General features: G+C 42.6%; 22 protein-coding genes and 1 long non-coding RNA gene across 35 annotated transcripts in view; 14 read left to right on the forward strand and 9 right to left on the reverse strand.

The window, feature by feature from the left end:
• The first annotated feature begins 3,394 nt into the window (after positions 1–3,394).
• Positions 3,395–6,415, forward strand: LOC130195310 (F-box/LRR-repeat protein 14-like). Its single transcript, XM_056416762.1, has one exon. The coding sequence runs from the start codon at positions 4,414–4,416 to the stop codon at positions 5,623–5,625; it is 1,212 nt and encodes a 403-aa protein (XP_056272737.1). The 5' UTR covers positions 3,395–4,413; the 3' UTR covers positions 5,626–6,415.
• Positions 6,416–6,749: 334 nt separating this feature from the next.
• Positions 6,750–24,384, reverse strand: LOC130195254 (ELKS/Rab6-interacting/CAST family member 1-like). 2 transcript variants are annotated; one of them, XM_056416690.1, is made up of 21 exons: positions 24,265–24,384; positions 22,390–23,135; positions 22,079–22,267; positions 18,917–19,208; positions 18,152–18,279; positions 17,948–18,022; positions 17,691–17,846; positions 17,356–17,523; positions 16,989–17,156; positions 16,751–16,888; positions 16,486–16,626; positions 16,127–16,267; positions 15,766–15,959; positions 13,991–14,111; positions 13,736–13,867; positions 13,224–13,280; positions 12,460–12,620; positions 12,109–12,256; positions 10,976–11,071; positions 9,902–10,087; positions 6,750–9,509 (listed from the first exon to the last, which is right to left on the reverse strand). In XM_056416690.1, the coding sequence occupies exons 2-21, from the start codon at positions 22,933–22,935 to the stop codon at positions 9,372–9,374; spliced, it is 3,375 nt and encodes a 1,124-aa protein (XP_056272665.1). In that variant the 5' UTR covers positions 22,936–23,135; positions 24,265–24,384; the 3' UTR covers positions 6,750–9,371. The 2 variants fall into 2 exon arrangements, with proteins under 2 accessions (XP_056272665.1, XP_056272666.1); XM_056416691.1 differs by lacking the exon at positions 13,224–13,280.
• Positions 24,385–25,675: 1,291 nt separating this feature from the next.
• LOC130195195 (serine/threonine-protein kinase WNK1-like) lies at positions 25,676–54,693 on the forward strand. Of its 3 annotated transcripts, none has more exons than XM_056416564.1 (29): positions 25,676–25,866; positions 27,476–28,708; positions 37,168–37,340; positions 37,696–37,916; positions 39,527–39,684; positions 40,793–40,881; positions 40,980–41,199; positions 41,368–41,469; positions 41,642–42,017; positions 42,124–42,287; positions 42,559–42,642; positions 43,009–43,038; positions 43,458–43,577; positions 43,807–43,905; positions 45,402–45,478; positions 45,567–45,729; positions 45,818–45,934; positions 46,577–46,690; positions 46,807–46,852; positions 46,947–47,096; positions 47,703–48,661; positions 48,759–48,833; positions 48,942–49,061; positions 49,164–49,482; positions 50,022–50,199; positions 50,293–50,483; positions 50,595–50,765; positions 50,851–51,080; positions 51,529–54,693. In XM_056416564.1, exons 2-29 carry the CDS (start codon positions 27,923–27,925, stop codon positions 51,898–51,900), a joined length of 5,904 nt encoding a protein of 1,967 aa, XP_056272539.1. In that variant the 5' UTR covers positions 25,676–25,866; positions 27,476–27,922; the 3' UTR covers positions 51,901–54,693. The 3 variants fall into 3 exon arrangements, with proteins under 3 accessions (XP_056272539.1, XP_056272541.1, XP_056272540.1); XM_056416565.1 differs by lacking the exon at positions 25,676–25,866 and adding an exon at positions 26,054–26,114; XM_056416566.1 differs by lacking the exon at positions 43,807–43,905.
• Positions 54,694–54,886: 193 nt separating this feature from the next.
• On the reverse strand, positions 54,887–59,042 carry rad52 (RAD52 homolog, DNA repair protein). Of its 3 annotated transcripts, XM_056416575.1 has the most exons (12): positions 58,952–59,042; positions 58,685–58,762; positions 58,126–58,227; positions 57,834–57,927; positions 57,683–57,750; positions 57,405–57,523; positions 57,228–57,303; positions 56,914–57,143; positions 56,243–56,430; positions 55,497–55,565; positions 55,192–55,404; positions 54,887–55,117 (listed from the first exon to the last, which is right to left on the reverse strand). In XM_056416575.1, the coding sequence occupies exons 2-12, from the start codon at positions 58,736–58,738 to the stop codon at positions 55,056–55,058; spliced, it is 1,275 nt and encodes a 424-aa protein (XP_056272550.1). In that variant the 5' UTR covers positions 58,739–58,762; positions 58,952–59,042; the 3' UTR covers positions 54,887–55,055. The 3 variants fall into 3 exon arrangements, with proteins under 3 accessions (XP_056272550.1, XP_056272549.1, XP_056272551.1); XM_056416574.1 differs by lacking the exons at positions 58,685–58,762; positions 58,952–59,042 and having other exon boundaries at positions 58,126–58,630; XM_056416576.1 differs by lacking the exons at positions 54,887–55,117; positions 58,685–58,762; positions 58,952–59,042 and having other exon boundaries at positions 55,291–55,404; positions 55,492–55,565; positions 58,126–58,630.
• A 2,250-nt stretch (positions 59,043–61,292) lies between these two features.
• On the reverse strand, positions 61,293–63,735 carry LOC130195205 (zinc finger protein 354C-like). The gene is made up of 2 exons (XM_056416579.1): positions 63,493–63,735; positions 61,293–63,396 (listed from the first exon to the last, which is right to left on the reverse strand). Exons 1-2 carry the CDS (start codon positions 63,662–63,664, stop codon positions 62,504–62,506), a joined length of 1,065 nt encoding a protein of 354 aa, XP_056272554.1. The 5' UTR covers positions 63,665–63,735; the 3' UTR covers positions 61,293–62,503.
• A 2,449-nt stretch (positions 63,736–66,184) lies between these two features.
• On the forward strand, positions 66,185–74,867 carry prr5a (proline rich 5a (renal)). 2 transcript variants are annotated; one of them, XM_056416573.1, is made up of 11 exons: positions 66,185–66,481; positions 67,746–67,876; positions 70,075–70,200; positions 70,282–70,362; positions 70,905–70,953; positions 71,076–71,133; positions 71,249–71,340; positions 71,441–71,581; positions 72,473–72,608; positions 72,707–72,985; positions 73,062–74,867. In XM_056416573.1, exons 2-11 carry the CDS (start codon positions 67,746–67,748, stop codon positions 73,349–73,351), a joined length of 1,383 nt encoding a protein of 460 aa, XP_056272548.1. In that variant the 5' UTR covers positions 66,185–66,481; the 3' UTR covers positions 73,352–74,867. The 2 variants fall into 2 exon arrangements, with proteins under 2 accessions (XP_056272548.1, XP_056272547.1); XM_056416572.1 differs by lacking the exon at positions 66,185–66,481 and adding an exon at positions 66,502–66,570.
• Positions 74,868–75,568: 701 nt separating this feature from the next.
• On the forward strand, positions 75,569–77,319 carry tmem60 (transmembrane protein 60). The gene is made up of 2 exons (XM_056416583.1): positions 75,569–75,664; positions 75,874–77,319. Exon 2 carries the CDS (start codon positions 75,967–75,969, stop codon positions 76,369–76,371), a length of 405 nt encoding a protein of 134 aa, XP_056272558.1. The 5' UTR covers positions 75,569–75,664; positions 75,874–75,966; the 3' UTR covers positions 76,372–77,319.
• LOC130195199 (lysine-specific demethylase RSBN1L-like) lies at positions 77,174–86,360 on the reverse strand. Its single transcript, XM_056416570.1, has 8 exons — positions 85,457–86,360; positions 85,097–85,228; positions 84,007–84,695; positions 80,862–80,999; positions 80,623–80,765; positions 80,269–80,436; positions 80,047–80,158; positions 77,174–79,610 (listed from the first exon to the last, which is right to left on the reverse strand). The coding sequence occupies exons 1-8, from the start codon at positions 85,947–85,949 to the stop codon at positions 77,940–77,942; spliced, it is 3,546 nt and encodes a 1,181-aa protein (XP_056272545.1). The 5' UTR covers positions 85,950–86,360; the 3' UTR covers positions 77,174–77,939.
• Positions 86,361–87,965: 1,605 nt separating this feature from the next.
• LOC130195197 (mucin-2-like) lies at positions 87,966–96,137 on the forward strand. The gene is made up of 2 exons (XM_056416567.1): positions 87,966–94,282; positions 94,933–96,137. The coding sequence occupies exons 1-2, from the start codon at positions 90,943–90,945 to the stop codon at positions 95,634–95,636; spliced, it is 4,044 nt and encodes a 1,347-aa protein (XP_056272542.1). The 5' UTR covers positions 87,966–90,942; the 3' UTR covers positions 95,637–96,137.
• Positions 96,138–97,266: 1,129 nt separating this feature from the next.
• fam185a (family with sequence similarity 185 member A) lies at positions 97,267–100,754 on the forward strand. Of its 2 annotated transcripts, XM_056416577.1 has the most exons (8): positions 97,267–97,813; positions 97,906–98,015; positions 98,469–98,561; positions 98,703–98,841; positions 99,624–99,665; positions 99,756–99,851; positions 99,943–100,077; positions 100,212–100,754. In XM_056416577.1, exons 1-8 carry the CDS (start codon positions 97,378–97,380, stop codon positions 100,322–100,324), a joined length of 1,164 nt encoding a protein of 387 aa, XP_056272552.1. In that variant the 5' UTR covers positions 97,267–97,377; the 3' UTR covers positions 100,325–100,754. The 2 variants fall into 2 exon arrangements, with proteins under 2 accessions (XP_056272552.1, XP_056272553.1); XM_056416578.1 differs by lacking the exon at positions 98,469–98,561.
• Positions 100,755–101,133: 379 nt separating this feature from the next.
• fbxl13 (F-box and leucine-rich repeat protein 13) lies at positions 101,134–115,101 on the reverse strand (the record flags this gene model as incomplete). Its single annotated transcript, XM_056416230.1, is given in 19 exon segments — positions 101,134–101,452; positions 101,455–101,603; positions 101,674–101,837; positions 101,943–102,077; positions 102,344–102,424; positions 102,517–102,640; positions 102,759–102,878; positions 103,012–103,174; positions 103,274–103,394; positions 103,584–103,682; positions 104,115–104,244; positions 104,675–104,775; positions 105,151–105,203; positions 108,696–108,831; positions 108,933–109,028; positions 109,749–109,847; positions 109,935–110,044; positions 114,867–114,944; positions 115,038–115,101. Coding segments are annotated over 19 exon segments (2,079 nt in total), but the record flags the coding sequence as incomplete, so codon positions are not given.
• On the forward strand, positions 104,085–108,681 carry LOC130195200 (leucine-rich repeat-containing protein 17-like). Its single transcript, XM_056416571.1, has 7 exons — positions 104,085–104,174; positions 105,572–105,730; positions 105,829–106,305; positions 106,422–106,636; positions 107,333–107,488; positions 107,932–108,073; positions 108,159–108,681. Exons 2-7 carry the CDS (start codon positions 105,609–105,611, stop codon positions 108,439–108,441), a joined length of 1,395 nt encoding a protein of 464 aa, XP_056272546.1. The 5' UTR covers positions 104,085–104,174; positions 105,572–105,608; the 3' UTR covers positions 108,442–108,681.
• A 525-nt stretch (positions 115,102–115,626) lies between the features above and the next one.
• Positions 115,627–118,923, forward strand: armc10 (armadillo repeat containing 10). Its single transcript, XM_056416580.1, has 6 exons — positions 115,627–116,140; positions 116,388–116,533; positions 116,703–116,837; positions 116,932–117,108; positions 117,245–117,316; positions 117,467–118,923. Exons 1-6 carry the CDS (start codon positions 115,897–115,899, stop codon positions 117,716–117,718), a joined length of 1,026 nt encoding a protein of 341 aa, XP_056272555.1. The 5' UTR covers positions 115,627–115,896; the 3' UTR covers positions 117,719–118,923.
• A 1,288-nt stretch (positions 118,924–120,211) lies between these two features.
• Positions 120,212–136,047, forward strand: LOC130195198 (DENN domain-containing protein 5B-like). The gene is made up of 21 exons (XM_056416568.1): positions 120,212–120,477; positions 124,177–124,286; positions 125,019–125,736; positions 126,309–126,496; positions 127,557–128,054; positions 128,163–128,394; positions 129,352–129,502; positions 130,372–130,462; positions 130,545–130,664; positions 130,764–130,916; positions 131,029–131,107; positions 131,201–131,276; positions 131,372–131,500; positions 131,598–131,719; positions 132,001–132,146; positions 132,239–132,357; positions 132,807–132,991; positions 133,156–133,238; positions 133,730–133,856; positions 133,993–134,167; positions 134,749–136,047. The coding sequence occupies exons 1-21, from the start codon at positions 120,369–120,371 to the stop codon at positions 134,930–134,932; spliced, it is 3,795 nt and encodes a 1,264-aa protein (XP_056272543.1). The 5' UTR covers positions 120,212–120,368; the 3' UTR covers positions 134,933–136,047.
• Positions 136,048–136,816: 769 nt separating this feature from the next.
• On the forward strand, positions 136,817–142,833 carry sinhcaf (SIN3-HDAC complex associated factor). The gene is made up of 6 exons (XM_056416582.1): positions 136,817–137,001; positions 139,408–139,535; positions 139,644–139,743; positions 139,839–139,962; positions 140,038–140,188; positions 140,600–142,833. Exons 2-6 carry the CDS (start codon positions 139,408–139,410, stop codon positions 140,961–140,963), a joined length of 867 nt encoding a protein of 288 aa, XP_056272557.1. The 5' UTR covers positions 136,817–137,001; the 3' UTR covers positions 140,964–142,833.
• Positions 142,834–144,651: 1,818 nt separating this feature from the next.
• Positions 144,652–146,715, forward strand: kxd1 (KxDL motif containing 1). The gene is made up of 6 exons (XM_056417000.1): positions 144,652–144,760; positions 145,006–145,129; positions 145,286–145,438; positions 145,524–145,570; positions 145,652–145,909; positions 146,013–146,715. The coding sequence occupies exons 2-5, from the start codon at positions 145,032–145,034 to the stop codon at positions 145,906–145,908; spliced, it is 555 nt and encodes a 184-aa protein (XP_056272975.1). The 5' UTR covers positions 144,652–144,760; positions 145,006–145,031; the 3' UTR covers position 145,909; positions 146,013–146,715.
• Positions 146,716–147,756: 1,041 nt separating this feature from the next.
• ergic2 (ERGIC and golgi 2) lies at positions 147,757–151,565 on the forward strand. The gene is made up of 14 exons (XM_056416796.1): positions 147,757–147,819; positions 147,923–148,294; positions 148,396–148,504; positions 148,593–148,639; positions 148,723–148,790; positions 148,953–148,993; positions 149,167–149,268; positions 149,419–149,511; positions 149,597–149,652; positions 149,820–149,918; positions 150,006–150,103; positions 150,197–150,359; positions 150,677–150,756; positions 150,887–151,565. The coding sequence occupies exons 2-14, from the start codon at positions 148,189–148,191 to the stop codon at positions 150,950–150,952; spliced, it is 1,128 nt and encodes a 375-aa protein (XP_056272771.1). The 5' UTR covers positions 147,757–147,819; positions 147,923–148,188; the 3' UTR covers positions 150,953–151,565.
• Positions 151,566–151,904: 339 nt separating this feature from the next.
• On the reverse strand, positions 151,905–228,188 carry LOC130195565 (membrane-associated guanylate kinase, WW and PDZ domain-containing protein 2-like). 4 transcript variants are annotated; one of them, XM_056417161.1, is made up of 24 exons: positions 227,891–228,188; positions 207,866–207,982; positions 190,017–190,136; positions 188,262–188,486; positions 185,884–186,121; positions 185,348–185,427; positions 176,648–176,705; positions 175,318–175,439; positions 174,536–174,718; positions 169,534–170,054; positions 168,538–168,706; positions 162,736–162,767; positions 161,761–161,953; positions 161,550–161,641; positions 160,967–161,159; positions 159,847–160,074; positions 158,736–158,921; positions 157,922–158,216; positions 157,046–157,265; positions 156,787–156,930; positions 156,090–156,228; positions 155,679–155,714; positions 154,400–155,090; positions 151,905–152,573 (listed from the first exon to the last, which is right to left on the reverse strand). In XM_056417161.1, the coding sequence occupies exons 1-24, from the start codon at positions 228,186–228,188 to the stop codon at positions 152,570–152,572; spliced, it is 4,584 nt and encodes a 1,527-aa protein (XP_056273136.1). In that variant the 3' UTR covers positions 151,905–152,569. The 4 variants fall into 4 exon arrangements, with proteins under 4 accessions (XP_056273136.1, XP_056273135.1, XP_056273137.1 ...); XM_056417160.1 differs by having other exon boundaries at positions 151,905–155,090; XM_056417163.1 differs by lacking the exon at positions 151,905–152,573 and having other exon boundaries at positions 154,950–155,090; positions 155,626–155,714.
• Positions 228,189–234,314: 6,126 nt separating this feature from the next.
• LOC130195334 (guanine nucleotide-binding protein G(i) subunit alpha-1) lies at positions 234,315–243,364 on the reverse strand. Its single transcript, XM_056416811.1, has 9 exons — positions 242,963–243,364; positions 239,890–239,932; positions 239,009–239,150; positions 238,009–238,166; positions 237,760–237,888; positions 237,170–237,299; positions 236,930–237,083; positions 235,583–235,775; positions 234,315–235,483 (listed from the first exon to the last, which is right to left on the reverse strand). Exons 1-8 carry the CDS (start codon positions 243,078–243,080, stop codon positions 235,585–235,587), a joined length of 1,065 nt encoding a protein of 354 aa, XP_056272786.1. The 5' UTR covers positions 243,081–243,364; the 3' UTR covers positions 234,315–235,483; positions 235,583–235,584.
• Positions 243,365–253,846: 10,482 nt separating this feature from the next.
• LOC130195472 (muscarinic acetylcholine receptor M2-like) lies at positions 253,847–257,406 on the forward strand. The gene is made up of 3 exons (XM_056417008.1): positions 253,847–254,017; positions 254,221–255,078; positions 256,408–257,406. The coding sequence occupies exons 1-3, from the start codon at positions 253,847–253,849 to the stop codon at positions 256,717–256,719; spliced, it is 1,341 nt and encodes a 446-aa protein (XP_056272983.1). The 3' UTR covers positions 256,720–257,406.
• Positions 257,407–264,517: 7,111 nt separating this feature from the next.
• On the forward strand, positions 264,518–269,875 carry LOC130195187 (putative adenosylhomocysteinase 3). Of its 3 annotated transcripts, XM_056416554.1 has the most exons (17): positions 264,518–264,593; positions 264,705–264,816; positions 265,261–265,398; positions 265,648–265,748; positions 265,829–265,931; positions 266,010–266,104; positions 266,670–266,776; positions 266,857–266,973; positions 267,053–267,116; positions 267,195–267,283; positions 267,385–267,455; positions 267,547–267,641; positions 267,739–267,837; positions 268,476–268,544; positions 268,675–268,753; positions 268,851–268,971; positions 269,134–269,875. In XM_056416554.1, exons 4-17 carry the CDS (start codon positions 265,650–265,652, stop codon positions 269,138–269,140), a joined length of 1,215 nt encoding a protein of 404 aa, XP_056272529.1. In that variant the 5' UTR covers positions 264,518–264,593; positions 264,705–264,816; positions 265,261–265,398; positions 265,648–265,649; the 3' UTR covers positions 269,141–269,875. The 3 variants fall into 3 exon arrangements, with proteins under 3 accessions (XP_056272529.1, XP_056272527.1, XP_056272528.1); XM_056416552.1 differs by having other exon boundaries at positions 264,589–264,816; XM_056416553.1 differs by lacking the exon at positions 269,134–269,875 and having other exon boundaries at positions 264,589–264,816; positions 268,851–268,975.
• A 3,023-nt stretch (positions 269,876–272,898) lies between these two features.
• On the reverse strand, positions 272,899–277,319 carry LOC130195429 (uncharacterized). Its single transcript, XR_008832060.1, has 2 exons — positions 277,065–277,319; positions 272,899–276,605 (listed from the first exon to the last, which is right to left on the reverse strand). It is a non-coding gene; the product is annotated as an uncharacterized LOC130195429 (long non-coding RNA).
• A 1,314-nt stretch (positions 277,320–278,633) lies between these two features.
• The window catches only part of LOC130195529 (ubiquitin-conjugating enzyme E2 H-like), an 8,825-nt gene continuing 3,892 nt past the window's right edge, over positions 278,634–283,566 (reverse strand). The window contains exons 6-7 of the mRNA XM_056417112.1: positions 281,735–281,863; positions 278,634–281,030 (exon numbers count right to left, since the gene is read on the reverse strand). Coding sequence (XP_056273087.1) covers positions 280,906–281,030; positions 281,735–281,863 — 254 coding nt within the window. The 3' untranslated portion in view covers positions 278,634–280,905. The remainder of the gene's footprint in view (positions 281,031–281,734; positions 281,864–283,566) is intronic.

Here is a 283,566-nt window from a genome sequence, read left to right on the forward strand (position 1 = left end):
TTGATATTTATCTTTGTCACAATTTGTCAGGACCCTTGTTGCATGTTGTATCACTCCTGCTCTTCCATATTTGTCTTGTATCTCTCCAACAGACACAGGTTTGACCAATGTCTCTTAGAGAGGAAGCATGAATAATGAAGAGGGGGACTATACAACTTAAAGTTTGGAGGACAAATATTCAGTATTGTCTGTCTTTAATTTGACCTTTCAATCGATCGCTCAATCACTTATCACAGATGTGATAATCAGGCAGTGATCGACCAGTCTCCACCTCTCTCTAGCTCCGTGTGGTCTTGTCCATCATTTGCCCAGAGAGAAAACCTATATAACAATGTTTCATTACATCACACATGTGTAAAAGCCACATCAACACTATATCTACAAATCAGTCAGTGGGAAGCCTAAACTCAAAGCACGTTATCACCTCTGCTTGATGGATCATTTTCTTCAGCATCATAAATATTAGTGTTCCCTTTGAAGACAACAAATTCTCTTTCAATAGGTTTTTTTTTCATTTCAAGTGAAATACTGCAGAGGTTTGAGAGGTCATGCTTACAGTTGAAAATCAAATATAGATTGTTGTTTTTTTTCACCAGTCTGTGGCGCCAGACTGTTATTTAAATATATGATATATCACGTCTCTCAGTACTTATTGTTTATTGAAGCATAAAAAGTTATGTGCGAATGAGAATGGTTGCTTCTCACATTACAATACGTCAATCTAACACAACAAATAATGTTGAAACATGTTCCATAATACATGGTTAGCAATTGAGAAAAAATAAGGTCTCAAGTCAAAATAAGAACAATAAAATAATAAAGAATAGAGTCGAGACTCTTGACTAATTTACAAACTGTATAAAGCAGGCAAACATTATTACATTCACAATGATCTTTATATACTGATACCCCCTCGTTTCTCTTTAGAATACAGGAGAGCATTCTGCATTTATACATGATTATTCAGTTCTGTATATAATTTCAATAAAAACATAGGATGCTTCCAGTCTTTGTGATTCCTTTTGTTTTGAGAAGTATCCTTGTTTGACTCCTTGCAAAAGCTATGAACAAAAAAAAAAAGCTTTAAGTGGTATTTGTGGAGTTCAGTGATTCAGGAAAACACGCCAGGAATTGTAGGTATTTATTGTTCCAGGGCCTCAAGTGAGCCGTTGTCAGGGGGACAGGTTTTCTAGTTGTGCCCCTGAGGATCAAATGTGACTCTGAGGTCAGATTCACTGAATGCAAGTTGTTCGAACAAAACAAGAAACAGAAAAGGGATTTGGTCACAGAAGAGAGATAAAAAGTTGAATAGCTGACAAATGTAACAAATAATATATATATATATATATATATATATATACATACATGCATGCATACACATATATAAAAATGTACATGACCATTAAAGACAAAAGTCAAATAATTGAAGAAAGAATAGAAATATCGTATGAGCGGTGTAAAGCCATAGGACTTGTTCACAAAAATATCCCAGCTGTTAGTTATCACCTTAACGATGGTTTAATGTTCTCAGTGAGTCATAGCCAGCATGCACAGCACCTGGACCCTGAAACTGAAGCAGCTAAATCAAATTCAGCAATCATTAATTTGATTATTTACACCTGTGCTATTCCTACTGTGACAAGTCAACATGGTGTATTGTATTGGATAGGCCTTGAATTGTGCTGTTGTTTTATTATCGTGTTCACCTTTTGCTGTGTGTGAACATTGAGTGCCCATGTGTGTCTTACACATCCTGCCCCTTTTGTCCTTTACACACTGAACCACCCAAAATCATTGTGAAGCACCCGCTGTGTGTCCTCCCAGCAGCCAGAGGTGACCAGGTCAGTGAACGCCTCGCTGCAGTAACTCCGGGCTTGCCGCCAGGTGGAAGACATTTACACTAAGTAGCACACAAGAGAAAGGCAGGTGACACCGCAGCACCTTTAAACAGATGCACCTGTTTCTGGGTTGATGAATGAATAATGTCAGAATCAGAATCAGCTTTATTGGCCATGTATATGTGCACATACATCAAATTTGACTCCGGGTTTCACTCTCGTCGTACATACATGTAATTTACAAATTTACAAATAACAGGATACATATAAAAAAGTCATTGAAGACAACAGAATAGCAACAAAATGTATGTACAATATAAAACAACAACAGTGACAATGAATCAGGATGTTAGTGCAGAAAGAAAGTGGTGATAGAGCAGGTATGTGGATGTGTCTGATTAACTGTTCATCAGAGTAACGTCCATTGGGTTATATCCGTACTTATAACTGTACGAGCTGCATCGGGAGGAGGAGATAGCTGGTTGCTGTTGGTCCTTGAACCTTCCAACAATAAATATGGTTACATAGATACTCATTTCAGTCTTTTCCGCAAGGCAAAACATTAAGGTTATAGTTTTCTCCAGACAGACTGCACTAAAACATTTATTTTGCTCATCTTTTCCATGATACAACATTAGTCAATATTTTTTCATGTCAAACTAGTATAATCACATTATATCAAGCATACGCGCCTACAGATCGGTGTCAATCAATGGCGTATGAACTGCACCATGTATCATGTATTTTAATTTAGTCAATTTAACATTTAGTGTAAATATTATCCACATCTATAGGAATATTAACTGTTACTTGAAATACTTTGTCAATGTATGAATGTGCAAAAACAACTGATCTAGGAGGAGGTACTTTGGGATTTACATTATATGTGTAGGCTATTTATGAATAAAGACAGTTTGCTACTGTCATCACACTAACGGGGTACTGCATTTTTTAACCTTAAATAACCTTTAATCTTAACTGCATTAACACGCATCACCGAATTTATTCTAATACTGTAAATAAATAACAGTAAAATAATTACATACTGTAAAATAGACAGTTTGTCACATAAACTAATTTATTTTGTCACTTTCAATATTTACATTTTTTAATAACGATTTAACTTTGTATTTTTTGTTTTATCATTTTTGGTTTCGTAAACTTCAACAATGATTTCATGGCAGTAAACTGTAAAATAAATGAGTTTATGATTCACATTACTTAGAAATACTGCAATGTGTTTCTACTACTGATAACACTGCATAACACGACACATAGTCACACTGCCCTGTGTTATGTGTGTGAGTGCAGTGCAATACAAAGTAAGACAAATGACAACAACAAGGGGGGACGAAAAGCAATCTGAGGAGTTTAATAGACGGTTGGTATGAGTATGAGTCAAAATGGAGGTCCAGCTAAATGAATGCAGATGTGTGTGTGTGTGTTCTCTATAATGGGTCTTCAGGAGATATATATATATATATATATATATATATATATATTATGGATAGGGTTAGGCAGATGGAGCGGTTAGACTGTCTATATATATATATGGACAACTATATATATATATGGATACATGGAGACTATACATATACACAGATACATGCATTCATACACACATATACAAGAGCAAGAGAGGGAAGCAAGAGAGAGAAAAAAGATCAGAGAAATGATCAATATTTCTGTCAACGTGAGCCGATGTGGGGGTTTCTTCTCTGTATGTATATAACAAATCAAATATTAAGTGTCTGCATATATGCCAAAACACTTGTCATTCAATCAGGAGCCACCTCCTTTAATGTCGCCTGTGTAATATTTGATGGTAATAATGAAGAACAGTTTAAGCAACGCCTTACCAAACGTTATATAGTATACAAACAAACATAACGTGGATCAAACATACAGACGTATTATTGTTTGTTGCTGAAGTACTTAACGCTATACTATCTGAATCCAGACACCACGGCTCTTCCTGTGTATTTAAGCGGTAGCGGAGGCTGCCGCTGCCGCCGCTGCCGCTTCCTCCTCTGGAGCTCCGGCGCGGATGGAAAGCGCCCAGAAGCTAAAGGAGCAGTTTCGTGCGAGCAAACGGCCCGGCGGAGAAAAGTTTCTGCAAACTAAAAAGTTCCTGGATGCGCGTTGCGATGACGTGGAGGAAGTGACCCGCCGCCCTCGGACAGCTCGGACGCGGATGTTGTTCAGCTTTTAACAAGTTTAGACAGCTAACGCTGCGCAGAGGTTAGCTAACGTTAGCCGGCTCGCTCAATATCACGACCGACTTTCGCGGTCTCCGTCACCTGCGTCCACTTGTCAATATTATAACTGTGCCGTAAAAAGAGGAATTTGTCCCCGTATTGCTCCTAATAGCAGGCGTCGCTCCAGCGGGATGGCTGTTTGTTACGCTACGCACGAAGCTAACTGTCTATAGCTAGCGTTAGCTTGTTTGAATGCTAGCTGACGTTAGCTAACGTTGCCAAGCAGCAACTTCGGCAGCAGAGTTCCTGCGAGCTCGCAACGACAGTATCGAGGCCATCAGTCGACCTCTGCCGCCCAAAGCAGTCGAGCCGCAGTCATGTTCGAAATGGAGACGCATATATCGTGCCTTTTCCCGGAGATCCTGGCCATTATTTTCAGTTATCTGGACGTTAAAGACAAAGGAAGAGTAGCCCAAGTGTGCGCGGCCTGGAGGGACGCGTCCTACCACAAGTCCGTGTGGAGGGGGGTGGAAGCCAAGCTCCATCTGCGGAGAGCCAACCCGTCTCTGTTCCCCAGTCTGCAGACTCGGGGGATCAAAAAAGTTCAAATTCTCAGCCTCCGGCGAAGTCTGAGCTACGTGATTCAAGGGATGCCGCACATCGAAAGCCTTAACCTGTGTGGGTGTTTCAACCTCACGGACAACGGACTTGGCCATGCCTTTGTGCAGGACATCCCATCGCTGCGGGTGCTGAACCTCAGCCTTTGTAAACAGATCACTGACTCCAGCCTGGGCAGGATTGCCCAGTATCTAAAAAACCTGGAGGTGCTTGAACTTGGGGGATGCAGCAATATCACCAACACCGGCCTGTTGCTCATTGCCTGGGGCTTGCACAGACTCAAGAGCCTTAACCTGCGCAGCTGCAGGCATGTGTCCGATGTGGGCATCGGTCACCTGTCGGGCATGACCCGCAGCGCGGCAGAGGGCTGCCTGTCCTTGGAGAAGTTAACCTTGCAGGACTGCCAGAAGCTGACCGATCTTTCCCTGAAACACGTCTCAAAGGGCCTTAACAAGCTCAAAGTGCTCAACCTCAGCTTCTGCGGCGGGATATCAGATGCGGGGATGATCCACCTGTCGCACATGACGCACCTGTGCAGCCTGAACCTGCGGTCGTGTGATAACATCAGTGACACGGGGATAATGCATCTGGCCATGGGCTCCCTCCGGCTGTCTGGACTCGACGTCTCCTTCTGTGACAAGATCGGAGACCAGAGCCTGGCTTACATCGCCCAGGGGCTGTACCAGCTCAAGTCGCTCTCTCTCTGTTCCTGCCATATCAGCGATGACGGCATCAACAGGATGGTACGGCAGATGCACGACCTCAAGACTCTCAACATTGGACAGTGTGTGCGGATCACAGACAAAGGGTTGGAGTTGATAGCTGACCACCTGACTCAGCTGACAGGGATCGATCTGTACGGTTGTACTAAGATCACCAAGAGGGGTCTGGAGAGGATCACCCAGCTCCCGTGCCTTAAAGTGTTGAACCTGGGACTGTGGCAGATGACCGAGAGTGAGAAAGTGAGGTGAAATCTCCGTTATGTAGTCTGCATCTTTAATCGTGTATAGTGCTCAGTTGGACGGTCTGTATCCACTCTTAATTTTACTTTCTATACTGTGACTAAAAACAAGGAGAGGGGCTCGGCATTGATCACTGGAATATTGTTCACCGCCCCTGCAATACTCCTCTTTTGGTTTCAGTCTTGCTCTCTTCTGAAGTGCATTGTTTAATCCCAGCCTGTCTCCAGTTCTTACTATCTAGCTACCTCACCCATTAAACACAGGAGTGCCTACTATCGCCGAATACTAAATTTCGGTGCATATTTTTGTGACTCACATACCAATGGCGACTTAGATATTTTAAAAGATCTCATTGCAGAATAATAGCTAGGCATTTTAACCCTTAACAGAAAGTCAAATTTTGATAGAACTGGTTTTTTTGGCTGTATTTTTTTACTTGTAACCAATATTTTTTGTATTGAGTGAAAAAATTGTACTTCAAATTGAAGTGGGTGGATCACTCCCGTCTGTCTTTGTTTACCTGTGTATAGTTGGCTATGTTTCATATTCCTGAGGAAATAATGTCTCGGATGTTCCAGTATGCTACTCTGTCAAAGGTTCATCAACACGACTACAGTAAGGTGTAGTAATTAACAGCTGCCAAGGCTATATGCAATACCTTGAAACTGTTTTATCAGTGTTTTTTCTCCTGAGGAGCTTCCAACGATAGAGTATTTGTTTAAAAAAAAACAGTAATTTAAGATTGTTTTATATTCATACAGTAGTGATATTTATGAATAAAGATGGCAAATATGTTTCAGTTTTGTGTTTACTTGTAGGATTTTTATTTGTAATTTTGATCTTGGATCTTTATCATTTTTTTGCAGTTTAGGGCACCACTTGCAATTTCTCATCTGTAAAACAAGTCTTAATAGCTGCGCACGTGAGTGAGAATCAAGAATGCCCTTTTGATTTCTTACTTCTAATATCAGCATTACTAAGAATCTAGGATGAATTGTGTGATTCAGATGACTAGTAATGCACCTTTAAAACCGGTTAATGTGAAATCAAGCGACGGGCTCGTCTTCAAACCAGTTAAAACATTCACACATTTAGATGTGTCTGATTTTGTTTTTCAAAGAAAATGCAAGAAATCAAGGCTTATAATTTATTTATTTACATACAAAATCCAAACGACTCGCAAATGTCTGTGTTGCTTTCTGTTGACAGTTTGATTTCGTAACACGAACAGACAGAAGGCAGTACATTTCTTATACAAATGCAAAACTAAAAAACAAATGCCATGAACTTGACAGATGCCCCTTAATCAGCCCTGTGGTCCTCAATAAAGAGAAGAGAAAGAGAGATGACGAGACATTAAGGCAAGGGCAGGGACACAGGCCAAAGTAAGGGGAATTAAACACCAACAGAGGCTCGCTTCTTTCTCTGAACCCAGTGGTGGTGGGGGGGGTGGGCTGTAACGAGACATTGGGAAATGCGTCTCCACTCAGTTATGACAGACGTCATCCGACTGATGTCTTCCAAAACCAGTGGATGTTTTGTTGTTAGTAAAACACCCATATACAGAGAGTGTTAGAAAACTTCCAGATGCAGTTTTATTACATCACATTATGTTCTTACAACAGCAGGAAGGCGATGGTGGTTGGAGACTTTATTTTTTATCCATCAGGCACAATCTGCTTTTGACATTAACCAGCCAAAAGAAAAAAACATTGAAATAACACAACCGGGAAGAAAAAAAGACAACACTGGAATCTCGGGATAAAAAAAGAAAAGAAATGTACATCACCATTTGGTGAAAATATATTTTCAATTCGCTGATTAGAAAATGAATGCAAGAAAAGTACTCTCCCATCACACAGTCACGGTTTGAAAACATTTCTAGTTCACATGTTATTTTTGACACAAGATTTTTTTGACACTTTCTTCAGTTTCTGCTGAAGACACCAACTCAACGTTTTGTTCAGAGCAGCTCACTCTTCAAGATTCTGTGCAAACATTCAATGCATATCCATACAGTAAACATTTTTATATATGTATTATATATCTCTATAGAACATGACTTTCCGCGAGTTATGGCAGTACTGTCACACGCGCACACACACACGCTTTGTCCTGGAGACAACATTTGACAACTGCACTGCTTTTAACTTTTGAATTTTTTTTTTTAAAGAATGCACAACACATTCCACTTAATTAACTTGAAATCAGTCACTACGCGTTAAATATCACGTTATATACAAACTGATCTAAAGAGTCAAAATCTGCTGAAAAGTGACTTGTTTCCTGTAAATGTAGATGCACTTAGTAATTAAAAACCTCAGCCCTGAAGATTTAAAACAAATACAATAAAGGGAGGAATCACTTGCATTTTTGATTTGAAAAATACAAGAAATGGAAGCATCGCTTGTAATTCTTCAGTGATTCAGTCGACAAACTACAGATGAGGTGGGCTTTAAGTAACATCTACACACACTTTGGATGAGACTGAATGATCAGTGGATCTTACATCATGCCTTAGCACCAATATAACAGAGGAACAAAATATCCCTGCATTAGGTCCAGTACTGATCTCTGTTCATGCTCCAAGGCCACGAGAACGTTCAACAGAAACATTGCATACCTCATAAACAAGTGGACGTTGTGTGCAAAACCATCGAAAACTGAATGCATCTCGGAGAATAACTTCTTTTTTTTGTTTCTCCTCCCTCTCTCTGATATTTTAGCACATTGTGTAACTTAAAGCTGACCTCAGATCTGTGTCAGATTCCCCTCTCAGCCACAGATCGCACAGTAAAACATTCCTACAGCTTCATCCTCGCTACAATGACAGATCCGCGCCGGGAGTAGAAACATTTGGAGAGCATTTATATTTGGTTCATATGTGGCATTTCCAAAGTGTTCAGATGTCTGGACACCGGTAGCTGTATTTCTAACTAGCGAGTCCCGCCAACTAGTTAGGGAACACTGACTACAATACAAAATAAGCTTCTCCATAGCTCCATCATCTACCCACTGAACTGAGCTCCTCTGTGCTCCCCTCTCGATGTAGCAGCTCCCTGGTCTTTACTTGAACGATACGCAAGAGGAATCCAAGGTGAGGTAACTGTGCTTGATCTAGCAGTTCCTGCTGTGAATAGATATGTCTCGGGAGAGGAAGGTTGGCAGTATACTCCAAGACTTTGTGCAGAACGTTGCTTCTTTCATCTCATATCCTTTATCTCCCAACGCACCTGTCCCAGACTTACAGCTCTACAATATTTTTCCAAGTATACTACAAGACAAAATTGAATTTTGGTGAATTCCCAAATGCTTACGGGTGAGCGGTTAACTTTTTGCAAGCCTCCAGTTTGCTGTTGCATGCCTGATGATGTGATTAGGTGTGTACTTTAGTTCTTCTCTTCCCACTGAGACGCCTCCATCTGCCACCGCTGTCATTAAAATAAAGAGACTGCCGTGTGTCATCTGATATAAGCTCAAAGTGCCAGACTTGACAACGTTTCGACGTTTGTGAACGCGCCTCATTCGATTTTATAGAGCGACACTTGAGACTGGAAAGCACACAGGCGGTGTGAAAGTATGTTCCCGGGTGGAGGAGGGGAGCGAAGAGGAAAAGCTCTGCGGGGTGAGACGGGATGCCCACGTTCACTCTCCTCCTCCCAGGAGCCTCATTGAGTGGAGGTCGGGGCACCTGGGCCCGGCTACATATTATACAACACCAGGGGTCAGCCAGGTTGTGTCCGAGGTCAGAGGTGTCAGCACGACTCCTCCAGGGCATTGACAACCTGCTCCAGGATATCGGGGCAGTAGTCTGCGATCTGCTGGAGAACAGAGTTGGCGTACTCCTGCAGCTCCCCGCTCTCCTTCTCACACACATCCAGCTCTCTCTCGACCTGGATGGAAAAAACATTCATTAGTTTCTTTTACCCAACTTTCAATCAACAAAACCCTGCATTCCCCCCCAAAAATGAAATGCAAGTCAAGAATTTTTTGAGATTCAAAAAGGTTTCTTGAAAATGACATTTTAAAAAAGACAATATCTTTGATACATTATTGACAAAAGTGACGAATCATGCATGATACATTTTTCCTATTGTACTTAAATTTCTTTGATTGCATTAATTTCAATTCTGATTCATTCAGAAGCAAATTCTTAATTTTTAAATGAAAAAAATTAAGTTGTACTGATGCAAATACACACGTGATTTAACTTCTCCAAAAATTAGAAATGTGTGGTTAAAAATTCTAACGTATAGGTATGAATAACTGAAAGTTCCTCCTCTACCTGTTCGACACTCATCTTCTGGAGCTCCTCCTCCCAGTCGTCGGGGTCGCTGTGGTGGTAGTGAGAGGGCGGCGTGAGCTGGCTGAGGATGCTGGGGTCGCGGTCATGGCAGAGGTCAGTCAGGTGGGCGATGTAGAGCTTGAGTTTACTGCGGTTCTGGGACAGGGCTAGAAGAGGGGCTATCATCTACAGGGGGAGACAGAGGGGACAAGAGTGTGACGCAGTGTGGGAAAACAAGGCGATGAAAAAGCATTACTACACATAAATGTTATGCTCTCGTTGAATTGATTGAACAATAAGAAAGACTGAAGCACAACACCCACTGGCATGAAAATAAATAAATCATCATCTGCATGCATGCTAATATAAAGCAGAATCTTCTCGGGTGCATTATTCTGTGGCTTTTTTTGTATGTGCAACTCAACAGAAAGTCTCACAGAGCTATTTACACAACGACTGATGAAATGCAGGAGCTCTTCGTCAGTGAAAGAGAAGACGCTTCATCAAATACGTCGTCTTATCCTCTTAGCGTGTGCATGCAAACTGAACCCGGACCCATACGCCACTGAGAAGCAATACATGGCCCGGGATCAGTGACAGGATGTACTCTCACAGGAGAAAACATGCAATGATGACCAACAACAACAACAACAACAACAACAATAGAGGAATGGCTGAGGGCAAAAAGAAAACCACGAAAAATGGAAGACAAAGTGAACATGCCACGGAGCAAAGATGAGGAAAAGGGCGACAGGTCTGGCTTTTCATACGAGCTCACCCTTCTGAACAAAATGGCTGAGAGAGAGAAGGGGGAGGGCAAAAGGTTGGCTACGCCCAAATACCCTCCTCATCATCCTGTTAGCCATAAGGTAAGCCAATCGCAGCGTTACAAAAAAACATTTGGTTAGTATAAAGACAGAACGGTTACGCAGAGAAAACTTCCATTTCAAACATAGTTCCCTTCTGGCATCAGTTCTACCTTCTTTATATTGTTAATAAATCAATTATGGACATTTTCGATGAGCTGTTGAGAATGAAATGGAAAGATGACTAATCGGTGGAGCGTTAAGCTACCTGATCTGGAGAGGGTTTGTGATTGGTCTGGTCAGGCGCAGTCTTCAGATGGTCATCCTCATAGTTATCTGCCATCAGTTTCATTCTGTTCTGAGTCTGTGAATTTAAGAGTGTAAGAATAAAAAAACACAATGGAATGGTCACTCATCCACAATCAACTCTGCCCAACACTTATAGTTCCATTTCATTCAGGAGCATTATTACTGAGGTGTGTGACGAGTCCAGCAGTACCAACAAGTGAGAGACAGAAGGGCTTTGTTCACAGCAGAAACATCGACTTGCATTAATACAGCACAGGTGTTTCTATTAGAGTGCCCCTGTAAGACGTTATCGTTTGACAGCATGGACACCAGGACCCTGAAACTGACGCAGCTAAACATAAATGAGCCGTCTATCACGAACAGCTGTGCTTTTCCCCGACTGTGAAGCATCAATGTACCTGAAGTCTTGTAATCACAGCAGAAGCCGGCAGAAATAAAATGTTCCAAGCATTAGGAAAGATGGAAGAAGCTACAAATAGACGCCCCCGGTTGTTAAAATACACGTGAATGTTTCTGTAACAGTTGCCTCCTCTGTTAGGGCTGCCAAACAATATTTCCTAACAATTTGCAAATAGTGTAGGTGTACTGAATTGAGCAAATTGAATTATGGTTTCAATCTAAATCTTGCTTACCGTTGTACATAAATTGTCCCAGTCTATATTTAAAAATAAAGTGGCCACATTCAACAAAGTTTCAAGAGAAAAAAGCGGCTCCAAGTCTAAAGCCTCCGTGTGGCGCAGACAGAGGAGCAGTCAGGAACCGGTCTGATAAGGAGCCATTCTTTGAGTTTACTTTGAGACTTAAAAGTTACTCCCCAGTGAGACAGGTAATCCTCAAGGGACAAAGGGACCTGATATGTGGCACTTATCTTTTGAAGCCTGATGAGAACACAAACTATTGTTACTAAACTAAATATCACCGACATCTTTCTATTTCTTTTGGATGCCGAGTCCCTGCGTTTTATCCCCTACTGGTGAACATAGTATCTGTGAGACAAGTGTGGGAAATATGAATGTGTGCAATCACACTGATGCGTCCTTAACTATTGGAACCCCTTGAAATATGAACTTTTACCAGCAGCCCCCTCCCCACCTGCTGTTTGAGCTGTTGCACCAATCGGTCCTTCTCCCGTTTCAGCAGCGCCACCTCATCCTGGGTCTTCTTCTTCTTGGAGGAGGATAACTCCAGCAGGGCTATGTTCGCGTCCTTCTCGCTGATTGCAGCCAGCAGCGCCTCCTGCCTGTTAGGTGGGGATGAATCAACATGCCCTTTAACCACACAAGTCAATACATCAATGATCATTTATTATTTAGTGCAGAAATTCATCCTGCCAGCTGGGGAAGGCCAGAATAGGATGACATTTTACAAGATGAAGGCAGCAATCGATACTCCAGAGTCTACTCCACCCTGTGGTGTGTGTGTGTGTGTGTGTGTGTGTCTTACTTCATCTCCAGCACCTCCTCCAAGTGTTTTCTGCGCTCAACTCGCAGCGTTGAGAGATGAGTCTCTTTCTCACACAGAGACTGCTGGGTGGAGGACAGTTTGGCTCTCATGGACTCCAGCTCTTGCTTCACTTTCTCCATGGCCCCCAGCAGCTCCTCCATCTGGGAACACACACATGATTCAATCATGACTAGAATAAAACTGATTACCGAAATCCACGAGTGAAAGCCAAGTACATTTAGCAAGAAATTAAACTGTGCACTCTAATTAGAGACAGGAAAAGCAGAACTCATGTGGGCTTTTGGGAAGGACGAGGGATCAACTAACACAGATTAAACTACAGCACAAGATTTCATTTACCTGTTATTCATTTAGAAAGGGCACAAGAGTACCATTGTTTGTCATCAGCACATGCTTTATTGCAATTAACTGAATGAAAAAGAAAATTATTGATTACAATATGATCAATTCTATTGGCTACTTGATGTTCGAGCCAACCAATTAATTAGCATTGCTATGTTTAATAAGCAAACAGCAGGTAAACCAAATAACTCGTAAACTACATGAGCTGGAAACGGCAACAAAAAATGATGCAATCCAACAACATCAAACTCAAATTCCCCCAGAAATATCCTTTTTCACAAACGCATGTATTGCAGGGTCGTTGTGTCATTGCACGAATTGTAGAGGTGTTGCCATTATTGTGTCCACCCCTCAAAGAGTTGTTGCTCACTGATGGGAGGGCACACGTTCTGGGCTCGTACCTTAGACCACTTAAAGTGGGCGAGGTGGGACTCATGCATTGGTTTGAGTGAGTGCTTCTGAGAGGCGGTGTGTAGCAGAGAGAAAACAAGAGAAAACAAAGATAATAGAACTGAGAGATGGAGGCCAAAGGCGAGAAGGGAGGTGGTGTAACAGTTTAGCTCCACGCCTTCCTTTTTGTAATAGTTGTTTTCATCCTGTCACACCATCTCGTCAATCCAACTCCCCTCACCTGCCTCTGATCACTCCCTCGTTAGTCCCTCATTCCCTTCACCTGGTCCTCACGCCCTTCCCACCTGCAGCCCATCCCCTCATTAGTCCCTCACTATTTAGCCGTGACAGGTGGAGAAAGGATGAGAAACACCACAATGGCAGCAAAAAGATGAGGGGGAAAAGAATCTGAGTATATGAAGCCGTTTCTTGGAGTTTAGATGTTGCATGTACGGCATGCGACCCTTTGGGTTGATGAACGTCCGTTTCTCGTGTGCGCGTTTGTTTCCGAGCAGTTGGGTACCTGTTTCTCCTGGAGAGACCTGGCAGCCTCTTCCTGTGCCAGCACCATCTCTCGCTCCGTCGTGATCTGAACGCTTTCTCTCAGGGCCTCCTCCAGCTCCTCTATGCGCTCAGACTTCTGACGCAGAGCGTCCTACGCAACAGGAGGAGGAAGAGGTCACGTCATGGCAATGAACTAGGTAGCCAGTGCCAGCAAATGTGAACTTTTTTCTCATGAAAGGTTCAGAGAGAGAGAGAGAGAGACACACACACACACCTGCTCAGACATGTTGTCCTCCCTCTTCCTGGCCTCATCCATGAGTCGAGCATTCCTACTTTTCTCCACCTGCTCCTTGTGCTTGAGAGAAGCCACCTTCTTTGACTGGTCCTTTGTCTGCCTAGATTGACACAAGAATAACATGTTATGCACATGTGTAAATTAGACTATCGTTCCACTTTACATGTAAAGGTAATTTATTATTCAAGTTGGAAAGAGAAGGCAGCACGGTGGCGCAGTGGTTAGCACTGTCGCCTCACAGCAAGAAGGTCCTGGGTTCGAATCCCGGTCGTCCCGTTCCAGGTCCTTTCTGTGTGGAGTTTGCATGTTCTCCTCGTGTCTGCGTGGGTTTCCTCCGGGTACTCCGGTTTCCCCCACCATCATAAAGACATGCACCGCAGCCTCACCCCGGTTCGTATGGATGTGAATGAGTGTTGGTGGTGTTCGGAGGGGCCGTAGGCGCTGATTGGCTGCCACGCTTCCGTCAGTCTGCCCCAGGGCAGCTGTGGCTACTGATGTAGCTTACCACCACCGGGATGACTGTGTGTGTGTGACTACTGGACTCTGTAAAGCGACTTCGGGATGTCGGCATGCCTTGAGAAGCGCTATATAAAATAAATGATTATTATTGTGGGAAAAGTGTAAATAAGTTATGAGTACGGATATGCACCAAATTTATTGTTCTGTCTGATTCCAAAGGAAGCCTTCTTTACGCCACAATTATGATTATATAATGTACATAAGTCCGTTATGATTGTAGCCAATTGTAAGATAAAGGTGTCAGGTGGCAAAGAAAATGAATCTTCAAATCAAATGCGGACAAAAATAGATGAGAAGCCTCCCTTTTTTAAATAACATTTACAACCAGAGCTTTTACAGACTGGCTTTTGACAGCAAAGATTCAATCTGAGAATTGAGTGTGAAATACGGAACAATGAGAGGGTGAAAGAGGAAATACTAACCTGGAGGACAAACTGGTGGGGCGAGAGATTTCCGGTGTAAAGACAAGAAAGCAGTAAAGAGAAGGAAAGACCATAAAAAGTCAAGATGAAGAAGGAAAAAAAAGGAGCGGGGCGGAAAGGGGGGCTGGCTCATTCACATCAGCTCTACGATTATGTAGCGACGGGTGTCATAAATCTCATGAATCACAACACACATAAAGAGCAACAATTGCAGAAACATGGCCTTCCTATGCCAACTCCTACAGCGGGACCTCCCAGCTGTAGAGCAGGTCTGCTCATAACATTCTCCACATCCGCATCAAGGCAATTAGACTAAGATGTGCAAATGGCAGATGGCCAAATTACACTAAAATACCACATTTAATGTGCTCAAGGCAACAATCTCCAGGGTGACGCGATGTCATTGAAGATAAATGTGCATCAGTCACGAGGAACAGTGGTCACAAGTCCACGCTAGCAGGGATGAAAACTGTTTGCAGAAAGCACAATGTATCCGCTTCACAGCACAACAAACCGCACACACAAGACTCATTCAGATCCTTAAAATCATCTGGAACAAAGTCACAAATAAAGATCTGTACACTGAACATTTACGACTCATTTCAGGGCTCACAATCAGAAACCAGCTGCACATCTACTGACACATAATCATTCACCACTGTTTAGTGACATGGGCGAAGCTTAAAGACCTGGTGGAGAGTCGATGTCCACATCTTTAGAGTTTACCTACTTGAAAAGTCATCCTGACAAAAAAAATGTAATTTAAAAACATTTTTTTGAGAGTCACTGAAATGTGCATGTTTTTCTACCCACCTCTCCAGCTCATTGATCTTTTTGTCCTTGTCATTCTTCTCATTCTCCATTTCCCGAAGGATCTCCAGCAGGCGGTCCACCTCAACCTGGGCCTTCCCAGAATCCTCCTTGTGGCGGGCCACTTCCTGTTCGAGGTTCTTAATGTGCTCGGCCAGCTCAGTGTTGGCCTGAGCTTCCAGGGTTGCGTTTTGAGCCTGGTAAAGGAGCGATGCAAGTTAAACGCAGCTTTATTCACTCAAGCCTCCGCAGCGAGGGGTTCGATGCCCGACTATATACATCCAGACACAATCGTACACAAGAACACATTTAGTAGCGTCATGTAGAGCTGAGCCAGCACATTACTTTATTTTTAGGCTCTCACTCTCTTAAGCTGATTCTCCACTTTGAGGCACTCCTCCCTCTTCTGCTCCAAGGCGATCTCCATACTCTTGAGTTTGGAGTCCTTCTTCAGACCGGAGGAGGCCAGGGACGATGCATGCTCCTTCAGGTCCAACAAAGACGTCTGCACAAACACACAAACACAGGAGCGTAGATGAACCTTTTGCATCTTACCGAACTCTAAGAGAACGGGACTGGGGAGACTGAAAATACACTGGCTCTAACACAGGCATCCATGACTCATGGCAAAGTAAGACTAACAACAACAAAAACACACTGTGCTAATAGAACCGCGGTAAACAAGAGTTTGCCGGAGCTTGTGTTGCTCCAACCGTTTCTCACCTCTCTGTCCGACAAGTCTCCCTGCAGTAGGCTCACTTTCTCCTTCAGCTCTTTCAGTTCCTTCTTGTTGCTGTCAATCTCCTCCGTCTTCTCCCGGCCGTCTCGATCTCGCTGCTCTTTTAGACGCTCAATAATGCGCTCCTAGCAGGAGGCGAACAAAACGAACAGACATGCATTAACTCATCAATACACATACGTCGCTACTAATGAACATGCATACACTCTGTAGTCAGACGTCGCTTGGCGTGTGCAGATATAAACTCACCTTTTCTGCAAGAGACTCCTCCAGTGTGGTGAGAGCAGTGTCGGTGTTGGAGGTGTCCGCCTGCAAAGACTTGACCCTCTCCTTCAGGCTGCTCATCTGCTTCTCCTTGTCCCACAGCTGCTCCTGCAGGTTCTCAATCTGTGAACGCAGAATGAACGTCAGCCACAGGACACGCATTGTAGCACGACGTCATTTCAGACGACACAAGCTCTTTGAAACTGCTCCGAGTCCAAATCACCTTCTTCTGAAGCACATTGACTTTGCGCTCCTTGACATCCAGCATGTCTTTGAGGTCGTGGATCTCCCCGTTGAGAGTGCCCTTCTCTTCTGACATTTCTTGTATCTGTTTGCTCTTCTTATTCAGAGTGGACTCCTTCTCTTCCAAGCGCAGGCGCAAGGCATCCACCTGGTCAGCAAAAGGTGGACAATCACTGACCGTGACTTTGCCATGCTCTCAAACAAATACATACAAATAACGTCTGAGCTTTTGTTTGTTTTAATATCGGTCAGAAGTAGGAGGAACAAGTCTTTTCTCTTAAAGTGCTCCTGTTTACACCTATTCCAAAGTCAGCTGAGCAAGAGAGTATAAAATGCATCGGCTGTACCTCCGTCTGTAAGATGGCGGCTCGCTGCTCTTTGGCAGTGAGGGACTCCTTGAGGACTTCGATGTGCTGCTTGCTGTCTGAGAACTGGTTGGTGAGCGTCTCCAGCTTGGTCCTCAAACCAAGCAGCTCGGTGTCCTTCCTGGAGAGGTCCTGCTTCACCTGCTCTATCTGAAACAAACAAGAGAGATGGCCATGGGGGAGGGAGAAGAAATGAGCAAATGCACGTTTCTGGTGAATTCAAAGTTGACACCTGCTGAGAAAAAGCATCTGATCATGAGAAGTCGTATTCCTGCTTTACGACAACAGTCCAGTTAAACTAAACTCATCTCCCAGACCTTGTTCTTCATGAATTTCATGTGGCTGCGGTAGACCTCCATCTGCTTCATCTCCTCCTGCCGCTCCTCACAGCTCAGCAGGCCATTGGATTTCAGCATGAGCAGCTCCTCCTCCATGTCCCGCAGGCCACGCTCCATGGAATTCATTTTTGCATCCTGGGGTTGATGAAGCGGAGTTCACACGCAAAGATTTAAGATTTGGGAGAAGAAATAAAACAAAAATACTTACACACACACACCTCTTCTTAAATCCTCACCTTCATGTCGATGACAGTCTGCAGAGCCTTAGTTTTTGTGGACTCAGGGGTTCCCTCGAATCGACGGTGCAGCTCCTTTTAGGTCAGATGAAGAAGAACATGTTGCATGTATGTGTAACACATCAATAAACAGTTTCATATCAGAGCAGGAACAACATAACTAGACCAATGTAATGCAACACGTCTCCCATGGTTGGACATTACCTCTCTGAGTGCATTAATCTCCCTGTCTCTCTGGTCCAGTAAACTCTCAAGGTGATGCCTGTGCATCTCTGCATCAGCCAGTCTCCTGGTCCGCTCCTGGTCCTCCTCTGAAGCCTTGGCAGACGGCCCTGAGGAGGATGTACAGACGCCGTGGTTACCAGAAGGAGATGGGTTGAAAGACTTTTATTTCATAGCCACAAGGTTAACACAGGAGCTGAGACTTTAAAGCTCCTCTGTTCAGTAGGGGAGGATATCGAAAAGCACTGGACTCACAAAACAGCCAACATGAAACACATAAGTACAGTATTTCTTTAATTTGTTATCTATCAAGTTGTTCTGTGGGGTTTAAATGGGCTTTGAGTTTCTTCTTGGTTTGACGTCTTTGGTTTGTCAATGTGATAATCACAGATATTTTGTGCCACCAAAGAACCATGACATGAGATTATTTTGGGAGACCGTGCTGCACAAGTTTTTGCATGAAGCCCTCAGATGTTCCTCGCCTCAGAAGCATGCATGGCGGTTAGTTTGTGGAGCGCAGACACCTGTATTTGACCAGCGACTTATAGAGCTTGGGTGGATCAAGCAGAAGCAATGTCTGCTTTAAGAAAGACTTGCATACAGTGTTGTACAATACTCATAATCTATTGGCCAACAGAAGAACTGCTTCGTAGCCCGGTTCTGCATTGCCTTTGACATTCAGCCCCGGTGTTGATACTTCATGAGGATCAACTGGCTTTAAATGTCTCCACTGAGGCACAAACAAACCTTTGCTCTGCAGCATCTCCAGAAGTTTCTTGATAGACTCGTCTCTGGCTCCCAGAGTTTGCTTTTGCGTGTCAATCCTGAGCTCCATCTCCTCGAGGGTCTTTCTTAGGAGGAAGAGCTCTTTGGCCTGCCTCTCGTGCTCCGCATATAGTCGCCGGTAGTTCTCCTCCGTGGGTTCAGAGGCGAGGGCCAGGTCCCGGCCTTGGAGGGCGGGGTCTTGCTGAAACAGCTGATTCAAGTCCCTCTGGATCCTCAGTTCGTCCTGAAGAGCTTGAACAGTCATCTGGAGATGCTAGAAACAAATGGCGCATGTTCATTTGTTAGTATTTATCTGTTTTTTGGTCCATTTGTTGGACTTACATGATTCACAATGAGGTGAAGGAATTTGTATTGATTCATTGAGTAACAAAGAGGGTGCTGTAATCGCACCTCATGGGAGTGAATCCTTACAGAACATTGTACTACCGAGTGTTAAAAATCAGCCTGTAATCGTGACTGAAAATTCTGCAGTGGCCTGACAGATGCACCCTCAACAGTCAGGCTTTGTGGACAGTGTTACATTTCATGCCCGGAGAAATACAAGAGGTGAAACACAAGCAGCCCAGTATAGTATTGCATTGTTGGTGGCATCTGATGCCACGGACACTTGGCAGAGCTGCTGTGAGACAGTGACACGAGGCTGTGTTACACTCTGGTCTGAACCAGCTGTGAGCGTTTTTTCAGACGACAGAACAAAGAGAGAAGTCAGTGTCTTGCTTCGTTTTTCTCCATTCTCCTCCTCCGCCCCCTCCCTTTGTCATTCTGTCCTTCTCCCTCCACTGGCACTCACTATTCTCCTCCTCACACACACTTTGAATCCATCTTGCTTCTCGTCCTCCCTCTTCCCTCCAATACTCACTAACCCTCACTTTCCATCACCCTGTCTCCACCCACTTGACTAAGGCTGACTCACTGCTGTGACTGCACCGCTCCACCCCCTGCATATACACAGGCAGAAGCACGCACGGACACACACACACACACCTTCTCCCTTCCTGGGCTCCCATATTCTCACTCTCTCTGCCTGAGGAGAGATAACAGTCAGGCGTTTGCGAGAGCACAAAGAGTTGGAGATGTGAGGCACCAACTAAAGTGATCCAAATACGTAAGTCACAGCCCGTGAGGACACAGTGCACACTGCAGAGCCGCACCTCTCTACAGATCATCCAAAGCACGAGGCACATTGTATACAAGTCAACATGTTAAAGATGCTCAGTGTGTGATACATACTCGGTGTGATGTTCTCCCCTTTATCTGCTCCCCTTGCATATTAATTCAATTCAATTCAATTCAGTTTATTTGTATAGCCCAATTTCACAAATTACAAATTTGTCTCGGAGTGCTTTACAATCTGTACACATAGACATCCCTGCCCCAAAACCTCACATCGGACCAGGAAAAACTCCCAAATAACCCTTCAGGGGGAAAAAAAGGGAAGAAACCTGGAGGAGAGCAACAGAGGAGGATCCCTCTCCTAGGATGGACAGATGCAATAGATGTAATGTGTACAGAAGGACAGATTTAGAGTTAAAATACATTCAATGAATATGACAGAGTGTATGAATAGTTCATAGTAGGCATATTCCACGATGGAGACCTCCACGATCCATCAGGCAGATGGCGGTGGGGAGGAGGAGTGGGCGGAGTCTCAACAGGACAGTTAACAACTGTATAATAACATACATTTGACAAGTAACCATGTGGCAAAGCGTACTTAGCAAGACAAAAGGGATAATTCAAAAAGGTACCAAACATACAGGTATTTTATTTTTTGCGTCATTTGAAACAGAAGACAGTCCTCACTCATAATAGCAGTCACTTATCACAGAGGACGATGGCCATAAATGCTTTGTCGTGCAAACATATCAGTATAGCGAGCACAGAGTCAGAAACGACACACATAAACATACAATTGCAGACCCATCCACAAATAGATGGAACTGCAATCAATGAGGGCATGCAGTTGATCTGAAGCTGTAATTACCCAAATGCCTTGTGAGAGTGTGTATGTGCGTGTCTGTGCTTTCCGTTGCATGTGTGCCAGTGTGGGAGGTGGAGGCTGACATATGAAAGCAGACATCTTTAAATTAAAGCACCCACTGATTAGTCCTGCGCTACTTAGACATTACTGGGAATTAGTCCAGTGTGATTCTGTCTCAGCAGGAGTGAAAACCGCTAATTATACACATCTGCCCATCTATTAAGAAGCCCAGTGAAACAAAGATTATTTTCTTCAATAATGATACTTAATTTGCAAAATTCCCAAAACACACTGTAGGGTGTACACATAGGGCCTGTGTGTTTACTTATTGATATTAAACATGTGTGCAGGCTGACAGGCTGCTGAACCAGGAGCTCACATTTTACAAAGCCAGTGTCTCCGTTCCTTAGATTCAGATCCAAGGAGGAGAAAAACAAGTGAAAATTGACACATGTATATGAAAAGGCTCATATAGAACTCTACAATAATAAGTCAATTAAACTGTGGTATAAGATAAGAGATACTATATTACTTTTTACAAAATACGATTAAAACGTGAACGGTGAATTCTGAAGTGTTGAGTGTGGATTTCCTTTAATAAACAAATGTACAATATATTTTTCAGTTTTTTGATCAGTTCACCTAAATCTACCACTTAACATGTGCCCTAAACTAAAATAACAATTATTAAATGTTCTTGAACTCCGCATAATCAAAAAACTACTTGGGGTTTATGACTGCTACCTGTGACAATATTCCTCAGTCGGTTTCTTATTTTCTGCAGTGGTTTATAGACGATGCATATACACAGTTTAATTGAGCTCTTTCTCCACATTTCCAGCAAGTTCTAAAACATATAGAAATGCTAACGCAGCCATTAGATGTACGGCCCCTTTCATCTATTAAGCACCAGCCTATAGCTGCATATAAGAGGATTAACCAAATGTTAGACACACACACACACACACACACACATACACAAACGCACGCACTAAAGCTGATACACTGGATGAAATGCGTTTTTCCAGTCAAAGATGTTTGACCCAGGCCAGTTGAAGAATCCATTTAGATTGATAATAATGACTTGATACCATTTTTTGCAAAAACATCTATTCTATCTCTAAATACAAAGGAACACTCACCTGTGCTTCATCTTGAATCACGCGATATTGCTCCTTCCAGACTGTGATCTTGGAAACCTCATCTTTCCTGAGAGCTCGCTCCTTTTTTAATTCTGGGCTCCAGAAGGTCTTGATAGAATTCATGGAGGAGCTGAGCTTGCTCTCCTTAACCTCCACCTCTCGCCGCAGCATCTCATTCTCACGCAGAATCTGAGAAAGCAGCATAAAGGAATGAGCACGTAAATACTGTAAATGTGGTCCGTTGAACCAAAGTCAACCTCTTATTTTATTATCATTACATCTGCAAATATAGAGAAACATTTGCAAAATACCTCTTTCAGTTGGGCCTGCAAGTCCAGTATGGTGTTATCTCTGGCCTGCCTTAGAGAGTGGGGCACAGTGGAAGCCATGTGGTGGTCCCCAAAAGCGAGAGCATCACCTGCCATCATGCCTGCTGGCAGCAGAGCATTGCCAGGCACTAAGGTGGAGATGTTGGGGGTGCTAGCAGCCACAACTCCACTGCTGTTGCCCCTTGACCCGTATGTCACCCTATGTCTCCCCATGGTCGTGACTGTCACACCACTTTTGGGAATGTGGTCACCTGCCATGGCAACCTCATTGTCACTCAGGTACATTGGTCCTGAGTTGGCATACGCTGCATTGAGGGACTGGATGTTTTCCATGGAAAGGGTTTTGCCTCCTCCTCCTCCAGGACCTCCTCCATTGCCTTCGGTGCTGTTGGTGCGACGGTGTCCCATCCGAGGAGAACGGGGAAGGCGAGGGGAACGGCTAGATCCCTGATTGCCAGTACCACCTCCATCTCTACCTCCACTATGGTTGGCATCCCCTCTGCCAACAGAGCGGGCACTACCGTACATCTTCTGCTAAATAGAAGAACGGGGCCAACAGCAAAACCGAAGTATGACCTCAAGTATCTGTATGTTGTTGCTGAAAGTGTTACTCTGTGAATATGTGGTGGTGATGCTGCTTCAACTGGAGACGCCGGGCACAATGCGCACGATAACTTATTGGTCTTCTTCCAACAGGAGCTATCCAGTGTTACAAATGATACACAAATCTGCAAAGAAAAAAACAGTTGTCCCCTATAAATGGCCTGGTGATAGCATTCATGAAGCATCCATTATAAATTAATAAGACAACATAAAGTGTTCACATTTTATAAAGTAGTATCAACGCCGGCATCAGTCTGGCCACCCAAAAAAAATAACAGTCTAGGATCCTCTCTGGGAGTCACTATCCAGCTCCAGCCAAATAAATATAAAATCTATGTATATGAATGAGAGAGAGAGAGAGAGAGAGAGAGAGAGAGAGAGAGAGAGAGATTAGGAGCCACTGATTTAAGCTGGTTAAGGTTAAATTGAATGCTATATCGCAATTATAAGAGTCAACATGTTGGTAGTATATAACATTACGAGACTTTGAGTACGGAATGAATCTGATTAATCTATTTTATGCTCGGTTTCATATTCGGTGTCGCTGAAGTCGACCCGGGTAACAGGGTAACGTCACTGTGCGTGGCCTTGTAGCAGCTAACGTTACCTTGACGTCCCGGCTAACATCTCCTCCTTCAGCTACCTGTGAACACCTTCGTGCTGCCGTTTGCTTCACACGCACATCGGTTCCTCGATGTCGTCTGCGGAATAAATCCCGACGCTCCAAATGTATTTGTTCCTCCAATTCGCGGACGCCATGGAGTACACACCTCCCGCTAGCTCGGGAGGGAAAAGAGGATAGAGTCCATGGTGGACGCCGTGAGGGGAAAAGACGTCCTTGCTCGTAAACCCAAACGCGAATAGAGACAATAGAGATCGAGGTAACGGACGTGATACGTTCGTTAGATGCGGGAAAACGTTTGTGACACACTGGACCGGATTAAAGCGTTTAGCCCGATTCTAACGGCACGGTACGCGGTCTACTCGGGAGACACCCACAGCAAACCGTGTTTTACTGAAACTCAACGGAGCCGCTTTTCGTTTCACGCGACGATTTTCTTCAATCAGACCGTGACACACGTAACTGCGAGTCGAGTTAATATCAAGGAAATGATCACATATCAATGCACATACGTTTACCGTGAGCTAAACCGTGACACAGGCTCGTCCATCCGATCTATGGGCTCAACTCGGACCTCTATTTTTCCTCACAAACACAATAGCGCGTGATGAAAACCTGTCCAAAGAAACTACCTTTATCGTTGTCTGTTGGAGCTCAAGCCAATACTGAATCCTCAGTCAGTCGGTAAGCAGCGAGAAAAGCCCGTCATTTCATGTTAATTACTCGATTGATGTCTATCTGATTTCCCCATCTTTTTGCCAGCAGTACCAGCGGCTCTGGAGAGCCAGGGCGCCTCAGTGACGTCAAGCCTCCTGTGCGCGTTCACGACAGTCTCCCTCGCCACGCTTGAATTTTAAAGGCGCGGTCGCGAGCTTTATGGTGGGTGAATGGAGACAGCAACAGACAGCAGACCTACAGATGAAGCTTTGCTTGGATAGGATGAGATAAATCAACGTTGTGGTCAACTCTAGAGTGTTTGGAAATTAAATGTCGTGAACTAGCAGCGTTAGAAATGTAGTTTAGCATTATTTGGAATATATATCTTCTATTAAAAATACAATATTAGTTGGACATTGTGCACAGAAGTGAGCTTGTCATGTGTGTGGAGTATAAGGAGACGCATAGGGAATGTATAGTCAACAAATACCAACAGGGGGCAGTGCTGACTTGTAGGAACATTGTATTTCGGAAATGGTCGCTGCAAAACCATTTAATGGTCCGGATTTATGTTTATTTCCCCCCACGTAAGTCAATAAACAAATTTGAGTAATATGTATGTACAACAGTATGCTTAGGTGGTATATTAGCCACTCACTATCACATAATAAAAAATATTACTTGTTCAAGTCATTTGTCATCTGAAATAAAATTTAACAAGAGCAGCAGACTTCTCGGTTTACAAATAGCATCCTGGTCTGTTTTAATGGAATCCTATAATTTGTGAACTAGGTTTCAGATAATAATGTTGTGTTCAAAGTAATTGGTTTCGTCCACAGCTTTATTTATGAAAATAAGTTTCTGTTTTAAATAATTAATAAATACAGTAAAACAATACATGATGATAGATTGAATAAAATAATAGAATTTTTTTTTTTTTTATTGTTCTGATAACATTTGATTGTATTTAGAATTTATTTCATAATGCAATGTATTTGTGAACGATTTTTAATCATTCAAGGTGTTTATATTGAAAACATATTGTAACACATTTTACAGCTCTAACTTGTGGTAACAATGTTGAAAATTAAACATGTTATCAAACATGTTGTGGTGGGTAGTTGTATTCCAATTGGTGTCGCAAATGAACGTATCTCAAATTGATGTTAATTCATAATTAATCATTTTGAATGATTATCAATAAATTCAAAATCAGTGATTTTTTAATACGATCTATACAAGTCTTGAGATTTTACACGGCTTTTGATCGTAAGTTTACATCGCTATCGTCAGAAGGAAATCAGACACAAAACTGATACCATGAGGCGCTTCAAAGTCTCCGTGGTTATGAGGTCATGATTCACCAGCGCAGGCGCTTTCGGAAAAAAACGTTTCTTCGTCAATATGTAGCAACTGCGCCGCTTGAAAGTGAGCTCACAAATAGCAACTTTTACATCCACTGACGGTTCATTTGTCTGCCTGCCATCTAAGGATAGTGTACATGTATTCTCCTAGTATGCTAAAATGGATTAACGTTGCGACGACCATCAGTTCTGTGTTGTGGACACGATATTGAGGTAGGTCGCTCACTGCCACCCGGTGCAGCTCGTTTAGGTCGTGAAGGGCTACACCGCTAGCTTAGCTGCTAGCAAAGCCAGCCTCACCAACGGACATCAGCTAGCACAGCGGTATTATTAATCGCCACCGGTGTCACAGAGAAGCTGGGCCACTCGGCTTCAAATAGTCGCCACGAAACGGCTGTAATGTTAACGTGCTTAGTGCCAACATAACCAGCGCTGGCGTCATTAATGGAGACAACCAGGAGGTGGGTCTGGGTAGTTAGGCCGTCAGCAAGGCCAGCCTAGCTGACGCGAGCTCGCGGGGTCGGTAGCAGTGTGGCGCTATTTGTCAAAGACCGCTAACTATCTTTCCCACCGGCGTCACACGTCTCCGGTGTTAGCTGGCCGGATGAAACCAGGGCCCCGAGTACGGTGGATATATAAATATAGAGGAAACTCGTTGCTAACTGGGAGAGAACTACAATTTAAGATGGCAACACTGCCGTTTGCTGCATGTAATAATGTAACGTCCGGTCTGCTCGCTTAACAACGAGGCGGAATGTATTTTAAAGAGACTTGAAACGGCTCATCGTTGGTTAAATATTAGCTACAGCTAACTAGCGCTGTGCTAGCTCGGCTTGTTGTCGAGCTAACAAAGAGCCGTTGCTCCTCCTCGCTTTGTATGCTCGCTATTGCCATTTCAAATGGATGTCACTTGTGTGACGGTGAAGAAATAGGTACGTTAAACGAGGCTTGCGTTAAATAATATACTGTTTTAATCGAATCGCGCCTTTGACTCTTGTTCATGGCAACGTTATTGCTGCTATCGTTAACGTTCTGACGTTGTGGTTGCCTACACTGGTAATGGCTGCAACCATAGTAGGTTATGGATCACTAATGGACAATACGATTGTCATTGCATGCTTGGATTTGACAAAAAACTAATCGATATATATAAATATATAAACAACCAACCACGCTATATTGCACCAATCGTATGCATCCAGAGTTTAACTTTGTATGTAGGTTTATTTTTGCAGCTTTAACGTCTAATTTAGATTCATATTAAATATTCATTCATCTCATGATTGATTGTATATGTGGTTTCTTGTTGATTTGAGAAATAATCAGCGATAAATTGTGCTTTATTAGTTACTCCTAGTCCTCAACAAATGTGAGGCATTGCTAGGTTAGTGTGTCATTCTGAAGGGCTGTGGACTCCATTTATAATGTGTGCCCCACAACATACTTATAAATGCTTTACTTATAACACTTAATGTGTTCTATAGAAATCTAGTGGTATACCAATTGGGCACAGCTTTAATATACAGTAAAATTGAAGCCACTGTGAATGCAACATGTTCTTATATTGTATGCCCCTTGGTAAGATAGAAATTAACACATTTCTAAGATGAACACAACATTATTAAATTATTGGTGCTGTACTCGGCAATAGATATGCAGTTTCTCTCAGCTGTGCTTCCAATGAAAGCAATGTTATTTAACTTTAATGTATATTGTAAATTCTAGCTGTGAACAGTTAGGCGTGTCTTATCTTCTTATGTTTCATAATGTTGGTTACTTTTAAAAACGTGTCAGGCAACTTTGGTTCTTTTTTCTCTTTCAGTGCAACAGGACTGGAGCACATTCTGAGAGTCTGGCCTTCGCCTACAAGATTGGTGCCTTCTGTGGGCTGTGTCTCTTCCTCACCAGTGATTTCTTATGCTTGATAGAAGCTGCACCCTGTGTCTTACAGGATGGATGGTGTGGACTTAAAGAGACTTGAGTATCAACATCAGCACTCTGTGTTCTGCTGTGGTGTTCTCTCTTTTAGCATTTACAAGAGAACACCTCACATCCGGCACCTCCAATCTTTCCACTATATATATATATAGACCATATTTGATTAAACAAAAAGTCAACTGGAGATAGAAGTTGTCAGACTTTCTATCTTTTTTTTCTTTTTATAGCACAGATCGATACTGCTAATATAAGCCTATATGGCAGACATGGAAGTCTCCTCATTTTAATTTTTCAGTTAGTGTACCCCCTTACGCTTAGTGTGGGTGGTGGGATGTCGGAAAAGTCAGACGACAAAATGGTGAAGTTTCTGGCTCCCCCTCAGAAGAGCGGAAATGGTCCAAGTTCTGGTTCAGATTCGATGGTCAGTGAGTGCCGGCCAACAGAAGTGAGACGTCGGCATCACACCATGGAGCGTGATCGATGTAACCCTGAACATCGTTTCTTGCGCCGCAGTGTCATCAGTGATTCTAATGCTACAGCATTGGCTCTCCCTTTACCCAGCAAGATTCCCATCCCTGCACCTCAACGGGTTCAGCAACGAGAAGCCGCCCCCCAGCGACAACTGTCTGCTCCTGCTGCTCGTTTGCCGCGGGCTGAGCCTTTAGCTCAAAATCCAGAGTCTATTGATAGTGGAGGAGGAGGAGAACAAGGAAAAGAAATAGCCAAGGTGGATGTAGTGCCTTCAGAGCAGGAGCCTGCCATCGTAAAAGATACCTGTGATGGGGAGGTGATAGCAGCCCTCTCTGCACCGGGCTTAGGAACAGCATTGCCAAGTCAAACAGAACCTGGAAGCACCACTGAAGTGAAGGTACAACATGAAGGAGAGGGGGAGGAAGAAGATAAGGAGTCTGCCAAGGCACGAGCAGAGGCCGAGCAGAGGGTAGCGGAGAAAAAAGTGCAGGATGACATTGAAGAGACTGAGACCAAAGCAGTGGGAACATCACCAGATGGGCGTTTCCTAAAGTTTGATATAGAAATTGGACGTGGCTCCTTCAAGACTGTCTACAAAGGATTGGACACCGAGACCACAGTTGAGGTGGCTTGGTGCGAACTGCAGGTATGAAATTGTCATAACCATTATTCTTATTACTTACTTTAAAAACTGCTCTTGCTATCAGTTTGAATGTTCTTTAATTGAGTCACCCTTAGTGTTGCATTCCTCGTGCAAGTCTTATCATCTCCTTTTGTTTAGGCTGTTTGTTTTTGTCAGGATTACGCATGGTGGAGTAGAGCCAAAGCAACTTCCTTTTTAAACTGTTACCTAAACTACAGCCTCTGTTATTTCCTCTCTGAGAGACATGGCTAGCATTTCCCTTTTGGTTGCTGTGCATTGCGTTTGTCTGCAAAACATACCAGAAAACGTCCCATTTTGCTTTGTAGTCCAACTTCGTCCATACTGGTTGGAATGACCACACTTAAGAATGGATGTCTCAAGGAAACTTCCCCTTACGATATTGCATAATTAACAGAACATATCAGGACTTGTATGATTACGGTTTGCATACAATGACTAAGTAATGCCCAACGCAGAAATGACCTTGGACTACATTCAAGGTTTGTTTCATTGCATTTAAATGGTGCAGAGTTGACAGTCGAAAGTCTTTTCCATATTCAGTTTTTACATTGGTAGAGGAGATTGTATACAATTTTATTTTTATTTAAAATAGTACAACACATTTTGAAGATGTAGCACAACTAAACTACCATCAGTAAAACATCATATAAAAAATGCTGAGATACATTTCATTGACATACACTTTTTTTTGTGCAGATTTTTATGTCTTCAATATCTCTGTGAGCATTAATATATTTGAGTTAATTGTTGTTGAAACCATTTAAATCTTAGAATATCTAAACGCATTGTTCCTGTACACGATTATTCATTATTTAACTTTTAATCTGCTGACCAACAGTATGTTATTGATAAAAAGTGTTAGCTCAGCTGTCAGTCATGGCAGCAACCCGTTACCTGATTCACCACATGAATGTTTGCTTTTACCATCACGTTTTCACCCTGTCATGAGAGGACTCGCACGGAAGTGCACACGACCATATCTACACATGCGCACTGGTTTCAGAACAATGTGGAGATTCCAGACGCATGCCCCTCCCCCCCCCTCTCACAGACCAAATCAGGCGCATGCTCAGTGCATTCCTGCTCTGAATGCTTGTGTGAATGTAAACTGGGTCACATTCCTGACAGAGGAATCTCCTCTGAAGTGCAGCAGGCCGGCCTGCCACGGCCTGCTCCTCAACTAAAGGTCCACCCATTGCCCTTTTTAACTTACTCACATGTTTCTATTGTTTAAATGTGAAATGGACATTGCATTTTAATGCGATGGATTGTTTAATGTTGGCGCTATAACTAATTATAAATTAACCTCACAGGTTACCAGAGCCAGGTCACTTAAGATATGTGTGTTTGAGTTGTTGATTGATACATTTAAAGAAAATTGGCAGACTAATTGGTTTGTTATGTGATGGGGGGGGGGGGATATTCTCTGGGTCTGCTGTGACTTCCTGTGAAACCTAAATGTTCCCGTCTTTGTACCATGTACGACTCGCCCATATTGACGAGGCGTAACTGCCTCTCTTTTGAGGCTCACCTAAACTCGGTGTGGGATCTAGCTGGGTCTCTGTCTGTGACCACTTGCATCAAAGACAGATTCAGTGTGAAGGGGTAATGTTTTGCAGTTGATTGAGAAACGACTTTGTTGAATGCACGTGGTCAGTTCTGAAATATGAACATGTAACCTGATACTCTCATTGCCCGTTGTTCCTGTCAACTCTCGTTTCAGTACGAACAACTGTTCAGCTACACATAAGAAGCTGAAATCCCCTTTCACATGGTTGTTAAAGCCGTCTCATGATCACTCGGGGGCTAGTGTTGCATTCCTCATGTATCCCAAGGGCATATTTAGTGGAAAGTAATATGAAAAATATACAGTTTTCTGTAGTTTTTAAATGTTTATATTCTTTAAAACATTTATCTATTTACAGCCATTCCCTCTTTTGAGATTTTTTTTCAGGAGTGGAAGTATATTGACACCTTTTTTACTTTTGGTTTCCTAACGGATAAATTCCACCAGAATGTTTTAAAAAATTGTTCAAGGATTGAGTTAGAGGGGCTCATCCATTAATTAGACTTTTTCCCCTCCTTTTTGTGGATGCCAGAATTAGCAATGCAGAAAGTAATCAGCCGTCCCGCTGCGACAAGTCTGACAGGTTTACACAAGTGGAAATTTGGTACCAGATGTCATGACCGGTTCTTCAGGACTTAAAGATATGTCTCTCTGGACCAGGGTGTTGGACTAATTGACCAAGCGATCCACTTGGCCGTAACATTTCATTACCTTACCTCCCGCCATGCCTCAATCGTGATTAGAAGCTTAAGATTGTAGCGTTTAAATAAAACGGCTCTGGTTTATTCAGTCTGGAAAGCCATCTGTCCACAATTGTCAAAGTATTTCTGGGGGTTCACCCACCCATTTGTTTCGGATCTCACGTTGCAGGCACGTCTTAACAATAAGTAGGTCATCACAGAGAGGAAGTCGAGGGGAAGAAAATGGATTTATTTAGGAGCCTCCCCTTTCTTGCTCACTCATCCATCTTCTAACATGTCATCTTCCACTCGCTGCCTCCCCGCCTCCTTCCTCTCCAGTGCTGGCTGAAGCCAAACATTGAAAGATGTGTAATGAAACCCCAGACATGCTGCAGAACCTGCGGGAGCTGCCTGTCCAGCTGGTCACGGCCTTCACTGGGAGTGACATGCTATACAGAAGGAGCTTAACAGTGTTTTGTCTGTAATTGCGCTTCATGATTGGTAGTGTTCAGGTTTACCAAGACCGCCAATACATGCATGGGTATAATATTAACACTATTGATCATAATTATCAGTTATATAGACTATATGGAGAATGCACTCCATGTGAAATATTTTCACATTCTTCTAATACATACATTATCACTAGAAAAACAAGTGTGTAGATGCTGTTTCCAAATGAGTTTGGAGCACCTTGCTTGATGTATTTATTAAAGCGTCTGATACACACAAGTCAACAAAACACAGACAAAAGAAGAGGTTAGTGGGCTGTCCCCAGATCAGAGTTTAAGCGTTTCACCGTTTGGTATTGTGGTTCTTTGTGTGCCTCTTTGGTTGCGCTCCTTCTTTTTCTGTTTGTGAAGTGGACGTCTGGTTTTCTTTTCTACCGCATTCGGATTAGATGACTCGTCATACTGGCAGATTTTGAAATGGCTTGGATGTATTGGATTGTCACCTGCTGAGAGTTTGACTGGTAGGCACTGTCAGTGCGTTTACATGATGGTATAATTCGAATCTTGCTTTAGTCGGACTATGCTATCTTTTGGGGGATCTGCTGTTATCCCAATATACATGGCAGTGAGTAATTCGAATCATTGGCCGAAAGCATGTCATATCCGATACGATAGGTGGCGCTGTTTTCATTACAACTCGTGGTGATACAGCCATTTCCGCTTGACCTCTTCACCACCACCAACAACAACAACATTTCGAGAAAGATGGCGAACAGAGAGCAAGGCGAAGCTACATCCCTCTACTATTCTTCCATGGTGTTAATAGCAGTACAGCGAATGCAAATGGCGCTATTGGCTGAGTTGATAACGGAGAGAAGACGCCGTCCAAGGTACACGGAGAATTTAATTTATCGTCTCTTTCGACTTCCGGGTCACGACATGGGAGGGAGGAGGGCGGCGGGATCTCGAGCATGCGCAAAGACGCAAAGTCCAGTTCCGAATCGAATTCAGAGTTACATGCCGCGAGAGTCGAATTATCAACTGGATCGGACCGAGCTATCCAGGGGTGTTAATCGGACCGAAGTCGGACCGCACATAGTCCGACTAAGGTGTTTACCTGAAACGGATAATTCGATTTCAGTCCGACTAAGCCAATAATTCGATTGCATGTAAACGCACTGAGTGATCTTTGACCTCATTACCATGTGTCACAATGTGAACAATATAAACGTCACAAAGACTTTCTGCTCCTAGTGCAATGACTCAGTAACACGACAGTGTAACTGTTTAACCGGGCTTTCAGGCCCATCAGCTGTTGCCCAGATCTCAACCGATGTTATCCGGTCGTCTTCATCGAGCCCTCAGTGTCAACCTCAGAGTAGGCACCTGACAGATCCAGCCAGCCCTTGGCAGGATCACAGGCTATTTTCACAGGCTATTTTGGGGATTGTTGGTTTATTTATGATGACCTTCACCTCCAAAGCAGTTTCTTTGGTTCTGCTTTGGCGATACTGTAGTGACCTGGCATCAGATGTGATCCACATTGGCTGGAAATGCTTCAGGTTTTGGAGTTGTTCAGATAGTGTTAGGACTTGGTAAACTAGAATCTAGGTTGAAATTATCCCAATTCTAATGGCAGTATTCTTTTGATAATGTTATAACATGTTATGGCCAATACATTCAAAATCATATAATAAAGTTAAATAAATGCTCAGTGCAATGAACCGTGTTCAAGTGTTATACATTACTTCATAGAAAGTACGAAACACAGGTCAAAATTAAGATATTCAGAAAGTTTACTGACATTATCAAAATAATGTAAAGAAGTAACAGTTCTGTCAGTGAACTGTCGATGTCGTGTCTTCGCACCGCAGAGAACGGCAAGATCTAGCGAGCCTGTACTCTATTGTTATATCACTTGTTCCTTGAAAGGCGAGAGTGAGTCACTGAAGTGTCTGTCTGAACAGAACAAAGAAGTAGAGGGCGTGTCAAATATATATTCATGGCCTGTGTGCAATTTGATAGTTTGTTTCTTGGATTAATTGACAAATAATAGAAAAAGACTTTCATCCTTTCTTCGTCCTTTCCTCTGCCCAAAGGTTGCTTTGCCGGGAGTCCAGTGTGCAGCAGCTCTGGGAGAAGATTCCCCAGTTCAGCTTTTTTTGAAGCGTTGCACTACAGTTAGCCCTCGAGCTTCACGCACGCACAAAGGCGTTAATGCCCAATGCGCTGTTTGTTGCAGTACTCTCCGAAACGCTGGATGGAGCAGCAGCAAGAAGTCAACGGGTGTTACTGACAATATACGATGAAGCAAGCGCCTGCTATTTAACCTCAATACTGAGGGGGAATAGCAATTTAATAGCCCACATTCATGGAGCTCTCCAGCTTTCATTTTTAATTGTAAAATATATATATATTATTATTATTAAATGCTTTATAATAAAACAAAGGTTGAATATCCTGTAAACTATTTGAATTGGCTGGCTAAATATATACTCTAATGTAGATATTTTGTAAACCCTCCTAATTCTACAGCATTTAAAATCGTCCAACATGGTAATATCAGGGAATTATTTGTGGTTGTCATATCTGAAAGTCTCAGTGATTAATAAAATTCAGAGGTGCACAGTCAAGCATAAAATGCCTTCACACTCGATGTGCACGTTATGATTTATGAGATTTACTGGTTGACGCACCTAGCGCCGGCCTCACCTCCGCCAGTTAAAACCAACTTTGAGCCGTTTGCTTGAATTTAGCCAGAACAAAACCCAGCATCACAGGTCTGGTCCTGAACGACTGCTCCAACTGCTGCCAGTGTAGCAAACGTTCAAGAAGACGAGATGACGGTGTGCTTCATTTCGTTTATTCTGCCAGTTTGGATTTAATCCAATAAACAAACTACATACAAAGCTTGCATGGGCCGTACCGCCCCCGATTAGTGGCGAACACGCAGATGGGTCATGTAAAGATGGCTAAATGCCACACATTGCACCTTTTTTACGATCTAAAACATTGTGCGTGTTTAAAATGTTATTCTGCAACATTCTCATACTAATATTTCTATGAAATTATTTTACATTAGCTCTACTTTGTCTTTCCATGAACTCTCACTCTGGCTTCACCATATTCAGAGACTCCACAAGGGCAATTCTTCACAGCTGAGAGGTCTGATGTTGCTGGCAGTGGAGGCAACGCAGCTATTTAGTGAGCTGACTCATGCTCGATCAGGTGCTGCTGTGATTCAACTGCAGCTGTTATTGTCCCTTGAGTGACAGCCAGTTTAGATTCCCTGTTTTCTAGACCTTTAACCTCGCCCTCAAAATGGAATGTTGATTACAATGATTCTGTCAGAGTAAAGAAAATATGAACACAGATTATGTGAAAGCATAAACAATGTGTTTATGTAATGCTTTACGACCTGGTGTGAGTGTTTACAAATTCATACCGTCTTTCTCAAGCTACATTTTTGAATTATGTCATAGTGAGACTAATTGGGACTGAGGTGGGATAAGCAATGCACACTGACCTCAACTAATCAGGAGAGACTCCTGGCAGTCAAGCAAATGTGCCCAAAAGCTCATTTTTGCCTTTTATTTTTGGGCTTCTCTGATCAGAATACCTGGAACCACGCTCTGTTTCCAGTGACATTAACAGCAGGACACGGCACAGTGTGATGTGTGTCTTGTGATCGCAAGATTGTAAATTCCTGGAAGGTTTATCCAGGCCCTTTTGTTATGCGTACTTTTAGGAGAGCTGTGTAATCAACTTTCCTTAAGTCCTCTAAGGCAAATGTGTGCTTTTGGGCTATACTAAATAAATTGAATGAAATTGGCTTATCCTGTTGTAAATTGGAAAACATTGCCGTTCCTCAAATGGCCCCTTGAGGCTGGCTCAAAACAGTCAATCCCCATAGATGTTAATGTTTGGAAGCCTGGTATCTACAGCTTCACCGTTCATTAAACCTGTGCCCATTTAAATGAGATTAAGGCACGCCCTCAAATATGCCTGCTTCACCTCCACCGACGATCCACACTTTTGACCATTTTTCTTTGACTGTTGTCAGTGCCAAGATGCCCCTAGGGCACCCTCTTTAACTTCACGACTCTTCACAGATACTAGGTCCATATTTTTAACAGTTCATGATTCGGACATGTACCTTTTGTGTTAAATGAGTCATTAATGGGGCAGTTTGCTAACAATGGAATTGCTGCCATTAATACATTAGTTGAGTATTTGCTGCTGACCCAGTGCTATGAATTCTGTGGTTTTAAAAGCTGCTGTGGATATGATGACATATGAAAGAGGGGGGGAACCACTCCCCAACAGATACATACTCATAAAGTAGGTCAGCTGGTCTAAGTGCACGGTGGAGCCTCCATTACTCGCCACTTTCTTGCCTCGGCTTGTGTTTACTGACATTTCTCCCTGATTTATTGCCCTCCCTTGTTCCTAATTGTTAACATACATTTCCCTTTAACGCCTCATTCCTGTCTGCCCTATGTTGCCCCCAGACACTGAAAACATTCAACCTCAAACCTCCAACATACCCTTCACAAAGGCTTTACGGATTTCATTTTGTATGTCAATCCCTTGAAGTTTGTTTTTATCTCTTGCTGAGACAAAAAGTTAAATCTTCTCTCTCCACTCACAAATGGGCTGAATTTACTGGACAGCCTGGCCTGTGGCCCCAGGGGGTTTAAAGGGAGGGTCTCTGGTTTCAGGGTTTCACTGAGCTTGGCTAACTTGCATGGGCTTGCTGCTCTAGTTATGCAAGCTGTAAATGTAGGTCAGACCAGGAATTACTGATTAAACTTGAGAAGGAGGACGGTTGTACACATTACTGATTTTTGTGTATCATTTTTTATTCGTGAACCTTACAGAATCCGTTATTGCAAATCCTTATTTATACATCAATCAGTTTCTGATAATATAATTGACAAACATTTGTTGACTAATGAATCTATAGCTTTATTTATAATACAGGTCGAGGTTAACGCAACATCAGCCTCACACCGAATACAGATGCTATGGGCGATATGTCAATAATAATATTCATTATAGTCTATCATTCTTGATATTATGAACAACGATACAGGTTTTTGTTTATTTGTTAATGACAGTATGTCAATATTTTCTGAGCTACTCCAACAGTTATTAGTTTTCCACTTCTTATTAAATAATGTAATGTATATGTTTTCTTGTTATGGTGATTGTTTATTTTTTCATGAACCTACTTGACCTACATTTCTTTGAAATTGTAGTCGACTCGGCTCAGACTGATCACGTAATTCTCTGGCATGCTGTGGCTCTTTTCTTGTTTTAGTTTTCTTGGTTTCTAGGACAAAGCTAGACAACATTTAATTTGGTTCACAGTAGTTTGCCTGAGAAAACAGAGCCACGTCCTTTACCCCCCAACTGTATGTTTTCGTACATGTACCAGAGTTTGTACTCAATTTAATTATTTTCGTTTTCCTGTTTTTCTGCCATTCAAACTTGGATTATCAAATTGACTATAGACTTTAAATTGTTTTAAGAAATCCGATGCTAACTGGAATAGGGTTAAAAATACATCTTTACTTGCCATTTGTATTGATGGTGCCACCAGGTGGTTGCACATTACTGTTTTTGTCATTTGTGCATTGTTAAAAATATTCATCAATCCACATTAATCTGTATATTTCTAAAAGTGCTGTCCTCTGATTCGTGAAATCTTGAAGTATTTGATTTTTTTATCTCCTGCAGGATCGTAAGCTGACAAAAACAGAGCGGCAGCGCTTCAAGGAGGAAGCAGGGATGTTAAAGGGACTACAGCATCCCAACATTGTCCGCTTTTACGACTCCTGGGAGGGACCTTCCAAAGGCAGGAAGTGCATTGTTCTGGTCACTGAACTCATGACTTCTGGCACACTCAAGACGTGAGTCTCGAACTAGCCAGACACAATAACACAGAACCCATGCATACATATACATTACAACATATAACAATAATCATACTGACTATTGATTCTATATATGCTGACCATTTGTCTCAAAATTAGAAAACAACATTTGTTGAACTTTTTATAATCTGGTAATGTAATATAATTAGTAAATTTGATAACATGTCCATACATATAATTTTCAGTACACCATTAAAAAATAGAAAAAGAAGTGAATTTGCTCTTGCTGGCTGTTTTTACCAATAAGTAAATGTGAAAATACTACATATGCTTTGCATTGTTATTTCTGTGCTTTGAGGATATGTGATAAGTCTGCTCTTTTCTCTTGTAGATATCTGAAACGGTTCAAAGTGATGAAAATTAAAGTTCTGCGAAACTGGTGTAGACAAATCCTCAAAGGGCTCCACTTCCTTCATACTCGGGCTCCCCCCATCATCCACAGGGACCTTAAGTGCGACAATATTTTCATCACAGGCCCAACAGGATCCGTCAAGATTGGAGACTTGGGACTGGCCACACTCAAGCGATCATCATTTGCCAAGAGTGTTATAGGTACGACTCCGAAGTCATTTCTACCTTCTGTTCCCTTCTGCTGTGGGGCAGTACCTTTTCCAAGGCCATGTAATGTTTGTATTGTACATGATTGTGTTATAAGAGGGTGTCTTCCTTTGGATTGTTTTTCTGACGATGTGGTTCAAAAACAGACCACAGCGTTTCAGCTGTCTCTCAAACCACAGCTCAAATGGAGGCCAAATACTGTGGTAATCTTAGGCAGATAACCACAAGGCTGTCTCTCTTTACTCTCTCACAGTGACTCTATCAAGTTTGGTCATTGTACAGAATATTTCTGTTCTATGTTTCTCCCAAAAAAAAGAGAGTTTTTTTCCCAGGCACCTACTGAATGTAAGTAGCGCCTAACATTTCTCATATTGTTTTAATATAAATATTATTAATATAATAGTTTTCATGCCTTCTTGCAGGCTGACCTGGCCATTGCTTAAGGTATGGCCTTTGCTTCTGTCTTAGACTGGTCTTTGTTCTGTGGTTTGGAAATATGTGGTCTGTTTGCCAGTTATTTCTATAACATTTAACATCTCTTTCTATGGGTTTGCCTCAACAGGGTTTTTTTTTCTAGTGTTTGTCTCTTACTGTCTTTTAAAATATTGCAGGGCGCCAGAATCTTTTTACTCCATCTTTGTTTCCAGGAATTTCTGCCCACTTTCTCTCTGTCAGCCCTTTGCCTTTGTTTTTTGTTTGTTTTTTTATTTTATTTTATTTTTTAATTTCACATTCTTGGGTATGTTTTTAAAATGTAGGCTCTAGCCTCAGCTGTGCCCAATTCTGCTGTTTGGAATGAATAGGGTACTGCTGGTCATTGAGTAAGTATGAACTTTAATGGGCCTGGTAAGTGTGACAGTGTGCTGTAACACACATCAATATCAAAAACAATTACATTCAAACAACCAGTTTTTCTGTGTAAGACCTGAGATTAAATGAAAACATTTAACAGAACAAGGCTGATGTGCAGAGACACACTGCTGAGCACAGTAACTAGCTATGGGATCTGCTTCTCTCAGCCTTGACCATAACAGTTTCCTCCTGCAGGTCAAGAAGAAATGGTAAGTCAGACTTCGAAAGGTGGGTGTTCTATAAAAGCCAATGTGGTTGTAAGGTAAGGTCGTGAAAAAAGTTATTTCCATAGCTAGTCCTATTCCTCTTGCAGATATCATTGACATCCCTTTGAACAAACACTTTATTCTGGCCTTGGTAACCCTCTGGCGATTGCAAAGACCATAATTTGGCAAACAAGTGTGTTCTGCACATTGGCTACCTCAGTCGCTTTCTTATATCCAACATGTGACGGTCTTACACAGACAAACGCCTGCTTTCTTCTCTACATTCTAACTGAGCCCAGCCTCTCCCTCCTTTTTTGTTTTCTGTCTCTTTTTTTACTTTCCTCCCCCTTTTCTTTTTTTTCTTCTCTCTTCCAACTTTCACCTCACAGGTTCTACTCCAGGAGATGTCAACAGGCTGGTCACTCCTCTCATCCTCCTCTTCCTCAACCCCTCACGGGTTGGAGGAGCAGAGGGGCAATGGGTTGTGAAAAGCCCACTCAATCAGTAAGGGAGTTCGAGAGTTCTGAATAGTTGTTTTGATTTAAGGTACCCCTGAGTTCATGGCGCCTGAGATGTATGAGGAGAAGTACGACGAGTCAGTGGATGTGTATGCCTTTGGAATGTGCATGCTGGAGATGGCCACCTCAGAGTACCCTTACTCAGAGTGCCAGAATGCTGCACAGATCTACCGCAGAGTTACCAGCGTAAGTCTTTTTTTCAACACTCCATGTCACCCCTCTGCCCTGCCTTCACCTCTTCCTATGTGCCCAGAAGGCTCGTGTCCCATTCTCCTGTTGTATTTACATCAGCTCCTGAGTTCATTACATTCCTGTATCTCCCAAATTGTTATCTATTGTCCTGTTTGAAGAACCCACGCACTTAGAAAACCTTCTCGAGAAACATGTCATTTAATTGCCCCTTTGCTTCATACTGTGTCCTGTCTTTGCTTCTGAGATATTTTTATATTTGTTCGTTAAGGACCTGAACTGCTAAAGCTAAAAAAGCCCAGTCGTGCTATTGTTCTAATGGCTAATTTTCACTAACTATCATAGTAAAAAAACTAATATTTTAAGTTGTATTCTTCAGTTAGTGCTGAAATGTATAGTCACGCATGTGATGCATGTCATTAGAATTGTAAGATTCTCAAAGTTAAAAAGATTGAACCTGTTTCTAGTCTCTACGAAATAGTCCTTGAAATCTATACCTCTACCCTCAGTTTATCGTTTACTGAAAAGTGCAAAGGCTAAAGTTATTGCAAGATTACTCAAACTTGTATCCCCCCTTCCTGCCAAGTATTGAGCTCTTCAGCTCTCTTTTCAAAGAGAAGAACAGCGCATACTGCAGAGCTTTATACACAGTTAGCTGCTATTGTGGTGTTTAGCCTACATTTAGGGAGTGTTCCTGTTCTTTCATTCAGCTCAGAGGTTCAGCTAGCCCTCCATTTTCCTGTGGCCAAATATATAACTTTGTTTAATTGATCAACACCTGTCCTTACTTGACTTGTGCCTTATTTTCCCGTCATCTGACATTCTGTAATTTATAAAATGCCACCTGGTAAAAAGCGTTCAATTCTTTAGTCGTTATTTATTATTGACATACTTTCTCAGAAGCACCCTGTCCTCTTCATACTGTGACTTTTGAGATTTATTCCCAAACACCATTGAAAGAGTTAGTTTAAAGCTTCATCTGGTATATGGCACATGGTTGTGTGGTACTAATGTAGAAACTCTGAGCTGAAGAAGAGCAGGGTAATAATAAAAGGTCATATGAGAAGTAGAACCATTCTCATTCAGGGTTCTGTGTTTCCTGTAGGGGGTGAAGCCAGGCAGCTTCGACAAGGTGGCCATTCCTGAAGTGAAGGAGATCATCGAGGGATGTATTCGCCAGAACAAGGATGAGAGGTCTGTTGCTCAAGAGCACATGTAACAGGGTTAGGGTTAGTCTGTGAGTCTCTCCAGGAACACAACTATTTGCTCACTGCTTGTCTCCCTCTATTCAGGTACTCGATAAAGGACCTGCTGAACCATGCCTTCTTCCAAGAGGACACAGGGGTGCGGGTGGAGTTGGCAGAAGAAGATGATGGAGAGATGGAGGCTATTAAGCTGTGGCTGCGAATTGAGGATGTCAAGAAACTGAAGGGGAAGTACAAAGACAACGAAGCTATTGAGTTTTCTTTTGACCTCAACAAAGACGTCCCAGAGGACGTGGCTCAGGAAATGGTGAATTTAACTTTTAATATTTTCCTCAGACTTTTTAAAGTGCAACACCTCATTAATACTGACACTGCAAATACTGCATGACATCAACAAAACAGGAAAAACAGTTTAGGGGTTGGAGAATCTTTGAAAAGTAAATATTCAATTGTACGCCCTTTCTTTGTGCTTTAGGTTGAGTCTGGTTATGTGTGCGATGGTGACCACAAGACAATTGCAAAGGCCATAAAGGACAGGGTGTCTTTAATCAGTCGCAAGAGAGCACTGCGGCAGCAGGTGAGTCCATGCTCAACATAGTGCATCTAATGTTATTTATGTTTATTATATCTTAAGTGCTTTGCATGAATCTTTGTCATAGGGTGTATGTACCTGTGCTTTGATGTTTAGATGTTGTCAGTCGGTGCTCTCTTAAGGGATTTTAATATACTTGCTGCTGACTGTCTTGAAGGTCCGAGAAGAACCGGAGAAGAAAAGACTAGAAGAAGAACAACAGCAGAGTCAGTTCCCTCCAGCACAGCAACCAGTCCAACAGCCAATCATGGAGGTGCCTCAGTCCCAGCCAGTGATGCAGCCTGCTCCTTATGTCCCTCCACAACCAAGCCAACACGGCATGCATATGGCTACCCAACCTGCATCTCAGCAGAGCCTTCAGAGCTCCATCTATAACACTCCTCAACCAAACCAACTGGCCGGCATGCCACAAGGCATTCCTTTTATCCCTCAGTCAACTGGGCAAGTCCCAGTTCAGGGTCAAAGTGTGGCCACCATCCAGCCAGAGTCCGAGGAGCCTGAGACTGACCAACAACTACAGCACTCTGGAGGAGGTGTGTATCAAAGATATAGCCTACTGAATGATCATAAAAGGATTTTATTTTTAAATATTAGATTTTTTTGAGTATTTTCATAAATTAAACTTCTTGTCCACCACAGCCAATCACATGGGAGACAAACTACCGGGTTCCACCAGTCGTCCTGAGGTCCAGCCACCTCAGCCTGGATTACCCTACAGCTCCCCTCCCAGTCAGCACGTTCAGCTCCAAGTTTCACACCCACAGACACCAAATGACCAAACGCAACAGCAGCAGTTGTCAGGGGTGAGTGTAAAATAGGACATCATCTTATGTGTTGAAGAGAATCAGGTGACTTGTGGCCTGTGTGTTTCAGAAATACGTATATAATTATATCACGTTACAACAAGTTTGTAAACGTTCACACTACATTTATTTAGATTTAGCATGCCTAAGCGATATACATTGGCACTTTTGATCTCTGTCTTTGGCCTTGGAATGTGATCATCTATCTGTTTACTTTCTTCTTTGCCTCATTTTCACCACAAGCTGTTGTTTTCTTTTCATGGTGCATAAGGTTCAACCACAGATGCAAGGTGTCCTGCCTAATGTTGTTCCTGTTGCACCCAGCAGCCAGTCTGTTCCAGTGGCACCTGCACAGGTATATATACTTTACTGCATGTCCTCATGTCTTCAATGAGTAACTTTGCATTAATTGATTAAACCGTAGTTCAAGGTTTCAGATCTGTTGCACCTAACAACAAACCTAATGGTGTCAGGTTGTACTGAACATACCCCACGTACGCTTCAGTATCACTGCAACAAATGTGAACTTCAATCACTTAGTCAGCAAAAACCCTATTTTAAGGTAACAAGAAGCTCGTATTCTCTGCGTCAGGTGGCCGCTTTGAAAGCAGCTCAGTTTTCTGAATCCCAAGTTTTTCAATATTGTTATATTTTCCTTAGTTTGCTGTTTTTTTTATTGTCAAGTTTCCTACTCTTACCCTCTATGTTTTGTTTCTTATAGTACGGAGTTTACTACCAAACAACGCCTCAGGTAGATAAAATGTCCCGTTTTCTTTGTGCCACTTGTAAATACTCCCACAGCTTTTTTGTGAAACATAATAAACATATTGTCTATTTCCCAAATGTTTGATAAGTTTGAACTTAATCATAGTTAATAGAACATTATTGGGTTTCAGACAAATACAGCATCAAATATTTGTGTGGAATGAAATGCACATTACACTTCTCTAAATGACACTGTAGAGACGTTTACTGATGTGTAACTCGACATCTCACACTGTCAAATGGATAAATGCTCTGAGTAATGCAGCTGTGTTGTCCAACGGCAAAGTGCATCTGGGCTTGGAATGGAGTGAAGTAAAGCTTTCACTTTTCACTTTTCAGAAAGTCAACAAGAATACGTATCATATTTTTATGTAATATTTTCCACTCCCTCTTCTATTCTCACAGATTCCCACCCAGCAAGTGATGCTACCCTCATCCTCGCAATCGTCTCCCCCCCAACAGCCAGAGAGCAGCAGTGCTCTTCAGATCTCCACTCTGCCGCAGGCCGGAACTCAGCAGCTACAGGTGACACGCACCCCTCCCCTGCTCGTACCAACATACACATGCTTAGTTGCTTACACTGACATATTGCCTCACCATATTAAAGTATACATTTCATGCTTTATATGTTTGTGTTTATTCTTGATGTTTCCTTTTCTTTTCTCTGGACACACATCTGTCATTACAATGGCTGCCTCCTTTTGCTCTTCCACGCTGCCTTTCTGCATGCTGCTCATTCCTACATGATTCTTAGTCTTGGGCCAATGATCCGAGTCCTCCTATCCTGTCACCTCCACTCAACGCAGAGCACCTATACTTCCTCTATCAGGCCTCATGCCGCTCTGTTCCGCAGGTACTCTCCAGAGCACACGGGTTGTATTGATGTTTGTGGGTCAGCTGTGAAGCATTTGGTTGGTTCCTGTTTCTTAAAGTGTGTCTTGGAACACATTTGACATATTTCTTTCTGGATTAATGATGAATGATATTGACACGTATGGATTTGCGTAATATGTGTTCAAGCGACACTTATCAAATTCTAATAATAAAAAGGGCAGTTTTTAGGTGTCTTGTTCACCCATATTTACAAAGAAATCTACTAAACTGTGAAAGAAATAGAACAGTGATTGTTAGATTTTGAACCAAAAGACATTAAAACAATTCATATCCTTTCATTCTGATGAAAGAGCTATCCTCACCCTTAGATTGATGCAGTGTTGCACTTTATTTAGCTTTCGTTTTGGTTCATCAGTGCAACATACCCTTATGTTTTAAAAACAGCTCAAAGGTTTACTTGGAATACATATTTATTAAAAACAGGACCCCCGATCTGTGAGCATTTAATAATAACACAGAGGTAATAAGTCGGTAAGAAATGAGACATTTTATCACGGATACGAAAGTCACAGTATTGTAACGACACACTAGGCTGGAAAACAAAATGACCAAAACATCAGTCCCCTGTACGAACGTTACTAATATACACATAAGCACAGCAGAGAAGAATTATCACATTCTGAAGGAAAGGAAATACATTCTTACACAGCAATGTTTACACTGCCTGTGAGCTTAATAATGGCTCACCAGGTCAAACGGCTCCACCTGGTGGATGGTCTAATTTAATTAATTCCTTTCCTGTAAATAGTTTCTCAACTTAAATGACTCAAATAAAAATGTAGTGAATGAATGGGAATGGCACAAACTTTTACTTTGCATTCCTAAATCCTAAAGCTCTATCAAAGCAATTTTCTTGGTTGGTTACAATTTTTGACCACCTATTTATATCTATATTTATACAAACTATTAACATAAACTAACTTTCTTGGCAAAATGTAAAACATTATAAATGTCATGAGTTCACTTTTTGTTTAAAAAAAAAAGTGTTCATGTTAATGTCATCTATTAGGGGTTATTTGCATTAAACTAATAATTCAATTGATTATGAAATGTATTGATTTTTTTAATTTAATTACTTTGGTCATAGACAATCGTGGCATCAGTAGTTTTACGTCTACATTATGAGCTGCTTGGGAAGTTAAACAGGAATAATATCTTTCAACATTGCTTTTATTCTAACATTACTGAGAAACGTCTCCTTCCATGTTGACCTGAGCTGTGAAGCTCCAAGCTGTCGGCTGTGAGCCGGTTGTTCTTCCACAGCTTTTTATGAGCAACGTCACATTTTGTTTGTGGCGGTACTGTCTGCTACTGCTGACTTGCATTTTCCCACTGATCGTCCATGGTTGGTGATCGGCAACCAATGAATGCATCTCTAGTCCGATACCATTTCAAAAGAGTAATGCACAAACATTTCCATTTTGAGATTTGCTGACCGTTATGTTTGTGTTTCAGGCCCCTGCGAGTGTTTCTCAGTCGGCACCAGCAGAACCGCCAGGGTCGTCTGTGCTGGCGCCGCCATCTGTAGAAAGGTTAGAAGAAGATTAGTATAATAAGCTGGTCTACCAGCACCCCCACAGTGTGTCGGATCCTGTTCTCATGGGTCCATTTCCCTTCCAGCTGCCTGTCGGATGCAGCTTCAGGTCTTAGTGACGGCAATGATGGAAGCGCTACTTCAGGAGGTCGCCATGAAGGGCGCTCAATGAAACGTCACCAGCGTAGATCTGTCCGCAGCCGCTCCCGCCACGAGAAGACTGCTAAGGCCAAGCTCAATGTTCTCAGTGTATGTATTTGAAGAGACGAGTTCATTCATATTCTGTCTTAAGCTCTTTGTCACGGAACTGATTCAACATGAAACCGATGTTTTGCAGATCTCCAATGTGGGAGACAGAGTCGCAGAATGCCAGCTGGAAACGCACAACAGGAAGATGGTGACCTTCAAATTTGACCTTGATGGTGATAATCCTGAGGAGATTGCACAGATCATGGTAGGAGTAGTTCTATAGCTTTTGCCTCCAAACAGTTAGGAATTGTTAAGTGTCTAATGGTTGTTTGTAACAATAAATGTCTTCTGTATACATATATACAGAAACCTAAAGCAAAGGGCACGTGCAATGTGGCAGAACGCTTGGGGTCAACTGTTCTCTTGATTTTATTTTTTCATTCAATAATTACTGTTTTAAAAGTGTTACAATGGTGTAATGTAGACACCACATTTGTTACTTACATTTTCAATAGTTTTATAAACATAAACATTTTGACCTCAAAAGTAAAAGTATTTATTGATTTAACCTTATGTTTAGTCTATGTTTAAGTACTGCGTTTCAAGTGACCCTCGATAATAACTGAACCACACTTACATTCATGATCTAAATATTTGGGTAGCCGTTTTAATTTGTGTTCTCTCCCGTTTATTTTACATTACATGTCATTTAGCAGACGCTTTTTTTCAGTGGTTGGATTGGACAGTCGACTTCTCTGGCAGCTGACTAATGAATGAAACTGTTGTGGCAGATGACCTCAAACTTTTAAGCAATGTTTTCGTCCTTTTGTTTTACCTGCTGCATCAACGAATGTCATTCACAAGTTTAAGACCACAGTAGTTGAACTTCTGTTGCTTCCTGTTTTAGGTTGAGAGTGAATTCATCTTGGAAAGTGAACGCGAGTCCTTCATCGAGCAGGTCCGCGAAGTCATAGAAATGGCTGATGAGAAAGGAGACGGCCTGAAGGAAGGCTTTCCTCAGGTATTTGTTAACTACACATCCACTCAGTAGCCAAATAACCATCATGAGAATGTTTACCCTAACCTGCTGAACCTGACAATGTTACCTCAAACTTTTGTATGTTCACCTCTTTGCAGATGAGTGATCAACAACAACCTGAGCTGTCTCTTCCCATGCTGCCAGGTAAACAAACTTTAGTCAACAATCCAGTGCTCCAGTCCAACTATTGATTATTATGAAGTTCGACTCCTGTCTCACATCTTCACCTTTCTTTCAGCCTTTCTCTCGGGCATTTCCCCCAGCACCACAGCGCAGGTGGTGCATTCAGCAGGACGGAGGTTCATAGTCAGCCCGGTGCCGGAGTCTCGTCTTAAAGACCAGTTCTTTGGCGGTTCTTCGTTTAATACCTCAATTGGAGATGAGCCAGGTGAAATAAAATGTTTGTTTTTTTCACAGTGGAAATAAACCCTCTATTTGGTTTCTCAAAGTAATACATTTGACACTGCATGCAAATAAGCTTTAATGTGCAATGTGAAAGATATGGCCATAATTTGTTTTATAGTTTGTTTAAATTCAGAAAAGAAAAAGGCAGCCTCGCCTCGTCCTCCCCGCTAAAGGGAGGACGCTTCACAGCCTGCAGCAGTTGGCTCAAATTCAGCTGGAGCAAAGCCCGCCCAGGGGCTCTGATCCCAGGGAACAGTTGCCCCGACTCCCGATAAGATCAGCCAACTTTTTGCTGCTGCTCTTGCACACCTTAGACGCAGCTGTGTAATTGATTAAAACACTTTAAAGCAATAATAGTTACAACAAAATGTGATGGAGCTCTTAAGACCCAACCACCTTAAATTGGACCTGACAGGACATGTTGACAAATGTAAAACAAAGTGTGATGAAAAACACTTTCTCTCTAAAGGTTGTTGATGGTCATTTATTGTTATTAATCTGTTTCTCATGTTCTTTGTTGATGCTGAAAATGTAAATGACTATTGTCTATTTCTTCCTTTTTTGTAATAAAATGTCCTTTTTTTTCTAGCCATCCCACTGGGCCTCTCTCTGTCTGCTCCATCTGGGACTCTCCAGCAGGCTTTCAGTAAAATGAGGCAGGCGTGTTTAGAAAGATGCAACACCATCGATCCCGCTGCGGCTGAACAAGAACCAGGCACTGTCCTGACCACTGAGGCTGGACTCGGCCCAAACTCTAACAATATCTTGGCTCCTCCGGAAGCTGTAGCTTCTCCTGCTAGCATTACCTTTCCTGGTGTCACACCTACTGACACATCCTCACTACCTCCCTCAACTGGGAGGGTTTCCCCTCCACCGACATCTACTCAGCCCCAAACTCCAGCTGCTGTCACCAGTGATCCCAGTCCTCATCCTCAGTCAGCCCATGAAACAGCCCCCTCACAGCTTCCATCAGCTGCCAACAGCCCAGCTACAGCTTCCACCATTTTTCCCCCATCAGTGCAGACCTCCGTCCCCGCAGTACCTGGGCCTCAGCTGAGCAGTAGTTCTGTCTCTTCTGTTGTTGGCGTGGCATCCAGTAGTTCTGGCGCTGTCCCTGCTTCAGAGCAGCAGCTTGTGAATTTGTCCATCCAACAGCACGCAACCCCGTGTCAGCCTGTCCCGATTTCTGCTCAGCCCTCTCTTCCCACCTCGTTACCCAGTCAGAGCCAGGTCCAGCCACAGCCAGTGGAGTCGGAAGGGGCGGAGCTCCCCAACAAGACTGCTGGCAGAGACGACATCCAGGCTCTAGATAAGAAGCTCCGGTCCCTCTTTAAAGACCAGAGCTCTGCCTCTGCATCAGTGGATCAGAACACGGGCACTTCTTCTCCTCCCACTGGAACTTCTTCTCCTCCACCTGGAGCTGCCCTGGTGCCCCCATCTAACCTTCCCCTCACTACCGGGGGGCAGGCTGTCCTGGGCCCCACAACCACCCCAGGACAGGGTGTTACCCCGGCAGGACAGACACCTCCAACTAAGCCCAGGGCTCAGGTTAGTGGGAACTGCAGCGCGCAAGAACCAAATCCAAAATGTTGTTTATTGCTCTAAATATATTATGTCTTGACTTCCTCCGTTTTAATATTTTTAGACATTACCTACTGGTTTTGATAAAGCTGCTACACCTCCCTCTGAAGTTGTGCCCCCATTTCCTGGACCAAATCAGGTGAGATTCCCTGCTCTCCTACGTGATGTAGGTTTTTAACAAATGGTGTAGATTTACATGAGTACAACTGCAGACTGTTCCTCATATACTGTTTGTGTGACGCCACAGTCGCAGCAGCCCCTGGGTCATTTGGATGCCCAGTTGAGGAGAGCTCTGAGCCCAGAGACGGTTCAGGGAGGTAATGGAGACCACCATCCAACAGCAGCTTTTACTCTTGGTCGTTTCCAAGTAAGTTTTAAGTCCCAGCGTAAAATGTATCTGGTCTAAAACGGCTAAATCTCTAAAACCTTGTTCTTAGTTCATTAAAAATGTTCTTCCTCTCTCTTCCAGGTGTCTGTTGCTACTGACGGTGTGTCTAGCAGTGTTCCAGATTCCTCGGGCATCGTTTCCTCTTCTTCCCTCACGCCGTCTTCTACCTCTTCATCTTCCTCTTCGTCTTCTTCCCCCTCAAGTCCAGAGAATACCCTCCACCGGTCATCCTCCTTGTCCAAAGGAGTTTGTGAGCCTGACGCTGTAAATGGAGCCTCCTCCCTCTCTGCTGATCCCGATTGTCAGCCGACCACTGTTGGGCGCTTCCAAGTGTCCACGAGCACCAACGCCACATCTGGGCCAACCGCTGGCTCTAAAGTGGGCCGCTTTTCTGTCACAGGCACGTACCAGGTTCAACGTTCAGCAAATGAATCTAGTTTTGATAAAATAGTGGAAACCTTCCTTGACTAATGCCATGCAGCACTGAGTACCGTACAAACTGATGCTCACACCAACGCAACCGTGTTTTCACGGCTAACTCTGTACCTGAGCAGGCAAAGTGAAACAAATGTTTTTAAAACTTCATTATCAGATTTTTAAATGATATAAACTGCAGAATGTTCTCTGAGATTTCTTGACAGAAGGCCATACACTGTGGAGGCATCTTTACTTCTACCTATTGTAGTATTTATAAATGGTCCTATTAGTAGAAGCTGCTGGGGGAAATATTATTTAGAGCTTTAATAGCTTTAGAAAATTCAGTCGACTTCTCTAGCTACTGAGCGTAAAGGTTCATTATGTTAGACGCCACATCGAGAGATAATCCTGGGAAGTAGTCGGCACATGCGCATAAAACAAAGACTTTCTTCTTTAAAGCATGTGAGGTCCCAGGTAAACGTGTCTCTCTAACACCTTATGTGTGTGTTTTCTTTTCCTCAGTGACCCCAGCTCCAGCGGCGGCCTCCAGTCCAACACCTGGTTCCAGCACGCAGAATGGGCCCTCGTCCTCAACGTCCGATCCCCACGATGCACACGGCCATTACAGTAGCGACGTTGACGATGACTCTGAGACGGAGGACCAGGCGCTGCAGAAAGAGATCAGCCGTCTTAGAGAAAAGTATGCCACGTGTTGCACCACCTTCATGAGTGTCACTTCACAGCTCCATGGGAATACGTTTTAACATGACCTTATGTCTCGTCACGCTCACAGACACATGATGGAGATCCAGACTTTGCAGACTCGTCAGAAAGATGAGATCGAGTCCCTGTTCACGCGCATGGGGAAACCTCCTCCTCCGACTGTCTTCTCCCCTGCTGTGGCGATGGCTGGAGGGCGACGGAGGCTCAAAAGTAAAAGCCACAAATCCTCTCGTAGTGGACAGCCCAGTCCCAAACACTCTGGTAAGGACCGGTACTCTCTTTGATGTCAGTACTGCAATCACTTGCTGAAGCAGTTTAAATTCTTACTTCCTAAGTAAATGTTTACACTGTGTCGTGTGCTCGTATGTTCAGGATCCCCAGCCTCAGCTCAGGGGCTTCATGGCTCCCCTCCAAAGCAAAGTTCACCCTCCTCAACAGAGGCCTCCGAAACAGCGACGGAGGCATCACAAGCCATGAACAGGTCGCCCATAAAGCAGCTTCGATCGTCTCCATCCATGCCCAGCCTCAGCAGCTGCTCCACAGGTAGGTGTAAGCTCTTAATTTAGTCAGTCAGCGTATTACATGTGTTCCTTTAATCTGTTTTCTCACCTCCGTTACTGTTTCCCAGGATCAAGTGGGACCAGCTCGGCAAACGGTTCAGGCCACTGCCAGAACCACTCTACTTCTTCGGCCCAGGCCACTGGACCCGCTCCTCCTACCTCCCACACACTGAAAGGCAAAGGCACCTTCACTGATGACCTGCACCAACTGGTGGATAACTGGGCCAGGGACGCCATCAGCCTCTCCCAGTGCAAGAGAGGACCTAAAACTGGAGCACCAGCTCCACTGGGACATGATGTAAGAATTCAGTGCTTTCTTTAAAAACGGTCATAATCTCTGCAAGAAGATCTGGTGTGTGGGGGTGTGTGTGTGTGTGTGAGGTGTGTGTCTCCACGGTTAGTCTTGAATTCTGCTGCACCAAACTTCCATACTATTGTGGGCGGTCATGTATGGCTGCATGCTCGAGGACCTCTCGAGGTTGCCCTGATTCATGCCTTATCTAAACACCTTTGATACGGTTATTTATTGATTGCCGACTTCTGACACAGTCACTGTGAGCCTTTTTATTGGGCATCAACCTCACACGTGTATTGTTGAAGCGGTAAAATTGAACCCTAATATTTTCTTTTTAGTCTCTCTTCCACCAGTAAGATGCACTGAGATGTACTTTTGTAGGATTCCCGCAATAGTTTTGTAAAATCCTGCATATTCAGGAGTAATGCCTCCTCTATTCTCTCTGTTGCAGATTATCCCTCCAGCCAACATGGGCCGTAAATTCTCAGCTCCAGGTTTCCTCGGCCCAACACTTCCCACGCCTTCTAGCGCCGCAGCCACAGCGTCGACTCATCTCCCCAACCCAGCCAACCCCTCGGTCCCTTTGGGGCCTCGTAAAGGCTCTTTGGGTCCCGTTGCACAGGGGTTTGGGTACAACTCCGCCCCGTTCAGTGCTTCTCAGTGGGCAGGACCCACAGCCACATGCCAGGTCGGCATGCTGAACCCCGCACAGCCAATCACGCAGTACCAGCCGCCTACGACGGCCTCAGGCTACCACATGGGAACCGCACCGGCCCCCCAGAGTTCAGTCAACCCCGGAGGGGCCAACCTGAAGCCTACGTAGCCCAGTGGTAGCCCTAGTCCACGCTGAGACGAAGGACCAAACAGGGCAGACAGTTGTTGAACGAGAACCACTAGCTCTCCTGGCAGTCGGCTGGTAAACTGGCTGGATATTGTGATTTTTTTTCCAAACTTTTATTATTCTGTTTTTTTTCTGTAACAGAGTTGACCTGTGTTCACATCCTCTCAGGCAGAACAAAATCTGTCCGGCAATTGGAGGGAGAGTGCAATACACATCCACAGCACAAAGGTCTCACACTTAGCCGGCCGTTGGCTGTGGAGTTGAGCTGTGACGAGTGGCTGGTCGTGTCTGGGGATGTGAGGACGCCACGGGGAACCAGCCGCAGCCAAAGATGTCTTTTGAGAGCATACGTTGCAATGGTGTCATTCCTTCGAAGAGGGGAAGGTAGGAGGGATTCTGGTTCACATCCTTACTAGTCCTGACTTTAAGCCCTGCTGGGACCGAAAACGGTTGAATTTACACCACACACACACACACACACACACACACACATGGGTGTTTGTGTGCACACGCACCTGGAAAAACCTGATTGAGTGACTTGGGATGGTGGTAAAGTAATCTCAGAGTGGGGGTGGGGGGCTGGGGAGTGGCAGTGCACAGAAAGTGGGAAATGAGAGGGGGGCCGTGAGTTTGTCGGAGGCGGATGAGCAGCAGTGTGACTGGTTGAGTTCGGAGAAGAAAGACATCGTAAGTTAAGGAGTGTAACGGATAGGTTCGCCGTAAGAATTCATCCCAATCGCTACCTATAAGTGAAATGCAATAATGGCAAAGAGTAGATAAACTGTCCCTTGTAACTGTGGCCTTAATCCCAAAACACATTTAAACATTGACTTTGTACATATATATTTCTTCACTGGGTTATGATTCCATGTTTTACATATTTATGTCCCTGAGTCTGGTGACATTGTGATTTGAGTTGTCCATCCAAACAGATTTATTCTACAGATTTATTCTTCACTTGTGATGTGTGGACCAGTGGCTCTGTCCTGGTGTTGACCGCCACGCAGCGGGACATGTAAGCGGTGATGCTGCTGTTATCACATTCTGGTTGACGGTGTTTTTTGTTTTTCTTTTTGTCTTGTTTTTTTCGCAAGAATTAAATAATAAACCCAAATTGACACATGAAATACTTTCACTTATTAAAAATCTGCCTTTATCATAGAACAATAATTCTGGTTTATTGCAATAGTATTTATGGAAGGTTTCAGTCCCTTAGTTGTTTACACGGATGCAGCGCAGTCCAGACGGTTGTTCTGAAGTCGCGGAACAGTAGATATCTCCGCTCATGACATCCAGCCGTCGCCTCTCAAGTCACAAGTGTTTGGGGTTCTTTCTTCCTGTGGTCTGTTTCTGTATGCGTATATTTAATAAAACAAATGTTCTTTATGGACCTGTATTCAGCCATCAGAATTTGATGTTTCACTGTAATTATTAAAGGTTGTTAAACAACATGTAGTTTAAAGAAATATAAAAAGTGCAATTGCAGGGTTGTTGATGGTAATCTACTCGCCACGCAGGAGTAATCCTGCGGTTTATTAAGATCGTCTCTATGACTACCCTGCCCACCCCCCTCTATTTTATTGTAGATATGTCCATGTGAGGGAGATGCTTTCACATTACGCTCCGTCATTAGAGTGCGCTTGTGGTGACCCACGTGCACTCTAACCTGTGAACACGAGGAACACTTTAGTGCCTTGCATCCTCACTAATGACACAGTTCCAGATGCATCTCGTCCCGAAGCTGTGACCGCTTCAGAAACCCAGTGAACTCGAACCTGAAGACGTAGACTCAACAGGTGGCTGCTGGGCCGTTAAGCCCCCAAACAGGACCGCAGAACCAAGAGCGCGCCGAGTGACGTGGTGGCGTTTCCGTGCTCTACACTTCTACTTGTGAAGCTGTGTGTTTATATTTGGCTGTGGTTGTATTTGGTTTCTGTGGATTTATAATTGAACCGTTTCGTTATTGTGAATCCCCCTGCTTTGCTCGGCAAGACCCGCCCTGCGTCGAATTCAAGCGCTGGGATTGGCCAGGCGTCCATGCCCACAGAGAGCCTGGTCACCCGGTTCGTTCAGGGCCTCGGCTCCGACCAATCGGATGTCCAGATCCAAACTACTCCCGGCCGATGCCGGCTTGTCGCTGGTGGACTCGGCCTCCGGCGGGATTCAGTGACGCGTCATAGCTGCGCTTGTCCAGGCAGCGAGGGAGCTGGAGAAAGGTTTAAACGTCATGCTGGCTCAACTTTTGTTTCACCACCTCACGAGTGTCTTTGTGACCTTCGCTGCTCGTAGATTGGATGAATAGTTAAAGTTCTCTAGAGAAAAAAAATAAGTTACTGCAATGCAGAATATGCAATGTTTAATGGAACTGAGGGGTAATTGAAACATGTGCATGCTGATGAGGGTTGTTACCGACTTCAATGTTTTTGATATTGGAATATTAGATCTTTATTATTTGTTTTTATTATTCTTTGCCTTCCTGAGTGATCATAAAGTGTTGATCTGTTCACCAATATGAAACTATCAGCATATGATTTCTGCATGCCAGCTATACAGGTGTTTAGTCGAGTGGCTGCTGTACAGCACAAGGTCACAAAGCTCCTGACGGTCCATTTGCTTCTCGCCACCAGTAATGATCACCGACCTCCACCGGACGTCGGACCTGTCGAGCTCTTCTTTCTGATCCCTCCTTACTGAGCTGTGATTCAGTGTGTTTTGTGTATGTTTTTCACATTGTACAAAATGTAAAAACAAATAAAAATAATATCGATTAAAGCAGTCATGCTTATTGGAATTTTGTTATTAGCCAGATATTTTACTAACGTCACATTTTCTTGAAATAAATATTTCTTATTTTAAGGCCTTAACACAAATCCTATAATTATTAAACACTTCAGTCAATGACATCTGATGAAATAAGCACCAATCAAAGATCAGAAAACGCATTTATATATTATTGATCACGTGTTGGTTTCATCTAAAAGAATGACTGACTTATGTGGTCATGTTTTTATTTTTTTACAAAACCAGAAACATTTCACAAAATTCAATCTGCAACAATTGACTGCAAAGATAACTTACATGTAAGCACTATTAAAAAAAGAACAAAGTAAAACATATTTTATAAAGTGTTGAGGATCTCATGTGTCCAGTCGACGTTTCTTCATGTGCTGTCCTTGTCTGTACGGACTGACGACTTCACCTGGCGGGTTCAAAAGGGAGATTGAAGACTACAAAACTCAGCCGACACCTCCCCAACATCTCGTGTAATCTCACCTGGTCTGGCTTGATACTGGTTTGGAAATTGAGGTCTGAATCGAGCCTGGTCCGGTGCTCCACTGTACGAAGGGGCCTCACCTGGAGGTCTGCCTGGAGGTCTGCCTGGATCTCTCAGAGGGGTCTTACTGCGCGTCTGCATCGTGTGATTCCCAGGTGTGCTCGGTACGAGATCAACCCCATCTAGAGTGAAATCCCAGAGCTCAGGATCATCTGCAGGAAAAAAAAGAGTCGTACCGAGTGAGGCCGGTTTCCTCCCCACACGGTCCAGGTGCGCTGAGCCTTCTGCTGGTGGCTTACAGAACCTGCTAAATGCTCGTCCTTGTCGCTGAGCTTTCTGTGTCCAGCATTAGGCGCAGGTACATCATCGACACCTGGAGGAATGGATGCATCATTATACAAACAAAACCACAACATTTGCCCCTAAAAGTTAAGAATAAAGACACTTTAAACTAGCGGTCTAAAACCCAACAACATGTCATAAGGCCCTGTGTTTCAAATCTAATGTTTTTTTCGTATTGGTATATCTTTCCATTATCCAAACCGCTTATCCTGTTCAGGGTCTGGAGACGATCTCGCCTGACAGAGTGCACCCAGACAGGTCGCCAGTTGATCTCAGGGAACGCATGGAGACAGACATCCACTCACGCCCACAGTCACACCTTTTGAGGATCTCCAGTTAACCAAAGCTGCATGTTTTGAGCCTGTTGGAGGAAGCCCACGCTGCCCCGCTTGCTGCGAGGAGCCAGTGCTACACCACCGTGCAGCCCCCTATTGTTATTTTTCAGGAAATTATTTTAAGAACAAGGCTTCCAAATCCAAGCAGAAAACCTAAATCCATATCACGTTAAGCAAGGTGTGCCAAATTGTACAACTTTTCAACAGTTTCAAGAGTTACATATTTAACTACATTTGTGGCATTAAATATTTTTTTCTGTTCTCAGGTAAACAAGCGAGCTGCATTCAAGCCGTGATTAAAAAAAAACGTATCCAGTGCAAGGTAACTTGCGTTTGAGGCGGCTGCTATAAACAAAATGAAATCATCCTTCACCTCCACGAGATGCTGTTCCAATAGCGACCGTTGTGTCCTCAGACTTGGCGTGATCCGGTTTCAGCTGAGGAATGCTGGTCTCCATCTCCTTCCTGAACTTCTGTTGAAGTTGCTGCTGGCGGAGCTTTCTCAGCTGTTTGGAGTCTGTGTGCGATGACTCACCATCGTTCACTGAGTCCATGACGGGTCTTGGAAAACGGAGGAAACAGATTGAAGATAAATTAGTGTCAATAAAACCAAAAACTACACTCACTGCTGTTTACCTGGAGTCATACAGCTTTTTAGAAGTACAAATTAAAGTACTTTCAAGGTACCTTAAAAAAATTAGGTACCGGTAATTGAGGTCAAAATGGGTTACTATAAAGGCAAATTGTCACAAAAAGTGTACTTATCAATAAATGTATACCCACAGTAATAATTGTATATTGAACATGTTTTTACATATTTACATTAGAAAAGATCAGGCTCGTGGCGACTCATTCAGAGGTCGGGTCCAGTCCGCGTACGGTGAGAGATGCCATGAGGATTGTGTCATTTTAAATGTTTGTGTAGATGAACCATCTGATTATGTTGAAAGTCAAATATTATTCCAAATGTAAAAAGGCATATACTTAACATGTAAAATATAAAACGGAACAAGTTAAGCTGTTTCCACACTTTCTTGTGTTTACCTGGAGTCGATGTGGTCCCTCTTCCCGCCAGCAGGGCCGGCATCATTGGGAGTGTGAACCTCTGAATAGTTGTGGTTGTGGTTGAGGACTCTGGGCTCCAGGGGCGTCCTCAGAGGACCCACAGCAGATAGACGCTTTTCTTCTCGGACCAGACTGGAGTACCGGGCCTTCTCCACTAAAGGCTCACCCTCGGATCGCTTAGTCTGGGCCGGGTCTAGAGGAGGAAGAGGCTTTGCATAGAGGAGAAGATTCAACAACCAAACATGTGCTGAATCAGAAAACATGTGTTAAAGTATAATAATATTGTACCAGACCTGTTTGGGGATCATGTTAATGGCGATGAGGTATTCTTTATTTAGGATGCAGTTTCCAAGAGCATTGCCGAAGCATCTGAACAACACACAAAAGGCCCACACACGCATACATTGAAGCAGTCTTTTTATAACCAACGGTATGTTTCATACTGAGGAGACGTAGAGCAATGCCAGTACTTCAGAGCTCTCTTCATGCCGTCCGTGACCGCTTCCTTTCTCGCCTTCTCCAGCGACAGAGCTTTAGACTTCAGGCCCTCACTGACACCATAACCGACATCCTCATGGAACGACCCGTCCTGGAGGGAAATGACCCAGAATATACACAAACTCAACAAAAAACTAAATAATACATTATGGGGAATTCTAATCGAATAATCTTGATTAGATGATCCACCATGTATTAAAATTGTAAAAAATGAAAATCAATATAATAAATAAGTATGGCTTCCTCTAACCTTCAGCTGCACTTTGATAAACGCACTGACTCCGACATAAAACTTCCCGTTGTTGATGTCTATAAAGTCTGTAAAACAGAAGAGCTTTCTTATTGTGACTGTTGAAAGAGCTCGACTTTAACGGCAGTCTCTCGTGTCAAGAAGCTCGTACCGACATTCTGCTGAGAGATGGAGTGAGACCATCCGTTGTATCCAAACAACTCATTGGCCAGGCCGATTACGCGATGCCCTTCAACATAGCAAACCTGGAAGAGTCCATTCAAGAGTTGACATGAAAGTGAGAGGAGAAATAAAACTTTCTGAGAAAAGTCAATCACATTTGTTCATCTTACGTTGTGTGATTAAAACCTCGCTGACAGACAAACGTTTAACTTTTCTACAGTCGACTAGAAACTGGTTTGAAGCTCGTACAGAAAACAAAAGGCAGATGAACAAAGACTTGCCTTCTGTCCTCCTCCAGCCACTCTGGTACTGATGTACTCTGGTCCCAGCTTCTGTCGCAGAGCTCGGTGCACCGCCTCGTGCTCCTCTGCTGTGTAGATACACTGACACACAGGAACAACTAAGCACCCGCATACATATACATATATGTGTGTGTGTATATATATATATATATTAATATATGACATAATAAATGTGTTGTTTTTTTGGTGAATGAGTAACACCCTGAGTGCTTTTAACGTTGGAGCACTGCTTTCTGCAACACGGTTTTACATTTAATTTTCATCGACACAGCTGATACAATATATGTATACAGTGTATCTTACATATGTAACAATAGTTTTAAGCAATGTATTAAAAAAATGGCAATCTTCATGTCTTCAGTTGTGCTGTTGGGACTGTGGGGGACAGACGCCCATCCTATCCCAGCATGCATTGGGTGAAGCAGATGTGCGTCAGCTACTAACGTGCTCCTCGCTGATTTCCTGCACACCTGCGCCTCGTTTGAATAAATGAGTGTTGGTACGATGCTCCTCCTGTAAAACCACTAACGTCACCTACTTGTCCGAAGCGCGTTGGGGCAGCGGCGCTCCTCTCCTCGGCGTTTTTGGACATGACTGCAGAGATCTTCAGTCGTCACTAAATCAGAGATACGCCATCACTTAATGTCAGTTCCTTTTTAAAAGCTACGCATGCACATTGAATTGACTCGTCGGCCCAGGTCAACCCATGGGTGTATAAAGAGAAAGTAACTTGTTGGCTTTAGTTCCCGTGTTACGTTAAACATGTCGTTGTAAGTCTATCACATTCATAGAAACACAAACTCACCAGTTAAAAGTCTTCAAAAGTTATTAGTGTGTTCAGAACCGTCGCGTTTGCTACATTTCAAACCTGAAAGTCTTCAACCGACGAATCTTTGAACTTCCCGCTCGGACGACCGGAAGAGGAGTTTGTGATGCCTTCACGTCGCGTCGGAATATGCAGACGTCATTGAAATGATTACCAATGAGAATCGAAAATCAGTTCGTGGTCAAAACAGACGAGTAAAATGACATACGTGTTTAAAAATATCAAATGACTGGTACAAATGTAAACTTATGTATTACTCTATTTTCTTTACCAGTGTTTTACGACCCACGATGCGTCATTTGCGCCAATTTGGAGGGCCATTGTTTCATAGGGTGCTGGAAAATGCATGATTGCTTTGAAGCAATGGTATATTTACCTTCGCATTGAAAATGCCGGAAGGTTATGTTTTGATCGCCGTGTTATTCGCAAAACTCAAAAAGTATTGAACCGAATCGCATGAAATTTGGTGGGATGATTGTTTATTATCCGGGGACCAGTTGATTAGATTTTGGGATCGATCGGGTCAAAGGTCAAGGTCAAAGGTCATGAACAGGTCAAAATCTTTCGCAGAACTCAAAAAGTATTGAACCGAATCGCATGAAATTTGGTGGGATGATTGTTTATAATCCGGGGACCAGTTGATTAGATTTTGGGATCGATCGGGTCAAAGGTCAAGGTCAAAGGTCATGAACAGGTCAAATCTTCTTGAATCACATGGAATTTGGTGGGATGATTGGTTATTATCCGGGGACCATTTGATTAGATTTTGGGATCAATGGGGTCAAAGGTCAAGGTCAAGGTCATGGAAAGGTCAACATCTTTTTTTTTACCATAGCACGATACATTTTTGTCCAATTGGCATGCAACTAATGCCAAAATGTTCATAATTCAATGCCCAATCTTGTGATATGCGAAGGTATGCGCTCTACTGAGTGCCCGTTCTAGTTCTTTATGCTCACATTTTCATTCCTTGATTGATAACATTGTTACCTTCGCATTGAAAATGCCGGAAGGTTATGTTTTGATCACCGTGTATTTATTTATTTATGTATTTATTTGTATGCGTGTTATTCGCAAAACTCAAAAAGCATTGAACCGAATCGCATGAAATTTGGTGGGATGATTGTTTATTATCCGGGGACCAGTTGATTAGATTTTGGGATCGATCGGGTCAAAGGTCATGAACCGGTCAAAATCTTTCGCAGAACTCAAAAAGTATTGAACCGAATCGCATGAAATTTGGTGGGATGATTGTTTATTATCCGGGGACCAGTTGATTCGATTTTGGGATCGATCGGGTCAAAGGTCAAGGTCAAAGGTCATGAACAGGTCAAAATCTTCTTGAATCGCATGAAATTTGGTGGGATGATTGGTTATTATCCGGGGACCATTTGATTAGATTTTGGGATCAATCGGGTCAAAGGTCAAGGTCATGGAAAGGTCAAACTCTTTTTTTACCATAGCACGATACATTTTTGTCCAATTGGCATGCAACTAATGCCAAAATGTTCATAATTCAATGCCCAATCTTGTGATATGCGAAGGTATGCACTCTACCGAGTGCCCATTCTAGTTCCATATATTTACGCCAGTTTACATATAACCCCAGTATAAAAGAGGGAAAACTACACAGAATATCATGAAGTCATATATCAGTATACAACTTCAGTCTAAACACCATCTACCAGTCACATTGTATTGAATGAGGACAGCATAATTTGACCTCTGACCTCTAACGCTGCAACTAAGTGGTGGATGGAAAAAGTATTTAAATTAGCTTTACAAAAAGCAAATGGAATTTGTCCTTTTGGATTATTGCAGAAGAAAACCTCTGGCAACAAGTTTATGATACGTCAAGTTTTTGTTCTGGAAGATAATCTTCACAAATTAACACAAGATGGTTTTTGAAGCGTGAATGCGATCTTCAGAAGAAAAAAAGCAAATATTACATTATTAACAAAGTTCACCACGGTTGCGTGAGTGAGTTTAAACAACAAGAGTACGAGCGGTAAAATTATATATAACATTAATAACAGCAATGAAAGCATTTCTCATCAGAACTGACTAAACTGTGCAGTAAGTTAAAGAACTTTGCATTGGATTTCGTTATTGAATATATATCACACATATCACATCTTAGCCCATGGTCAATATCGACCTATTACAACTGATGAGGCCTCTATTCAGTAGATAGTTATAGGGTTATACTCCAGGTGATGGCCATGCTGGACAGTTTTCTTTCCACTCCAAATGATGTATTAATCTCCTACCTAAACCAAACATGAAGACACAGAAAATGGTCAAGGACAATGACACCAGATACAATATCATAAAGTTTTTATTAAACTTAAAACAATGATTGTGACTTTGGAAATGAACATTTGGCAAAACCAACAACCATCACATTACTTGAACAGCCACTAATGTGCACTCACTGGAACATGTTTTAATCATTTTGAAGATTACAATTGTAAAGAGAAAAAAAAATACTGTCCGCAAAAAGAAAAGTCATGACAGGAAAACTTTTCACTAAGACATCGACATTTCACCTTTATGTACAAACTTTCAGTTAGAAGTGTAGCTACTGCAAAAGTGTATTTCATTGAGTTAGTGACCACGTCTCCAAGAATGTCAACTCTCGTGTTTTCACAACAAACTAGAACTACACTACCGTTCAAAAGTTTGGGGTCACCCAGACAATTTTGTGTTTTCCATGAAAACTCACTTTTATTTATCAAATGAATTAAAAAATGTATAGAAAATATAGTGAAAACATTGGCAAGGTTAGAAAATATTAATGTTGTTCTTTAAACTTCAAGCTCGAAAGAAGACCAGTTTTATAGCTCCTCTCATCAGCATAACTCTTTTCAGCTGTGCTAGCACAATTGCACAAGGGTTTTCTACCCTCCATTCGTCTTCTAAGGTGATAAGCAAACACAACGTACCATTAAAACAGAGCGATAGTTGCTGGAAATGGGCCTCTGTAGATATTTCAATAAAAGCCAGACGTTTCCACCTAGAATAGTCATTTAGCACATTAACAATGTATAGAGTGTATTTCTGATTAATTTGATGTTATCTTCATTGAAAAAAGTGATTTTCTTTGAAAAATCAGGATATTTCTCAGTGACCCCAAACTGTTGAACGGTAGTGTATATCATCTCACACATTCTTTATAAATACAATGCTACAAGGCCCTGATCTTGCACACCTCGCCAATGAATACCCATAAAAGTATCTCAACCTGCAGGTCTTGCGACGGTTTGGCTTCGTACCGTTGTATGTTCTTATCATGTGGACCACTAGAAAGCTCTTCCAAATGTTTACCAAGTAAACTGCTTCTCACGTGCGGTTTCATGTGGACCTTTAACTCACCTTTAGAAAAATATAGAAAAATCTTGACTGTGTTTTGCAGAAATGTGGCTTCTGGCCAGTATGGCCTCATATGAATGTTACATGTAATCTTTTCCCACAGGTATTGTCACCATGTCGGCATTGTAACACATTGTAACACTAACTTTCCACATGATGTCAAAATAAATGATTCAGCTTGTCATCTGTGTGATGCCTCATATGGCCTCTCAAGCTACTCCTACATCTGTAATCTTTCCCACATGTTTGGCAAGTATATGGTCTCTCACCTGTGTGGACTCTCGAATGGCTTTTGAATGCTGAATTGTCAGAGAATCTTTTCCCACAAACCTTGCAAAGATGAGGCTTATCACCTGTGTGTATCCTCATGTGACCTTTCATGGTACTGCTTTGCCTGAAATCCTTCCCACATATTAAGCAGGTAAATGGTTTCTCACCCGTGTGAATTCTCATGTGGGCTTTTAAGTAACTGTTGAATTGGAAACTTTTCCCACATGTTTCACAAGTATGCGACTTCTTACATTTGTGTACGAGCTGGTGTCTCATCAAATACGCCCTGCACTTAAAAGCCTTCTCACAGGTGTCACATTTGAATGCCTGCGTATGACAGTGATTCAATGATATCATAGTATTAGATGCATTGTTTAAGTGATCGTTGTTTTTGTAATGTGGATTCTGTTCAGGCTCATTCGTGCCTCCTTCCTGAGGGTTGAGAGAGAGGAGCTGCTGGTAACCATTTGGTGACGATACCCCAGAGCTTGTAACCACGCGTTGACTGTCATCCATACTAAAGTTCAGAGTGTGATCTTTACCGTGGTTACTCTCCTCATATATAGGAATGTACATAAAGGCATCCGTCTCCTGCTTCAGGACAAGCTGCTCTCCCTCCTCCTCCTCCTCCTCCTCCTCCTCCTCACTGATGCAGAGTTCATCCAGTTGCAGTGTGATCTGTGGAGGCTCTGGGTCCTCTTGGTCCAGCCTGGAGTTCCTCTCCTGATCACAGAGCTGGTCATCAAGAACCTCCTCCTTACAGACGGGTCGGTGTGAGAGGTCTGGAGGGACAAAGGGAACAGGATACTGCTGTGACGATGGGACATCTGACATGTGAGCACAAGATGCAACACGTGACCTTTTGAGGTGGTACGTACCGATCCGGTGTAACTTCATTTCAGGTTTTAAAAACACATCCAACAATCTGCGCTGACGATCGATCTCCTCCTCATACTCCACGATAGTTTTTTGAAAAACTCCGAATATTTCTTCAGCAGCAGCGGTGAGTCGCTCGCTGACAAACTGTCTCAAATACATTACTACAGACATTATGCTATTTAATAATTACAATGAAGTAACGCTAATTATCTTCAACGCTACTATAACAACATCGTCTTCCAGCTAGCAGATCCTGAGTCGTTTACTTCCGTTTGGTGTCACACCGTTAAAGTTCCGCGTGTGAACGTACGGGAGCTTTTCTTTCCGCTTTCAACTGATGTCATTGTATTATGTTATTATGACATTAGTAGAATTAGAAATGTGAATTTCTTGCAAAATCACACAAGAAATTTGGAACGACTTTACAAATTTTTTCTTTTTTTGTTTGTTACTTCTTTATGTAACAATACCGAGTGAGTCCTACAATTATGAAGTACGGAACCATGAGACCAGAACATGCAATACGAATATACAGGACTGTCTCAGAAAATTAGAATATTGTGATAAAGTTCTTTATTTTCTGTAATGCAATTCATGCATTCTGGATTCATTACAAATCAACTGAAATATTGCAAGCCTTTTATTCTTTATATTGCCAGCTTAAGAAAACTCTAAAATCCTATCTCATTCAGACCAAGTTATGTTTGTCAGGAAACCTTGCAGGTGTTTACAATTCAAGTGATTTGAGCTATTCTAATTTTCTGAGACAGTCCTGTATGTTGTTTGACATATTGTACTGTATGTTGTACTTAAGTAAGACACAAATAACATAGTATGTTATGTCATAGAACATTTCAAAACATAGTCTGTAATTCAAAGGTCATCTTATAAAATGCCACTGAAAAAGTAATAAAAAGCCACAATATGGTCTGTCAATGGTATATGACGTGTCAAAAGTAATTACAATGTCATAATAAAAAATTTATATTATAATTCCATTAAATTTTTTTTGTAGAGCCCAACATCCTTATAGAATAACATAACAATGTTCTGTAGATAAATGAATGCCTCATTGCTACAATGAGGGACAAAGCTCACCACTATTAGAGAGAAAAATAACTAAAGTGTACTGAATCAATGACATTTAATCAGGACCATTTTCAACAGTTGGTTGAAAATGTCCCATTACACATTCACCTGTCTTCTTCTCCTCCCCTCAATGCCCTTGTCGTCATCTAGTCTGCTGGTCCTCCGCCAACATCACAAATGGGCTTCTGGAAGAAAGCTAGAATGCTGTTAGCCCATTTAGAACATGGGGTAGTGGTGCAGTCAGCCTCTTCTGGCTAAAACTAGTATTACAACAACACCTTCACAACAAGTCTTGTGTCTTTTTTGTGATTTTGGCTCTGCAAGATATCTTGAGTCTCCATGCTTACCCCTTTTTCTGATCTTGGCTCTCAACTACTTGAGCGTTATAAGAGAATAGCTGGTGGTCAAGTAGGAGACGAGATAAAGGTGTCCGTCTCCTGGACAAGCAGCTCCTCCTGGTACTTTTAAGCTTTTGGTGGATCAGGGTCTGACACGTGCATAGATAGACCTCAAAGGGAGCTTGAGCAACTGGCGTTTTGTATACACTAATACAATAACTTACACTCATATTTTGGGGAGGACCCCAAATCCACTGAACTAAACCAACAAAGGTGGCAGATTGCAATAAAGGTTTTCCTTCCTACATGACATTTTTGCACACATATTTCACGACCCCACGACTTTCATTAGCAGCATCAATTAGTTATTCAACTGAGATATGCAGTGCAGTGGCTTTGCAATTATGGACCAGGAAGATTCAGAAGATATATTCATGATTTCACGATAAAGTTCAAAGGTGCTAACTGTTGTCCTAATTTTAGAGTAGCTGACATTTTCATTTAACCTAATTCTATTTTTATGTTATTGAAGAAAGGTTGGTTGAATTTGTACTTTCACTATTGTCCTCACTTTTTTAACACGTTTTCCTTTCAAATAAATATTTTGTGCAATTAATTATATGTACAGAGGAAAAGGCAGCATCTTGGGTGAAAGAAACACCCCTGAGTATACATTTGGAGTATAGCCTATGGTGTAAATGTTCCCCTCTTTGATCCAATAAGAGCCCAGATGAACCTCACATATGTCAGGATCTAGTGTTTTGCAGTACATCTCATGTATTGAAGGGTCAACTGAAATGTAGGCCGACTTTAGGCCTCAGTTCTAATTGCATGTTTTTATGCCAGGGACATTTCTCACGAGACCCAGCTATTTACATCCCAGCCCATCTAAATAGGAGATCAGCCAAATGCCCGCGCCTGCGTTGACAGATGGCGACACAACCGCTGTGTTAAATGGCACAGATTGGGGTCAGTGGTGGATAATATCGGTTATCTATCATCCGCTGTGTCCTAGACATCATACAGCCGTATTTATGCAGAATGGAGGCCAACGCAACGTGGCACACATGGCGTGTCTCCAATGTCGGCACACCTGCGATGGATCAAGTTGACCACACAGCTTTCTTCTGGGCGGATGCGTCCCGGGTAAAGGGCTCTGTGTGTGCCAGGAAGTGTCCATGCAGCGCAGGTCAACATTCATGATATAATGTGTTTGTCTTGAATCACAGCGATTCCCCTGTTTTGCATAAAGCTATAACCACAAGTCGCGCCCGGGTGCTGCTCTCGTTCGCGTGCACGCGCACAGGTTCGCTTTGCATCTCGTCAAAACAAAGCGGGGGCGAGCCATTGAGCGCGGCGGCTGCTTCATGAATGAGTCCCCCTCTACCGCACAGCAGGTCGGATCCTTCCTCCGCCTGCACCCCGATGCCCGTTTGGCTGCGCAGACCTCCGGGCAGCAGTAGAGGAGCTAGCCGCCGATGAGCCCGGGACAGTAAACACTTCGCAGCAGAGCCGCGTGCCCGTTTCATCCCATCGGGACCGAACCAAAGGATCAGGCGCGGTGAGTGCGGGCTACTGCGCGCGGCCACATGACATACGACAACTTTGTGGCCATTATCGTATAGTTTTCCTCCAAAGGGGGACTTCATGGTACGTGTGTTCCAGTCTGTGTGTGTCCACCAGCCAGTCACGTTATTTACGGGGCTACTTTGCCAGATTCTCTCGTCCATACAGGTAGAACAAAAAAACCGAAAACCCTCCCCGTCCGTACGCCTGGCAGTAGGCTACATTCCTCCCTGTCGGGTAAACGTGTGCTGTTGACTGTCTGGGGGATTGATTGTCTATCTGCTATCGAATAACCGTGACAGGGGGAAGTACAGTGGGCTATCAATAGGCCAGGAAGGCAATACAGAGACCGATATAAATGATAAGTGCAATCGATCTGACTGAGGTCGCTCCTAAAAGAAAAGGAGGAGGGGGGGGAGGGGGGTGAACTACAGCAGAAATGCCCAGACTGGTGTGGCATGGCGTGGCATGTCGGGTAGACGGTGTGTGTGTGTGCGTGTGGGTGTGCGTGTGCGCGCGCGTGTAGTCTTTCGCTTCTCAACATCTGGCTGAGATGAGATCTTGTTCTCAAACTGCAGACCGACCCTCCCGAAAACACATCACTCACCAACTGTACCATGCAGGCATGGTAGCTGTGGAGGAGGCTCGCGTGTGTCTTTGTCTGTAGTGACAGCCCAGACTGTTGTTCCCCCTCTGACCAGGCGATGGTGCTTTACTATGCCCAATGTGTGTCTATGGGGAGACACCCAAATATACTCGAATACTGCACTGTACTGCCTTCGTGGCACGTTTACAGGAACAATTCACCCGCACCCACGCGCACAGTTAGGCTACTGTACATGCACACACATGCATCTCCCCCGTTTCTGTGATGCAATGTCTGTGTTATTGTGTGGAGGTAAGGGCGTAGCTGAGCTCTGATTGCAAAACACTTTCCATAGTGTTGAAATAACAGAATAGAGAAACGGAAGGCAGCTGATCTCCTTTTATTCACATATGTGGGGCTTACTTTTCTTCTCTGTCCCTGTGACTGTAAGTTTGACTTTTATTTGTTGTGTCTGTGCTTTCAAAGTGCTTCAGTGTTCCTTATTTCATTCATTGTCTCAAAGTAAGTGGTATAGTACTACAATGGCTGTCAGGCCCTCAGATGCATCGCACAGTAGCTTGATTCACCGGCAGTTCACTTCATGTGCACATGAGGAGACGTTTACATCCAACCGTAACAACCATGTGTCCACCATGTCTCCTCTGATGTTCAGATGCTTGATGGACTCCGGCGGAGGCACGCCTCCCGGCCCTCCTCCCGACCCCTGTCACTCAACTTCAGCACCTTCTCTGCCCCTCCCCCAAGCCCAGACATGGACAGCAGCACTGAGCATCCAATCAGAAGGTGAGGAGCAGTTCCTGGGATTACAATTTCACAAAGCACAGAATCCTGTGAAATGCATGAAATATTCATTTACTTGCCGAAAAATCCCAACGTTTCTTTTCCCAAAAATATTTAATCAAAGGGCTCAGCTTCAACAGATGTTGAACTGATGATAAAGATCTCCTGGTGGGATGTTTGATATACAGGACTGTCTCAGAAAATTAGAATATTGTGATAAAGTTCTTTATTTTCTGTAATGCAATTAAAAAATTATTAAATATTAAAAGAATAAAAGGCTTGCAATATTTCAGTTGATTTGTAATGAATCCAGAATGCATGACATTTTTGTTTTTTTAATTGCATTACAGAAAATAAAGAACTTTATCACAATATTCTAATTTTCTGAGACAGTCCTGTACATCTCATCACTTCCATGTGTTCTGTGTCTGTGTGTACGTGGGCGAGGAAGAGGAAGAGGGTATGTTGTTTACTGCCCTGCTGTCAGCAGAGAGTGTGTGGACTGCGTGGGTTTGAATTCCTCATTTCTTTTTATTCAGTGCTAGTTTTCATCTGTACCCTTTTGAAAATATGATTGTTTGTTTTGTTGTTGTTTTTTTACACTCATTTCCTGAAGTGAGTTAGGATTTAAGAGGGGAATTTATATCACATATAGCTGGTCCAAAACCTATTGCAGATATATTGTATCAGTGTACATGCTGGTGGGAAATATGTTCTGGAATGCCAAAAATACGGTTTTGATGTAGTTTTGTTTCAATTGCATAGTTTGTCCACCCAAGAACCATGACAGTTTTTTTTCTCTATAGATTTTAATACTGCTATCTGTAAATAATAAAAACTATCTCTGAGTTTAACATTGTGTGTAATACAAATAAATTGTGTAATAAAAAATTTCACTTTGTTAACAAGAGTTAGATAGGCGTATTGATTAATGGCTGTACGGTAAATATGTTGCTAATCTTTCAAAGCTCTGAAAGATTTTCTTAAAATCCATTCGAAGACTGAAGTATAGAAGCTGAGAGGGCTCAGGGGTTGTGTGCCAACACTATTTGGTTGGCGGAAAGCAATTGTTTGTGGTATCAGTCTCACTCTCAGCAAAAGTGGAAAAAGATTTGCCCCCAAATCTTCCTTCCACCACCTAACAATCACCATCTATGGCCTAACAGCGCTGGCTTGAATATGGCGTTCAAGATATAAGTATACAGGTGATATTTTAAAAGGAAATAATGGTGTTATGCTATTACACTTGATACCCAGTGCCTCTTAAATCATGCTTTTGTACATTAATGGTGAAACTCTTCCTTCACTCGTATTTTGAATAATTAAATGGTCAAAAAAAGAACCAAAACGCATAATAGACAATTAAAGATGAATTTGACTGAAAACATTGTTTTTTTTATTTCCCCCCCCCAAGATTCTGTAGATGTCACGATAATATTATTTAAGTTTAAGTTCTTCTGGCCTTGATAATTGTGTGAGTCCCATAGTGAATATTTCAAACTAAGCTAATACATAGGTAGAAAAAATATGGTTATCCAACCGTAAAATACAAGAAACTTGACATTCACACTCTCAAATATCAATATTATTATTGATACAGTCCGGCTGTAGTGCAGCTGTGCTGAAAATGGAGGAGCCGGAAAACCTTCTTTATTGTCCTGCATTGTGTCGCTACTTCCTATCCCTGTTGTTGCTGATAATGAACCGAACAACTTCCTCCTCCCCGTCCGCCTCCTCGCTGTACAGTGTCGAGCACAACAAAGTCCCAGCGGCTTCAGTCTGGTTACCCTGCGGTTCCTCTGGCCTCTGTGCTCTGCATAAATATGTGTTTGTATCAATGGTTGTTTTGTACGGATTACCCCATCAATGCATGGACTATTGTTTCCTCCTCTTCTGAGACCTCGGGCAGAGCGGTGGCCCACCTCCCGGCTTGGCTCCGCCCACGCTGCTCTTAACGTGCCGCTCCTCTCTGCCCGTGCATCTTTCTGTCCTACTTCCCTTCTCCTCTGTCACCGGTCGTTCATTCTCTTGTCATTGTTCTTTTCCCCTCTCAGCCTTACTCTATCCAGCTCTCCGGTTCACACCGCCTGTGTTCTCCCTTCCACCTCTCTCTAGCTCGTCGCCTGGCCTTCTTTCTAATCTGTCCACTACTTAGTGCACACTCTTGTTTCTTTCAACTTCCTCTATATCTCCCTCATGAGGACTTTGCACCGGCTGAAGTTGATGAGCTCCCCCAGCCTCAGCGAGCTGGGGAAGAGCGAGAAAGGTTCACCGGAGGACCGAGGAGAGAAGCAGAAGAGGGCGGGAGCCAACGCCACCTGGAACGGGTACGTCACATACAACGTAGTGGCTAAAATGCATTTTGAACCGTGATGTAGACAAGTTTGTGTGCGTGTGTTGTGTTGCAGTATCCACAACGCCGTCATAGCAGTGTTCCAGAAGAAAGGTTTGGCACACAACGAACTCTTCGTCCTCAACGAAGGTGTCCGGTACGTTTATACAGAAACAGGCGCACACATTCACACAGTTCAGAGACAACATCCTTATTTATCTGTCTCTGTCTTTATAATGACTGTTGATGTCATTTTGTGTCATCATTTGTATAATTACTGTTTTGACCTACGTTTGCTGAGTGACATTTTCTTGTGAATAAGTTTCTTTGTGTAAATGTACAGTCAGTTGGCCTGGGGAGTCATGTGGTTATGCCAGACATCTCATTAACTTTCTTAAACCAGACGCATCACATACTGTACATCACATCAACCATTACAGCCCAGGAAACATATTTCCATGTACAGAAAAGCCACGAGGTTGACACACATTTCTGAATGCAGGAAAACAGGGTGCTCAGTCGGTCGCTTTACATCCCGTGGTTGTATTAATGCCATTGCACATTCAATGCAGATCAGTAATGTAAGGTTGTAAACGCCCTATTCACACAAAACAATGGTTGAATACTGTCCATCCTCGGATCATGACTGGTGTGTTTGAGCCATAAACTGAAGCAAAAGCCTCACGCTTGTTTCCTCAGGCATCTGTTGAAGACTGAGCTGGGCTTCTTCTTCACCGAGTACCTTCAGGTAACACTCTTTTAAGATTGGAATAGGATTGGGATTATGAACGTAAAACACATTCAGATAAAGGAAAGCAGTGCTGTCTCCGATATTACTCTTCAGTGGCCTCTTTCCACTGTATTTCACAGAACCAGCTGCTCACAAAGGGCATGGTCATCCTTCGGGACAAAATAAGGTTCTACGAAGGTAATGCCGACTGGATAAACGGTCCGAATACATTTTGTAGTGGTCTGCGCCGGTGAGTTAAGCCTGAATCAAAGTATTTTTGGCTTGTGTGTGTGTGTGTGTGTGTGTGCTGCAGGTCAGAAGTTACTTGACTCCCTGGCAGAGACCTGGGACTTCTTCTTCTGTGATGTTCTCTCGATGCTGCAGGCCATCTTCCACCCGGTTCAGGTGCACAGATATCTTAAGAGTCAGCTGTTTGTTGTCTTTGCCTCAGCGACCCAACCTCAGCAAATCAACCCGTTTTCTCTGTTGTCCTTAATGTGTGCAGGGTAAGGAGCCCTCTGTTCGACAGCTGGCTCTGCTTCACTTTCGGAACACCATCGTCCTGAGTGTGAAGTTAGAGGACGCCCTGTCTCGGCCTCGGGCCCGTGTGCCGCCCTCTGTCACACAGATGCTGCTTATTCTACAGGTAGGCCTGCAGGCCAGACGTAATAACCAGTTCCCTCACTCACTGTTTGCTCGTCCTTTCTGATCCCCAACTTAAAACGACACCAAATTATGTTTTTGAACTTTGCACACAGTAAGCAAACACAGAGGAGTAAACCACGATCACCGATGATCATTTCCAGCTCCAATCTAATGTCCCGATGTAAATGCATCATTATCAATTCATCTGATGTTTTTTTATTTGTTATTATCAACATTTAATTAATAATATGTCAAACATAAACAAATTACCTCCACAGAATTCTCACACAAGTTTCTATTATTGTTTATTTTTACTGTTTTATTGTTTCTTATTGTTTATATTTTCTCAGTGTGTGATCTACAGTCATAAAAAAACACGTTATTTTATTTACACTGATCTGTAACAGAAAAGTACGACATTCTTACCTCTGAGGAACTACAAGTAGGAAATGTTTTATATTTTTTATGCCATCAATGGCTTATTCTATAAAAAATTGTCATTCATAATTTCTCTAATGGTCTTGACTATGGAAACAATATTAATCTAGATCAGTGGTTCTCAGTAATGTGCACCCTGTGGACATCTAACCAGCGCAAAGCATTTTTGTTTGAAAAAATATGTAATACACAGCGCTGTGCCATCAGTGTCTGATTTAATATAGAATTTATTCAATTCAGTTTATTAACTTATATTTTATTGAATATTGATAAAATAAAAAAATTCTAAGGATTTTTGAAATAGTGCTGATTTTAAACATGTTAAAAATCTCATGTACCTCCTGGAGGGCCTTCACGTACCCCCAGGTGTACTCGTACCCCCCTTTGAGAACCACTGCTCTAGACCAACAGAAAGCATCTATTGTCTGACTGTGATGCCCGTCTCTGCCGTCAGGGGGTCCATGAGTCACGCGGCGTCAACGAGGACTACCTGAGGCTTGAGTCCCTAATTCAGAAGGTGGTCTCACCCTACCTGGGCACACACGGGCTTTACTCTGAAGACGGTGCTGAGGCCCATTGTTGTGTTCTGGGTGAGACCGTGGACCCAAAGGAAGAGTAACGAAATGCCCTGTGGTTGACAAATGACATACATGTAACACCTTCCCTGCTTTTTTTTCTTGTCCTCCAGAGAAGCGTTTACCGTGGGGCTGGTCCAAGTCTGCCGATCAACCTTCTAAAAACCCTGTGGTACGATCGAAAAGCTACAATATCCCTCTGCTGCTGACCCCTGTGGCTGAGTATGACCCGGATGCCGGCTCCGTTGGCAGCGGAGGAATTCGGCGCCACTCGGCCTGTGAGATTATAACGTGCCTGGAAGATCAAGGACTGGCCCACGCTGACTTGGCCTCGGGATCTGAACTGTCTGGCCCCTCCTCCAACAGGCTGCGTGTGGGCTCTCACTTCAACGGTATGATACAGATCAAGATGTCTGAAAAAGACTGAAATCCTCATGTCATAATAATCCAACAACCTCTCATCCACAGGTATTGTCCAAGCGGGCGCTTGTGCCATGGCCATGCCTCTTTCGTCTCCTTCTATCCTGACCCTTCATTCCTCAGGAGCGCTGCACGGCACTGAGGCCACAACAACAATGACTGATCTCAGTAAGGGAGCGTCCTCCACGCCGCCCAGTGAATCATCCAGCCCTGAAACCATAATTGGACAAGTGCTCGAGTCTGCCGACTCAGACTCGGATGGGATATTTATTGATTTTCCACCTCACTCCTCGGAGGCTATGGGGTACTGCCGCGAGAGCAGACAGAGCACCGTGTAGCTGTGGGGGCCCGTATAAAAGCTACATATCATTAAATTCATCTTCCTTTCTTACAACACGTCAACTTTTTTTTGAAAAATATATTTGGTCCAATAACATACAAAGCAAATCCTAGTGTAATAATATAATAAGGACTAAAATGTTTAACCAAGTTTTCAACTTGAGGAAAATGTCGTTGTGAGTTTAGCCAGGCTTTTTATCCTGAGTTTTCAAATGTTTTCATAACTTCAAATCGGTCAGATTATATTCTTTATGGATAAATCTGGTATTATTGTATATTTCTCTTATTGACAAAGAAATCCTTTTGAGAACACCAAAATCAACAAATAATTAAGTTTAGCCTCCGTAGCCAAAGCATGACTTATCTTTCCACTGCCACAAAACTCAGTTTTTGTCCTAAATCTAATAATAACACATCCAAAAACCTACCACTCGTGTTCCTTCACTTGGATAAACGAAGCCACTGTAGTTTATTTTGACTCAATGCGACATTCACACCGATGGTTCGTGAAATACGAAAAGATGTCCCCAACAAATGCACTATTTATTTGTGCTAAAAAGTACAGTACCAAAGAATGATTCTGCTTTCATGAATATGAAATGATTTATTTGTAACCCATTTTTAGAGATGCATGTCTTTAGTAGAAATAAACTGGCTTGGGGCCGAGTTTCACAGACACGCTGGGGAAGTCAGAAAGTGTTGAGGGATGGACTAACCCATTGGTGGTTTTGGTCTTTTCATGAGATTTGTTGGCAATATCAAAAATATACAATATCGTCAACATTATCCTTCAGTCCACATAGGAACATGTTAATCCTTCAAAATATTTGAGTTAGGAGATTTTCAAACAGTACCAGTTGTGTTTACCTCTACTGAGGAGTTGGCTGTTAACAGCCACTATCCATCTGGAAAAAAGACAGAAACTTTCATTTTTGCTCATGGATTTCTTTTTGTATTTGCGTATTTTGAACCTCATAACAGTTTTATATTTCATGGTTATGTTTTGTTGTCTGCCTCTTGGCAGTAATAAGGCCTTCTGCTCTCTCTCTCTTTTGTGCGATATCTTATGAACATGTGGACTGTTGAATTGTTTTTTATTGTCAGCGGGTGTCATAGAGGTTTAATGCAAACATCAGTGGGATAGCATTTGCTTTTGTGTTTTAGCTCTGTACAGCAGGACTCTGAGGAATGACTATGTTTATTGTTTACATTTGATAAAGACATGAACATTTTTTTAACTGAATGTCGTCTCACACACTGTATTTTGCACCACCACTACCGTGTAAATAAAAATGTGTTGCTGGCTTTTAGGACAGCTAAATGGTGTAAAGTGAGCGTTTACATTTAAATGAATTGACATTTTAATAAGGGCTTTTTAACTGAATCTTTTTAAAACAATGTTTTACCTCAAGCATTTTGTACTTTACTTTTTTGACAATCTATAATGTCTACGGAGTTGTATTTGTATTAATTTGTTATACCAGCCCACTAAAAAATAAATAAATTTGAATAGTATTTGAAAACAATGGGTTATTGCCTTCTATTTGAAATAATTCATTTATTATAAATATTACATTTGCCCTGATTGATAATTGCTTTGTGTATGTATGAGTAGCCACAAAGACTTTTGATGTGGTTGTTTATTAAGAATGGATTTAGTTTTTGCATTTAGTCAACCTTCATTTAACCACCACAGTTTAATAGGGCTGCAGTCAGGATTTGAGAAATTCCAAGGCTATGAGTTCAAATCCCCTGAATGTACCTCCCACCTCCGTCTCATCCCAGGAAACTGTAACCAGGAAAAATAAAGTTATGAATTTTCATATTTTAAAACTGGATTTGAAATAAGTCTAAACATACTGATATCACCCAATATAACAAGCATGTATATATTTGTAAACCCCCTCAAGTTGAGGGGTGAGATTATTTCTTGACAGTGGTAAATATGTAACTAATTTACCAAGTTAGATTCATTTCATACCTTTCAGCTCAATTGGCATTTACTAGCATTCTAGTAAATGTTCCAGAGTTTACTCCGTGAACTCTATAGTCATCAAAGTTAAAGACAACCAGATGATACAATCACACTTTGCTTTGAGAAGGGGGGCCGTGCCGGGGGCCTGCAGCTATGTACCAAAATAAAACAGTCGATCGAAGCCATGCTTTTGTTTTGTAAAGCCAGACCGGAAACCCTGGAGTTAGAGAAGCTGCGACAAGCTCCGAGCTAAGCTAACGACGCGGAGCTGCTCCCAGTTTAAGACGGAACCATCACAAGTGCGGACACTTGTCTCGCTGGCGAGGAGCCAGTCCTGGTAAGACGTCTTTCTTCCAACAATGTTTTCATTTGTCTTACGCAAGTTAGCTAACGTACAGTAGCTTCCGGTTTACACTGAGTGGAAGTCACGTTAGTTTACAAGGACGTTAGTGGAGGGTTCGTGTTGACGTGACCAAACGAAGCGGCTGTTCTCCGTCGTTACACCATCAAAGAGCGAGATCGAGTCTGCTGTGTTTGTGTTTGCAGATCACTGTGCGTGTGCGTGTGCCTGTGCGTGTGCGTGTGCCTGTGTGAAGCCCTCCCTCTGGGTGAGACTGGCTCTGAGCCAGTCCTCTGTCGATGAAGATGTCCCTGGCCCAGCGAGTGCTCCTGTCGTGGATCTTCTCCCTGATCTTCCTCATCATGCTGGTCCTCAAGCTGGACTCTAAGATTAACTGGAGCTGGTTTATCATCTTCCTCCCTGTCTGGACCTTTGACACCATCCTCATCCTCATGCTGATAGTGAAGATGGTGGGGCGCTGCAAGCCGGACTTTGACCCCCGCGATGGCGAGCAGAGCCTGAAGAGGAGGCTGTGGTACCTGACCGCCTTGCTGCTGAAGCTGGCCTTCTGCCTGACGCTGTGCTCCCGCCTGGAGAGGCTCACGGACATGTGGGTCAGTGTGGTGTGTGTCCCTCTGTGGGTGCTGCTGGGCGGGGCACTGGTGGAGCTGGGACACAGTGTGTTCCACTACAGGAGGGAATGACCCACAGGACTGTTGAAATACAACACAACTGACCAAAGGTTATGCTCAAGTGTCTCTCGCTTGGGACGCACCAATCTGACCTACTGGATTGGTATCGGGCCGACACTGACCCGATAACGTGGATCAGGTACCGCTCAGACATGACACAGCCACATTTAAGTTTCTTTGTCAATGCCACCATGAAATTCACTGCGCCGGCTTCAAGTCACATTTACATCCCGGCAGGTTGCAGACTCGGTGACATGGGGTCTGGGCAGTTTGGCATCTTGAGAACAATCCCAGCCGTCTCATAGTTTTGGTCTTCATGTCGCCTTTTAAGCTTGTCAAGGAGAAACCGTTTTTATTTTACATTAGCTAGACCTGTACTGTAAGACTTTAAGGAGTGTGGCAAACACACGCGTGATCTCCTTTGTCCAAAATCAGTTACTTGTTACACTAAATGTTGGTCTTTTAGTTGTGATCTTATGGAACTGGATGTGTGTGCCTCAAAGCCTTATTATACCCGTTTGTAAAATCACATACATCACTGATTCCTGTAAAGAAACCTCACTACTTCTGTGTGATGTACATGATGTTTTGCATATGATGTATTACATTATTTGCCAGTAGTTTACATCCCAAGATGTCCCTGACAAGTTGAATGTAGAGCCATAAATTTATATCAACTATTGTCATCAAACCTCATGACATCGGTGCAGTGGTCTTCAGTATCGGACCAAGTCATCGCCAAGGCGCTTATGTAGCAAAAAAGACAACGACTAAAGCTTTAATAGAATGAAATGCAGTTGAGACTTCCAACAACTCATTATTTGAACCATTTATTGAGAGGTTCTCATCAGAGTATAAATCACACTACCAAGTCTTATCTTAGGAAGTAAAATGTATTTACAACAATTTTCACACATTGGTTTCAAATAAAAACGGACAATAAATGATATAAATAAGTTCTATGGAAAATAAAACTTGTCTTACAAAAAATATATGCAATTTCTGTATACATTTTCTCACATTGGTGCTAATAACATCTTTACTGTACAGTTTTGGTACATACAGTATCATTTACAGCCCTGTGTGAGTCGACCGACGTCCAGTCTGAAAACAACTACTTGCTCTGGTTTTGGAGCGCGACGAACAACAAACCTCATCGACTGAAGCAACACGGCAACGAGGATTCAGCAGCAGCTCGGCGACTTGCTGCGGTGCAATTCCTATAGCGGGGAGTAAGGATGGTTGTTTTCAGAGTGGCTAGTCCAGTACCTAAAATAGGTGCTTTAAGAGCGAAGCTAAGTAGTGCACAGGCACCGACACACGGGTCACATAACATCGTATATAGAGCCTACGTACATTCGCTAACAAACGTGAAGTGAGCTACTTAGCTTACATTCTTAGGCACTGATAAAATACTTTGAGGGTGCATCCTTCCTTCACTGCCTCACTGGAACAATGTGGCTAAAACACACAAAGACCAGCGGATGTCTGAAAGAAGGATGCAGTTTGAAATACTTTAACAAAGCCTCAGCGTAAGTTGTACAGTAAAAAAAAAAAAAAAAGACGAGACATCTAGACATTCATATGAAGAAGTCTTTCTGTGTTTGGGGCGTGAGTGTCTTAAGATGTTTTAACAAGTGCTGCGGCCGAGTGTCCTGGAGGGGGGGGCCAGGCTTTCCCTGTACCGTGTCCTTTCCTTTCGGACCTTTAGAGGTCACAACTGTCCGACTGTCCGATCCGGGTTTGGAGGAGGAGCCTCTTGAGTCACTGTGGTGGTGGTGGGTCTTAGGCCGACTGTCTGTGAGGGAAAGGGCCAGAGTTTGGTGAGCCTCCATCGGCTTAAATAGGTCAAAGGTGATGAGTGTCCGAGGTGGTTTGTGTTCTTGTAGCGCAGGACCAGACTTCTTCCTCTCCTCTTTACTGTGGACATCTTTATCCTTCCTTCCATCCTTCTTGCACTGAATATGTGCAGCTTTGGGAATGCCCGCTTTCCCGTCTTCTCGCCCTGACTTCGCCTGTACCCCATGTGTACTCAACGCGTTGCCCTCCCTGTGGCCGCTTTTCTCCTTCTTCCCATGTGAAGACTTGTGTTTATGCAAATGGGCATCGCGGCCCTCCTCTCTGTTTGGCCGTATGAAGGACGCCCCTTGTGTGCCTCCCCTGTCTTTATGGTGCTCCTTCTCCCTCTTGACGTGGGGTTGTGTCTTTAAGTCCCACTGCCTGGCCCACTTCTCGTCTCTCGGTGCAGGCTGGGATGTTTGAGAGACTTTACTGCCCTCTCTTGTCTGCTCCTCGTCCTCTTTCCTCCTCATCTGTGTCAATGGCTGAGTCAGCGTCCCGCCCTCCCTGCCTCTCTCAGCCTTTACTTTCTCCTGCTCTCTCACCCTGTCCTTCTCTCTATCTCGGTCTTTACCCTTCTCCTTTTTATCTCTTTCCTTGTCTTTACTCCTCTCCTTGTCCTTCTTCTCCTTAACCCTCTCTTTTTCATCCCTCTCTCTTTTTCCTTTATCTTTTTTAAATTGTGGGGAGTTGTAAGTGCTCATTGAACTATCTTTAGCTTTCTCCTTTACTCCTTGACCTGGTACAGTTGTCTTTTGCGGCCTCTCTTCCTCCACATAATTCTCCTTCCTAATTTGGTGCAGTGCCTTTAAGGACAAACCGTCTATTGCACCTTCCTCGTGGCCCTGCTGCCATGTGTCTCCCCCTCCCTTAACCTCCTCTTTCTCATCTTCCTCAGTTTTAGGCTCCAGTAGCGTGTGACCGAGTACACCTTCATCTCTCTCCTTCTTGATGAAAGGTAAAGACGGTGTCATTGACACCCCCTTCATCTCAGCTCTGTGCTCCTGCACTTCCTCCTTGAAAATCGGTGTCGGAGTTAGTGAGGGCGGCCCTTCCTCTCCCTCGGTGTCCTCATCCTCCATCTTCATCAGCATCCGTACAACAGGCCCGCACTCCTTCCTCTCGACCTCCTCCTCCTCCTCATCGTCGTCTTCCTCCTCTTCTTCGTCTTTGATATAAAGTGACTCTTCTCGAGGTGCACACTTGTCTTCCTCCTCCTTCTCTTCGTGTTGGTGATACTGTTTGAGTCTAATGTGCCAGGCCAGACTGCAGACAGAAGACACCGTTTTGAACTGGTGGACAACTCCTCTGGGAATGAAGTAGATGTCGTCGTGGTAGAGTTGGATCCGGGCGTATCTGATCCCCTCCCTCCTCAGCTGGTTCAGCTTGGCATCATCGATCCACTGTACACACTGTAGAGGCAGTGAACACGAGGTTTAGTAATCCGTCAATAAAACAAGCAACGGTTGTGATTCTTTCATGTTAGAAAGAAAGTAACTACCGAGTCTGATCATGTGTTATACAGGCTTACAGTATTATATTGGGGAATTCCTCTTCTCCAAGTTGACTACCAAGACACAACGGGGCACGTCAGATGCCAAATCCTAAAGGATCTAACTTTTTGTGTGTGCCCTTAACAGCTGAATGACTTTACTTTGTTGTCCTCCTGGAGAGAACGCAACCAACTGTAAACACAACTTTATAAGATAAGCCTCAAGGTCTGTTTTTAGTTTCCTGAGGGGAATAAATAAATAAATGCTCCTATATTTGACACATTTGATCTGATAAGAAGAAAAAAAAACTATTCATACCACTGTATTGGCTGAGCACGATTCATAACTGACCCACCTGAGAAAGCGGAGGTTCGTGGAGGTCCAGCTGCAGCCTCATGACCACATCTGGGAAATCTCCAGCGTGGAAACACACGACATCTTTGGTGATCCGCCCGGGAGCATCACGGCTACGAGGCAATATGATATGCAAAGTCTTGTTTACTACTCTGAGGTTGCATTTAATACAAAGTGTGTGTACTGTACGTGGCAAGGTAAACAGATGTCTCTGTGTACTCACTCCTCTCCGCAGCGGACAGCCTTCAGCACCCCCACGGCAGCAGTAGTTTGCCTCTCGAACCCCTGACCGATGTGGTCAGCGTGGGCTCTCGTCCGGTCCTCAAACAGCATCTCCCTGGGCTCACTGGCTCGAGGTAGATACTGCAGGTTCTTTATCTCATTGGTGGACCTGAAATGGATTTGTGCACAACAGTCAGGATATGTTCATGACATGGTTACGTATCTGCAAACTGCATGTTGAGTTGAAAGAACAGCTGAAAGTATATCAAACAAATTCTTTAGAAAATGAAGCTGCAGGTGAGACGACAACGGCTGTGCCCTGGCTGACATTTACAGGAGACACATGTCCACGCACCGTTTCCTTTTGAAGGGTGATTTTGGCATGTCTGCCATCGGGATCATTTGTTCTCCTGGTCTGACCCACATTATGGGGCCGTCGTCGCTCTCAGTGGGGCTCTGCAGCCGCAGACTGGAGAACGTTCCCCAGGGCAGAGTCCGCTGCATAAACACAGGGTGAGAAACTGAGTTAAATAACGAGTTGTCACCATACATGGGGAGGAGAGAGACCGCTGGAGGGAGTATGCACACACAAACCTCCAGAAAGGGAGACTCCTCCAGCATGCTGATGAACTCGGGGAAGTAGTCTCCAACCTCTTCATCCACAGCACCGACCAGACTGACCTGCCGCATGGCCCCGGCACGGTACGTTCCCTGGGAATATGTCCGCTTCACCTGCAGGAGGGACCACAGAGAAGACAGATGAAACCCTCGCACAGCAGGCATCAACATATCCCACTCCGACAGGGCGAGAGCAAAACGTACCAGGCACTTTACTACCAGCTGGGGCGTTTAAAAACCCATCATATGTTGAACATGTCCAAACCAAATTTCGAGACTAGCACCGCCTGTGTGGTCTTAATATAATTGGCGTGACCTTTCCACAGCACATGCCTTTAGTAAAGCACTCGGTGAAAGTACCAACAGCTTGGGAGTTCACAGGACTTTAGGTACAGAGATTTAGGTATTTGGAGGAAGTCCAAGACGCTCACCAGTCACCAGGAGAGGCAAATGTCAACACACGACAAATAAAAGGCACGCTATTGCTCCTGAGGAATGAACGACTGTCTGACAGAGACATCTGTGGAAACACGAGTAAAATGTTCAAGCACTGTGGATTCAAATCAGAACGACCGAGAATTAAATCAGAACTCAGGTTCACGAGTCCCTCGGCAGACAAGAAGGGAAGACTTGACAGAATAAACGTCAACATTTAGGTTTCCACTTCAACATTGCGAACGAGCGCTCATGAAGCGGCACGGATGACTCGGAACTATTTATAAACCGTTATTGTGTTTCAGAATCATGGAGATTCAACTGTTGAAACTTTAGTGTGACGTGTTTTCTTTCTGCAACATGTAACAACCCTTTAGTTTAAAGCTTCATTCTGGATAACGTTACATGTCTTCATGTTATCATTCTGTGTAACGTGTACTTTTGCAGTCGCAGATTAAGATTAGGCTACACTAATATTAGTAGTATACCATCTGTAGAAATAAGATTACAGGAGTGAATGTGTCTAGTAGGTTTGGGTGATAAAGCATCGCTCCAAGTGAGTTATTAATAACTTACAGAAACAGCGCAAACAGTCCAACGTCTCTCCCTCTGACTGCCTCTCTTTCTCCCAGACACACACGGCGAGCGCCACAAGTTACATTCATTCAAGACAGTTGATTTAATAAAGGCCAACTCATTTCATCCAGTGAATATGACATGAGTCCTAATTGTGTGAAAGGGGACGACACAAGATGGAAAAGTTAATGATATGTCCACTTCTCCAGTTATGTTGTATTAAATGACATGTATACAACTCTTTATCCCGCTGAAAATTATAGTGGAAAAGATGCTCATTTTACGTGGTGAATAAAAACATATTACATAAATATATATATATATACACACAATATATAAAACAATCAGAGAGCTCAGGTCATCTTATTGGACTACCGCTTTACACAATCAGTTTACTTTGCTTTTGTAAGGACGGAGGTTGTAACTTCTTAGAGGGCATGAGGAGCTGAGAGGAAACACTTTCTGGCTTCTTTTTCCTGCTGCTCTCACCTGATGATTTTGGTGACTATTAAACAATGATGCTGGTTGTGCACCTTTTTTATCCTCGTCTTTTAAGTATTGCTGTGCTTTTCTGTATTTATCGTTTCTGACAGCCGTCCGTAAACCAAACCCCAAACCCAGCATAAAGAATTGTACTGAAATTATAGTGATTTTCTCTCAAAGTGTACTTTGACGCTACTCAACATGTGAACACTAACATAAAAATAGAAGACAAACATGTGAAAACAGGCTGCAGCATCACAAGACGCCGTTTGTGATGCTGCAAAACTGATTGTCCAAAGTGAGAAAGACCCCCCGGGGTCTGTGACTCAGAGCCCTCAGGAACAAAACACTTTGAGAAAAATGTGCTGCGTTAGTAAAAAGGTGCATATTTCAGACTCTTGAGTAAAGCTATGGGATAAATGCATCCACTGCTTGCACATGTAAGCCTAGTGTCAGGAGGAAACTCTCTTGATTGATTGAAGAGCAAACAGTCGTGAGTCACTCGCTCACAGCCCGAGAGGCGTCAACACTGGACATGTCATCAAGTGACGTGAAGACCAAATAGGCTACAATAGGAGAATATATACGGACAGTTATATCATGTTTGATTTCTTCTGATAACAGTATAAAATAAACCATGATGAAGTTTCCCTGTCCTTAATTGATTCTCTCAATTTCTAATTTTTTAAAAATGAATATAAGAGATATAATTTAACTAACGACTGTTTCAGTGATTATAGTTTTAACTTTTGTCCTAGTTAACTTACGGTATAATAGAGTAATTAGTAATAATGTATTTGAAAAGAGTTTAATTTAATACATGTCAAACACATGAGACAAACACTGTTAAGTCTCACATGAAAGAAATTGTGAACTAAAAAAACACATCAGGTTTCTGATTATAAATATAGTGGTATTTTATGAATGGTCCTTTCCACAAACATAAAAACATTTCCTGTCCCGTGCCTTTTTTTAAAAATCACGTCAAAGTAATAAATTAGAATTTTAGATTAGTTTGACTTCGGCTTGACTTTCTGAAATGAAGCTGTCAACACAATCATTTAAAATGTCTTCAGGAGGAAAAGATTTGAAAAGTGATCAGAAACTCCGAAACAACCCAAACACAAAGAAGCAAAAGAAACACAAGAGTATCTCCCACAATCGTCAGGGAGGAGAAAAGAGCCGACAACCAACCAGTGTTACCATAAATTAAATGTTGAGCTCAAGTTTTTGAAGAGGCCGAGTTGAAAGCGCCACTCCAACTGAGGGCGTCTTAATCCCCACTGAGCACTCGAACAGAGTTTTTCAAGACAGCGTTATGTGAAGTGTTAAACAGCGTGACACACAGACAGGCTTACTGCTCCACACAACCAGCTGAAGCTGAAACACTCTGGACTCAGGAGTGAAGACAGAAACACTGTCCAGCATCAGCCCGGACCAACACGCACACAGAAATGTTCAAAACACAAAGCAGCAGCTGACGTGTGGCTTCAGCCGGTATCAGTGGAGTTTGAGCTGCATCTCCAGACGACCAGCTGACCCCGCGTGGACCGGTCAGATCCTCGGACACACAGAGCCGTCACACTGCCGCCTGCTGAGGAGAGGACACAAAGAGCCGTCGTCTCACCTGAGAGTGGAAGTTGATCATGGTTGTCGTCTCTATGTCCTTCTTCCCGAGCACCTCTATCTTGACCGGCGCATTGGGGAACTTGTAGGAGAAGTAGTCCAGGAAGTCTGGGAGGTAGGAAGCCGCTCCGTGGATGATTCCCATCACGAAACACGCGGCTTGGGCTTCGCCCTCGCTGAACGACAGGGTCACAAACTCCTGGGCGAAACGCTGCATCTCGGCCGGAGACAGGCCGGAGAGCTGCTCGGTGTAGGCGTGCGCCACGGACGCCCCTCCGTTGGCCTGCTGCTCGATGTGGATCAGACGGCCGAACTCCAGCCCCGACAGGCCCGGGGCGCAGTGGAGCGGGGAGCTGTAGCTGAGTCTGTCCCTGACCATGGAGGAGATGGAGGCAGAGATGATGCCAGTGACAGAAGGGTCCTGATGCTGGCGGTGTTGTGGGGGTGAAGCGGACGTGTGGAGTAGACTGCTGCTGTTCATGCTGTTGCTTCCATTCATCCGACTGAGGAATTCAGGCGGACCAAGAGCGACTCCTGAAGACACTGTCTGGCATGAGCGATGATACATTTTGGGACGGCTGTGCCTCTCCTTCACCCGCTCGCCATCTTTATGCTTCTTTTTCTTCTTCTTCTTAAGTTTCTTCAGCAGGAGGTCTTCTTCAGAGGCAGCGTTGGGCTTCTCTTGAGACTCTACAACAGTGGATAAGACAGTTTTATAGTTAGTACAATGTTGAGCATGATGTGTAGACAGTGTGGGGAAGTATCTACTGCATATACACGTGGGATTACATGGAAGAGTACATGTGAACGTTGACACTTTTGGGTTATGATTGGTGTGACTACATCAATGCACAGCTAGTTGTTATTTGAATGAACTGTAAACTCATTGAAATTGTTCCCTCTTACATTTTTATAAAATTGAATATTTCATCATATTGAAAACATTTTCTACAATCAGAGGTGACTTGAGCTGAGGGCCTCGGCCACACCTCCAACATCAACATCTTTATAAGACGAATGTAATTCAAAGTTATGCAGAAATAACAGAAACATGTTTCCATCCCCACTGACACGTCACATGTCATCCCTACCTTTCTGTGGGGAAAGCACTTCTCCGTTTTCTCTTGCAAAGTCATGTGACGTTACAGGTGTCAACATGTGATTCTTCCACTCTTTACTCTTTTCCTTCTTCTTCTCTCGGTCTTTCTCCTTCACGTGGTCATCTGAGAGGAGCAGAGGAGGAGACAGAGGGAGGTGAAAAGCTGCATAACAGACGAACACACATTTCCACGTGTATAAACCACCATCTGGGCCTAATAAATACTCTGGCCTGTGGTGGAGAACACCGAGCTAAACCATTTCGTTGCAGTTTTGTTTCACACACATCTTTTAATTTGAAAAAGTGTTTTAACGGAGTCCTGCGGTGAGCACACCGGGCTGCGCTGCCCTACCTCTCGGTAGCATTTTCACGTCGCCGTTCTCGGTCTTTGTATGGCAGCTAGCTGGGCTCACTCTCTCCACAGCAGCGGCGGAGCTCCGCTGCGCTTCGTTGCTTTTCTCCTTCTCCTTGTGCCGTTTCTCTTTCGCCTTCTTCGCCTTGTGAGGCGACGCGAGGAAGTTGCTGATTTTGAAGATTTTCCGAGCGGGAGTCGCCGGCGCCGCGGCGGCGGCGGTGGAGAGGCTCGCCTTGGCCGGGCCGAAACTCCATTTCGCTGGGCTCCCACAACTCTGCTTCCCGTTGTGTTTTTCCCCTGCGCACACCTCTCCGTTCAGTTTCCTGTGCTTCAGGCCCTTCTCCTCCACCCGGACCTTCTTAGGGGGCGGTGGGTAAATGTCGCTGGAAGACTGCGGTCGGCTCTCCGGCGGTCGTTTCGCTGTCAGGGGTGTAGGGGAATTTGTTTTGCTGTTTGCTGCGAAATGCATGGAGTCCACGGCCTCGGCCATCTTGGAAGTTTCTATTTTTTACGGTCAGACGTAACTGGTGCGTGAGAGCCAGGCCGGGGGCGGGGCTTACGGGCGACGTGCCGACGCACTGGGAGGGAGGGCAGCAGCCTCGCCTGTTGACAGCCGCTCCGCCTGGTGGACAAGACGCAGTACTGCACTGCTCAGGTACACGGACCGCAAGATCACCACGAGTACAGAGGAGCTCTGCAGACACTCGAGGGCACACGTGATCTCAACTATCTGTTCGTTTTACTCCGGCTGCGCAATCAGTGTGTTGTCAAACATGGACATGTTGTCCACTTCTTAATAATAATATTAATAATTCAAAATACTGTAACGGACTGAGGGAAATGTTATGTTATAAATGTTATGTTCAGGATGTAAGTGAACGTCTCATGAGCTGGTAGCTGTGAGGCGTGTCTGTGATTGGAGAGCGAGTAATGTTGTTGTGGTGTTGTGTTACGACTCGTTCGGAGCAGAGCTATGACCCGGAGCAGACGTGAAGCTGGTTGGGAGGCTTTCACGGCGTTTTGCTGTCGTTTTGGCGTAGGCTACGGCCAACAGTAGCCTGTTCTATGTTCCCTGAATAAACACCCTATAAACCATCTACGCCTCGTAGCGTTCCTGACCCAGGGTCGCTACAATACATACACGGATGTCGAGTTTTTCAAATGAAACCTCTAGTTTAATTAAAAGAAAATTAAACGGAACATATGGATGAGAGAAGAGCTTTCCTTGGTTTTATGATAATTGTGTGTGATGGTTACGCCGTTGCCCCCAATGAATAATCATATTGTACCGCCATGAACACAAATATGAATATAAAGTTTAATAGTTGAACAACAAATGCATCATCAAAGGTTTTTCAAGCTAACGATTTTTTGCCTAAACATTTGAACCTAATGTGCGGATTTATATACTGGTATTAATTACGAAAGATAGTATTACATATTTGCATATGTTTAGATTTTTTCTGATGAGCTTTTAAAAAATGTCTTCAACTCACAAATCCTCATTAAACTAATTCAGATATTTAGAACACTTGTGCACAGTGTTTGTGAGATAATAGCATCAAATGTACATATGTTAAAACAAAGCATATAGGCCTACAGTAGGTTACATGTATTAAAGTTTACGTCTACAGTAGTTCAAATATTATTACTTTATATTCTGAGACATTTCTTTCAAATGTCACTAGGTGGCAGTATATTGATAAAAATTCAATGTGGGGTATTTTTATCAGCTTTTATCATATCTATTTTTGATCCTCACATCTGTGTTATTACGCCTCCTGTAAAAAACAATAGCAAATGCCAATCCAATTATTATTCACTTAGAGTCAACATTTTGTGATTAATATCTCAATACAATGCCTACACATACTTATATTGGATGAAAGTTGTTATAATGGCAGAAAGCAGAAACAAATCCTGCATAGAAGTGGAAAATTACATTTCTCTAAACCGTCCACATTCATATGTCACTCTTGTCCATATTTCTATTAAAGTAGAAGTCTAAATCTGCCAGAGAGATTGTGTACACAGCGTTCATCAGCGCTGACATAGTTTACTCTAAAATGAGATCTGTTTATTTCTTTTGACCCAAATTGTTCATCGGGTGAACGTAATACTCAGCAGTGACACTTAAACAGTTACCAGAGAAGACAACACAGTTTGCAGAATAATAAAGTAAAGGTTATTTTAAGTTACAAAAGGCAGTGCAGAAAGAATATTCCCTTTTAGCGCCTTCAGCCGTGCTGAAAATGCATTTATTTAAGTATATCTGAAGTACTTACTTTACAGTATTTCCATTGTATACCACTCTGAATGTATTGAGTACTTTTTGTTAAATACATATTGTTATTAATACTATTAATCCAAGTAACATTTTCTCTGCAGGACTTTTGATCGTAATAAAGTTATTTTTACAGTGGGCTATTAGTATGAATACCTTCCTCCGCACATGACCTTCACTATTTCTAAAAAGAAAAACATTGTCAATCCAATGCTTATACTTTTATTAGCCTAAAATCTCCTTTACATATGGATGTAGAATAGGAACAGAGAAGAAAAAACAAACACTAACTCAGCTACAAATTCCTGTGCATTTACATGTACACTTGTTTATTATGCATTGCGTCTATTAATCACAGCTGCTAAATACACAGAATGCGGATCAGGGGGTTGGCGGTTCAATCCCCTGTCCTAGCCGATGTGTCCTTGAGTAAGACACTCTCTAGCTGCGTCAACGGTGTATGAATGTAACATGATGTAAATCGCTTTGGATAAAAGTGTCAGCTAAATGTAATATCCATCCATTCAGTATGAACATCAGGATATGATATGATGGAAAAACCAAATGGCTTGAATTCAAACCGACTTCATAAAATATGAATGACAATAAAACAAAAAAATAAGAAAACAAAAAGAAGAATTATTGCCTTTTTCTAATGAATGCCGGGGTCACAAATACATCCACTTTCACCTCAGAGTCAACTTCCCTAGGGCAGAAGATGACATCAGCAAATAACCCATTCCTACAGAACCACACTTTCCATATCCTTCATCCAGACACAGATTTTTATAAATTTGATATAAATTTAAAACAAATGAAGTCCAGGCTTTTGCACGACAGACAAATTGACCTGATGCTATCTGGTCTTGGCTAGCTGTAGAAAATCCAGCCCAGATGTGAGAGAGACTTTGGTTGTTTGATTTTTAAGAAACTCTAATGGTTAATTGACAGATGAAAACTTTATTACACATGGAAAATTAATGTTTCAGTTACTGAAGAGTTAAGATATTGTCAATGAACAATTCATGTGAATATGACTGTGTGTGACAGAGTAGAAAAGAGACAAGGTGGGATACTTTCATTTTAAACTGATTCACACTGATTCACAGTATTTAACCAGATGTAGTATCATATAACTATTTTGCTAAATTAATATGTTTTTTTTGTTCTTGGCATGCCAACAGTGAGTCATTCTAATAGTATTGACCAGGTATGTTTATGTTGCATTCCAAGGGACTGGCGCAGCCCTACGACAGTCGCTGGGTTTACTCCAGTTCAGTTGGAAATGGGACACTTATGCACATAACAGACATGACCGACAACACCAGCTCCTCTGCCCAAAGGGAGATGAAGTGGTCTGCCAGGAAGCACAGGCAGCTAAACTGGACTGATGGTCAGATGTTTGTTCTAGTCTGCATGGAAAATACGACAGTGTTTACATGATCCAAGACAGAGAGTGGGCCAAGCCAGCTCACTAGGGGAATTCAAAACACTTTATCCCAAGAGGGCACCCTTTGGAGAAAAAAACTACTGTCCATAAATGGGTAAAGCCAGTATTGAGGGTATTATTGGGAATAATAGAGTTCCCACAGAACACAATCGGTTCATTTAGACTGGCATGTTGATCTTTCTTCGCCTTAATCAACTGCGCCAATCATTATTGTAGTTTCTGCAAGAAGTTACATTTATGATCAGCTGTGCTGTAAAAGATGTGGCTTATGATAATAAATCAATACAGACTAGTGTTCAGACAGAAGTCTCTCAGAGTGTAAACATTTCTCTCACACTATTTCCCAGTGTAAGTGTTGAAGTACTAAAGTGACTGTGATAGGTGGAAGCACATTTGTTCCTGGCTTTTATCCTGCCAACAGTTGTCAATGTCAAATGAGCTCATCGCTGCATTAGCGTAGAAATACTTTCAATGTAAAGTCATGTACAGTATGTATGCAGTTGGTTACCATCTTTATATGTACACACTACAAAGCCTCTAGATTGTCATGTTGAAACAAAAAGCTTCTTTTCCTGATTGAAAAAACTAAAATGATTGAATTCTTATCTTTGACTCTCAAACTGTTGCATTATAAGTAGTTATGGCCGTTCAGGGTGCCACTGCTCCAGACGCAACTTGCAGGTCAAGGCTATTCTTTATGGAGTTTCTTTCCACTGTTAGTCGTTTTTCATCTCGAACCTGATGCTTCCCACAGTCCTCTTGCTAAACAAATGGTTTCCTTTGTCATTATCAAAGGACAGCTGAGAAATGTCTCCAGCTTTGTGCAGTCAGAGCGACAGGCCAATGAAAGAGACGGAGAACAAGAATGGACACGGGATCTGTTTCAACGCAGTCTAAAAAAAAAGACAATTTAACTGGACTAATAAGTATTTAAAATGGACACAAATCTGAAACATTAAATGCTGGCATTGCATACTGTCACTCATATCTCATATCCTGTGGTCGGACTGACATTTACACCCCGGGTCTGAGAAACTTCAGCCTCAATATTTAAACTCTCTGCCAAGCAAATGCCTCATTTAGTTAATATGACTGTGTTTTCTCTCTTTGTTTTTGCTCTCGAGACACAATGAATAATTCAAATCCTGGATGAACACAGGGAGAGAAGTCTCTCCACCCAGAGATTCAGAGATTGCCTTCCCAATTCCCAACACTTGTCTAGGAGTAGTCAGAATAAAGTCAATGGCACATGAGATATTTCTCTCCCCTGGCATTACATTTTAATCAAGCAGCCTTCCTGGATAAATATCACATTGCCGATTTTTATTACTCAGAAGCTCAGCTAAACCATGCAGTTTACAGTTAAATTAAATATGTCCGCACAAATCTGAGGAACACATTCTTGGCACTGGCCTAGCAGCTGCTGCGGATAATTCTGCTTATATTATGAAGATGAAATCATTTACAATATCCTCATGCGCCATGCTTATCATCCACTATCTCACTAAGGCCATCGACTGAAGAGAACATCCACACAATCCTTCTCTTACTATTGTTTTTTTTCTCCTGTTTTCCTCTCAAAGCTTCTCCCTCCTCACTTCTCTCTGAGAATCACTTTCCACTGAACAGCTCCCTCATCTGCTCCCTCCCACCTTACCTCCTCCTCTCAATGTCACTGTCTCAAACTGAGGGTGGGTCTTTTTTACACTCTTCCCCTTCTACCCTTTCACTCTTTACTCTTGGGACGCGATGAGGTTAGCAGCACTGTGCATATGCGGGGCCCTGCTGGCCCTTTTAAGCCTTTCTGCGACAATAGCAGACCCTGGAGAATTCCTGGGGGATCATGGATTTGGACCTTGTGCAGCAACTCTGAGACCCGATGGGCCGAGCAGACCAGGGCAGGATGAAAGCGTGTCCCCATTCGTATTCAGTCTGCCGCCACTGACGCTCTATTTGCCAAAGCAGCTCAGAGAGCTGGACAAGATTGTGGAGGATTTGCAGAAGCTGAAGGACAATGTGGACCAACTGAGGAAGATGTGTGCAGATTGTACAGTAAGCCAAACTGGAAATGAGTGTGGAAGGCAAGGAGAAGGAGAGCATGTGAAGCTGAATGAGGTTACAGATAGACATAGGGATGAAAAGAACTGGCTGAAAGAGAGAAGTTCAAACGATTTTAGCCAGGGGTATGAGACAGACAGTACTGAAGTGGAAGGAAATGGTGACACTGATTCACAACAAATAAGGATATTGGAAGAGAAAGGGGAAAAGATGTGGGAAGTTGAGAAAGAGAGCGATAAAGGGGCCGTAAAAGAAACTGAGAGAGAAAACCCCCGAAAAGAAGAGGAAGAAAAAGATGGAAAAAATAAGAAAGAAGGAAAGGACAAACTGGGACAGGCAAAGGTGCAAACCTCTGCTGGAAATGAGAAAATAGTGGATATGATCAGAAAAAAGGTTGTTGAAAAAAACAACAGGGAGACAGACAGAAACAAAGACAAAGATGGAAAATGGAGTTCAAAAGGAGATCCAGATGATACACTGGAGAATGGAAAAAAGAGTAAAAGTACAGGTAATGGGGGAAAAAAGGAAAAAACAGAAGAAAGTGACCATCACATGTGGCGAGATGAAAGAAAGGAAACAGATAAAAAGACCCGAACTGAAGAAGACAGGGGCAGTGATGGAATAAAGATGTCTGAGGCTCATGATAAGCATACCAATAAGCAGGAAGGGCAGGACAGGGAGGAGAGGAAGAAGGAAATGGAAAAGGGAATAAAAGTGGGGCGAAATAATGAGAAGCCAAAACAGACTGAAAGCATTGAGCGTGCAGAAAAGACTATTAAGGTGGGGGAGGTGGAGGCCGGGGAGATGGGAACAGAGGGAGGAACAGAAGGAGAAAAAACGGTCCAGAGTGTACAGAGAGACAGTGATGGAGAATTTGCATCCAACAGGGCAACTGTGAGTACAGACTTAGTTTCAATCGGCCCGACTCTTCACTCTATCGTTAGTTCAGCTCCGAGGCCTGACTCCATGGACTCAAACAAAGCTGGAGCCTTTACATCTTCTTTTCCACCTCCTCCATTGTCCAACTGCACTTCAAATATGATCACAGATGTCAATCGAGGAATTACAAAAGTTGTTGATGAACTACCAACCCAAAGCACAGGCCCGGGAGCAACTGGCATCTTTGAGCACCCGAGTTTTGATTCAGAGGAAGGCTTCAGGACCACAAGCAGGAAAACAACAACAGCCACAACAAACACAGTGAGTGCTGCTAGCCTCCAGATAATCAGAGACATTTCAAGGTTCACCTCGACAGCCAGTGCAAGAACTGAGGCAGGCTTCCGAGGTCGGGTTAGCTCAACTACGGCAACGACAGCCACTGCAACTCCACGTCAGAGTTTATCCACAACTACATTCCCAGGAGTCGCAGAACGCAGCCGATGGACAGCTAAAAAGAACAGCAGCTCAAATACTAAGACCGGCTTGAAACTTCTTCCAGTCCGAGGACCAAAGCACGGTGATAGGCTTAAACCTGTAATTATGCCTGAAGCAGACCAAAAGCCTAAACATCCTAAGAGTGATAAACCTGACCGAAATCCACTGCCTGACAAAAAACCTAAACATGACCAAAAACAGAAACCTTCGAACCAAAAATTAAAACCTGGCAAAGACCCTAAACAAGTCCAGATTCCAAAGCCTGACCAAAGACGACCTGATCATTTACCAACTGATCAAAATCTGAAAAACGATCAAATACCTAAACACGACCAAGAACATACAACTGATCAAAGTCAGTTATGTATTCATCAAAAGCCTCCGCCTCCTGTTCAGAGACCCACATCTCATCAAAGACCTCAAACTGTTAACGCAACAGGTTCTGGTCCTCAAACCGTCGGAGAGCCTGAATCTGTTGGAATCTCCAAAATTAATCAAAACTCAAATCATGACAACAAAACGGTTCATCCTCTCAAAACCAACAAGCCTGACCAAACAGAAAAACCTCACAAAAATCTGAGAAGTGAAGAAAAGACTGAACCTGATCAAACACCAAAAATTGACCAATATTTCCCATCTGTTCAAAAGCCTGAAAGAGGTGAAAAAATCCCTCAAATAAACCAGAGGCCTAAACCTGACCCAAAACATCCAGAGCTTCTAACAGACCAAGCGACTAACGCAAAGGCTCAGCCAGAACCTGGACGAACAGCAGGAACCAATCGAGGGCTCGTATCACCTCGGCCTGAACAAACGCCTGATCTTAAGCCCAAATCTGTGCTGGACGAAATTCCTGAGGCAGAATCCAACAAAACATTCAAACCGAGGCCTCCACCCAGACGCAGTCCACCAATCAGGGCTACAGTCAGGCCCGGAGCAACGCCTGTTCAACTGCAAACAACTGCAGTGCAACGAAGGCCGAGTCCAGAGACCAAGACAGATTTAGGTCCTCTTCAAAGCGCCACCACTTCAGATCACTTCAAACATTCTGAAACTGACATGCCACCTGCACCTGGCTCTTTAACACAGACTGCTGAAGTCAGTCAGTCCCCGCGGGATGCAGAGTCCAGTCCCAGCATGATTAAAACTATCACTCTGGATCCAAAGATCTCCAACAGAAGGATTATATCTGATCTGAGGCCACAAACTGCCGGTCGAGCATCGATCCCGACGACAACTAGACCAAACAAAATCCTCCCGAGTGGTATACCGAGAACACGTCCAGGATCTACAACGCCAAATCGAGCTTCCAATACAGACTCCAGCTTACAAGCTAAGACACTTCACAATGTGAAGGAAATAGAAGCTTTAACATTTGCAGACTCAGACAAAATTATGATTCCAGCCGCTGCCCCCAGTGCCCAAACTACCCCCACCATCAGCCCTGGCCTCAGGTCAACAACCCCCTCCACCTCTGGCCCCGAGGCCCCAGCTGCTGAGTCCTCCACTTCCAGTACGCGCGAGCTGCGTGTTAAAATCAACCAGGTGGAGGCTTTCTTCAATAACAGACCACCGAACAGGCTTCCAGAAGACCACCCAGAGGACAACCCCGGCGGGAGCAAGCCCGACAGCAAACAATCCACCCGTAAACCATCAAAAGGCAAGATATACTGTATTATTCACGCTATTGAAGCTTTTAATCAGGTTTAGGTTTTGTATGCATGCTCTTCCATGAATTTCCACATAAAGTAGGTCACTTATTGAAGGGATTGTAATTTTTATTGACAAAGCTTGCATGTAATTGGCAAGTATAGCAGCACCAATACTGTAATGATTACTTTTTCAGTCAAGAAATGTATTAACAAAGAGGTCTTTGTCAAATTAAGAGCGAGGGGGGGAGGAAGATGCAACTTCACAATTAAACTCAGTATACTGTTCTGCCATTTAAATAGCATTTAAAAGCTTATAATTGTATTACCCACTCAGCAAATTGGTATGACATGGGCTGAAAAGCTCTTAAAAAGAGGAGGCCTTCAGCCAAGATGAACCATGAAATTCTTTAAAAACATTACATCTTTTTATGGTGGAAAAGTACTTTGCCGTGACCTGTTGCACTTGTGACCTCACTCAATACATTTCACGGATAGATCAAAGCTGCAAGATTATATGTACACCTGCAAGAAATGAGTGAAAGCAGAACATCGGGGAGATCGCTCTCCAAGCGAAGAAGAGCAAGTTATATTTAGGAGGATTTTGAGAAAAAGTGGTTCATAATCCTTTGTAATTTCTTTCCATTTCTCTTTTCTGCAGTTACAATTGTGAGAGACTGCTCCGACCACCTGCTCAGAGGGGGCACGACAAACGGAGTGTACCTGGTGACCCCTGACCTCCGCAGTAGAAGCTTCCAGGTCCTCTGTGACATGGAGCTGGATGCAGGAGGGTGGACAATCCTGCAACGCAGACAGGACGGCAGCGTGGCCTTTAACCGGACCTGGGCTGAGTACCGATCAGGCTTCGGGGAGCTGGATGGGGAGTTCTGGCTGGGCAACACCATGATCCACCTGCTGACCCGGGACAGGGACATGGTGCTGCGGGTGGAGCTGGAGGACTTTGGCGGCGTGATGGAGTACGCAGAGTACGAGCACTTCAGGGTGGCGAGTGAAAGGATGCACTACAGACTGACGGTGGGCACTTACTCGGGTACTGCAGGGGACGCTCTCCGCTTCAGCAAAAGTTATGATCACAACAACAGGGCGTTCACCACGCCGGACAGGGACCACGACCGCTATCCGTCTGGAAACTGCGGGGCCTATTACAACTCCGGCTGGTGGTTTGACGCCTGCATGGCTGCAAATCTCAATGGGAGATACTATGTGGGAAACTACAAGGGAGTCCGGGATGGCATTTTCTGGGGGACGTGGTACAATATAGCTTCAGAGTATTACCCCACAAATGAGAGACAGTCTTTTAAAACGGTCAGGATGATGATCCGACCAAAGAGCTTTGCACCATGAACCTTGACTTTCTACCAGGGCATGAAACACACACACAAAATACAACATTAAGGTTTTTAACTACTAACTTCAACCATACATTTCTAAGATGCCCTCTTCTATTGAATACACCCCAGTATACCCGCCACACGGTTATTCTCAATAACACAATGCTGCCGCCTTCTGGTCATTGATTCTGCAATAATGTTTTCTTTACAGAATATGACAATAAATGAGGATGTACATAGTTTCTAAAGTAATAATCTTATTTGCGTTTAACTTTTCTGTAACATTTTAATATTAATATATTTGTGTGTTTTTTTAGATTTGAATTTGTTTAATGATGAGAGAGGGAAATCTTTTTTTCAGTGAATCTGATGGGTAGGCAACGGAGAAGGATTTTAAAAAATTGTTATTGAAGTACTGGAAAGCCAGTTGATGGTTGATTGAAGCTGAATGGCATGTTTTGTAATTAAGATGTTTTTGTTAAAATAAATCAAATTTAGGAAAATATGAATATGGTTTTGCCTTTGTTTCTAATAATTTCTGTTGAAATGACCTGCGATCCAAAGTAAGCTGACAATTAACCAATGAATTCAATAACAAGTTAAATGTACTCCATGCAGCGTGTCTGCAACTTTGGACGCGAGGAAGAATTGCGTCAAGAGTCCAGTTCCCGGCAGCCTTTGCGGAGAGAACGACGTCATCTGTGACGGTGCTCACATAGGTCGACTGATTGGACAAGACCTAAAGAGGGGTGGGACTCGATTTATACAAGATTGTACACCCGGCTTGTCAATATCAATACATTATCTCGGACTAAGACCGGAAGTAAAATATTTGTTTGTCAATATAAAAGAAGACAACATCTGAGGGAGAGGACAGGCTGTTGGTATTTTGGCCAATTATTCTATCTAAAGGGGTGAAACATGAGAGTTCTCCTCAGTGCCTGCCATGTGTAGTGTAAGCGTAAGGCTGAAATACCAACTGGATGAAGCGGGCAACATGCCCCAGAGAACAGGCCCCCAAAAGGCCCAGGCTTGATGTGTGCAACATGTTGCCAAATCATTTGTGCAAATTCAATTTAAATGTATTGATTTGTTCGGGGATATGCACCAGCAGGCACACAATAATATGACATGAGGTGGGCTCTGCCACGACTTCTAATCTTCAAGTTCTGTCGTAGAGAAGATCACTGAGCCAAATTCTAAATTTGAGTCTTATTTCCACGCTGTGTTCACATGTTGCAAGATTTTTTAATTAATTAATTTGTTGAAATTACCACCCAGCCAACCAGGGACCAGGCAGTATTTCAGCACACAGTTTGTTGTCACTTCAGATATGAGTATAGTGTCACAAGTATAAAGTCAATTCTACAACAAATCCTCCTGAGATATTTACTTAATCTTCAATGCAGTCTCTCAACTTTTATTGGTTTCTGTTTCACTTTGATTGTGTGTTGCTCATTATTTAGTTATTTTATCTGGTAATATTGTTCTCATTTTATTATAGTTACACATTCAAATGGACAGTTAATTACTAATACCAAGAATGCAAATATATTTTGTATTAGTAAACGTTTTTAAACTCACACTTTTAAGTTGAAATCTCGTACCGGAAGTGCTCGTCATGTAGTGACAGCGCACCCAGAACACAGACCTGACGCCCGGTGTTGACTGCATGCAGCTGGTTCCGCGTGCTGTGGCGAGTGAGCTGGACCCGCAGCGGGAGGTGGAGACGACCCGGCGTACCGGAGGCTGAGATGTTCTGGAGCTTAGCAGCTCGGCCGCGATGTGTCGGACTTCTGCGCTGCTGGTCCCTCACAGTCGGTCCCAGGACACCCACGACCCCTCCATGCCCTCTGGGTCTCCCGCAGTTCTTCTCCATCTCCGCCCCCACGAAGTCTCCGACCCACGGGGAGGTAAACCAGCCTCTGAAGCGGTGGGCGGTGGCGGTGAGCCCCTTCTGCACGGTGCGGGCCCAGCTGGGCTGCAGCATCTCCATCCGTCCGCTGGACCCGCACACACACCCCGAGGCGGACCGGGTCCTCATCACGGTCCACGGAGCGGACAGCGGGCAGGAGGTCGGCCCGGGTCACCTGCACGTCCACTATGACGAGCGGAGCAAAGAGCTGCTCATCTCAGCCGAGAAGGTGGAGAGCAGCGTGTCCATATATCTGGCGGCGCCTGTCAAAAGTAGTGAGTATCTCCTGTGGAGACGATTACTATAATGATTATAAGGGGGATGTCGCATGTCAGCATGTGTTTCTGTCTGATGTCCCTTCCATCAGATCTCTTCATTACCACTCGAGGAAAAGGTCACGTGCAAGTGGAGAAGATGGAGTGTGATATCTGCAAAGTGCAAACGGAGGAGGGCGACTGTCTGCTGCACTCTGTCAAGGTGGGTGGGGACATGGCAACATAAACAAATGCTTATATAGAAAATTAATGTACAAACACGTGGAGATGCGCTGATATGTTTGCTGCATTATGGTTGATTGCAGTATGAAGCATAATATAACTTTTGGGTCAAGAATATTGTTGTTGCTTTATCACTTCATACAACTACCATAGTAGCCACACAACCATGATTATTATGCATATCTAAAATGCAGCTATATTTAAACGGAGGATCAGAATTAAGCATTGTTTCAGTATTTGCTAATATATGTGGAGGAAAGTATAACTTCCAAATCACCATATCAGTGTTACCCCATAACAATAACATTTGTTGTTTTACCTCACCAAAAGTTAGTTTTGTGAACTAATATATTTTGCAACTTGACTGTTGTTTTTGAGTTGATAACAAATTAGCTTGATCATTTGTATTTCACTGTTGCTTGTTGCATCTCAGGGTCATCAGGTTGAGGTCCATTCCCATGGAGGACATGTCACAGGTGTGGGCACTATCCACGGCAATGTGGACATCAGCACACGTGGAGACGGTGTAAGGACAGGACGCCGCCTGTAGGGGCCAGCAGTCGGCCGCATGCAGGCTTTATCTGAACGTGTTTACAGCGTTGAGGGTCACAGGAGACTAACATTACCTGGCTACAGTCCTGTGCAGTAATTACTTGTTTGTTTGCAGGGAGTGGATGTCAAAAAGCTTCAGGGTACCAAAATGAATATTTCAACTGAACGTGGCCCTCTGAAGGTCAAAGCCATATATGCCGAATCCAGCTGCGTCTCCTCGTGCTCTGGGAGAATCGAAGTGGGGAATGTACACGGTGAGCAAACAGCAGCATATTCCTCATCTCTGTTGTCTGTGTGGTTATGAGGGCTGCAGCCACACTCTAATTTAAAGTGGAGGAAAAATAAGTTAAATGTTGTATTAATTACACTTTTGTCAAAAACAACATTTGTTTTTCATCAATTTGTGGTTCTTTGTCTGATTGAAGAACATATGGAGAAAAAGAGCTGCCAACCCTACAAATAATCTGCGATCCAGTCTACCATCAGAGCTGCACTTCAAACTAATAGGAACTATTTTTGATGAATCTACTGTTTGTATCTAGTAGTTCACTCTGTGGATCCTCATTTTAAAAGAGCCTCTACTGCCCTGAGCCATTGTGACACAAAGCTGCAGTACGTTAACTTTAATCTTAACCCTATCCGTTTGTAAAGCAGAGCTCTAATCCAAACAGGGTCTGACTAAATACAATGTGTTCGCAATTTATCACAAACTCTGTAACTGTTAGTTTTAATTAATTGTTATAATAATTCAGGTTAGTTTCATAAAGACTTAGTTGTAGTGATTATATCACAAAGACAAACAGCACTTGATGTGACCTGAAGAAAATGCATCAGCCACAGACATTTCTAATTTCCTTTCGATTCAGTCGATGGAAACATGGAATCAATTATCTCGTTAACTTCAGTGATGCAGGTTTATGATTCGTACAGTCTGGGACGCTTTTCTTTGCGACATTCCCTGGTTCTAACTATTGTAAAAGGTTAGCTAGGTGTACCCCAGATAGTATGTTAGTTAAAACTGACCTTGTGCTTAAAGGTTACGCCACTGTGACGAACGGCTCCGGAGATACAGTGATTGGTGAGCACGCTGACCCAGCGATTGCACAATGAGCTACGTATGGCATCCATGTGTCGCTGTTGGAACCAAAACACTTCTCTACTTCTGCAGATGGTTCGAATAGTTTCCTCCAGGTTTCCTCTCACAGCGGAGACATTGATGTCTATGTGGGAGACGGTGGCAGTGCTGAACTCCACAGTCAGGAAGGTAAACGTGCTTTAGAAGAAGAATACTCACCAGTTTTCCTTCATGTCGAGTACATTTTTGAGTTTACCCCTCATCCCTCTGTTGTACGTAGGCGCGGTGTGTGTGCGTGTGCCCTCCTCGTTGAAAGCTGCGTTGGAGCTCTGTGGCACGTCGGTGGACATCAGCCCAGAAGTGGTTCTGCATGGAGTAGAGAGCAACACCGCTGAAGGCCAAACCACAGTTACTGGTGAGCCATGATTTTTATTACAGCACACTCCGTGGCACAGTGACTTAACTAAACACGACAAGTAAATCCACACAGAACATTCACTTTCTCTTTTCTGTGTTTCCCTCATTCACCCTGCTCTGTTTCTCTATCAGGCTATATCAATGGAGAGCCCCCCGTTGACCAGCGGGTTGAAGCTCGGGCAGACAGGAACTCCGTCAGACTGAAAACACAAAGCTGGTTTGAATCCCTGAAGCTGGGGAGCTGAGTTATGAAGTTCACACTGACAGAAACCAATATTTCCTGTAACTCAAGAATGGATGTAACGTTACCTCACTTACCCTCACATACGCACGCACATGCACACACAGTATGTACAAGTCTGTGCTCAGGATATGCTGTACTTTAAATAAATGTATTATATTTCAACTATAGTATTTAAGAGATACTATGTATGTGTAAAAAGAATCAGACGCTGTACATACAATGTGTTTTGAAAGCAGATTATTTGATGCACATCAACGTTGGTCTGTGATGAACTGTGACTGGTTTGAATGGGAAATATTGCCAGCAATTAAATGTCCTCTGTGTGGTAGGTAAATAGAAAAAAACTAAATGTAAATCCCTGACAACAGAAAAAAGTCAAATCAAGTCAAATGCAATCACAAAGTGTTATATAAATAAAGGATAAACCAAGATTGTAGTATATACAGCATTTTAATTTAAAGAGTAGACATTAAAAAAGGTATTTCTTGAGGGGAACACACAACAGTACACAGACTTAGAAACAAATAAATACAATACATTTGAGAAAGTATATGTATATATATATTTAAATAAATAAAGTTTGTGTGTATATATATATTTATATGTGCAAATTAAATATACTATATTATATAAGAGAAACAATAGTATTACCATAAACAATAAAGGATCCAAAACTCATACATAAAGAAGACTGTTACATAAAAATTCAGAGCGGAAATCACAAATGTATTCACCGGTTATCTAACGTGGAGTTATTAACCCACTGGAGCCTCGCGGGGGGAAAGACGACGTGTAACAATTTATGTAAACTCAAAACAGAAAAGCAGAGGACATTCCTTTGTGAGGAGCTGATGACATCCAACGCATCACTGGGTCGTCTCGGTCCAGACGGCTGAGCCTCCACCTGATTACAAACCAGGGATTTGGGATTGTTAACCATATGACTAGTTTCTGTGGATTATCTCAAGTGTGTCATGCTAAATTATTTGTTGAATAGGCTCCTTGATTACTTTGAAATAATCTCCTCAAAATTAAGGTGACTGATTACACAGGGCTGTATTTGTACAATATTATTACCGATTGAGATCCGTTTATACCCTCTCTGTACTTGCTGCTCTTGTCATCACTGCTGCTCCGCCTCTTCCCAGGTGTAATCAGTCTTGATGGATCTTGTGACTGGAGACACTATTTGGCCCATGTTGGACCCAAACCAGTATGGAGGGTTGTCGTTGCTGTGTTCCCAGTGCTTCACGTGTGGGCGAAGCTTTAAAGCGGCCACCCTCCAGGAATAAAAGCTCTCTGGTCATTAAAAGCTGTTGTGCAGGATTCTAACTTTGCAAACCGTCTTACTTGGAGATGCTGCTGCAGCAGAGCATCGAGATGGAGCCGAGTGGAGGACAGACCCTCTCTAAGCGTCGGATACTGCGATCTGTGAGAAGAACACAGCCACTCGCATCAAGCTCTCGCAGGTACTGAGATCCACTTGTCAGATACTGCACTGCCATATCTGTCATCTGAAGCAAGACAGCACAAAGGAAACATTTGGCATGGAATGAACATTTAAAGACAACGTGTGTGTGTGTGTGTGTGTGTGTACATGTGGACGTGTGTGAGTGTACCTTGGCACACCCTGACATCCGCAGTGTGACTAGACCGCTGCAGTAAAATGAAACCGCTCTGATGGCCGAGTCTGACAGAGCTCCACAGTGAGACACGTCAACATGCTCCAGATCTCTCACAGTCTTACACAGCTTCTGCCCTCGTGAGGAACAAGAGAGAGAGAGAGAGATGGTGGGGGGAAATGAATGTGAAGGGGAAACCGTGTCTTCAAGAAGACATGCACACCATCCTCTGTTCACATCTCTTAGTTGTCAGTAAGTGAAAGAACTGTGAACACAATTTACTTTTAATAAAATATATGTTCTAGTAATTTCCTGTCAGCTAGAAAAGGAAGTAAACTCAGACAAACAAAAAATGATAAACTGGTCTTCAAAAAAGCCACATCTGGCATGATTAGTACCTCCATGCCAACATCTGTGATGGAAATACATTCAGCAAGAACTAACTTCTTCAAGAAAATTCCCTGAAGAGACGCCAGACCCTATAAATACAAAGTTACAGACTGTTCTCCAACAGGGCCAGTTGTATTGTTTCGGATTATTTTCAGCAAATTGTGAGAGTAAGAAATAATACCTGATCCTGGATGTTGCAACCGCTCATGTCCAGAGAGCAGATAGAGCTGCCACTCAGCCACTCCAGACTTGTATCAGTCAGTCTCTCACAATAACTCAAGTTGAGATGGTACAGTTTACAAAACCTGATGAATTGTGCACACACAAACAAACAAAACACACAAAAACTGCTGCGTAAGACTATTTATCAAACCACAATGAGATATGTCTGTGTTGTGTGTGAAGTCGTCCTATATACTGTACCTTTGTGCAATCCTCATGACAGATGTGTCTGTGATGAGACTGCAGGAACTGACATTCAGCTCTCTCAGTTTGGTGGATGAGGAACCTTCAGTCAGATACTGGATCCCAGTATCAGTCACACTGAAATACACAGTCTATTAAGTCATGCAAAAAGATTGCAAAGAATATAAAACTACAGCAGCAACAAACACACACACACACACACACACACACACACACACACACACACACACACACACACACACACACACACCTGTTACAAAGAGAGATGTCCAGGTGCTGCAGGTTCTTGAGCTTGGCCACAGATTTGAGGCTGGCATCAGTCATTCCGGGACATTCTGCAGCGTGGAGTCTGCGGAGGCCTTGTGAGCTGCTGCACAGGGCCGTCCAGCTCTTGTCTGTCAGTTGATTGTTACCTGACGTGCACATGGGGGCACAGAACAGACGGCATAAGTGGAACAGAATTACCTCTGTCCTTTCTGTGGATGTGTAGATAATAGAATCATAGATCTCACCCTCCATCCTAAAAGTCTTCAGTTTGGTGACTTCAGCGATGGCCTTTAAGGCGAGGTCGGAAATGTGAGGAGCACCCAGCAGAGAAACGACAGACAGACTGTGACATCTGGCAATCAGCGCCTGTTAGAAGAGAGTTAGACTCAACACCTCTTTCTGATGCCAGGGGTTAAGGACAAACAATATGCATGAGCAGACAAGGCACATTCCTTTTGTAATGTATTCCTTGTTGTCTGTGTCTCTGTTCAACGCTCCAGGGCTAGGACGGTGACCCTATGAGACCAGGGATGTGTTGGAAAGGATAAAACGTACCAAGACACAGCTATCTGATAGCGTGGGCATGTCATTGATCACGATGTCCTTGAGTGAACGGCATCCAGCAGAAATGTATCTGAAACCATTTACAGTCATCTGGGAGGAGAGAGAGGAAAATATGCGTGTGTGTGAATACATTTCTTGCGAGCCGTTTTCCCTGCTGCACACATTGTCACGGCCCCATAAAGTGAAACATCTGGAGCTAAACTAATCCACATTCCCAGAGGAAAAGTACGTATTATGTTTCAGTGCATGTGAGTTATGTTGTGCAGAGTTGGTGGGCCAGAGCTGATGGTATAAACCCAGCCCTCCTCTTGGCTGCCTTGGACTCTCCCTCTCCTTCATGTTGTTCATTTACTCTGAGCTCTGAGTGAAAACAGTCACCAGGATACTGGCAGAAACTCCAACACGTGGAAACAGAGAGGAGTGACTGGATTTATCCACGCTGGACTGAACGCTCAACTTAAATAAAGCAGTCCTTTGTGGAGTGAGTATACACACAACTGAGGAGAGAGCATACCAACTGACCTGAGTGCAGCCGGACAAGTTGAGGTGGACGAGCTTGTGGCAGCCCTTCCCCGTGGCCAGGTACATGAAGCCTTTATCTGTAAATCTGTAGCAGTACGCCAGACTCAGGTATTGAAGGTTCAGACAATTCCTGTTTAAAATCAATAGTTAGTTATGTTTATATGCAAAACCTATTTGTGTTTAATGTTTTGTAGATTATAGTTGGTTTATATACTGTTGTTTTTCAACAAAAGTTTTAATTTGAGGACATGTATGGTATTTTGTATAGTACTGCAAGAGAGAGCTAACGACGGGAATGTGTTGAACCTGCAAATCTATCATCGATGTCATCAAACAGTCAAGACGCTACGTTGAGTTTATGTACGCTAACTCGTTAAACAGGCACCAGCCAGGCGGCTCTCAGGCCATCTGGCACCACATTGTAGAAACAGAAATAAAAATATTATATAACCAAGGAGCAGGAGGCCAGGAAGGAGTACAGGAATTTGTTAGTTCAACTTGGACAGTGAGCTTGACCACAGCATACAGAACACATCTTATAGTTATAACTGAAGGTTTACCTGGACAGTTCTCTGAGAGTTTTGTTTGTTATAAGTGTGCAAGAAAGATTCAAGTAGAGCAAACAGAGACAGCCCTCGACAATCCTCTGAACCATCATGTCCTGTTGAAGAGCAGAGATTGAAATGTTACTTCAAGTTCTCTCAGAAAGGCACCGGATTCAAAGAGTGTATGGCACGGTCTGATATCACAATCAACTATGCATTAACAAACATTTAGACTACTTGACTTGTTTTAAAAGTTTCAGTTGTATGTAAAGGGTGAGTAAAACTACTCGAGAAAAAGAAAATATCAATCAACATTTTCATTGATTTATTAAAGGACCGATCTTTATCCATTTCAACAATCTTGTTGTCATTCAACTACAGAACATATTGTAAACAGTAAAGTAGTACATGTTATATAAAGATGATGTATTTTTAAAGGTTTAGATTGTTTCATCTATACAGTATCATAGTCGTACATATGTATTACTTACTGTAACATTAATACACTCTGACAAATTAAGGTCTTGGATATTTTTGCATTCACCTAAGAAAACACAATGCAAAGAAAATAAGTAAGAAGCAGAAGAAGCAGCTGGTCAAACTACCATGATGTTCACATTTAATGTATATACATTATGCTCTATATGTTATATGCAAATTGTGATATAATAAAGTATATTATACGACAGTATGTGAGGATCAACTTCTGTCGTCGTACTCTGCCTTCTTTCAAAACCGTGTACACATCCCTGAACCGCTCTGATCTCTTACATAATGTGCCACCTCTTTCTTCTTCCCCAGCGTAAGCAGCAGCTGTGTTCCATCAATAACATTGTTCACCTTTGACACATTGCTTCTGTGTCCAGGCCTGTTTTCTTAAGATGTCTAACCCAAAATCCGACTTTTCTCCAGCTCCTCTGATTGAAAAGAACCCCCTGCAGGGCACAGGATGCAAGTGACCTCCTCTCTCCTCTTAGCCTCCCTGCTCCTCCTGCTGCCGTCCATCGAGATGAAAAGACCGGGGCAGGGCCGAGGCCTCAAGAGAGCAAGACATAAACTCACACGGGACAGGTATGGGTTTAATTGTGGGCCTAGTTTGTTCAAACCATTTATCACTGACTCTAATAACAACGTGTCGACTGTGACAAGCCATGTATTCATTTTGTCAGGATGAGGAGTGGTGGGCGTCACAGCAGATCGGACCCCTCCAGGCATGTGACACCAGACTGCTCAGAGTTGACAGAATTTGGAGTCGTGTTTATCGACTGTCAGGATCGACGCCTCACCTCCATCCCCACCTCACAGACCTGGTCCAAACAACCAAAGCACCTCCTTCTGGCCCGTAATAAGATCAAAGTCCTTCGTGAAGATTCCTTCTCTGGATTTGAGAGTTTAACCAGTCTGGACCTGCAGCAGAATCAGATCTCTTTAGTGGAGGAAGGGGCCTTCCAGAGTCTGACACGCCTTACAACCCTGCTGCTGCAGCACAACCACCTGGGGACTCTTAGTGAGGAGGTCTTCCTCCCCATGCCAAACCTTCGCTACCTACGTCTATATGATAATCCCTGGAATTGTCACTGCCCTATGGACAGTCTCATACGCACCCTTCAGGTCCCAAGCAACCGTAATCTAGGAAATCATGCCAGGTGAGATTCCACAAAAATATGTTGACACTGATTCTACAGGTGCGCAAGCCATAACTCAGGAGCCTGCAAATATCACATCTGATTTCATCGTGACTGAACAGCGTTTCCTCTTCTAGGTGTGCAGGGCCCACGAGGCTAAAAGGCATAAAGCTGAAGCAGATTGACCCCAGTTTACTTTGCAAGGGGACAGACCCAACCGACGACCAACAGGGTGACCAAACAGATCCCGTAGACACGGCAGAGCCCATTCCCATTCGCACAAAACCAGACGCAACCACATTTTGCCATACCTATCTGTTCCCCCAGCTACGAATGGACTGCAGTAACAGAGGCAAGTTCAGCTTTGTCCTAAACAAGTTTGATTAGTTGTAATTACTCTGATGTTTTTTATAAATTCAGCACACGTGTTTCTTATGCAACAGAGAGGTTAGGAAAAGATTGGTGCTTCACATTATAGAGCTCGTATGTTTGTGATTAAAGATAAGTGTTGCATGGCTGGAATGACTAAACTTGCATTTCTCTAAACGTCTTCAGGGCCAGACTCAGGACTATCAAAGAGACATCTGGCTTGGCTATTTGGTTTTCTATTCAACGTTATGTTGTTTGCATTCTTAATCTGTGACAGTCTCTACTTTATAGTCATGTGTCACCACGTGAACAACTTGGAAAGCAGGAAACTAAACAAAGTGTGGCTTATACATTGGAAGAGGTCTGCTGCAAAACCTGCAAAAGCATTTTAAATTTACACAAAAATTACTGTCAATCAAATAATGTGTTACAACTATCTGCCTCATGATGGCAGGAGGAGATTCAGATTATGGAAAGAAGCATAAATCGGTCTCTGCAACAATTTTTCACTTGTAGTACTAAGAGTGGACATTTAGATGATTTCTTTATGCAGTCATTGATATAAAAATTGTGGATGGTAAAGATGAAACATCTATAATTCGAATCAATAAATGCCATAGGCAAAGTAATGAAATGTATTTGTGAACTATTTAAGTAATTTGTTCTCCTCTATGTTTAGGTCTAACTGAGGTGCCTTCAAATATTCCAGAGGATATTGTTCATATCGATCTGTCACATAATTCAATCCGTCATCTCAAAGCCAGAGATTTCCACCGAGCAAGGGGTCTCAGAAGCCTTAACATCAGTTATAACAACATGGAGCATATTAACACAGGTATGTGTGCTACTATCTCTGTATAACAATTAATCATCACCAGTAAATATTTAAGTGTGTGCTTAATATTTCCAGCAGTAATATTCACCTTGAGAAACGACTATTTCTCTGGCTGATAGATCAAATATGGAGAGCCAAAGGTTAAGAAACCCATTATACAACTGCTGCTGACTTCTGTTTCCCATATTTCCTTTTTTAGAGACATCTTTGTGGATACAGTATTTGCTTTATTTATAGTGGGAAATGAGAGCGACATAATGTGATCACAGTGATTCAGACACAAACGCCAGCTCACACATTCCTATCCGAGTTGGATTGCAACACTGGTGTTTACTTTTTTTGGTAAATAATATACAGCAACAGGTCTCTCTTAATATAACTAAACTGAGAGAAGCAAGAGGTAAATGAATGTTGTGCTGTGCTCTTTCTTTTTGCTCTCCTAGCTTCCTTCTCTGGGCTGCTGCATCTACGAGAGCTGGACCTGTCCAACAACGGCTTGCATTCGGTCCAGTACGGTGTTCTTGAGGACCTTTACTTCCTGGCACAGCTAAAGCTGGGAGGAAACCCCTGGGTGTGTGACTATGGGTAGGTTTTTGAGCTTTCAATGTTTGCAATATCTTTATTTAGACAAATGCAATTAATTATTAAAAAGTGATTGCATTTCTTTCAGCATCCACTACATGGTGTACTGGCTGCGGCTGCACGCAGGGGTGAAACACTCTGGCCTCTTGTGTCGATCTCCTCCCGAGCACACTGGAGAGAGTGTAGCGGAGTACGTGCATTCCTACAACAGAGAGTGTCCAAAGGACAGACAGCACAGCAGAACAGATCAAGACCAAACCGACCCTGAGCTCTGGAACACAGCGATGGAAGCGCAGGGAGACCTGGAGGAGGAGCTGGAGCCGAGTCACTTGAGAGTCCCGCAGAAGTACCAGATCATCAGGCTGTCCTGATTCAAGTCAAACTTTGCCCTACGATTTGACTTTGAAAAGTCTCTTGGTTTTCCCTTCATTTATTTCCTTTCATTATCATAACACTGTCTGTATCAGATGGAGAAACTACATTCTTCCGTGTTGTTGACAATTCTTGATTCTCTTGACAAATTATTACAATAATCTGTATGTGTCAATGTACACCTGAGTGAAACATGAGTATTGCAGATGTAAGAAAAATAAAACAATCTGGCAACATAATGTGAAAAACTCACTTATACATTTCAAGCCGGGCCATTTTTTAAACACACAGCCGCGCAGATTGAGATGGACGACGAATGGGCGGTAGTTCTGCAGAATCTGCTTCATTGTACCATCTGTTATCCAGTCTTTCTCCACAGAGAAGTTTATCTAACAGGGACACACATTAGGGAACATTTATACTCCTATTTCAATTATAACTTTAGACACCGCTGTGAAATAAATATAAGAACCAATCTCCCAGTACCGACCTGACTCCACAGTGGGCCTGACTGGATTATAGCTTTCCATGTGCAACATACCTCAGCACAATTGAGCAAGTCTCGCAACTCTAATAAATGGAAGATCTGGAGAAAAAACAATGATGACATAATTGAGAATTTGGAAAGGTGGGAAGTTATGAATTTCCTATTTCTATTTATTTCACCCATGCCCAAGTAACCAGCTGTCAATCAATAGTTGTGCAATGTCAAGGAGACAGTTAAACACCCAAATCACAACAGGCAGGATTCACTGCCTCTTGTGTCACTTTGCAAGTCAGTGGGATCTAATTGTATAAGAAGCCTCTTTCTTACTCCAAGCATAGTCATGCTGAACACTACAGTATTTATCAGGAAAAGTGTTGGACAGAAACATCCAAAGCAAACAAAACCAGAACTGTGAATCCAAAACAAACAGAAGCTATGACTGGTAAGTTAACATTTACTTGTGGCACGAGTATGAAAGTGCTGTCATAGTTATATAATACCTACAACAATATTATCAATATAGAAAACAACATAACAGCAACAGATGAGAGAGTTGTTCCATAAACACAACCATCTCTGTGGAAATGGGTAATAGGTATATTAGACCATAATGAGCTTCAACGGACATTAATCAACTGGCCTCACGGAGACTGGAGGCATGTTTATGGTGGAGTCCACTTTAAGTCTTATGTTCCAGATGTGATCTCATCACTGCTTAGAAAACAGAGACGTGAAGCTGCTACAGCTTTAAATCCAGAGCTATCATAGCTCTGTGTGCCTGAATATCCCATGAATGCTGCGTGGTTTAAGAGGAACTACCTTCGTTGAGAGGCTGGTCGGGAGCACTGAGAGTCCGTCCCATCCCTCCTCAGTCTGGTGGACTTTGTAGCCGATTTCTATAAACCCCATTTTCAACCTCTGCAGGATTCACACACAATAAAGAAATGTAGAAAATTGTTACAATATATTTGTCGCTATACTTCCAAATACATTTTTAAAATTTACCTTAAAGTACACTTTTGCCCTTTTTGAGTCCTTTGCAACATTACGCCATGCTGCTATGATGCGCTCAAGGCGGCCAGCGTTAACAAGGCTCTCAAGTTTCTCCATGGCAACTAAGTTGAAAAAAAATGTAAATATTATAATAATAATTTTTTAACAGCTCACTTTTTTTGATTTTGCCATTTTTTTAAACAGAGGATAACATGTGGGCTCAATTATGGCAACACTATTATGATCATAAAGTTGGATTGTTCTCAATTGCAAAACACATTTAGCTAAACAATGAGTTCAGTCTCAGAGAAAAGAGAGCAGGGAAAGAAATGAGTCCCAAGAGGATGTATACAGCGGGGAAGGTTGTCAGGAAAGACTTTTGGTTTAGACACATTTCTTAACCATGCTGCATGTTTTCTCTGGCTATCAAATACACAACAGAGTCACAGCTGGCAAACACAGTCAAAACTCTTCAGGATTACTTTTTCATTTGGAAATAATTAGGTAACCACCTACCGGCCTGTTTCTTCTTGTGTAATTTTACACAGTTTGACCATTTGGTGAGTGCAACCTGCTGGCTTTTCCTCTCATAATGTTTCTTTGCTATGTCCATCTTCAGAGCCAGCTCGATTGTACCTCTCTTACTCTGTGCAGAAAACCTCTTCCACTTCCGTCAGAAACAACAAACACAGCTCATCATTAATTCAGTGGAAATGTAGTCAGACTGTCAGACACCTGCATTACCTCAACTGGACAGGAGTCAGTAACACTGAAATAGTATCATTATATCTCAAATGTTTTTTGATATATCAACTGAAGCTTTTTGGGGATATTTAGACAGGATATAATGGACAAAAGGTCAATGATGTCGAGGTCTGTACTAACAATAGACAGGTGAAAGGCAATATGTGAAATTGAATATCTTCATGAGCTCAGCAACTTGTGAACAATGACCAAGAGAAACAGTTCATCACTTTCATTCTCATGGGTCAAATTTCTGAGTGACATCTAAGTGAATCTCTCTTGGCATTATCAATATTTTATGGATATTTCGTTAGATCCATGTCAGAAGTTTGAACTTTATGAGTGAAATGCTATGTGTTATCCTCTTCCTATCAGAAATGCATAATTTACATATAATGTGTATATTCAGGACACAGAGATTCACAAAAAGACACGAAGGAAGATTTTAAAGCTACCATCATCCAGATTAATTTCTGGATTGCTTTTAGTGATATGTGAGCCATCCCTATGCAGCCCTTTGAATACATTCTCCACCTGTGTTCGTCTAATGTGGTTGATTTTCACACAGCACCAGCTGTTGACAATCACCTAATTGCAATCAATGTGAGCAGAGGCTGCAAAAGGTTTTAGTATCCTGACTGGCTCCCAGGCATTGCTGCTGCATGTGGCTGTGGTGGTTCAACTCACTGCCATGGCTCTTTTTTACAGGTAAATGAAATACAAGTGTATTTTTCAATACATTTGGCTTGTGTTATTTATCTTTCTGACTATTGTTTTTCAGGGTTTCTTTGCTTCGTGCTCTGTTCTGGGGATGTATTTGTTTTCCTCCTCAAAAAGGTAAGAATTTCTGTATTATTCCTGACAATGTTCAACCATATGAAATACATGTAATCTCTGTCTATTCCCTGTTTAGGTTACAATATTGCACATGGCTACTCTCTCGATGATGAATTTAGTCGCCGTGCAGCAGTGCTTGGTCCACAAGCATCAAACCAGTTTCATTCTACAGCGTCTTTAAACCCAAACAAAGACTCTGTTGGTCCAAAAGATGACAGGCAAGCTATGAGACGCCAAAGCTTGGGTCCCCTTCAGAGAGAACCAGGCGACCATGAAAACAATAAGCGTGCTGGATTTGTTAGTCTCGGTGACGAGATGAAAAAAAGTAAACCGGAGTCGGAACATTATGCCCCGTCCTCCCCCCGTGTATTTAAATCTGAGCGGGAAAGTCCTGGTCAACACCCCTTTGGCCTTTTAGTGAAGGAGCACACGAAAGGGAAAACTACGCCGAGCACCAGTTTCTCGTCAATCAGAGATTTAGAACTATTTATAGAATCAATGAAGAGATCTTTCTTAATGCCGGGAAATGTCATGCATATACATTTTCAAACTGCACGGGAAACTATTGCAAACGAGATGGCCTCTAATACCCAAAATGTAAATATTATGGGGCAGCATGATGAAGGCTATAGTTCTTATCCTGTAAAAGAAGGAACTGTCCATGATGATGCCAGTGGAAATAAAGACTGGAGGGAAGCTATGACTACAGCGATTGACCAGGGCGCCAACTACCAAATGCCAAGTAAAAGCCTCTCGGCCCCTAATCCAGTAGACGCCGCTGCAACTCTCATTTCTACCAGTGTTTATGACAACCGAGACGATGGCCCCGGCTATGCTCTCTCCCCACTCCATCATTTAGTAGCCAGAGCGGATGTTTCGAGTAATTATGGAGGTTTTCATGGTGGCATTTCTGGGGGAAACTCTGATCGTTTCACAAGGGCTCCTCGTGAGAGAAACAAAGGTATTCAGTCCACAAGCTACAACGCCCCTAAACAAATGCCCTTTGGTTCATTCTTTGGAAAGGATTTGTCTTTCAGTGGCCATGTGACTGCAACCCCTGTCAACCCTCCAAATAGCCCAGCTCACAATTTCAGGAACTATTCAAGTACGAAACGAACCACTGAGAAGAATCTCCAGCAACGACCAAAATATACATTTCAAAGTAAAGCCTCTTTAACAAAGGATCGAAAACGATCTGGTTTAAAATTTGGGAAAGATGTCAAAAGTCAGGAACTGAGCAGAGTGACTTCAGCCAATATCCTGACTACACCAATGCCCCCATCTTTTAATTCCTATGGTCACGTTGTCTATGTCAGTGAACCAAGAGGTCAACACTACAACCCAGATTATCAACCAGAACATCGCAAAAGGGTAGCCAAATCATCTCGGGCACATCAACCCATTGTTGGCCAACAATCGAATTATATAAATCCCACTGCCCGCCTCCCTGTATCTACTGGTCATGTTCCTTTAAGTTCTAATAACCCTTCACCACAGAATAGTAGTGTTCTTGTGGGAGTTCAAACCAGCAGCCCACATAATGCTCAGAATCTAGCTTTTATTAGAAAGAAGCCAGTTGGATTCTACACAACGCTTACGGCGCAACCTTCCAGCGGTCTTCATGGCCCAAGCAGACATGACGGCTATCTCCAAGACCGGAGAGTAAATGTTAGTCGTCCTTCCACCCTAACTGCCCAGCCAAAAGATGAGAAATCTGACGCCTCCAAGCAGAATCGAGTCACTGCCACTCGGAGATCAAAACAAAAGGCTGAAAAGATCAGAACTCCAGTTTCAAGTCGCTTGGATTCAACCAAGACTGGGATCTCCTCTCTCTTTCTAGTTGGTGATGCAAATGTTAACTCGATAACTAACTTGGCTCCAACCTCAGCATCAGAGAGACCCTTTTCAAGGTTGGTTGCCAATAATGTCAGGGCCAGGAACTTTGGAATCAGTAATGAAATCTCGGATATACGTGGTGCCAGAAAATCCCTGGGCTTCTCTTCCCCACTTAGACGAGGCATTTCTCGCAATCGGGATTATGCAAGTGCAACCAGACCTGGCGGACACGCCTTCAGAAAACTGACAAAATTATGGAAGCGCCGAGGCATTATGAATAAAAAACCTGGCAATGTGTTCTACTACCGTCCTAAACTGCTTTCTGCATCCCCATCTGTAAACTCGTACATTGTGCAGTCCAGAAACAGCTACCTAAGGAGCAAAGGCCTGTTGTACACTATCCGTTGGACGAATGCAAGAACACTGGATCCCAAAATGAAAAAGGATTGGAACAGAAAAAGAATCAAAACTTTGAGATAACATGGTATGGAAAACATTCAGATATTTTACTTGTCAATATAACTGTTGTGCTTGTTAATTGGAACAAAACAGTTCTCATCTCAAACGCAGGTGAAACTGCTGACAGTCCTTTGACAATATGGGTAAGTATTCACATTGTGGATGCTGCTCACACAACTAAGAACTGAAGTTGACTGTCGTTTCTTTTTGTTCAACTAGGAGGAAAATCAAGTTTCTGCAGTTCTACATCTTCTGCAACTAACGCAGGCGTGAAATATTGGTAGTTTTTCTTTCGTTACAGCTTCCCTTATTGCTAGCGCTTAATTCAAACACTCCAATGAAACAACTACCTGAATAGTGAGGGAGCTTTTGTCTGATATTTGTCTTCCTTCTCTCTCAAAATACCTTGCTCAATTATTCAATTGTTTATACTTTAGACGTTTACATTTTTCCGATAACAGCAGTAGCCCATCTCGACCAGACAATAGGACATGAATACAGAACAGCAGTTATTATGAAAGAAATCAATTTCATTTCATTTGACAAACACCTGTGATTCAATCTGACCTTTCAAGGTATCGGCCAAACATACTGACACGATGCCATCTTGGTCCATATACACTGTCCACAGTCCTGCATGTCAAAAATTGTTGCGCAACAAACTTGTGCCAGAAAAATTTGTAACAAACATTAAATTAATTTAAAAAAACGTAACATTCAAAAATATCCCAAAAATTAACTAGCGTTATGCCGTTAAGTAATAAGGGCTGCTTAAGATCCTCAAGGGTGTTGCTCAAAGTATAAAGGTAAAGGAATTTAATATGTACATACAGTACTTTATTAGGTACTCTGTACGTAAAGGGGCACTTGAAGATCTGTTAATGTGAGGAAATGTACAATAAAGTTAACCACATGAGAACAGAATTTCACTCCAAGCAGTAACTTTAAAAACTTGAGCAAGTGAGCCACCATGTGTCCATCTCATGAAATTTCGTAGACTATATGGGAAAGTCCTAAGAAAGGAGATCCAGGTTCCCCACCAGTCAACATCATGAAGGTCAGCGTGGCCTTGGAAGGCCATAAGAGTGTTCTTCAGAAATTGTATTGGAAGGCGGTCATGAAGCTGTCTGCCTATTGTCAGAAGAGGTGACATTTAATTAGCAATGATTGTTCCGATTGTGATGGTGATCATAGGTCTCCTTCTGTTTTCTGTAACGTTATCCTTCTAACATTCCTATACCTTGTAGCTTATGTGTGGCATGCAGTGTGTCGGTTCGCACTCTTTCAGAGCAGGTTTTGCGTTTGATATTTAGTCTTTCACACACTTTCAGAATCTAGTATGTCGGCAATATTCGTTCCATTTATCGTTTGTCTGATTGTTGCTGGAACGCCATCTCCACATGAACATTCGACGTTGCCAGTTAACGAAGCACGTTTAGCTAAGTTTTGGTCAACTGATCATGTAGCAAATTGCACAAAAGCAACGACGTCAGTGACTTTTTAGTAACGCTAATAAATTACGGAAACCGTGAACGCTTTTTTACATATTCCAAATATATAATGAATGAAATCGTTCCTTCTGGTTCCAAACGGCTCATCATTCAGCGAACTAATGGTTCGCGCTGCGGCAGCGTTGCCAGGTTGGGCGGTTTTCCTGTAAATTAATGGATAAACATTATTTTGGTGATTTGGGCTACATGTGTACAGTATGGGCAGTTTGTAACTAATTAAATTGAAACCAACATCTTTCTCCGACAATGATTCCATCAAATCTCTCTGATAAACATATTAATAATTATAATAACTAGTCCGCTGGGCGGGTTGTAAACTCTGATTTGGCGTCTTTTCGTCAGTCGAATCTGGCAACACCACCTGCCCGGAACTACGCAACAGAACATTGTGGACAGCTGTAGCTTTCCAGCAAACTGGTCCAGGTTTCATAACAATGACTGTCTGCATTAGTCTGGGTGGGTTGCTGTGCGTTACTGCGGGGTTGTCATCAGCGCTAGTTAGCTGAGGATCCGGGTGGTGAGCGACTTTTCAGAGCTTTTGGAGCTTAGCGGCAGCTAACAGAGCTTAGCTAACCGACAGACGCAGCATGGGCGATGCTAGTATTACTCCCAGGTTCGGCAACATGAGAGCGTTGCTTGGAATAGTTGCTGGAGCTGGAGCTTCTTACGGGTTGTACAAACTCCTCAGCGGGGGGAGCTTCAAGAGGAACAAGAAAAGTGGTGGTCCCAGGAGCGGTCTGCCCAGTGAAGTCTCCCTTCAACCGGGCAGCCTGCTGGCCAGAGTGTCCGGACTGGACGTGGTCTGGCCCCGACCTGTGGATGTTAAATCAGGTACCTAACAAGAGCTCATAGCGCGTGCACACTAACTACATCTAAACCCGATCGTTTCAGCGAAGTGAATATCCCAAGATGATGCCCTGTGTGTAAACTCAAAATATTCAATCTCTCACATAATCTGGAAAGCGTTTGATTGTAAATAATAACTGTAGCTGGGTGGGAAGCATACCCTGTCTCTTCCTGTGAAAACGCTTATTTACTACAATACATGTTTGTTTATCTGTTTTGTCTTGCTCCGCAGGTGAAATCATCCACCAGTCCCCTGGCAATTTGGAGCCACAGCACTTGAAAATGCTTCTGTCATGTCTGCAGACCAGCAACAATCCACTTGACCGATGTCGGATACTACTGACGTTGGGGAATTCTGCTGCCTTCACTGTGAATCAGGTAGGCTCACTCAAGCCCATTCTGCGAGAGAGGTTGGTTATGATTGCGTCATGGGAAGTTGTACGATATCTAATTAGAAAATTATGTAGCTGATGGACTTTGTCATTGGTGCCATTTAAGTTTGTGGTTTGTGTGACATTTTGTGTGACATTATGTATCTTTTGTCCAGAATCTTATACGGGAATTTGAAGGGATTCGTCTCATAGCTGGTTTCCTCTCTGATCCTGCAGCAGATGTTAGAGTGCATACTCTGAATGCTTTAAATAATCTATGTATGAACATCCCAAACCAAGATCAAATAAAGGTATGTTGTCTCAGACTGTACACCAAATATCATGCAAGCTGTGGCTGAACATATCTTTTTGTTTAAATATCTATGTCCATGCATTTTGTTATAGTTTTATGTGCCACAAGTGCTGGAGCTGATTGAGATGTCACCAGTGAACTCCGACCTTCAGCTCGCTGCTCTCCGGCTGCTGACGAACCTTTCAGTCACAGATAAACACCAACACTTGCTGAAGGAGTCTGTTACACTTTTACTCTCTCTACTTGTTGTGAGCTTTGAAGCATTACAGGTTAGTGTCTTTTCAGGTTACACCTGGTTGATTATCGTCACATTTTAATACCTTTTGAAACATTTGAAAGCATAAGGTCAGTAGAGCTGTGAATGCCATATGTATGAATTAAGCACTTCTAATAGTTGTCTTTCAGGTTCAGGCTTTGAAAGTCCTTGTGAATTTGTCATCCAATCCACATATGATGGATGACATTGTTCAAGCTCAGGTATGAATAAGGGGATTACATGTTAGTTAACATGGTTCTGCATTGAGAGGTCTTCTAAACAAATGGATTAGATAAGTCAAATTGTTTTCAGTCCAAAATATGAATTTAAATCCTCATTTTAATGATGGTCTTTTCTCCTTTTTGACGTAGGCACCAGCGTCGGTTGTGCTGCTCTTTGATTCGCGGACAGCTCCCGCTGTGCTTCTGCGATTGCTGATGTTTGCAGGGAACCTAAAGGCCTGGAGGCCCTGTGCCCAGGTGGCTCATGAACTGAGGCGCAAGCAGGATTGCCTGTACCGGGTCATGTTGGATGAGTCTTCCCAGCTACACAGCCGACTGGTCCAGCTGCTTTCACACCCTGATGTTGAGATTCAGTCGCAGGTGGCTCGCATCTTGACATAGACCTCCCTCTGCGCTGTTGATCCAAGCACATCTTTTGCTTCCACACATTTTGCAAAAGCCATCACCCTTCTAGTTAAATTCTATATCTGTTGACATTCATCTCCCAATAGACAAGGCTGCAAAGCCTCCTGTGGATGGATACTCAACTTGCACTCCCACGCTCTCTCTCTTCATCTACAGTAATCCCTAGATCACTAATATTACCACACAAGTCAATTCTCTCTTCCACTTCACTAGCCACACGTCAATGATTTTCACGTTCTTTCACTACAAGGAATTGATGAGCAATGAGTGGGCAGGAAACTATTCATTTGGTAGAATAAAAACAGGCCACCTCACCAAGAGTGTTCTCATTGCCAGAGACTATTTCCCTTCAAAGATCCACAGTGCCCTTTCTTCTGAGACTGTCACCTGTTTTCTCTGAAGACATGCTTCAGGTGAAATTTACGATCCAAAATCCACTGCCAAACATTTTCTAGAGAAGGTGTCAGAATGACCTGTATAGCACAACCTTACTTTCAACCCTTCTGTGGGTTAGAGGGACACTTAAATGGAAATCTGATACGGTTTCTTGGAGATACTGATGAATGGCTAAAACTCCTGTCCTCGCTAATTTATCAACAATTTATATTTGCAAATGCCCAGGTATCGGCATCGGGACTGAAAAAGTCAGATCGCTGCATCCCTAGATCAGTGTATCAAGGAAGAACTTGGCCAGCACACATGTCATCCAGCTTGTAACTGAATGGAGGAGGGCTTGACCTCGACAAAGCTGTCTCTAGTAATATTAACTGTATCTAAACATTTTTATGCACACAGTGATTATTGATTAATAGACTGAATGTTAAATACAAGCAGTGTTATGTTATATTATGCAGTTTTCTATAATGAGACAGGATGTAAGTGACGGATCCACATGTTGTCCAACTGGAGGACCTGAGTTGTGGACCCATCTGCCAATTTGTGAGCCTCGAAATTGCATGAAAAATTTGAGAAATGCTGCACGTGTGAGTCTGAACACTGACTTTATTAAACCAAAATCCTTAATCTCTCAGGCAATATGGTTTAGCAGAGCAGATTCAGTAGGAGGCTGATTTACTTGTGACTTAGATTAACATATTTATTTAATGAAGCTAGTCTGTATTTTGCTTATGAAATATGTTTTATGTCTGTTTGAATGTTTCAATAAATGTACTCTGACAAATTATGGATTTCCACATCCTTATTCCTGCAGTTTACTCTAATATATTAAAGTAAAAGCATTCACAGAATGTGTGACTGACTCTGCTGTTGGCTGTGAAACGTGAGCTGCCTTTTGGCCGTGCATATCCAGTACCACGTTAAACAACAAAGCAAGATTCAGGATTCCTGTCCAGACATGAAGATAATCTTGCTTTAATTTCCAGGATGTTACTGCTAATTATTATTAAGATCTGTTTGCAGGAATCTTCCACCACACAATGTCACATAATTCAGGGTGCTGCGGCTAGAGCCATAACATTTAAAGTAAAGTGAACGCATTCAATTTAATTGATTTCCACTAGTGCTTTTAGGGTTTTATTCATAGAATAAAATGTACATTATAGATGCATATATAAATCTCAGTGGCCAATGACTATTGTTGGCCTCCATATGTGATTGTCTATCATATAAATGTTCTTGTCATTGGAGTCCAAACTAAACATAGAGGTGCCACATTTAGTTCACAGAGGTTACTATGTGCAACAGATGGAATGCATACTGACTGAGCCTTAAAGGGGCACTGAAGTTATTATTACTCTTACATGAAGTTTGTGGATTAAAAATAGACAGATTTTAAAGGACCTGTCCAACTCGACACAGTTCTCCTGACTTTAGTCTAGTGGGTCAGACTGATGCAACACACTGTGTATTTAGGTGTTCTTCGACTGATAAAACCCCAAACCACACTTCTCTCAAACTCACACCCCAAGTGTAAAATTCAAGCTGTCCAACAAAAAAAGAAATTGAGCACTTAAATCAAATTGCAAATGATTCTCTCATACTTTAGAAATCTCTCTATAGCCACACACTGACCTTCATGTAAGACATTGTAGTCCTTGCATCTATATCAAGAATACATCTAACAATGTATGCTATTTTACCTTTTTAATTAGCTTTCGTTTAATGTCTTAATTACTCTTCATTAAAACAAAATTAAGATCTTAATAAAATGTGCATCACTGGTTATACTCTGATTTACAAATACAAATAATCACAAAATCCCTTTTAAAAAATCGTGATTTTTTTGTAGACGTAGGCGTGGATGATGCGTGTGGTCAACACCCTTTAACATGAGGCTGATTTAACACCGGTGATGCGTCCCGGTCTTTGTCTCTCTCGCTCTCTCTATTTCTCCCTCCCTCCCTCTCTCTCTCTCTCTCTCTCTCTCTCTCTCTCTCTCTCTCTTCCCCTCTCTCCCCGCCCCCTCCCCTCCAGTACCAGTGAGATGACCATCGCCGGATCCCACTGAGCTCCTTCAGACCCTCCGGGTGCATCACGAGCGCACGGGCCGGGAACAGGGAAGGAAGAGGGGGGGGGCGAACACATTTCGGACCGGCCGCATCAGCCATGAACCCCGGCAGCGTGAAGCCCAAGTAAACGGAGCTCTCGCACCATCAACGCGTCGAGGATGAACGGGACCGCGGCGGCCACCGGGTCGGCTTCCTGCCGGTTCGCCCACTATTTTGTTGAGTGTGGAGTGGACCCGGAGACGGGCCTGGAGCCGGACGATGGAGCAGGTACACGGTGGAGGAACACGACACCGACACACACCCAGGACACGTCTCGCTTTTATGTAACATTTCATTGGGCCTGTGTGAGTGTGTAGTGGTGACATCCTTTGGAATATGTGCTGATGGACGCCTCAGTGCTCTTCACACAAAGCGCTGTTGACAACATAATAACTGCGTGTTGTCTCTTTAGAATAACATATATTTAGGGCCAATGACATATTTATTTCTCATATATTTTCCATATTGTATTGTACATATGGTCTAAAAATTTATATTTTTTTGTGCAGCCTATGAAGAGAAAGAAAAACACAATTCAGAAATCCAATCATTTAAAAAGGACAATTGTCCTGTCTCACCCCCTGTAATCCCCCTTTGGTCGTGACTGCTTGGGGAAACGTATTACTGTCCTGATTATTGTGTTTTGTTCATATTTGAAAGACAATACTGTAGGTCAGATGTGAGTTTCTGCAAGTCATCCACTGCTACGCCTGGAGGAGGAATATAGCGGAGAAAGGGTTGAAAAGAGGGAGGACAACAGCATCCTATCCTTTAACGCGACAGAGCATAGATGGAGCGTCCAGGCAGTGGTTGGTGGTTAACACAGGAGGACTGTGTGTGACAATGAGCTCCCAGATATAAATAGAATGAGATGTAGAGGCAGTGATCCTCTTTGTGATGTCTGTTCAGGTCTTCATCCTCTCAGACTGAGATGGACGTTTATGTTTTAAGCAGAATCCGTCCTTTTTCTCACCAAAAGCCAAAAGTGTGAGGAAATGGATGCTGGTTAGTAGGTGGATGTGGGGGTTGCCACGACGATGACGGCCGCGGTGATGCTTGTGATGAAAAGCTTCTCAGCTGCTGGTTGTTAGAAAGAAAGACATCAAGTGGCATCGATTTCTCGCACAAGGTGTTGTTGATACTGAAGCGAGATTTACCCAGGAGCCCTCTGTGGCGTCTGCACGTGTTCTCGGTCTTTGTGAGGAGAACTAGCCGCGCAGGTGTGCCAGCACATCGAGCGTCACTTCCAGGATTGCAGACAATAGTACCACCCTGTATTCTCCATGTGTGTTTTTTCGTGGCAGAAACATAGGTCAGATAGAGCAGCTCTTCAGCGGGAACCAGACATTCCCTTCTCCTTCGGCCAAATGTCTTTTTGAAAAGCAACACTGTATGTTTAGGAAGAGCTCTGTTCCCGTTGCTCTAACCATCGGCTCCTTTGATACGTGGCTCCCTGTGGTGAGTGACGGTGCTGCCGCCGAGTATAACTGAGCTCCACCAATCTGCTGATGTAACATCGGGTCATCTCAGACCCACTGCAGCAGGGGTTCTGCTCGCCTTTTCAAGAAATTTATTTTTCTGTGTGTGAATCTAAATCCATATTCTGTCAGCTGTAGTCAAAAGCGGGAGATGTTTATTCTACCGTGTACGGGGTGGTACCATGTCTCTTCTTGTGTGTCATTGGAGCCTACCGAGACACAATCTGCCCTTGTTGGCTTCTCAATGGATGCCACTGTATTTCTGCAGCCTAATCAAATTTCACGTGACGTTGCCTGTCGCTGGATGGCCGAGGCTAAAGCACCCGACTGTCACGGCTATGACATCACCGGAGAGCGAGAACTCCCTGGCCGACTATTAGAATGTTGCATCATAATGTTGGACCGATTGCAAAGAGTTAAATATGTCTTATTGGAGACACAAAGTCTAGCCTCTAGAGTTATTTCATTTTCAGGCAATCAATAGCTACTTTCATCTTTTTATTTATACAAGCCCATATATTTTAGTCTGTGGATCAGGCTGAGATGAAGAGTGAAATAAGTCTTTCTTGTTTTGTCATATGATTCAACCTTCAGTGGACGGACAAATCTAATTAAAACAGGTTGAGCCAAACATTCCTCATCCTCAATGTCATTTTCTGTAATTGAATCTCTTTCTGCTTTTTATACTAACCTCATCTTCGAATGTGAAGATGTGATGAGACATTGGCGGTAACTCTAAAAGCTGCTGAGTGACGGATGTCTTCAATCATTCCAAATGAAGTGAGCCGGTTTTAGGGAAGGGGCCACGCATTGAGAACATTTATATTGTAGTGGTAGTGAAGCTAATGCAACAAGTTGAATAATCTAGTCGACAGAAAGTTAAAGTTAGTCTTAATTTAAAACCAGAAATGTTCATTAACTAGTTTCACCATCTCAAATCTGAGGATCTGCTGAATGTCTTTGAATTTTGTTTGTGACACAACATTACATATATTTGAGCTTTCGGACTGTTGGTCAGACCAAACAGGCAACGTTAAGATGTCACATTGGGTTTCAGTTCATTGTGAGAGACATTTGTCAAAATGAATAGTTAGATTAAATTATTATGACTGATCATTAGTTGCAGCCTGTTTGATGTTACGTATTCTACGAGGCTGAATGTGAGTTACTGCAGTGTCATCACAGACACATCGGTAGTGAGGATTGCACAAAGGTACAGTACAAAGTATGACTTCACACACACAACACAGACTTCTCTCATTGTGGTCTGATAAATTGCTGCGTGTCTGTGTGTGTGTGAGTAAACGTGTTAATCACAGCCAAGTGAAACAGACATTTAAGTTTTCATTCAAACACTAAAACAAACGTCCCTCTTGAATGTGGTCTGTACCACCTCTTTGGGGGGGGGGGGGGGGGGCATGTCGGGAGGAGCGGGGCTCTTAATTGGGTCATCTGATGAAACTCCGGGTGACGTAAACCGCCGACAGGCTTTGTCTTGATGGCTATCTTATGAGGCCACAGCAGGAAATGCTACCATGGCAACTCGGCGCTCGATGCTCCCTCTAAGCACCAACACCAATTAGTATCTTTAGCAGAGAACATCGACTCCCCCCATCGTCTCTGTGATCCGTAAGCTTCTGTCTCCCACCTAAGTGGTGCTCTTTCCTCGCTCTGCCTGTGGCGCAGTTTCCTCTCTCGGGGTGCCGTGCGTCATCTCGGAGGCAGGTGAGCTTCAGGATGTCAAAGCTGACAGAGAAGACGTGTGAGGTTGCCAATTGCATTTGCTTCTGTTCTTGTAGCGCAGCGATGTCGGTTGAAGCCGAACATGAACTCTGAGAATTCATGTTTAAAATTGGGAATATAGTTTAAGTAGTGCTCTTCAAGGGCATCCCCCAAGTGTATGAATAATGAGCGTGCCTCGTTCCTCAGCAGCTCCTCTTCCTCTGTTAGTTAGAAGCTTGAAGAGAGCAGGAACTTGAGCCAGAGAGGGCAATGCATACAATGTGTGCACTTTCTTGCATGCAATGCAAATACAACCCTTTCATGCGTATAGCTGTTATATAAATATCTCTCCTCCTTAATCCTGAGCGCGAGCGCTGTGGATATAGAGAAAGCATCACATTTTCATCCCTTGCACTCTCTTCAAGTGTGAAGATTTTCCTTCTGCAGTGTCATGAGGGGTGTTGTTCTACTTTCCCAATTTATCGCTATGGTGATGAGATGAGTTACATAACTCTTGGAAGGGCCCTGCAGAATGGACCTTGCTGTCAACTACAGATGCACTTGTTTTTTTTTTCTTCAGACAAGGTCGTCCTGTCCGGGCGTTACCATAAATCACAGCGGCTGTCATTTTGTGATGTCCTCTGTCTCAGTAGAGACGAAGGTCAAAGACCAATACTCTAGGATATCGTGGTAACGCTCTTCTAAGGTGCGTCTGTTTATTTTTCAGGTGAAGGCTTCGAGCAGAGCCCCATTCGACGCTCGTTCAAGTCCAAGGTTCTGGTGCACTATCCTGAAAGCACAGACAGAAACCCCTTCAATAAAGATGCTGTCAACATGGTGAGATCTTGGACATGAACGTTGTTCTTGTTCTTCTTGTTTTTCTTGTTCTTGTTCTTCCTCTCACAACAGTAGAAATGGAAAGACAAATGTTTGCATGTTTGCTGCTTTGTATTTTCTATATTCTCTTTTTTTCTTTCTGGTTCTCGGTTGCTAATGTCAGGTTGATGAAAGCATAATCCCCAAAAGTAGTCTTCCAGTAGTCACCACAGTATTATCAGTTATCTGTTTATGGTCTTAGTTAGTTGTGTGTCTTATTGAGAACATTTTATGTAATCTTATTTGGATTTCAGACCCGAAAACAACCGGATGCACCAGTAGCACAAATGCAACAGATCATAGAACAAATACTTGTCAAGTATATTTAACATTACATTACTTATTCAGCATCTTGTTTCAATGAAAAGAGTAAGCTTTTATTCAATTTCATCTTAACTTTAATTCTTAGATGATAGAATAATGTACTGTTTTGCTGGCCACAAGCTCTTTCCAGATATCCGTCTCTTACAGCCTCCTCAATGTTCACGAGTTAAATTACAGCACAGTTGTTGGCTATGCCATATTCTATAAAGGTCTTTATGGTTGTCACAGATGGGCTTTAGATATATACCGGTAAATAAAAAACAAGTGTATAGTTTAGACAATTCAGCACTACTGTCAGTTATTAAGGGCTACATTTGCCCCGTTGTTCCAAACCACTCGTTTACGTTTCCTCCTCCGTTTCCTCCTCAGCTCTGCATGCCGAGGGGTCTCTCCTTCCGTACGCGGGCAGAGCGGCTTGACCCTCAGTTTCACTCCTTCACGATGTCTTTTGACGACGGCACACGCTCCTACGGCTTTGTGCACACCTTCTATGAGGAGGTGACCAGTGCTCCCATCATCACTGCTATGCAGACTCTCTGCCAGATGCACCACGTGGAGCACCATTCAGCTTCATCTGCATCCTCTCCCTCCTCCTCCGCCTCCTCGTCTTCATCTGCCTCCTCCCCCTCCACCTCCAGCATGGACTCGCTAGTGAGCAGCTTGGATGAGTCGGACACCGAGTCTCTGGTTTCCGCTTGCCTCGGCTGCGCAGGCTCCTTTGACCCAGCTCGTGACACTCTGTACGTGTCCAAAGCCCTCTGCCTCCTCACGCCGCTCCCCTTCCTCCAAGCTGCTCGAGAGTTTCTGTCTCAGCTGCACCAGGCTGTGACTTCTCACACAGCCCCGCCCCTCCCTATCGAGAGCTACATCCATAACATCCTGTACGAGGTGCCCCTGCCTCCTCCTGGCAGGTCACTGAGGTTCCATGGGGTGCAGGGACCCATCGTGTGCCAGCGGCCCGGCCCGGGTGAGCTTCCCCTGGGGGAGTATCCTCTTGGAGAGGCCTTCTCACTGCTGGGTGTGGACAATATGGTTCAACTGCTTACCTGTGCACTTCTGGAGACACAAGTCCTGCTTTGCTCTCATGGTAAGCTCAGTTATTAGCACAGTGCAAATAAGGTCACAGTAAAGTCAAAGGTAGACATTATTAATGTCATTAAGATGATCCGTTTTTAAACATTGAACCTTAATCAATGTTTTTATGGTATTTAGCAACACACATAGCAAAGCAGCTGTTTTTACTTGTAAAACAAGCATTAATAGCATCACATAAATTAATTGAATCTAAAAATGGAAAACTAATCAAAATATACAAGATAAGTACAGTATGTGGCAACATTAAACACGATATCTCTATTTTTCAGACTGTACACTAGAACTCAGCCACGTGTAACCTACATTACCCGCCACAGTCTATGACAACAAAACGGCCGATGGATTTGAGGTTAAATACTGCCGAGAAACAGACATTGTAACGTAATGCATGTGGAACATACGTAGTCATGCATCTGTGGCATGTAAACAGGAATAATAATGAAATAGTTTCATAAGCAACTCATGTCAACAACTTAAAAAGGGGATGCACTTAAATCAGTCCCTTTGGACTTATAGGGGATTCTGTCATGCTAATGCTCTCTCTCTCTTTCTCTCTCTCCTCAGACTACCAACGTCTGATGACAGTGGCAGAGGGCGTCACCACCTTGCTCTTCCCATTCCAGTGGCAACACATCTACCTGCCCATTGTTTCAGCCCCGCTGCATCACCTCCTGGACGCTCCGGTGCCGTTCCTGATGGGCATCCAGCGCAGAGATGGATCTCAGCGCTCCTCCCTCCACCTGCCACACGAGGTACACAACTCAACTTCATCTGTAGTTCCTCGTGTGAACATGACAGTCAGGATTTCAGGAAGCACACATTTCAGTAAAAGATAATACAATTATTCAGTATCCCCCCCCCCCCACACACACACACCCCTTCACAAATCCTGCAGCTGAGATTACTTTATGCTGCATGAATATCTCACTGAAGCCTCTTTGAAGTCGCCCTGACCCAGAAAGGATGCAGATGAAAGACAGCCCAAGGGGTCGATCAAAAACGCAGCGCATGAGAGATCCAGAATAATAGGACTCGATGAATAATTAATGATAAATAGGGATCTTCCCTTATTTCTTTAGTCGTGCAGTTTTGCTGTATAGGCGGAAATAATGTAATCACACATGTAGAGTTTGGTTAGATTGTTTTATTTCTTCTTTTCTCAATGTCACAAGGTCACAGTTTGACTCATTTGGTTCAACAAAAGACCGACACTAATACTGCCATCTTTTATTATTAATACACAGGAAAAAAACTGAATGCAACCGAATGAAATAGATGATGGCAAAACATGAAGACATTACCGAGGGGAATGAAGCCGCACAGAGTACGAGGATGTCTGTATGTGTCCACTAGAGTACGTCAACTTCCCCCGAGGTTGTAAACTGACTGCTGAGGTCACGGCTAAAGGTTGCGTTGCAGCTGCTTTGCTCCACAGCTGCTTACAGAAGCAGTATTTTTAAATCGGTGCAGGTTCCTCACACAGTTCTGGATTCCTTGCTCAGCAGCTTCATGGGTAGTTAGGCACATATTTCTGATTTGTTTGCCAGTGTGAAAGCCTGTTATTGATATCTGTTGCAGTGATAACAGTAGTCATTCACATGCTAATATCCTCCGAGCGCTTTTCGTGGTGAAATGCCAAAAGTCTATGAATGGAGAGAACAATCTTTACTTCTGACTTTAATTTGATGTTAAAGCTCCGCCGCTGCATTGTAATTGGTGAAACCTGTTTTGAATATCTGATGGAGGAGTCAGTTGAAACGTGTTTTTCACGATTTGAATAGTCTTTTTTGCTTTTCTCTTTCTGCTTCAAAGACAAACCTGTGCTTTGTGGACATTGACAACCGCTGTGTGGAGGCACCCGAGGACCTCCCCGTTTTCCCAGCCCAAACGGAGTTAGTCCATGAGCTGAGTGAAGTCCTGCTGCGTTTCGGACTTCCTCCACAAGGCGGGGTGGTCACCGCGCCTGCCACCGCCTCCCCTCGCCTGAGCAGCCTGGTGCTGGAGGATCTGATGGAGGACAGAAGGAACGGGAACCTCGGAGGCGAGGAGCTGGAGGTGCTGGAGAGGCTGCAGGCTCTGGCGCGCAGGTGCGGAGGAGAGAAGACGTCCGATGGAGGGAAGACGCTAGGACACGCGTTTGAGGAGGAGGAGGAAGTGCTGAAGGCTGCGAAGCTGAACATACAGCTCAGGGAAGTGTTTGCTGGTCGTTTCGCTGCCATGTTTGGCCGCTATGAGGAGTTTGTCATCCACAGCGCTCTTGATCTGGACTCCTGGCTGAGCAACCGAGAGGGGACGTTCAGCTTTGACAAGGTCATTATAACACACAAAGATCGATGCCAATTATTTCCATATATATGAGGATATCTAAGTGTGTTTTTATACCTGTCCATGTTGTGCATGTGCTTGTCAATGTTTCAGGGTTCCTTCCTCTCAGGTCAGCCTGCAACCCATCTGCACTTCTTGTCCCGGTTCCTGGAGACATCCATGTTTTCCTCCTTCGTGGATGGGAAGGTGATATCTCGCTGGGCGGATAGAGAACCACTGCAGCAGCTGTTTGACAGCCGCCTGGAGAGAGAGCGGCTGTGTGACACAGATGGAGAGGACTCTCGTAACTGTCGCTACAGGAAATGCACCACAGTCTTTGAATCAGGTACTGTGACGGTGTTCAGGAACAACAGAAGTACTACGACATGCATGTTGTTGCAAGAGGAGTTACGGTTATTATGTCATAGATCAATGTTGCTGTGAGTTGTCTTTCTCACCAGGGAAGTTTCTCAGAAGCTGTACATTCTATTGACAAATTCCCGCAGTCTCTTTTTAGCGTTTAGATAATATTTGGCAAAAAAAGTAGTTTGAATTGGTACATTGAGCAGAATGAGGATTGAAGTGAACGCCAGATTGTCGAGAGGGAATGTGCGAATCTGTTACCATCTGTCCTGTTTGGGTTTATACTGTATGTTGATTATGTTGCTATCTCTTCTGCAACCACCGCTTCTTCTCTCAATTTGTATAAAGCGCTCACCGATGGAAAGATTTCTTAAAACAAGATCAAATCTATATATATATGGTGAATTATTGAAACGCATAATGCATGGGATATTATTGTAGGAAAAGCAGAAGGGTGAACTAAAGGATGCGGTCGGGGATGAGCATGATAAAGTATAAGTGGAGGACAGGGCTTTGTGTTGTATGAAAACTGTTTACAATGTTCTGCCTTTGAAGTCCTGCCAACTTCTGCAGAAAAAGCACTGCCTGCATCTCAATGGGGCTGCATCCCTGTTCACATGTAGACTGCTTCGGAGATGTCGCTATATTATATTACTCCATGCTGTTGTACACGGCTCCAGTCTTCCGTGGAACGAAACAAACTTCATAGCACTTGACCAACTTGAATACAAGATATTCCCATTTCTTGGGAGTTTTTCCTGATCTGTTGTGAGGACCTGGGACATGGATGTCGGATGTGTACAGATTGTAAAGCCCTCTGAGGCACATTTGTAATATGTGATATCGGGCAATACAAAATAAACTAAATTGAACTGAATTGAATTATGTACCATAGATATCCCCGTTGGATCCTAACCTTTCGATGGGTTTGTAACTGCAGCTCAGGTCATCGAGCGCAGGCTGCTGAAGGCTGACCACACAGCCATACACCCCCACCTTCTGGACATGAGGATCGGCCAGGGTCGTCACCACCCGGGCTACTTCCCTAAGCTGCAGGCGGATGTCCTTGCACAAGGACAGAACACCAACAAGTGAGCCTTTATTTTCTGCTGTTATCCACTGAGAATACATTAGAACAGGGATTCCCAACCATGGACACTTTGTAACCTACAAGGAGAAGCTCAACTGATATGAAAATATTTCTGATTAAACACACAACACAGCCACATATGTTGAAAATAAACATTCAAATCTGATTTAGAAATTAGTTTGTTGCTTATCTTTTTATACATTTGAAATGTATTTGAAATGTGAAATTGTGCATTTCAGAAAGGTTATTTCAAATGTAATTTTGAAGGAAAAAAAGAACATTTGTCAGTAGTTGCTGCAACATTTGTATTGGTCCTGGGACAGGGATGTCGTATGTGAACAGATTGTAAAGCCCTCTGAGGCAAATTTGTGATATTATAGAATATATATATATATATAATGCTCTAAAAAATAGACTGAATTGAATACATTTCTCATCACAATAATTAACCAAACAAAAATTAATTAACAAATAGTTAATACAATTAGGCTAAAGTAATTTACAATTGGTATAAATAAATAAGCCAAAAGAAATGGATGAGCATTTAAAATAGTTAGCTAACAGTAATTAATAAATGGTTTGATATTAATAAATGGTTTTGTCCTGCTCTTGCCAGACCAAGGAAGGATACGTGAAGTTATCTGATGGAGGCTGTGTGGTTCGTCAGACAAAGGGAACCACAGCATTAGAATATCACATGTTATCCTGGTCTACTTTATTACCCACCAAAATACACACATGCATTTTAAATTGACCCCAAGGATAAAAGATGTTTGTAAATTTGAAGGTAATAGGAGGGTTGAATAGACAAACACCTCCCACACACTTGGAACTGTGAATTTATTGTTGTTGTTGTTGTCTGGGTAACAGGTGGTCAGGCCGTGTCACAGCATCTCGCAGGACTGACCTCAAGAGATCAACTGTGACTGAACACGTTGGAGTGGACAATGACCAGCGACTGGTACTTTCATATGTTTACACACACACACACACACACACACACCATAGGAAGCTTGAGTCATATATTTTCTTTTGTTGAACAGAAGCACACGTTTGTGAGGAAGAACCTTCGCCAGGCTAAGCTACTTGACTCATCGCCTCAAGCCGTCACTCAGACTCACCGTGAGTTTGTCGACGGGCTGCTGAACGAGTGTCGTCTGAAGGTTAGAGCTCTACCTGCGTGGTGATGGAGGCACTACTGTCACTGATTTCTTAAATCGTTGTACAAAGTTAATGTCCGACAATGCTCTCTGGCTATTCAGACCAAACGGATGCTGATGGAGAGGATGGGGAAGGAGAGCGTGGAGCTGGGTCAGGGGGAAGCCAACATCACGGGCCTTCAGGAAAACACACTCATCCACGGTCTGTGTGACCTACTGGAGAGAACCTGGGGCCACGGTCTGCAGCTGAAACAGGTCGGACACCTCATTTCACATGCTCATAAATACGTCAATGAATTCACATCATGCAAACAAACCAAACTTTCTGAACAGGCTTAATATTCTATTGTGTGTTTACTCTGATCAGGGGAGGTCGGCTCTTTGGTCCCATCTGCTCCACTACCAGGCGGCCCGGGTGAAGACGGAGACACCAGCTGAGTCTCCAGGTCAGAGCACAACATGACTGCTCTGTTTCTCGTGTGTGAATCAGTGAGCTATGGGATGGATTATCAAAGGTGTTTAACTTTCTGTATATTTAGGGTCCAACGGTTCGGACCACAGAACGTTTCATGTTGGCACTCTGCTGCCGAGAAGATCGTTAATACAGGATATGAGGTAACCAGATCAAACATACACTGGTGTTGGAAAGGGTGGAGTATCGATGTCTGAGCATTAGAGCTTGTTTTTTTACTTATGTGTTGTTCTTCCAGGTTTATCCAGACCATGCGCGAGGGTCTGTCAGAGGTGGGTCAAGCTCGGGCCTGGATCCACCTGGCTCTGGAGAAGAAAATGCTGTCCCATCACCTGAAAGAGCTGCTGACAAACCAGGAGCTGCTCAGGTCAGAATTCACTCATAAGTGACATTTAATGACAAGTAGACACAGGACTAGTGTTTCTGGATTGATAGTAAGTCGCCTTCTCCTTGACCCCTGACAGGCAGCTGTATAAACCTCATGCGTTCCTGCTCTGTGAGGAAGAAAGGGAGCAGTTTCTGTTCCACCTGCTCTCTCTCAACACTGTGGACTACCTCTGCTTCACACGCGTGTTCACCTCCATCAGTAAGTCCTGGAAAGTCTAACAACAACATGTTATTTACTGGCAGCTTTTCAGCTTCCGAGGACACTGAACGTTTCCTTTGGGCTATGTCTCCGCCCACTGACCTTATATACTCTGTTGAATTACAACCTGTATCCCATTGGTTCCCACAGACCCTTTTAAAGTTTAGACCTTCAAACAAAAGACTTGAAACTGCCCCAATGCTGTGAAAATCATTTTTGCTCTAAGTATTGTGAGACATAAATGATTCAAGCTTTGCTCTCTGCCTCTTTTGTGTCTTCAGGTATTCCATACCGTGTTGTTATAATACCCATGACGAAGCTGAGCATTGCAATGGCAACAGTTGACCCTTGGGTGTGTGTGTCCGGGGAACTGGGTGATTCAGACGTTAGACAGATCCCGAAGAATACACAAGAGATTTATTTCCAGGTTTGCGTACACTCTGCAGCATGAGGGTCAACATCATTCAATAGAGAGACACGTCTAGATACACTTACTGGTGTTTGTGTTTTTCTTTTCAGTGCAAGAACCTGGGCCGGCTGAGCACGCTGCAGCTGGGGCAGGAGAACTCTGGCTTGCTGGCTAAGTGTCTGATTGACTGTGTGATGGTGTACAATGAGATCACTGAACACACCTACAAGTAAGCTGCTCACTCTGACCCTGGTCTCATCAATTCACTCACTGGGATCTGAAAGCACAGTGGCTAATTATACAAGTGTGTGTTGGTGGACAACAGCTCCTGTTTGATAAAGACACAACAACATCGGAATCATCCTGACTGTCAAATATTTGATATCTGAGCTTCCTTAAATACTCCCATTGGAACTTTTGCAACATCATTTCATACCTTAATGTCATAAACTGATGCCAGCTGCTGCCCACCACAGAGCAAATCTGTCTAAAGAGACACGTATCATCTTAAAAAGTGGTGTCCATTATCTAAACTCAAAGTTATTTCGAAAAATGAACTATACACACCCATTACACAACACAAGCTGATTTAAGGTGATGGTTTTTAACTGCATACTATATGTTTTAAAGTCGGATGATAATGGACACTAATCATGAAACTGTCTTCGTTCCTTTGAGGTTCCCGTGTGGCCGATGGCTGGGGAAAGGCGTGGGCGACGGCAGCTTGGAAAGAGTTCTTATTGGTCAGCTGGTGTCATCTGGAGGAGAAGAGGATGCTGGAAGGTGGACAGGGACGCCTCCGGAGCTGGCCTCTCCTTCTCAGACTGTGCGGGCAGTGCTGGAATCGCTTGGCAGCCGAAGCAGTGCGTAGTGACAAAGAACACATTCTTTTGCACAATAGCTGACCTACTTGTTGGTACAATAACAGATTATGCCTCTGGGTCACCTTCCTGTTTAGCTGCGGTCAAGTCTGTCCTCGTTCATCCTCGTGTTTCCATTTGTAACTTTTCTTGATTTATATTGTCAGGAATACTTTCTGTTGAAGTCCAAGAGGATTTGAGGGAGGCAGCAAATAACCTGGTGAAACACTTCCACAAACCTGAACAGGAGGTATGTGACTCTATATAGTGAATGTGCATACCACATTAAACTATATTAATTTAACCTGTTGGCTCACTTAGCTAAAAAGGTGTGAAAATGGTAAATAATAATAATACAGAGACGTGTTGTACGGTCAACCTCCTGTTTGTGTTATTTGAATCTCCAACATGGTTTGCTACCCCGGCTTCATTTGTTTTCTTCGTGTATCAGAGTAGCGCCTCTCTTCCCCACAGCAAGTTAAAAGTGCTGAAGAGACTTGATGGATCACCTTTGTTATTCTCTAATCGTCCTTCTATTCTTTTACATAACATCTTCAAGCTTTAATGTACAAGCATGTTCTCTTACTTAATGAAAGAAAAGCATTTAGGATTAGAAAATAAACAAATTGTTCTCTGCTGTGGAGGTTTTTGGGAGAATTGTATATGTGAGGATTTACTGGAGTTGAAAGATGAGCCTCTTGCTGACAATGCCTCTATTAACTCCCGTTTCTCTCATCCCAGAGGGGAAACCTGACCGTCTTGTTGTGTGGTGAAGGCGGTCTGGTGCTTTCCTTGGAGAAGTTCCTCCTGCACGGGCTCAAAACTAACCGTCTTTTCCAGAGGAATGTGTTTGTTTGGGACTTTATTGGTGAGTCCATTAAGTGTGATATTTCACTTCTCACTGATGTCCCCATCTCATGTTTTTCTTCTACAACCTATTATTCCCTTAATGTCTGTATATTAATAAATTAGGATCTGACGGTGTGACCAACTATTTTCTATAGAAAAGGCAGTGGTTTCCATGGAGACAGCTGATCAGATGGGTGACCTGCACAGATCAACCATGACAAAAGGCCCCCCTTGCGACTTACTTTGTCACTACGTCAATGCCATCAATGCCTCGCCACGAAACATTGGAAAAGAGGGCAAATTTCAGCTGTTGGTCTGCTTGGGCATCAGGTGAGTGCTCATAATGTTGTTTGTAATCCAACAATAGCTTTTTAATTGACCTGTGAATTTAATTTTAATTAAAGTAATATTTTGTTCCAACTAAACTAAATTAGCTTCTATTTATTTTCAGTTAAAACAGATAAATATCAATTAGATAACTGCATTATCAGCTGTTACCAACATGTTTGCTCTTTCATGTCTCTGCATCAACAGTCAGAATAAATAAAGAATTAATATAGAATAATTATAGATTGGTTTCAATCAAATCTAATTGGGTTTGGTTCTAAACTACCAGTGAGGTCATATGCTTTTCTGTCTTTTTCTATTTCTCTCCATATGTTCTGTAAATTAAAGTAAACTGCTTTAAAATAGTAAAAAGAGTTTAGTAATATATGTGGAGGTGTATTGTGTCCAATGCTTGTAACTTGAATGATCTTGTTGTGCTGTGGACGGACATTGAAGGAACACTGAACGCATTGTTTCATGCACTAGTTCTGTCCTGTGGTCAGCTGACTCACCTTTCAATCCAACACGTAGCTTCATCAGGCATTCATGGGACCATAACTGACCACCTACCTGTTCCTCTGCAGGGACCGGCTTCTCTCTCACTGGCTCCCCCTGCTGGCCGAGTGTTCCCTGACAGTGCGGACATATGAGGACGGTGCTCTGTTGCAGGACCGAGCTGCTCTACACTCCCTCTCCCGCATCCTGCACACACTCAATGAGTTTACCATTACACTGGAGACGGCACTGGTCAAAGGAGTTGACCTCTGACCCTAACAGATAAGCCCCTGCTCTATGACCTCCTGTGGGAATACAGATGGGTTCAAACATTCATCTTGCCATCTGTTGGGAAAGGAAGGACATTCAGACACTTGAGAAATGGGACTTTTTCATAAAAGAAGACAGTGGACCAGAGCAACTCACTGGCAGTTCAAGCTCCAAACATGTCGCCTTGTTCACTGATGTAAATGTCGTATATACTGTATTTGCTTCAAGTAAAGTCAGATGTTCCATGATTGTTTACACTGTGAAATTCTGTTTCTTCAAGGAGAAATAGAAAGTCATCCATTATCCCACATTTACAGTAGATAATTCCACAGCTCACACCATTAAATGTACCTGACCCTAGGACAACTATAACTCTCCTTTAACTGCTCGTATTGTTTGTACTTGACTAAGCACATGCATGGCCAAAATCGGTTGTTTGTTTTATGTCTTTGTGTGTTGTGATCTGAAAAATCAGGACTTGATTAGGCCTTATTGCGTAAAAAAAAAGGACTTTATTTATTGGATATCTTAGTAAATATACTCTACAAAGATAATGTTCCTATTCAATACTATGTTACAAAATGTTCTATTAGTATGCTCTTGTTATGCTGTGTAATATCTTGCCTGTTTATCCTTGTTTACTATAGTTTGGGGTCCCACAATTTATAATCCTGAAATCCTGTTGGTGAAACACTGAAAACAAACTGCTGTCCTAATTGTATCAGGCGTTGATACTTTGTCAGAAAGGTTCTTTTCCCTCACTCATTGTAAATATGTCTCTTCATTAGACCTTTGAAATAATTGCTCCCATGTGTTCAAGTGTAATGAATTTGTGGCACATTTTTTTGTATGAAGGAAGGCATCTTGTTTGTGTCTGTAAAACAGTCTACAGAACATGAATAGAGTTCAGTTTCTACACATCTCTGTATTATGTTGTCACATTTACTTTAATCGTTAAATAATTATGAACATTCTGTCTCCTGCACTGTCCTGCGAGCACTATGTAACGACAATGACCAAGCCTCTATTATAATTTAATAAAGATTAGATAAAGCAATAATAAATTGTTATTTATGAAATGTGTTGTCAAAGATTAAAGTTAATATTGACATAACTGACTTCGCTCAAATCTCTGATGTCTGAAAGGATATATACGATTATTGTGCAGTAAAATGCACAATTAAATTAAATTGCAAGGTTACTGACATTGGACTAATTGTATCTAATATTTAAAAATAATGTTACTTTTACAGTGTGCCAAATAAAAGCTTGATCCACTACGGTATATCGGCTACACGGTGTTTCATGCATCCTCTGACTCAGACTCCTTTGATTAGTTAATTAGAGTATTGCAGAGTTAGAGTGCTACTTCTATTCATTTTCACCATCTATTCATAATTGAAGCCATATAGACGGACATGTTATCTAGATTTGTATTTGCATTAAGATTTGTGTTATTACTGTCAGCGTAGACGGTCTATACATTTTAGTAAACGGAGGCAGTGTCGCAGCCGGATGGTTTGCGACTGATACAAACGAATACAAGTCGATGGAGGCCATGTTTCACCCTCCTTTTATCTACCACTAATCTGCTGCTCCGCTGTCACGCAATTCAAATCAACAAAGCCCACCTCCCCGCTAGACGCCGAGCCCCCTAAAAAGCGTCTGCCTCCAGGCGGGCCATCTGCCGCTCCGTAGTAAAGCGACAGGCCCCGCCCCCTGTGCTTACACTCTCCAGTCTGCCATAGCAACCGGGGCCGAGCCCCCCGTTCCCGCGCAATGTTCCCATCCTTATAAGGCCAGCTGAACGCAGACGCACGGCCACGTCACACGTCGTTTATGTAAATGATTTGATTGAAGAAAACGAAAAAAGCCTTCTACCCTCTTCTGAAATGGAGGTGTGGATAGGGCGCATGCGCACTACGGTCCACAACTCACCAGTCCCGTCCACAAGCGCAGACATCAACAAGGGAGCGGGTTACTGATGCGGGTTGATTTTCATAACAGTCACATCGCGAGGACGTGCTTTAAGGACTATTGCTTTGAATCCGCTTCACGCAGCTTGCAGCAAGGTAATGAACGCAGACACTTTATGCTTGTTTTGCGTGTTTGGCGCTTTCAGGGGGTTTACGGTCGTAGTTGTCTGTTCAGATGTGTCCTTTAAAACAAGCTTCGAGTTGTGTCAGAACAATTGCTCTTTTTGGGGCCTGCTGCAAACCCGACTAGTTGGTCAACTTGATGTGCAGCTCACCTTATAAACGGGCAAAGTTACCGGGCAAAGTGGGAGGAAGGCAGCATGAGCGCGATAATGTGTTTTAATAGTGTGTGCAGAGGCTCCACATGACTAGCAAGGGACGGCTGTTGTTAATGTTGTCGGCTCTCGGAGGAAAACACTCCCTTGTTCGCCTCCGCAATGTGCCTAAAGTCGGTCATTGTGAGCGGTACGGTCGGGAATATATCCGTTAGTCTAGTAAAAAGCATGCCCAGTCGCATGGTGGCTGCGGTGTGCTACACGTTAAGAGTTGGACCTCTCACGCCCACCCGGACCAGAGCTGCGTCTCAGCACGCGGGCGCTGCTGTCAACAAAACCGCCACAGCGAAGGATAAACTATCCCCCAACGCGTTGTGAAACTCCAGCTCGGTAAAATAAATGCCATTTAGTGTAAGACGACGGCAAAAAACACGGACTTTCTGAGACCCGTCGCTCTGAACTTCGTGCACATGTAGTTGAAGATGGACTGTTGCAGTGACGCGGCTGTGGAATAACAAAGAGTAAAGATCAAATTACACATCGGCCGAGAACGGCGTTACTTTGCAATTAAAAACAATTTGTTTTGCTTCCGAAATGTGTTCAGCCGAGTTTATCTCACGATACTAAGTTAGTGTTGGGAAGGAAAGTCTGGCATCGTCGAGCAGGAGACGGTCATCATAAAATGGGTGCGCATGAAGCAGGCCGTGTGGCATGCCATGCTTCCTCGCTGGAGTGGGCGGTGAAATTGGCGACTTGCACTTTTAACTCGATAAAAACATGAGGATTTATCGGCACCTTCTTATAATTTAAAAAGTGCAGATGCCGTTCACGCAAGTTCTCAATGTTTTAAGGAGGATTTCCCCAGTTTACTTTTAATATTACAGCTTTCGCGGAAAATCGCATCACACCCCCTTCTCCACTCTGCCTCCGCCTTTTGAAGTCTGTTGCCATGTTGAGTTGCGTCACGTACTGTATTCTGCTGCAGAGATCGTCTGTAGTTTACAGATGAGCAACTCGAAGGTAATATACGGTCGGACTTGTAATGTACCCCAGTATACAGGCGCCGTGTTTACCAGGTGTTCTATACAATATATATCAATTCATTAAAGTTAGGGTATATATTGCTTTGTTTTGTAATTGTAATACCCTGCTCCACTTAAAATATGTTTGTTTAAATATTGATTATATCTTAAATATTATACCTATTTAATTATATGTCTGTTTTATTAATTGCTGCTGGTTTTAGCAGGGTTCACATGTAACATACCGATTAAATAGACTTGTGGCTTTATTTGCAAGTTCCTGCAAATAAACTTTCTACAGTAAAGCATACTTAGATTTATTTCCATGATAGTTTATACATTTTAATCAGACATTGCAGGCTAAAATGCAAGTATTTATTTCACAGATTGCAATAGTATAGATAAAATGAATTGTTCACAGTTAAAAATCATTCGAGCTTTACATTGTTAGATTTCTCACTGCTGATTGACATACTGATATCATCAGTAAACAAGAGACAGTTGCCCCCTCCCCAACCCCCCATAGCCAAAGACTCCGATATAACCAGCAGAGTGAGAGCTCTTTAGTTTCCCCTGCTCTCTGTCGGCTCTCCGAGGCACCGCACTGTTCAGAGGACCCCGAGGACTGATGGCAGGAGGAAAAAAAACCCAGTCTGGGGGGCGCGGCTCGCAGTTTTGCCGCAGTTCAGGTCTACATGTGCTGTGAAGATTACATTTTGCCTAGCAACATAAATCAGAATTCCTCTGCACATTGGTCGATTATTGTATTACGCGTCATATCCCGCGGACACATTTATACTTTTGCATTTCTCTGGTAATTCACGCTTATATTTGGTAGAACATGTGCATATAAATAATATAGCACATAACTGATCTTCTGCATTTGGGAGAATCAGACTCTCGTTATGTGCGTGCTTATTTTTTAAGTTTAAAAAATGAATCGTGCATCCGTGCATGGTGACATGATCTGTCTGACACGCTGTCTGACTGTTGACCTACTTCCCCCCCATGTGGGTCAAAGCATGGGATGCTTTAACAAAATCGCTTTCCTGATTTAGTTCTCTTCGATTATAATATGTTTTTTATTAATTCACATTGAGGCTAAACTGAAATAAAATATCACCTCTCTGAACCAGAGATGTAGCTGCAGAGAATTACTGCAGTGAGAGCCTAAATGTTAATATTTCAATATTCTTTGTACGCAGATGTTTGGCTTTCATAAGCCAAAAATGTACAGGAGTTTGGACGGCTGCTGCATCTGCCGTGCAAAGTCGTCAAGCTCTCGTTTCACGGACAGTCAGCGCTACGAGAAAGACTTCAGGAGCTGCTTTGGGTAAGAACACGTGAGGTTCGGAGGAATATCCCTTCATGTGTAGGGTATACATACCTTATTGATTTGAAACATTCCTCTCTGGTAATTTCTTCACAAATTGTCTCGCAGACTGAGTGAAACGCGATCTGGAGAAATCTGTAATGCCTGTGTGCTCCTGGTGAAGCGATGGAAGAAGTTACCTGTGGGAACCAAGAAGAACTGGAACCATGTAAGTTGGAATTGCAGGCGCGATGTGGTGGGGATAGTGCTTGGTTATGATAAAATACCTGAATTATGCAGACTCTTCTCTTGCACTCCATATAGGTTGTTGATGCCAGAGGAGGTCCCAGCCTGAAGATAACTTCCAGGCCTAAGAAGATAAAGTCGATATCCAAGAAAGCCCGGCCGAGCCAGATCAGCAGGCTGCAGAAAGAGCTGAAAAGAAACAGTAAGTTTAGCATTTTTGGCTTTCACAAACCTATTTAATCGCCCTCCATTGTTCACTTTTTGTAATTCCCATCAGATTCAGATGCCCACAGCACCACCTCCAGTACCTCTCCGGCTCAGTCACCTAGCTACAGCAACCTGTCAGATGACAGCTCGGACACTGAGATCAGCCCAGGATCCAGCCGCTCCCCGGTTTTCTCTTTTCTGGACCTCACTTACTGGAAGAGGTAAGCCAGACAGTGAAGCACTAACACTGACTCATTATTTAGGATTTTGAAAGACTTATTATAGCATGTAATTACATAAAGCCCTTTTAAAAACAGTACACTAGTTGTTGTTTTTTGCATGCTTTGGCCGTAAAAACTTTATTTACATTGCCTTACTCTGCAGTTTTAATGCCTGACAGAGTTCTGCTACCATATTCTTTTCACTAACTTCATTGACCTATGTTCCTGTTTACCAAGTGTGCACAAGACAAAATTCACACAAACGTGAGCTATTTGTCAGTTACACTATCATTGCGTTCTAATACAGCGCTATAGATTACCTAAAGCATGTACATCACTGGAAAGGGCCCTTTAATTAATTTTGCGTTGCTTTGTGGCTTTAATAGATGCAACATGTTTTGTTTTGTCTAGGCAAAAGGTGTGTTGTGGAATAATCTACAAGGGACGCTTTGGAGAGGTGCTCATCGACCCCCATTTGTTCAAACCATGCTGCCGCAACAAGCAACGGCAGCAGCAACAACAACAACAACAAGAGGTGGAGGTGGAAGAGGTGGAGGAGGAGGAAGAAGAGGAAGAGGAAGAAGATGATGAGGAAGAAGAGGTGGAGATAGAGGAGGGCAAGGTGGCCGTGGATGTCAGCGAGCATAAATCCCAGACGGAAGAGGAAGTGAAGGAGACACCAAGGTGTGACGAAAATGTCGTTCCTGCACAGCTTTGTGTTACCATAACAACGCCTCCAACCAGGAGCGGGGCAGTGGTGGAGGGTGGATGTTAAAGCCAAAACCAGGCCGAGATTGCTCTGAAGAAATCTTGGGGTGCTGTTTTGTTTTTCTCAAGCACTTACGGCAAGAAGATGCCTCAGATAGCGTTCAATCATAAAGCAGCTGGAACTCCTTTTGTTCTTCTCCATGATAACATGGAGGTTTGTTTATTTTGTTAAAATGGTAATTTATGAACTGTTGTTTTTTCCACTTTGTCTTTTATTTTGTATTTTATATTCGAACCATCCTGATGATCGACCATACTCCTTGGTGTTTTTGATTTACTTTAGATGAAATGCTGGAGCTCTAGTTAGTTTAAAAGATTTTATTCCAAAAAGTAGATCCACTTCCTCACAGAAAAGGTGCCACTTGAAATTCATTGCTCGACATTTGAAACATACAGCTGAACCAATTCTCAATGTTCCTTTTTTATGAGCGTATATGTTAAGATGACAAATCTAATGGCATTACTTTTGTTTTCTTTGTCAAGAGTAAATATCTCTTCTTTTGAAATGGTGGATATCTCGTTTTGGAATGAATGACACGTTGGCATCGACAGAGCACAGCCATGTACAGTAGCCCCTGTGTGTTTGTGTCTTTTAACATTAACATCCTTTCCTATCAAAGAGTTTGTGTTTGTAGACTGTCTCTGTGTGCAACTATGCGAGTGGGTCCCGTTTAAACAAGGCCTATTCACAGCTTCAACAGCAACTACACCAGCCTTAATAATGTGTTACAGACAATGCTAGTGTTACATCTGGATCGGTATTAAGGAACCCAAGGGACAGTATATTTATTGTGGCCTCAGCAACACGTAGTGCATTTTGCATGAATGGCAAGCCCACTCATCCAAAGACCTAATGATCTGATGCATGAGTCTACTAAAATTGCATGGCCTTATAAATAACTGTAAATCTTACTTGCATTTTTTGAAATCCATTTCGCTGAAGTTTTAATTTATTTTTATATGTAATAAAAAAGAAAAATTAAAGTTTCTTTCCAAACCACTTAATACAACAGCAAAACATAAAAAACGGTCTATAGTCATTCAGCTATATCATTATCAGTGATTTCTGACACTTCTGGGTCAGTATAGGTAAAAGACTTGAGACAAGTTGAAATTCTATGCCATTGCCTCTTATATACCACAAATGAGTTGTATATAGCCTAATATTACTTTATTTATCAAACAAAAGCCAAAGCACATTAAAATTCACCCAATGTCAAACCAATGCAGGTTTTCCATGCACACTTGTGCTTATCCAAGGTCATTTGTATGTATGTTTAAGGTATTTCTAAATAGAACACTAATGTGAATTTTCATACATGTGTTTTTGTAGTCGGGAGCAAAGGGTGACTTATGTCTATAGGGGCTGGGTGAGCCACATGGCTCTTATATGGGTGTCATTATTTATTTATTTCATATTTATTTGTATCACTGCATCCCTGCTTACAAGTGTAATATTTCGAATTCTTTTCATCTTTAGCTTATATGTAGAATGGTTTTGTACTTAAGAAATTGAATGTAATTCTCACGCAGGTTTTGTTCAACATTGCGTTGAATTACCAGTTGTCTGTGAAATGTTAAGTATTTATTTACTCATCAGTTGAGTTGCGTGCAACCTAACTTATTCTGTACCATTACTTTGGTTATGTATCATGTAGACTTAAACGAATGATAGATTGCAACCAAACTGTACTTTTTCTCCTTTTTAGCCGGTAGCTTAAAATGTCACAGAATTGGAGGATACCCAACTCTAGACTTGCATGTACTGTTGCTATGCATTTACTTAGCTTACAAGTTAGACAAAGCGGTTTTGTATTTTTTATAAATCATGTACTTTTTTTACCTGTCCCTTTAATAAAAGTAATTTTTCGAGTTTTCTGGATGTATGGAGTACCTGATTTACTGGTATACAGTGGGTATGGTTACAAGTTCACCCAGAAGGATCCAAATTCAGCAAACAATACACTTTAAAAGACCTACTTTCAAAGGCAGTGACATAAGATGATGTAAAATAAAGTAACGGTAAAAGTGAACGTGTGAACATTTGACATTGTGAAGATAATGTTTATTGGGAATATCATCCATTTGTATATAAAAACAAATATATCCTTGAAATATAAAAACTTGCCTGATCATTCATGCAGTGGTGGGCTGTCAGGGCCAGCAAGGCCTTCTCTGCTGGCCTAAACATCAGAATATAAAATTTTTTTTTCAATAAATGTTCCCACAAATATGTATTTTATTATTCCCCAGAGTAAGAGTTATACTCTTCATTTCATAGCTTTCCTCTTGGTTGCACTGCTTCCAGCCCCAGGTTGAGATTTGGAGGGCTGGTCTTTATGTTAGATCTTTTATCCAATCATATTCAGCCATCGTGTGTTGCCAGGGGGCTAAAATCTGCCCTTAGGCCTTCAGAATCAACATTGCGGGCGCTGGTGTGAATGGGAATGAACATTTTGTGTCAACCAGGAGCCAGCTAGCAGGCGTCGTGCTGCACGTCTTTTGATTGGATTACCAATATTGAGAGGCGGGTCCTATGGGCAGGTATATGCAGAACCTCAACTAGGAAACTGAATTTGATAAACGAATTAATTCGCGTACTATAAGCTTTTCAACCCACAATGGCGGAAGGAGGAGAAGATATCGATTTGGTCGAGGATATAATTATAACGCCATTCTCAAGACGAACTTTAAGACCGACGCCGACACTACAAAGCCCGTCACAGGCGGGGGAGAGGTTCGTTCGCCACTTTCAAAGTTCCAACTACGAGCGCTACCAATGGCTCAGGCTCCGAGAAGCTCTGCACACCGGACTGCTGGGAATGCCTATTATTTGCAAGTGATCGATTTGGTGTTTGGAGCCACACTGGCTTTGCAAACTTGAGTTGTCTAACCAAGGCAGCAACGAGACACCAAAGTACGGCTCGGCACTTACAAGCACCGGTGCTTTTGAAAACTTCTGGGATACCCGAGCGGATCTACAGATCAACGAACAAGCGCGCAGGGCAACGGAACTGCACAATGAAAAGATGAAGAAAAATAGGGAAATATTGAAAAGACTCATTAATCGTGTCATGTGTTTGGGTAAACAGGAACTTTCATCTTCATCATCACGATGAAACTGCTTTGGGTGACAATGCGCTGTTTAGTGAACACACTGTAAAAAAAAAAAGTTGGACTTAAAGCTCAAAGTTTGTGGACCAGAAATGGATAGAAGACGAATAATAATATAACTCTGTTGCACTCGAGTATGTTCTTGCCTATTATTTGAACTGTACTGTATTGCACTCTTCCCCTGCAATTCTCTGAATAAAAATGTTAATTTTAAGGTGACGCAACGCCTGGTTATCCTGCGTCTCTGTCTAACTGTATAGTGTCTAGAGCCATGGCATCATAATGATAGTAATACGAGGTGGATTAATTCGGGTGGGACTGTGTAGGACCTCACTGAAGGCCCAGGCCCACGGCACGCCACGCCACGCCACTGCATTCATGAATAGGGTTGAAACGTCCCATACTTTCATTATTATTATAATACAATTGTATATATGAAACAAATTATACAACCAGTCTATATTTGTACAACATTTACATTTGTGATTTGCGCAGTTTTAAATCAAGTAATGCTGGGAAATGACACCGGAAGCGCTGGTCCTATGACCGGACGTTAAAAAAACAACACGGAAGTGCTTTGTTTTTGTTACACAGCTAGCTGTCGGATGCCCCTTTAGGCTGCACGTTTCCATTTAAATCGTCTCTCCAATCACCCAGAGGTCGACGCATATAACTCCTGTGGGCGCGGAGGTAACTAATATTAATGTTGTTGATTCACTCGTCGGCTTAGCTAGCCGTATCACCACCATGGTCCAGCCTGCTAACAGCTAGGGACTCGTACAGTTCTCCATCGTTAACCATGCGGCATTAAAGTGTCACAGAGAAACCAAACAGTTGGGTTTAACTGCAACTGCAGAAGCTGATACGCGTCCAGTTTCACGATTAAGCTTGCTTTTTATGGGTTTATATTTATGCACTCGCATTTCTTGATCTAGGTCTGTTTTTGGTCTTGATCTCCATCATGGTGGAGCCCACTGCGTCCGGCGTGTTCTGTAACCGGATGCTGAGCATGGTCAACTCCGAGGATGTGAACGCCATCATCCAGGCTCAGAGACACATGTGAGTGGTTCATGGTGGGATTAGTATTGCTTTTTTGCTACTTTGCTAAATATCAAATGGATGTGCTGTTCGGTGTAGGTCTTGCATATGACAGTGATGCTGCTATCTGACTGGCACCTGAACATAATTGTTGCTTTGCTGAACTGTTGTGAACAGGCTTGACCGCTTTGAGAAAACAAATGAAATGTTGATCAACTTCAACGGGCTGTCTAACGTACGACTGCAACAGATGAACGAGCGCTTCCTCCTCCACACTCGCACTCTTGTGGAGATGAAGAAAGATCTAGACAGCGTCTTCAGGAGGATCAGGTAAGTCACCCCCCCCCCCCCCCCCCAATGTAAACAGACACACTCACATTCAACCTCTCATTATTGGCCTGCTCTTCTTCTGCAGGACACTAAAAGGGAAGATTGCTAAGCAGTACCCAGAAGCTTTCATCAGTGAGCTAGCTTCATCCTTTTACAACCACAGTTAACTTCCTCCAAATCTGCTTGTCTAAGATATCTTTGTTTTTCTGTCAGATATCCATGAGTCACCCATCCGGGAAGACGACGATGATGAGTTTGACCCAGTTCCCCCCAGTGCTGCCACAACCATTACAACAGCAACCTCGGAGCAGAGCACAGAGTCTTGTGACACAAGTCCAGATGTTATCTCACCCACTGTAAGCCGATGCTCTGAAGAGCTCTCTCAAGAGCTGCCTGACACACCCACCTCCGATGTCCTAGAGACAGGCATCCTATTGGACGAGGGTCCGGACTCTGTACCTGCAGAATAGAGTAAGCAATATGTGAATGATTTCAACCTCTTGAGCTTCAACCGTAAAACTTTTAGCAGAAAATTATGTTTTTATGTTTAAGTTTGTGTTGGCCTTTTTTCCAGCCATCAATTCATCTGCTGAGAAGAGCGTCAAAACCTTGATGTCAGATGGAGCTGTGAACTGTCGATGAGGACGCTGGATTTTGGTTGACATGCTTTTTTGTCATTTGCCTGCAGAGCACTAACATAATGCACATACAACTTGAAGTTGTATAGTGTCTCACTATAAATGTATATCTTAAGTACTGACAGTGATACTGAGCTAAAGCCCTCACTCATCAAACGCTTTTAAGCATATATCATTGTTTTTGGTTTATACTGTTGCATTGTTTATCTACGGGCCTCTGTTAAATGCATTCATGACTGTTTTCAGCATTTAATCTGATACTTCACTGATCCTTGCTGAGAAATTCTCTTTGTTTTCCACCTCCATCGCAAAGGAAGCCAAGGGTTTAATCGTTTAGTCGTCAGTGATTCAGCAAACTATTGAAGGACACATGAGCAGAGTAGAGGCTCTTTAATACAGCAGATGGAAACTGGGTTGTGAGTACCCAATCACTCCTCACACTCCATTGAAGATGCAGTTTGGGTGTAAAAGGGAAAGTCCAGCTTTACATACATGTACTAATAGTGTTTATTTGTCATATTTGTAAATCTCAGTTTTTATTTGTGTATTTAAAAAAGAATCTCTTTGTAAAGCAGAGAGATAGAGTATAGTGATTAAAGTTGATGTTCCATAATATTAAAAATGTAATAAGAATACTTGTATTGACTCTGTCTAAAATCAATGACATATAATACATATATTTCTTTTAAGTTAAAGTTATTCTGAATCTTGGGATTGTGTCTCTAAAATGTTGTTTGAACAAAAAGTATTTGAACAATGTCTTAGACAAACTGTACTTTGATTTACAAAATGTGTGACTTACAGCTCTGTTGTTACATTTTATGAACCGAATGTTTTTTACATCTTTAAATTCCAAAGTAAATTAAGTTGAAATGCAAAGAGAGAAAAAAAACAATACCAGATTAAATAACCAGAAAGGTGTGGGCTGGTGTAGGCCCTGTCAAAATGTAGGCATTGAGGCAAAACATAAAGTACATTAAAGGAAGAAATGCAAACTACTATAGTACTCAAAAGCCACAATAATCACAGTGTGGCAATTGTTTGTGGTAACACGATTAATGAAAACATTGTTTGGAACTATGGGCTCCTAAATCAAAAATATCAACTGAGTTGCGAAAGAATGTAGTCTTGGACAAGTTAAATCTCAGCATTTACTCTGAGGTTGTCAGAACAAATCCATATGACACCCTCAAAGGTAGTAGTTATCCACTCTGGTTTTATGTAACACGACTATGTTGAGGCCTCCTTTCATTTATGTTCAGTATTGACCCAAAGAATGAGACCCATAAAGCACGATAGACACCATCACACTGTGAGATGTATGAGCCTCTGCACCATAGTGGTTGTTACCGAACACATGCAAATAATACATGTCATACAAAGTATTTTCTTCATAATATTAAGAGAAACCCACTGACAAATGGAGGGTCTTGGGACCATGAGACGGGTGCATGCTTTGGCCAGTGGGTAATCCTGTCGAGGCTCAAACAGCACCAAACACCGAACTCTTTAAAACGCTTTTGATATGTTACACGAGATAACGTTGGTTTTTAATTAAAATTATCTTGAAAAAGATTTAAACTATTTTTTTAAAGCTGTGAAATGTACTTTTGTAACCTGCAGCCGAGCCGACGGTTGCCGTTAGAGGGCGCTAAGTCCAAAAGAGAGCAGTTTATTCTTCGACAATGGGGTCAGCCGACACAGTCAGCGTTAGCTAGCTAGTCCGAACAGCACACCTACCAGGTAACGTAGCCGACGTGACTTATTCATGTTTCACTGTGAAAAGAAGCGCGTTGACCGTGGAATGATGACGCTACAATAACGACTTGACTATCCGCCCCACCAGCCGCCCGTGTTCCCGTGGAGCAGGCTAACTGTCGAGCTGAATAAGTTAACAATAGCGTCAACCGTGATCTGCGCTGCTAACAGCTGTCATTGCAGACGTCAGCACGAGCGACAACCAGCTGTCGAACAACCGAACGTTCCACGTTCCTCACACCGAACGTTCCACGTTCCTCACACCGAACGTTCCACGTTCCACTGCCACTGGCTGCTAGAGAACATCCACTTTATGAGGGAGTCACCTGAAGCTGCGCCCCTGCTGCTCCCACAATGAGGAGACTGACCCAGAAGAAGGCTCTGACTCTGGTGAAGGAGTTGGATGCTTTCCCCAAAGTCCCCGAGAGCTACGTGGAGTCCACAGCCATCGGGGGGACAGGTAACGTAACCATGGATACTAGCGGTACACAGCCACACGTTGACCTTCACTCGGAGGGGGTGAACTTTGATGTGACGGTGAGTCGTGTTTGTGCCCCCCAGTGTCTCTGATAGCGTTCACTCTCATGGCGGTCCTCGCCTTCCTGGAGTTCTTCGTGTACAGAAACACGTGGATGAAGTACGAGTATGAGGTGGACAAGGACTTCAGCAGGTGAGAGATGGAGCAGTGTTTGTTGTGGTTATTAATCATGTATCTACACTTGGTATGTTTACAAACTGCATCTGCTCTTCACTTGCAGTAAACTGAGAATAAATGTTGACATAACAGTAGCCATGAGATGCCAATGTAAGTACAAAGGAATTGTGTGTGCACTTTAGCGCTGACTGGGTTTTATAAGTGTGTGATGGATGTTCTTCATGTGAATGCAGATATCGGTGCAGATGTCCTGGATCTGGCAGAGAACATGGTTGCTTCTGATGGTTTAAAATATGAAGCGGTGAGTTTGAGTTATATCGGTGTGTTCACTGTTTTCATTTCATTTGCTCGATTGTAAAAAAAAATGGAATAATAAAAAAATGCATTAAATCCTTTTTTCTTTGCGTAACAGCAGAGGAATGAATTTAAGCTTGTCTGCCGAATGTGTTTTGTCTCACTTTAGGTCCACTTTGAGCTCTCCCCAGAGCAACGGTTATGGCACATGTAAGATTTAAGGTTTTAACTTGCGTTACATTGACACCCCTTAATGTCTATTGATGATCACTCCCTCATGTGCATCCAGCATGCAGCTATTTTTATTTGCATCACATTTAAAACTCCGTTGTCATTTAGTTGCTCAAACATGTTTCCCTAATTGTTCTGTCCCTCTCTTTTAGCACACTTCTGCACATCCAGGAGCGTCTGAGAGTGGAGCACGCTCTCCAGGATTTAATCTTCAAGTCTGCGATAAAAGAAGCTCCTCCTGCTCAGACTCATAGGTACATAATCCTCAAAATAAGCTTGTTTCTCTTTGGAACTGATACATGGTTGAACATGTAATCACAAAGATAAACAATGAAGAGTTTGAACCTCTCATATATTGTGATAAATATTTCCCCATCACATTGTGTTGCTCCGTTTCCCCATAGTGAGGACAGTCCCTCTAGCCTTAGGGCCTGCAGGATACATGGACACATGTATGTCAACAAAGTGGCAGGAAATTTCCACGTTACTGTTGGCAAGTATGTATCTCCATGGCGATTCAAATTTTGAGATTAAATGTTTTGCAGAGACTGAGTGACCCCTGACCCTTTCATCCCTACACAGGTCGATCCCACATCCCAGAGGCCATGCCCATCTAGCTGCACTGGTCAGCCATGACAGTGAGTTCATTATCTTTTTGCCAAATCTACTTTACAAATGTTCTCATACTAACAAGGTGATGGTTTTTATTGTACATTAATAGCGTAGTTATTGTGACACGTTAACAAACAATTTGTATCCTCTTTATGATGATTATTAATTCTTTTGATTTGGCGTTGTGTCACAGCTTATAATTTCTCTCACCGGATTGACCACCTGTCCTTTGGAGAATTGATTCCTGGGATCATCAACCCTCTGGACGGCACAGAGAAAGTCTCTGCTGAATGTATGTCTGTGTTTTCAAACAATCAGTTTGTATTGTAATGCATGCCTTCATGCTGAGCTAATGTATATCTATGATTATTATCTCCAGCTAACCACATGTTTCAGTATTTCATCACTATTGTGCCCACCAAACTGAACACATACAAGATCTCTGCAGAAATACACCAGTACTCAGTCACTGAGCAGGTAGGTTTACATTGTGCACACTGTTGTACATTTGTTTAGTATTCAACGTATTGTTCTGATGAATACGTGTGTATTCCTCTTCATGCGCTGCAGGAACGAGTGATAAACCATGCTGCGGGCAGCCATGGAGTCTCAGGAATCTTTATGAAATACGATATCAGCTCACTAATGGTCAAAGTCACCGAGCAGCACATGCCGCTGTGGCAGTTTCTTGTCAGACTCTGTGGCATCATTGGAGGCATTTTCTCTACAACAGGTAAATAAACATTGCTTTTTATTTAGACATTACTAGTATGAAACTGAACTTGCAGAGACTGAAAAGGTGTGAAATATAAGTAATCCATCACAGAGAACATTAGTTTAGCCGTGGTAATGTTAAATCTTTTCATGTCATTCCTGCATGAGATTGTAGTTGATTTAAAGTAAAGACTGCGTTGTGTTTCTGAGTATTCTACTTTTACAGTCATACTTCAAGCCCCATTTGTTTACCAAACAAAGCAGTTTAAGTTGTAGAGAAATAATTCTGCTTGTGATCAGCAGCTACAGTAAATCTGATCTGTTTCTCCCTTCTAGGCATGCTTCATAGTGTGGTAGGATTCATGATTGATGTTTTTTGCTGCCGTTTCCAAATGGGAATCTACAAACAGATTAAGGTAAACCAATAACATGACCTTCAACCTTGTAGTCATTATTACTTTTGAATGGAAATGTAACTCAAGGCTGTTTAAAAGTGTAAATGTTCATTTACAGTGATAACTAGAATATTCTGTTCCTCTTTCTCAGGAGGCTCCTCCAAATGAGCAGCAAGACAGTGAAACCTTGATTCCAACAGAAAATGATGCTCAATAATGAGAACCACCACAACTGTCAGCTCACCATCTCCGCCTAACCGTAGACTGCGACATGGTTCTGGGAACATGTTTACAAGTTGTTTTATTATGGAATGCGTCCCTGCTTTGTTCATGAAGATGTAAATATTTGTATCATTTTTTAAATTTGTATTGGGTGGGTGCAGGTTTCAGATGTGACTGTTCATCCACCTGTGAAGGATTATAATCCATATTTACACTGTCACTTTCACTGGAAATCTGCACAAGGAGGACCGAACACAAACGACTATCATGTTTGTGGATCTGACTTATTTACATAGATGGTGCCTGGTGTTCGAGCTCCCACGTCACCCACACAGGTGTTTTCCCTTTGGCTAATTAGACCGGTTCTCGGGGTCAGGTGGTCGACTCGTTTCATGTTGATTGACAGTTGAGACGTGATTCTGATTCCATCATGTAGGTCGTTGAACTCAAGTCACAGAATAGCTCTGCTCAATCGGCTCAATAAACGAACCTGTGGTGGTGTGAAGGGCCGATAGAGGAATCGTGTGAAAGGGCTTTAATGTGTTCAAGTGTGCCTGTTTGTAAATATATGAGGCTGTTTTGTTTAATAAAATCCACTTCAAACTTGATGTAGACCCATTTTTTTATATTGAACTTTTTCTGGTGTAGTCTCACATAGGCTGCTACTAATTCTTATTTTCATTATGATAAATAGATTAATGTTCATTTTTATTAACCAACTAATAGTTTGGTCTTTCAAATGTGAGACTTCAAGTTGTTTTTTCACAAATATTTGAGAATCATATGAAACGTAGCAAAACTTCACATTTGAGAAGCTGGAACCTGAGAACATTCACCATTTCTGCTTTCATAAACTAACAATGAATCGGTTATCAAAATGGATACTGATTAGTCGATCGATGGGTTTGCTAGAGTCGCACCTTCGTGAGTAAAAGTCTACAAATGAGTATTTTACACCATCTCAAGAGTTTAATTGACAGTATTTCAGAATATCTTTCAGTAAACAAGTTTTTAGTTTTTTAGCAAAATGTAATATATCAGTACTGTCGCATTTCATAAAAATAGTTGTTCACGTCTTTGAAACTACAGTATCAATGATACAGTAAACCATATTTGTAGGAATACAACTGTACAAGGTGAATAATACACAATTAACACTACAGTTATACTTGATCTCAATGGGGATTTATGAACGTGCCATCCTTCACAGGCTCCAATAAAGCCTTTTTTTGTTTTAGTATACAAAATCACTCACAGCAGGCAGGGGGCTGGACGGAGACAGAGGGCTGGATGACATATCATTTCACCTTTTCTGAACTTTGACATCTGTACATACAGTAAACACATTTATACAGCCTAATAGCATGTTCTCATGCTCCGCACTAACATGTGAACCAGTTAATTACATGTATTCAACTTTTCAGGTCTTACTAGCGTCCCAGTCGGCAGGTGCATTGTCCTAGTTAACCAGTTAACCGGTTAACCAGTAGGCCTGTACCAGTTTACAAGTACAGCTTGGATGTGCAATCGTGCTGCATTCAGTCATATTGTCACAATGCATTGTGATTCTTTTTTAAATTCTGCTCCTCCAGTAACCAAAATCTCTGTCGATTTATCTGCAATGAGAGCAAACATAATGTTGTGAGAAATGGATGATATCAAAATGTAGAAATGCAGAAGGATAGTGACTTGGTCTTGGGTGTCTGAGTTTATTAGCAGCATGCCAGTATCAACACTTTGTGAACAAACACAGGTTTAAATGCATTTGTGTTTCACAGATCATCTTAAGTCTAGGGTTCAGGTGCATTGGTTCCACCTGCAACAAAACACACCCAAACTAATGTTCTTTATGGGATAAAGCTGAAATGAAACTCATCTGAAACAGAAACAGAAACCTAGGTCCACTGTGATAATGACCCTGTCTGGATAAATGTTCACATCTCCACTCTCCCAGATCGCTCTAAGAAGATGATGTAATGCTACAGGCTACATTGAATCCCCTTGTAAGCACGAGGGGACAAGGGCAATCATTGACATTGATAAGAGTGCATCAAGATAACTGTATATATACTGCTTGGTGTTAAGTCAGAAGAAAACAGGCTCCACAACTCAACAGTTTGCTGATATGTGTGCATGATCATTAATATCTGTTTTGCATTCAGTTCCCAAAACAAATCACAAGAGCTCTGCATTAGTTTGAGTAAGGCACTCCGCCCCAACTCATAACCACCGGGCTCCTCTTCCCCACACCGATGCCCCTCTCCCACAGTGATGTGGTACACTTAGCACAGTAAAAGGCATAGAAATGGGAAATATAGACTGGGCACAATTCTTCTGTGAGCATTAAATGAATACGACAAGGCTTATAATTCTGCACAATGACTGCATGGTTGACTTGTGATCAAGTTGTGTACATAACTCAGAACAGTATTATGAGTTCTTACTAAGCCAACTGTTTTCAGTCACTCGAAAGTTAAATTTGATGAAAAAATTATATTTAGTCTCTCATGAGAACCAACTGGTCCACTCCACAGAGGATTTCCTCTCTAAATTCTACCTCTAAAAGACATGTGAGTCCCTGTATAAAGTCATGGTGGTTTATATCCATGCACACGGACGCTGCCTCCCTCAGCGGTCTGGGTTCAGTGACTTGCACAGTCTTTGATATGTAGTCATAGACGAGGCCATGGAAATAGGGATCCTAAAATACTGTTCCGGTGTTTTTGTCTCTTTTATTTACAATGTATCTAACTACAACACTGTCTCAAAAACACCAACAGGTATGTTTTTTGAGATTACCAAATGTACATATTTTTCACATCTTTATACATTTACAGTATATGATATATTGGTAGGCTTGTGAGATCTAACATATGTTGGGTTAACCAGGCTGTCACTTGGATCAGTGCCATGTCCTCCAGGAGTGTCAGTGGCCCTGCCTCCCTCTGACAGATTTGTCGTCTCATTCTTCCCACTGCTTGGAGAAAATGGAGCAAAAGTAAATCTCTTTGATGTACATATGTCTCTCTCCTGCGAGGTTACGTTGCACTAACCAATCCGAGCCGGAAACGGTCGAGCAGTTAAAAGCACACGATAAAAGCAGAGCTCCACTCAGAATCAGACAGCATTGCTCCGTTTGAGATCAGAACACTAACTGTCGCATTTGAGAATCCAAAATGCCTACGAATCCAGGAGTCACCATCAGTTGTATACTGTATGTTACAATATCTGTGAAGTTTCTCTGTTTTTAAGGTGGTGGGTGTAATATTTATCTCGTATGAACAAATGAAACATAAAATATGATTTTAGAAGTGGCTGGAGAAGAAAACAGGACAGCAAGAGAGTGTGAGGGAAATGCACTGCTTCTCTCAGACATCTGATGGTGAACTGAAGGAAGAGCCAGACAGTGGGATCCAGTCCAAACCAGAAAGATCCATTCTACCTGCTAACTGTGGAGGTCCAGGACCTCAGAGTGCCAGGCAGTTTGTCAGACACAGGGACGTTCCAGGGCCCGGGGGAGGCCGCTGCGCTCCTTGCGGGAGGATCTTCCATGGTTTTAGACGGGCAGCAGGGCCCAATGTGGCCACTCGCCATCTCATCTTCTCTGGGGAACAGACCTCTTGACAACAGCCTCTCCTGGAGGCTGACGTGTTCATCTCCACTGCCTAGGGATGCTCCATTGAAATTCACACTCACATAAGGGTCCCAGGGCCACACAGTGCTCATGGCCTGTGTGTGCAGGCCCTTCCTCTCACAGCAGGGGGAGCAAGTCTCCCATTGCCTCTCTCTTCTTTCAACTGACCTCCCCAGGAAAGCTTTGGGAGGCAAAGCACGTGGCTTTCTCTCGCCTGGGCCACAGTCCACATCTCCAGATCCCTGTTGGGTTCCCTGCCCCCTGATGATGCACTTCTGCTGGGTGGACCTGCCACCTGTAGCCCCTCTCATGGAGCTGTAGTCTGTCAGCTGTGGAGCTTTGTCTGCCGAGCAGACCGTGGCCTCTAAAGGGAGCTGATGAGGGGTGTCTGGGGCGGAGGCTGCATGGGATGAGAGCAATGGATTTGGGGAGGGTTCGAGGGTCACTTCCTGCAGGGCAGAGTGGGCTGTAGAAAAGGAATCCCAGGGGCCGGCACAGTCTGTCAGAGAAGAAGAAAACATTCTTAGGTGGACGGAGATAAACGCAGAGTGGCACGAAGCAGCATGCACATGCACAAAGAGATTGAGGAGAGAAAAAGGCAGAAAGAAATAAAGACGTCCACAATTATACAAATAAACACCACATCCTCATATCATATCAGGCAAATTTGCATGCAAATATGTGTGAGCAGCACACACCTGATGTGTAGGCTAATCTATATGACGTGGGAGAATATTCCTTCAGTGCTTGAGAACAATTGCCCATGGTAGTGTGTGACAGACTGATCCTGAGCAGATTGACTTCAGTCTACTTCACAGCCCTCTTCAGGATGATACAATTTCATCTGGAGGGTCATTTCAAACACTTTTGCTCTCTTACTACAACGCGCAGAAGCACTCGCGCACACAAACACACACATGGATACACACACGGCTGCTAATTCCCCATGCATACACGAATGCATGCCGAGAGTAAAGCTACACTGCACACAGATTAATCAGTATGGAGAGAGAGACATGCAGTTTTTCACAAACCGTGTCTTTAGAGTGGCCCATTAGGAAGAAATAGGGGGAGCTTAGTGTGTCACCTTTCATGCACATGGAGAGGTTGGAAGGTACCATTCCTGAGGGAAGGCAAGTAAAAGCCTATACCAATCATTAGACTTAAGGCAGAGGGGTTAAAACACACAATGGCTAAAGAGAAGGTTGCTATCCTAATGTTTGATCAAAATAGTTAAATAGTTTAATTTCAGACGACAGTAGACAGGACTGAGGAGCGAGGAGTAAAATGCAGATTCATATGAATGCATGTTAATATGTTCTTGAGTAAAACAAATAGCATTTGCCGGAAAAAGCCATTCTGGTTAAAATAGTAAGGTTGAACCTCAAATAATGAATCTTGCATATGGAAGTGAGAAAGAGATCAGGTCAGGGACTAAGGGGATAGAGTAGGAAGTGTTGGACATTTAGAGACTTTGCTTTACGCCAGAAAAACCCACCATATTCTGGCACCTGTCCTGAGCCTCGCTTAAGCAGCAGCCTGACCCGCCTGCCTCCCGCCTTGATGAGTTCAATGGCACAGGCGTGAGTCATGTCCCGAGTGCTGTCCCCGTTAATCTCTATAATCTGATCCCCTACCTGGAGGAGACACATACAGCATGAGGTCAATTTATGTCAGCCTAGTTTATTCACGGACAGTTGACTTTTAGACACAGCCAGTCTTCTGCTGCTGGTCGCTCCACTGGAGCAACTGGGGAATAAGCGCCATTAAGTGTCTTGTTGGAGTGCACCTCAACAGGAGTTGTTGAGAGCGAGCAGAAGGTTCCTTAATATGTGAGCACACATGCACCTACTCTCGTTCACCCTTTCATAACCTATACGCCATTCCTGTCCCATGAAGACAGTCAAATACAGATTATAATAAACAGAAGTGAGAGATGACACACATGTTGCAGAAGGAACACAGCAGGGTTGTCTTTTAAAAGGATTTGAGACCATCTTTAAATTCTGTGAAATAAATACATCACACACAAGCATTTTGTGTTATATCATCTGAGATGGTCAAGATGGACTAACTGGCATGTAGCTGCTCCTCGACGCCCGCCTGTGACTGGATTCATTCCTTCAACAAAAAACTGTTCTCACTGACAGCAATTCCAATCATCTCCAAAACATCGTCTCTCCATGTCATCTCACCCTCATCCTTCCATTGTGTATGGCAGGGCCATCTTCAGCAAGGCGCAACACAAACAGGTCCATCTTGTACTCTCTGCCCCCACGGATACTGAAGCCGAAACCTTTTGCACTTTTCTCCAGCTCCACTGTAAAGTAATCATAGTCCTGCAGAAAAGAATGGAGACAACTTGCAACAAACCCAATGAAAAAAAATACTGTGTACACTTAATGCTCAACACAGAGTGAACTTGAGCAGTTTATTCTTGGCCTAGCTGTGTACCTGTGGCCTGAAGTCAGGAGGGAGCCCCAGAGGAAACTGTGCAGCCGCAGGGTGCTGTCTGAAGTCCAGCAGACCAGGCGGGTGTCTGTAGTCCAGCGTCGGAGGCTGTCTATAATCACTCACCGGTGGGTGGCGATAGTCTACTGGAGGTTGCCTGTAATCAGTGAATGGAGGATGCCGGTAGTCAGGTTTGACATCCTGTCTGGCTTTAACCTCTGACCTGTGAGAAGACAGAGAGAGAGCAACCAAAGACAATCAGAGCATTGTTTTGAAGAAGCTTCAAAAAAGGAGTATCCCTAACCGTGTAGAATTCCGCAGTAACATCTAAGCTCAGTTAGCTGAAAAAGGATCGAGTGTGTGTACCAAAGAAAGATGGCCACAAAAAAAGGATAGAAATATCACTGTGTTCTTTAAACTTTTATCAAGGTTCCATGCTTAAAATGGGCATAAATCCAGAGCTCTGGGAGTGCTGCTACTCATCTGAGACTCACATGCACACACACAAACCCATCCATGCACACACTCACACTTTTATAGTTTTAACATGGAAGATGGCCTGAACGTCCTGCATTATAGAAGAGATACCGAAAAGTAAATTATTCACTGACACCTAAGTGGTGTTACGCAAGAAAGTAGAAAGCAGCCGGAGTCTGACTGGGACAAAAGTTGAGTCGGATTTTCTTCTGAACTTCCTGCCATGCAAGGAGAGCATGGCACACACTCATTTATATGCACATTGTGAGATCTGTCACCTTTGAAAACTCTTTGCTCCTTCTTCCAGTCAATCTCGATGCAGTCACCGAGACACGCTTAAGGCATCTTACAACATGCTCCTGCTGAGTACAAACAAGAACATCCCCTTTAGTGCCGTCTTACCTGCCGTCATGGAGGTAGAGCTGTGGAGGGAGGCCCGAGGGCTGCATCACCGGGCTCTGCTGGTTTCCAGCTGGTGCAGGATGGGAGGCTGCTGGTGCAGGAGGGCCAGTGACTGTTTGGCTTGTCTGTGCTGGTGTCTGGTCCGGCTGGCCAGGTATTTGACCCGTCTGAGTGGTCATTTGGCTGGGCTGGGCGCCTCCTTGGCCGGGCTGTGCTACAGGGCTGGGCTGGGTCTGGGGGCTGTGTTTCTGGGTCATGGGGCTCTGCTTCTCTGAGCTGGGACCAGAGTGGGATCCTGTGATGGACAGAAGGTGACACAAGATTCCACCTGTTAAATCCTTCTGAAGAGAAGGATTTAGAATAAACAGACAAAGGAAACATGTACAGACTGCAGAAGACTGCAGTGTTGTTGTTCTGAAAGCTGATTTATCCGCTGTCTAACCTGAAGGAGTATTGCAACCTTTAGCTTTGTTATAGTGTTCAACATGAGAAGACTCTAAAATGTCTCAATGCAGTAAAACAAGGCTGTTGAAATATCAAGATTATGCTTCAGCGTCACAATAACCAAAACAGTTAGGGACCACCACTCTTCCTAACCATGTGCTCCTTTCTGCCATGTGAAAGGACCTTCTTACTTCATAATACTGAGGTAGTTTGTGTTGAAGGATTTCCTTGGCCAAGTAAAAGGAAATATATTCATTAAAGACACAGAAGACGGACGTCAGCATTTTTTTCTATCAGGAGAAATCTAAACAAGCTTCCACACTAAAGTGAAGTAGCATAATTGGGTTTCATGCCAAACACAATCCCTTACCCTCCTCTGGTATGATGTGCAGTGTGACTGTTAGCCCAGCATCTTTAATGAGCTTGACAATATCTGCGTGCGGCATGCTGATGATGGATTGTCCATTCACAGCCAGGATCCGGTCGCCCACCTTCAGCTTCCCACATCGGTCCGCAGGGCTGCCCTCGATGATACGTCCTATTTTATGGGGCACAGCTGGAAACGGGCAATAACAAGGTGGTTGTCAACGGCAATTTGAAAGAAATATGTTGTAACAGCACTGATGAAACTCACTTTTGAAGTGGAGACAAGTATGTAGATTTGTATTACATAATGAGGCTGTTTCGAACAGTTCAAAATATATAATTATGTATAAAGCACCGCCACTACACAGACACAATTACATTGGTAAAAACCTGTTCAGAGATATAATTTTAAAAAATCGTTGTCATTATTTTATAACAATAACAAAACAGGTTTTGGCTTTTATCAACTCTTTTTACACAGATGGAAAAATACAGAAATCTGAATTTTCCACTTCCATATAAAACATTTATGGACCCCCACCGTTACATCCTGAACTAATGTTTGGTATTAAAATAACTACTGTATACTAGATACACCTTTGGGTTATGCATATTCTATATTCAGGGGTAGGCCGAAACTGAGAGCATAAAGAATCCCACCATCTGTTAGCAGCCTCCTTATTAAGTCCAACAATATGTAATATAAAGCCACATTAAAATAATTTTTTATTACTACAGAGACATGCAATTAGACCAATTCATGATAAGAATTAAAAAACTTTCTATTTCAGTTTGATCCCAACAAAAACTTTTGAAGCTATTATTGGTAACATAAACTACAAAAGAAAATGAATTGTTCAGGGATAAAGTTCATAAGTTATTGGTAAATCAGATATATTGTTCTAAACCTGTTTCTTGAAAGAACATGCAGCCCAAACACACATTGTGTGTTAAAAATGTATATTTTTTAATAAATAATGAAGAAAAGAGTAGCGACATCTCATGAACCATCCCTTTAGGTCAGTCGCCACCCACAGGATCCTTAGTCTTTGATTTATTAAATCACCATTTGCGTTCAGTAACCATTTTTCGGGCTCCAGACAGCAACAACTCACTGATGACGGCGGCGTTCTCCGGTCGGTTCAGGGAGCTGATGATGACGAAGCCAAAGCCCTCATTGTCCTTGCGGTGAATAACCACGTCACTGGTTTGCAGGGCGGACCCCTCTGGAGGAGAGGTGGCAGCCGGGACGACGACCGCTTGGGGGCCCGAAGCCGAGGCCGCATCGCTCCGCGGAGAACTGTGCTGTGTGGACACAGAGCCATTCACAGGACACGGTTCACCTGGAGGAGAAGAAGCAAGAGACGAGATAGGATGAGTCTAGAAGCAGATGTTACTGTGAAGCATAACCAATTTGCTATCAGTAGCTATTCATTTTAAAGCTTGTTTTAACAGAAAGGGAGTATAGAAACATGAAGGGCCCTCTCCGGAGCCACTGCTTGGTTTGTCCGTCCTGGGCTGCAAAAACATTGCGGTGCAACATGGTGAACTCTGTGAAGGGCTCAAACAAAGCTAACAAAACCACAAGGATTCATAGTTTCAGGTAACAATAAACTAGTGAAAACATAGTTATGAATGTTATATTGACTTTCTGCTCTTGAATACCCCTAAATCCTACACACCTTTAATATTCAGTGCTGAACTGGTTCCAAGACACACTGGATGGTCCCTGAAAACGTTTTGCCTCATGTTGTTTTACATATCAGCCAGCAACAGTGAACACTAACGTGTTTTTGCCCGTTATGTATCCTCCACATGCCACGCACACTCACAGTGATACACATGTGTGCTACTGCTCTTCTTTAACACATCTAGTCGGGTGTTTTTCCATGTACAATAACAGGCTAAAAGGTTCAGACGATCACGCGTCGCTGAGAACTGACCTGGTTATCAGTGTCGTTGGTCAGAACACGCACACACAAATGGCTCACGGTGTGAATAATGAAAATCCAGAGAAATAAAGTGTTTGCGCATACCACTACCATAGAAAAGCTGTGTGAGAGAGAAGTACACACTGCTCCTGCTCCTGCACACAGATTGTCAGCATGTGCGTCCTGTCCAAGTTGTTTTTATAAATTGATGCCAGTGAAATATGTAGCACGATCTCCAATCTCACTAAAGTGTGAAACAAAAAACACAACAAATAAAGAACAAAAACATAAAACATGTCCTTACCAGGCATCTGCACTCTCCTTCTCACAGTCAAGCTGACTTGACCGTTGCGCGCGGCTGCGTGCATCAAGTCTATCACGTACTTGTGCGGTTTCCCAGCAACCACATTTTTATCCACAGAAATGAGCTCATCCCCAGGTCGAAGCCGGCCATCGCGTTCAGCGGGGGTGTTCTCTATTATAGCCCCAATAACAATCTGTTCAAAGACAATCACTATTAGCATAGATGAAGGTGAAGAGGATGAAACCAAGACACAGTCGAATCACCCTGTTATTGCTCAATCCAGGTTGGAAACTTGTTTGGGGCATGGTAACAAATTCCACCTTCCTTTCCTCCTCCCGCTGCATTCTTCTGCATCATACTGTGCATGCTGATGTCCACTTGGACACGTTAGCAAGGCATTACTTCAGTATAGGAGGTACCGAGCAGTTAGAAGCCAAAGAGTGCTTGTCTGCAGGTGTGTGTGTGTATGTTGGTGGATGAGTGTGAGATGAGGTTAGGTGCAGATCGGATGAGGGTGGTGTGTTAAATATGTGTGTCGTCCAGCCCATCCCATACGAGCCTTGTCACGGGCGTCCGGACTCACAGCCTGCACGGCCTCGTCTCCCCCCAGGATGCGGAAGCCAAACCCGGTCTTCTCTCTCAGCAGGTGGACCTCCACCTCTTCATACTCCGTACCTGAAACACAAACAGCGACACCGAAGGTCGACTCTTTCGTTCATTTCAAATTCCGATATTAAAAGCCAATTCAAGCAACATGACGCTCCATTTCCCATGGAGTAAATGTCAGCACTTACGTCGGCTCTCATAGATAGCCCTCGACTTCTCATAAAGGTCATAGGGGTCAGGTTTGCTAAGATCGAAGCCCTCGGTGGAGTCGGGCACCGACGTGCGATGCTGTGGCTGGTTTGGGAAGGGGGTTCCAGCTGGCAAAACTGGGCCGGACAGGTTTGCTTGGGGGCTGCCATGTGGATCCCACTGATCAGGCAACTACAAGGAAAACACCAACAACAGATGTTGTATTGAAGTTATAGGGCCTTATTGTGGTGGTGCAACAACCTCGGTAGGCAGCGCTTGTTTTTTTCCTTTGACCTTGTAATCTGGCCTGGATTGACTTTTTGAGAGGTGCAAACGGGTGGGAGGTGCATTCAAATGAGTTTATACCAGCATATGTGGGAGAAAAGAACTAAAAGAATGCAATGTGTAAACTCAAGTCTTTTCCAAGCGGTATCACAATTACAAACTTTTATTAAATCACTGCAGTTAAGGAAATTATGTGAAGCTAATTATAGAACTTTGAAAAAAAGGCTTTATGTTTTCGACAATGAAAGTTGTTTTCAAAATATACAAAAATGTATATATATTTAAAAAAAGTTAAACAACAAATCCAAGGCTAACTATGTGCAGAGAATAAAGGCAGGTAACATTGATGATGGAAGATGATCAACATTATTATACAATACAAAAATTAAAATTACCATTAGGCCATATGATAACAAATTAAAATCATTAAAATTAAGTGCATTAGATGAGATTAATTGTGTCTGAATATTCTATCTAATAGCATAAATGAGTGCTGATTGCATACGCAGCAGCAGCTGCAGTTTAAGTAAAAGGCAGCACAGCCTCGATGACAAACGCTGATCTTACACGCTTCGATCTTACCTCGGCTTCAACAACCACATCTGGTTCAGAGACTCACATTCTCTCTCCGACTATCACACATGGACACCGAAACACACGCAGAAACACACGCGGTTCAATCACCATACCTGTTTGGAGGCCTTCAGAGGAGAGATGTGGCCTGAGGAAGAAGGAGAAAACACAGTTTACACAGAGTAGACTGAGCTTCTTTTGCATTCCTGCAAAACAAAAACAATACAGACAGTTACAACTGTGAAGACAAAAAACTACTTTAATGGAACCTTTGTGCGGAGATCTTTTGTACACGAGATGTTGGAGATGATTGTTTTATTCTCTCTCCTTGACTTGTAAAACAAATCTCAGCCTGTTGATTTCATATTCCTACGTTTTGACTTTATTTGTGTAACTCTTTCCAAATGGGTTTGGTTGTTGCGTTGCTTTTCAACATAATTACATCATTGGCTGCAGGCAAACGCGCGCGCACACACACACACACACACACATACACACACACACAGAGAGAGAGCTTTCTCTCCAAGTCGTATTGTATCTGCATGTAGGAAGCACTCTACATCACAACAACTATCTCATCCACACAGCTCCCCTGTGACGCCACTGAATCCAAGACTAACAGCACGTTAATGCTGCTGAGACCCAAATACATACATACACATCGAGGATCAGATGCAACGGCTGCTTTGTATAAACACGCAATTTAAATCTTTACACATGTGGATACAAATGCATAAACACACGAGTGTGCTTCATGCACACTAGACTCCTGCAGCATCACTGATGGGCGCTTGTAAAATGTCCTTTCGAGAATCCTGATATATTTAATATTTATTCAGTTTAAGAGATTTCCAAAGAGATGTTAGAGAGCACTGGAAGACATATATTTATGTGATTTCTCTCCAACTACATGCGCCTGCTTTTTAGATGTGTGAGATGAAAGCCAGAGCCCAGAGCAGTGCAACAGGAAGGCAGAACTTTCTATCAAGATCAGTGAGCAAAGGGAGATTTAGGAGAAATTAAATATGATAGATCACTGCCATGTGAGGAAACAAATTACAATTAAAATGTATTTATGCCATTCTTACACTTTTATCTCCCCCCCCCCCCCCCCCACACACACATTTTCCAAACCTAGCCCCCCCTCTACACCCAAGTAAAGCATAATTTGTGTGTGGTCGTATTTGCCATTTTCAAAACGAACGTTTCTGCTGTGTCTTTGAGCGTGGAGGACAAGAGACTATGAGGACATAAAAACCCTCCCTGTACACAACTGCACCAACATAAACGTGAATGATGGTTTGATGACAGCTGTCCTTGGTGCTGAAACCATTCACCACTGTGGCAGCAGCAGAGGGACGGCTTGGTGGGAGGTTGAAACTAACAACCACGTTCTCTCGGGAACACGGGCCTTAAGGGAAGCCTTTAAGGAATAATCATTAATTATCAGGAAACTTTCCTTTATTACCCACTGAGGGAAATTAGGATGAGCTACAAGGCAATTGTCCACTCATGTTACAGATTTGCCGGATGTGTGGCGGGCTCATACGGATGCTGATGAATTACAAATGAATAATGGGTAGAGAGGCTTCATGTGGCCTCTCTCTGGTGTCTGTGGTCAGACAGTCTGGCAGGTCGGCCTCACAGACTAGCCTGCTGAGTTCTGGATGGCCTTCAGATCAGCCTGATTGGCTTGTGCAGTCTGACACCTTTTTCTTCACAACCATGATCTGCATCCTCATTGGTGCTGCAAAATGTCTCTAGTCTGTGGTTGGCTGCGTTTTAAACTGAGATGACAGGAGACCGAGCTGTGAACACGATCAGAGCTCAGTGGAACTCTGGCAGAGTGCCCACGCTACAGCAGTCAGACACCCACACACACACACAAACACACACTCGAACACGCACACACACACTTACACATACAGTGGGGGTGTAACGCCCTGTCTGTTGTAGAAAAAACATTGATGCTCTCAGTCTCACATCTGAAATCATGTGTGCAAGCTAAATTTCTTGGATGTTTTGCACAGGAATCCTACATCTGTGAACACAAACGAGCTTAAACATTCCTGACATGTTGCACATCTGAGTCACAGGAAAGGACCTTGTCCTTCCTTTCACCCTGCAGCGAGGAGAGCAACACAGTCAGAAAGGTTCCTGGTGTGTCAGCCTGAGTTGTTTGATAGAAACAGGTGAGGTTGAGGGAGATGGCATCTTTGGGGGAAGGGAGGTCATTTGGCACGTTCAGCTCAGCATTTACAAGAATATATACAGCCAGCTGGTGTATTACATGTAAAGAACCATTATTACTTGTGGGGCAATCTCATTTGTATTTTTAATTCCAGCATCCTTTTGAAATGGCGTGTCTGACAATGAAACATGAGTGCATGTCTTTCCAAAGGTTAACCACCAGATGGCAGATGCTGGCGCTGCACGGTCATAGCTGCAGTCTCAGTGCCACAACATTTGATCTCAGCTGCTCGCATACGTCCATGCATGCCGACACACAGTAACATGCATACCGACTTTATTAGCTTCCATGTAATAAACTGACTGAATATAATTTGCAGAACAACGTACACAATCAATTCACGATGATGAGGCAGTTCATCATTACATCTCCATGTTAAATGACGTACTGTAGGACTGGTGTACAATCAGCAACGCAGCAGCACTCAGATCTAATGTGCCAGGATCACTAAATGTGTGTTGATGTCTGATTTGTTTTTAGGTCTGCATTCATAATTATCGTCATCATTCGATTAATTTAACCCGAGTTGCATATACGACCAATTGTTTTTATCCCTAATTATATATAATCCAAGATAAAGGAGCGATGCAAAGAGAGCACATCGATAATTCCTATCGTCTCAGAAACAATGCAAATGAACTCTTCACTCCTGGAAATCGAACCCGTGACAAACCACAGACTTAACGAGCAAGATACGGAGCCTTCAAGTGGCCGACAGCGATGCCATGAGATACTGTTGAAGAGACCGAGGAGGACTAGTGCAAGTGAGATGTTTGTGGCTGCAGGAGTCAATACATTCAACGAGGTTTTAAGAAATGTAATGCACAAATGTATCTGCCGGGTTGATGAATCCGAAAATGAGATCATTATATATTTATCAAATGTAAAATACAGCACGACACGCTACCAGTCCCAGCTGTGGAGTCACTGGTACAGATGTTTATTTATCAAGCATGTCTAGTTCTTTTTTTATTTTTTTACTTGTGGTATTGTATGTATTTTATTCTATTTTAATGTTTTGTACTATCTGGACCTTGAGTCTGTAATAAAAGTTTGATTGATTTCACTCGAGCTGCTGAGCGGTGCCGTGCGGTTAATCATTGTTGGGTTGAGTGTTTGAGTGTCTGTCACATGGCCGAGGGCTCAGTGGTATCGGCAGCTCCAGTAATTAGAAAGTCACATTTTGACCCTGTGACCAGAACTCCTTTTAGAAAATCAGTGCAAGAGCACATCAAACAAATAAAGCTTTCACTGTGCAATTTAATTACTTAGCAGGTGGGCAATCTTGTGAAAAATATCAGCAGAGCAAAATGGCCACACTTCTCTCTCGTCCCTCTTTCCTGCTACGTTATAAGTCAATTTGTATTTCTATCTTCTTTCGCATCCAGAGAGAGGAACGTGTGGAGAAACTTAAAGGTGTTGTTAAGCATCTCATTTAAATGCAGTGCTGGTTACAGGAATTCAATATATAGGTCACAAAAATTGGTTTGTGTGCATTTTGTCTCGAGCTTTTTGATTTATATTTTCTCTTGTCCTAAACTCCGGATCACTTCAAAATGGACCATTTATAAATTCATAACACGGTGAAAATGCCGTTTGTATAATCAAAGCGATTGTTCAGAGCACAGTCAGAGCAGATAGCCAACCAGCGCTATGACAAACAGTGCAGCTCGTTTGCCAGCTCGACGACACTGTCCACAGTCATTTCTCTCCAAAGAACATTACAGTAAAATGACTGCATTTATTTTGAAGATGAGTCGCCCCGGTGGGGATGAAACCGCTTCCTCACAGCAGTGTTGGTGCGTCTCTATCCACAGAGATGCACCACACCTCACGGTGAGAGTCTCTCTCAACTGCATTTTAAATCTGACCAGCTTCTGCTTTGCCGTATCTTAAAACACTTTCCCTGTGTTGCTCCGGTGGAAAACATTGTTGACAAGTTGCTGGCGATAAAGACACATTTAGAAAATAGTGACACACAACACAACACTTTATATGATATCTGCTTACACTGTGCACACATTGTTATATATCTGTGCATCCTCTGCATGAGTTATCACATTTGAAATGCATTAAAGTCTAAAGTGAGCTTGTCACACTTCAGAAAAATGTGCTATCAACCGTCAAGCTGACATTTAAATGATTAAAACAATTTGGCGAGTTTATAAAATTAGGTTTTAAAATGGCGAACAAATAAGCAGTTATCTCTATTCTGAAACGCTCTGAGGCCGAGGGCCAATGCTGGCGGAAGGTTGATTACTTATGTACAGAATAAACAATAGGTTGGCAATCTCCCTGCTGCACACTGGCTCTCTGGGCAGAGCATGCTCATCAGATATTTCTGCCGTCCAATACTAACTTGAATGGGGATAAAAAAATTCCATCTTGGGGCAAATATCTAGACTTTCCAAACATTATGGGAGAGAATTTATAAAATTATTTTAATAAAACTTATCATTTTGTGGGACTATGAGGTAAGCACGCATGCAGCATGATGTCATGTGCACTGAGCATACAGTCAGGGCCGGATGGACGGTAAAAACTCAGCTTCTCCCAGGATGCCAGATGGACAGTTCACCACTGTGGCTGTGGGAAGTAGCTCGTAAACTGGCATCCGGTCGAACATGTTGTCTCTCAGCTCCAATCTCACCTCTCAAGTAGCCAATTCAAATGCAAACAATGAGCAGCACACGGAATAGGAAGTCTTGGCCCGGATATCTGAAACCCTAAAAATATAGCCTCCCCCCCAGAGGTGTATCTGTCCTAAAAAACACACAAGTAGTCTAACATCACAATTCAGTGTTGTGTAGTTCACAGTCGTTTCACCTGTTATACAAATATATATATATATAAAATGTGTTTACTTGACACAGACTTTAAACTTGTTCATTTCTCCCAGTGTCTCATAATAAGACCTGGGGCTGTTTGCTCCCGCAATTACCTAATTTCCCGAAGGGGAATATGAAAGTTTTAGTTTTTCTTAACGAACACACCGAAATTCGTCCGTTAAATAATCCTGAATTAAAACCCAGTTACTGTTATTTAAAATATTCATAAAATTATATTGCCAGTTTTGCACCAGACACAATTCTTTAATTCTTTAATATTAGAAAAGAGTAAAATTGTATCTAGAGACTTGAATAAATCCAAGTCAGGGGCCACTGTGATTTGAATTTGTTCAAAAATAGAACAGTCTCAAAATTATCATAATCAAAATATCTTCTGCTCTCTCGGCTCACTCCACTCATCTCCTCCCTTGTGAGGCTGCAGCTGGAGTTGAAGATGCAGTGACATGACATTTGTGTATCCCAATCAACCTTAAAATTATCTTTGAAAGGTGCCAAAATAACACGTGCTTAGATACCAATTGTACTGTCGTCATGTTTTGCCACCACTGCTGACATGAAAAGATTAAAAAAAACAATCATTGAGTATAAAAGAGTATTTAAAAATGATTTAGACATTGGCTACATTTATAGACAGCCAAACAAATGTCGTCATTACATAAGAAATATATCAAATGGTACAATATAATGTCCACTTTCTGTATGATACCTGGTTTATCTGAGTGATCTAAGTTTCCTTGTTGCCCTCTTGAAGAACAACAGAGTGAAATTGAATTACAAGCAAATAACAGAGTCACACAGAGAAGAAACAAGTCTCCAACCTGTCGCTCCTCTCTGTATGAGGAGAGTCGCCTCGGCTCCCACAGGACACTCTTTAAGCATCTCCACCACTCGTCCATGTCCAGCTGCAGCCACTGGCTGCTGGTTCACCTCCAGGATCAGGTCTCCCTCTATCAGGCCCGACGCTCCCTGTGAGCCCGGATCCAGCACCTGCACCTCAACAACACAGTTCACACGCCGTCACACGATGGGACGAGCTGGGATTGGATTTTGTGGAAACTTCCAATTAACACAAAGCGTCTAATGTCTAACATAACTACTCAACTCGGATTAGACTAAAGCACATGGTATATTTTATAATTGAGGGAAGTTATTTAATAAGTTTCCTCTTCATGCTACAAAAATATCCATCCCAAAAAGTCTTCTATCGTTGGTCCTTAAATTCACATCTGTCTAAAAACCTACCACTGCGTTGAGATTGAAAGATTTTGACCCTTTTCCACGATATTGACGATGACATATGCAGCAGGAACCGGAGCAAATTCCACAGGCAGATATGTTGTTATTTTTAAGAATTGAATGTTGAACATAAAACAAATGACTTGTTTTGACAGATGTTTTTTCAAAAGCAGATGTTTTACTGGACAAATACAACAGGGATGATTAATAGCATCTGTTATATCATCACAACCCATCTTCTCCAATTTATCTATTTGTTAAAGCCAGGTTTTTTTCTCATTCTGTAGCTACGATTGGACAGTTCAGTCTTTTAATCATTCATTACTATGTTTGTAAATATCTAAATTTAACAGGCACAGCTCACTTTGTTCCTATTATCTCAATCTCCTTCGACTTAATGGCTTTGACCTTGACCGGCAGTTTTAACTGTAATGTGTAACTCACCTTGACCACCAGGTTTAGCTCACTACTTAGATTTCGCTCCTGAAAGAACACATTTACTTTCTGAATCACAGAAATAACAAAGAGGTCTGAAGCCTTTGTAAAGTAAATGTCGAGAGATGGTCATGATACGTCACCTGTTTTACTCGCTGACCAGTGGGACTGTCGGCAATGGTGAACCCAAATCCCTCCGCCCCTTTCACCATCGTGACTGTCAGAAACTCTGCCCCCTGCGCTGTTGTCCCAGCAACACCCGTCGTCCCAGAGGAGGCCATGGAAACGTTGTCGTCGTGAGGCGTTAGTGCGTTTGCAGAACCAGGTGTGGTGGGCGGCAGAGATGAGCCATCCAGATGTGTGTCTCCGGGGTGAGGGGCTCCGACCAGAGCCTGAGGAGGAAGCTGGGAGCTCAACGACAGATACTCGAGGTAGGGGTCGTAGGTGCCGCGGCCATTTACCACCAGGGGGCGGGGCTCCAGGCCGATGGGTGTCAAAGAAGTGCTTGCTGCACTTGGGTCCTCGGGGTCAAAGGGCAAAGGATAGCCTCGACAGAGCACAAGGGTTACGCTCTGACCGATCGGTACGGACTGGAAAAGCTTGACCACATCGGCGTGTGTGGTGCCAAGCACGCAGATGTCATTGATGTAGACAATGACATCACCTGAGAAAAGAGATAGGAAGGATTTAAAATCTGCAGTCACACTCACACTACGGTATGTCACATCTTATGCAGAGCACGTGCTCTGCTCTCAATGGTTTGTGTGTAAATATTCTGTGCTGCGAAAAACAGCACTTGTCACCGTCTGTCGAAAAAAATGTCAAATCTCAGCGGGATCAGGACATGCTGTTGCAACACAGAAAAAACACTCTGTGCCTCTTAAGTCTCACAAAGGACTATAATATCAGTTCACTGCCACTGGAGGCCATCTACAAGTGCATGTGTAAGACAGTGAGGTGAGAGAGGGGGGGGGGGGCTCTGTGTCTCTGTGAATACGATCTGGTGCATGTTCGCCTTACAGAGACTCTAATCATCAACATCTACAATATTTAAGTTAAACAATCACAAGTAGTAACAGTTTTAAGTGATGGCTCGTGCATCTAAATGCAGACGTGATCTTGTGTCCAATAAAAGTCTTTGTCTTTGTCAGGTTACGCTCCCCAATTCCCTCACTTCAATACATTTCATATTCAAGTTCATGTTACCAGGTTGGTCAATGACATTCTTTCTGTGAACAAGTTTTAAAGAGGCGAAACTCTTTCACAAATGCGACGCTAGATCCTCTGTGATCTCTGCTGTAGTTTGAATGTGCGAAAAGTTTTGGATTTAAGCATTAAAGTCACAGCCCCTTGACAAATGCAGCCGCCTCAAATCCTCTATTTCACATTTCTGGAAGCACTCTGTCACCCTTGCAGAAACGCACACTCCCATGAAGAAGTGCACACACATAAACACACACCCTACATTTCACATGCACAATCGTACACAATCCCTGAGAGCAATGCCGCACGGCTCAAATAGGCCAGATAATCTCAGCCAGAGAGGGCCTGTGTGACCGTGACTGTGCATGCATAAGTGTGAATGTGTTTGCACATGCATGTGAGTGAGCAGCTCTGGCAATGTCACAGAGTGGAGAGGAGCCAAATGGAGAGAGAGAGAGAGAGAGAGAGAGAGAGGAAGGGCTGACAGACAAGGATAGAGGGATGAGAGAGAACAAAACTAGAGAAAGAAGATGAAAATATACTGAGGCTGAAAGCAGAGGAGACATGTCAGATGTCATGGATAGATAAGGAAGCATAATAAAGGGTAAGCCAGAGAGGCAGAGAGAGATATAGAGATACAATAGAAAGAGATGTATTCCAGATAAAAGTGAAACTGATAGGTAGAGGGAGAGTCATAAAAGCAGAGAGAAGGAGCTGAGAGGAGGAAGCAGAATTTCCCAACTCTGAAATGAGCTCTAAATGGGCAATTTAGGCACCAACCGAGGCATCCATGAGGCCGGCTCAAAGGCTCAGAGCAGTGACGCCTCAGACAATAGAGTTCCTTCTCTGAGCCGGAGACTATAGGCCACTAACATCAGCTCTTACAGGCTAGTCCTACACTAAGGTTTTATTCTGTTAAAGCTTAAACATGCATCTTTATACCTCAAGGATCTTTGGAACAATCTCTGTATTTAGTTCTCCAGGTTACGAGTGTACACTGATCACTCCATTCAAAACAAGACCATAAATGCAGAGGTAGAGATTTGGTGTATTCTCAAGGTTTATTGCAAATAAAGAACCCTGTTTGTTAACCTTCCACATATGACAGGGTCTCTTTAACCACTACCGGTAAGTTAGCCATCCATCCATTTATCGACTTTAGCCGCTTATTTTATTTAGAGCCGAAGGAGCTGGAGCTGATCCCAGCTGAAATTGGGCCAACGCAGGGTTCTGCCCGGGACAGGTGGCCAGACTCACAGGACTGAAACATAGCGACAGACGACCATTCACGCTCACATTCACACCTACGGGCAACTTTGAACCCTGTGAGACGACAGTAAGCCATGTGATGCTCAATTATATATAAAATACTTGAGTGGATGGTTTTATGAATCAAAGCAGAGACACAAGTATGGAGCTAATTCATGGACAGTTAAGGATCTAGGGATGCTAATTTGATTCCAAACAACCCCCCCCCCCCCCCCCCAAAAAAAACAAATATAGATATCTTTACTCAAATAAGTAAAATATGAAATAAATACAAAAAAGGTAGCATTAGAGATTAATGAATGATTTTAATTTCAAATATTCAGAATGTCTTTCAATTAAAAAATAATACATGTTATTTTGGGAGATGATAGCAAGTCATCTCTTCATGCATGACTCGTTTTTTAAATTGTTTTAATTAGATTTACTAAAACTGGGGTGTCAGCTGGTGCAACAAGGCCTTTTTTAGGTTTGGCAGCTGCCAGCCCTTGGAGCTGCCACAGCTGGTGAATCTGTGTGTGACTGATTTGGGATAATACTGTGACCACTGGTGTTACTGCGGTGATATTGCACCTGCAGTGCCGCTGTCGAATTCAACTCCTAATGAAGTAGGTGTGTGGGCTGGTGTCAGCTATAGCCAATCAAATCAGTTGCTCTTATTCTTGTTAAAAGCAGAACATTATTGTGCACTCACAGAGGATGGAGAGAGCCCTGAAAGGAAACTGAAGTCCTTGTCTGGGACACACAGTGCTGCAGGCACAAATATAGGGCATCCTAAATATGCCACTATGGGCCAATTATGTCCACTTTCAAGATACAGTTATATTTCTGGAGAAAAAAACCAACTGATTAACAATGCCATTGTGTTCACATCATTGACACCATTAATTGATTACAACTGTGCTTGAGTTGTATTTGTGGAACATTCAACAATCTTAGCAGTTTAACAGCGATCCTAATTTTTCATTCCCGATAACACAACCGTGGCTTGGGGTGTGAGCCGAAACAAAGAACCGATCCGATCAGGGATGCTGGTATTCAGACCAAGGATAAATAGTCCTTAAATTAGTCCTTCAATCTGAGTACTTGCCAATACAGAGTACCCATAGGACTACTCAATAATGTCATTATACTTCTAACAATTACTTTGAAATCACGTTTTATTTTCATCAGATGTTTCTCACTTTCTGACTGTCAGACATTAAATATAAAACTTGCTGTCTTTATTAAATACAATATTAAATACAAAATACAAACATAGTTGTTGCTAACTTTGGGCTAACCCGTCACTTTAAATCAGCAGCTGGCTGACATCAAGACACAGGAACCTTCGTTGGATCCCCTGATGGGTTTTTTGTAGCATTCATTCATCAACAAATAAACTACACACACACACACAGCTAATCCCTCCTGTTATCACACACACACACACACTCTCTTTTGACCATACACTTGCTAACGTTACGCCAGGCTTGCAATACAATGGCGGAAACCCTGACTGATTATGCCGGGCAGAAACACAGCTGACAACCTTGCAGCTAAACTAATTGATCCGAAAGAGACTAACGTGGCTGCATGTGTCCACGACGATGCCCGCAGCATCGTGGCTGATGACACTCCAGGACTTGTGAACTGGAAACTGCATATTTTGATGGATTACACTTGTTTGTGCATTATTGTTGCAGCTCGGCGGCTTATTAGGCTCAACTGATAGGAAGTGTACTTTTGCCAGTTTGAGTACATGAGCAGAGTATCGGACCCGAAACTGGTATCAGTACTGGATAATTATTAATCAAAATAATATTCCTATTGCCACCGATACCTGATCCAACTGTTTGAGTCAGTATCGGACCGATACACTGATGGCAGGGGCTACCGTGCATGGTGCCACCGTCCCGTCAAGACTATGAGTACTATGCACGCACCACAGGCTCAGCCTTCAGGAGCAACTTGGGTTTAGGTGTCTTACCCAAGATACATCAACATGGACTGGAAGAGCTGGGGATCGAAGCACCGATCTAACCTCTGAGCCCCAGCTGCCCAATTAGCAGGCATGGACCGTCACGTTTTCATGAATAAATAAAGGTGTGTTTTTCTAGAGCAACTCTGTGCTTTTTTTTACCTGTTGAATGTTGGTCAATATGTGTTCATCCCTTGGTAGCTGAAGCTTTAAGGGAATCTGTGTAGCCTGTACTGTGCTTAATTTGGAGGAAAACAAAATTTTATTTTGGTTGACAACATCTGTAATGCACACCAGGAACACAACACATCCTCCAATGTGTTATCACTGCTTTCTTTGACAGACTGTGATTTCGGAAGTCCACTAGTGCTTATTCGTCGGCAGAGTCCAGATTACACTGCAGCACATTTACTGGATACTGAGGACTACTGCTCTGCCCTTGCCTTTAAGGTTGACATCAATTACCCAACAGGCTGGTCACCTGCTGGAATGAATCTCAAACTCTGCCAGTGAAAGGTCTTCACACCTGATCTGCTTTGGTAGGAGATGAAGGTCCATTATGTTGAGGAAGCAGAATAATGAGGCTGTGCTTCAGTATTTCTATAAACCCAGTATTAGGGTGTCAGTGGGGACTGCAGGGACAGCTTGCCTTTTGTCTAAACCACAATTACTTTTTCAACCAGCTGTCAAAATGAAGTCTTGGTACACATAATTACCTGTGTCCATCTTCTCATCCTGAGCAGCGGGTCCTTCTGGTATTACACTCTTCACTTGCAGGAACTCATCGGGCTCGTCACCGCCGATGATCGTGAATCCAAATCCCATGTTGCTCTTCTGCAGGGCTGTTGACAGGAAGTTCCCCTTCAGCTGGGTTGGGTCCCTCGTAAACAATGGCTTCTCTGCAGGGACAGAAGGTTTTTAATGATGACATTTGAGAATATTCTTGATATCTAGAAACCATGCACATTTGTCTGGTCACATTATATCTGCTTGAAGTAAAAGTTTGACATTATCTTTTTAGTGCTGAATGAACCTATTGCGCGCACACGCACACGCACACGCACACACACACACACACACACACACACACACACACACACACACACACACACACACACACACACACACACACACACACACACACACACACACACACACACACACACACACACACACATATCCCCATTCGACCCTGCTCATTGTGACATTGTGCATCTGCCCCTTCAAATACTCGTGAAACTGCCCGTTCTATGAGAGATGCAAGAGGGAAATGAGATGCACAATGCTCAATACAAACAATCTGTACAACGGGGACGATATACAATAAATAAAATGTATCAGCATCCAGGTTTTAGAGGCCTTAGATGGCCAGAAGATGAAGGCCATTTGCCGGCACGTCGTTCGTGCAGTCTTTGCATTTTCCAGTTTTTGCAACTCTGTAAGTATGACAACGTGTTTTGAGTTATGTGCTGCACATACTCTGGTATTCCGTGTGTACCTCTGTATATGGTGGGTAGTGGTAGAGCGGAGAGTCCCTGGCTCTGCATCTGCCTCTGCTGCTCCAGGCGTCTCTTGGCTTCCATCACCGGGTTCTCGAACTGGGTCCTTCGATTGATATGACTGAAATTAAAATGCATCATCACAAATAATGGAACCAGGATCATTCAAAACGACAAACCAGAAATACCAATAACACAATGCAGTTCTGCATTTGAAATTTAACCAACGTTAACGTTAATTTTTAACTAAATGTACGTGAGAACAAAAGTGTTCTTTCGGTGCCTTTTAGTGTGTTCAATGATGGATGTATTTAAACTCTTTGAGCTCTATTTTTTTGTTGCGTTCAGTGAAATGACTTTTAGGAGAGAGGGTTGCTAGTCCTGAGAATCCTAATGAGAATCAGCAGTTCAGCGCTACAGCGCTCTGTCCTTTTGCAGCTGCTTTCAGCTCATTGTTTTAGTGCCTGCTGTGATGTTATTATGAGTCCCTTTTGCTCTAAACGACTGCACATCTAAAATGGTTGGAAGCTGCTCGAGCTCACACATTGCAACACAGATTGCAGCAACGCAAACAAAAGTACTGGTGAAGTGTTGTAAACATCTTACAAACTTTTCAAGAGCTGGCAACCTAAACTAGAGGTAAAATGCCATTGGATGAGCATTCAACCGCTTCTGCTGGAAGTCATTTCAGATAGATGCGTTTGCTGACATGATAATCTATAATATCTTGATAAACTGATAAGACGAGGACAGTGGCGCTGACCTGGTGTGGAGTCTATAAACTGCCTCAATCTGAAACAGGCTAATTAATTGCAGCTCTAACAGGTTTAAATGTTGTAGTGGGTCCAGATGGCGGCAACTCTAATTACTTAATTTACTGTGGGCTGGTTTGAAATATAGCAATACATCAAATCTTGTGATTTTTGTATTGCACTTAAAATTCTATCCCCAAAGTAATTTGGAACTAAAACCAAAAAGTGTCAGAAATGTAGATAAGTTTCAAGATCACAGAATTGTTCGCTCAGGAACTATTTGTTTTAGCTTCAATTGCAGCTCGAACAAAATTGACTGTACAACCAAATTAAAGAGCGCCTAGAAACTGATGCAGTATGTTTGGAAGAAAACACATTCAAGGATTTTGACCTTGCATTCTCTTGATAGTCCGTTCATAATTTCACTGTAAAAGTTAAATGAGCAATAATACATAAATAATGAATGAGAATTAAGGCATTTATAGTTCATATCGAGGCGTTGTAAACCATATACTATACATGCATTTCCTGTTTTACGACAGAAGCCGAGTTAACTGAAGTCAACACGCAGACTTACTCTACATAGTAGCTGCCGTAGATGGGGTCGTCTATCTTCTCCCAGCCATAGGGCAGCTCTGTGGAGGAAGGAGAAAACAGACGAGCGAAATGGAGTCAGTTTATGCTGAGAGCAGGAGGAGGAAGGCAGACTACATTGAACCACTGAGGGGAGACAGCATGAATCTCAGGGCTCACAGCTAGACGCTTCCAAAGTGCTCCTTTAATAGACAGACAACACTTCGATCTGCAGCGGTGGCTTCTTCATGGAGAACCAAACCGCAACACAGGCATCAATACGAAGCAGGCCAGGAGTAAAAGAACATTTAAATAGTTCGACACGTCTCATTCGGCCTTCTCTTTCTTTCAGTCTCTTTCTTTTGTCGTGTGCACCAATCCTTTCAATTCTATTTATTTTGTATTTTTCTAAATCACAGATTTGCCTCGGAGGGCTTAACAATATGTACAGATGCCCTTTAAGGCCCGATACCTCCTTCACCAGACTACTTTGAGTTTGTCCCTTTCCCCTCTTTAACCCTCCCACTTGTTCTCGCCTTGGATGGCTTCCATGGCTGTCGTGTTAACCGTCTCCTCCTCTCACTCCTCCGGCTCTCTGTTCCCTCCTCACTTCATTCATCCCTTTGCTGATTTAGCTCTGGTCTCTCCAGCGTAAAAGATCTGGGTCAAGGCACTGCTAAACATGCCATCCTCTATTCTTCTAGCTTTCCACTGACACATACAGCACACTATAATGACCTCCCTCTGCGTTACACAATTCAGCTTGTTTTGGTTTTCAGCTTTAAATTTCAGTTTTCACTGAGACATTAGGAACACAACAAAGGGATTGACCTTGCACTATACGGCTCTAGCTTACACCAAACAGACATATTCTTGATAAACAGCACTTCAGATTGGCATTTATCAGCAAGCAATCTTGAAAGATTGATTGAGTTTACTCCCTCAAATTAATGTAATCCTCATGTGTGGTATTAAGAGTCTTATTAATGAAATCCATGACTATGACCATGGATAGGTATTTTTCACAGGGAAATAAATCAAACTGATGAGTGGAAGAATACTAGTGGCATGGAGATTGAAAGATATGACTAATACACTAAGAACAGGGGACTTGGTTGACCCTGAGCTTATTACTAAAACACACACACACACACACACAAACAACTCCCCCCCCCCCCCCCCACACACAGCTCTATTATTTTTGGTCTGCGTGAATGATACTGTGGCATCAGTCCCTCACGCTGTAGCGCAATTACGAACAGATTTGTGATCTTGATATCAATAGTCCATCTGTGGACGTGTGTGTCCTGGCTTCTGAATGTGCCGAGTGTGGAGCCCAAGGTGAAAAGGGCGCATGCTGCAATTATCTTAGGTCTGCTTCACTGTTTGCTCAGGCCATTACCTCAAACGACCCTTCTTATCCTCAAGGCATTAAAGTCGGATGGATTCACACTTCAAACCACCTTAAATTCCCTCCCACTGTCCGTGAGCCACCTTAAATGTCTGCCTAACTCATCCACTACTCGCTTGCCCTCCTCCTAAAGTGAAAGGGAGACAGTTTCCATGGAAACCACCATTAGAAGTCTTTTTTTCCCCTCTCGCCTGATGAAATACAAAGAGAGAGTGTTTGTGTGTTGTTATGCATTAATATGAGTCTATATTTGTAGTATGTTTACGTATGTGTTTATTAGATGGCTGCACTCCGAGATGGGCAGTGTACTTGTATTTGAAATACGTATTTCAATTACTTTTGAGTAATTTGTATTTGAAAGTGTCGACAAAAAATCTGATGTAATTTGTCACAAAATACTTTAGAGTGGAGTAATTTTGTATTTACTGTAAAATACTCAAAATACTTTCTCCACGAATCAAATAACTGTTCACGAGCGAGCTATAGGAAGCGGGAGATTGGGAGCTTGTATGATCATGATATGATCATATGATATGACAGTAGATTTCCATTTGTTAACCTTTTAAAAACCCCAGCCTGTTTCCCACGAAAAATGGTAATATACCCACGCTAACTTCCGATTATCTCCTCAGCCATATGGCCAATTTGAATAATTTAAATGGTATACTACACATAAAACACTTGGGCGATTAGTTCAGATCTGTATATAGCAGCATATGTGTTAATGGTTAATTGGTTGTTGATAGAACACAGAAAAAAGAAGAAGAAAAAAAGGAATAAAAAATAATTAACTAGAAAGCTAGAAGTTTTGAAAAAACTTCCTGCTAAGCTTTATTTTTCTACTGTAAAATAGCACATTATGTTAACAGTCTCTGCAAAGTTTGAGTTTGATGAAGTGAAGTAGAACAATTTTAACTATTTAGTTTATTTAGTTGAGGCAAATCTCAAAATGGAGCATCACTGATTTGTGTGTAACATTGTCATTTTCTCATGTAACACACTATTTTATTCACTTTATATCACTAAAGGTGTTCAATACATCCCTATAAAGCAGTAAAATGCAGTAAAATACAACAAAATAATGACTTTTGTCCTCAAATCATCATAAAATATAGCCAGATGACTAATATTCCGGGTATTTCCTATATTTTATCCAAAATAGATGTATTGTATTTTGTTACATTTTCTGGCACCAGTCTTTTGTATTTTATTTTAATACATTTATTTGAGGAGTATTTTGTATTTTTTATCAAAATACATTTTGCTGTATTTTTGCCCATCTCTGGCTGCACTGTGTTTGCATGTCTCAATGAGGGTAACCATTATCATCTTTGACACTAAAACAAACACCTCGTCATGCCTGTATAATATGAGCGCCCAGGGGTTTGCTTGTGTGTTGGCTTTCTTGTTTTTGTGTATCTGTATTGGTCCCTCCCTTGACATGAAGTCTAATTATGATTCCTCTGCATTAGATGACTCATCTTCCCTCTCACACACTCCCTGACCAACACGCAGCCAGGAGTCGATACGATGAAGCCGTCTGACTCAAAAATACAAACCAACTCAACTCTTGACTCAAAAAAACTTCTGATAAAAAAAATCACCAAAACGTACATTTACGCAGCAATTAATGATTGTTTAATTTAATCATAAACTCATCTGCAAGTCATTTTCTCAATAAATTGATGAATCATTTGGTCTATGAAGCATAAGGAAATAGTTTTAAAACATTTGTTTCCAAATGCATTTACATAATATTGGACCAATAGTCCAAACCTCACATATCTATTTCTGTTATCATAATAATATGACAACCAACACATATTCACATTAGATACTTGAGCGCATGCTAGAGTTAGAGTCTACAGCCATGTTAGCAATGTGAAACTGTAATAATTACTATTATGTTCACAATGACAATTATGTGCTGATGTTCAGCAGTCACGTGTTTCATGTTCGCATCCTAGTTCTCCACATTACTTTGATCACATTTGAATTTGTTAAGTGGATTGACTAATAATCAATATATCAACTTATTGTTGCAGCTCTCACTATGACTGCAACTGTGTTGTGTTTCTTTATTTCCATATTAACAATGTGTCCGCTTTTAATCTACAAATCTGATCTACAAATCAGATAGGAAATAATAGAGCTATCAACACAGAAACAAAGATAAAGAGCAACCAGGAACTTGAGAGTTAAGAAGGGTGAAAAATACAGACCTAGAAATGGCCCTTGCTCGAGTGTAATAACAGTTGTGTAACTCGGAGGAAACATGTTAGTACGAGTCCATCACTGTCCAACAGTGGATGTAACTCTCCTCATATGCAAACCTCCCTCCATCACCAATTGTCTCTTTCCCGCTCTTTTCAGGAAGAAACACTGATAGTGGTCCGTTGTTTCTTTTCTTTTGAGTATCTCAGTCTTGTCTAATTGATTAAGTATCTCTTTAATATAAATATATATATATATTGTCCATTGTTTAAAGACAGAGTTTTGAAATTGAATTCCTGTCTCTAAATGAGCATGAGCAGAATATTTATGTCAACAGCACTGCGTTTTAATCCGGCATTGGGTGTGCATATCAGAGGCAGACTTGAAACCAACACTTGCTGTGTTTCCACTAGTGAATACTTGTCCCTCTGTTCTTGCCTCTATTTAGAGATAGGAGATGTCAGCCTGTGTTACATAACAACAGCAATATTAAAAGAATAAAAACCAATATTTCAGTTGATTTGTAATGAATCTTTGAATGCATGACATTTTGTGAATCTCAGCATAAAGATACATTGTACAACCAAATTGTACATTTCTGAGACACAAATATACATTGTTTAAAGACAGCTTTCTTTGAATTCACCTAACAGTGAGCATGAGCAGGAATAGTCAATGAGGATATTAATGCATTGGGTAAAGAAAGTGGCAGACCAAAACCAGACATGCTGTGACGTGAAGCTTGAACGCTTGTTCTTGCCTCTTCTGAACAAGAGAGAAGCCTGTGTTACATAACAACAGACATTGCAGAAATAAGACTAGCAGGTCTGCTTCCTGCTTGAAGAGCTGTGAACTCTGGGAAATGCTCAGGCATAAAGATACATTGTACAACCCAACAGTGAGGGAAAGAAGGTGCAAAAACAGCATTGCAGAAATAATGCTAGCAGGTCTGCTTCCTGCTTGAGGCTGTGAGACTCTGGGAAATGCTCCAGGCAGATGGGCAGTTAAAACAGCCCCACCTCTTCCTGCTGATCCCTCCCCACATTTATTTTTCATTCACTCTCTTTGCATAATCTGATATCTTTGCTTCCATGCATATGTCATCATTCAAAAACTACATATCCATTAATGTGGAAAAATAAAAAAAATCCCTTTAAATTGTCACTTGGTGCACAGCAAGCATGCAGAAAGTGTAAACATCTGAAGACAGTCTGAGCAGCCCATAAGAAAGAGCGACAGGACACCAGTATGCTCATTAAAAGGAAGTATTAACAGGGTGAGTAATGTAGAACAGCATTCTGGATTAAACTACTGGATATCCTTCCGTCATGCTGAACTGTTTATACTGAAATATAATATTTCCTGGCAACTAAAAGTGTTTCTGGAAGGCGTAAATTCAAAGGTGCTGTGAGAGGAGGGCCCTTCCAAACGTTCTGCTCGCATCTTTTGATTCAAAATCCTCTGCCAGTGGTGATCGCTTAAGCTTCCTTTAACCACCGCTTCCCGAAAGATAGAAGCTGGCAGACTTCACACATTAGAAAAACTGCAGAAAGAAAGACGGAGAGAAAAAAAGGGGAAGATAATGTGTGTATTTTACTCTTACCAACCCTGGTGGTATAAATGTCTGTAAACGCTTCTCAATTATCATTTGGGATTAGTTATGAGCTTTTGCTAGATCTGATCTCTAAGAACACTCAAGTATAGTTTTAAAACACAGATCGAAACCACGACAAGTTTCTGCTTTAAAACACAAGATAAGTGATGACGAAGCATCGCAGAAAGTTTGCGTCTAAACATCACCGACGTTGGTAAAAAAAACATCTTTGTCAGCCATGTTTGTGAAAAATGTTTGTGAATTGTTGAAAACAGTGGTGAGTGTGTGTGTGTGTGTGTGTGTGTGCGTGTGCGAGCATGTGTAGAGAGTGGGAACCAGTTTGTAGAGAGCTCAGCGGTGTTATTAGAATTCCAGTCACAGTTTGGCCTTTTACTGGGCGAAGGGAGAGAGGGAGAGACCGAGAATGAAGGTGGGCGAGAAAAGGAGAGGAGCCAAACTGAAGAGAGGAAGATTGAAAGATGATGATATATACTTTATTAATCCCCAAGGGGAAATTAGTTCTCTGCATTTAACCCATCTTTAGTTATGAAGGAGCAGTGGGCTGCAGTGATGCGCCCGGGAAGCGGGAAAGAGAGAGAGCGAGGAAGACGTGAGGTGAAGGAGTGCAGGGGAGAACGGAGGAGGGAGAAAATGGAAGAGATGGAGAACCGAGGAAAGGTAGAGGAGGTATCGATTCAGATCTTGCTCTGCTGAATCACAACCTAATGTGTTGAACGAAGGCTGTGACAGCAGCAGGGATGCAAGTTCATCTCATTGTTATATATCTGATCCACTGAACCACAGGAACTCTGTTTTATTATGGCTGACGTCAGTGCTGGATGTGTTGTATGAAACCAGTGTTCCTAATCTTAGCCTCTGAAACACCTGAAACACCTTTTCTTCCCCTGATTTAAAACAAACCTTAAAAACAGTTGACACTCTAAACTGTATTTTCTGTTCAACAACTCCAACAAAAAGACCAACACAATGAATTGATCCTCCACGGTGTGTAGGTATCCTACGCCTGACACAGCGGACTGTGCCAGAGACTTCCCTTGTTGTCCAACCACGATTAAAAACAAGAAATGAGTCACTCGGTCCCACGCACAGCCCCTTTTGGTGTAAACACTGGCTCATTGTAACTCTGTTAGAGGGAGCCACAGGGACCAGAAGATGACAAATAGCTTAGAAAACAATAAAAACCATCTCTGCAACACAAAACATGTTTTTTTCTTTTCAGAATACTGTTTCTCTAATCTTTATTTGTGAGATTCACCGCATCAGACCTCTTAATCTGTGAGATTCATCATGCTTTGTTCACTGCTCATGGGCAGACGAATGGAGAACACAAGTCGACACGGATCTCTTCAAGTGGTCATGATTCTTCATTAGGCTGCAAACTAATGGCCGACAGAAGAGCACCAAATGTGTATTACTTCACAACTTAAAGATTCCCCATCATATACACTATTTACTTTTGTTAAAAACTAGTGCCCAGCAGTTTTAGGAAATTTATTAGAAAGCCCCCCCCAAAAAACTATATATTTTAGTTGAACAAATGCTGTTGCAGCACAACTTTAGTCGGAAAAGATTGAGACAAAGACTAACACATATTTTGGTGTTTTAATGGGATTTGTTACCAATCGAATGCTTTATGCTGTGTGCACAGCAAACGAGAGGAGAGGTGGCTCATCTCTATTGAAACAGTAACCATGGAAGAAATAATCACTATTTCTGCTTTGTATATGTTGTGGTCCCAAATATCTCAGGTGTTAGGGATCGGGTGAGGCAAGAGCTCAAGTGCAGAGGAAGTGAGGCAGGACTCCAGTTAACATGAAACAAAAAGTCTCTTTACTGAGGCAAAAGGTTCGACACAAAAACTCAGGTCAGCAACGGTTACGAGGGAAACACACAGACCAGGGCGTGGCACAGGGAAACTAAACGCCATCTTGTCCGGGTTCATGACATCATCCGGAGGTGCATTTCATCAAGCTGTATTCACTGTATCCAGCAAGTCACACATCGACTGCTTTACTACAGCTGTATGAACCCAAAATAAACAATTTAGCTGCTTTAATAGCAATAGTGCTGAAATAACTAGTGAATGATGCAGATTTGTAAAAAGTCTGAATTCATGTTTTTTTTAGTTCTTTCCACAAGATGACAAGCAAATAACTACATTTTAAAGAGGACAAGCAAATCAATTGTAAAATGTTGTCCCGTATGGTTTGAACACATAAAGTTGTGTCTGGTCTCTGGATACATGCGAGGTATTGAGGAGCTCTGGGTGAACACGGGAATATTTGTCTATGTGAGGACATCAGTGATGACAGGAGAACAACCTCAATGCTGATGGGCTTTCGAGACACAGCGTCACACAAATAAGGGGAATTTCGTGTCAGTTCCCTCAAGTTGCCTAGCAACCCAGAGTCTTCACTGCTCAGCTGTTCCTCCTGTCCCGGTTCTCGCTGGGTTGCAGTAACCCTCGGTTCCTGTTGCCGCTTGGCCCTAACTTGCCCCACCTGGGACGCAGCAACCCCAGGCTCCGGGTGTCGCCGATCCAGAATGCCAGGCCCCTGAGACCCAGTCTCTAGAGCCCCAGGCCCCTGAGACCCAGTCTCTAGAGCCTCAGTCCCCTGAGACCCAGTCTCCAGAACCACAGTCTCCAGAGCCCCAGGCCCCTGAGCCCCAGTCTCCTGAGCCCTAGTCTCCAGGGTCCCAGTTGCCAGAGACCGAGTTGTCTGAGCTCCGACCTGCAGAGGTTACCTAGTCGTCCTTCTGCCCCGCCCCCCTCTGTGACCGCCTGTCTTGTGTTAGTCTCATCAACCTGACTCTGTTCTCTTGTGTTATTCCCACCAATCAGCGTTGCGGTTCCCCTGGTGTCTGCCCACCTGTGTCTCGTTGTCTGATCATCCTTCTGTTCCCTGCGTCTGCATTTGGGTCCAATCCCAGTTGTCTTTTTGCCCAATCGTAACTAAATGAATCACTTATGTAGAAATAATTCAATCAACTGTGAGCTTTTAAAATGTCCTATGATTATTAGCAAACAGACTGCTCCTGTCTGTAACTAACGCACATGTACATGGTACGATAACCCAGGTATACCATGATGCAAGTACACCGTTACAACCCATCATGAAGCATAGAACATCATATTGGATGATTACATTCCTCTCTACACATGCTGGAAGATACTCCCATGGTAATGTTCACTTCACAACAACAAATCAAACAACGTGGATTTGTCAAGTGTATTCTTTCATGATATCAAACCCTCCTTTATGTGCCAGTACATCTCCCAAAACCTGTGGAGAACTGTGCGGAAGGCTGCAGACTAACAAACAAATCAAACAACTGAGTATTTTGCGCTATTTGTCTCATATTTGTGGTTCACAGACAGCAGGAAATGCACTGACAACACACTCCCACAAGGGAGATGAGCTCGACTCACAAAACAACAGAGCAGGCAGGCTGACGAGACTCACCGTCTTCTCTGCATTCTTCTGGAGGCTTTGCTTTCTTTGCAAGCCGAGGATCCAGCCACGATGTCGTTTTGGTGTTGTGACTGGCAATAAGGAGAGATGAGGGGCAAACAGAGGTCAGAGAAAGACTGACAGACATGATGAGAGGAAGAAATGAGTTCAAAGTTACACTAATGACCTGTCCGTGTGGACATGTGTGTGCAGGGGCAAAAAGAAACAATGGGATTTATAAGGTCAATTTAAGGGCAATTAACCGACTAATGAGTATGCCTGTGTGTGTTTATCCAGTATGTCTTATGAGCAGCATTACAATTATTAAACACAGAGGCCAGTGATAGTTTACACACCCTGCCATACATATACCAAGTTGGTGCACTTTGTGATAGAGGCCACAGCACTGATACTGATCGTTGAGACTTGTATTGGATATCTGTGATGCAATATGCTGGTTAGGTTACAACGGACCAATAGGGTGTGGGGTAACAGAATTTTGATTTAACAATCTTAAAATGGATTTAGGGAGGATATTTCCCTCTTACTCTATGAAGTAGACCTCCCCCTTCTCGGTGTAAGCCATCTCCCAGTTGTCAGGCAGAGGACCAAGCTCCTCCTCATCCAAGTCTGGAACTTTGAGAGGCGATTTAGAGGGAGATTTTGGGGCCTCCTCCTCCTCCTCCTCTTCGGTAGGGGGCTCGACAGAGGCATGGGCCTGGCTGGACGTTTCTACAGCGACTTCCCCAGAGGCATCTGTGCTCTTGTCCTCATGTTCACTGGACTCTGTGGAGCAAAAACACACACACACAGTTATGCTCACATGCTCTGTGCACACATGCGGTGCACACTAAACACGCCTTGCATGATGAGTCAGAGCCAAGCCACTGCAGAGTTAAGAACCCCCAGGAGAGAGAGAGAGAGAGAGAGAGAGAGAGAGAGAGAGAGAATGTGGTCTGAGGACAATGAGCATGAGGAGAAAACTACATGGGGATGTCAGAAATGGAGAAAAGGGGACAGACAGAAACTTCAGGGGTCAGAGCCTGTGTCAGAAATACAAGAAAAGGTTTTTAGAGTGACATGGATGGTGGCATCTGGTCAGCGGACAGGGAGCATACAATAGTACCAAACTACATATTATACTAATAGTATAATATGTAGTTTGGTACTATATAATACTATAATATTACTACTGGGATTTTTAATATAAGTGCAACAGAAACAGAATCACAATACCCTCAGAAGAAATAAGACAAAAGAAAGTCAATGTTCTTTCATGTTCCTTAGTGGGGCTTAGGGTCCATATCTTTATTCATGTCCACTAAAAATGGTCACCATGTCACCTGAGGCGGTTCTATAGTTAGGTTATGGTTTGACCGCAGCAAAGCAGGGTCCAGCCCTATAAATATGAAAGTTTGTCAGTGACTGAGTCGCTGATTGAGTTCGTCGAGTGTGTGAGTTTCCCCTCTGGTGGTCGCTCTTCCAAAATGAATGAGTGACAGTGGTTCCGCTTGTTACGTCTCTTTGTTTGGGCGATCAATCATCTGATCCACTGCCTCAGCACACATATGTGGTTGTTGTTGCTGCGCAAACCTATGTATATGTGTATGCTGTTGACACAGTTTGATGCATTAGTAGTAAAGTTGTCAAATTGAAATAAATGTACAGTAAAAAATTCTGTTTTTTTCTCAAATGTATTGCTGCACCTCCTTAAAACCAAGTAAAGTGAAGTAGGTCTCCCCCGTGCTATCGACCGCAGTCTGGAAGGAAAGTTATCTCGCTATGTTTTCCACAAGATCAGTATTTGAGGTTGTGCTCAATAATTAATTTAAGTTAATTATTGTTATGGGATGCAACCGTCTGCTCAGTTTATCAAAATAATGCCAACCAATCCACTGTGCATTAGCTTATGACTGGAATAGGACAAACAAACTTTAAATTTGTAATCCAGAACAACGAATTGTTGAAAATAGCGTGATTATCTTGTTTCAATTCAACATCAAAGAATTACCACAGTAGACACTTCTCTAACTTTCCCCGTAAAAGCCTTCAGCTCACTGATCATACAGGGTCAAGCCATCTATAGGTTTAACCTAATCTTGGTTAAGTCTTTTCTTCTCATTCTTCACGTTAGACTTTCATGAGGTATCAGGATTAAGTTTCTACTTTTGTTGTGAAAATTAGAAACAATCTGCAAAGTCTCAAAAGGATACACTTGACATTAAGAGAAAAACAAGAGGACGAAATACAAGACGCGACAACAACACCGACTCCAAAGAGATGTGGGTACGGAAGGGTGGGGAAGGAGAAGTGAGAAGAGAAGACGAAGGGGACAGGACTACGAGACGAAGAGAAACATTAGAGGTCAGAAGAAAATATGGTAGAGGAGAGGAAGAGAAAGGGGAGAGTTGGGGTATTAATAGAAACAAGGCCAAAGGCCAATGGCGGTATAGCAAAGACAGCAGGAGAAATGGAGAATGGGGAGGACAGAGAGACAGCAGCTGAAGCCAAAACGAGACTCTGGACAGTGATGATCGTGAGACATGAAGGTGCCCTTGTGCCTTCTGTTATATAACGTTATGAGGAACCTGCAGTTCACACTCGTGCTCCCAGAGTCTGTTCCTGCCTGTAATGACGAGTCAGTGTACAGTCAGATGTGTCGCCATCTGCGTGTATAAACAGTGTACAAACAGCAGCTGTGGACCTGGACTAGGGGAGAACACTGACTTGTTTCTATGGTTTTACTCAATCACACCAGTGAGACTGCAATAAATAGCCTCGGGGAGTTCAGGCCTTATTTCGTCCCCGAAATATATTGTTTTAATATGTCATCATGGTCACGACACTTGGGAAATAGACTGTTTGAATCTGATTGTAGACGACAAATGTGGTGTAAAAAACAGGATGTTTTTCTCTCTCATCCCACCTGGTGTGATCGCCACCCCATTGCCGTTGACAACCGGGCTCTCCTCTTCCTCCTCCTCGGGTGGCTCCAGGCTGGAACGCTGCTCCATATTGCTGACTGACTGGTTCCTCTTCCTCTTGCCCTGGGCGCTGGGCCGGGCTCCGGGCAGCAGGGCCTCACTTACATTCAGAGGAGGTGCTGCGGGGGACGGCTCCGCTGGAGGTTTGGGTGTGCCGTAGAAGTTATCTGAGAGCAGAAGTACACAGCGGCATTTGTGTTAGAAGCCACATGCCACGACTAATTACATTGAATCTGAATCGTCTAATCTTCAAAATACAACAAAGATGCAATTGTTGGTCATTAAAAAAGTAAATTTCTAAACACAAATGTCCTATTCTGTCCCCAAAAAAATAGAAACAAGAGAAGTCAACCATCATACAAAGTGGCGTTCTCATAAATAAAGCCAAAGCCTCACAGGTGTCAACCTATACTGAAAGGAAGGAATTCCAAGCATCATAGAGTTAACCTATCATCCAATTATTGCCTTGTGGCCCTAGTCCTTCAATGATTGTAGATTATATATATATATATATATATATATATATATATATATATATGAACTGTGACATATTTATTTCCTTGTGATTTACTTTTAAACCACAAAAAACGCTCAATTTTTTTACATTTAATACCCTCACAAAATATATGTAGTGAATAAAGGTTGAGTGAGAGGAGAGGGAGGAGAACAAAAGCTGAGCAGAGAAGACGGAAGTCGGCAGCAATAAAGGACAAAAGCAGGATCAGCAGAAAGACTGCAGAGACATTAGTTGACTGATCCCAGCAGGAGGCGGATAGATATTAGGAAGGGCTCTATCAAGGCTGCTTCCTCAACAAGCGAGTGTACTTACCCTGCTGGCCACCAAACAAAAGAATCACACAAAATAAAAAGGTGCAAACATGAATGCATCTAAACAAATAAACGTGTATGGAATTGCATGGACAGCGAGCCCCCACCGGGGACAGCTTAAAGAGAGGCGGAACATAAAGCAAACTGAGAAGAAATGCAATATTCCTCTGATCCTGAATGCATCTGGTTGTGCCTGAAGGCGTCTTGGCTTTATTCAACATCCACCTTCAGCTGTGACTCATCTCACATCATCACATACGTATAAGGTCTTATGTGCACCAAGACTTGCACACAGTCACCTTATTTTACTATGCATTTACAAAATGAGTTGTTGCACCTCCAATGCAGCTACCCAGAAAGAGACCGCTTCCTCCAGTGGGCAGAAATAAACTCTGTGTGAAGGAAAACATACACTCTAAACATGCAACACGCACACAATCATGAAAATAACACAAAAAGAAAAAACGCACATACACACGCATGCATTCACAGGCATCATGTGTGTGAGTGCGTTCAGCAGCACATGCTCACAAAAACTGCTCCCGGGCAAATGAACCAGCACATTCCCATCTGGAGATGTGACATGACAGGGTAGCAAAGCAGATGCAAAGACTTGACATGACTAGGAAAAGTCTCTCTCTCTCTCTCTCTCTCTCTCTCGTTCAACAACCACCAGAGGTGGAAGCGATGGCTCTGTGCATAAGAGCATCACCTGACACACCTGATCCATCCAGTAAATATATCAATAGAAGAGCACAATTTAAAAATAGTAAAATAGCTCGACTGAAACATATGTTCCCATTGCTGCTCCCTCAGCCCCCGGACTTGTCTCGCCGATGCTACATGTTTCCTGCACTCCCAACACTCACCTTCATAAGTTCCACTCTCAAGCAGGGCTCCACTTTGCTCCAGTTCCATAAAACGCTCCACACTCACAAAGTTATAGTCCACCCCCGGCACCTCCCCCTCCTTAGGCTGCCGAGTGGTACCTGGAGAGAGAGAGAGAGGTCATCAGAGCCAAATAGGGCACTTGAGAAGAAAAGACAGGAAGGCACAGAAAGAGACCAGGAAAAGGGCTGAACTGGAACAGACGGCAGATTTGAGGCTACAAAGTGTATCCAAGGAAGCGGGAGGAGAAAGGAAAGAAGAGGCTGAGTGCGGAGTCATCACTTGTGATCGCCAAATTCATTCACACAATTGCGTGTGAGTGACAGTGAGAGACAGAAAGAGAGCTCGAGAGGAGATGGGAAAGCATGCTCGAACAGCAAACCAGCCGCATGCAGTCCCTACCAGCCAATCCAGTGTTGTTTTAGAAAGGAGTTAATCAATACGCACTTTTACCAAGCAGAACTCAGACCTCCTCACACAGCATACAATACAGTGCTGATTGGATTATTGTCAAAACAGCAGGAATGGAGAGGCACCACATCGCCATGCTGCAATTAGAGCCTTCCTACACCAACACTCTCCATCAGAGCTGCACCGTCGGGGCTCGGCTGTGAGATGGCAGCCATGGGAGTTTGGAGTTTAATGAGGTGCTGCGTTTGTGTCTCTGCCAACTGGACTTTTAGCTTAGGCTCAGTTTAGAGCTCCGGCCTCACATGATGAAAGCGTTGATCTGGCACTGGCTTCCACCAGATTGGACATGTTGGCCCGTTGCCTGAATGTCAGATCCTGAAGTGTAAGCTTCGTGAGGCGGCAATCGAAGTGTGCCGGTCTAAAGAAGAGATCTGCAGTTCTGATGGGAAAAATACACTTCCTAGTATCTTCATTGAGTGTGAGCTGTGGGAGATCAAACCAGCAGGGGGTAGATGTGTTGTAAGCATGTGTTGCACACACACAGGAGCAAGCAATGAGTGAGTGAGGGGTGAGGCAGTTCTCACTCCCAGAGTGTGATATCTTAATCATCAGGTCTGTATTGATCGTCTGTCACCTCTTTACTCCTGTCGTGCATCTACTGAACATGTTCTGCTTCATTTGCTGCAGCACTGGCCGCAAAGATGGCAGCTTAGCAACATCTAATGAGTAAGAAGTGACACCAGACCATCAGGCCATCGGTAGTTTGTCTCTACGGCTGTCCAACACAACCACACCTTGCACACAGGTGAGCTTGTTTGTACCAGGTGTACTACTCGACTGCGTGTATATATATATATATATATATTATAGAATAATTCACACCTAATCCGCTGCCTCAAAACTACCTTGACTAATCAACATTTGCTAAATTTTGTCTACACACTGTTTGCATGTTTGTTATGTGATGTACAATTGTTACTGTACTCCTGTATTCACACCCTGCAAATATGTAAGTTTTTACTACAACATTCCTTGAAATTAAATACTAACCCTGAGAAATATAAAATGTCTGTTTTTTAAAATGAGTTTCAGAGGTATTGCTTTAGCTCCTTGGTAATGTTTGAGGATTTAGTTTTTGTGTCAGTATACTGGATTGCATTATATCATAAGGAGTAATAAATATCTTCCCCGCCCCCTACGTTGACTCATCACTGACTCAGCTAGACAAACATTTTACATCATCAGTTTCCCAAAGACTGTGAATATTGAGGGGGTATTTTATTGGACTGCGTTGTATTACCAGGTGTCTCTGATATTTTGTCTGATTAATGTACATACTGAAGATACAATCATCTTACATGTACTAAAATAAATATTAAGGTGAAGGCCGGCTCAATGGAGCCCACTCAATGAACTATAGTGCATGTTAAACAAAACCATTCGTCATGAAGAGGACCAGCCATCGCATGTGTCGTGATACTCGGAATACTGCAGCAGCTCAGCCGGCCCGGCGGGCTGGTCACCTTCCACTTGGTACAGATATTGATCTGTAAGATCAGAATGAAATTATTCTGCTGCCCACACCTGAGTAGGCCGAGCCAGCTGAAATACTGATGACCTGCCACGGCTTTCTACCACAGCTTCCTCCACTGGACGAACCAGCAGAGAGAGAGAGAAACGGAGAGACAGTCTCTTCGGATCTGAGCTGGGAATATTGATCAATTATCTGGGTTTAAGATAGGAAGCCTCTTTTCTTTCTTTCTTTCTTTCTTTCTTACTTCTCACACATGCCTACTTATAGCGGCTTCGCACTTACCTGTTTTTGTCCTGCTCACTGCTGTTACTTACTCCACTCTTTCGTTAGCAGCAGCCACTAGAGTATTTTTTTTAATGCACTGTCCCCAGCCAAATCCATATGCTTTGCTTCTGCGTCGATTGTTCCCCTTCTCTATGTTCATCTATCTTTAACCTTACCAATTTCCTATTTCTTATCCCCAAAAACTCCCGGGTAGAGGACAACCAGCGATACAAATACAAACGATATTTTTTGGGGACGTTGTGGATGAGGGCTAAAGATGTATCTAGTTCAGTTTATTTTGTCCTTATTCTTTTTGTACATAGCCACTCAAACAGAGCTTTAATATACGAGCTGAACAAAGCAGGACAAGCTGCACAGGTGCTCACATGAAGAGAGGAGGCCGTGACACTTCCCCAGAGCCAAAAGCAACGCTGCTGTCGGCTATTGATTGGATGTCGTGCTCTCACTAATAAAGGATAAAGTCAGCTGCGAGCCAAGAATGGTCTTTGCATTGCAATGATCCAGTGTTGCCCAACTTCTCAGAGGTGACGCTGCGAGTATAGGAGCGGGAGCGCCGGAGAGATTTATGGCTTAAATGACTTAAATCCAGAATAGCATGGAAAGGCTTTCGAGCTGCTACTTTAGGGGGTGAAGACATCCTCGGCCTCGAACCATGACGACAGAGCGCTACGGAATATTTTCACATTGGTGGGAGTGTGTGAGTGAGAGAAAAAATAGATTACATTGAAACATAACAAGGAAATTCCATTTGGGGGGAAAATCTAAAATAGCTGATGAACTAAAATGACTCAGATGATAAGCTGACAAAGACCGTCGCTAAATAATAGAAAGGCAGAGAAACCCAGAGAGGGACAGCAGAGAGACGGGGAGGGGGGTGATGGGTAACCTCGCTTTGCATCCACAGAGAACGTGGAAGCGTATTTATATGTGTGTTTGTATAATTAGACAGGAAGTCACCAAGTGGGAGAAGCAGGACGCAGGAGATTCAGAACTAAAAATAGATAATCGATGGACTGATTATCATTATAACGCTTGGGGGAAGGTGGTCTCGGCAGTCTTAGTGAGTGTGTGTGGGAACGAGGAGGCGAGGATGCAGGAAACCAAGTGTGTGTTTCATGTTCCACATCTCATCAGAGCCATCAGGCTGCTTTGGGAGTTTGAGAGAATGTGTTATAAATACCAGGGTTACACCAAATTAGTAACAACAAAAATCTTAAAGGTGAATAAGCGCGATGCTCTTTCATGATAATCCCCAGGCTGATGAGGAGGATTCAAACAGATTTGATAGAACACCTGTCCCTCTGAGCTGAATGTATCTACCCAAAAAAGGCTGAACATCGTGGAAAGAGACAAACACGTCTTCTGAATGTTTCTCTTCCTCTCCCTTGAGACATTTACTCATGCTGGATTATGGTACGCCCGTAACTACATGAGCTGAGCACAAATCCCGGGTGTCTAACTACTTCCTATTTTTCACCCTAAAGTCTATAAAACGGTGTATAAAATAATGCAAAACACATAACAATCTTTGTATTCAATTTAATCGTTTACGCGTAACATTTTAATCCGATTGTAAACGACTCAAGAGGGAATATATGGGAACACAGGTTTTCAAGACATCATCCTGTAACAGTATGTACGAATACATACCGTCCTCAACAGCCTGAACTTGGTTACCTAGAATCCTTTTATCCATCCATCCATCCTTTTCAAATTGCATTCCTCTATTATCCTTTACCACTCTCTCCTTCCTCTTGTTTCCAATGTACCTCATTGCACTTCCATCCATTTGTTCCTCTCTTTGTGCTCTTCGTCATCATTACTCCCTCCCTGTCCTTTTTTAATCCGCTCCCTCTTTTACTTGTTATCCTCCTCTCCTCTTTTGTCTCTCCTTCAAGCTCCGTCCCGCACTTTATTCTCACATCTCGGTCACTCTCACTGTTAACCCTCCCTCTTCCTTGTCCTTCTTCCCTGTTCACAGACATGTAGACCTGTGACAGCAGGTCTGTAATAATGTCACGATGGAGACACACACAGTCGTCCTTATTTACACTACAAAGCCCAGAGTACCGACTCAGCGGTGCAACATGGCAACACTCTGACAGGAGCGTCTGCTACCAAGACAACACGTCAGTGCCTGGCAACGCAGCATTGCCATGGTAACAAGCCGCAACATCTACATTTGCTGTTGAAAAAATAATATTTTTTGCCAGATATGACACACGGCTGTTTTGCAAACACAGCCGTTTTCTAGTTAGACTCAGAGGTCTTCAGCTTGAGTCCTTTCGCTCTGCAGAGCTGCAGGTCTGAGCTTCCTCACACCTCATCAATCAATTACTGTCACAGCTCGGCCACTGAGGCGCACACCTGGTGACCTCAGAGTAGTTCAGCTGTTTTTAAGAGCACAGGTTTGACTCCAAAGGGGGCTGCACGCTGAGATCGGGCTGCTTGCTAAATTACAGATACAGAGCGCTGAAGGGATTATACTCTACGAAAGATCCTTCATGGAACTTAGTTCCAACATGAAAATGCTCACCACCTGGTCTGTGGATTATCTTTTGATTTATGGGAGGAGACATTGCTGTTGAGCATTTCAAATGTATTGTTTGCTCACTGTGATCACCAAAAGCGAGTGCCTTATATTATGTTTAAGAGAAGGCAGACATCTCTTTCGCCAATAACTCCAAATGGAATATATATATAAATATATATGAAATGTTTTTATTCAATGGTAAACTCTCACTATTGTTGAGAGACACGCTATCTTCAGAGTACTCTTCCGCTTGAGAGGCTGGTTGAGCTGAGATGAAGGCCTCCTGTAGACGAGATCTGGTCAACTAGTTTACAGCAAGTTGGGCTGGAAACATATAAATGCACGAAGTAGAACACTCCTGGATCCATGATAGCTCAGTAATTTACATTTACACAAAATTCAACAACGACAATTTGCCATTTCATTGGGGTCCAGAATACATTACCCTGTCCCATACATTTAGATTTGTGTACAGAGGGAAGAAACTAGAAATAACTAGTTATTTATTGGGAATTAGAGGTTTTGGTAAATGGGTTCGATATTTCAAAAAAGTGAATACGGGTGTTCCCTACAAGGTCGACCTCTATCTTTTACAACGAAGATCAAGGAATTATGAGTGCTGTGCTGTTTATCAAACTTCAATACTTTATCAGTACAGAAGGAATTGTGTCTGTGGCATGAATCACTGAAAACTGATAAATAATGTATTTACTCATTCTTTAATCAAGTGAGAACATGTTAAGTTGGATGATTTATGATTTAATTGACCGAAAATGGATCACGAACAGTGGTAGACAATCATTTTGGTCATTTATCAACCAAAAATTTAATTTAAACATTAGTTGACAGCTTTTTTGGAGAACAATTTAAAATGTCAACTGGGAAATTGTGATATTCATTTTTACTGTTTTCTCATAATTTATAGACCAAATGTTTAATCAATGATTCACGAAAAATATATATATATATATTATAGATCATTATTTCAGCTCTACTTTGTTCAGATGTACCCTCATTTGAAATAGTATATTTGTTTGTGTACCGCTGTCCTTGTTAAGGCACAATTCTATATGAGAAGTTGGGTTTATTTTCTCTTTACGGTTTTGCTGTACACTCTGTTGGCCCAGAAGGGAATGAAACATTCAGAAGAACTCCCCCAAGAAAAGAAACATGCACAGAGTAAATTCAGGTTTGAAACAAATGCATCAAGTCTTCCATAAAGTGTCCGTCTGTCAGGCCCACTTGTGGTGGTAAAGACACCTGTGTTGCTCAGTGGATCAGCGTCTGCCAGAGCTGCTGACATTGAGACATTACTCTTGTGCTGATGTCCTGAAGTGATGTAAATCAGCCCCAATAGGCTGAAAAAGCCCCTTTATTAGTCTGCAGAGCTGCCTGACGCAGAGCGGCATTGGGGGTCACGATGATGTGCACACACAGAGCTGGTGTGTGGTGTGCAATGCATGTGTGTGTGTGTTTGTTTGTATGTGTGCGCATGTTTTAAGAGGTTAGGATTGACCAGAGTAAGCAGATGAGCTCTCTGAGGTGTTAGCGCTTCCTGACCATCAGAGGACGCGTGGCCTGCGGAGCACCTGGCTCATCACTGCACATTACTCTGATCTTAGAAAGAGCACTGACCGAGACATGGAGCTCGGAGGCTGAGAAGGTTTGACCAGAGACAGGAACACGTTTGTGATGAGCTGCGTAGGGAGAGGATCACACCAAGGACAGGAGGAAAAGCATGCCTGTCCAGAGCATGCAAAGCCCTTTGCAAACATAATCAATTCATTAGTCATGTTCAATATTTGCTTTTTTCACTTCAGAAAATTCATATCATTCCGTTGCAGTTTCTTTCATCTGTGGAACAACATTAATCCTGTGTGCCACTCACACCGCGGGGAGCACAGAAGCACATCAAAGCATGTCAGCCAGCCCGTTAGCAGGAGCAAGCCAGCAGGAAAATTACCCCTTTAAGGAGAGTATCTGGGGGATGATGCATTCCTCTCTCTCATATAGAGGCAAGCACTCACCGCCTCGACAGAGAAGGACGTGTAACACTCATTATTTATCAGTTCGTCCCATTAAAGCTCGGCACACAAACAGAATAATCAATGCCTCAGTGTAAAAAACATATACAAGCGTGTAGCGTTACATTCATACATAAACACAGTGCGTTTGTTTGCGTTCACACAGAAATACAATTAATCCGCCACAGAAACATATGCATAAGAAATTATTTTTTTCTTTATCACCTCATTCAACTTCACTGTAATCTAATCATCAGGACAATCCTCCACACATCCAACTGTCATCCCTCCTCTTCCTCTCCAATCATCATCAGTCACAGTATTAATTCATCTGTTTCTCTACAAATGATACAATCAGCAATATGAATCTCTAAAGTCTTTAATAATACATAACTAATGAATGTGCTCAAACTACAAACATTGTTTTAAACTGAACCTACATTCTTGGTTAAATTGCATAACACAATTGTGCATGGAAATAAAATAAGTAAAATAAATCAGATGGTACTTCTTCAAGCTCATAGAAGGACGACATTGTTTTCGGGGTGTAAGTGAGTCTGATTTTCCCAGCTGCTCCTGAACGCATCATCTCACTCTTCCGGTAAGCTCTGGTTGCCAGCTCAACAGCGAGCATGACTTCTTCTTCTTTCCCTCCCGCTCCCTCTTGCTCAGTGTGTCTCATGTATAGTTATCCCCCTGCCTCCCTTAATGATAACGATACATGCAACAAGTGTAGTTTATTTGCTAGGTTGGAGGCAGGTCTAAGTGGGTTAGATGCACGGCTCGCGCCATCGAAGCTCAGACAGCTATGCTAGTTAGGAGCTACAGTCAGCTGTTAGCTGTGCCCGGGCGGTAAGGCAGCCGGATGGTTGGGTAACTGTTCGCAGGAGTAGTAAGTCTCACCAACCACTTCACGTTTCGAACCAGTTTCCTGCTCAGCGACACACCCGCTGAGGAACACACCCTGGTTATCGGGGCTCTATAGTCAGGAACGTGAAAATAGCGGGTTACGACCAGAGTCGTGGAGTCTTGTTTGAAGCTGCTGGCTAAGGATAAGCGGAGATACAGTCAGATTGTAATACACGCTGTGTGTAATGCCCGAGCCGTCGGTCCGGAAGTCACTAAAATTAATGTGGAATCGTTATGCCAAGACGTTGTCGGACACCGTAATTTTCTCTGGCCCTCTCCCAAATTTGCAGACAGACGAATTGTATAGCCGAATGTCGTCTTCAACCGCTGGCTGTCGAGGTGGTGCCCAGCGATAATGTGTGGCTACTAGACAACTGGAAGACTTTCTGGGGAAAACCTGATCTGATGAGGAGAGACGGCATTCATCCCACGTTGGACGGAGCGTCTCATTTCTGCGAATATGACCAAGTTGATCACCGGACTTAATCTATGACAACCCAGGGTTCAGATCAGGAACCGGGAGCAGAGTTGTAGTTTAACACCCTTCTCTGCTCTTCCATTCGAGCAGTTACCCACCCTTGACTTTAGAGTAGAGACTGTGTCTGTCCCACGGCCACTTCAATTAAATAAATCAAAAGTAAGCAGAAGAGGAGTCGTACACATAACCTTATACAAGTTAACACAATTATTTCAGCAGTGCAACAAAATAGGTCTATTAAATGTGGTCTCCTAAATATTCGATCTCTGTCATCTAAAGCTGTGTTACTGAATGATTTAATATCAGATAATCACATTGATTTATGTTGCCTAACTGAAACCTGGCTGAGCCATGAAGAATATGTCTGCCTGAATGAATCGACTCCTCCAAGTCATATTAATACTCACATTCCTCGAGGCACCGTCGAGGAGGTGGAGTAGCAGCCATCTTTGAATCGAGCCTATTAATTAATCCTCAACCAAAATTACACTACACCTCATTTGAAAGCCTTGTTCTTAGTCTTTCACATCCAACCTGGAAAACACTACAGCCAATTCGATTTGTGATTCTGTACCGCCACCAGGTCCATATTCAGAGTTTATATCTGAATTCTCAGAATTTATATCAAGTTTGGTTCTTAAAACCGATAAAGTTATTATTGTTGGAGATTTTAATATCCATGTGGATGTTGATAATGATTGCCTTAGTGCTGCATTCATCTCCTTGTTGTACAGAAACCCACTCACAGTTTAGGCCACACGCATGATCTTGTACTAACTTATTGACATTGAGCATTTGAACGTCTTCCCACAGAATCCTCTTCTGCCAGACCACAACCTCATAACTTTTGAATTTATACTAAGTCAAAAGTTTCTACACTAGATGTCTAACTGATAGTGCTGTAGCTATTCTATCTTCTGTATTTGATTCGATACGTACCACGCTCAATATAACAGAGGACTCCTGGTCTAACTTTAGTCCGTCCCAGATTGATCATCTTGTTGACAGTGCCATAGGCTCTCTGAGAATGACACTGGACTCGATGGCCCTCTGAAGAAGAAGACAGTGAGGAAGAGGAGGTTTGCTCCTGGTATAACCCTCAGACCCGCAAACTGAAGCAACGTCATTAAAGCTTGAAAACACTCAACTAATCTCGAAGAATCCCGCTTAGTTTGGCGAGATAGTCTTAAAACATATAAGAAGGCCCTCCGTAATGCCAGAGCAGCCTATTACTCATCAATAATAGAAAAATAAAAACAACCCCAGGTTTCTCTTCAGCACTGTAGCCAGGCTGACAGAGAGTCACAGCTCTGTGGAGCCGAGCATTCCTATAAACCTTAGTGGTAATGACTTTATGAACTTCTTTAATGAAAAGATTTTAACTATTAAGATTAATAATCTCTTGCCCATAACCAGTGCCAATCTGTCCTCAAGTGGAATGGCCTTGGAAACCATTATTTTCAACGGTTTCTACTTGAACACGCCTACCTGTCTCTTGGACCCCATCCCGACGAGGCTGCTTAAGACGCTTTGCCTTTAATTGGCGGCTCGATTAGATATTATCAATGTGTCTCTGCTAACAGGCCACGTACCACACCTTCAAGGTGGCTGTTATTAAACCTCTCCTGAAGAAGCCCACTCTGGATCCAGAAAATCAGTTGTGCGACTTTCTACATCATAATAGTTTATTTGAGAAATTTCAATCAGGATTTAGAAAACACCACAGCACGAGACGCACTGGTGAAAATTACAAATGACCTCTTAATGGCAGCAGATAAAGGACTCTCTCTGTCCTGGTCTTGTTAGACCTTAGTGCTGCATTCGACCATTGACCATGACATCCTGTTACAGAGACTGGAGCAGTCGATTGGCATTTCAGGCACGCACTAATTTGGTTTAAATCCTATTTATCAGATCGAACTCAACTTGTATTTGTAAACGATGACGCCCCGATAACCACCAACGTTAATCACGGAGTTCCACAAGGTTCTGTGCTTGGACCAATTTATTTACCTTATACATGCTTCCTTTGGGCAATATATCAGGGACTCCATAAACTTCCATTGTTATGCAGATGACATTCAACTATATTTATCGATAAAACCAGAGGAGAGCAACCAACTCTGTAAAATTCAAGCATGTCTTAAAGACATAAAAACATGGATGACCTGCAACTTCTTGATGTTAAACTCAGACAAAACCGGTAATTTTAATCGGCCCTGAGCACCTCAGAGATCAATTATCTGGTGATGTGGATTCTGTAGACGGCATTGCCCTGGCATCCAACACCACTGTAAAGAATCTTCAAATCTCAAGGACTGCATTCTTTCATCTACGTAATATTTCAAAAATCAGGCACATCTTGTCTCAAAAGATGCAGAAAAATTGGTTCACGCTGCTTACTTGAGACTGGATTACTGCAACTCCTTATTAGCAGGCTGCTCTAATAAATCTCTTAGGTCCCTCCAGTTGATCCAGAATGCTGCAGCTCGTGTTCTCACTAAAACTAAGAAAAGAGATCACATCACTCCTGCACTAGCTGCTCTGCACTGGCTCCCAGTAAAATCAAGAATCACTTTTAAAATTCTTCTCTTAACCTACAAAGCCTTGATTGGTGATGCTCCATCATATCTTAAGGAGCTTGTCGCCATATTGCCCCACTAGAGAGCTACGCTCCTAAAATGACTACTTGTAGTTCCTAGAGTCTTAAAGTAGAATGGGAGCCAGAGCCTTTAGTTATCAAGCTCCTCTTTATGGAACCAGCCAGTCCGGGAGGCAGACACAGTCACCTTGTTTAAGAGTAGACTTAAGACCTTCCTCTTGACAGAGCTTATAGTTAGGGCTGAATCAGGTTTGCCCTGGTCCAGCCCCTTGATATGCTGCTATAGGCTTATAGCTGCCGGGGACGTTTTAGGATGCACTGAGTACCTATCTCCTCTTTTTCTCTCCTTAAGGATGAATTTTCATCTCTCAATCACACGTTACTAACTCTGCTTTCTCCCGGAAGTCCTTTTGACTTTACGCCCTGGGGTCATCGGACCCTATGAGACGGCATAGATCTATCTGCCTGATGGATCGTCTGGGTCGTGAATTCCTGCTCCACTGTCCTGTTGAGACTCCGCCTCCTCCCCACCGCCATCTGCCTGATGGATCGTGGAGGTCTCCATCGTGGAATATGCCTACTATGAACTATTCATACACTCTGTCATATTCATTGAATGTATTTTAACTCTAAATCTGTCCTTCTGTACACATTACATCTATTGCATCTGTCCATCCTGGAGAGGGATCCTCCTCTGTTGCTCTCCTGCAGGTTTCTTCCCTTTTTTTCCCCTGAAGGGTTATTTGGGAGTTTTTCCTGGTCCGATGTGAGGTTTTGGGGCAGGGATGTCTATGTGTACAGATTGTAAAGCACTCCGAGACAAATTTGTAATTTGTGAAATTGGGCTATACAAATAAACTGAATTGAATTGAATTGAATTAGCTCACAGTAAAGTCAGCTTTACAGATGATTGGACTGAATGTTGATTGAGTTGCAGACGGTGTCCCCGTGTACGAGTGTTCATCTGATGGTACATTTCAATACATTTTCAAACGCATAATGAATGCAGTCCAACGTTCCTACACCAGCACATTGGCAGCCATGTTGTCTGAGCCGAAAGGTCTACAAATGTGACGCACATTGACCTTTAATTTAAAATATCGGCTGCTTGGTAACTGTTTTAAAACTATTGAAGACCGTTTACTCTAAAACAAGGAAGATAACTGTTTTTCATAGGTTTGACAAAAATGTGTTTTACTCCGAGCAAGAATTTTTCCAATCTCAGTTCACACTTTCAAACTCTTCACACAAATCTAATGACCCAACCTTGAACCAAAAGATTTAATATCATGAAATAATTTTAACTAGAGCAAAACATCCAGCATCAGTGTCGTCTGTCTAATGAAACTCATTTGTTGATCTTTGTGTTCCAATAATGAGGCAAAGCACAACAAAGATTAGCAAGTATTCGTCAATCAGAGAAATGCTGATTGACGGACAACAGTAGATTCATAACTGAGAATTCTCCCAGTTTTACAAGGACCTTGATTTTCTTGACCATAAGCATGAAGCTTATTTGAATTCCTTAAGGAGCTGGACCAGGAGATAAAGGATGAATCAGACATTCAACGAGAGTGATTCAAAGAGTCTTTCATGCATCGACATACAGTGTGCACACTTGTTGATACAACTGTTCTTTAGGTTGTAATATTTGGGGGGGAAAAACAACCTTTGAGACATGTTGACAGCATTCTTGGAGTTTTTGATAATTTGGTGCATGACGAGCAGAGAGCTGTGTGAAAAAAGAGAACAAACTCATTCTTGATAGCATGAAAGTAAACTGCAAACATGTTGTATACACAACTCGACTGCATGTATCAAGGTGAAAAGCTGTTATTTCCCACAAATCTTCCCCCATCATCAGGATAGAATTTTCATTCCTGCAATCCTTATCAGCGGCGCCACTCAACCCGATCACAATCCTCAGCATCTTGGCCGTGTTCCTCAGCGACATCTTTATCTGCTCCTCCTCTGCAGCCTCCAGAGGATTCCCTGTCGCTCGCCGCAAGCTGCAGGGCAGCGTGCGTTCGGAGCAGATATGCAGAAGCTGCATGTATTTATAGGAAATCTGAGTAGAGAAACGTGCTGCTCACTGTTAAAGCTATTTATAGAGCCTTTTACTGATGCCTCTGAATAATATGGAGGGGAGGAGAGGGTTCTCTGGGGAATGACTTACGAGGCTCCATCATTTCTCCCTCTACCCCCAGTGCACGTCCACTCTTTTACTCCCCAAGTCTCTGCTCCCATCCCTCCAACCTCTTGCATCGACTCTCGCCTTCTCCATTTCCATCCTCTGTTCGGTCTCTTCCTCCCTGCAGATCTCCTCATCTCAACCACCTCTTTTCCTCCTCATCTCCCCTTTTTTGAACTTCTCCCACAGCCTCTTTGCTCATATCTATATTCATCATCTGTGCTCCCCTCTACTGTACTGCCACATCTCTGCTTCCTCAAAAATATTTTCCACATCTTTCACCTATGTCACTCTCAGCTTCCTATCAGAGAGAAAGAGAGAGAGCGCCATCGAAAATGCTTCTCTAAATTCCTCAACAGCAGGTGCTCCACTTTTTGAATGGTCAAGTAGAAATAGTTCTGGCAAACTTCTTATCTTGAACGCTCGAGAAGTTAGAAAGACAAACCGACAATCTTATCAAATGTTTCAACCTATCTGAAGTTTTATTCCACTCCCATCACTTTTTTCTGCTTGACACTTTTAGCAACTATTGATTCATATCATTCACATCAGTCTGCTATTCGTGTTGGTCCTTCTCAGTAAACGTATATCTGTATGTCCTTGAAGTGGCAGTCTAGCAAGCGCTTGGTGTGTGGACAAGTGAAAAAAGCACTTTCACCCAAATCCAAACAGCAAACAATACAGCAGGCAGTCTGGAGGCACCAATGCAAAAATGTTAACAAATAATAATATTAAAAGGGAAACAAATCAAATTAAATACATTATTTTTGGAGGGAGAACACCCAATCATTGTGCCAAGTGACGTAACAAGATGCAGGAGTTGATGTTAGCATGTGAGCCTTTAAGCTGTATGAAAAAAAGAAGAAACACACACACACACACACACACACACACATGCATGCACAAACACCCACACCCCCTCCCACGTCCTTCAATGTGACAGCATGTTGTGATGCAGAGTGGCGTCTGCTTGTCAAGCTGACAGACTCGCACTGACAGCATGGTCAGAGTGATGCAGACACGGGAGAAAAACACTGATTTCGTAATGCTCCAAACCACAACAAGAAACAGCCTGCCGGGCACGAGCAGCGCGGCACTCAGAACCATCATCCCTGTTTTTTTAGCCGCCTGATGCTGTGTCACTTTGGTGCTTGAGCAACGCAGGGCTCCAGAATGCATCCAGAATGGTTGCATGTACGAAACCTTCTTTAGTGTGTGTGCGAGTTGAAATTGAACATGGTGCATAATGACATTATCATTGGTGCCCCCCTCCGGAGAGGACACACAAGCCACTGTCTATTTCATTCTCGCCTCCTGAATCTTAAAATTCAACTTGGGGAGAGAGCGTTGAGCAGTAGGGAGGGAGGGGAGAGGGAGCAGAGGGCCGAGCCCCGTGCTGCCGGGCTGCTTTGGGATCACACACTCCTGTTTTCTATGTGCGCGAGTTGAGAGTCATTAAGCGCCAAATGCGTGGACTTTATGGAATGATTTAGCCGTCACCATGTTCCAAAAATCAAGCAGAAGATTTTAAAATCCAAATGAGGAGAGGAGGAGGCGGATGGGGAGGGAGACACCAAGACATTCTGACTCAGAAGCAGAAAGTGACTGAGCCAGTGTCATCGAAGCCTAAAGGTCTCTATGTTAAATGGTTTTGTTGTGTTTCTTTATGCTTGCGAGTGGTTACATTTACAGTCAGTATGCCAATGCATTGTATTTCATACTAGTCAATTTAATGTAGGGGAGTAGAACGTGTATAGCCTCAAAATTGTACTTAAACTACAATTCCACCACTGATTAATACCATGCTGTCAGAAAAAGAGGATGCAACCAGTGAAAAGGAGCCCAGCAGCGCTGCTTCTGTGCGTCTCAGACGGCCAGGAAGTCGTGCAACCAGTGAAACGTCCTCACATGCAGTAGAGACAACCAGCGGACCAAAGACACATGAAACCACATTGGTTAGATTAAACTGCATTTTGGGAATCACTGTAATATTACATGTATTTTAAAGCTGCTGAGCAGGTTTATGGATTGGAATTTTTAAAATCTTCATTACACTGCATCAGCTTTGTCGAGTGATAGGCAGTTAATTATGGGGTTATCATTACCACACACACACACACAAATGATAACTGACTTCTATTTTTCATAAAGGGCTGCGAGGCAGCTATTATTGAAATGTGGTACTGAATAGGGCTGTCACATTCATGAATTTTAGTTGATGATTGTCCCAAAAATAATCGCCAGTTTAGATTGTAAATTTTATCGTCTTATTCTGTTCATTTCATACCGGTGGTGCTGTAGACCTAAATCCATGATGTGAATTTCAATGGCTGCTCATTAAAATGATGCAATCATTGGAAAAGGTGTCCATTACTCTTCAAATAGTTTTCTGAAACACTGTTTGACCGCAGGCTCTACTGCACATAGATTTAGATTGTTTTAAACCGGACCAAATGTAACAAAAAAGTGGTTCAAGACAATAGAAGGAGGCTTGACGATATTTTAAAAAGTTAATATGAAACAGAGGATCACAAAGTCTGTATTAACTATTCAGGATTATGTTGTTTTACCCAAAGGGTCGAAGTTGCTCACTTTGCACTGTACATGATGTCACAGTTCAGCTCCACACCTTCTTTTATTAGTCGTTTTCATCCTGTCTGCCTGTTTCACTAACTGTCATGTTGTTCCAGATCCTGCTTCCCATCTCGTCAGTCCAACTCACTTCACCTGTTCTCTCACCTGCCTCTGATCACTCCCACCTTGTCAATCTCTCGTTCCCTTCACCTGGTCCTCATGCCCGTCTCACCTGTTGCCCATTCCCTCGTTAGTCCCTGTCTACTTAGGTCCCCTCACTTGCTGTTGTCCTCTGCCAGATTGTCTTGTGTTTTCCAGCCCAAGCCCTTGTGCGTTACATATTGTGTCTATATAGTTCTTCCTGTTCTGTTCCTGATGATACTCTGAGTAAAGGATCATTATTTGCAGTTCTGTCTCCTGAGTTGTGCTATTCGGTTCATACTATTCGACCCGTCACACTTTCACTATGACGAGACAATTTTACAACTAACGTCTTCTCTGCTCCTGTCGCCAACACCGGCCTGGTTTAAACCGTCACTCTTTTGATTGGCCACACTCTTCTACTATTTCCTAACTGACCCACTTTATTCTTATGACACAGTGTTTCCAAAACAATTTTATGTGAATTATCTAATCAGAAAAGCTGGAAGTGACAACTCCAGCAGAACTTTCCCCAGAGCTGTCAAACACACTTATGCACCCAGAGGGAAACAAAACTCAAGAGAGCGGTTATCAACTCCTCTCTGTCATTATCTGGCTTTGGAAAGACACAAATAGTCTCATATGAGCTGAAACAAAAGAACCTATCCAACAGCAGTAAGATCTAGAGAGCCAAGCTCTCTTTTTCATGTTTTTTTCAGACATTGGAACCTTGTGCTCAGGTAGACTTGTTATTTACCCAGCGCATACACACACCGAATTCACTTTCTTTTTTGTTGCCACATTTGTAACATTGGTTTTGTAACAAGAGGCCTATGCCGTGACAGGGCTGAAGTGTGTGAGGACCTGCAGTGTTGAACCTCAGCCAGTCCACATCACCTAGTTGTCACCATGTCTGCCTTCGCTGCACTATTACACAGCCAACAGGCAGAGGTAGATAGAAAAAAAGGAGACGGAGAGTGGGCTGTCTGGCTGGAGTTAGAATTGAAAGGAAGTGAACAAGTGATGGAATGAGGTGGTGACCAAAAGAAATCAAAGAGGCAGATAAGGAGGGAGAAGCAGGAGGAACATGAGAGAGCAAAGAGTGAAAGCAAAGAGATGAAGACGACAGAAGAGAGGGAGGGAGAGCGAGAGGAAGGAAAGAGAGGCTGACGACTGCAGCTGTGCGAGCGTATTAAACAATCACTTCTGTGTCAGCGGCTCAACACACCGGCAGAGGACATCTAGCATCATAGAAGCGCTCAGCCAACACAAAAACAATTATCACTGACGTCAAATCTTAGCATTCTCATGATTTTTTACCATCTGTCGGTTCACGAACGGCCAAAAGGCCGGTTGACTCAACTCAACCACCTCTGCTAGTAAAACACCCATGACTGAGTTAATGGAGGATACTGAACACTGTCAGATGAGTGCAAAGCCCTTCAACAAACATCAAATCACAGTGCACCAATCCACATGCCGCATGAATGGAGTAACATGTGTAGTCTGCAGAGTCAAGCGTCAGAGCAGTCTCAGCCTCTAGAGGAGCCGATTCACGAGCTGCTTGTTATAGTGACAACAAGGAGGGCTGCTGGGGACGCTATCCCCTCAATGTAAATCACAGCAATGACATCGTTGCCCAACAGGCACACGCACTGACAACACAACGTAAACAACCCACATTTTTGTAAGATATCTCACGTATAGATAACAGAAACACTTTCTTAATGTATCCGAGAGAATGACGCGTTTGCATATCTGCGTGTGTGTTGTGCATGTCTAGCGTGTGCTGGAGGGGGTAGGGCGTCAAGGCAACGCAAGCCTCGAGACAAGAGGGTGGTTGCCGTGGAAACCACAGGCTGAGAGCTCAGCAGCCGGACGATTGACTGAAAATAAGGAGCAATAGACGGTGAGAGACGGAGAGAAAGAGTGTGATGTAAAAACACCAGGGCAACGTCCCAAGGGCTATGCAATACTAAAAAAGAGACCGAGAATTAAATATGCCTGGAGGAGGAAGAGGGTGTGTGAAATCAGATCTATGAAAGGGAGAAAAACAATGACAAAGACACACGGGGCGGCAGAGGAGAGGAGAAGATCAAAGAGGAATGAATAGAAGCCAGAAGAAAGGAGAGAGGCGGGTGGACTCACAGGGAACCGTGCGGAGGTAGAGGTTGTCTCTGATGATCTGCTGGTGGTCGTGGTCCACTGAGCCCTTGGAGAAACGCAGGTTGAGGTAGTGCCGCAAATCCTTGTCAACCACCCCACCTGAGAACAAACACAGGAAGAGAGGGATTCGAGCTTTCATTTGATAACATGACATGCCACACTGACTCTTATTGAGTCCTGCTTCAAGGCTTGAGATCAATTGTGATGCAAGTGACACCGTATTGGGAACTAAAAGGCACTGACTCCACTGGAAGAACCAGCAGCATGCCCACTGGGCCGGTCATTACACTCATTCTGTCCAACTCAAACTCGCTAAAACCCACGGACAGAAAAGGCTACTTTAAAAGAAATCCTGCATCTTTGGTTTTAAATATTGTATCCGTGCAAACATTATATTACATCAACAAAGAGTTTAAGCTGACACAGAATGCACGGCTTGTCACACTTGTCAGACAATGAAGAAGAAGTCAAAGATGAACCTTGAAACTCGTTGGGAGAAGTAAAGGAGGAACACAATGTTACGGGTGTGAAAAAAACAAGATTTTTAGAGTCAAAACGAGGCAAATTGGCACAGATTGTTTTACAACAAAGCAAAAAAGCAGAGGCTACTACACACGCCGACGTAAACACACACACACAGATCATGGTAATTGTGTAAACCAGCGGTGTCAGCAGGTTGGGTGACAAAGGCCTACAGAGGACAGAAGCTCACACCACCTCATCTTTGCCTTTGCTTATTATTTGTGAACAAGCTGTCCTCCTGTAACACAGTAAAACAAGTGGCAGAGGTAAGTGAAGGCAGGGGACGACGAGCAGGCCAACATGTCTGTGCTGCACACACACGCTCTGTGATAATGTGCATGACTTGTTTCTCCTCCCTTCATCCCAAACCGAAGAAGCCCAGGAGGATGAGAGGAGGAGAACTTATTCTCCACACAACATTCGGTACGTGTGACCATCACATCGGACCGCGGGAGGGATGAGGTTACATGCCATGCATTTACAAATGAAAAACATATCACTCATGCATATTCTGGCGACCTCCTGCCAAATTAAATTGACAGCGTTCGGCCTACCGGTTGAGATTATGCAGCGTCTACCGTCAAAGAGAACATACGGCGCAACGTCGGAGAAAAGATTCTTTACCCTGCACAGGCTTTGTAGATACCAGGATGTATGTCGCTGACAGAGGTGACTCTGTGATGAAGCCTTTTGGAATAACATCTTTTGTAAACTGACACCATTTTAGCGAGGCTTCGAAGCATTTGGAATTGCCTCATAAACAGCAAAGAGCTAGAGGAGGGGAAAGAGGAGAGGAGAGGAGACCGCCAGAAAACAAAGGAAGACGTGATGAAATCTTAATTAACATTACGAGGACTGTCGCAGTTCTCAGAATGGTTTAAACCAAAAAGATCATCTCACAGAGCTATGTGTTCAGGCATAGGCCATATCTTTGACATGCACAGACACCGACACACACACATATGTATGCATGCACGCCAACACACACAGACATATGTTCACAGAGAGATGGAGAGACGGACAGACAGAGTGACGAAAAAAGGCTGTGCAGACCAGGCACCTCATCAGCAGCGAGCTCCGATGTTCATGAAAGCGGTCCTTTCTCCACAGGTACACATCCACAGACAGCCTGTCCTCCCAGGCGTCCTCTAGCCTCGCAACCAACCACCCAACATCTTCTGCTGAAAGCTCACTTTCCTCCTTCCTGCCGCTGCTTCTCCACCGCAGTTCCACCGCACGCACTCAGCACCTGGCTGTATCCAAAAATGTAATCCCAGAGAAGACGAGGAGGATGAGGGGGAAGGGAGATGCCGAGAGACGCGGAGAGATGTAAAGAGACGACGACCGTCGGGAGAAAAGGAGAGGAGAAGGAGATGTGGCAGTGAGAAGCCGGGCTCCAAACGACCTGCCAGCGGATTGGCCACCGCGCTCCTTCTGTCCTGCAGCGGCCCCTATCTGCTGCTGCGTTTACTGCACTGGCGTGTTTGTGCTTTTGTACGGTGAAGGTTTGTGTGAGAGAGATATTGAGTAACAGTATAAAGTAAATGTTTTTGTGGATGAAAGCATTTGTAGATGTGTGTCTGTATTCCGGAGTGTGTGTTTGTGCGAGCGCACCCAGATGCTCCCTGACGTTCCCCAAATACTCTGCTTCTCGCAAACCAGATGCTCTCCCCGTTTGACCTTGTGTAAACATATCCGAATAGAGAGAAACGCCGTGAAACGCAACGGCAGCATATGTCACACCGAGGTAACACACGGTAATACGCACACAGAGAGATGAGCGATGAGCTCATAGCTGCAGACGCCAGTCGAGATGCCTTGAGCGCTGTCTTGGGCTGGGTTTGGTCTACATACAAGGAATAAACAAACACCAACACACAAACTCAGCTCAGGGCACAGCTGAGTGTGGAGAAGGAGGAGTGTATCTATAGAGGCGTTATATCGGTACTGTATACCTCTTCAAATAGGCAGAGTTGCAGTAAACATCAATGTCAACTTGTTTTGTGGTTGGCTGCTTCAATAAAGCAGGAACATGTTGCGAGAACGTTTTGTATATGTTCAAAAAGGAGTCGCGAGTCAAAAGGAAAAGGATGACAGCCACGCTCATTCACAAACTCATCAAGGCAGATATCAATCAGTACATCACGACATGAGTCCATGCAGGTCGCATAGTCTCCATCAATCGACCATCAGCTGATCCAGAAAAAGGAAACAAAAGATGTCAACATGATGCCCCTCTCCCGCCGCTCCACAAACCTCCCTGCAGCAGCTGCTAAACACAAACTGCTATAGCTGATTACTGGTGGAGCTGCTGGAGCTGCCTCCACTACAGCAGCCTCCGCCCGATCAATAAACACACGATGCAATGGTACAGTGGGTCTCCATGGGCTTGTCTGTTGAATTTATTTGTTCAATATCTCAGACTATGTGTCTGTTACTGCCGGGTGAGTTTCCTCTGCCCCTGCTCAGCATTTATCACGCTGCTTGTATCCAAATGTGGAAAACAACGTCTGTACGATACAAACTATTTGGGCCATAAATGGTTCTGACTGCATGACAGTGAACATCAGGCGACATTGTATGTTCAACCAGGGACCATTTTCAATTTTTATAAAGAAAGCCTTTGAATCAACAACAAATATTTATTTCAGAGAGAGATGTATAAATGGTATGTGGCATACACTATATAATATTAAATGAGCAACACTGGTTCTGTGTCAAAGTAAATCATTTCATTATTATCTATGAGAAATGTGATTTGAGTACAAGGGGAAATAATGTGTATTATAAAAATGGCAACATACTCAAACAAGTTTATTGTTGTGGCTATTTGCTTTAGTATAACGTGTGGTTGAGAGGCAGACAGGAAATGTGGGATGAGCGATAAGGGAGTGACATGAAACTGAGGTCAATGACCCCCCACCCACCCCACCCATAACCCTAACCCTAGCCTGGTGTGGTGCTCCAATTCAATGTGCAGCTGAAAGGAAAGTCACGCTTGTATGAAACTCACAAAAGCAACTCTTCCATTTCAAATGAGAACACATTAGAAAATAAACAAATTCATCCTTAACAATAGTTATTATATTAGATAAGATCATATTTAGCTCATTACCATTCAAAATAGTGTACTATGAAGATATACTGGAGCATCCCAGTGTGTAAATCAATGGTTTGACTGATTGAGTTTTTAATCCCCTCAACTTCAAACACTATTGATATTGTATCTTCACAATAATCATATATTCATGTAGCATCTCCAGCAGGACACTGTAAAAACAAGGTGCTGTTGTTTCACTAAAGACAGTGGCGTAAATACCAGAATACCAGCCGCTACAGGCATGTAACGAGTAGATCGGACATCACCTCCATTACGGCTACTTACTGCTGCTGCGGCTCTCAGACTCCCGGAGCAGTCAGCCAGACAGCGCTTCATTTCCCTTACAGAGGATCTGGATTCTCTCTTTATTGGGCAGAAATCTGTGATTGTAATCTGTCCAATGTTAGATAATTTAATCTAAAAGTTCTGAATTTTGCAAATATGAAAGGAAATAAAGGGTGCTCTTTTCCTATTTCACAACAACTACGTATTCAACTGAGAGTTCCTTCAATATTGGTGATATTTGCATTTTAGTGACGGTGTAATAATGATGGTGTAGGAGCGCGGGAATGAACAATATGGACAAAGTCACTTTCTTTGGCTGCACACCTTTGTGGCCGTTTATTTCCTCACACAAACATTTCACCCGTGACACTGACACCGCGTGACCTTTTAAACCCCTCGACGCCACCCTGTTGCCCTGGTTACGCTCCCAGCTCTTAAAGGGACCCGGTCACGTATCATGCACACCACCCTACTCATCTTGTGAATTATGTGCTCCCAACAGTGTCCCCTACAATGGTGTGGATTAAATATATTTTAACTTTTTTGATGACTGATTGTAGCTTTCCCTCAGGTGCTGTAATGGATATTCCCTGTAAGTGTATACTGACCATGCTGTGATCAAACTCAGGGTCAGGCTCATGAGAGCTTAGCTGTGGACATCTTCTAATGGAAATGCATCTGAACACATAATTGGAAAATTAACAGATATTATCAAAAACCAAATCCTAAATATTTTACCCTAATCCTAAACTTCAGACCAAATCCAAACTAATGCAGATATTTTGTTAATTTGTTTTTCAGTAACACATTCACAAGTTGTTGTTCATTTGTCCATCTTTGTGATTTATAGATGAAACTACAGTGTGAGAATATTAAAGATGCAAAATAGCAGGCCTGATAATAATACCACTTTCCTCCCAGAGATCCTTAAATTGTTAGTTATGCCCTTCGTGCCCTCAGTAGGTCAAAATCACACTTCAACACCTGCCACCTATCTTGATACGCCGTCTACCTTGGAGCAGCATCTAGCCTGAGGTCCAGATAACTAGCGCACAACACACTCAGAACAGTCTCATCTGCCATACAATCTATTTATTTCTGCCGTTTCAATTTTGTTCGTGCTTTGTGCAAATTTCTTTCATATATTCAGGCCAAAGCAGGATCTATAAATGTAATACTTTAACATAAACAGCTTTGTTCTTCTATACTGTATTCAGGTTTATATTTGGTCTCAATCTGACACGGTTATGGTTCAGGTTGTGATTTGATGTTTGGCTTGATCTAGTTTTTCTGAAATAATTTCACTTTCTTGTTGTATTCATGCATTTCTGTGACCTATAGTGTTTAATGTCTGACATCAAGGCAGATAAATCCTTTGTTGTATTATTTCAACAATTTTCTTTTGGATTAATCATTCGGTCAAAAAGTTCACAGAATCCAAAGTAAAGATGTCTTTCAATGTCTTTTTTGATCCAACCAAAATTTCCAAACCAAAAATTATTACTTTTACAAAAAAATGAAAATGCAGCAACTTCTCAAATCTAAGAAGCTAAAAAAAATGTTGCTTGAAAAACACACTGAGAAAGGGTTAATGTTATAAGACTAAAAAACAGACAACTCCCAGAGCGGACAACAACGTGGAAGCAACCTGTCAATCACAATACAGCCATGCCCTAAAGTATTGTATACCCTGCTTTATCATCTATGTAACTCTTATGGCACCATAATTCATCAAACGGACATCACGCTGTTTGTATTTCATGGCATTGACGACCCAGCAGACAGGTAGCAACCTGATAAGACACCCACCTGTCACTCAAAGTGGCCACACAATGTTCCCTCTAATTTTGCATGTGTCTGGGCATACACACACGCTCCCTGAGCACACTGAGGACCACTGTGAGCAACATCAGATGTGCACGCTGTGGCCACACACCAGTATCACACCTGTTCAAAACCTTGGATCATAGCAAGTTACATGGCTTATTAAAAGAATCAAATTACAGCATCAATTTTCATTAGTTTACTTTTGATATAAGCGATTTGGCCCACTTAAGATGAAAAAGACAAAAATCTTGTTGTTCATGAGATGTATCGTATGTTATATATGCGAGAGTCCTGCTTTGGCCTGGCTGTGGTCCAGTTGTGGCCTGGCTGAGGGTTCTGTTCTGGAAGAAATGAGACATATACACCTTTTAGACATAACATTTTGTTCACATTAAAACATTCACATTTTGCTCAATGACATGTGCTGTAGCTTGTGATACAGTGTAAATTCCTGTAACTCTTTGTCTGTAAAATATCTAATTACACCGTTTTTTATTTGCATTTCTACTACCCATAAATTATTTAGTAGGAACAGCATTTAATGATAAATATCCATAAATAAAAAATCTTAATGTCACTAGAATATGCACACATTTTGACTTAAATGTTACCTTATTTTTCACGTCTGTCCTCACTTCTCCAACGGTTGTACACTTTGTTGATGCTTCGTCTGCTTCTTGCTTTGACTTTATGCGCATCAGCTGGTCCAAATGTGCCACTTCAAGTACTCACATACTTTGCCATGTGATTGTGGATTTGTTGAACTGACAGCATTGATGCATTCATTTTGATGGCAAGTAAAATATTGTCAACGAGAACTTTACCTTGCTTGGGGTCAGATTTTGTTTTGCGTGACAGCTCTTTCCTTTTCTCTCTGTCGTTTGCGCTCTCCCGCAATAATGAACCAATCCCCTGTCCCACCTTGAGTCTTCGTACAATTCCAACAGCTTTCAAATGACTTTTCTGCTGAATGTGACGCTTGAGGTAGTCCAACTCCCATTCAGTCCACAATGTTACCGCTGAAAGCTCATTTGCTACTTTGGCTTCGCTGCATGTTTTGCAGAGTAGACCTTTCTCACTCGAAAAAGACAAAATCTGACCCAGTTTCACCGCTTGTTCTTCTATTTGCACATACTCCGACAGCCATTCCATCCTAAAAGAACCGCATTTCTTTTTTACTTTGGCTTGGTGAGTGGACGTGTCGCCGGCGCTGCCCGTTCGTTTCGCCATGATAAGGGGTTGCATCTCATAACCCCGCCGTGTTGTTGTTAGCTAGCTAACCTGCATGGTGCGTATGGGCAGGGCACATAAGCAAGCACTATCAATGCTACGATTGGCTGCGTAGCGTAAGTAAACCGTATCGTATCATTGGCTGGACACCTGTCACTCACTGTGTTACATTGAAAAATGGTACACATTATTATTGGTTGAATTAATTAGATTAGATCTAATGTTAGATATTAATTAATACTTTTATGGTGAATTTTATTTTATGCGCTGCATAGATTTTCTTGTGCGCTGAGAATGTGCGAGCAGTGCGCGATTGCACAGGCGCGCAGTTTAGAGGGAACATTGCCCACAACCCTATTTATTCCTAATTTTAAGCTTCATATAATTCAAACCGGTTAGTTACATTAAATTCCCCCTCCGTGCAGTTGTCATGAGGGGTGAAATCATGTCTAGACCAAAACCATTGTTTGTACCAGCTGTAAACATGTTTAATTATGCTGCAAATGTAGGCATTGAAACATGGTGGCCGATGAAGGTTGGGATGGCTCGCTTTTGGAGCCAGCCTCAAGTGGCTATTTGAGGAACTGCAGTTGTGACACTTCCACGTTGGCTTAATTTCTCAGCGCTGGAGGCTGACGACGCTTGCACTTCCACATTGCCTTCACTTTCCAGAGCTGCAGGTTGCTGCCTGGTAGAAACCAACAGGAGCCATTTTGTTTGATTTGGGAAGGTATAATGAGGTCTGACATGCCCACTCTCCCAGGAGGCTCGGAGAGGAGGGAAGCAAAGTCATGCCACACTGATTCTCAAACTTTCTCTCTTTAAAGTTTAACTGCTCAACTCTTAAGTGAAAACAACCCTGAAGTCACGTTTCTGGAAAACCAACATGACTTTCTGCCCTTGGATATACACACAGCAACATGTTCACACATACTTGCAAATGAAACCTCATAATAAGAATAACACAAAAAGACACTGAAAGTTAAACATGGTCACACAATACTTATGTTTAACACACAAGCTCTCTCTGTTTCCTTCCAACTAAAGCCTAGATACACCTGACACGCAGCACAAACAAACACCTGATCTAATCCAAGCGACAAAGACATAACATGCTACTACTTGGAATCCATTGTGGTCAGTTAAAGGCCAAGAGTTGTGCTGATTGATGGGGGCGTCTGTGGAGAGCTGAGGTGTAGTGGTGCTGTACCAGAGTGGTTGTCATGGAGAACAAAACCAAGAGACAGCCTTGGTGATCGATAGTTTGCCTTCACTCCCACAAGAGGTCACCCGGGCTACAGAGTACAACTGCAGCACGGGAGTCAGTGTATTCACTGTGGACTGGAACATAGTGCACAATTAAAAAAGTGGAATATGTCTTTGCTTGCTCAACCAAATGCTCCTCAGTACTCACGCTGCTGGACGTGGTACTGCTCATCCCCGTCATGCCTCTGTACAAACAAACCATCTTCAGCAAATACCACCTGGGTCAACGACTGAAAACACAGATGGACACTAACTTATACTTTTCATGCACCTGCAGGCCTCATAACTCAATCCACTTTGTTCATATACCTGTAGATCTTCGGGAGATGATGTTGGAATAACATTTGGAGTCAAACTAAAATGGAATAGCCTTTTTTTCACTGAAAACAATTTGGCTTGTCAAAACACAGGTGTTACTAATAACTACTAATTGCTGCACTGCAATATGTAACTGGAGACGTCCCCAGTGTCAGTTACACGTGGGATTTTCTGGCTGCAACAAGTCAAAACATCTTAAGAGTTGAGTTATGATAACTATACAGAAACAGAAGTGTCCGAAACCAGCGAGGTTATCACATTTTATTAAAGCAAAACAACAAGTAAGTTAGCCTGAATTAACCTTGAGTTAAAGGTGTCTCTTGTATCTCCCGTTAATGGCGTAGCGTCACAGTGAAGCCCTGACCGATGGTCGTGTGTCGCTTCATGAGCTAAACCGGTGTGACGTTACTGGTAACTAATAGCAATTTAGCAAAGTAATTTCGCCCTCCATTTCCCTCCCGCCATTGATGTCTCCTCTCTGTTCACCCTTTGTTGCATCTCTTTTGTCTCCTCATACCTCTCCAGTGATTATGCTGTCATGATCTGACTTGGTGTGTATGTTATAATACCGTATATGTTCCGATAGTTTCTACATGTGGGTGCATTGTGAGGCCGTTTAGTTGTGGATGTAGTATCTGTTTCCAGTCTTCCTAATGACATTATTACAGCAGGCGGCAGGGCCCATTATTAATAGTAAATGGCAGAGCCTCTCTCCTAAAGGTCTTAATATTGATCCCCCCATCCCTAGACTAGTCTTAATGATGCGGTTCCTCCATGTCTTTCTCTACAGCACCGTAATCAAGGCCAGACACACATTTACATCCTCTCAGTCACTATAAGGAGAAACAATCCCACTCTACAGATGTGATTTTAGCAGGAGGTTATGTGAATTTCCAACCATAATATTCCATGTACCGTCCTCCTCCTCCCACAGAGACATCATTAATTTCTTGTCTCCCTTCACCTCGCATGTCTTTGCTGATGAGGTGGGTGTTTTTTTTGTTGTATATGGTACAAAATATAGTCCTGTTTTAAATGCTCCTGTTTTAAATGTGGCTCTATGGAGATGTCTGATTGCACTCTCCAGTTCAAGCTGCGCTCCTCGCACAACAAGCAGGATGCATCTTAATGAGAATTAAAGCAACAGACTGACTGAGAGCTTCAGAAAAAGAGGAGAGAGGATACAACTCTGGAGGAAGGTAAAAGTGTGTGTGGGCTGAAACACTTTATACTCTGTTCTAAAGCAGTGAGTAACAGAAAATGGTATAAAATAGCGAGCTATGAAAAAGCCTTAGAATGAACAGTAATGAGAAACGTATTGGTTTGGGGGGTGCATATGTCAATAACACGAGGGGTTAAAACCAGCAGAGGTGTGCTCCCAGTAAAAATAAATCTGAATAATTGGGGCAGTGGCAGAGAAAAGGCTGCCCTCTGAGGATCATAATGACTCCTCTCCAAGGCTTCATTTGAGTACAATGGTCTGATAGTCTAATCAAACCTGTCTGTATCACTACGGGAACCTTTTATGCTGCTTAATAACTGTACAACTGTACTGTCTGGACTTCTATTTTCTTTTCTCCTCATATGTTAGGATTAATTATATGAACAGCACATCGTGTGAGTGAGAAGAAGTGGCCATTGCTCACATCCAAACAAGTCAGGTGGAAACGTCTCATAAGCTCTTCATGAAGCAGACATTTTGCTCTGACTCATTACATTCTGACCACCATGATCAATATAATATTACATTATATAAACAGCCATTGAAAATCAAATGCATAGCTGGATCAGACAACACTAAAATCATAGCAGGGTAACATATGTGAACTATTTCTTAATAATCTGGTCGTAATCACCTGTGTTTGGATGCGGGCACCGTGATGTTCAGCTGGTTACCTTCGCATTGAAAATGCCGGAAGGTTATGTTTTGATCGCCGTGTATTTATTTATTTATTTATTTGTATGCGTGTTATTCGCAAAACTCAAAAAGTATTGAACCGAATCGCATGAAATTTGGTGGGATGATTGTTTATTATCCGGGGACCAGTTGATTAGATTTTGGGATCGATCGGGTCAAAGGTAAAGGTCAAAGGTCATGAACAGGTCAAATCTTCTTGAATCACATGGAATTTGGTGGGATGATTGTTTATTATCCGGGGACCATTTGATTAGATTTTGGGATCAATCGGATCAAAGGTCAAGGTCAAGGTCATGGAAAGGTCAAAAAAAAAAAATTCCATAGCACGATACATTTTTGTCCAATTGGCATGCAACTAATGCCAACATGTTCATAATTCAATGCCCAATCTTGTGATATGCGAAGGTATGCGCTCTACCGAGTGCCCGTTCTAGTTATAAATATAATGAAAGGATCAACGGGTTGGGTCCTCCACATCTCCCCCAAACAACACGTTTTCTCATGTAGGCTGCTCCTAAAGAACCTTGCAGATAGCTTTGGTTGTAGTGGCCTAGAATTGTATCTGTAGTGTGAACAACATTGGAGAATAACATCACCTGCAATGTATTTTTCGTTTTCAGAAAGTGTCCCTGCTCCAGAGATACAGCGTGGACCATTTTCAAAGGAAATCTTTTTTGACATAAAGATGGGTCCACTTGGAAAACCTAAACCCTGTTTCCAGGAAGACAAGTGACAAGTTCACAACATGTATTCACCTCTACTATTATTATTCCTGGCTACTATTTCAGTGTGGAGGCTGACACCTCAGAGTTTGATACTTCTCTCTCTGGGCAGCTCAAACCCAAACTGCATGATAGTCACCACATGTGTGCCTCTACAATGTTTAGGATTCAAGTGAACCTTCAGTTTAAGTGGAAATCTTAATCCATGCTAATACAATATAGTCATGATTTTCTGTTTAAGGCTGTTCAACAGCTTTATGGAGTTACGGGGCAGTTCAGCACTACAGACAGCAACAACTGTCAGATGAGAGAGTGACGGCTAAAGGTTTTGACCTTTGCTGATGAAATACTGGGCATTCAAATCAACTGCATCCTCTCTGAAGTGCCAGTGCAGTGAGGGAAGCTTCACTGAGTACTACCCGATGAGACTGTTACTGTCCTCTACTGGTACGAAGCATCAACTACAGAGATGAAATGATCCTGAATGCAAATGAAGCACATCATCAGCTGAGATTTCTTCCAGTGAAAGCTTGCTGCTGCAATGAGCATGATTATGTCAGCAGTGCAATGTATGCACTTTATCTATCAGGCCTGATGCATTACCATGGACGCATCTATTATATGAGCTACAATGATGAGGTAACTTCAGGTCAAATCCATTATCTCTTCATTTTCCTCAAACAAACAACAAACAATGGTTGACATATAGATTAACAAGAAGAAGACAAATTGGAGGATTTTGAAACACTTACGGTGTGAATGTATAAAAAGGGCTTTAACTCAATATCATGACAATGTATTTCATGTGTTGTACATTCAGTGTGTATATACAGCGTAACACTGTGTATATGATTTGGGTCCAATCCAAAATATTCTGCTCAGGAATGATAGTCTCTTTAGAAAGTCACAAAAATCACACCATTGTTGGTAGCCAACCACCAGTTTCAGTTCCGCGGCTCCTTACGCCTGCTTTTATAATCCTTCTCATTCAGATCTGAAGCTATCAGATTAGTGCTGCTGGTTAATCTGCAGTAGGTCAATGAATGAAACCATCCCCTGCCTTCTGTGCCGCCATGCCTGACTGAATAAGATATGATTCTGTAAATCTGGGAGGGGGACTCTTGTTTCAGCAGATACAGGACATACAATGTGTGTGCAGGCGTCATGTCTTCTACTGTGTGTGTGTGTGTGTGTGTGTGTGTGTGTGTGTGTGTGTGTGTGTGCACCAGCAGACATGTCACACGTGTACCGACCGAATTACCTTCTGTTCACGTTGATGCAGCAGTCGTGAAGTGATGAGCCAAATGTTCCAGCTCCCTCCATAAAGGTGAGAGAGCGTTGTGTCTCTCAGACTGGTACTTTTTCTCCACTACATTTATTTTAATTTTATTTAGAGCTATATTTAACAGTTACTTTGCGAAATGAGATGAATGGTTCATACAATCTGCTGAATTGTTTCATATTAAACAACTCAACGGTATCTAAAACTAGCTCCACCTCGACCAAGTACATCCGTAAAGTGCTGCCCATGCATTGATGCATCAGTAAAATATATAAAGTCATATCGAATGACAGGGGCCAGTTTTCTGCAATGAGCCATTTTACTTGTTATACTTTAAATACGTACTTACAGTCCAGCCCAATTTGAACACTGGACGTGTTGGTGTTTTTATAATGAGATTGCTACTTTATATAAATAAAGCATCTTATTACTTCCTCCATCTTTGCTATTTGTGCTGCTGCGTAACGTTTAGTCTGGATGCAGGTGCAACCCTTTTTGTATACCTGCACAACTGGTTTTGATTCACAACAAAGCCATCCTGGCATTTTCCCCTGATGTGGAATATTTGCGGCACCTGAACATTTCAGGGATAAACTGCATGTGTCAAAGGATGTAAAAAGGATGCTCCATCAAGAGGTGTAAATACAAACAAACACGAGTAAACACAAACATGTGAGTGGTTTCTACACATGCTGCAGCATACGATATGTCTCATAAAAACATATTTCCTTGAATGTAAAATGACAGAAGTATGCTGTTAATGTCTGTTTGCTCAACACTAATGACGTGATACGCTGTAAACATATTTAGACAGAGCATGTAAATATTCTCTGCAGTGCCAAAAGTTAGTTATCAAAATAGAACTCCGATTTTAATAGGATTTAATTCTCATACAAGCGCTTTGTGCTATGACGTTCTTATTGAATTACTTAAATGACCAGCTATACTTCTGATGTAATTTCATAAAAACTTCTGATGTAATGCTGAGATGAAACCGACATGGTGTCAACAACCTTATCATTTCCTGTTGTTCCCACAAAATAATGTGCACACACACACAAACACCCCGTAAAGCATCATGAATAATCATAGGAATATGTTGTTTGGTCTCAGCCAGATGAACTGCGTTTCAAGGCAACACACTTGTGTGGAATACGTATGACCTCTTCACACACTGCATCATGACGTCACATCGCCATGGTGATCCATCAGTAAAAGGTTTGTGCGTCTAGAAAATCCTTTAAACTTCTCGACTCTTCTCATTACAAAAACGGCATCTGTGCCCAAATGTCCAACTCGCGGGACATTGAAAGCCATTTATAGGCCACTATTACGAAAAGAAGCAAACGCACAAGACCTTTCACATCCTTGTGGTCGCTGGAAACTGATCCTATTATGAGCGAAGGAGAGCGAAATTGTTTTGACAAAAGCTCCCTTCAGTCATGTCTTCATCACACAAACATTGCTGCTACATTTCACATGCAGCTGCCCGGTCCCAGATTGCCCCATGCAGTATGTCCACGGTGAGGAGAACCACATTGACCTAATTCACTTCACTGGACCGGTTAGATATTTGGTCATTGGCTCGCTCAGCTTGAGTTTGATCCTCTGAGCCGTGCTGCAGCAGCTTCTAGCCTCAATAAAATCATCTTCCACTTCTGACAGAACTCATCTCTTGGTGGGTTATTAATACCAACAGAGCAGACAGGATGTCATGCACTAATTCTTCAAGCTTCTCGTCAACAAAGCGACACAAGAGAAGAAGGTTGTCTTCTCTTCCTCTGCTCCGTCTGGCCCTCCACAGGGTTCTCACATTAAGAGGACTGGCACAACTTGAACAGTCAGGAAACTCGACAAGCGCAAACGTTTCTCGAAGGTCTAAGTTTCTAGAAACATTCAAATGCAAATTATACACCAATTATTATTTCATGGACAGTGGATCTGAGATTTGTGCTCACATTTACTGCTAGCTAAACTCCTCCCACTTACTGTGTTTATCCTCTCGTAGCTTAACAATTCTAACTAGGCATGGGGCGCCTAACCCGAGTTGTGCATGCAATACGAATCAAGAGTTTGGAGGATTGTGATAAGAGAAAAGTGTAGGGAATAGAGTAAACGTGAGCAAGTCCGACGAACTAGATACACCTTTAACCAACAGTATTAACCTACTTCTGGCAATGGGACTTTTATTGGCTTTATTATTGTTATTAGGTATTTTGTAGGGTTAAAGAAAAGAGAAATGGGAGCTCAGCCAATACATCAGAAAATTAGAGAATCTTCTGACGTATTGGCTGTCGAGAGAAAGTACGGCAGCTCTGTTCTGCACATCGTTTGGGGAAGCCATATCCTCCCCCACCTCCCGCCATAAAACCGTGTTAGTTATCCTGATATTTTGGTAAACTCATTAATCAATTCCTATGTAAAAGTGAAGTTTAAAATTATGAATACTAAAGCCTAAATCCGACCACTGTGTTTGTTGTCCAAGGTTGTTTTTTCAGTTCTAAGGATAAAAACATTTCAAAGTTCATGTTTGAATAAATAATGTATGACTTGCAGCTTTACCCTCAGTCTAAAAATGATAGCATTAGAGTTGAGCAATATATCTTCAACGCAGCCGCCACATTCATATCTAAGACCTTTTTTCTCACAGGCTTTTAAAATTAACATTAACTGAATCTAGCAAACCAAAGCTGTATAAATCTGTCCCATTAGTCTTCATTTCAGCCGGCAACATGACGATCGATACCTAGAAATGAGGCATGTTTTTATCGTATTCTATCTGGAATCAGAGACTCATTGTTTCATAAAGTACTGTACAATTGTAGTGGTTAATCTGAAACGCCTGACAGGTTAATGTCTCTTTCTGTGCATGAACTGAGCAACGAAAAAACACCGGTGTCATATTCCTAGTTCCTAATTAGTAATGACTCTGGTTCTGATAATGAGATGTTGCCACCGGAGGTAAGTGGGCTGCATACAGTCGTCAAAAAGGGCAGGAAGTTACAGTTTAAAGTACTTTTTCATATTATTCATCTGCTTGTTTCATGTTTACAGTTTAATTAGTAAAAACAGAGCTCCTTCACTGAGCCTGGCCTACAGTATATTGGCTGAGGCCGAGAGCTGCACAGCGAGACAGAGGCCGGCTGCACTCCACTTTTGATGTTAAAGGGCAAGTTAACATTTTTAATTCATGTTGTTTTCCTCAGAAAGCACTGCATATTGTTCTCATCAACTCAGATTAATGGAACATCCTGGGGTCATTCTGCTCCACACTCCTCTCAAACTATTTGGAAATAAGAAAATTATGACCAAACAGGCAATATCAGCAAGCAGGGTTTCTTGTCTTACGTTTGCATTTATTATGCACGAAAGGGAAAATTGCATTTGAGATTCTTTCTCTCCTTATGTAAATCAGAACCACTGCGATGCAATCTGAATGAAATAATACAAGGTTAAAAATAATGCATTCATTTACAAAAATGGAGAATAAACAGGAACAAACACTCATGCAAGTGATAAGCAGCAATTAAAGGAGCTGGCAAATACAAATTAGGAAACTATTTAAGCACAATGTCAAGTGAACTGAAATCTGTAACAACTTGGCTTAAATCAGGGAGAAAGGAAAGCCAAAGACAAGCTATCACCATCATATATTGTGCATTGTGCATTAGTCTTTGTGACAAGTTGGAACAATAAAAACAGATCATTATTTATTTACTTTATAAATGAAGAATTGCCCAAGATAATGGGGAAAAAACTCACAAGATGAAATATTCAGTTTCACACCTTCACCATACTCTTCTTTTGAAACCTCTCTTTCTCACACGCACACACACTCAAACACTCACACTCACACTTCTCTCCATACTGTTCTAACACCTCTCGACAGTTATGATCCTCATGGCACTTTTAGAAATCTGCCTCGCTGAGCGGAGCAGCCGTTTTCACTTCACTCCTGCTCGGTGCTGATGGAGAGATGAACACGGACAAAAGATGTTTATCAGATAATTACAAACAGACGGACTGAGCCAGTAACTCATTTGTTCAGCAGCATTTAAAAGAAGATCGATAACCATGAATGTTTTTTAATTACAAATGCGTTTGGAAATATTCTTATCATTGAAGCTCAAAAGCAATCCTCTTAAAAGAGTGCACACACTCCACTGATGCTGCAGTGGCAGGAAAAGCACAGGTGTTAATAATAACACTAACGATAGCTCTGTGCTATATAATGTACAACACCAGGACCCCGAAACTGAAGCAGCGAAATAGAATTTAGTCTTCATCCATTTTATTGCTCCAGATAATCTGATGTTAGGTTGCAGAGTTTAACTGACATAAATATACAGATTTCTTTGTATTTACTCGTGAAGATTTGTGTTGTTATATTGCTGTACTGCCATTAGTTGATATGTATTTGCAACACACAAACACACACACACACACACACACACACACACACAGAATAAATAACAGGCCTCTTGAGATGCAGAATCAAACATTTCACTCCTGGCAATTCTCCTCTCAGATTTAAATAATTTCTCTGCAAAACAACATTAACTGACTGACTAAATTATGTTGTAGTTTTGTAGTTACACTACCATTCAAAGGTTTGTTTTTCTTCTTTCCTTCAATGATGACGGTTTTAACAGAGACAAAAAACAGTGGAATTCAGATACCAAAGCTATTGTTTAAAATAGTTTTGGTCCCAAAAGAAGAAGAATTTCATGATTTGAAACTTGTAATTCAGTTGATGTGCCAATAGTGGTACAAGCCTGGTAAGAATGCTGTTGGAACCATTTTTACCCCCAAATAACATTGATATATAATTTGTTTTCCAATCTAGAAAAGCAGATGTGACCCTCAATAATAATTGAACCATGACGGTTCTTTCATTTGTGATCTAAATATTTTATTCTGAGTTTTTTGGGCCCTCTGCAATCTACTTAGTGCTTAGATTGAACATCTTAAAACTGATTATAGTCGGTGACTGACTCATCAGGGTTGCTGACGAATCAGCTTTGTTTATTCCAATGCTGCCATCCCGAGACCTTCTATTTCTATTCATTTCTAAATCAACACACCTGTGATATCCCAGCCTGGAATGGGCATTACTGCAGGTTCTTGACACTGGAACAGGAATCGGTTGCTGAGCGTCCAGTTTCTTTTACGACTCGTGATATCTTCTATTATTATTCTACTGTTGGGATTGTTTTCAATTGTCAGTTTTTTGGAGCAATTTTACAGTGTTTTGTTCTTCTCGTACAACACATTACTTGTTTTGCAAACCCTTCATACGAAATACAATTTATTTAGAGGACTTTATACAACCTAAAGTCATTAAAAACTATTTAAAAATTATCGAGTAGTCCTCTTGGCCATCTGACTGTAACAAATCAAGCTTTTGTGTAAGGCGATACCAAACTTTGAAACGGTTTAGTGTATATAGCACAAGATGTCTTTGGACTCACACCTGCTTGTTGTGACGTGCAAACAAACTGGCCAACGCAGAACTATATTTCATACATAAACACTATATTGGGCTGAGAATGCAGCGGTACCACAAATAACTGAACAGGTTTGGTCCAGTAAAAGCTGTATGATAGACCCTTCACCTACAGAGCCGTGTCCCGTATGTGGATGTGGATGTTCCCTGAAATGTGTGTGTGAGAGGAGGTCAGGGCACAGTCAGACCGTGAGCTCTCTCTCTGCAGGTCCATCAGGCCGTGCTGCCACTGTTCCCTCAGGGACCGGAGGGGGGTTTCTACCTGAATGAAAATAGTCTGCTAAAATGTGTCCCTGTGTGTATGTTCGCATGGTGAGACATGATTGTGTACCCAGACAGGACATCCATCTCTGATATTGGCCATGTGTGGCCTCTGAGCAGAGCGACTGCTGCTTCCACTGTCAATGATTCCTCAGCGGGCCACAAGTATGTCAGCAATTGTCTGCGAGCACACCGCCATAAATCCACTCCGCTCTCCACCGGGTGGAAGTCAAATGGACGTATGACAGGAAGAGAGACGGACAGAGCAAAACAAGGCGAAAGCAAGTTGTGCAGAAACAGCAGAGGGCTCAAGGACGTTCAAAGCCACACACAGCTGTGGGGAGGTGGGTAGTTCAATACACAGCTTCATGTTTAAATGGATAAGAGAGGAGGGAGGGGGAGAACAAACCTGTCTGAGATGCATGCACATTTGCATTTAACCCCTCACACATCACAGAGCAGTACTCCTCCATTGTCAGTTGTAGTTCCAACTTAATAATCAATCACAGTGACACAACCTCCAGAAACACTGAGATTGAGAGAGAGCAGTCAGGCAAAGAGTTTGAAGACAAATCCTGTGAGCAGACTTGGCATTCTCCAAAAAATAATAATAAAACGCTCCTTTTCTTTCTTTTTTTCTCATGTCACAGAAACAAGCCACTGTAATGTTCATTTCATGGCTGAGAACGCAGACCTTTTAGCCACTTATAAGGACTCAAATGCAGCCTTAGAGGGTGTCATGATAACTATCTCCTCCGCTGTTCCTACAGTCCGCTGTTCTCGTCGTGTCGGGACCCTACTTGTCTGCATTTACACCGGCTGACAGAAGCAGGTCACTCAGTCATCGTCCCTGTTGCCATGAATCCAGAGCTTTGCTCAGAAACATTCAAACAAGCCTCGAGCTCTAGAGGCCACAATAATCACACGTAACATGGCAGTGGCTGACGATAACAAAACACTCAAACGCTACTCAAAGCATGACTGGAAGAGACCTGGACAATTATTTTCCGCTTCTGAACTCAGGAACATTTCATAAACAAACAAATGTTTGTGTGTGTATGTGGGGGGGGGGGGGGGGGGCAATTTGTGTGAAGGCGAGGAGTTAAAGCTGACCGAGTTGACCACAGCACTGATCAATATGAAGGCATTTGGCTACACAGACTGTTATCTTCATCAGTGAGTAATAATACTGCAATGACAGAACGTGTGGACAGACAGCCAGCAGACCGTCTGTCTGGCTGTCTGTCTGTCTCTCTGTCTCTCTGTCTCTCTGTCTGTCTGTCTGTCTGCCTGCTGCTCCGACTGAACAGCAGCGAAGAGAACAACATGCCTCTTGGTCTCGGGCCTGTTTGGTTTAACGAGCTCTGTCCTCCATCAAGAAAGGAGAAACCCGCAGGCTGTGGCGTGGAGCCTAAACGGACACACCCCCTCCAGGCGGTGGCATCGAACCAGCGACCCTGTGGTAAACAAACGGCGGCTGCTCCCCGGCTTCCTTCCGTATCCGCTAATCATGACACTGATCCCGGTGGCCTGAGCCCGGTAGTCCGTCTCGTAACAAGAGTTCACCAACAAACAGGCCCGATGGGTCCGCGCGCTGTCCCCTCCACACACGGCGCGTCCCTCTCGTGCAGACTGACACATGACGGCACAAATGGCATCTTCCATCAAACCAGCGACACACACGCGCACACACACACACCAACACGACACACACACTCCTCGCCGCCTCCTCAATCCGCGCTCCAGCCCCTCGTGCTCATTGTATCTCACCTTGCTTGACACATTTGAGGCGGACCGGGTCTTTGCAGTGTTTGATCACGGCCAGCACGTCCCGGGTGGTGAGCCCGGCCACCGGCATGTTGTTGACCTCCAGCAGCAGCTCATCCTGGGCCAGCTTGCCGCTCTGGATCAGCCCCTTCCCCTGCTTCACCTCGCCGAAGTAGGGGAACTGGCCGATCTCCGCGCCCCCCTTCGGCTCGAAGCCCAGCTCCCCTTCCTTCCCGCGGGTTATCACCGCTTCGTGGACTTTGTTTGTCCAGTGGTTTTTCTTCTTGAGGCTCTTAGACATCGTTAGGGCGAGTTGATCACCGCGGACTGGCCCCTACACACGCCTCCTACCGTCTCATCCCTGCCTTTGTGCGACCGGCTGCAGCCTCACAGCGCCCGTGGCTCCATCATCAGCGGTGCACGCCAGGCGCAGTGTCCGCTCGGCGAGCCGCGCAGTCCGGCAGAGGGCTGCGGTACAGCGCGGCGGCGGAGGAAATGATTATTACTGTCAGACACACAGAGACGCAGGAGGCAGATACTAGCGGATGACCCGGATGTGAAGCCTGAAGAAGGGGAGCGATGAATGGTTCTGGTTCGACGTAAAAGGATGGAGAGGAGGGGAAATAGCAGGAGGCGCTTCACTCCCACTACACAGCCAGGGGCGCTTCCTCCGGCTCTCTGTGATCACATGCGGCCACATGGAGGCGGAACATCGTTTCACACTACATTACGTACACACCTCACACAATATTAGTTATCTTGCAACCATCTTGGGGGAATTTGGGAGATATAATAGCTGAAAGGCTGACTTTTGTTGTTGAAGTCCTAACATGCAGCACACTCACATATGAGAGCAGGTCGTTTCTGAGAGTATTCTACTTTTCCTATAATATGCAGCATGCAATGCAGCTTTATATGTACCTAAAGCTGGTTTGCCAACAGGGCCCGAGGCCCCTCAGGGAGGGCTAAAGGTCAAAGTTCAGTTTGTGATAATTATTGTAAATTGATTGCAAGTTTGTTTTTAAATGTATCACATGTTTCAACGTTTTACAGGTTTACACTATTAGCATCCTAAAATGTGGGGGTAAAAAACAACATCCGGTATCTGGTTTAAAATCAACCCGTTTGAGTTGGTTCACATTACGTAATTGCTATGATGCAGGAATCCATGCCAACAAGAAATGACAAATCCTTTTGTTGCCATTGCTTTTTAACGGCTACATGACTTTCCGAAGCGGGTGAAGTAAAGTTGTATTCAATATTTAACACATAAATCAAGAGGATGATAGTCCCTCTTACTGCCACTCTCTGCAGCGTTCCTATGAGTGTTTTAAGGGCATGCTTGTGCTTTTGAAATGTGAGTATCCTCCCTGCAAAAAAACATTACTGTACACAACCCCCTTTGCATTTGCAACTAGTAAATAATCCATGAAATGCAGTGGATTCACTTTGACTGTCACTTTACTTACTTCAGTGGCTGGGCATCTAGGACATCGTGCTGTACTTTCTGGTCACAGCAAACACTTTTGACATACATTAGAAACAGATGAGGAGGCAGACGAGATGATCATTGAAGACTCACCACCACAGTGAAGAAAGAGTACTGGTATAATTCAGAAAACTGGCTGGATTAACAGATTATCCATCGAGAGGGGAAATGAATCCCTAATGTACTTAATTTGTGCCTCTGCTGGTAGATGTCAGAACTGCAGCTTCAAGAGGCCTGTAGCCTATAGACTGAGAGAGAGTTCAGGGTTAAGGGATTATTGAGGACTCAGAGTCTGGAGGTTTTCACTTAAACACCAGTTCTTTGAAATTACTAGTGTACTAAATTGTTAAATCAGATGATGTGCCCTTCAAATAGAATAAAGATCTGGTACCTAGGTATGTGTGTGTGTGTTTGTTTGTGTGTGTGTTTGTGTGTGTGTGTGTGTGTGTGTGTGCAGACACTACATTATTCTCTTTTGCTCATCTATTTATATCTACATCAATATTTCACTAGTGTGGACCTTCTTTGGTTAAAACAAGTATGATAAGAGAACAAAAGGAAAAGCCATCAGCTGTCGCAGCTTTGAGCTGAAGCGTCTAAATTTGGACTCACTTCAAGCAACTCGTCACCATTCTGATTTTCTCCTGACAGAATACAGCAGTCACTCTCAGTGTGTGTGTGTGTGTGTGTGTGTGTGTGTGGCCCCTCCCATGTGGACAAGAGGACGTGGGCTTTACATGAGCCCCGAACAGCGTCAGGAAGACCTTTGGTTTGGGCGTCATGGTGGTATGCGGTGGCTCGGGGGAGAAACACAGCTTTGAAAACGGAGCATGATTTATCTTTTGTTTTTCTCTGAGAGCTGCAACAGCTCCAAGAAATCTGTCACTTTCTACCAGAATATTAATGATCCTATAGTTATTAGGCGATACTGTGCATCCATAGAGGCTTCCTGAGACTGCCTGTGACCATATTTGTGACTCTGTACACACTGGGTGGGGGAGGAAGAAGAAAGAAAAGAATATTACTTTATATCATCATTATAGACAGAAAGTAATGAGCATCCTACAACAGACTGCCAACAACAGAAGGCAAAAATACAATAACACGAGGCAGTCTGCGCACTCAGAGGGGGAATTTCAATAGAGCTTATATGGATTTAGCTCACTGCCTCCCTCATTGACTCTCTGCTTCGTGCATTTGCTGTTAGGGAAGAAATGCACACTAAGTTGTTTCTATTGTTCGGCTAAGACAAGGGGGGGGGGGGGTCACCTTCACACACACATTCACTTTGACAGAGTGAACAGACTCCTCCTGTCTTTACGCTCTTCATTTTGAGAAAACAGACTGCAGACAATAATATTAACGATCATCCCACGACAGTAACAATTTTTGGAAGACATTTTAAACTTTGCAATTAAATAGACGGCACAGTGGCATCAGTCGGAAACCCGGAGGTGTGTTGGGCTGGAGCAGCAGTTAAGAATCCGTTTCAAACATGTGCACACACGCACAAATGCATCACACACAGAGAATAAGTTAATTAGACTGAATGGCTTCAGGGAATTGGCAACTAAATCACAGTGGCTTGTTCTCCAAGCTCACAATGACATTTAATTATGAAGTGAAACTTGTGATGGTAGTGTGCACCTGTAGGAAGTCGAGACAGACTCCAAACCACACAGACTTCCTCAAGAGCCAGACTGAAAACATTGCTAATATGAGAGGATCCCAAACACATGTTGATATCAGTTGAGAAAGGTAGAAGATGCTTGATAGAAACACTGATGGCATTACTTTGTCCACCATTGAGGATCCACATGTTTATTTTTCAACAGTTAAATGTCCCATTCAGTAAATATCTTGGTTTCAAGTCTTCAGGGTTTATTATGATGCCCCCAAATATCCAAATTAATCAGTAAATACAGGTTTAAGGGATTAGTTAGACATTCTGGGAAATACGTTTATACGCTTTCTTATCGAGAGTTCGAAAACAAGATTGATGCCACTCTTGTGCTTGTATGTTATATATCGAGCTTTTTAGTTTAGCAGGAAACAGCTAACTTGACTTAGTCCAAAGGGAACTAACAACACCTACCATGACCACTAAAGCTTGTTAATTTATTTGTTGGCCTATATTCTATTCGTATAATAATAATAATAATAATAAAAACTGTAATACAAACTAATGTATAAGATTAATGTTGTGAATAAACTCTAAAATCTTGTCTTTAGAATTCAAAGTATTGGTGGGCAAATTGTTAACTTTGAGCAGAGCCAAGCTGTTTACCCACAGTTAGTCTGTGTGCTCAGCTAAGATGTTTATTGTATGTTTGTGAAAGTTATATATATATTAGGGCTGTCAATCGATGAAAAAAAATTAACTAATTAATCGCACATTTTGAAATTGCGATTAATTAATCGCGATTAATCGCAATTAAAAGTTAAAAGTTCATTCTTTTTAAAGACCAAACTTCACACAGAGCTGTGTTTTCAAAGAGGCTCCTACCTATAAAGTGCCAGCGAGGTATTTAATATTGTGGATGATAAATTGTTTCTTCAGTGAAACATCAGATTAGTAAAAAAAAAGAAGTATATTGAGACCCCATTGGTCCTGTCAACTTTAACACTGAACAACAGCAGAACCAGTGGCCTTGGTGACTGACTGACATACATATGTCACGTTAACCCTCTGGAGGCTGGGGGCATTTTATACATTTTTACAAAAAAATTAAATTCACCTTTCACCCCCGTGTTCTACATCAAACATTCCAGAACAATCTCAGCTCTATTCAATGAGGTTCATTGTCCTCGCGCCGTGTTCTCTGCTCTCTGACTGACAGGCTGCTATAGAGCCTCTCCTGTGAGGTGGGAGGTCCTTTGTGATTTACTGAGTGTTCATTGGTTGTTTTTTCCCCAAAATGTTGACAGACAAACGGATTGACCAATCACGGTGAAGGTTTCGTGTGACGAGTTTTTCCGCGCCGCGTCCCCGGACACGTCGCCCCTCCGTTCCTCTGTGTATCAGAGGGGGAGACGGGAGGAAGGAGGAGCAGGAGGAAACCCGACTGATTCATCCACGAGTTAAACTGATTTATGATCCTTATTTTCGCGGGAAAATACTTGTTTTAAAAACGGAAACAGTGTTAAACCGTACTGCCGCGGCTTGACACTCGGTTTGAGTGTTAAAAACTTCAACGAACACCGGAAGTAAACAAAGTTGCGTTAATTGCGTTAAAATATTTTAGTGCGTTAACGCGGCCAAATTAATCGCATAGATTAACGCGTTAACGCTGACAGCCCTAATATATATAGATATTTTATATATATATATAGATAGATGTTTTTAACTCCCCAACATCTATATCCGCCTTGAAGATCCAGCAGCCATCAGCTAAACGACACTCCTAGCCTACATGGGCACATTATTATCATATAACATATGAGATCTATAGTCTTCTCAGATGTTATCCTTATACGAGCTGGTTGTTGCATATTTAGGTTTGGATTGGATTCCTTTTGCTTTGACTCCATGGTCTGCTAGTCTGCCATCATTTGCCGTTTGATCAGAATCTTCGGCATCATCATCCTCTTCTCTTCTCTAAACCATACCTTCGTTTCGAAGACGCCTCATATTCACTCTTTGATTTCCCTGGGAGGGCTTTAAGGATTAGCTAAATCACTCTGCAGTTAGCTTTTAAATCACACAATGCCTCCTGAAATAGTGTCCTCTGAGCAAAGGCCTAATAGTTGTGCTTGAGCAGCGATGGCTTAGCTCAGTCTGAGACAGGAGTCGGCCTTGTCATTGCTGTGACCCATTTGTAAGATGGGAGTGGCCGTCATCATATGAACATTTGAAAAATGACAGGAATAGGACAGTTGTTCTGATAATCCCATCACTATCTTTGAACTAATTCCCTTTAACGGTGGATCAGCTCATGAATTTGGAAGAGATTCTGGGCCCCAATGTTGCTTTAATTCTCCACAGCTTGGAAGAATATCACTCATTCTAGTTCAGGACTAATTAGTCATAATCTTGGGGCGTTTCCAATGGAGATTGAATATAAGAGGCCGATACATCTTAGTCAGGAACAATCTGGGTAATTATATTAAAACTGGTGATTAGATTTTCCTCAGTTGTCTCCTTTGTGATCATCAAGCAGCAATCAGACCTCGTCATTACATGCAGTTACACTAGTGGACCACTAGAGGGAGATGTCTACTGTTGAACTGTACTGGCAGATGACGTTACATCCTGAAATGCTATTAGTTCATTCAAGGATAAATATTAAAGTCTCTCTCCCCTTAAAAACATGTTGAACCTTCAACGTGCAGTTTCAGACTAGAAGGCTCTTTTCATATTCATCTGCAGGAGTTTCTGTTCTTACCTTTAAAATCTGAGTTCAACACATTTGAGATGATTTGTGACATCACTAGTTTGGTTGAAAAACCCCTTACCCACATGTGAAATGAGACTTTTATCCTTTAGGTCTAATACACTGGAACCTTTCAGAGAAGTAGAAGACATCTTGTGACCAGCTTATCGATGTTGTGCCTGGAGTAGATTTATTTCTAAGAATTTGCAAGGATATTATTTGTCTAAAAAAATATATGAGTATATATATTTTTTTATTAAATAATATTTGAACATTGTCTGGAGGGGATCTTTTGAGATTCTTCTACTTGTTTAAGGATGCATTCATGAACTTGCCCCCTAGAACTTTCTGCTGCTCACTGTAGTAGACAGAGAAAAGCTGCTTTCTGTACCTCTGGAAACTAAATGTAACATTTGGCCTCTCTGACTGACGAGAGCAACCTGAATTCATCAAAAAATCAAAAGCATGTGTTATTAACCAATGTAGTTTCAGTTTTTTAACGTTCTTTTCTATTATCAGATCTTTGTTATTCACACACACACACACAGTCCAAAGAAAAACTAGCTTGTTGCATAAGTTGCCATAGTTTTCACCATAGCAGCTTTTTTATTAGCAAAATCATGGAGATTAGTCCACTAATGTGCCCATCCAATGGAAACAGAGGGTTGGGAGTCTAGGGGGGATATGTAACTTGAAACCATCACACATCATGATCAATAACAGTGCACCCAGCCATGTCTCCGTCTGTCTATGCACTGAACACAGATCTATATGTGGCCCTACTGCCTGCTACAAGGCCGCCATTGGCATCCTCTTTTCAAAGCTTCTCTTTGCTTCTTGATTCAATAAGGAATGTTACAGTTTGTAGCGGCGCACCAACAACGTGCACTCGATAATTACAGAGAGTAGCTTCTTTTTGGTCGCTTAGAAAAATAAAACTTTGAAAGAGGATGACAATTAGAGGAATAAAGTCCCTTTGTTAATATTGTGCACATGTTCTCTTTCTCTCTCTCACACACGCGCACTCCCAGTTGTACCCACAAACACACCATCACTCACTCACACACACACACCCAATCCTAGTTGCACCCACAAACACACACACTCTCACACTGGCTTTTGGCCTCAATCAAAACAAAGCTCCCGCTCGCAGCACACATGCAAATCTCACATCCGAAAAGGCTTACACAGCTCACACAGTACGTCAGAGTGAATTGGTCTGCAGAGTGACTTGGTCTTGTTTGGTTTGTCCAAAGATGCAAAAAATGATGACAGTGAAACAATCGTTAAATAATAGGTAATATGGACTTGGGGGCAACGGGGCATCTTAGGAAAAGTTCAATGGTAACATTTACATAAACCTAAGATCTAACTCAACAAAAATAAACACACTGCAACTAAAGCATGCAAGGCACAAGGACCAACAAACAAAAAGAGTTCATTCATGGATGAAAAAAAAAAAGTCACGGCCCCCCTTTTTATATAAAAATTTGAAATAATGACAAAAAAAGGCAAAACAAGCACGTTTTAAAACTGTGAAAAATCCCCAGCCATAGACAGTTGTACAAATATATTTTACACAAAATGTTTTTCTACACACCGTCTTTAAAACTTTTAGAGATGAACATAAGTTAATAAGAGGTTAAAAGTGACATTCTCATCAGGGTCCGCGAGGTTCCCTCCAGTCAGAGTCCCCTTGAATCAAGTCACTCGGCATGCCGGCCACCCGGCTGCCTGAACAAATAAAGACAACAAACACGCCGTGATTAGAGCACAACAATGGGACCGCCCCTCAACATTCGCCCAGCTCGTCCAGGAAGCAGCCGGCGTTACCTTTAGAAAAGGCCACAGTCCTTCAGGTTGTTCTTGATGATGACGTCGGTGACGGCATCAAACACAAACTGCACGTTCTTGGTGTCGGTGGCACAAGTGAAGTGGGTGTAGATCTCCTTGGTGTCCTTTCTCTTGTTTAGGTCCTCAAACTGGCACTGAATGTAAGCGGCTGCCTCTTCGTAGGTGTTGGAGCCTGAAGACGACAAGGAGAGAAATAGAGCACAACAACGAACAGTTACACTAAATCAAATGTAAGACCTTTTCATTCACAGACAAATAAAATAAAAAACTATTTACTGTCAAATTAAAAATAATATCATATAAATAATACTGGAATGGTATTTTGTTATGTCCGATACTAATAATTTGTAGTAATTTGATCATGAGTAGTTGTTTGAACATACGGTATACGTGGATACAATATTTCAGAACACCTTTCATTACAATAACACTATGACCTCAATAATATAAACAAAGTAACTGGATGTATACTGGATTTGTTGAGTGTTGGCTTCACGATGTTTTTAAATGACATGACTACAGAATATGTATTTAGCAATTCAACCTGCACGCCACAGAGCAGCTTCACTAACACTGTGCTCCGTTTCATCAGACAATGATTTTGTTGGTTTCTGTACTGGGAACACATGATGAGGACAGGGGGAGGCATTCGGTTTCTGCTGCATAAAAACATACAATTTAAAAAACAGTTTGTCCACTGGAACTGAATAACAGTTTGCTGGTTGTGGGCTTTCTACATAATAGATTTTTTTTTTACAGTTTCTATACATCAAATGTGGAGAGCTTGTTTATGGATACATCTGTGAAATCTGAGTACACGGGAACATTGTTATCCACTTGAAGCAGCCCACACAGTTCAAGAGCAGAGAATAAAGAAACATGTGTGTGTCATCTGCAGAGACTGCCACACCTTGAGTCTACAAGGGCCAGCCAGACCGAGTGTTTATCAGAGAATGTTCTATATACGAGCAGCAGCATTATTGTAATTATATGACGCTCAAAACCAATGCAGCCTTAAGACATGTACAACATAATTATGAATAATTTTTATTTGTTTCTTTGCTAAAACCTTTCAAGCCATTGAATTTGTGTGACTGGAGACAATTTTAGGATGTCATGGATGGCAGACAGCCTTACTAATAAGTACCAAATACACGTGGCTGGACATACTGGTTTATGTGCGACACTAACACAAAGTACAGTATTTGCATGTAAAACACACCTGCCCTGTGTGTGCGTGTGCATGTGCGTGTGCATGTGCGTGTGCATGTGCTTGTGCATGTGCTTGTGCGTGTGCGTGTGCGTGTGCATGTGCGTGTGTCTCACCTGCATATTCTGGGTAGCAGATTGTGAGAGGGCTCTTTTTGATCTTTGCCTCAAACAGGTCTTTCTTGTTGAGGAAGAGGATGATGGAGGTGTCTGTGAACCACTTGTTGTTGCAGATGGAGTCGAACAGCTTCATGCTCTCATGCATTCGATTCTGAAGGAGTAGAAACAAAGTGGTAACCAACCGGAGAAGCTAAACAAAAATGGACTCGGGCTATGTTCCGGTCAGCAGGGTCTAACCATCTCCTCGTCCTCAGCCAGCACCAGGTCGTAGTCACTCAGAGCCACGCAGAAGATGATGGCGGTGACTCCCTCAAAACAATGGATCCACTTCTTCCTCTCTGATCTCTGTCCGCCGACATCAAACATCCTGCAGACAGACCACAGATGAAAATAATATCCCACACAAATCAATCAAGATGCCTCCCAGCATCGACTGTCGGTCGTTAATAATTCCACATTTCAGAGTCCCCATGGTGTATGACCACAACTTGTTTTTTTTGTTTAGGGGAGTTGTGTCGTCGTAGGTTTTGCCCCAACTGATCAGGAGCCAGTGATGAGTCTGCCCTGCCAATGCCAGCTGTTCATTTTTGTTCCCACTGATAAACATGTTGATTGGCAACATTTATGATGTTATTTTTCATGACTGTCATTCTTAATCCTGCTTATTAAATTCTGATTGGTCAAATGTTTCTCTAACCCGTGGAAACAGCCGTCAATGAAAACAGCACCAGGCCTTTTAAAATCAATGAACGCATCCGAGATGTGGGAGGCGATTCGGAGTCATCGCCCAGTTGGGTGCATGGATTAGCTGCGGTGGTTGTCCTCACTTGAAGTGCAGGTCCTTGAAAGTGAAGTGTGTTTCCACAATGCCAGTGGTTTTGACTCTGGTCCTCAGCACATCCTGTTGGGTGGGCACATAAGCACCTTGGGATATCCTATCCAAGTCGTTCAGGTAGCTTTGGAGGAGAGAGGAGAAAAGAGAAAGTTTAAACGCGTCATACAAGTGTTAGCCGACCGAGAGTGTACCGTGGTATTCTCTCCAGTCCCACTCTAGTTCCTGGATGCAGTCAACTCACTATGCTGCAGAGTCATTGAGCTGATACTCCCGGGAGCGGCTGAAACAGGCCTGAACGCCTCCATCCTTCCACAGCCGCTGGATGACTCCGGCTAGTTCGCCTGTCATGAAGCCCTCTTCTGCTGAACCTGCCAGGACGAACAGCTGCCGCGCATCATCCTAACGAGACAAGGCCCCGACCAAAACATGAACATGATTTATTTATAGAAACGCAAAACCGCTTCGCTAGGGAAGAGGTCACCGTGCAGCCAACGACAAAAGATACAAATATTTCGGCGCATGGTCTTGTACATTTGTTATATCATCAAGTAGATTCAATAACATATTAATCTCAACGGATTAAATCAGTGGCAATCAATTTACATGAAATCATAGCCAGAGCTCTCTCCCACGGACAAACATGGCCGTTTGGAAGTGATGAATTAAAGATAACAGTCCTTTTTATTTTGACACATTCAATGTGAGCAAAAAATAAATATGTGCAAAAGCTTGAAATCAAGAAGGAAAAGCTTTGGGTGTAAAATTGGTCACGATGACAGGGCTAGGCGAGTCACGCCACTTGTTATGCCAGGGAAAAAACAGATTCACAAAATTAAACAAAAGTATGAGTAGCAAAAACAAGAAAAAGGAAATTCTCCGGAGTATACTCTGTATATATTTTCAGCATGTCGTGCTAATAACATAAATCACTGAAACGAAAGCAATGTTCTTGTTGACGGGCAGCTCCTCTGTTCATGAACAAGGACACACCGCAGTGTGACCGAATCAAAGTCAGTTCTTGTGTCAGTAAGTCTCGGCTTCATTGAAGCGTTTTGAATGCGATGCTAAACCCCTACCAGCTCCATCTGACCTGCTGCAGAGGAGGAAACGGGAAGACGTTAGCCCAGTAGGGAAGGCCGACATATGACTAGTTGTTGCCCTAAGAAAAATGATCCATATAAATGCACAGAAATGAAACCTGTAATGTCCCCAGAACCGTGTCAATGTCGTGTCCCACTCACCGCTCTGGCTGGATCAGCAAAGTCGATCTTGAGGCGACCCATAGCTCTGATGATGGCAATAATGGACTGGATGGTGTTGCTGTAGACCACGGCCTTGTACTGCTTACACTCCTCCTCTGAGTAGCCCGCTTCGTGGATGATCCTGGCACACGACGAGAGGACATTAGCACTTGGCTTCAAGGAGCCGTTTCATGTTTTTTTTATAGAAGAATATGAACAACTGGCAGTTATTGATTGAGAATGGATTATATTTTAACACAAACCATTCAGCTACATGTGTTTTTTTTTTAAATGTCAGTGAATACATTTTTGTAAAACTGAGAAATGTTACACATCCACAAATCGAATTCATGGAAACATTCATGGCTGAAAAAAACTAAACACTAATCCTTTAAAAGATTTGAGAGAGTGAGGACAATACTTAATATCTGGATTAAGACTTTACGTTCTAATTCGTCATGAGATTTAAAAAAAATTCATTTGTAAAAAATGTGTTGCGAATAATACCTAATAAGACTAAATTAATATACTCAATTAAGTGGTAAAAGGTCTGGCTCAACATTCTCATTTGGCTTGTTTGAAATTCTTAAAATCAATCACTATCGCCTTGGATGGCACTAAGCACATGCTGCAGCGACAACAATATACTTACCAGTTATGATGATGATAATTAGGTGTCCAATATCTCAATTTACTAGACACAATTACTGACTGTCCATTCATTTGGGAAAGGTGAATGAGTGAACACATGTGATAAGACTAACATCACAGCCGTGTTCAGTGATTTGGTGGACATATAGTCAAATGTGTCATTTCTATGGCAGTCTGAGGTCAGTCAACGGGTCTGAAAAAGTGGTAAATGTTAAGGTGTTGTAACTTACTTCATCTGTTTGACGATTGTACTTTTCCCAGACTCTCCCGCACCTGAAACGGAGAACAGATGGCACAGAAGATTAAATTATAGTAGAAACGGTTACATGATGTAAATTATTGTGAGTATAAATCACAGATGCCAGACAAGTAGGTACAGTATTCACAAACCCCTCCGACATGAGGCTTCGGTATCTGTGTGGTATCTGAGTACTTGAAGGAATCATTCTGGTTTGAGTTTGTGTCCATCGTTATGGCCCCTACTGTCATTCATGTCTGCTCCGTGTGAACAAACATGTCCAGACTTGAAAACTAAATTAATGAAAATGAATATGTTGATGTGCAGCCTTCCTGTCAAAACACAACAATCAGATGCTACATTTATGGAGCTATAATGGCAGCTTATACCCCACACCAAAAACTAATTACTGTTAATTAAATAAGTGGGTTAACTTAAACTTGCAACACATCAGAGGCGACCGTCACCGAATGCACTGAGGACGTGTCTAAGACCCTGGTTAGCCAGGTCAGTGTAATTGGATTAATTAACTGCATCCTCAGATTATACAAAGCCTCAACATCCCCGGATTAGAGACGACTGCTGCATCAGAATGGCGAGATGGACTCAGAGCTGTCAGATGTTTCTCATATTGACAATATGATTTATTTGGGGTCAATATCAAATAAATAAGTATACACATAGTGTGTCTTTTAGTAAAAGTAAAACTTAAATAAAGGAAACATACAATCTTGCAAATCTGTGATCCATTTCAAGAAGCCCAAAACGTGTTTGGTATATCGTCTCTCATCCAGCTCCAACTCCCTGAGACACAGAGCACGCATCATGCTGAGCCCACAACATTTTAATTACCTTACCTGTGCAGGGACTCTCAGATCCCTGGTGAGGGGAACTGTTCACCAGATCATCGTCCCATATGATAAACAGCCGTGCACCGCAGACACAGAGCTAATATTACTGCAAACATCACACCATAATTAAATTTGATTTACAAACACGCTCATACCTCACTGAGCTGGTGAAATTGAAGGGCTTATGGAATGGAAAGCATGGCAAAAAGTGTAAGAAGTAAAATGGTTCCAGTTTATGACAGAGATACAGTGTTTGATCGGGCGTCATTGGACCAGGGAACACTCATGCCCCTCGAGCCATATAAGACGCAGATATATCTACAGTAAACAATAAACACTGTGCCTCCCCTCTTTGCTGCTTTTTACTGCTCTGGTTCGCAGAAAAGCCGCAACGCACAAAAAAACATCAATCTTTATGAGTTGCATTTGTGAGTCGCACAAACATCGGAGGCAGTCACTCAAAAGATTCATCTCAAGAAATTATCAGTTTTAGATTCCTGCCTCTTTGCAAGCGCCCCGATGGGTTGCCCGAAAAAGAGATATTCAGCTTTACCGCGCACGCTTATTGCAACTGTCTTGCTAAGAAACCCTCACACGGTATAAAACACGTTCAACAAATGTGAAATACATCCATGTGACCGTGCGATGGCTCCATCAGACAACACATCCCTGACGTCTCGTATAGGTGGCGGTAAGAATCGTGACATGAAAATTCAAATCAGGTCCATCTTAAATGACGCAGAAACATACAAGAACCGACTGCTGCGGCTGAGCATTGCGGAGTGTCTGTGATTGTGGAGAAATCAGACAACAGACCTGCGATGACACACAGACAACGGAAAATATGCAGATTATTTTTGAATTTTTGAGACACTGCTTGTAGACGGCATAACCCAGGCAGTTATCCAGTTAGCATGCACTAGCCGCCTCTGTTGTGTGTGTGTGTGTGTGTGTGTGTGTGTATATAGTTGCCACAGATGCTTATTGCAGTCCGCCAGGCTGCAAAGGTTGCTATGCAACCTCTTGCCTGTCTTTTCCTGTCTGAGTCAGCCTGCAGTGGTCATCAGCTGCCACTAAGAGCTAGATTAGAGAAAAGGTGTGGCTATTTTCCTTAAAACAATTCCAGATAAAACTGAGATGTAATACCGATATAGGGATGTGATCTGATGAGTCATTGCTTTAGCTTTCTATGAATTGAATGCTGTAGTTTAAACATAAAATATAAAGGCTCCATTACAGTTCAATGATACAAACACATTTGCCTGTTCCAGCCGATTAAAAAAAGAGTGCAAGTCCCTGTCCTGTTGACCATCATAAACGAATGACCACGCTAATGACACGCTCTCATTTTAGAAAGAGTATAATGTATGCCTATTAGTCACACATCTGATATCCTCACATGATTAAAATGAACGTATAATTTAACTCATAATTGCGTCATGATGTCGTCACGCCTTCCTCTCATCTCTCGAGTTAACGGAAACATTGGGACAAGTCGACCAGCTCAGCTGCATGCCCTCGAAACCCTCCGCGGATGTTACATTCATCGATATTCTCACAAAAGCAAACTTTTACGGCCTAAAGTGACGTTGACGCTCCGTTCGTGTTTACGTGAAACGGGAATATAGCGACTGTAATTTAACTTGTGGTTATGTAGTCCGGGTGTCATAAGAACCACAAGAGTACAGACGGTGTTTGAACGTGCAGTTGAGAATAAATCCTCCCCATAGACATGTTTTACGGTTAAGCTTACTGCGAGCTAACTAGCGTTAATCCTAGCTAGCATTGGGGCGCTAACGAGCTAAGTAGCTAATCACTAAACTGGCTCACTGAAACACCAGCAGCACCGGGGGGAGACGACTGGGCGGTATTGTGTCGACTGAAATGATTGTATTTGCCGAGGATACACTTACATAAACCCAGCAGCCCTAACTTTATAGCTAGCTGAACAACCCCCCACACCCCACCCTTTCGTTTATGTGCAGCCCTGAAATGTCTCAAACTGAACCACTTTTTAGTTGTGTCAAAGTTCCCCCGTCGCGTTACTCTCCGTCAACGGAGCGAGATACAACTTTGATTAAAGCTCCCGTTGGTGCAGAAACGCGATTTATTGTGTAACAGGTTGGATTTAAGTTTGCAGGAGACGGTGGGCATTAGGGAAATCCCTCTCCAGCAAATAGACCCCGTCCCTCCGTCCATCCATCTTTCTCTCACCGAGCAGCAGCAGCTTGACCTCCCGGGCTGACTTTTCTCCGTCGTCCCGCAGATTCCGGTCGATCATCTTGCTCCGCTCCTGCGCCGCCTTGTCGTCCGTGCTCAGAGTACATCCCATCTTCTTCTCGACTAACCTCCGAATAAATAAGATAAAATGCAGACTATAACACAACTGTAACTAGGAGTGAAACAACATGCAAATGCTACCGAGCTAGCATCTAGTGGGGAGGAGGAGGAGGAGGAGGAGGAGGAGGCGGTGTGTCTCTCCAACACTTGAGATTCAAACACGCCCTTGCCTGGCCCTCGAGCTTCCGATTCCTCGGCCAAGACTCAAATGTTCGTTCACCACAACGCGCGGCTCTCACGATCGCTAACTCTCCTGTGTGTGTGTGTGTGTGTGTGTGTGTGTGTGTGTTTCAAATGGCGTTCGCTACCAGAAGGGCTCAGTCAAAACCAGAATCATTCACAGAAAAGAGTAGACGGACACAAATTGTTCGCTTCCTGTTCTTCGCACATACTCGTGAAGTGCGCATGCGTGACAGAGCAACAGGCTTCTTTTGAAATGTTACGCTTCTTGTTTCAGTCTGCTGTCATGATCGGTGAGAACCATTTACTCCAAGAAAAGAAAAGAACAACACGTTTGGTATAATGGAAGTTAAAATACGTGTGGAAAGTCAAATATTTGAGTTTCTTTAATGATCAAATATTGGAGAATTAGACTTGTTTAATTGACCTAGTCGTTTACAAAGACTGCAGAAGGTCGTCTCTAATGTCGGCTTGTAAGTTTGATGTCCAATGTTGACTTTGGATCTCTTCATTTAAATGTAATGAATTAAAATATAGTTTTCGTAGCCCAGGCCTTTCTCATATGGTTGACTTACTAAGTGGACATTTAACTCTTAGAACTTAAAATGAATATGTCAACGAATAAACATGGTATCTTGGTTCCTCACATTTTTAGACTATTGCCTACTATGTCATACTTAAAGGATTCAATATTCGTCATAATTTTAACTTTGAGGGCCAATATTTTTCACTATCTCCTCATTTTGATTTACCACGAGTATTGTTATTTTTTTACCCTGCCTCATTTTTTATCTGTTATTTACTTTTTCTCGTGGGCTTTCGTATTTACCAGAAATCTACGTAGATTTCTGGTAAATTCTTAATTTTTAAGGATTACAATGATACAGTAGTTTATTGCCATATAAAAAAGGTTTCTTTGTAGAGATTAGGAAACTAGACAGGCAAATCAGCAGCAATTACGTTGGGGCTTGTTTGTTTTGTATGAGTATGCAACTCATAAATAGCAGTGCTCGAGATCAGTGTGATGCATACTGTGTCCATGCTGTCAGTGCAGATTTGCATTGCAAGGTTGTGTCATGAGATGCCAATCCTCAGTCCTATGTTTGCATGTGCAGCTCAGACACATACTACACAAACAAAGACTTTTCCTGTGTTGACAGGTTCGACTATTTGAGAGTGTGACATATTTAAACAGAGTAAGTCATTATATATGTGACGTACAGGTGACTTTCATTTTATTTCTTCATCTCTTTCATACGGTTTACTGAAAATCTAATAATAAAAACATATAATATTTGTCATTTGAACTCTAAGGATATCCAGTTGAAAGGAAATATTGTTGTTTACAAAGGGTTGTTGCTCGGTTGGGGAAGGCCAGTGTCCATTAGTGCAGGCCATCCCTGTCAGGTGGCAAAAGGACACAAACAAGGGTTACAGCGTGTGGTTAAGCTAACTCCATCACCACATCCAGGAATTCAAATGACCGGTGGATGATCGTGCACCTGCAATCTGTCCCTGCAATGAATACATGATTACGTCCTTGCCAAATGAGATGTTTAAGTTAATGAAACTAGATGTTCATGATGCCATGCAGTTTTCTGAAATGACTGCATGATCAGCATCGACACGCAAATACGTCAATTTATGTTCATGTTCTCTCATAGTTCTCAGAAATTATTTGACCTCAAGTGAACCATCATATTACCAATGTGTTTATGTACAAATGGGCTGGTAAAGGGGTGAGATGTGGTCAGAATTCATCTCCTCATTTTACATATGATTTCCATTGCAGATGGCCCTGCATCATGCAAACTTTAGAGCCATATCTTTTCCCAATCCACTCTCAGTGAATATGGAAAGATTTTTATGTGCATGTGCAACACATGCGCAAGAGAAAGGCCACCAGGTCAACAGAACCCAACTTGTTTCTGATAATAAAACCATAACACACATTGTATTAGGTTTTCGACAAAGGATGTGGTACTTTTTGTTCTTTTTTTTGGAGAGGGCTGCGTATTATCGTAGCCACGACACAACCGTGTTACATCACCCCAAGCAACAGGAAATGTGTTGACTCTTTCAAGCGACAGAGCCTCATGAGTGTGACATTAAAGGGGAAATAAATGAGCAGCTTGTCAGCACTCTGATGCTTCTGTATTCTTCCAGAATCTAACAACAGAAAACTGACTTGGGTTTATCAGCTGTCTCTGAACACCAGACTGAAGCCTGTCGTGGCCTGGCACGAGGTCAGAGTCATCGACCGGGAGTCAGGGGATGGCTGGAGGGACATCTGGAGATGAAGAGGGTTTTTTGGGGGAGTTTTTCCTGAACCGATGTGAGGTCCAGGGACAGATGATGTCATATGTGTTCAGATTTTTAATTTGTGAATTTGAGCGATACAAAATAAATGTAATTGAATAGATCGAGAAGTATATTTATAAATAATTTGTGTTGCCATAAGCCATCCTTTAATGTATAGCTGAACCCCTCCTCTTGCCCGTATATTAATAAAGCCCCATACTTTGGTAACATGACAACACATCCATGACAACTGAGCAAACACCGTCAGCTGTTCAAATATGATGCAGTTGAAAGGATAGAAAAGCCTCAAAGTGTCCCTTGAGGGGACGTATACTTTTTTCTGTGGGATGGCCATTGGCTTCCCTTCCTTTCTCACTTGCAGGCTCATTAGCATTTAGCAGACTGGGCTTTATCCTTTGACGGCTTAATGAGACAGGTGATAAAACGCAGACCTTGCAGACAAAGGCTGAATACTGGTATATTGAGACGGACAGAATAAGAAAGTTATGTTTGTTCTTCTTACTCATGTAAACGAAACCCAAAATACAACACACCTTAAACTGAGCATGATATGTCCCCTTTAAGTATTGTTTCTAAGATTAGTTTCAGTGTTCACATTAATTATCTTTATTGTTAACATCCAGTCATTTGCATGCAGTGTTTGTGTCGCTTTTAGATTGCCACATATACTCTTAATAATTTTTCACTCACTCTATATTTAAACAATTGAAGCAGTGGATGATGAGTGACATGCTCGACATGACAGGTGTCTGCAGGTCTGTGAGGCAGAGGAGGCTGCACCAGGAGAGAGAAGAGGAATACATTAGTCCTCAAGATGGCAGCAAACTATAGGAAACCACTAGGGGACAGAAACAAGTCAAAGATGATGGCTTTTATTTGTGTTTTCATGTGTTTGTAGAAAGATGATTTTCATTTAAAGACACATTATTCACAATTGCTGTGAGTTGGTGTCAGTGGACCCTCAGAAACATACAGTGTGCCACTATTATTGAGTTATAAAGGATCACCTCACACATCAATTCAGAGTATATGCCACTGCTCAGCCTGTGAGTTTTACATGCAGCTCGTCGTTGGCCTCCTGCTAACCTCCTCGTGGTCACAGCTGAACTAACCACACTGATCTAGCCAGAGTAATGTGGATGAAGCATTCGTGAAGTTTGACTTTTTACTCATTCCATCACGTGACTACATTTTGAGGTACTGACTTTAACCGTTGTCCAATTTGCTCTTAAAGCCACAGGGGGGCAAACAACAGGATTCAACGGGTTGAGACGACACGTGACACGCTCAACAAACTGTTTGCTTCCTGTTCACACACCGTATTCTCCTCACGGGACACTTGCCTAAATGCACCTTTACGTTAATGCGCCACCCTGTGTTCAATGTCAGAACTGCATGTCTAAATTCGCCTTGTGTTTCCCTCAAAGATTAAAGAAAACAAAAAAACAACATCATACTCCAACAGATGTTAGAGAAAAAAAACAAGCTCACAAAAATTAGATATTAGAGATTACAATTCTGGATATCTTTTCCTTGTCCGTTATGCTTTTAATCTGTGTTTTTAGAATACAACACCATTACCTAATTGCTTCATCAGCCATTTAATTCAATTGATTAGTATTAAATGCAAAGCAAAGAGAGTTTAGGTGTTGGGCCTCAAACACTAGAGCAACATATGGGGAGAAAAGATAGTGAATTAAAAATCATACATGATGATAAATCACAGTGTTTTTCATTTGGAAATATGCCAACAGTTGAGCTGTAGCAAAAAAGGAGAGTGTAATGAACATTTTTATCATTAATTTGACGATGACCTTATTTCAGAAGCATAATGCACCCAGATGGAAGAAAGGGATGTTCTGGGAACCTTCACCCACCCACCACTGTTTCCTTATTCAAATAAAGATGGTAGCCAACAGTACCAGATGTCTGTGTTCATATTGTGCAACATAAAACAAAATGAAAATGTTTTGTTATAGATTCTATTTGTCTGTATTTATTTTACTTGATATTATCATATATGTGTAATACAAAATAATATCATACAAAAGGAGCAAAGAAAAATGTTGAGTTAAAAATATGTTGTTACAACGCAGCAGAGGGAATCCAGCAGGAGTCTTTGTGGATTCTGCTTATGTTCAACAACCGTTTTGAGGATATCAAAAGTGTGACTTTGAGGTTGTCTCTCTTTTTCCATTCTACATTTTCTGATTTCCACATCTTCTTTGACAGTAAGATGCACCAATGAATTTCTGAAAATACAAGGCCGTCTTGTCTGAAGTGTAAATAGAGGGCTGCTATTGTGCTTCTCCATTCAAACAGACGCTGTGGCTCCAACTGGATGACCTCATTTCCCTGCAGCCTTGGGGTTTTGCTTCATATAGAGAAGTGAAAAAGGCTTCATTGTTAGCTGTTTTTTATATTCCTCATGCACATAGAGTGGTGGATGAAAACTTTTGAATGATGGTATTCTCTTATACTGGGAGGAGATATATATATATATATAGATATATATCTTTTAGGACTTATAGTGTTGGGCTGTTATGCTTACATAGACAAGAAACAGAGGAAGTCAGCAAATGCGTTTAAATAAGAAGAATGATATAAGAGAGGAAAGGGCAGTGTAAATTGTGTGCAAGGGGTGATAGCTTTTATTACTTAAGGTGCTTTGCAATAATATTCATTGCATGCCCTGCAGCAGTGCATCCTTTATGGTTTCTGTTTGTCCTCCTTTTAACCCTAAACACTTCCATTTATTTTTGTTTCTGTGTCTGACTTTTGAACACACGTAAGCGTAACTCCACAGAAAAAAAACATATACGATGCGACAGAATGAAAACAAAGGATTTGATTACTTTTAACTAGTCCATTCACATAAGCAGACACTAATTCGAAGTGTAAGGAACACTCATATTGATTTGTGTCCAAGACAAATGGTGAAACCGCAGAAGAGGAACTCATGATCGTGGATGCACCGTCAAGTTCTAAAGTTCATAAAATGTAAACATATTATTTACATTAAATCACAGTGCTTATACAGAATATAAAATGTGCAGATATCTTACAGTTTACATGACATCAAAGGACATGCAAAGTAACAGATCAATGGAGTTGTGATCAGAGTCAGTCTGGACAAGCACAATGAATCAACTCATACTTTCTCATATCAAATCAACGGGTCTGTTTGATCGCAGGTTGCTTGTCTCATTCGCAATATTGTTTCATGGAGATGGACCGTTATTCTTTGTAGTAAATCCATCAAAGTAAGGTCATCCACCAACTGGGGCAAACTGCGTCACAGGTTTGGTTAAAAGGTCAAATCAACAGAGTTTTAAAGGTCAACGCCCTGCAGCTACAGTATAACAGTGCGACCCTTTCCTTTTGTCTTGTTTTAATAGTGCCTTCCTATTATATTTCACTTCACCGCCAGTCAAACTTCTCTCCACATCATCAGCTTTTTGTAACGATGGAAACATGAGGAGTTTGTGCTAGAGACCAGTGCTTTCCATGGTCCTGAAACAAACATTTCTCTCCTGTCTCTGTCTCTTGTTTATTCAAATGTGTGACCCATAGCTTAAGGGATGCAACACAACTAATAGCCCTGGTAACCCCTCCCTGATGTCAGTCTCTCTTTCTGTCTCCCTTCAACACACACACACACACACGCACAAACACACACTGGTTCTTCTCAGAGGAGGAGCGACATCATTGTTGGGTTACTCTCTGCTTCTCTCTCGGCTCCAGTGTGATCACAGAGGTGAGGGGAATATGGACCAAACTAAAACAGCTCATCCATGTCATTCCCAGCAAACAAGGTAAGAAAACATCTCTCTGGATTTGTCGCAAAGACAAGGACACATATTTACATACTTATTTAGAAAATGACCCGAACCTAAGGAACAGCTACTTGGAGCAGATATTAATATCTGTTAGGCAAGGCACCAGTAGAGTCAAGTATGTTTTGGCACCTACAGTCAGAAATATGTTTCCTTTACCTGCTTTCTTATTCTGTGAAGTAAAAAAAGCTTAATTTCAACTATACTGAGTCAAATTAAGTCATTCTTGTTAGTCTTATCGATATATTACAAAATTATCCATGATAGAAAGATGAAGAAATATCAAGGGAACATTCAAATATTGATTGAATGTCACCATTAGTCAATGTGATCCGTTATTGATTGAAACTTTACCCTCTGCATCGGGTTTCAGCTTCCTGAGGATGCTTCTCAGGATTGAAGAGTAGGACTGGGTTTTATTGTTCCCTACGGCTGCTTTAGAAACGTGTATCATCATTACTGAAAGGTTTCAATTAGGCACCAGCATCAGGTCCTGACTCTGGATTCCCCGGTCTCCATGCTCCCAAGGAATCCCCCTGATTACACTGCATTTGTGTTTCAGAGGGAAACTGGATTTCAAACAGCTTCTGCCTGAAATCATGTTTAAACAAATATTTTCCAATTAAATATGTTCCTTCTGTCCCCTGAGCTTGACTCCCTTAATCAACTTGTGTTACCACTCCTGTTCACTCTGTTATCTGGTTTGTTATTCTGTTTTCTTTTTCTTCTTTCCTCTACACTTTTTTTCATTTTGGCTCCATGGCCATGCAGGGTTGAATATTTAGTGTTTTTTTTCTCTTCTGTCTGTTAAACTGTTCTGCGAAGCCAAAGCTCAGGTTGATGTGAAATGTCCCACTCTTCAGATTCTGGACTCCTCTGAAATCCCAACAAACTTGTGTGGCATACCAACTTAACGAGTGCAACAACCTCAGGAACCTTTGCTTCAAACAAAAATAAGAAACCCACAAACAAATTAGTCAAACGTTGCTTTTACAAATTAGACAGTGTGTGACCTCAAAGATGCCTGAAACTAAGTGTATGTACTGTATTTGTTTTGGTCTTTCTTTCAATGTCATACATGTATTTACAAGCTTTATAGTTGCTGGCTGAGTTTAAATCCCATCTGTGCAAATATCCAAAACGATGTCACAGACTTCCCGTTTGAAATATGTTTGTCCTGAAAAAATATATTAAACATTAGAAACCTTTATGAGATAGGAATCTCTTTTTTAATTAAATAATTAAATACTAGAACTCTTTGATCCCTGTAATCGTTAAATCCTCCTTTTGATGAAACCGTATAACGTATATGCTCTTGTCTCTGCAAACAAGCCCCTCCTCGTAACTCCTGGCTCTGCAGCCGACCGTTGTATCGACCGTGATATCAAAGACGTACGGACTTTTTAAAGCCGAGCTCACCCTGCCAGATGAGTAGAAGCATATTACCGGTACAGCTCCTGCAGGCAGCATCTGCTGGATCTAATTATTGTGTTTCTGTGTCTGTCAGAGAAATACAGTTTCCCTCTCTGACTCTCTCCAGTAGCCCTGGATTAAAATTAGGGAGGTCCTGTAATGTAGGTTTTATCAGTGTGAATGAAGGAAGGGAGTGAGGATGGACTTGTGAGCAGGTCGTGATCTCCGATAACCAACTTCACATCAATTAAATGGGAGCATCTTCACAAAAGGTTATTTTTAAGACAGCTTGTTTAGATGTGGCCATGTGTGTGTGTATATTCTAAAAATGTTGATGATAAAAAAATTAAAATTGTGAGTTTTAGCTCATTCCAGCTTTTCAACCGTAAACTTTACAGGTTTACTCTCATAATGTACATTTGACTTCAGCTGCTTTTAGGGGAACAAACAACAGACAGAAACAGTTATCAAGCTGGTAAACAAAGTGGGGCACATAGCAAAAACAGAGCTAGAGAAAGATGTTGGAGCTACATTGAACAGGTGGCCAGAAACACAACTCTAAATGCTCAATATCTGCTGGGTATTTAAATAAGTAGCTGTTTGCTATCTCATCCCTCATATCAACCCAAAAGATGATGACATGTTGAGACGTTCTTGCTGCCCCCCAAGATGCCTAAAAATCACTTATTGCAGGTTTATACTTTATACACTTAAAAATGCTAATACTTCTCTACCTTACAACTATTAACACAGGATTGCAATTGTAATAATGTTTACTGATACTTGATACCACCACGGCTCAGGAGGACATTGCATTGACTCACGTTAAGACAAATCTTATGTCAACCATTGCTGCTACAAGCCTGACTCTGAACGTAACGTGGAGAAGTTTTACACAATAATAAAACACCCTAATGCAATTGTGTGATATGTAAATGAAATTGAACTGAATTGAAACCGAGTCTTAACCCTAACATGTCAGAGTTACCTGAGCTTTGTCCCAGAATGACAATGTGAATGACCAGTTTATAGGATTTCGTGGCATCGAGCGTCGTAGTTAAAGATTGCAACCAACCAAATACCCCTCCTCTCATTCTCCCCTTTCTAGTGCAAAACCATTGTAACGCTGTTCGCCGCACTCAGAGGCCACCCATACCATAATAATTACTTACTGTAGGAGCAATGGAAGTTAGACAGCGATAGAACAGTTTTGCACTTTGTGGCTCAAGTTATCACAGTTTCGAAGAACTACGGTGGCCTTCACACAAAAATGCAAAAGGTCTTGATAAAGACAGTTTGGTTTGACCGTTTTGGGCAACGGTACCGACATGGTGGTCTGAAACAACGATTCTTAGTTTTAGGGGGTTATAAACTAATAAAAACAAAACTTTTCTGCTAATAGAATCACAGGCTGTCAAGACGAGGTCCTGAGAATTACTGCGAAACTAAACACACACACACACACACGCTCTTTTTCATCTGCTACAGAAAAGGCACCAGCATGGGTCTTTGATGAGTAAGTGATAGAGTTAGAGATGATGTAATGAAGTTTAATCTGGCTGTAAGAGCAGGAAGGAAACATCTCTCAGGTACTCTATGATGTTATCAGGTGGCCTTATGGAGTCACTTACATGGTTTTAGTAGTGTGCAACAACCTTCTGGTCTCAACTAAGTCTCTTTACATTGATTTTCTGATCAGAATAAATCAGTTAATCACATTGCTACTCTGTGTAAATTGCAGATCTATGATATATCTTGGTTTTCAACATAGCAGTAACCGATGAGACGATACTTTGCCTTCATTATGGTGTTTTGCTGTTTGTTTGCTTGCCTGGGGACATTTTTAATACACAATCCATTTTAAAACATACTCTATACACTACCGAGTGCACTATAGTTATATATATTTAGACACCGAGGATGCTTGAATGCAGAGCCTATATTTTTAGAGTGGGTGGAAATCCATTTCTACACATACTGAAATAACTAAGAGATGTTATTAGGAAATGACTCATTTATGCCTTAGTATTTGTATTTGCTTACACTCTCAAGGGTCATTTTGTGTCTTTCAAGAGCTCTGCAGGGGTGTGGTGGCCTTGTTATATGGTCTCATTCAACCTGAATTTGATTAGAATTAAGACTTTACGCACACTTGTGATGTTGGTGAAGAGAGTAGCTCATTCAAGAAACCAGTCATACAAGTAAAACTAGAATGGGCACTCAGTAGAGCGCATACTTTCGCATATCACAAGATTGGGCATTGAATTATGAACATGTTGGCATTATTTGCATGCCAATTGGATATAAATTGACCGCGCTATGGTAAAAAAAAGATGTTGACCTTTTCATGACCTTGACCATGACCTTTGACCCGATCGATCCCAAAATCTAATCAAATGGTGCCCGGATAATAACCAATCATCCCACCAAATTTCATGCGATTCGGTTTAATATTTTTTACTTATGCGAATAACACGCATACAAATAAATAAATAAATAAATGAATACACGGCGATCAAAACATAACCTTCCGCATTTTCAATGCGAAGGTAACAATACCTCCAACCAAGTGTCAGAGTCAAACATGGTTTCAATAGTTTTTTGCGATAGCAACATCTCCAAGCTGATTATACAATGGCAGCTGATTTACAGGCTGTGCAGATTCCGCCTGTGTTGTTTCTGATATGAGTATGATGGAGACTGCTGTATCATTTAAACACAGCTGCTGCAGTCCATATTTTCTCACCTGTTCATCCTTCACACCTTAGCAAAGCCATGAACTCAAAAAGAACCAAACACCTGCAAAATGTTTACACGCTGAAAGCTACACATGATTTTGCTTCTGTAAATGTGCTGACGGAGAGAAACACACACAAATATGAACAAACTGGCATCACAAAAGGGCAACATGTTATTTAAAAAGGCTGATTACGTCATCATCTTTCTGTTTATCAGGTATTGTACGGATATGATTTGAGCCTGAGACAGATATCCAAAACCAGACAGCATGGAGACTCAGCATTTCTCCCACACCACCAACATCAGCAGTGGTAATAACACCAGCCTCTTCTCTGGAAGCCCGTACTCGACTGTGGAGATTGTTCTCCTCATCCTGGTGGCTGGATCTGTGAGTCTGATCACCATCATTGGGAACATCCTGGTCATGCTGTCTATAAAGGTTTGTTTTTTCTTCTTGTTTTGATCATTTATGATTAAAGTTTCATCTCCAAACACCTTTTAAAAGTACACCAAGACACAGAGATAAGAATACAGCATGTGCAACTGTGTGCAGTGAGGTAATCTAATATGAGAAAACACACATCATATCGCACAAGAAGAAGATTAGCATCTGACAGCCTGCCCCTTGTTGTTTCTCTCAAGGTAAACAGGAACCTGCAGACTGTCAACAACTACTTCCTGTTCAGCCTGGCCTGTGCAGACCTGATTATTGGCGTCTGCTCCATGAACCTCTACACTGTCTATACAGTCATTGGCTCCTGGCCCCTGGGAGCAGTGGTGTGTGACCTGTGGCTAGCTGTTGATTATGTGGTCAGCAACGCGTCAGTCATGAACCTGCTCATCATTAGTTTTGACCGTTACTTCTGTGTCACCAAACCGCTCAGCTACCCGGCCCGCCGCAGCACCAAGATGGCGGGTCTGATGATTGCTGCGGCCTGGGTCTTGTCCTTCATCCTCTGGGCTCCAGCCATTTTGTTTTGGCAGTTCATTGTGGGCGGGAGAATCGTGCCGCCAGGTGAGTGCTCCATCCAGTTCTTCTCAAATCCTGCGGTGACGTTTGGGACAGCCATAGCAGCTTTTTACCTCCCAGTGGCCATCATGATCTACCTCTACTGGCGCATATCCAAGGCCAGCCGCTGCCGCATGAGGGGGGACAGCAGGAAGACGTCAGGTACCAGTCGGGGGGAAGGCCCCTCCCACAGCCAGGAGGAGGGCTGTGAGCGCCAGAACAACTGCATCACAACGAGAGAAGCTCAGGTGGAGGCTAAAGATGGGAAAGAGAAGGAAATGCTGCACAAGCAGAATGGAAGTGGGCTCCGTGAGGAGGAAGTCGCTGACCCGGTGGACTCTACGGCGGGCAACGCGTCAACGTCTAAGGACACGGTGGTGCCAACTTCTTTACAGAAAGCTTCCAATGGGAAGAAAAAGACGAATCAAACCCCTTCTCCAGAAGACTCAGCTGTTGACAGACAAAGTCTGGCCACAAAGAGACTGTTTCAGGTAAAGTTGTTTCCTGCTCAGACATTGTCATTCAGATGGCTAAAGAAAACACAAATGAAATCAGACTTACAGCTCCAGGGCGCTGTTGGTCGTTCCACCAATCTGCTCCCCACAGAAATATCTCAACTATCAGATGAGTTGCCGTGAAGGTGTGTAGCCACCCACTGACCCTCTAGTTCCACGTTTTTGCGTGAAATGTCTCTATTGGATCGGTCGTCATAAAATTTGGTTAAGACAACTGTAATAACTGGTCCCTTGAATTTCAATATACAGGACTGTCTCAGAAAATTAGAATATTGTGATAAAGTTCTTTATTTTCTGTAATGCAATTAAAAAAACAAAAATGTCATGCATTCTGGATTCATTACAAATCAACTGAAATATTGCAAGCCTTTTATTCTTTTAATATTGCTGATTATGGCTTACAGCTTAAGAAAACTCTAAAATCCTATCTCATAAAATTTTAATATTTCCTCAGACCAAGTTAAAAAAAAGATTTATAACAGCTGAGTGTTTGTCAAGGCTCAGGAAACCCTTGCAGGTGTTTCGAGTTAATTAGACAATTCAAGTGATTTGTTTAATACCCTACTAGTATACTTTTTCATGATATTCTAATATTTAGAGATAGGATATTTGAGTTTTCTTAAGCTGTAAGCCATAATCAGCAATATTAAAAGAATAAAAGGCTTGCAATATTTCAGTTGATTTGTAATGAATCCAGAATGCATGACATTTTTGTTTTTTGAATTGCATTACAGAAAATAAAGAACTTCATCACAATATTCTAATTTTCTGAGACAGTCCTGTATATAAAACACTTTTTTTTAAAGCATTCAATACTTTAGTTTATTTAGATATCTGCAAAACGTAACACATTCATCAGCCTCAACTGTACTTTCTGTTTATTCTTTTTCAGCAAATGTTAGATGATGAACATGCTGAAGATAAAACATATCCATTGTTATTCTGACATGCCAATGTTTACATTTAGTTTAACGCACCGCTCCATAAGTGCGAGCATGAATGTAGACACTTACACAACACTGAAAAAATATTGTTTGGTTTTCTTCTTTCTCTTTAATAATCTGCTTAAACCAAAACTAGGCTACAAGAGAGTGAATATTAGACATACATTTGCCAGGTGACTCAAAAAGAAAGCTAATGTTGCTCCACGTCTGCTGGATGTGTAAATAAGTAACTCTTAGCTATCAAGTTAGCCTGAAATGCCAACATGGCAACGTTTTGTTCACAGCTTTTTCCAATGCCCCCAAGTTACGAAAAAAACTCTACATTTAAAAACACCCTCTTCTTCTACTCTCTTTTTTCGAGGTGACAAAACAGAGTGCCGTGGCAAAGTGGAAAAGGAAGGGGATTTCTTACAGGGAGAAAAAGGTGACCCGCACCATCATGGCCATCTTGGTTGCTTTTGTTGTCACATGGATGCCATACAACGTGATGGTCCTGATCAACACCTTCTGTTCGATCTGCATCCCAAGCTCCCTCTGGACCATCGGCTACTGGCTGTGCTACATCAACAGCACCATCAACCCAGCCTGCTACGCTCTCTGCAACGCCACCTTCAAAAACACCTTCAAGCACCTGCTCCTGTGCCGGTTCAAGAACATCCGTACGGTGCGATGAGGCCGAAAACAGTGACCCACGTTAAAATAATGGGATGACTCAGAGATGACTAGAATGTTGTTAAGATATAGACGAGTTGTGTTCTCACTGTGCAGTCCATTCATTTATCAATGGAACGTTTTCCAGCTGTCACTGATTTTTTGTTGTGTTTCATTTTAAAACTATGCTCTTTCTGAATTCTATATCAATTCAATCTGGTGGAAATGTGGTTTATTGTGAAGAAGTACATTTGATTGAGTGTGATTAGGGGATTTACTAGACAAGATATGTTCCTCTTTGAACCAAGTACACAAGCTTGTGCATTATGTTTTTTTATATGCTCTTTTTACCAAACAGTAAAATGTGACGGCTTTGTGACCAAAACAGTGATCATAAGATGTATGACAAGTATAAATATAAGAAGAAGATAATATACTATCAAATAAGACACCAAAAAATAAGCTTGACTGAAAAATTGGTCTGAGTAAAGCATTCTCTTCAAAGTGAGTCAAGAGAATAAAATAAAATACTATTAGCAGCTGTAAACTCTGTGAGTGTGTGTGGGGTGGCGCACATGTGTGTGTGTGTGTGTGTGTGTGTGTGTGACCGCTTAGATTTTTTATATTAAGATAATGACATCCGTTATCCGTGTTATTGTGAAATGAGCCCACATGTGATATGTGTCCATATCTTCCCTCTTTCATGTAGTGATACATGTTTCCCATGAATAAAAGGGTTAATGATGGAAGAAGTAGTTTAGTGTTTTCATTGTCTTAATCTAATATGTGCTCTGAATTTAACTGGGTTAGTGCAGAGAGTCAATGCGGTCTGATTTATTGGCTCTACCGTCACATGGAAACCTTGTCCAATCCCTGCGGGTCTGCTGCCTGACGGGAGGAATTACACACTGCACCACACAAAAAGTGCTGTGCTGCAGTCGTGTGTGCACTGGAGGAAACCGGGGGAATCGTGAAGAGCAGAGCAGCATGTCTGAAAAATAGACCCGCACTTCAATTAGTTTGCATAATCTTCAAAGCAATGACAGACGGACAGTAACTGGTCCAGTTGAAAACGACTCTTACACTTAAAGGAAAAACAGTAGGTGGAGGTGTATTGCTCCACAAGACAGTTTAAGTTTATCATTATACCTTTTACCATCTTTCAAAGCAAAGTGTGTCATCTCTTCGTTTCAGAATTAATTAAAACTATAGCTCAATTTGACCTAGTTAGAAGAAGAAGCAAGTGCAATAGATAATTATATATGTGTTGCCTAAGTTTTTATAACTAACGATACAATCAAGGCTAATTTAACATTTTTGTATTGATTCTTACTACTTCTTTTTACCACCTCCATTCTACACAAAAATAAAGATGATGTGCAGGAAAGTGAGCAAAGTTGTACCACGAAGAACACTTAATTCAAAGTCTAAAGGGTCCTATAATAAACAACTTACTGGCCACCAGGCCATTTTCAAACTGTTCCTAATTTAGCACCAGAGTTTGACATTCCTGCACTGGATAGAAATGAGGAACAGAGAAATATTTGGAGAGAGAAAGAGAAATGGAAAGAGAGAGAGGGGGGGGGGGGGAGGGTGTACTGAATGCAGTATTAACTTCTGCTCCCTCTGGACTGAAGCCGAACAGAAGAAAACAATCTGAACTCTTCCCACACTTCCCAGAGGAGGAAAGAAAGGACAAAAGGTTCCTCTGTCTCCTGAGTGGGGATCATCCTGTGGAACTTTTCCGCCCTCTAGAGGAACAAAACTCACTTTTATTGATTCTTCTGAACCTCAAAGCTCACTGGCAGAACACTGAAAGCTAAACTAACCGAACAAAAGCAGTTGCAACCTGCATGTGGGATGTTACAGCACTGTGAAAGAGACACTGTGACCTTCAGTGTGTTGTTACTGTGTGTATTTTCTGCAAACTGCACAATTAGATTAGGCTCACAAATCGAATGTCTTAATTAAAACAACAAGTCTATCTGTTAGAATGACTCTCGCCACGATTATTATTCACATCCTTTTCACCAAATGTAACCTCAACTGAAGAGTTCACCGGAGGGTCACAGAGTGTTGTGCCTGCCTTATGACATCATCAGGGGCTCGTATGAACACACAGGGCTGCTTCTTCTCATCATTCCTCCGGTTCACACCAGCCACGAAGAGATCCCAACATGCAATTTTAATCTAATGGATGACAAAAACTAAAAGTTATTGTTCTTAGTAATATTGTCTGTACCTAATATGATGCTTCAGTAATCTGAGGAAGAAACAGCGTGTGGCTAGCATCCACAATGACTCTTTCTGTTACGATCCTTCCACTGCAGTTCAGAGAGGAAAAACAAAGAATGGAGACATTTGGCAAAACGTTTCACAAGGGCCTTAATGAAACCACAAGCTGAAACACGTTGGTCTATATGCTCCAAGTATTGCTCAAGTTTTGACCTTTTCAGACTTTTTCTCTTCTCCCATGCACTTTGGGACAGAAAAGCCTTTCAAAAGTGTGAACTAATGTCATCACAATCATCAGCATTCATCATACCCTGTTGGTAAAACCATATAAAACTTCAAACCTTAACATAAAGTATTTTCCATTCTGCAGTCTTTTAGAGATACTTGGATATCTGTGTGTCTCTCGTCTTTCAGCCTGTCGATAGACGCGTAAAGGGCATAGGTCGGCATGGGGACACTGTTGATGCTGGTGGGGTTTAATATAAACACATGGCCCTGCCTGTTGTTTACAATGTAACCCTCTGTTTGCATTACACTCATGTCTTTGTGATCATGAGGATGCAAGCAAATATTATCAAAGACAACACAAAAAACAGAAGTGGCTCTGCCAGGCCACGCATGAGGTCTTGAGTATAAGTGCTTCTCCTTTGACCGGAGTCACTTCAATACAAACGACTACATTAGGGCACATGGTGACCTTTACCTACATGGCACTTTGTTGGAGGAGAGTTGCACTTCTACCTCATACACACCGCATTCAGCTCTCATTATCTGCTTACATTCAGTCAAAGTTACCCAAGAACGGCTGCTGTTTAGAGTAAACACACGTGTGCATGTGGGCAGGGGATGGCCGAGCCGTCACCTGAGCAGGGACCTCGTTCCCTTCATGACGGGCTGCCAGTGGAGTCATGGCAGAGAATATGGACCAGACAGGAGCCTGCTGGCAGGACATGCCGCTACCTGATGAATATCCTGAACCTCATGTGGTGAATGGAAAGGCGGAGGAGGAATGCACCAATCACCAGTCGGTAAAATGCAGCCCCAACCTGCTGCAGATGCTGAAGGCAGCCGAGAGCAGGAGGTCCGCTCAGGGTCGGGACGGAGACGGATGGTCTGTCCCAGAGGAGTCTGGGACAGGAGCGCTGGTGACTGAAGCTCTGAAGACTGACATGGTGAGCATGGAAGCTGCTGCATGTCGTGACTTTGACTGCATTGAAGGTCAGATCAATACATTATATCTAGCGTGAGCATCTGTGAGTGTTCTTTCTAAACAGGAATCGTGAATCTGCATCTACTCAGGCTGTTAATGATTATAGATGTGCAGGCCTCGGTGAATGTTTGACCAGCATTCATACACACATATGTCACTCATGTTTTCTCCTTGGAGACTAAAAGGGGAAGTGTGCTGATGTCACACATTAAAGTACGGTTCTTATTGGTTCTTATTGAGACTTGTTGCTGCTACTTTTATGTATGTGGCTGACTATGGTGATGTTTCATTTATGTATGTATCTTTAAGGCCTTCAATCCTCTGATTGTATCCTATGACTTTATCTCATGGAGCATTGAGATTCATTACAAAAACGGCCTCTCTGTAGGCTGGGGATGGTTGGCCTGCATTGCCATTATATATAACGCAATTCTTAACTTGCTTCCTTCATATCTCTGTAAATGTACCTATCTGAAATATATAAGCTACTGTCTCCACTCTGTGACTCATTCACAAGACTTACTCTTACCCCAACTTCCCCAACGTCAACCTTGAAATGGGAAACAGGGGCTTTCAGGTGCGCTGCTCTGGCGGCTTGGAATTAGCTGCAGACGGATTTAGGTGTTTAAAGAAATTAGAAAATAGATTGAAGGCATTGGAGGAGTATTGGTACATCAGGTTGTAGATTATTTGGCAGCTATTTGCCGTCATGTGATCCAGAATATACAGGACTGTCTCAGAAAATTAGAATATTGTGATGAAGTTCTTTATTTTCTGTAATGCAATTAAAAAAACAAAAATGTCATGCATTCTGGATTCATTACAAATCAACTGAAATATTGCAAGCCTTTTATTCTGATTTATTGCTGATTATGGTTTACAGCTTAAGAAAACTCAAATATCCTATCTCTAAATATTAGAATATCATGAAAAAGTATACTAGTAGGGTATTAAACAAATCACTTGAATTGTCTAATTAACTCGAAACACCTGCAAGGGTTTCCTGAGCCTTGACAAACACTCAGCTGTTATAAATCTTTTTTTTACTTGGTCTGAGGAAATATTAAAATTTTATGAGATAGGATTTTAGAGTTTTCTTAAGCTGTAAGCCATAATCAGCAATATTAAAAGAATAAAAGGCTTGCAATATTTCAGTTGATTTGTAATGAATCCAGAATGCATGACATTTTTGTTTTTTTAATTGCATTACAGAAAATAAAGAACTTTATCACAATATTCTAATTTTCTGAGACAGTCCTGTATATGCTGTGACATGGACTATTATTGTCTGTGACTGTGGAACAAAGACAAAGCTGCTCTCTGTGTCCCTGAATTCACCGACATATAAGACTTGTGTTTGTTCACCGTCCTGGTTCCTTTGTCACTATAGTTTCCCTCTTCTTTATCCTTCTCTCTCTCTCTCTCAGTATCTGTCATTAATGTATGTTCATGTATGTGCATTACTGTCTATTTAATGGATACCCTCAGTGCAAAGTGCACTTTACTGTACATACATCTGTGGCCTCAAGTACCACTCGACTATAAGCTTTTGTTTCCTTACAACTCTCTTTCTTCTCTTCATCTCTAACCTTTTCCCAGAGTTCCCCTCTGTAAGCCTCACAAAGACTCATTCACTCTCTCTCTCTGTCTTCTCTCCACCCGTCACCTGGCTCTGATGGGGTTGAAGGTGTGGCATAGAGCGCGACTCTGTGAACTCTCTAATCAGTTCAACTGCATCACTCTGCAGAGTAGCTGTGGTCAGTGTGAGAGCCGCTCTGCCAGCATGAAGAAAGTGTACAGTCTAGTGAACGTAACTAAAGCCAAGGACCAGGAGGCAGTGCAGTCCATCTGCATCAAGGTATCACTTTGTTTTAGGAGCGCTGGGACTGTCTTTATTTTAGAGTTGCCTTTGAGGCAGCAAGTCAGGTCTTTATGTTGAGTGAGTAATTAGTAACCATCACGTTGTTTTAATGGGAGTACTTGAATAGACCTTCAAATGAACTCTTTATACTGTTCTGTGAACCACTACAACTGTGAATTACCTGAGATTGATTTATTGAAATAACTTAAATTGAAGAGAAAGTTATACAGACCTCTTCAGGTTACAAATCAAATACACAAATGGTTTCCCAAGAAGAACTTTTTACACATTACCCACAGCCACTTATTAGCTTTTTAGACTTTCACAGTAGCTGGCTTGGATTCTAATCTGTTTCCTGATGGTTTTGTGATCATTAACTTAAGATTCACATTGCCAACAGTCACAGCTTAATGTCTCCTCATGTTAAAGATTAAGCAGCTGCTAGTGCGAACTTTATTCAAGTGATTGTTTCAAGACGCCAAAAGTTAGAATAAAAAATATTACATTTTAGACCAGTCTGTCTTTTTAACTCTGGGTGTGGTGAATATAGATTTATTTTGTCATTTGTCCTTTTTTAAATATATATTTTTATTTTCTGAATGTATCAATTAGGTAAGAAAAGTAGATTCATTTAGATTGACTTACAACCATTTATCAGCCAATCAAAGTGGAGCATGTTATACATATTTATAGAGATTTAAAAGAAAACAAATTTGATTGATTCATGTAAATATGCATGATAAAGTATACCACTGCTCCTACGTTATAACAGTGTTTTATCTCACTAAAATCAAAGGGGAGCAGAGGGCTGAACAACTCGCACAGAGATCCTCGTTACAGACGTTCAGGAGCACTTCATGTTTAATTGCTCTTCATGCGTATTTGGGGACTCGGCTTGATAAGCAGCATCAGAGGAAGATGCCTCTCATAGTTCTGACTGATAGTGATTGAAGCCTTTCTCACATTCAGCTGTGATGAATGTCATGATTCATGAGTAAAAGACTTGTCAGTTGAATATATGGAGACTTTTGTGATAATAGAAGCTTAAATGTATACTCAATATTATTCTATTTTGGAGCAAGTGCATGACATACAATATATATATATATATATATATATATATATATATACGGTGTATGTAGTGCATGACTCTAAAATAGAATAATATCAGGGTAAACATTTAAGCTTCTATATATAAAGCAAGTACCGAACCGAGTTGCTGCTTTAAATTGTTCAGTGCAGTTACACTGTGACTTATGTGATGAATGTGAATTATTAACACATTGTTGATATTGGAACAAGGTCACCTTGGGTGTTCATGTGCCGCAGACCTAATTTCATATTTTTTAAACCCTGGATTTGTAACGCCCTGTTCTGTGTCTCCTCTGTTTCTTCTCTGTCTCCTTGATTGTTTAATTCCCTTCACCTGCCCTCAGCCACTCTTGTCTCGTTAGTGTCTCATGCCGTACACCTGTGTCCCCCCTATATATTGTGCCAGTCTTTCCCTTGCCTGCTGTTGGATTGTGTCTTTAGTTATGTCTTCGTTGTCCTCCTTGTGCCTCGTTGCTATACCTGCTGGTATTTGTAACTATTGCCAACCTGAGTTTTTGTTTGAAACCTTTTGCCTCAGTAAAGAGAGTTTTTGTTATTTACCTCGAGTCCTGTCCTGTTCCTCTGCGCATGAGCTATTGCCCCTCTTAACCCGTGACAGGATTGTTTTTTATTCTAAACATTTCTAAAAAGAGGTTAAAGAGAGGAGCAGCAGTACCTATACGTTGCCCTCCTGAAATGGGGTTTCAACTGATTTTCTATTGCACTTTCCTAAAGTTGGGGTGAAAAAAAATGAAAAGTTTAAATCTGGCATGTCTTTTATTTCATAGTATGAGCCAACCTCTGAATCAAATGGATCATACATTACCTAGAATGCTATGTAATAACCACTTCCGTCAGATCTAAATGTCCACATCTTTCAACCTCGAAAGCCTTGTGTGAAAAATTGACGCCCAAGATGAGATCACCTTGATGACATCACCATGACTCCAGGGTTATTTTGTTCTGGTTCCTCCAAAGCCAAATGACACAACTGTTTTACCAACGAGGTTGTGTTCCTTGTACGTAAACTGCCTTGTATGTGTTAAATCTGGGGACTTCACCTTTAAGAACATGCTTGAATAAAGATTTTCTCCAGCAGTGTGTGTGAGTTTAATACACATGCAGTATGCTGGGGTTTTATATGCAACTCCTTTCTGACGGTAGAGTTGCGAACTATATGATCTCATGTGGCCATAAAACTACAGACTTTCAATGCGTATGTTCATTTTTTGGAGGTGGGGTCTGAGGTGTGTCTGAATTTTTTTGGAGCTGGACCTGAAGCTCAGCCAGCAGTCATAGAGCGGACATGGACAGGTGGGACTCGTGTGGAAGCAGCCTGGCCTTCAGACAGCCACTCTGGACGGTGAGCCAGCAGCAGAGAGGGGGACGCTTCAGGGGAAGACGAGGGGTTTGTGACCGGCTGCGGTGGTACTTTACGACAAAGTCTGCTGTGAAGGGTGCTGCGTATGTGCAATTTGGACTATTAGGACTACAGCAGGTCGGTTTCAAGCAGTAGAAAGAATATTTGGTGAGACTTTTTGTTTGTGACGTGCAGGGAAGTAACAAATAATATAATTTGGTTTTCTTTATGTGTTTTGGGGCTCCAAAGCCAATACAGTTCACTGACCAGAAGAAAGAATTCAACAAGCGTACCTCCAACACTGGTCATCGCTCCTTGTCTCCTTCCATCTCACAGTCGTCTACAGATAGCTACGCTTCAGGTAAGAAACATGCGAACACACGACACACATGCGCTCTTAAGTCTGATCACATGACTTTGATCATAAACTGAGTTTGTTCTGATCCCAGCAGCACGAGAACTAAAGGCCTCGGGGATTAGCCTGGGTGCGTCGTCTTTCAGCTAAACCTTAATTAGAAGAAAAAGTATTTCTGAAGAATTAAATCTCTTTAATTTGGTCTGTGAGCCTTTCTGAAAGGTGTCATTCACTGCCAGAGTTTATACAGACTGCAAAGGTTCAGAGATAAAACTAGAACATTTGACGCCAAACACACATGAGAAAACCAGAACTAATTCATAACTTTCAAGCTTTCCAACAGATCTTTTGTCTCTGTATTACTCTATTATACTTCAACAGTTTGTTTTTGGACATTATACTGCATCAGTTGATTGTTTTTATACACATTGCCTGATTTCTGTGTTGCAGTGTGCAGTGAGAGCTCAGAGGATGAGTCCTCGCCCAGAGAAAAGCCTCGGAGGACCTCCAAGGGCCTCGCTGACTTCTGCATCAAAAACATCAAACAGGCGGAATTTGGACGCAGAGAAATAATATTCGCACAGCAAGGTGAAGACAAAGAGTCGTGGGACTGCTGTTTATGTCCTTTACGGAAGATAATAACAAAATACAAACAATTTATATCCAAGAAGTGACTAGCATCCACTGCACCACGTGCCTGTAACGCCAACACTGATACACCATCAGTAAAGACAGCTGGACTCATCCCAGTCAGACCCGCTAGTCCTGACATGACTGCTCGGGAACCGCCATGTCTCTCAACCTGACTGTGACTGTGTCACTGTCTGTGATATTTAGAAATGCCAGCACTAATGATCCTGAGGAAAGGAGCCGGTGGGGAGAAACCTCTGGCTGGAGCCAAAGTGGTGGGCTGCACACACATCACTGCACAGACCGCGGTCAGTTCTATGCACACACACACACAAATATATATTTTTTAACAAATGTGTTGACCTTGTGTGTGTACGGTCTCTGGCAGGTGTTGATTGAGACTCTGTCTGCGTTGGGAGCTCAGTGTCGATGGGCATCCTGTAACATCTTCTCCACTCAGAACGCTGTGGCTGCAGCTCTGGCTGAAGGAGGTGCGTCTGTCTGCCACCTCCTCCTCCAACTGGACTCGTCCCATTTTCTTTCATTATATCCCCTGCTCTGTATCTCAGGGACCCCCGTGTTTGCATGGAAAGGAGAATCAGAGGACGACTTCTGGTGGTGTATTGACCGATGTGTCGGTGCTGAGGCCTGGCAGCCCAACATGGTACTGCTGTTAATTAGAAAGGACAGAACTCCTCATTCATTTCAAGATTGATGGGCCAAAGTTTGAAGATATTTAACTGTAGTTCATCACAATGAAATTGAGTGTGGTTGCATTTGACAGTTAAAATAAAAGTATGTTCTCAAGGAAACTTGAGATTACAAAATACTTTTTTGGTCTTTAAATTGTGTATTTTTATTATTTTACCTCATTGAGTAAAGACTGTCTCCTTCATTTGTGAGTATTAGACAACAACTGTTATATTTTCTTTCTCGACAGGAAACTACAAATATTATGTGACATTAAAAAAAAAACATTTGACAAATTTAATAGTGATGTTTTTTCTCTGAATATAATGTGTAATAAATACTCTGTTCATTTGAAGATTCGTGAATTTCTAGTAAAGAAGTCTATTTTCATATTGAATTGAACATGCCAGATGGATTTGCATGGATACGTATAAATACAATGTTACTTAATGTTTGGGTCAAATCCGCTTCTAATGATTTTTAACTACTACAGATAGAAAAGTTGCATTGATGAAGAGTTCAGCTTTGTTCCCCTTCAGATTCTGGATGATGGAGGCGACCTGACGCACTGGATCCACAAGAAGCACCCGAGCCTGTTCAAGAACATCAAAGGCATCGTGGAGGAAAGTGTGACAGGAATCTACCGGTAAGGTCTTACCGAACTTGAATGATCTTCCTCCAAAGTCTTCTCCACTTCACACATGCATGTCTCCCCACCTGTTTCAGGTTGTACCAGATGTCGAAGGCCGGCCGGCTGTGTGTCCCGGCTATTAACGTTAACGACTCGGTGACAAAACAGAAATTCGACAACCTTTACTGCTGCAAGGAGTCCATACTGGATGGGTAACGAGTCACACTGTGAACGTTTAGTGAAACCCCCGCGTGCCGTACGGAGCCTGACCTTGTTAACCTCTCCTGTCAGGTTGAAGAGAACCACTGGCGTCATGTTTGGAGGAAAACAGGTGGTGGTGTGTGGATATGGGGAGGTCAGTGGTCCAAGTGCTGCTGTGCACATGTGACATACACGTAACAGCTCCACCGACCTCGTTCCTCTCTTCTTGCAGGTTGGCAAAGGCTGCTGTGCTGCCCTGAAAGCGTTGGGCGCCGTGGTGTACGTCACGGAAGTGGATCCTATTTGTGCCCTCCAGGCCTGGTATGAGAGAGTGGAGGAAGCTTTCAATCAGCAGCCTTTCAACGGCAACACGTTATGAAACATGTTTTAGTAAGTTTGACCCCCTTCTCTCTCTCTCCTAGCATGGATGGCTTCAAAGTGAATAAACTCAGTGAAGTGGCCGGACAGGTCGACATTGTCGTCACCTGCACAGGTGACTGCTGCCTTCTACGCAGTAATATCATATTCATCTGTTGTTAAAATGATCGACACTGTTGCAGTTTGATTCATCTGTTTCTGCGCAGGCAATAAAAGCGTGGTGGGAAGGGAACATCTGGACAGACTGAAGGACGGCTGCATACTCTGCAACATGGGACACTCGTGCACCGAGATAGATTTGGTATGAACCGTGTGTGTGTTTGTGCATGTTTTTATTGTATGTTATGTGTGTGCATGTGCACCTGTATGTACATATTATTTTGACTCTTTCCTCTCAGGTGAGTCTGCGGACTGCAGAGCTGAGGTGGGAGCGTGTGAGGCCGCAGGTGGACCATGTTATCTGGCCTGATGGCAAGAGAATCGTGCTGCTGGCTGAGGTGATAATACTGTTATTATTGTTGTTAATATTATTATTACTATATACCAGCACTGAGGGTTATGCACCGAAACTTAGTTAAAGTAAAGTATAGCCCCTCAGTGTGATCTGAACTGGGGTCTGCAGACCTAACGGGGCTCCTGTTGTACTAACTGGTTCCTGGTTTGGGTAGAAAGCTCAACATGCGTGTGCTTATGAGATAAAGTCATTGATAGTTGTGATTGATTAATTGTTCCGGTTAGAATAAGAACTGTAATAGATATAAATACACACCTGTCCAGACATACCAACGCTTCAGGAGTCTGTTAGTGTTTCCAGTGCAGTACAGCTCCACTCATGATGACAAATGAAGGGAGTGATCCTGATGAGTTGAGCAGCAGTTACAGATTTCAATTCAATTTATTATATTTTGTATAGCCCAAAATAACAAATCCCAAATTTCTCTCAGAGGGCTTTAAAATATGTAAATGAACACATACGATTGACCTGATCACTTCCCTTTCTACTTATATCAGGTGTGCAGCAGGACAGACAGAGGGATACTTGAGGACGATTTGAGATAATTCACTTCCAGATGTGTTTAGGGTATCAACAGTGGCTGCTCACAGAATTTCATGTCAGTTTGTTTCTTTCACTCAGGGCCGCTTACTGAATCTGTGCTGCTCCACAGTGCCCTCATTTGTCCTCTCCATCACCGCCACAACTCAGGTACGATGATGTGTTTCAAGTTCAATGTATTATTCTTCCTTAAATGTTTTAGATGGGAAGTATCAGTGACTCTGTCACGTTGAGGCGGGGAATTGTCACCTGCAGTTGTGTTAATGTTGCTGTTTGTCAGATTCTGGCTCTCATAGAGCTGTACAGCGCTCCAGAAGGACGATACAAGCAGGACGTCTACCTGCTGCCAAAGAAGATGGGCAAGTCCTCATCTTCAATATCCTTGAACAGTCATTTCCTTTCTTGTTCTACACATTTCATTCAGACATGACAACCACTCCATTCTTATAATTTCAGATGAATATGTGGCCAGTCTTCACCTGCCGACGTTTGATGCTCACCTCTCGGAGGTGACTGATGAACAGGCCAAGTACCTGGGCATCAGCAAACATGGACCCTTCAAACCCAACGACTACAGGTGAGGAGGACGTTCGCACTTTCCTTACAACAAATCAACACAGGGATATGATTGTTATTGTTAGGGATCGGCTCCAGCGCCCCGCGACCCTAATGAGGATAAGCGGTATGGATAATGGATGTCATGATTGTTTTGATTTAACAGAAATGTTTTCGTTGACAGGTATTAACCTTCTGGTGGAAACCTCTCCATCCTGCAGACAAAGCACTGACCCCCTCTACAGGCTGAGTCCTGCCCAGACTCATGATTGTGGAGAGACTTCAAACTTTTGTTCACGTTTCTTTCTGTGTCTCTCTGTGCGGTTGTTTTTGTCGTCGTGTGTTGCACTGGTCCTGGTTTTAAATGGTCACAATGTAATCAGTGAATTCTGAATTGAAACTAAAAGAGTTAAAGTTGAGATCAACACACAAAGCTGAATGGCTTTGTCTATTCTTCTGCATCAAATAATAACAACACCGTTAGTTATTGTAGCAGTAACATATATTTAAACTAACAAAATGGAGAGTGAAGTTGAGATCTCAAGAAATAATCATCAGTGTTTCTTATCTGAATATATTCTGATTGGAGGGTAAAACACATTTTAAATAGGCTCTTGCTCTAAAATCCAGATTTATATTCAATATTATCACGTTTACCTGAACCTCATATTAATCTTAAATGAAGCCTGGGACTTTCTACCAGTCAATTAAAATGTTGAACAACTTTACTTGACAATCAACTTATTGCTAGTTGACATAAACTCAGATAGTTAGCGGATTCCTGTTGTTTAAAAACGGATGCATTGTTGAGTGGACCATTAACACAAAGAAATGCCCAAAGTTAACATATTTCCATTGATTTCTAAAAGATGGTTGTCGTGAAGCATGCATAATATGGTATAATAAAAATAACATATTTTCTCTTTCTCAAAGCTTTCCCCTGCTTCTCTGTCTCACAACAAGAGGATGGCGTCTTAAATGTGGCATGAACTATTAACATCTGAATTGCTTTGAACAAACACGACTAAAGGTCAAACTGACACGTTGGACCTGCTGATTGGAGTCAGCGCACTTAGCAGCCTACGCAGCTTGACCACTAGGGGGCGTGTAAGAGCACTAATGTCTGACACTGAAAATGAGAATAATTACTTATATTTTTAGCATTTTAAGGCCTTGCCGTTTCTTCTGTCATTCATTATTTAGCTCCAGTATATTTTTTATTGTAAACAGGAACACCGTATATATTTTTGGGGGGTGTTCAGCCTCCCTGAACATTTTTCTCTGACTGAAAGTCCAGATGAGAGAAGTATAACATACCTGTGCTAGCACGTCAACGTTGTTTATTCAAGTATACAAAAAAAATGTAATCTACATTTTTATTCTGTTATCATCTTCCTTTAAGATGTTGTCAAGATGCTAATCGAACATTATCTACCAGAATGTATCAGGTATCTATTTAGGAAACTAAAAATGAACAGTCATCAGATTATAATCTACTAAATGTATATAAATATATTTGAATACAGAAATGTATAATGTGTATTACATTAATTTTACTTTAAAAATGAATCTGTGCGTATGTGGGGGTTATTAGGACAATGAGTAATAAAGTGTGTGCATCGCATTAGGCCAGACATTTTAACTCACGCTGACAACAGATGATTCGATTACTTTACTTAACTGTATTTCTTGAACAGTGATGATGTTATATGAGAATTTGCATTCCTCATCAATTTTTTACAAAGTGGACTTGAGTATGATGCTGTGTTGCAGCGTATTGATAACAGCCTTGATGAAAAGCGATGCTGTTGGTCATCCAAGTAAAATGGTGGATAGATGTTTGTATCAATGACATAATATGAAGACATAGCAGATTCATCTTATTGATCCACGTTATACACCCGCTGCAGTATTTGTAGTGGCCCTACAGATTCTGGATTTGACCCACCAGTATCAGCAGTGGCCAAAGATCACACCACAGGAAAGGTTTAAGTGCTCAATTCATAAACATATGAATATGCTGACATATCTAGGCTCTGCACAGAGGATTGTGAAGCAGAATAATCAGAAATGTATGTTGGCAACTGCAAAACCAACCGTATGGGACCTTGTCCTGTTTTTGGCATATGACATTATGTATTGAGACCTACTAAATATTTTTTCTGTCATATTAAATAGTATGGTGACTATTGGAACACCATTCCTAACAGGCACATGGGAATAGCCAGAGGTCAAAGGTCAGGTTGCTTGCTCGCTTCCTCATAGTCTATTGTCAACTTTACTCCACATTCAATAGTGGTCCACTCTGAGCCAGACTGGTCCATGGTGGTCCACTCTGAGCCAGACTGGTCCATGGTGGTCCACTCTGAGCCAGACTGGTCCATGGTGGTCCACTCTTCCTGCACACAGAGAAACACAGGAGAAGGAGAGCAGTGTTTGCTGCACTCTGCCGTCAATCTGTCCCTGAACCACAGCCACCAGATCACAGCACAAGTCCCTCTACTAAGAACACACACAACTACTACCAAATGATGTCAATAGGCCCTTTACACAAAAACATGTGCAATTTATTAACTCAAATCATGGTTCTAATCGATTTAGTGTCTCACAATCATTCCAGTGAGCCAGCCTGCACACTACATGGGCTCTGGCCCACAAAAATACCTCATGTTGTTGCAGGGTAAATGCAGGTGGAATTAATAATATTGATTCTGGACCTGGTATTAGGCTTATATCAGTCCTGCGCAGAATCAGATGGATATAATGCATTAAAACAAGCATCAAAGTGTTTTACAGGCAGACGTGAAAAGAACAAAGGAACGCACACAATGCACATAAATATATATCTACAAGCACACCTGAATGAATCAGATCGGATCTAACTGGATTTAACCGTTTCTTTAACTTCCTGTTTATTCTTTGAACGCGGCAAAAAACGTATCGACTTGACCACAGTTTTCTGATCACCGTCCCCTGCTGCCGCCGCCTGCTCTCGTCCACTTTTCCGACGCAGCTCGTCTCTGTGTTCACCGTGCTATGTCAAAATGGCTGCTGTGACATAGGCCAATTATTGTGAAGGCTACAGGTCGACCCTGTGGCTCATGTCCCACTCTGTACTAAGACCCATTGAACTGTGCACACCTGTTGATAGAAACATTTCTAATTACCTTAGAATCTCTATATTTCGAGTGTTTTTCAAAATGTGCAGATATTCTACTCTGGTCATTATATGTAAGAGTTCTTCTGTTTTCTGCCTTTCTGCTGTGACTATTGTGTTGGAAACGTTCTACATATGAAGGTGTCATTTAATTGTTAAAAGTAATCGTTGACATATATCTGTATAGTTTGTCAGTCTTCTGCCTCATTTGCTTGTGGATTAATGTTGTGTAAAAATACTCCGAACAGTAAATATATAGATGTTTATTTGCTTTGGGACAAAGTTTTATTTCCATACTCCTCTTATACTTACTGTACATTAACTCGCTGAATTAGCTGTCGGAATACGTTTTGGTTCCTGGATGTTTTGAAATAAATCCAGCCAGTAAATCATTATCTGTTTTCCTCAGTTATTGAATCCTGTCTGTCTCTGATCATGAAGTCCTAAATACCCAACAGTCCCTGGATTACTGTAATCCAGAGTCTCCCAGTGTTTGTACGTGAGAGCCAGGGCATGGCTGAAGATCCTCATTGAACTGTGTTTCAGGAGGGCAACACCAGGGTGACCGCAACCAGTCGCTGCTTCTCCTCCTCTTCCTCCTTCCTCTTTCAGACGAGCGACACAAAATGTTTTATTTACCTCCAACGTCTCATTCCATGACGCCTGATTCCAATAAATGAAGCAGTGTTTGCCGCTAGACTTGCATCCCCTCTTAAACATTTCACATCTTCTCTGTATTATACACTAATCTTCCACGTGCCGAATAAAGTGCAATTCAATAAGAGGTTGTGATTTGTGTAAAATAACTTTAATACAACATAGGCGAGTATCACACAGAACAAAAGAACAGTGGAGACGATAGCAGTTAAACAACCATTAGTGAGAGATGAATGAGGAGATCCGTTGACTTCCACACCCATCTAATCTAATAACACTCCTCATTCCCCTGTATCACCAGCAAAGCATCAGCAGGCAGATGGCCTGTGCAGCGACACACTGTTGAACCTGTGTGTGCTTAGTTTAATAACAGTTGTAGCAACCAAGAAGTTGTGTATTAGGCGTGTGTGTGTGTGTGTGTGTGTTTCTCCCTAAAGAGCTTTGATGCCTTCCCTGCATCACTACATGGTACTAATCACTCGTACCAGCTGTCAGCGTGTCGGCCTCCCTCCTCCCTCTCTGTGCGTCAGCTGGCCCCACTTAACCTCACAGCCTCTGCAGTCGGCCATAATGGACTCTCACAGCGTTTATATGAGACACGGTGAAAATGTATCAGCCGCTGATCAATCCAACCAACACAGACGCTGTGCTGCCACTGGTGTGTTTCTTATTCTCCCTCCTTTTGGTTTCCCCTGGTCTCTCTATTTGTTAAATATTTTCTTCCACACCGTTTCACTTAAATCACAGAAAAGATATTCTATACCTGCTTCAGTTAAACCATCATAAGAGAAATATTTACAGCATACAACTTCATTAAATCAAGAGACGCATATCTTCGTGCATCATTTTATGCACATCTTACTGTAATTATGCACAAAATATTCAGCATCTTGGGAAACCTTGGCTTCCTCACTAAAATGTCAAATAAAGTATTTGTATTTCTTTTATCTGACATGTCTACATTAATTTAACTGATTAAAATGTTTACCTCCATAACCAAATGTTCACAATTGAATGATGTTTTAGGTCTAAAGCAAACCGATTTTAAGAAATTTGACTGAATAATTATAATAAGAAAATTCAACATATTTAGTTTGTGTGTAACTGGATGTTGTAAACTAATCCTCAGACCATTAAAACATCTCAAATTCCCAGAATGCACAGCCCCTCGTAGCTACGTCTCTGTAGAGTACTTCATGGCCAATGCTGCTGCTGCATCAGGAGTGAATCGGGATGTTTCTTCCAAAGCATTTGTGGAGTTTGTAATGGTTTGACGCAGCACTAACATCACTTATGAGGCTCTGCAGGACCTCCTCTCAGAGCGTGTGTGATGGAGCAGGATCAGGTTGCACCATAAAGTGAGCGAGTTGCTTCTGCTGCTAACACCAACACTAAAGGGTTTACTGCTAGAGGCCTTCAGCTGCTGGTTTCACAGTCAAACACATGAACACCATGGATTTATTGATATGGGCAGATCATGGTCAAGCCAGTGCTAATGGTCTTTGTATGGACTATTGAGTTATGGCCCAATAGTTAAAATAATCCGAGGGTTCATACCTTCAGTGTTTGAGGTCAAAGATTACACTTTGGTGTCACGATCAACTAAGTGTGGCCAAGACGCCTCGGAGGAGACATTACAGCTTACATCTGAGGGAGGAGACAGCAGGACAAAAATTATTTAAAATCTCTATTGTCAAGGGGAGTTTTTTGAAACCAGCACACTAATTTGACACTTCGAATCGCGAGCTGGAGAAGCTGGGATTGAATCGCCAAACTAGTGGATAACCTGCTCTATCTCCTGAGCCACAGACGCCCCACACAACCATACCCTAAACCTGCCACCTTGACCCCATGACCTTTTGTGATGTAAACGACAGCTTCTAACACACACTACTAAACAAGTAATCCTTATCCTGTGACGAATCCTGGAATGGTGGACGGCAGGTTAAAGCTCTGTCAGTTGTTGGCAAGTCTAGAACCACCGGATCCTTCCAGCCCACCAGAGTGAGTTCTACCATTGCCAAACACTGTGGGAGAGTGCTGCCATCACGGCCACCAGATCTAAGTGACAAGTAGGGTTCAGGTTACACGGGACGGCGTCTGGGAGATGGAACGGGCCTCCATGGTAACCAGTGATATCTGAGAGGGACGCTGCCATCGATGAGATTCATATTGTATCCTTCCCATCGCTCCCTCTCCTCTCTCTATGTTTCAGAACACTTATGAGCAGCTGAGTGTCTGTCTTGTCCTATATTGGCACCACACATGTTTGCTCAAGCAACGAGAAACAAAGCAAAAATGTGCTAGTGCCAAAATGGGCAAAGAAGATGAGAAATATGTGGACGACACCTGTCTGCTGGTTTGACCTGTAAAGCCGACGGGGACCCGGGCGCAGGCCTGCTGGTTCTGTCTCTACTCTGTTTATGGCCCTATGGTAATTCACTGATAGTGTGCTGTGACAGTGAATTCTACCAGTGCCATACACAGAACAGGAGGAGATAGAGTCCCACAGTACATGTGCTACATATAGCTGTCTTATAACTTGACCACCTTTTCCTTCAGGTGTGAATCCTGACACGTGATGTCGGCCTGTAGGGAGTGGAAATGATCAGACAGATTTAAAGATGTACCTCCCCTCATCTCTGTTTCGTGGACCACACAGGATGGACGGTAAATCCAGCCGTGACATCTGCTACAGGAGGCACACCGGTCTGCGGTGGTGCTTAGTCACCCAGCTTCCTCCTGAACATCTTCACAGACGTGAGCCTGTGTCTATATCTTTCTGAAAGTCTTAGGATAGGATTATCGTTAGCTATTGGGACATGTCTAGCCTCCCTCATGCTGGTGGAGGAGCAGGTCTGCTGCTCAGATTGATTCTGGCTGTAGGGAATGATGTGCTAAGTGATTTTTGAGATGCTCCAAATGGGTCCCAAAGCAGGGCTCATCTTCCCATTTCCGGGAGAGATCAATAGAGTAAAAAGCTAGAGGGTGAGAGAGAGAGAGAGAGAGAATAGATATATCATGGTATTGCTGCATTAATACAAATAATAATATTAATAATAGTGTATCCTTTATTGATCCCTTTATTGGGGAAATTATTCTCTGCATTGAACCCATCCTTAGTTATTGAGGAGCAGTGGGCTGCAGTGAAGCGCCCGGGCAGCAACCGTCTTGCTCGAGGACACTTCGACATGCCTTGTGGTTAAGTTGCTCCTCATATGATATAGTTGCTCTCTTACAGTCGCAAAGAAAATTATTACCCACATCCTTCAATAACTATTTTCCCCATTATAAACCATGCAGCAGTGAAGGATAAAAAAACCTCATTGTTTACATGAATTACATCTTCAAATCTTTACATCATGAAATGTGGAGTTGTCTGATGAGCATTAGAGCCGCGAAAGCTATACTCAAGAAAATACACATTTAATCTACACAAACCTATTATAATAACAAGGGCTAGCTTGATTGTTCGCCTTTGAAAAGGATTGCATACAAATACCAGGATCAGGATATTGCCACATATTGCAAAGGCCTGTGTATTTTTTTAAACACCCAATGATGGTCTGACTCTTACCTTATCGAGATGATCCAATACCCTCATATTGCACACGACTGTTTTAGTCATAAAAAGACAAGAATCATGTTTGTGTTGCAAAAGTCTCAAAAAGTACCCATCAGTGAAGAATCTTCCTGTATTCGCAACAAAGATGAGACAAATAGTCTATGCGTGGTCTCCAGCTGGATGAACTGCTGTGGAGGAGAACTGACTTTCTTGTTGGTACTTCTTCAGTCCGCTGGTCCAGTCAACATGTCTCCTTCCCTCACACAGCTTGTTTGGGCTGTATGGCAGGGGATTTAAGTAGACAGGTAATTAGTTGCTAAGCATCTTAACCCACTGGCAGTATAATAATCCACGCCGCCCTCCTATATCTCCTTCTGCTGCCTCTGAAGCGGGCCTAAAGTGCATTTCCTCTGCGCCTTTACGCACAGCACGCGCACTGCAGTGACGGCGACGGGGTGGCTAGAAAACCGGTTGACTGGTAATTGAATGTTGCCTAAATTAGTTTGCTATACTGACAACAATATTTAATATCATCGTCATATAAAAATAAAGCCCCAAAGTGAAGACTTAAGCTACAACACAATCCTTAAAATAAAAAAGAGTGATGCCCATCATAAAGATTTGCTTCTTCAAAATCATTCTCGTACACAATGTAGAACGCTTACACATTTACACTTTAAAACATCCATTCAACACGTTCCATAATAAAACCCCTGATCCAGAGAGCATGACCTACCAGCATCCACCGGGTGTGGCACCCTGCTGCAGCCAGTGCTGAAGCTCCGCTCCGCTCTGTCTCATCCTTGCACGAGACTAAAAGTTTCTCCAGGCCTCCTCGTTATATACGGGCACCCAAAGGTCCCTGCAGGGCTCATTTACCGGCTGTCGGTGATTATTAGACAGATTGCAGGTGGAAAAAGAGGCATCATGCTTTCAGCTGATGTGAATCCGTCAGAGTGGGAGAGGACAGGTTTGGGTTACGGCTCTTTCAAAGTTGATGCTGAAATCCACCCGCGCAGCCTTTGTCCTCTCCATACATTATGAAGGAGGCGCAGCCGGCCAGCAGCGCCTCGTCGCCCTCTGCAGCGCTGCTGCTGCTGCGCTGAAATAACTGTACTCACCATCACTCCTACACATGTTGTATAAAAAACAGATTATGCATTTGTTGATCTTCGTAAAAATTATAGATCCGCTCTCCAAAGAAACATATTTACCTCAAGTAGCAGTGTCTGCATTTAAAACGATGCTCGGTGTCGAAGTGTTTTATCAAAATCAATTTTCAGAAGTTCTTATCTGAGCTCCACAACAGAAAGAATACGGGCTCGACGAGTAAAACAATCCACTAATTTGATATTACTCTTATATATGTGAGCAGGTTATTCAAGATTATTTATCATAAAAGTAGTTATTTAGACCTGGTTGAGAACATAAGCCCAATAGTCAAAAGCCTATAGTCGTTACCCTCCAGGCAAATTAAATGTTGATGTTGAAACAAGAAACCCGAATAAGCTCAGAGAGGCCGCTCAACAATGAATATTTCATAAGATCATTATGAGCCCGTCTGATGAGGAGCGTCATGCTCCAATACAACGTGAGGAGGACCACCGGTCCGCTCAGTCGTTTACGATTTTAAAATGAAACCATGTCACAATTTGATCAGAGAAAGCTTCGTTTAAAAAGAAACTCGGTGCTTTTTAGACAATGGTGCGTAAAAGAAAGAAAATAGATGAAAACAGGGGCAGGATTAATGATAGGCAGGAGCCTAACGGTCAGGAATGTGACGTATACTCAATTTGAGATGTTTCACAAAGCATTTATTTGTATTGTTATCATGAGCAACTTGTCCAAATACATATCAGCCATAAATTGATTAGACTACCTGGGCTTCTTTTTTTTTTGACATGTCAGAAGTCCCATCATAAACAACCCTCTCACAAGCAGAACATGGAATATATATATATATATATATATGTTTAACGAATAACGCAATGTTTTCAACAAATGAATTCAATAAACTTATATGGGGTTTTATTTAAAGATGTCAAACTTTGTAAGTGGACCTCCTCCTCATAAAGACAGACTTCAAGTGAGACAGATAAGTGCGACTGCCCCCTAGTGGACAGACGAGAGACTGTCGCTCATTCAGTGTTACAATAAAACCATTTTTATTGTAAATATTGTGTCGGTGATTAGTCTCACGTCCTCTGAAGATAAGGACAAATCAGAGATTTTACATTATTCATTTTAATTAAATTAAAAATCTTAACAATAAAGGGTTGTTTCTTAAAAGAAAACTGACAGTTCATATATTTTGTAGGTGTTTATTTCTTTCTTCAAGTTACAAGGGAAGCACATTCATCCATTTTCTTTTCTGCTTTTTAAAAAACAGGGTTATTTCGACTTGTTTCCTGGAGATAGGGCTTAAAAGACAAAAATTAAAACATTCAAACACATTATAGGCATCAAATATATGTGTCTTATTAATAAAGAAAAAAATGCATAATACACTCATTACCCAGGCTGGACAGTGGTTTGTTTTTTGTTGCAAATGACACTTGGCTGTGGGCTCATGTAGACCGAACACCTACACCGACTGGGCTGTTTAACAACTGTGACATGCTAGTTTTACCAACCTATGACCATTCTCAAATTAAGGAAAAACACTCTTGAAACAAACAATGGAAGAGATCCTGATATGACTTTAAAATATATAAAGGGATTATCAGTTAACTTTTTGATTATAATCCATTTATCTTGAAACAAGGAGAAATAGTCCATTTTAATGGTGTGAATACAATTCAGATTTGTGTTCCCTTCCAGAAATAACACATATTACAAAGTGATCCGCAATGCAATGAATGCATGTTACAAACATGTATCAAGCTTCAAGCCTGCTTTAAAACACACATACCAGTGTACCATCATCAAACTGAACAAGAGGGTAACCCAGGTAAACCAGGACTGAAGCCTAAGCGGTCCCCTGAAGAAGAAACCTGTGCCGAATTGTAAGTGCAAACTAATCCGAAACTCTGTAGAGTTTGACACAGAGGAACAATATTAATTTATCTTCTCACTTAAACTGAAAACTGTTTATCCCAAATCCAGTTTTTTTGGGGGGGGGTGATCTCTGAAACTAAGCCTGTGGATCCATCAGATGTTGGTCCCACCATTTTGGAAAACAAGCCATCAACGGCATGAAAAGACGTAAATGAGAGTTGGGTGGCTGAAACAAAGAGCACTTCCGTCTTCACAGCGTAAACTATCTTTGATGCGTTTGCATAAGAAGGGTGCAGGTGGCGCCGGGGTGCACCGTGTCTTTTGAGTCATCCCACAGACAAAGATGTATTAATCCTCATCTTAACAGGACAATTAGTCTTCAAACTACTGTGTTATATAAGTATCAAACAATACATTATGATAGGATTCACCACCCGCAAAGAAAAACAACTAACTATTCCTACGCAAGTCAAACACCTATTATAGTTCAACACAAGCAATAGGCAAAGTTAATAAGCTCAATTATTCAACAAGAACCTGGATAATCTCCACCGAACCTGCCCAGCTCACGGAGGCCCTGCACAGAGGCGCCCTCCCCATTCCTACAGCTCCACAAAGCGCTACACAACTTTACTTCTGTCATGCCATAATACACAAAGATACTCAGAGAATGACAAACACTTTCCTAAAACGGAGAGGAGGCGGAGACGGGTGTTGGAGAAAAGAGGCATTGGGATTGTGAGCCTTCTCGTGTGATTTCTGCTCAGGGGTCGATACAACACAGGTTTCCAAAACACCACATGATTCTCCCTGGATTACATTCATGCACAAACACACGCACAACTAGATTCACACACATGCTGTGGTGTTGCCATGGTTCGATGCGTCGGTCGTCTGATGGTGTGTGTGTGGTGTGTGTCAGCAGGTTTGCAGAGGGCAGTCCTGCCACAGAGGCCATCTGCAGCAGCGGCAGTCTCTCCATGAACACGTCGACGCGCTGCGGTCTTCAGCCCATTGGACGTGATCGTTGGAATGGCAACTCCTCGGGAGACGGGTGTAAAAAAGATTTACGGTGACACTTAAACACAAATAGGAATCCACGCCCTCAGCAGTGGACACTGCTCAGACGTCGAGGGGGTCGGGTCACCCTGCAGTCCTCTGTCGGCGACGGGGAGAGGCCCCGCGAAGCAATAAAGTGTTTAATAAAGACAAGAAAGGAAACGCGAGCGTGTTACGCCGGTCCTCCTTCCTCCTGCGTCGCCTCACTGCTCAGTCCGGACATGCACTGTGAAAGCCTCGGGGGAAGCCACCACAGATCGGGGAAATGAATGATGCACTCCTTTCTGATCTAAACAGGCTCTCGGGCAAAGAGGAGGGCAAAGGGGACAGGTGGGCATGAATTCCTAAGTAAGGGTTAATATTTTTGCAATATCATACTGCAAATCCTTGTGTGGCAATAAAAATCCTTGCGTTGCTGTAAAAAAATTGTTCTCGTTTAAATATGAATATAGCACTGAGTTTCTGCTCTTTAGGAAACGACTGTCTGTTGTGAGCTGAAGGGAACTGGACCGCCCCCTTCACTACAACTCCATGTCCTGAGCCTCGTCCTCCGAAAAGTCCGACATGGAGCTCTCAGAAGAGGAGTCGCCCCGTCTCTCCTCCTGCTCCTTTAGAGCCTCCTCTGTGGCGTACTTCTGGATGTACTCTGAAAAAGACACACAAGGGAGACATGGGCGAGAAACCCGCTGGAGCTGTGGAAACACGTCAGGAATTGATCCAAGAAGCTCAACCGTCACGTCAAGGATCTGAAGTTCGAGAAATACGAAAAGGAGAGTTTGGACATCTGCATTTCCATGACTGCCGAGCAAACTCGTCTGCTACAAAGAACCTGTGACAGAGAGTTCTTCACCCTGTTTTTAATGCACATTTTAATTGTATGCATAATTTGCAAAGTTTCCACATCGCTTTCCACCACTTGAGGTCTGACTCGTGCTCTTTTAAGAGCCGCCTCTCGTTGAGCCCTCTCCGCCGACAACGGCTAAATGGCAGAGGCAGGAGAATCAGCACCAACTGTTGTTTATCTCAAAAACAAAGTCCCTATATCTGGTTAACCGAAACGCACACGATTCACATTTTCTGAAGCAGATTGTAGTCTGCTGCGTTGTTGTCTGATCTCTGAAACACAGACTGGATTTCAATTGCAAGTAGCCACCATGCCCGACATGGCTTGAGATCAGATTTGGACTTGAACGACGCGTGTTGAATCCTTAGCACGAGATTTAAATGGTATGTTCCACAAATGCAGAACAACTGAGAATGATCCCCACACTAACCACAGACGGGTTGTGTCTGTATCTCAGCCTCTCATCAACCGCTGCAGATGCTCAGCGGGAGACCCTTGTGTGCTACCTTTGATCTTGTGTTTGTAGTCCTCCGGTCGGTGCAGGTACATGGCAGCTGCGTCCCCGTTCAGAGGATCGATGGGGTTGGGGTAGGCGAGCAGTTGAGGGAGGAACGACTCAAAGATGTTGGTGAGGTCTGGTGGATACGGGGAGAAAGACGAGTCAGTTCAGAGAAGAACAAAGCTACAGAGAAATATCAGCAAGCTGGATGAGCGTCATCACTCCGACACAGATGACGTGTAGTTACAACATGATCCACTAGAGGTCGCTCTCCTAATAAAATGACCGATTCAAACGGCAGTATTGTTTTCTGGTCAGAAGTCATTAATCTCATTACTCGAAATTGGGAGTAAAGGCAGAGAGTATTCTCAACTGTGCCGTCTACATACACGACATACTGTTGTGAACAATAGAAACACATCAACATTCAACACTGTCCACACAGCAGCCATGTTTAATGAAGCGCTGACAGCGCAAACACACAAAAGTAAAAATACATGCAAATGTGGCGCACGTTCATGTGGGATCCTGAAGATGTGACCAGCAGCTTTGTGTGTCTGAACCATGGCCAGCTGCAGCACGGCCTCTTGATTTGTAATCCTCAAACGACTTTTAGATACATTAACTCATATCGACGTATTGTATTTTTAGGGATAATCATAAATTAATATAATTGTTGAAATAACGTGACAACATTCAGTATGATGATGTTACGGTTTAAATAACACCATAACAAAGAGATAACTGTTGCTTGAGAGCTACTGGCGACATCCTTTCATTTTTTTCAGCCGTTCAATCTGTTATCATAGTTTACGTTCATCATTTATGCAAACCGCACATTACACCGGTGCATCCCTGCTAAAGAGACAAATACCTACAGGAATGTTCACATACGCAACAAATGTCAAACTCAGTGAATACAATAAACAACGTTGTCCCTCTTCAGCCGAGATAAATCTCCTGTCTCTGGCCACTTGTCTTCAAAACACAGATAATATAATAATATAAAAACAAATGCGCCCTTTGCCATTGAATCTCTTTGAAATATTTATGTATTGTTGAGATAAATAAAATATGACCTAAGACTCAAATGTAAACCTGGGCAAATTGAATATACTGTAAGAGCCATTTTGTTATCGTTTTGTTTTGTTAAACCTGCCATTACTTCGGGGCGTAGGGCCGCCGTCAACACGGCAAGAAGGTCAACACAATCAGGAGGATCACTGGAGACCTGCCGCTGGATAGGCAGGAGCAAACCGGTTTGGACCGGCTAATAACCTGTGACAATGAATGTTATGATTTCTTTTGGTCGAGAGTTTAGGAAAATAGATGATGACAGAGAACATGCCGTCTTCTGTTCATGTTGGGAAAGATGCAATTGTAAGGAATAAATTGCCTCTATGTTTATGTTGTGAATACATTTCATCGTTAACTGCAGGCGTGCGTCTAAACCAGTGGTTCTCAGACTAGTGGGGCGCAGTGGTATTACAGGTGGGGCGCAGGGGGAAATGCAGAAAGACCTTTATTGAGAATTTCACATATTACAAATGTACAAAGTACACAGACATAGAACTAAGTCAATAATAAATAGGAAAAATAAAGGCGAAATGCCTGTACTCTCATGGAAATGATTACAAAGTTAAATTGGCGCATGAGGACAAGATTATTGGCGACTCGCCACCTACCACTGTGAAATCGTCTTTTCTGCTGTTGTTTTGAAAAGATATGCAGTGTAAAACTCAGTAAAACTCTTTATTGCCAAATATTTGAACTTGTTTTGTTTAGTTTTTCCACAGGTTACACTTTATTGTCATCTTGAATATATCTTCAGTGAAAAAG

This window comes from Pseudoliparis swirei, chromosome 6 (genome assembly GCF_029220125.1).
Source record: "Pseudoliparis swirei isolate HS2019 ecotype Mariana Trench chromosome 6, NWPU_hadal_v1, whole genome shotgun sequence".
In the NCBI taxonomy this organism is placed as follows: Eukaryota; Metazoa; Chordata; class Actinopteri; order Perciformes; family Liparidae; genus Pseudoliparis; species Pseudoliparis swirei.

Excerpts from the sequence above, each read along its gene's own strand:
- LOC130195310 (XM_056416762.1), top strand. The coding sequence starts at position 4,414 with ATGTTCGAAATGGAGACGCATATATCGTGCCTTTTCCCGGAGATCCTG.
- LOC130195254 (XM_056416690.1), bottom strand. The coding sequence starts at position 22,935 with ATGTACGGTAGTGCCCGCTCTGTTGGCAGAGGGGATGCCAACCATAGT. Across the intron at positions 18,023-18,151 it reads AGATTAATGCACTCAGAGAG|GAGCTGCACCGTCGATTCGA; the intron begins GTAATGTCCAAC and ends CTGACCTAAAAG. Across the intron at positions 12,621-13,223 it reads CCCACTTTAAGTGGTCTAAG|ATGGAGGAGCTGCTGGGGGC; the intron begins GTACGAGCCCAG and ends GTGTGTTCCCAG.
- LOC130195195 (XM_056416564.1), top strand. The coding sequence starts at position 27,923 with ATGTCGGAAAAGTCAGACGACAAAATGGTGAAGTTTCTGGCTCCCCCT. Across the intron at positions 43,039-43,457 it reads ACTACCAAACAACGCCTCAG|ATTCCCACCCAGCAAGTGAT; the intron begins GTAGATAAAATG and ends CTATTCTCACAG. Across the intron at positions 45,935-46,576 it reads AGGAGATTGCACAGATCATG|GTTGAGAGTGAATTCATCTT; the intron begins GTAGGAGTAGTT and ends TTCCTGTTTTAG.
- rad52 (XM_056416574.1), bottom strand. The coding sequence starts at position 58,311 with ATGTCATATATTAATATATATATATATATACACACACACATATATGTA. Across the intron at positions 57,144-57,227 it reads TTAACATGATCCCCAAACAG|CCTCTTCCTCCTCTAGACCC; the intron begins GTCTGGTACAAT and ends CTCTATGCAAAG. Across the intron at positions 55,566-56,242 it reads TGGAACAGCATCTCGTGGAG|GTGTCGATGATGTACCTGCG; the intron begins GTGAAGGATGAT and ends CCATTCCTCCAG.
- LOC130195205 (XM_056416579.1), bottom strand. The coding sequence starts at position 63,664 with ATGTCTGTAGTAATGTATTTGAGACAGTTTGTCAGCGAGCGACTCACC. Across the intron at positions 63,397-63,492 it reads AATGAAGTTACACCGGATCG|ACCTCTCACACCGACCCGTC; the intron begins GTACGTACCACC and ends TTGTCCCTCCAG.
- prr5a (XM_056416572.1), top strand. Across the intron at positions 70,363-70,904 it reads GTCCTCAACGAAGGTGTCCG|GCATCTGTTGAAGACTGAGC; the intron begins GTACGTTTATAC and ends TTGTTTCCTCAG. Across the intron at positions 71,582-72,472 it reads AGATGCTGCTTATTCTACAG|GGGGTCCATGAGTCACGCGG; the intron begins GTAGGCCTGCAG and ends CTCTGCCGTCAG.
- tmem60 (XM_056416583.1), top strand. The coding sequence starts at position 75,967 with ATGAAGATGTCCCTGGCCCAGCGAGTGCTCCTGTCGTGGATCTTCTCC.
- LOC130195199 (XM_056416570.1), bottom strand. The coding sequence starts at position 85,949 with ATGGCCGAGGCCGTGGACTCCATGCATTTCGCAGCAAACAGCAAAACA. Across the intron at positions 85,229-85,456 it reads CGTGAAAATGCTACCGAGAG|ATGACCACGTGAAGGAGAAA; the intron begins GTAGGGCAGCGC and ends TGCTCCTCTCAG. Across the intron at positions 80,159-80,268 it reads GCTGTCCGCTGCGGAGAGGA|CCGTGATGCTCCCGGGCGGA; the intron begins GTGAGTACACAG and ends ATTGCCTCGTAG.
- LOC130195197 (XM_056416567.1), top strand. The coding sequence starts at position 90,943 with ATGAGGTTAGCAGCACTGTGCATATGCGGGGCCCTGCTGGCCCTTTTA. Across the intron at positions 94,283-94,932 it reads CACCCGTAAACCATCAAAAG|TTACAATTGTGAGAGACTGC; the intron begins GCAAGATATACT and ends TCTTTTCTGCAG.
- fam185a (XM_056416577.1), top strand. The coding sequence starts at position 97,378 with ATGTTCTGGAGCTTAGCAGCTCGGCCGCGATGTGTCGGACTTCTGCGC. Across the intron at positions 97,814-97,905 it reads GGCGGCGCCTGTCAAAAGTA|ATCTCTTCATTACCACTCGA; the intron begins GTGAGTATCTCC and ends CCCTTCCATCAG. Across the intron at positions 98,842-99,623 it reads CGAAGTGGGGAATGTACACG|GTTACGCCACTGTGACGAAC; the intron begins GTGAGCAAACAG and ends TTGTGCTTAAAG.
- LOC130195200 (XM_056416571.1), top strand. The coding sequence starts at position 105,609 with ATGCAAGTGACCTCCTCTCTCCTCTTAGCCTCCCTGCTCCTCCTGCTG. Across the intron at positions 107,489-107,931 it reads CATGGAGCATATTAACACAG|CTTCCTTCTCTGGGCTGCTG; the intron begins GTATGTGTGCTA and ends TTGCTCTCCTAG. Across the intron at positions 108,074-108,158 it reads CCCTGGGTGTGTGACTATGG|CATCCACTACATGGTGTACT; the intron begins GTAGGTTTTTGA and ends CATTTCTTTCAG.
- armc10 (XM_056416580.1), top strand. The coding sequence starts at position 115,897 with ATGGGCGATGCTAGTATTACTCCCAGGTTCGGCAACATGAGAGCGTTG. Across the intron at positions 116,141-116,387 it reads ACCTGTGGATGTTAAATCAG|GTGAAATCATCCACCAGTCC; the intron begins GTACCTAACAAG and ends CTTGCTCCGCAG. Across the intron at positions 116,534-116,702 it reads CTGCCTTCACTGTGAATCAG|AATCTTATACGGGAATTTGA; the intron begins GTAGGCTCACTC and ends TCTTTTGTCCAG.
- LOC130195198 (XM_056416568.1), top strand. The coding sequence starts at position 120,369 with ATGAACGGGACCGCGGCGGCCACCGGGTCGGCTTCCTGCCGGTTCGCC. Across the intron at positions 125,737-126,308 it reads AGTCCTGCTTTGCTCTCATG|ACTACCAACGTCTGATGACA; the intron begins GTAAGCTCAGTT and ends CTCTCTCCTCAG. Across the intron at positions 132,147-132,238 it reads CACAAGAGATTTATTTCCAG|TGCAAGAACCTGGGCCGGCT; the intron begins GTTTGCGTACAC and ends TTTTCTTTTCAG.
- sinhcaf (XM_056416582.1), top strand. The coding sequence starts at position 139,408 with ATGTTTGGCTTTCATAAGCCAAAAATGTACAGGAGTTTGGACGGCTGC. Across the intron at positions 139,536-139,643 it reads GACTTCAGGAGCTGCTTTGG|ACTGAGTGAAACGCGATCTG; the intron begins GTAAGAACACGT and ends ATTGTCTCGCAG. Across the intron at positions 139,744-139,838 it reads CCAAGAAGAACTGGAACCAT|GTTGTTGATGCCAGAGGAGG; the intron begins GTAAGTTGGAAT and ends CACTCCATATAG.
- kxd1 (XM_056417000.1), top strand. The coding sequence starts at position 145,032 with ATGGTGGAGCCCACTGCGTCCGGCGTGTTCTGTAACCGGATGCTGAGC. Across the intron at positions 145,130-145,285 it reads ATCCAGGCTCAGAGACACAT|GCTTGACCGCTTTGAGAAAA; the intron begins GTGAGTGGTTCA and ends TGTTGTGAACAG. Across the intron at positions 145,439-145,523 it reads AGCGTCTTCAGGAGGATCAG|GACACTAAAAGGGAAGATTG; the intron begins GTAAGTCACCCC and ends CTTCTTCTGCAG.
- ergic2 (XM_056416796.1), top strand. The coding sequence starts at position 148,189 with ATGAGGAGACTGACCCAGAAGAAGGCTCTGACTCTGGTGAAGGAGTTG. Across the intron at positions 148,994-149,166 it reads GAGCAACGGTTATGGCACAT|CACACTTCTGCACATCCAGG; the intron begins GTAAGATTTAAG and ends CCTCTCTTTTAG. Across the intron at positions 149,512-149,596 it reads TTCCACGTTACTGTTGGCAA|GTCGATCCCACATCCCAGAG; the intron begins GTATGTATCTCC and ends ATCCCTACACAG.
- LOC130195565 (XM_056417161.1), bottom strand. The coding sequence starts at position 228,188 with ATGTCTAAGAGCCTCAAGAAGAAAAACCACTGGACAAACAAAGTCCAC. Across the intron at positions 207,983-227,890 it reads CCTCAAATGTGTCAAGCAAG|GTGGGGTGGTTGACAAGGAT; the intron begins GTGAGATACAAT and ends GTTTGTTCTCAG. Across the intron at positions 161,642-161,760 it reads GGCTATCTATGAGAGCCGAC|GTACGGAGTATGAAGAGGTG; the intron begins GTAAGTGCTGAC and ends TTTGTGTTTCAG.
- LOC130195334 (XM_056416811.1), bottom strand. The coding sequence starts at position 243,080 with ATGGGATGTACTCTGAGCACGGACGACAAGGCGGCGCAGGAGCGGAGC. Across the intron at positions 239,933-242,962 it reads GGTCAAGCTGCTGCTGCTCG|GTGCGGGAGAGTCTGGGAAA; the intron begins GTGAGAGAAAGA and ends TCTCCGTTTCAG. Across the intron at positions 237,889-238,008 it reads CTCAATGACTCTGCAGCATA|CTACCTGAACGACTTGGATA; the intron begins GTGAGTTGACTG and ends TCTCCTCCAAAG.
- LOC130195472 (XM_056417008.1), top strand. The coding sequence starts at position 253,847 with ATGGAGACTCAGCATTTCTCCCACACCACCAACATCAGCAGTGGTAAT. Across the intron at positions 254,018-254,220 it reads TGGTCATGCTGTCTATAAAG|GTAAACAGGAACCTGCAGAC; the intron begins GTTTGTTTTTTC and ends GTTTCTCTCAAG. Across the intron at positions 255,079-256,407 it reads CCACAAAGAGACTGTTTCAG|GTGACAAAACAGAGTGCCGT; the intron begins GTAAAGTTGTTT and ends TCTTTTTTCGAG.
- LOC130195187 (XM_056416552.1), top strand. The coding sequence starts at position 264,684 with ATGTGTTTTGGGGCTCCAAAGCCAATACAGTTCACTGACCAGAAGAAA. Across the intron at positions 266,777-266,856 it reads AGTGTGACAGGAATCTACCG|GTTGTACCAGATGTCGAAGG; the intron begins GTAAGGTCTTAC and ends CACCTGTTTCAG. Across the intron at positions 268,754-268,850 it reads CCTGCTGCCAAAGAAGATGG|ATGAATATGTGGCCAGTCTT; the intron begins GCAAGTCCTCAT and ends TTATAATTTCAG.